General features: G+C 43.1%; 1 protein-coding gene and 1 pseudogene across 1 annotated transcript; both read left to right on the top strand.

Moving 5' to 3' along the window:
- Positions 1–96,173: 96,173 nt before the first annotated feature.
- On the top strand, positions 96,174–214,484 carry LOC124789096 (testis-specific serine/threonine-protein kinase 1-like). The gene is made up of 5 exons (XM_047256386.1): positions 96,174–96,476; positions 141,542–141,793; positions 181,468–181,770; positions 214,182–214,328; positions 214,377–214,484. Exons 1-5 carry the CDS (start codon positions 96,174–96,176, stop codon positions 214,482–214,484), a joined length of 1,113 nt encoding a protein of 370 aa, XP_047112342.1.
- On the top strand, positions 123,792–123,909 carry LOC124790401 (annotated as a pseudogene).
- Positions 214,485–288,358: the final 73,874 nt, after the last annotated feature.

Below are 288,358 nucleotides of genomic sequence, written 5' to 3'. Positions count from 1 at the left end.
TCTGTCACTGATGAATACGTGTGAAGTACCCCAGCTTGCACCAATAATATAATGGAATTTACTGCCAAGATCAGTTACTGGTAACTTAGGGGAAGCTTACACTGTTTCAACATAGACTTAATTCTTTAAGAAGTCGATTTCCCACATATTTTGGATTGTTTAGCTGTGGGTCATTCCATGTCAACTCACCTAGGCCTCCCTGCTCGACTATCACGGTTTTCGATGAAACTATGTGAACATTCGCCCAAGCCGCAATGAACATTGGTAAGCTTTGATTTTCTAGATAAAGGCATTTGTAAAAGAAGTGTCGAATATACCGTATTTGCCGCGCTGGGTAGTCGCACGGTCTAGGGCGCATTGCCACAGTACGCGCGGTTTCGCCCCATTGAATGTTCGAGTCCTCCCTCGGGCATGTGTGTGTGTGTGTTGTTCTTAGCGTAAGTTAGTTTAAGTTAGATGAAGTAGTGTCTAAACCTAGGGACCGATGACCTCAGCAGTTTTGTCCAATAGGAACGTATCACCACTGATACACTATTTTTACCTCTTTACAAAAATCTTCATTTTTTTCGACGAATTTGTAGATTACTGAGAAATAGTAGATGAATGAAATTTTTTTTTATATCCTTATGCAACCAACCTATTGCATATTAAGTTTCACATTCAGCAAGTGTTTACGAGCTATAAGAATCCAAAGTTTACATTATTTTCGTGCCACGACTTTTGCTGCCAACTTTGATTCAAATTATCAAGATTGTTAGCTCGAATGGAATAACTAAATATCTTTTTGGCGGTTAAAACAATAGTCCTTCTAATTGTTCCTGTTGGGAGAGTTTTACGGAGCACATTATATGCAAAACCAGGTTGAGAAAAAAATGGCTCTGAGCACTATGGGACTTAACTGCTGTGGTCATCAGTCCCCTAGAACTTAGAACTACTTAAACCTAACTAACCTAAGGACATCACACACATCCATGCCCGAGGCAGGATTCGAACCTGCGGCCGTAGCGGTCGCGCGGTTTCAGACTGTAGCGCCTAGAACCGCTCGGCCACCTCTGCCGGCTCAGGTTGAGAATATCACATTTTATATCTTTTACAAAATGTTCAGTTTTGCACTTTATTTATTGAGTACTGGAAAGTGGTACATAAATGCAACTTTTTATATGAGAGTTTCGTGTCGTTAAGTTACTACATGCCAACTTTCACGTTTAGTCCTGAGATATAGAAATTTTTCGGACGATTTTGTCTAAAATTTTCTGGCTGAATATGATTAGTAAAATTCTTTTCATTATTTCTAAGAGAACGTATGAAGTTGTACAAGATGGCCAAATTTCATTTCTTTTAACCAAACATTGCCCGAGATACAACAACTCAAAAGTCGCCAGAAATTCACATTCGCTCCGCCCGAAGTCGCGCATGTAGTCAAACTAGTGGCTATATCTCGGCTATTATTGCTTCGACGAACTTTAAACTTTACCGGTGTTCATTGGGGACATAAGCCCGAAATCCGTGGTGGTCGACCAGGAAAATGTTCCAAAATTGGGTGATTTGACATGGAATGACCCTTGTATCCCTGTTGTTGCTCGGTTGCTATGTTACTATTTGGAAAGAAATGCTGTGGGGGTAGGAACCAGCGACCTCCTATTTGGGTAGGATGATAACGTGGAGATGGAAGGCGGTAGGAAGAGATGGACAGAGAAGGGACAGGAGGAGAGGTGCACAGTTAGTTAGGAGAAGGAATTGGACAGAGAGAGAGGAAGAGGGAAATGAACTGAAAGCGAAGAGGAAGGGACGGACAGAGAAAAGAAAGAAGAAGAGATGTACAGAGTGAGGGAGAGGAGAAGCTGGACCTAGAGAGGAAGAGGAGAAGTTGGGGAGACAGAAGGAGAGAAGGAAATGGACTTAGAGAGGGTGTGGAGGAGATCAGGGGTGGGGTGATAGAAGGGGGGAGGGGTCGATGGTCAGAAGGATGGAGAAGGAGCTGATGAATACATAGAAGAGGAAGGAACGAATGAACTGAGAGAGGGCTAGGATGAGAAAGACAGAGAATAAAGAGTGGAGGAGGTTGAAATAGAGAGAGAGAGAGAGAGAGAGAAGGACCATATGAACTATTTGGAGATTTGAATAAACAGGTACCCAGGCAACGCCGGGTACTGTGTTAGTTTGTTGATAAAATTCCTCTCGAGTTTCCAGTGGAGTAAGTGGTTTAATGTCCACGAGCTTTCGGCCGAGTGCACTTTGACCATTGCAAAGTGGTGACCGCTGTGTGACTGCTGCTGCCGGCCTTACGTAGCCGTACTACCTATCGCCTGTGACCTCTCTGGTGACCAGTCCAGTGCCAAATGAGGTAATGTTTTGGTCGCAAGGCCGCTGTGTACGCTTCAGCCTTCCGCTGGCCATGCCATGCTGTAATTACACGCAAACCTGCAGATGTCAGTCACTCAGATCCATACCAAACACTTTGTATCGATAGAGTGTCAGCCAAAACATCAATGTGCACTGGTGTCTAAAATTAAAACAAAAACGGAAATTTTGCAAGGTTGCAAGTAGAAACGTAAACGATTGCAACATGCATAACGGTATACAAAAATATTCTTAGTTTTTTCCAACTTAACGAATTTGCACACACATTCTGAAAACTGATTAAAGTGCTCAGGCTGCAATACAGGTGTGACAACCACGGGGAACGCTGTGACTGAAGTCATCAATCGCATGTTGAGGCAATAACGTCCATTCTTCCTGTAGAGATGCTCGGAGGTCTTGGAGAGTGATTGGTGGATGCTGACGTGACGCAACCCATCTCCTTAGTACATACCAGATATTCTCTTTGGGATTCAAATCGGGACAGCACGCACCCCACACCATGCATGTAATCAATATCTTTCGTTTCCAGGAAAACATCAACTCTATGACGTCGAGCACTATCGTCCGTCAGTACGAAGTCTGGGTCCACAGCACCTCGCAACAATCACACATGAGCTCCCAAATGGCTCTGAGCACTGTGGGACTTAACATCTGAGGTCATCAGTCCCCTAGAACTTAGAATTACTTAAACCTAACTAACCTAAGGACATCACACACATCCATGCCCGAGTCATCTGCGACCGTAGCAGTCGCGCGGTTCCGGACTGAAGAGCCTAGAACCGCTCGGCCACCGCGACCGACCATGAGCTCCCAAGATCTCGTCACGATACCTGACAGCAGTTAATCCCTTCCGATTCACCTGTACAATTTCATGAAGAGATGATCGAGTGATCAACATAATCCCTGCCCACACCATTCGCGATCCTCCTCGATGTCGGCCTTTTACCACAATGTTCGGGTCTAGCAATCGTGCTCCACATTCCCTTCAGATGCGAATCCGTCGAGGACCACTCTCCAGACCAAATCGGGACTCATCTGTGAAAAGAACGTTGGCCCACTGTTTGACCATTCACGTGGCATTGTTATGACTCCACTCTAGACGTTCCCTGCTGTGAAGACGAGTCAGAGGTAGACATGCAGCAGGATTCCGATAATAAAGGCCACTCTGCCGAAGCCTTCTGCACATAGTTTGTCTCGATACAACACGTTCAGTGGATGCTGCGAGCTCACATGCCAGTTCCCGTGCAGCACTACGGCGGTACTGTCCTGCCCTTACAGCCAAATGACGGTCCTCTTTCCTAAACTCACACAGGGTCGGCCCTGACCTAGTCTTCGGGATGCAGTTTCGGTCTCTATAAACTGTCGCCACTTCCGAAAAAAAAAAAAAGTTTCATTAAGCCATCGGGCCACATCAGTTTTCTACTATCCTGCTTGCTTTCTTCCTTTGGCCTTCTCTGTGCAATACTGCCCGTCTCTGACTGTGTACACACCGACTGTGGATGTGGGACTAGCCGGCAAACATTACCCCGTTTCCAGGTTTGATAGGTGACCTGACGTCGATGTTGGCGTGGTTGTCGGTGGACCAGAATGACACCTTCCGTGCAGAACACGATCGTACGGACATCTGTTGACACTTTGTATGATTATATCGTGAATGAGACACAGGATGGAGAAATAGTGGTTTGTTGCTTTAATTTTGGACACCAGCGTAGTTTGCGTTATGCGGTGTCAGCCGGGAGCATGTGCGTGACCGCTAACCAGCAGTAGTAACACACGACCTATGGAGCACAGGAAGAACAGGCACCACATATACAGGGTGGTCCACTGATAGTGACCGGGCCAACCATCTCACAAAATAACCATCAAACGAAAAAACTACAAAGAACGAAACTCGTCTAGCTTGAAGGAGGAAACCAAATGGCAGGTCAAACGGATATCAACTGCGTTTTTTTTAAAATGGGAAACCCCATTTTTTATTACGTATTCGTCTACTACATAAATAAATATGAATGTTTCAGTTGGACCACTTTTTTCGCTTTGTGATAGATGGCGCTGTAACAGTCAGAAACGTATAAGTACGTGAAATCACGTAACATACAGCCAGTGCGGACGGTATTTGCTTCTTGATACATTACCCGTGTTAAAATGGACCGTTTACCATTTGCGGAAAAGGTCGATGTCGTGTTGATGTATGGCTATTGCGATCAAAATGCCCAACGGGCGTGTGCTATGTATGCTGCTCGGTATCCTGGAAGAGATCGTCCAAGTGTCCGGACCGTTCGCCGGATAGATACGTTATTTAAGGAAATAGGAAGTGTTCAGCCACATGCGAAACGTCAACAACGAGCTGCAACAAATGATAATGCCCAAGTAGGTGTTTTAGCTGCTGTCGCGGCTAATCCGCACATCAGTAGCAGGCAAATTGCGTGAGAATCGGGAATCTCAAAATCGTCAGTGTACATCAACATCGATTGCACCCGTACCATATATCTATGCACGAGGAATTTCATGGCGACGACTTTGAACGTCGTGTACAGTTCTGCCACTAGGCACAAGAGAAAGTACGGGTCGACGACACATTTTTTGCACCCATTCTATTTAGCGACGAAGCGTCATTCACCAACAGCGGTAACGTAAACCGGCATAATATGCCCTGTTGGGCAACGGGAAATCCACGATGGCTGCGACAAGTGGAACATCAGCGACCTTGGCGGGTTAATATACGTTGCGGCATTATGGGAGGAAGGATAATTAGCCCCCATTTTAACGATGACAGTCTAAATGGTGTGTTGTATGCTGATTTCCTACGTAATGTTCTACCGATGTTCCTACAAGATGTTCCACTGCACGACAGAATGGCGATGTACTTCCAACAGGATGGATGTCCGGCACATAGCTCGCGTGCGGTTGAAACGGTATTGAATAGCATATTTCATGACAGGTGGATTGGTCGTCGAAGCACCATACCATGGCCCGCACGTTCACCGTATCTGGCGTCCACGGATTTCTTTCTGTGGGGAAAGTTGAAGGATATTTGCTATCGTGATCCATCGACAACGCCTGACAACACGCGTCAGCGCATCGTCAATGCATGTGCGAACGTTACGGAAGGCGAACTACTCGCTGTTGAGAGGAATGTCATTACACGTATTTCCAAATGCATTGAGGTTGACTGACATCATTTTGAGCATTTATTGCATTAATATGGTATTTACAGGTAATAACGCTGTAACAGCATGAGTTCTCAGAAATTGTAAGTTCACAAAGGCACATGTATCACATTGGAACAACCGAAATAAAATGTTCAAACATACCTACGTTCTGTATTTTAATTTTAAAAATCTACCTGGTACCAACTGTCCACCTAAAATTGTAAGCCATATGTTTGTGACAATTACAGCGCCATCTATCACACAGCGAAAAAAGTGGTCCAACTAAATCATTCATATTTCTTTACGTACTACGCGAATATGTAATAAAAAATGGGGGTTCCTATTTTAAAAAACGCAGCTGATATTCGTTTGACCTATGGCAGCGCCATCTAGAGGGCCAACCATGGTGCCTTCTGGTTTCCCCCTTCAAGCTAGACAAGTTCGGTTTTTTGTAGTTTTTTCGTTTGACGCTTATTTTGTGAGATATTTGGCCCAGTCACGATCAATGGACCAACCTGTGTAATTCAGGCGATGATGGGCAAATAATCAATACAGTGAAGATGCACAACACGCCCGAACTCTTACCGAATTCGGCGAAATTCCGCGAGTAATTACGACAATGGACTGGTGGCGCTACATCAGTAGTGTGTGGGTAAGTTCACGATTTGGGTCTGACGGGACTCGTACTAGGACAGTCCATGCATCTGCAGTGATGACTGAGTCCATCTTTCTAGTAAGGAGGAGACCAGCGTTAGATTCCCGGTCTGGCATAAATTTTCAACTTCACTCATTGATTTAAATCAGTGCTTACTAGCAGACGATGTCATTAATTCCTTTTTGTCCTGATTGCAAGGCGTTAACTAGAATGTTATTAATTATGAATATTGAGATTTCGCAAAACTGTAGTCGTTTGATTACGTAACACAGTCTTCAGACTATGTATGGATGAAAGTTACGAGACTGGCTATGTTGCGCGAAAATATGAATTTAGTTAACGATTACTGAAAATTATGTTGGCGGCCACGTGTATAGTCGGTTGTTACACTATGTACTGTTTCGGGTAACACACGGGTGAAACCTCGTTTGAAATGGGAAGATGTTACAAAATGTTTGAAAGTTAATTAACATGACAACATGACATTGAACACTTTCTACTAATTCAAAATCAGTAGTCGTCGACTAGTTGGAACAAGTAACGCGGTGGCGTTATAGGAACGCCACTTCGCTATGATATTTACTGTCTTTATACGAGGGCAGTTCAATAAGTAATGCAACACATTTTTTTTCTGAAACAGGGGTTGTTTTACTCAGCATTGAAATACACCAGGTTATTCCCCAATCTTTTAGCTACACAACACTATTTTTCAACGTAATCTCCATTCAATGCTACGGCCTTACGCCACCTTGAAATGAGGGCCTGTATGCCTGCACGGTACCATTCCACTGGTCGATTTCGGAGCCAACGTCGTACTGCATCAATAACTTCTTCATCATCCGCGTAGTGCCTCCCACGGATTGCGTCCTTCATTGGGCCAAACATATGGAAATCCAACGGTGCGAGATCGGGGCTGTAGGGTGCATGAGGAAGAACAGTCCACTGAAGTTTTGTGAGCTCCTCTCGGGTGCGAAGACTTGTGTGAGGTCTTGCGTTGTCATGAAGAAGGAGAAGTTCGTTCAGATTTTTGTGCCTACGAACACGCTGAAGTCGTTTCTTCAATATCTGAAGAGTAGCACAATACACTTCAGAGTTGATCGTTTGACCATGGGGAAGGACATCGAACAGAATAACCCCTTCAGCGTCCCAAAAGACTGTAACCATGACTTTACCGGCTGAGGGTATGGCTTTAAACTTTTTCTTGGTAGGGGAGTGGGTGTGGCGCCACTCCATTGATTGCCGTTTTGTTTCGGGTTCGAAGTGATGAACCCACGTTTCATCGCCTGTAACAATCTTTGACAAGAAATTGTCACCCTCAGCCACATGACGAGCAAGCAATTCCGCACAGACGGTTCTTCTTTGTTCTTTATGGTGTTCGGTTAGACAACGAGGGACCCAGCGGGAACAAACCTTTGAATATCCCAACAAGTTGAGCACTGAGTTGTTTGATGGTGATCCGTCGATCATCTCGAACGAGTGTATTCGCACGCTCCGCCATTGCAGGAGTCACAGCTGTGCACGGCCGGCCCGCACGCGGGAGATCAGACAGTCTTGCTTGACCTTGCGGCGATGATGACACACGCTTTGCCCAACGACTCACCGTGCTTTTGTCCACTGCCAGATCACCGTAGACATTCTGCAAGCGCCTATGAATATCTGAGATGCCCTGGTTTTCCGCCAAAAGAAACTCGATCACTGCCCGTTGTTTGCAACGCACATCCGTTACAGACGCCATTTTAACAGCTCCGTACAGCGCTGCCACCTGTTGGAAGTCAACGAAACTATAAGAGACGAAGCGGGAATGTTTGAAAATATTCCACAAGAAATTTCCGGTTTTTTCAACCAAAATTGGCCGAGAAAAAAAAATGTGTTGCATTACTTATTGAACTGCCCTCGTATTTTACCGACCATTTCTTAACGGTAAACAAAACTCATTATGAGAAGCGCAATAAATGAGCACTAATAATACGTCACAATCAGCATCAATGGAAACTGGCAACGCCGGAAGTACAAAAGTCAATAATCGTACAATACATTAATTAAGACTTACAATTATATAATGCTGTTATTCTGTAATATGAAGTTTCCCTTGACGCACGAATTAATTTTAGTATTTGATAAGTGCTTCCTCAGAAAAATAATGAATGTACTTATATTTATTGTTTTGAAACAGTATTTTCAGTTACGTCTCAAAAATCCTGTTGTCATGGAAGCAGCAAAATTTAAGGTTTATTTTCTGGCTCTTTCATAAATTTAGTGCACATTTATTTTTCATTAATGTGACTCGCGGTCATTACAATGTTGGTACTGATGAATTAGGCAAGTGATCAACGATCTGTCAAAAATAAATTTGTGTTAAAACATCAGTTTTGAGCGCAACACTATTTTATTAATGACCGGTTTCGACTTCACGCAGAAGTCGTCTTCGGAAAATGAGAACCATCTGGCTACTGCTGGTCGGTCCTCGGATGATGACGCAGCAACACGATCGTTAAATCTTTTACGACTGTGTTGCCACGTGAACATCCGAGGACCACCCAGCAGTAGCCATTTTCTGAAGATAACTTCTGCATGAAGTAGGAACCGGTCATTAACAAAATAGTAGGCCGTATTAACCCAGTTGTAGCATCCGATAGCTGTAACTCCTTTGAACCACGTTGTCCATGTTTATTGGACCAAAAAATATAATGTTCGGTAAAATGAATCAAGTACGCTGACAAGTCTTTCATATTTCTAAACTTTCAAAACGGCACAGCGTTACTTTGAGGTGGAGCTGCTGCAGACGTGACGTAATGATATGCTAACGACAGTCATTAGGTAGAATGCTCTACTTCTCTTTAAGATCAGAATTAAATATATTTGGCCACACAGAACTCCTTTTCAAACTCTTCCCAAGTAATTACGTTAGTGCGTTATCTTCACGATGACATGCCTAACATTTTATCACCATGGAGTTCACACACTAATTTCAGCTCTCAATTTCGTCGTTACTCACGTCCGCCCAAAGCCACTGTCAATTTGCGACAACTCGCTGCGTGCGCGTTCTCGCGTACCAACGATGTTAGTGCCACGCAAACATTATCTTTGGTTAGAGATTGTTATTAAGCATAGCAAAAACCATTGAGGTTAAAAAGAGAAAGGAAGTGGCACTATATACTTACGTTGTACGTTGTTTTGAAGCTGGAGAGGGCGCAAATTTAAATACTCTACTGGCCATTAAAATTGCTAGACCACGAAGATGACGTGCTACAGACGCGAAATTTAACCGACAGGAAGAACATGATGTGATATGCAAATGATTAGCTTTTCAGAGCATTCAGGCAAGGTTGACGCCGGTGGCGACACCTACAATGTGCTGACATGAGGAAAGTTTCCAACCGATTTCTCATACACAAACAGCAGTTGACCGGCGTTGCCTGGTGAAACGTTGTTGTGATGCCTCGAGTAAGGAGGAGAAATGCGTACCATCACGTTTCCGACTTTGATAAAGGTCGGACTGTAGCCTGTCGCTATGGCGGTTTATCGTATCGCGACATTGCTGATCGCGTTGCTCGAGATCCAGTGACTGTTAGCAGAATACGGAATCGGTGGGTTCAGGAGGGTAATACGGAACGCCGTGCTGGATCCCAAAGGCCTCGTATCACTAGCAGTCGAGATGACAGGCATCTTATCCGCATGGCTGTAACGGATCACGCAGCCACGTCTCGATCCCTGAATGAACAGATGGGGACGTTTGCAAGACAACAACCATCTGCACCAACAGTTCGACGACGTTTGCAGCAGCATGGACTATCATCTCGGAGACCGTGGCTGCGGTTACCCTTGACGCTGCATCACAGACAGGAGCGCATGCGATGGTGTACTCAACGACGAACCTGGATGCACGAATGGCAAAACGTCATTTTTCGGATGAATCTAGTTTCTGTTTACGGCACCATGATGGTCGCATCCGTGTATGGCGACATCGCGGTGAACGCACATTGGAACCGTGTATTCGTCATCGCCATACTGGCGTATCACCCAGCGTGATGGTATGGGGTGCCATTGGTTACACGTCTCGGTCACCTCTTGTTCGTATTGACGGCACTTTCAACAGTGAACGTTACATTTCATTTGTGTTAAGACCTGTGGCTCTACCCTTCATTCGATCCCTGCGAAACCCTACATTTCAGCAGTATAATGCACGACCACATGTTGCAGGTCCTGTATGAGCCTTTTTGGATACAGATTATGTTCGACTGTTGCCCTGGCCAGCACATTCTCCAGATCTCTCACCAATTGAAAACATCTGGTCAATGGTGGCCGAGCGACTGTCTCGTCACAGTACTCCAGTCACTACTCTTGATGAACTGTGGTATCGTGCTGAAGCTGCATGGGCAGCTGTACCTGTACGCGCCATCCATGCTCTGTTTGACTCAATGCCCAGGCGTATCAAGACCGTTATTATTGCCAGAGGTGGTTGTTCTGGTTACTGATTTCTCAGGATCTATGCACCGAAATTGCGTGAAAATGTCATCACATGTCAGTTCCAGTATAATATATTTGTCCAATCAATACCCGTTTATCATCTGCATTTCTTCGTAGTTTATTAATTTTAATGGCCAGTAGTGTATATACAGAGTTTCCACGATGAAAATTCCAGTTTTAAAAACTATATTTTAAAAACTGTAGAAAGAGAACCACTGCTCAGAATGACGTCAAATTTGCGTCTTGTTGATGCAGGGCGAAACGCCAGGAAAAAAATTATGATAAATTTGACCAATAGATGACGCTGTAAACCTCAGAATATGCACACAAACAAAAGCGCGGCACACGGATCTTCCTCAGTTTGCGTCCGAGACGCCCAGCATGACTCGCGCCATGAAGGATGGCTAGCTGCTGGTAAGACTCCTTTACAAGAACGATGACTTTGCGCCATTATTCCTGCAGAACCTGCGGTCACTCAACGGTATGAAAAGAAGCATTGGTCCGATGTCGTCTGCGGGACGAGAGAAATGATTACAAGAGACAACTTTTTTTGATGTGCAACGTGGCAGAGAGATGAAAGCAGTTGTTTCGATATCTGTCGAAGATGTGGCCACAGCACGGCAGTAGGGGCGGAGCGATGATGTGCTTGGGAAATTGCGCGAACGTTGTACGTGTCTGCGAGGGCGGTGCATAAAATCCCACAAAATATCCTGCATTGCTATCCGTAACTTCTGTGGTCATCAGTCCCCTAGAACTTAGAACTACTTAAACCTAACTAACCCAAGGACATCACACACATCCATGCCAGAGGCAGGATTCGAACCTGCGACCGTAGCAGTCCCGCGGTTCCGGACTGCGCGCCTAGAACCACTAGACCACCGCGGCCGGCAGGAATTTTGGAAATGCCACAATTATCAGCTGTTGTTTCGCTACAGCCTGGCCGTCCAGATCACCTGATCTGAGGGGAGACGGGAGGCAATTTTTATCCCTATTCTGCCAATGCTATTTTACCCTTTGAACAGGTACACTTTTCAAAAGAACCGTAAGTGATAAAGCAATGAAATTTTTACTGCGCATATATAAAATATATGCCTCAATTTGCAAGTAAAATGAACATGATACCTCTTATGGTGTTGAAGAAAAATTTTTTATTCTTGCACTTGTAAAATTTAACTTTCTTTTTTGCATTAATTATTATAAAACAGTTTATGATTGTTTGGTGGTTCTCAATTTACTTGTTTATAGTACAAATTGACTAAATTTCATGTTTCTAACCCCATTAGTTTATCAAATAATGGTACCTGAAAGCAAAAAAAAAAATGTAGCTTTGAGAAAAATCCATTTACAGTTTAATGTTGTAATTCTAGTATAGTTATTGATGAGAATTACTTTCCTGCACGATACTGACCATCACCTGAATCATTCTGACCTTTCCATCTCTCGGTCCCTCTTCTTTTCTGTCTGGCTTCTTTTGTGCATTTTAAATTAGCAATATCTGCTTTGCGGATTCTCTCTTTATCTATTTGCACCAAGGATTTTGCAGTATTTCCACGAGAGTTTATTCCAAATAATTCCAAAACATTCAGTTTTCTAATTACACCATCACTGAAGCATAAAATAGCATCATAAACACCAAATTTGAGGGTTGTAAACTGAACAAATACAGTTTTCGGTAACCAGTTCCAAATGACAGAATTCACAGTATTTTTAAATTTTGGGTTTTCCCATGAAGACATTTCTTCAACAAGGTATCTTTATAAATGTCTCTAAATATGGGTTTCAATTCATTAATTACTGATGCAGGTAGATAATGTTTGTGGCCATATCTGCACTTCTCCTGTGCTTGCACCAAGTGTGAGGATCATTCGGGCAAAGACCGTGCACTGGATTTCCTTTGTGGAAAGCTTATGGAAAAAGATAGCCCATACAGCTTTTTTCATGTTTTCTAAATTCGCTACATTTCTTCTTGTGGCCAAGCCATAATAATTCTGTAATCTATTTCAAAATTTGTCAGACGACCTTTACCACCTATCTTCTTACCATCTTCCCATACTATTTTTGACTTTTCTTTCAATAATCTTCTCAGCCTGGGCCCCATTCTCTTCTGGACATGCACAATGTTGCGATGGGAACCCTGACCACTGCTATCCATTCCCATCAGTCCAACATGGCGCCACCGTCACATTCGAAAGCCCCATAAATCTGGATACTGCACATTTCGACCAGCCATACTTCTGGAATGGTGCCATAACTGGGAAGCATGGACTGCCGACGAATGGTGTGCATTGTCTCTCTTTGAACTGTCTGTGTGGTGTTGAGGTACTGCCGTGCCTAGCGACGTCCGCTGATGTGTCCCCTGTAGAACTAGTGTGGGACCAGCTCAGACGTCAATTCCATTCCAGTACCAGTAGGCAGGATATCTAGGGCCACTTACAACAGCTGTGGACCAGTCTGACTCAGGAGAGGCTACACTGATGAGCCAAAACACTATGACCAACTGTTTCATAGTTTGTTTTTCCCACTTTGGAACGAAATGCATCACTGATTTTGCGCATCAGCGATCTGACAGAGTGTTGGTAGGTTTTCGGAGGTATGTGGCATTACATATCTGCGCGCAGATCGTGTAATTCACGTAAACAACGACCCGCTGTCTTGTGCACACGTTGATGGTGCCCGATAGCGACCCAGACGGGTTCCGTAGGATTTACATCAGGCAAATTTGGTCGACGATACATCAACGAGAGTTCACAGCAATGTCCCTCAAATCACTCTAGCACGGTTCTGGCTCCGAGACAGGGACAATTGTTCTACTGAAAGATGACATCGCCTTCGTCCGCAGCTCGTGGTCGTGCGGTAGCGTTCTCGCTTCCCACGCCCGGGTTCCCGCGTTCGATTCCAGGCGGGGCCAGGGATTTTCTCTGCCTCGTGATGACTGGGTGTTGTGTGATGTCCATAGGTTAGTTAGGTTTAAGTAGTTCTAAGTTCTAGGGGACTGATGACCACAGATGTTAAGTCCCATAGTGCTCAGAGCCATTTGAACCATTTGACATCGCCTTCGGGGAAGATATCAAGCGTGAAGGGATACAGGTGGCTCGCAGCTGTCAGCATGTCTTAGATCACTAGCACAGGTGCCGTGTAAGTGCAGGAGATTGTCTCCCGTAGCATAAGACTGCTCCTACCACCTGCGTCTGTCCTGCGCTGCATGTTTCCAGCCGCCGCTCACCTCGATGACGGCATTTGTGGAGACGATCGGCTATCTAGTGTAGCAAAAATGTGATTCACCTAAGAGCCGACACGTTTCTATTGATCAGGTGTTGAATCCCGATGGTCAAGTGCCCACCCACTGCATTGGTAACTGACGATGTCGTTGGCTTAACATGTGAACACGTAAAGGGGTGGTCCGCTCCGGAGCTCCGTGTTTAACAATGTACGATGAACGGTGTGCTCCGAAACACTTGTGCGTGTGCCACCATTGTGCTGTTTCGGCAGAGATGCCAACAGCTCACCATCTGTTCTGCCTTACAGAGTAGCCACGCCTACGAACGCCACATTCTGTGAAGAGTCGTGGACTTCCAACCATTTAGCGCCTAGTGGTAGTTTCACTGTCCTTCTACCTCTTTCCATCGGTGCTCACGACATTAGCAGGCAAAGATTTGACCAGTTTCGTCATTTCCGAGATACTCGTTCGCTGACTCTGCGTAATAATAATCTGCCGTTTGTCAGAGTGGCGTATCTGAACAGATTTCCACATTTGCAGTCCATATCTGCGCTAGGGTAGTCCCTAGACCGTGTCTGCTCGCCTTACATACTTTTGTTACCGCGTTATGTGCCCGCAACGCCACAGGCGGCATCCAACGTCCTGGTGGGCTGTGATAGTAAATGTTTTGGATGGTCACTATACATCGACTTTATCAGACCCTCCCCGACCGATCCAGTATACGCATCTAGGCCTGAGTGGGTACAACGTCTAACTGATAAGTGTGCTCATACTGCCAAGCTCTTTGTAAATTTTACTTGATTTTGTTATCACCGCAACATCAGATACCCACTCACCCAGTCAGATTTCATTGCTTTTCCTCCTCTCCTTCTGAGCGGCTCACTTTCTTTGTTTGGAGGTGTATTCTGATATGAGATATATTGTGTTTTCTGGCAGAGCGTTTAGATTGACTTCATAGAAAGATACGTGATATTTATGTCCATCTACAAGGTAAAGATAATTGAAGTAGCAATAGAGGAAGGATTGCTGCAGTTATTAGCTTCAAGGTGTTTTATCATTTTACGCTAGATTCGCAGCGAGCCTATTCCAGAGACAAACATATAGGACAAAAAAGCAATCGATTTAACGCCTAGCAGGATTTTTGAGGTAACTAGGCGCTCCTAATAGTGTTGAGATGCTCACTGGTAAGTGTTTATCAATGATAAATTACAAGCATTTTAATAATACTACGAAAATAGGCACTCAGGCAAAATATTCATGAGAAATGTTACTACACAACGCGGCACGCAGATTACATCTCACCATTTCATATCCCGAAATTGCTTAAATCTATGTAATCTCGGACTTGAAGCAGGTTTACACAATGTGAACTGATATTTATTAAGCCACCCAGAACATGACTTATGTTTTGTTCTGCATGTTGTAAATGACAGCTTTGTTAACTAGTATTAGTGTGGAATTGAAGATAATCTTATTATTATTCCTACTACTATTATTATTATTATTATCATTGCATATTTATTATTTTCTAAAAACTTGTCCTGCTGTGTGACTAAAGCAGGATCTACAATACGTTATTGTCCTTTGCATAATAGTATTTTTTAAAGTTATTAGGTCTAATAACGCAATACTAAAGCCATTAATTTATAGGATGTAACTTAACAGTAAGTAGTGGACCGTGTTGAACCTTGGAACAATTTTCATACTTTCGCCTCTCCCTGTAATAGAAGATTAATGTACTTTCTTATTCCATTTTTAAGTGATGGTATTCACTTTTTCCTTGCTGCAGCGTTTTTCTGAAATTACATCGGAAAGGTACGATTTTCCGAAATGTGAAAAAATATTCCAAGTTTCCGTATGCTCAAGTGCCTCGGAAAAAAAATATTTTGTTGAATTTAAAGTACTGAAATCGAGAAAATCTTGTCGTTACTGTGTTTGATGGTCTATCTGTTGCTTACATTATTACTTTACCAGACACCAGTAATCAGTAAATTAAATCATTTAAGAAGAAGCATTATCAAAAAGCAGTCACAAGTCATACATTTTGAAACGGAAGCTATTGGCACCTATCACAAATTTCCATTTTGAAGAGATGGAAAAGTGTTGAGTATCTGAAGAAACTCAATTCATATGCAAATATCACATGGTCACTGGTAGAAGGTCGACGGGAAGTGCAAAATGGCTAATCAGGGATGGCTAGAAGACAAATCTAAAGATGTAGAGGCTTATCTCACTAGGGGGAAGATAGATACTGCCTACAGGAAAATTAAAGAGACCTTTGGAGATAAGAGAACCACTTGTATGAACATCAAGAGCTCAGATGGAAACCCAGTTCTAAGCAAAGAAGGGAAAGCAGAAAGGTGGAAGGAGTATATAGAGGGTCTATACAACGGCGATGTACTTGAGGACAATATTATGGAAATGGAAGAGGATGTAGATGAAGATGAAATGGGAGATACGATACTGCGTGAAGAGTTTGACAGAGAACTGAAAGACCTGAGTCGAAACAAGGCCCCCGGAGCAGACAACATTCCATTGGAACTACTGACGGCCTTGGGAGAGCCACTCCTGACAAAACTCTACCATCTGGTGAGCAAGATGTATGAGACAGGCGAAATACCCTCAGACTTCAAGAAGAATATAATAATCCCAATCCCAAAGAAAGCAGGTGTTGACAGATGAGAAAATTACCGAACAATCAGTTTAATAAGCCACAGCTGCAAAATACTAACACGAATTCTTTACAGACGAATGGAAAATGTGGTAGAAGCCGACCTCGGGGAAGATCAGCTTGGATTCCGTAGAAATACTGGAACACGTGAGGCAATACTGACCTTACGACTTATCTTAGAAGAAAGATTCAGGAAAGGTAAACCTGCGTTTCTAGCATTTGTAGACTTAGAGAAAGCTTTTGACAATGTTGACTGGAATACTCTCTTTCAAATTCTAAAGGTGGCAGGGGTAAAATACAGGGAGCGAAAGGCTATTTACAATTTGTACAGAAACCAGATGGCAGTTATAAGAGTCGAGGGACATGAAAGGGAAGCAGTTGTTGGGAAGGGAGTAAGACAGGTTTGTAGCCTCTCCCCGATGTTATTCAATCTGTATATTGAGCAAGCAGTAAAGGAAACAAAAGCAAAATTCGGAGTAGGCATTAAAATCCATGGAGAAGAAATAAAAACTTTAAGGTTCGCCGATGACATTGTAATTCTGTCAGAGACAGCAAAGGACTTGGAAGAGCAGTTGAATGGAATGGATAGCGTCTTGAAAGGAGGATATAAGATGAACATCAACAAAAGCAAAACGAGGATCATGGAATGTAGTCGAATTAAGTCGGGTGATGCTGAGGGAATTAGATTAGGAAATGAGACACTTAAAGTAGTAAAGGAGTTTTGCTATTTGGGGAGCAAAATAACTGATGATGGTCGAAGTAGAGAGGATATAAAATGTAGACTGGCAATGGCAAGGAAAGCGTTTCTGAAGAAGAGAAATTTGTTAAGATCGAGTATAGATTTAAATGTCAGGAAGTCGTTTCTGAAAGTATTTGTATGGAGTGTAGCCATTTATGGAAGTGAAGCAATGACGATAAATAGTTTGGACAAGAAGAGAATAGAAGCTTTCGAAATGTGGTGTTACAGAAGAATGCTGAAGATTAGATGGGTAGACCACATAACTAATGAGGAAGTATTGAATAGGAGAGAAGAGAAGTTTGTGGCACAGCTTGACCAGAAGAAGGGATCGGTTGGTAGGACATGTTCTGAGGCATCAAGGGATCACCAATTTAGTATTGGAGGGCAGCGTGGAGGGTAAAAATCGTAGAGGGAGACCAAGAGATGAATACACTAAGCAGATTCAGAAGGATGTAGGTTGCAGTAGGTACTGGGAGATGAAGAAGCTTGCAGAGGATAGAGTAGCATGGAGAGCTCCAGCAAAGCAGTCTCAGGACTGAAGAACACAACAAAAACACAACAACTGGTAGAAGACCTTCCGTTCCAAGGTATAAAATACAGCACGATCGACGAAGATCGCTTAACCGTCCACTGGTTATATCACTGGTTTTAAAAATATACAGAATTTTATTCACCATAATATTTTGGAACTAAGCAATTAAGAATAGCTTCCAAATAGTTCAAACATATTATACAGCGCAGCAAATGTGTAGCGCTCAAAACACACTTTAAGAGAAGAAGAAGAAGAAGAATAAAAACACACACCACGAAGGAGTCATGAAAACTGGACAAAAAACTGATATTCATACACATATCGATGGAAAATGCGATCGATGGATGAACTGTGAGCCTGCAGCGCAAATTCACCACGCAGTTGTCAAGGATAGTAAACAGGGAACACGTCGACATCAGGCATAAAGTCTTTGAAAATTTAATTCAGCGTATTCAGTTGGACAATAACTATGCCTGGCCGACAGGCACGTGAACGATATACGCAGGTGCCAGCATTTGAGAGAGGACGTACAGTTGGTCTCAGAGAAGCCAGTTGAAGTAATCGGCGAATCGCTCGACATTTGAATAGAGGTGATGACACTATTCGATGATATTGGCGGGAATGGGTGAACTATGATCGAACACAGGGTCAAGAGGGAAGCGATAGACCTTAGAGAGACGACACAACGTGAGGACCGAGCAATCTCCTAAAAGGCAATCAGAGCCCCGGATCCATTATTAAGGTCGATCCGACGTGAAGCTGGAGCTTCAGTGACCACAGGGACCCTTAATAGGCGGCTCACAGAAAGGAGGATGACTTAGGATTACCAGATTATCTAATGGAAATGTAGGACACATTGGTAAAGAGTGTACGACATTCGTCAAAAATGTAGGACAGTATCGCTCAATGAAAAAAATTATGTAAATTTCAAATTTAAATGCTATTTATAATACCCACAGGCATATACATTTATATATTTTTTAATTCTGGCACATACAATGCTAAATATAACAATCAACAGCAGTCATTTATCTTTCTCTGAAGAACTAATCCTGTGCAAAACATTTAGCTTGTTTGAAATGCAATTAAAAAATTCCAAACAACTGAAGTTTTTAAAATTATACTTTCAAAAACAATACCTTTGACTGAATCAACAGGTAATCTGTTCCTTTCATCTGTCCACTGTGTTCTTATTAGTGAAAATACTCTTTCAACATTATCATTATGTGCAGGATGGCAAAAAAATACTAAATTAGTTTCAGCAGTTCAGAATGGCAGTCCTCATGCTTGCTACCACTAAAACATCTAACCCACTTATCATTACAGGACAATTTCTCAAGTTCAGAGCTATGATGTGGCAAAAACTGGTTCACATTACTTATCACAACACTTGACATCATATATTACAGTGCCTTTATCACTCAAGAACTGTACACACTTTTGTACATCATCCATGCATACTTTATCATTTAAATTTAACCACCTAAAACAACCGAGTTCTGAAAAGGACACACACCATTTATCTAAATAACCCAGACATTCGCCATCAACGACACAGCCTCCTGCTCAAAATTGTCAGCTTCTTTATCAAGGTGCTCCTTCCTAGCACTTATCAAGACCTTTTTCGTCTTTAGTGACATGAAATTACTCTCTAACCTATTCTTAAGAAGACAACACACATTATCTAAAATTGCGATCGAGTCAACAATGGATGTTTGTTCACTTTCAAGTTGTCGTATCCCATGATGGAACACATACATCAATGAATGTGATATAAATAAGTCTTACTCAAAGTGTTTTCAAAGAAAATCTTTAGAACTTTAGGCGCCTTGGATACAAACAAGAAGTAATATTTTAAAGCCTCATACATTTCAATTATTCTGTCAAGTGCAGAGAACAGAGATAACCACCTGGTTTTACTGTGACTAAGAAGCTGTTTGTAATTAATTTCTACAAACTCACAATAATGCTTGAGTTCATCAGTTCTTACTGTATATGTAGAAAAGAAAGTGTACAGCTTGAAAACAATACACACTAAATCTACACTTAAAATATCCGACCCATGCTGGGCAACACACTCCAACTAAATTTTCATTAATATAGGACTTTAGTTTGGTGAATACATTTGTGCCCTCTGGTCGACTTACACCACCAAACTTTGTGTTCTTGTTTCTGCACTTTCATTTGATGTAGTTTTAATTTCAATTACCTTTGTCTGCATACCACCAGCTTTAAGGTCAAAATATTGCATAGAAATAGGGAATACTTTCTGGGAACCATGATTACCGCTGTCGGTACTAACCCCCAAAAAAGAAATTTCTTCTAGACGATGTATCGCCACGTCAACAGAATGTGGTGCAAGGACTTTGTTAATAATCACTTCGGTCTTTGCTCTAGCGCATGAAAGTTTCTTCGAAATTTTAGAATCACAGTATAGTTTTGCGTTTATTTTCGGCGTGTAGCCCATGGATTTGTATGGTGCGTGGTGATTAACAACGTGAAATTCAAGCGTTGCCTCTGCAGTGCTAACAATATATGCTGACTGTGTGGGCTGAGCAAAGAAACCTTTAATATCTGAAGTACCGGCAGAATTTTGAGATGTTTTATGCTTCTTGGAAGACAAGTGTACTTCCAAATCTTGTGCACCTAGAAGAGAAACATTTCCGTCTTAATATAGTGATAATATACCAAAATTGGCAATTATAAATTAAAACTCTTTAAATAATCGCCATAGCAATATGCCGATCAAAGTCAGACGAAAGATAAAAAAAACTATTTGATAACCTTAGTTTTGTGTGCAACAGAAACATATGTTCCTGGAGGACAAATAAGGCATTGTGCTTCGTATTCGCTTCTTCCTGCCTTGAAACACTTGTACTTTAGCAATTTGCATTTTCGTTCCGGAATTTCCGATTGTAAAAAAAGAACTGTGAATTAACTGTTGATTTCCCACAGTCTTAATCTTCGATAACCAAACTGCAAATGGAAGAGAGAGAAAATCAAGTCACTGGCTCTTCGTGTCTATATTATGATACGTTGTCTCGATTTCCCGTCATTCATCGCACCGTTACCATCATTTGCACAGCACGCAGACACGGCCGACACCGAAGTCCGTTATAACCCAGAGTTCAAACGCTGTGTAGCTACAGCCATCGTTTTCTGTTACTATGGAATGTATACGCTGTATCACTGTAGCTTTGTTGCCATAGCGACTTGCAGTTGCGGCTAATAACCAATTATTCGTTTCTATTTTCACAGTTGCCAGTTCATTTCTAACGATCACTGTTTGTTTCTGAAAATGTAGGAGATTAGAGACTTTTCAAAAATTCCTCCCAGACGACGGACAAACGGTTAAAATGTAGGGCATGTTCGGGAATTTCCGGACGTCTGGTAACCCTAGGAATGAGCTCATGGCACCCATGTGGAAGCCCATTTGCAATGGTGCCGAGCACATTCTGCCTGGAATGTCATTGACTTCAGTGATCGGTCCCGCTTTTGACTGAGCCCTGAGACCAGTGAACACGTGTCTGGATACACCCCTGTCAGCCATGGGACACCAATGTCACTGCCGTCCGCCACACGGCCCAACAATCAGGGGTGATTGTATGGGGTGAAACTTCATTTCACAGCCGGACCCCTTTGGTTGTCATCTGCATCACCCTTACAACACTTAGGTATGTCGACGATATTCTACACCTCATGGCAAGCTATTCTGGGCTTACGTTTTAGCAAGATAACGCTCGCCCACACACGACGAAAATGTCTGCTGATTGTATCCGTGTTCGCCACAGCCTACTTTGACCAGCACGGTCAGTTCACCGGATCTCACCCAAGTCAAGAACGTTTGGAGCATTATGGCCGGGGCCCTCCAACTATCTCGGGATTTTGACGATCTAACACGCCAGTTGGACATAATTTGAAAAACATCCAGCAACTCTGTTAAACAATGCCAAGCCAAATAACTACCCGGATAAGAGCCAGAGGTCGTCCAACACGTTACCGAGTTGCTCAATTCGTGATGCTCTTTCTCTTGGATAAAACACCCAATTTTTCTGAGATTGTAATCATTTGTTCGACTGCACATGTATGTCGCGTCCATCAGTTGTCGTCCCCTTCGGATAATTCTTTCGTGCTGTGTCGTTTCTATTGTCTTAAAAGGTATTTACAAAATTGCACAAAAACTCTAATGTCTGATAACGACAAAAACAGTAGAAAATCCCAGAAACTGCTTATGGCGGTCTCGAGTGCACATTCCTTCATTTGATTCTAAAATCGGTCACTAGGTTGACACACCGACCAGGAAACATCATGTGCTCCTGGGTATACTAGCCTCCCGTCTTTATAAAAGTCCTAATTAATGAGGAAGAATTTGAAACGAAAATAAATAATGAAACAAAAACGATTTGTTAAGCTGCTTCTAACGTATCCGACTACATGGATTTCTTTTTGTTGCTTTTCGATCTTTTTGCCTCGGTATCTCCTAGAGTCTTCTCTGCAACGAGTGGAAAAATAGCGTACACTTACATCGAACTGTGCATTCACTAGAAATCTAATCCTTATGTAGATTATTTGTATACTACAGTATGAGTAGCCCTCCGGTTCGTATGTGACCCAGTAAGCCAGCACAGCTCCGCATAGGATTTACATACAAAATCAATTTGATACTGGAGTAAATTTACTATCGTAATTATAACGAGTTCCCCAACTACTGAGCTTTCCGGAAAACACAGTCATCACAATTCTTAATGTTGTTGTTGTTGTTGTTGTTGTGGTCTTCAGTCCTGAGACTGATTTGATGCAGCTCTCCATGCTACTCTACCCTGTGCAAGTTTCTTCATCTCCCAGTACCTACTGCAACCTACATCCTTCTGAATCTGCTTAGTGTATTCATCTCTTGGTCTCCCTCTACGATTTTCACCCTCCACGCTGCCCTCCAATGCTAAATTTGTGATCCCTTGATGCCTCAGAATATGTCCTACCAACCGGTTCCTTCTTCTCGTCAAGTCCTGCCACAAACTCCTCTTCTCCCCAATTCTATTCAATACCTCCCCATTAGTTATGTGATCTACGCATCTAATCTTCAGCATTCTTCTGTAGCACCACATTTCGAAAGCTTCTATTCTCTTCCTGTCCAAAGTATTTATTGTCCATGTTTCACTTCCATACATGGCTACACTCCATACAAATACTTTCAGAAACGACTTCCTGACACTTAAATCTGTACTCGATGTTAACAAATTTCTCTTCTTCAGAAACGCTTTCCTTGCCATTGCCAGTCTACATTTTATATCTTCTGTACTTCAACCATCATCAGTTATTTTGCTCCCCAAATAGCAAAACTCCTTTACTACTTTAAGTGTCTCATTTCCTAATCTAATTCCCTCAGCATCACCCGACTTAATTCGACTCTCCTGATAACAACGTCCTCTTGAGTAGTCCCCGCCCGGAGATCCGAATGGGGGACTATTTTACCTCCGGAATATTTCACCCAAGAGGACGCCATCATCATTTAACCATATAGTAAAGCTGAATGCCCTCGGGAAAAATTACGGCTGTAGTTTCCCCTTGCTTTCAGCCGTTCGCAGTACCAGCACAGCAAGGCCGTTTTGGTTATTGTTATAAGGCCAGATCAGTCAATCATCCAGACTGTTGCCCGTGCAACTACTGAAAAGGCTGCTGCCCCTCTTCAGGAACCACACGTTTGTCTTGCCTCTCAACAGATACCCCTCCGTTGTGGTTGATGACCATGCTATCCCATTACTAGTTACTAATGTATTTACATTAAATAACTTTACAATTACGTTTACTGCTATATAATAGACAACATAACACTTCAATGATCTCACAGTGTTTCCACGTTACTTGTTGAATAATATTCAGTCATTTGTTCGTGGTTAATATCACTTGCATCTCACATCGCGACACTCATTCCCTCACCATCGGCGTTATTGCAGCTGTTTACACTTCATCACTGGCATCTTCTTCCTCATTGAACCCCTCTGGACTGTTAACATACCTCATCTGTGTTTCTATTTCTGATATCTACTCTGAACTTCCTGAGTTCATTGCTAGATGTGTTGTCAGCAACCAAAATGTATCGGAATTCGTAATTAACAGGTGTGTGTCGCCCTGAAGAGGTTTATCTCTCCTAGTTCCCATTAAGCCACTAAGGTGGAGGAGGGGCGGGGGGATATAACTGTACTTTTCTTCGTTACTTTTTCCGCCCTTAGCTATTCTTTATTGTAACATAAAATTTATTTTATGACACATACATAAAAATGTACCCAAGAACGCAACATCGACATATGTGAAATTTACTTAACAGCAAATAGTATCTGCTGGTAAAATTCTGATACTCTGCGTCATTAATCAGCTTCTTGCTGGATACTAACAATTTACCGTTAGTTTACTACCAGGTACAAGGTTTTATCCAACTTTTAGATAGTGTCTTTGTAACCATTTGATCACCCGCACTTCCGAACGAGCAATTAAATATAATAGATATTAGTCAAATTTCACGATCGAGAATGCTTCTAAGCAAATATCTTGTTTTGTTAAACAGAAAATGAAGTTTTGAAACTGTGTATTGTTCAAAATATAAATGCTTGCTACACTCTGGAAGTACACATAGCAAAGTTTAATTTGTTCGCTTCTTCTTACTGACATACACTACCGCTCATTAATTTCAGTATACCCTGGTATTTCAGATTTAAAACACAAATCAAACGTTATTTTTCACAAAATATAATTATATTAACATCCACATATATAATACGATCACAATCATAATATATTACTTTCATCAAAGTTTCCTCCTTTGGATTTAATGACTGCCTCAGAAATTAGAGACGTGCGGTCAGTCAGTTTTTGTAGGTATCGTGAATCTATATGATTACACACATCCTTAACAGTATTCCAGAAATGTTTCTTGCTGGATGTATTAACTTCGAAAAAATGGTTCAAATGGCTCTGAGCACTATGGGACTCAACATCTTAGTTCATCAGTCCCCTAGAACATAGAACGACTCAAACCTAACTAACCTAAGGACATCACACACATCCATGCCCGAGGCAGGATTCGACCCTGCGACCGTAGTGGCCGCGCGTATTAACTTCCCTGATACGTCTGTCCACTTCATCCCAGACCATTTCAATGGGATTACAATCAGAGCTTTAGGACGGCCATAACATATCATTCAGTACTTTCTGTTTCTCCTTTGATGCAATGTAGTTCGTACAGTATGCCGACCGATGTTTTGGTTCATTATCCTGCTGTAGGGTGAACCCTTTCCCTATTAAACGCAATCCACTTCGTATTGCATAATACTGAAGTATGTGGTGGTACTGCTTTTGATCCATACATCCTTCTCTTTTCACAATGTCGCCAACTCTATCTCCGGCAAAACATCCCCAAACCATAATAGAATCTCCACCGCGTTTAACTGTGGGTAGAACACACTGCTGGGCTAACCTTTCCCCTACAAATCGGCGAACAAATATTCTCCTTCTGGTTCCAAAAATCACGAACTTCGATTCTTCGGTGAATAACACCTTCGTCCACTCTTCCGATGTCCAATTACAATGTTTTCTAGGCCATTCAAGTCTCTTCTGTTTATTTATGGGACTTAGAAGGGTTTATCTTGCTGTGACACATCCTTTTAAACCGGCTTCAGTCAGTCTCCTTTTTAATGTTGCAACAGATATTGTTGTCGTATTCATTTCTACCAATTCTGCACGAATTTGGGGCACTGTTTTGAATCTATTTCTCTTACTGATAATTCTGATATACACTCCTGGAAATGGAAAAAAGAACACATTGACACCGGTGTGTCAGACCCACCATACTTGCTCCGGACACTGCGAGAGGGCTGTACAAGCAATGATCACACGCACGGTACAGCGGACACACCAGGAACCGCGGTGTTGGCCGTCGAATGGCGCTAGCTGCGCAGCATTTGTGCACCGCCGCCGTCAGTGTCAGCCAGTTTGCCGTGGCATACGGAGCTCCATCGCAGTCTTTAACACTGGTAGCATGCCGCGACAGCGTGGACGTGAACCGTATGTGCAGTTGACGGTCTTTGAGCGAGGGCGTATAGTGGGCATACGGGAGGCCGGGTGGACGTACCGCCGAATTGCTCAACACGTGGGGCGTGAGGTCCCCACAGTACATCGATGTTGTCGCCAGTGGTCGGCGGAAGGTGCACGTGCCCGTCGACCTGGGACCGGACCGCAGCGACGCACGGATGCACGCCAAGACCGTAGGATCCTACACAATGCCGTAGGGGACCGCACCGCCACTTCCCAGCAAATTAGGGACACTGTTGCTCCTGGGGTATCGGCGAGGACCATTCGCAACCGTCTCCATGAAGCTGGGCTACGGTCCCGCACACCGTTAGGCCGTCTTCCGCTCACGCCCCAACATCGTGCAGCCCGCCTCCAGTGGTGTCGCGACAGGCGTGAATGGAGGGACGAATGGAGACGTGTCGTCTTCAGCGATGAGAGTCGCTTCTGCCTTGGTGCCAATGATGGTCGTATGCGTGTTTGGCGCCGTGCAGGTGAGCGCCACAATCAGGACTGCATACGACCGAGGCACAAAGGGCCAACACCCGGCATCATGGTGTGGGGAGCGATCTCCTACACTGGCCGTACACCACCGGTGATCGTCGAGGGGACACTGAATAGTGCACGGTACATCCAAACCGTCATCGAACCCATCGTTCTACCATTCCTAGACCGGCAAGGGAACTTGCTGTTCCAACAGGACAATGCACGTCCGCATGTATCCCGTGCCACCCAACGTGCTCTAGAAGGTGTAAGTCAACTACCCTGGCCAGCAAGATCTCCGGATCTGTCCCCCATTGAGCATGTTTGGGACTGGATGAAGCGTCGTCTCACGCGGTCTGCACGTCCAGCACGAACGCTGGTCCAACTGAGGCGCCAGGTGGAAATGGCATGGCAAGCCGTTCCACAGGACTACATCCAGCATCTCTACGATCGTCTCCATGGGAGAATAGCAGCCTGCATTGCTGCGAAAGGTGGATATACACTGTACTAGTGCCGATATTGTGCATGCTCTGTTGCCTGTGTCTATGTGCCTGTGGTTCTGTCAGTGTGATCATGTGATGTATCTGACCCCAGGAATGTGTCAATAAAGTTTTCCCTTCCTGGGACAATGAATTCACGGTGTTCTTATTTCAATTTCCAGGAGTATATTTATCATCACTTGTAGTTGTTTTACGAGGTCGTCCTGGTCGTGGTATGTCCTTATTGCTACTTGTTGCCTTCTGGCGGTGAAGGGTGTATTGCACTCCCTCTATAGACACACTACACTGTTTCGCAATTTGGCGCATAGATAAACCTGCTTGGCTAAGTGATAAAATTGCAGCACGTTTTTCTATGGTTATCTCCATTCGTGGAGCCATGTGCACAATGCAATGTCAAGAAGGAACTTTCGTACAGGAACCACATGTTATGTATCGTAGCAATGCTTGCCGTGCCGCGCGGGATTAGTCTAGCGGTCTAAAGGGCTGCAGTCTTGGACTGTGTGGCTAATCCCGTCTGAGGTTCGAGTCCTCCCTCGGGCATGGGTGTGTGTGTTTGTCCTTAGGATAATTTAGGTTAAGTAGTGTGTAAGCAGTTAAGCCCCATAAGATTTCACACACATTTGAACATTTTTTGAATGCTTGCCGTTCACTGCGGATATCACATTACTACAAGGAACAACACAGGTGCACCAAGGGATCTCCGTCGGCAAATAGGTAAACAAACATATCAGACAGGTACATAACTTTTATGTACACAATATTGTTTGTTGGATACTATTGTATCTCGATTACCACAAACAAAAATCATGACGTATATACAGCTGTTGTACTATTCCTTTGCTTCCTCAACCATATGCACGGTGTTGGACCTTATCTAAAGAGAATTTTATGTCGTTTATTGGGTGTATTGAAATTAATGAGCGGTAGTGTAATTTTCGGTGACCAAAGAAGTAGCCGCCGGCCGAAGTGGCCGCGCGGTTCTGGCGCTGCAGTCTGGAACCGCGAGACCGCTACGGTCGCAGGTTCGAATCCTGCCTCGGGCATGGATGTGTGTGATGTCCTTAGATTAGTTAGGTTTAACTAGTTCTAAGTTCTAGGGGAGTAATGACCTGAGCAGTTGAGTCCCATAGTGCTCAGAGCCATTTGAAAGAAGTAGCCAAGGTATGTTTTTAATATTATAAAATTCGCTGTTAAAGTTGTGGATTTCTGGTAAATGAGTGATGAATCTCTTTATTTTGTCATTTTCTGAAAGTCAGTTATATGACGTGCAGATTATGCCAGGATGTTCACTGAGCTGCGCATTAAACTCAGACAAGCACTAGTTTGACTGGTACATGTCACACATACAGTTTCTTTCAAAAAAAAAAGATTTATTCGTTATGAACTGTATTGAATTCCACGTACTACTCCTTGCCTTACAAGTGATCTTATTTGCGCAACACTGTATGCATGATCTTTCAAATAACTTGTAGATTACTGGGTACACATGCTCTTTAGTAATTGCTTTTAAATGTTACTTTTCGACCTACGAAAGTGTAGACGCATTTTAAATCATTTTCCGCACAGGTTATTAAATTTGCTAACGTCTTCTATAGTAATATGTCTCTCGCACAACAAGTCATCAATCAGTCTGCGAGAACACTCCTCTTCTCTTGACTTCACTGTCCAGCCGTCTACGTCTCCCGGTTCCTCTGACGTCACTTCTTATTAATTTATCTGGGAATACTACTTAAATTGCAGAAATTTACACGTACAGTATTCACGCACATATACGTATACAACATTTATAGACATATAAAACATACATATTTCAGACACAGTAAATAATGAATCTTCCTGACAGTTTAAAACTGTACGCCAGAGCGGGACTCGAAACTGGGACCTAAGCCTTCGACTGTTTGCAGAGATTCGAGTCCCAATACTGCACACAGTTTTAGTTTTGCAGGAAGTTTCAGATCAGCGCGCACTCTGCTGCAGAAAGGAAAATGTACTCTTCAAGCATAAATAGTATTGATTGAACAGTTCGCGGGTGTACTGCCGGTTCATAGTGTCCAGCGGGCACAATATTTCGGTGATCAGACATGATGCCATCGTCAGGTGTTCTGACGAACACGAGGACGTGGATTTACCAGAGACAGTCGCCAAGTAGCTATTACCTCAATTTCCTGTACCGCCAGGACTTTATGGTCTCCCTAAGTCCCTAAAGATAGGGTGCCGTTGCGCCACATTACCAGCAACATCATCCGGTCGGGGTGGCCGAGCGGTTCTAGGCGTTACAGTCTGGAACCGCGCGACCGCTATGGTCGCAGGTTCGAACCCTGCCTCGGGCATGGATATGTGTGATGTCCTCAGGTTAGTTAGGTTTAAGTAGTTCTAAGTTCTAGGGGACCCATAGTGCACAGAGCCATTTGAACCATTTTGAACCAGCAACATTATCGCATCTACATATTTGCTGGCAAAATATCTGACGGAAATACCCACGATATGTGGCGAAATGCTCTCATTAAGGCCTCGAAAACTACAGGGTGAAATATTCAGATATCATGACGAGTTTTATGTCGTTTTGTTATTCACCAGGCTCCCTCTACGAGAATCACTTCAGCTTATTGGTCAGAAATTTGACTATAAGATCACCGACCTTTTTAGGCGTATCCTGACCCCCACGTATTTTCTGTTTAATGGAGAAACGAAAGGACTCGCAATGGGCTGCCCATTCTCACCTGTGGTCGTGCATTTGTATACGGAGAATCCCTGGCGTCATCCAAATGCAAAACCAAGTGTTTTTTTTCCGTTTTGTGGATTACACGTTCGTCATCTGGCACCATGGAAGGAAGAGACTCCTTGACTTCCTTAAACATTTGAAATCCATACATCTCAACATGTAGACCAAAGTAGGAGAAAGATTACCATTCATAGGCGTCATGATCAAGAGAAGAGCTGATGGCATCTTGGGCCACTGTGTGTATCGGAATAAAACGCACATTCATCCGTATTCGCATGCAGACAGCTGTCACCACCCTTCGCGGAGGAATGGAGTACTAAAAACGCTAGTTCACAGAACGCGCACCATCGCAGACGCTGGGAGTCTGCCTCAGGAGCTGGAACACCTCAGAAATATATTCCGGAAAAGCGCGTACCCAGTAGGGCAGATCACGCGCGCTCTCCGCGCCACCACGCCGATACAGCTTGTGGAGACGGAAGAAGTCATGTAGGAAGAGGCAGCCACTGCCTTTATACCGTACACTGGCGCACTGTGGGGAAAAAACGGACACATATTCTAGATGAACCGAGTAAAAACTGTATTTTGGCCGCCCAGTAAACAACGAACATTACTGGGAAGCGTAAAAGGTGATCTCGGTTTGTGGGTGGCCGGCGTATACCAGATTCCGTGTCAGTGTGCGACATATATTGGACAGACAGTGAGCACCGTCGAAGATCGCTGCCGAGAACACCGGAGGCACATTCGACTGATGTATCCCAGCACGTGACCGGTCGCAAAGTACTATTTGTCCGAGAATCAGGCGATGCAATACGAACGTACTGGTATCTTGGCAAAGACGTCCAAATACTGGGTGTCAGAAATGCCACAGAAATTCTCATCATCCGAGACTGCGACTATAGTCTTGGCAAGGCTTGGGAACCAGCGCTGAGTTTAATTAAGAGGAGAGTTAGTAAACAAAACGATCTGGCGGCCGGGACGCACGGAGCACTTCTAGCGACACTATCATAGACGCCGACGCTACTGTCTCCGCGACCGCCGACGCGCAGCTGCGGGCGCGGACCGCGGTGGGAGCGGCTAGGGGGGACTGGGGGTATTAGTCGGCCGCGTGCCCTCAGGAGCTCAGTTTGTTAGCGCACCTGATGATGTCGACGTGTGTGACCTCCGAAATATTGTGTCCGTTGGATAGCATGAACCGGCAGTAACCCTATGGACTGTTCTACCAACAAATATGTCGGCAGAAACTGAAGAATCGCGTAAATAATATTGCTCACAGAAAAAATAAACATGTAAACAAATATTCCGTCTGGACGCATGTGGAAACCACGTTTTCAAGGAATTCTAAACCACCACACTCAGACAATGTTGATAGTCTCTTTCCGATTCCATCTACACAACTGGCCATTAAAATTGCTACACCAAGAAGAAATTCATATTATAAACGGGTATTCATTGGACAAATATATTACACTAGAACTGACATGTGATTACATTTTCACGCAGTTTGGGTGCATAGATCCTGAGAAATCAGTACCCAGAACAACCACCTCTGGCCGTAATAACGGCCTTGATGCGCCTGGCCATTGAGTCAAACAGAGCTTGGATGCCCATGCAGCTTCAACACGACACCACACTTCATCCAGAGTAGTGACTGGCTTATTGTGACGAGCCAGTTGCTCGGCCACCATTGACGAGACGTTTTCAATTGGTGAGAGATCTGGAGAATGTGCTGGTCAGAGCAGCAGTCGAACATTTTCTGTATCCAGAAAGGCCCATACACGACGTGCAACATGCGGTCGTGCATTATCCTGCTGATATGTAGGGTTTCGCAGGGATCGAATGAAGCGTAGAGCCACGGGTCGTAACACATCTGAAATGTAACGTCCACTCTTCAAAGTGCCGCCAATGCGAACAAGAGGTGACCGAGGCGTGTAACCAATGACACCCCATACCATCACGCCGGGTGATACGCCAGTATGGCGATGACGAATACACGCTTCCCATGTGCGTTCACCGCGATGTCGCCAAACACGGATGCGACCATCATAATGCTGTAAACAGAACATGGATTCATCCGAAAAAACGACGTTTTGCCATTCGTGCACCCAGGTTCGTCGTTGAGTGCACCATAGCATGCGCTCCTGTCTGTTTTGCAGCGTCAAGGGTAACCGCAGCGAAGGTCTCCGAGCTGATAGTCCATGCTGCTGCAAACGTCGTCTAACTGTTCGTGCAGATGATTGTTGTTTTGCAAACGACCCCATCTGTTGACTCAGGGATCGAGACGTGGCTGCACGATCCGTTACAGCCATGCGGATAAGATGCCTGTCATCTCGACTGCTAGTGATACGAGGCCGTTGGAAACCAGCACGGCGTTCCTTATTACCCTCCTGAACACACCCATTCCATATTTTGCTAACAGTCATTGGACCTCGACCAACGCGAGCAGCAACGTCGCGATACGATAAGCCACAATCGCGATAGGCTACAATCCGATCTTTATCAAAGTCGGAAACGTGATGGTACGCATTTCTCCTCCTTACACGTGGCATCGCAACAACGTTTCACCAGGCAACGACGGTCAACTGCTGTTTGTGTGTGAGAAATCGGTTGGAAACTTGCCTCATGTCAGCACGTTGTAGGTGTCGCTACCGGTGCCAACCTTGTGTGAATGCTCTAAAAGCTAATCTTCTGCATATCACAGCATCTTCTTCCTGTCGGTTAAAGTTTGTTTCTGCAGCATATCATCTTCGTGATGTTGCAATTTTAATGGCCAGTAGTGTAGGTAAAGCATGTATAGAACGTGTCTTGTCATAAAACGAACTAATCAAGTTTTTTATTGTGTTTTATTTATATTGTCTTTTATGTGACAAAGTTACATGGTTACAGCATGTGCTCGAAATATGTGACACTAATGAATGAATGAGACGCGCATCTGATGCATTAGACCTCACATCACATACCGCACTTAAGATCTGTGTGAGTCACATCCTCATCACCTATGTGATGACAGTCAGCTGTGTACACTACTACCGCAGCACTGACAGTGACTCTCACTGCCACTTGATATGATGGGAATACAGACGGAAAAAAACCGCTGAAACGGGGGTTTTAGCTGTACTAATTTCTAAAATTTGTAACCCAGTTGCTTTATGTTCAGGAGATTTGCCGCAAAATTCGTTTGGACGACAGTAATTTCACTCTATAAACAGCATATTCGATTGTCAAGTAATACAAGGGGCAGTTATATAGCTTTAATTATAATCTCGAAAACCTAATGTTTCGTAATTAATTTTTAGAGTTCCGTATCCTTACGTGAAAAAAAGGAACCCTTATAATAGTACTTGGTTGTGTGCCTGTCTGTCCGATTGTTCAAAGTCCTTTTGCTCGGGAATGGGTAGACATATCAAGCTGAAAATTATGTCACATATTAAGATCTACTGCTCCTTGGCGATATAAAAAAAGTGAAGTATCTAAGTCAGCGTAATCAAAAGATACGGCTATTTATGTCAGATATTTTGATACAAACGCACTCATCAAAACCTGTAGTGTACTTCCCGCTGGCCTAGAATCATGAAATTTGGCAAGAAGTAAGATTTTACTGGGTAAGTGTAGGAAAAAAATTCGAAACAAGAGAACATGTAATTATGCCATAGGAAAAAAAATTTCTCATTTGCAATCTGACTGTCTGTCTGTCTGTATGTCGGTCCGCCTGTTAAGTCATTTTTCTCTGGAACAGTCAGACGACTTCAAACTGAAAACATTCGTGACAGTCTTGGAATCCGTGGGACCGATATCTCACCTGCGTCATTGTCGATAATAGTCAAAAGTTGTCGAGACTCTCGATTCTCAGAACGGATGAAATGTTTGTATGCACTTCTGTTTGTAAAAAGTGGAACACTCAAAATAGTTTGCAACACGCCATGATGAGAGAACGTGTAGGACAGAGAAACCATAATAAGTAATTAAAAAGGCAGAGAGGTGGCGTGCATTTAGTCCCAACAGCACACGCTCTTTTGTGTGGCCGGACAGGTCTGTGGTACTCAACGATTAGAGGGTGTGGAGCCGTCATACGCAGAGGAAACGTGTAGCCAAGCGGCAAGAGGCCTGGCCTCCAACACATGGTGGAACATCGGCATGCGAACGATTGGTCTCCGACAGGCGGGTCTATCCTTCCGTACAGGGCACGCTGGTTCAACAGTGAGGAGTATGTGTAACGAAAGGAGAGAACAGAACCACACACGACGATAAAAGGGTGCTGGAACAGACAGTGTGACCACAGCTTGAGATGAGAGTCATCATGGAAGTTTCACAGTCGGAGGCACGCTCCTGCTGCAGGCCTTCCACATTCCTTCCACATTCCATGTTTCAGCAGGACAACGCCCGGCCGTGTATGACAAGGAATGCGGAAGCCTTTTTCAAAAAACGACATGTACCACAGCTTCTATGGCCTGCACGTTCGCCTGACACATCGCCTATCGAACATGTCTGGGATACGATCAGTCGGCAACTTGTTCGTTCAGGCCCTCCTGCAGCCACAGTTGATGCTTTGTAGACGCGCCTACAAACCGCGTGGCAGAGTATTCCCCAGCAGCAGATCCAGGCGCTCTTTCGTTCTATGCCACGACGTCTAGCCACTCTGATTGCAACAAAGGATGGCGCTACTCTGAACTGAATTTTCACAGTCACTGTGCATGTACTAATCTGTAATGCTAAATCATTTGAATAGTGTCATGTCCATAATCGGTAGAATAAATTTAGTAGCTATCACACTCTCGGTCATGGTGTTTCATTTTTTCCAAACAGTAGTGTACACAATAAAGTTTGTACGGAACCCTCAGCCCACGAGTCCATTGAGCGCCTGGCCATTTTGTACTACTTCTTTACTTGCAGGTACATGTCTCCAAACACTGGTACACATCGAAATTACATTGCCATTGTTCCGTAGCACGCTCCTAGAGGAGGAAAATCAAAATGGTGCAGCTCACTGATAAAACGAAGTACACTACTGGCCATTAAAATTGCTACAGCACGAAGATGACGTGCTACAGACGCGAAATTTAACCGAAAGCAAGAAGATGCTGTGATATGCAGATGATAAGCTTTTCAGAGCATTCACACAAGATTGGCGCCGGTGGCGACACCTACAACGTGCTGACATGAGGCAAGTTTCCAGCCGATTTCTCATACACAAATAGCAGTTGACCGGCGTTGCCTGGTGAAACGTTGTTGTGGTGCCTCGTGTAAGGAGGGAAAATGCGTACCATCACGTTTCCGACTGCAGCCTATCGCGATTGCGGTTTATCGTAGCGCGACAATGCTGCTCGCGTTGGTCGAGATCCAATGACTGTTAGCAGAATATGGAATCGGTGGGTTTAGGTGGGTAATACGGAACGCCGTGCTGGATCCCAACGGCATCGTATCACTAGCACTCGAGATGACAGATATCTTATCCGCATGGCTGTAACGGATCGTGCAGCCACGTCTCGACCCCTGAGTCAACAGATGGGGACGTTTGGAAGACAACAACCATCTGCACGAACAGTTCGACGACGCTTGCAGCAGCATGGACTATCAGCTCGGAGACCTTCGCTGCGGTTACCCTTGACGCTGCATCACAGACAGGAGCGCATGCGATGGTGTACTCAACGACGGACCTGGGTCCACGAATGGCAAAACGTCATTTTTTCTGATGAATCCAGGTTCTGTTTACAGCGTCATGATGGTCGCATTCGTGTTTGGCGACATCACGGTGAACACACACTGGAAGCGTGTATTCGTCATCGCGATACTGGCGTATCACCCGGCGTGATGGTATGGGTGCCATTGGTTACACGTCTCGGTCACCTCTTGTTCGCATTGACGGCACTTTGAAGAGTGGACGTTACATTTCAGATGTGTTACGACCCGTGGCTCTACGCTTTATTCGACCCCTGCGAAACCCTACTTTTCAGCGGGATAATGCACGACCGCACGTTGCAGGTCGTGTACGGGCCTTTCTGGATACAGAAAATGTTCGACTGCTGCCCTGGCCAGTACATTCTCCAGATCTCTCATCAATCGAAAACGTCTGGTCAATGATGGCCGAGCAACTGGCTCATCACAATACGCCAGTCACTACTCTTGATTAACTGTGGTATCGTGTTGAATCTGCATGGGCAGGTGTACCTGTACACGCCATCCAAGCTCTGTTTGACTCAATGCCCAGGCGTATCAAGGCCGTTATTACGGCCAGAGGTGGTTGTTCTGGGTACTGATTTCTTAGGATCTATGCACCCAAATTGCGTGAAAATGTAACGACATGTCAGTTCTAGTATAATATATTTGTCCAATGAATACCCGTTTATAATATGAATTTCTTCTTGGTGTAGCAATTTTAATGGCCAGTAGTGTATCTTGTGATAATTTAATTTCTGCATTCTAAGGGAAACAACACTGCTACGATCCATGCCGAGTTGGTGGAACGGAACGATAACAGTGTGGCAAAATATGGCACAGTGCTTAGGGGGCCGCAGACTCTTTCAGTGTGGTCAAAGTAAGTTTGAATGGTGAAGAACGAAGCGGCAGACCATCTCTCTCTGTGAAGAATAGGGAACCGCAAGAGAAGTGGAGGGCCTCGTGTTGGAAGGCCGGCGTGGCACTATCGATGCGACGATGGAAAAATGAAAATCAGTCATGGATCAATAGCCAACATTTTTACGACATGTTGAATATGGTAATGGCCACCATTCGCTCCGTTCCGCAACTACTCACAACCTTTCAAAAAGTACACGGAGTCGTGTTGCAGCGGAAATGTTGCGACTGTATTGGGCCAGTCCAAATGAGTTCATTAGCCGCCTGATAACCACGAACGAGTGCTGTGTATATCACTATGATTCCTAAACAAATGAGCGGAGAAAGCAATCATAACCTGTGGATTCACTGACAAGGTGCTGTTGAGTGTCGTTCGGGACTGTCATTGAATGGTGCTAACGGACTATGTTCGCGGGAGGCAAACCATCACAGGACCATACCACCGAAATCTGCTGACGAGGTTACGGGGGCTGTCAACTCGAACTACGGCAGGAAGCTGTCAAATCAGATGTCGTTGGTACAACGATAAAGTCGCAGTTCATTCGGCATATGACACAGACACACAAGCTGCTTCAAATTTTGCCTCAGCCTTCGTATTCGTATCTGGCATTTCCACATTAACAGTTAGGTGAGTATCGAAGTAGAATGTTCCCTAAAGGGCCAAAATGCAGACTTCTACAGTCAAGATCAGAGGAAGTCTTTCCGTACGAGCTCTGATTTCACTTATTTTATCGTGGTGATCGTTCCTCCCTATGTAGGTCGGTGTCAACAAAATATTTTCGCATTCGAAGGAGAAAGCTGGTGATTGGAATTTCGTGAGAAGATTCCGTCGCAACGAAAAACGCCTTTCATTTAATGATTTCCAGCCCAAATCCTGTATCATTTCTGTGACACTCTGTCCCATATTTCGCGATAATACAAAACATGCTGTCTTTCTTTGAACTTTTTCGAAGTACTCCGTCAGTCTTATCTGGTAAGGATCCCACACCGCGCAGCAGTATTCTAAAAGAGGACGGCCAAACGTAGTGTAAGCAGTCTCCTTAGTAGGTCTGTTACATTTTCTAAGTGTCCTGCCAATAAAACGCAGTCTTTCGTTAGCCTTCCCCACAACATTTTCTATGTGTTCCTTCCAATTTAAGCTGTTCATAGTTGTAATACCTAGGTATTTAGTGGAATTTACGGCTTTTAGATTGGACTGATTTATCGTGTAACCAAAGTTTAACGAGTTCCTTTTAGCACTCATGTGGATGACCTCACACTTTTCGTTATTTAGAGTCAACTGCCACTTCTCGCACCATTCCGATATATCTCCGTCTGTTATGCGTCAGACAAACCTGTGACCATTCGTGGCACCACCTCACGTTATATACACTCTAATTATTCTGTTAATCGTATCTTTTAAACGTCCCACGCACTTGTACGATGTTCTCGGAGGGGTCGCTCAAGTATTTTGTAAGCTATCTGCTTTGCACACTGATCGTATTTTCTTAGTATTCTACAAATTAACTGAAGTCTGCCACCTGCTTTATTTACAACTGAACGATCTCACGTGAGGAAAGTGAGATTTGGGTTTCGCATGATCAATGTTTTCGGAATCCATACTGGCTGGCATGCAAGGTGTCATAACGCTGAGGTGACAACAGTCATGGGGTATCTCCTGACATCGCGTCGGACCTCGTTCTCCCCAGTGTATTGCGCCAACTCGACGTGGCGTGGACTCAACAAGTTGCTGGAAGTCCCCTACAGAAATACTGAGCTGTGCTGTCCTTATGGACGTCCATAACTGCGGAAGTGTTGCCAGAGAAGAATTTAGTGCACGAATTGACCTCTCGGTTATCTCCCATAAATGTTCGATTATAGTCACCCCACTCATTGACTGCCGCAGAACACCGAGCGAGGTGGCGCAGTGGTTAGCACACTGGACTCGCATTCGGGAGGACGACGGTTCAATCCCGTCTCCGGCCATCCTGATTTAGGTTTTCCGTGATTTTCCTAAATCGTTTCAGGCAAATACCGGGATGGATCCTTTGAAAGGGCACGGCCAATTTCCTTCCCAATCCTTCCCTAACCCGAGCTTGCGCTCCGTCTCTAATGACCTCGTTGTCGACGGGACGTTCAACACTAACCACCACCACCACTGCCGCAGACGCACTGGTGCAGCAACCGTCGTAAATCTTTAGAACAGAAAAAACGGTCTTGGTTCCACAAGATAGGTTCATTTAATCTTCATATGTGACGTGTTACACCTGTTCTAGGCTTCATCAGACAATCTGGGAAATTACAAACTGGTGTAAGTATAAATTGCTATTAAAGGCAATAATAAATGGATAAATTACAAATAAGTGGAAGAAGACATTCACCGATTGGAGTATGGAACGAACACAGAGCCACATTTCTGTTTCAGGGGGTGGTGAGCGGTATAAATATCAACTCATAAAATATTGCACCATAACTCAGGTTACCGATAAACATTCTTGCTAATCGTAACTGAAACGTCGAACGTAATTAAGAGCCCCATGGAACTGGAAGGTAACAGCCAGATATACAGTGTCAGTGCTTCATTATGCTACGGTCGCAGGTTCGAATCCTGCCTCGGGCATGGATGTGTGTGATGTCTTTAGGTTAGTTAGGTTTAAGTAGTTCTAAGTTCTAGGGGACTGATGACCACAGAAGTTAAGTCCCATAGTGCTCAGAGCCATTTGAACCATTTTTTAGTTCTTCATTACATCACCTAGAAGCAACACGAGGAAAGGTTATGACAGTAGAGAAACGGAAACTACTAAAACATGCAAGGCGTACATAACTTAGGCGAATAGTGAGCAGAAAAAACTCACGAGTGCAAAATACACCCATATAACGGCTAGGCTAATACAGCTTCGGCAAATTATTGGTCTCTAATAAGAATAAAGAAACGACTAAAATTTTTTAGTAAAAATGTGAAGCAACGAAGCCAGCAGCAACGATAAATAGGAAAACTAGACTGACAAACAAGTGTCAAGGCCCCGTGGAACAAACGTGAGGGCAGGCTCAAAAGGTGGGCGCGCTAAGACTTAATTACCTGATGGTTAAGGTTTAAACAAAATAATCAGTAAGTAATATCAGTGGCAACCATCACTTAAAAATTCTAAACTGATAACCTCCCTTAATCAATCAACCGTTTAAAGATACGCACCATAATATCAAAAAATGTTTGATGTTGTGAAAAGACTTGTTCATTTATTAGATTAGGAAATTTGAAGAAGATATGCTCCACGGGGCCTTTATACTTGGTTGCCAGTCTAGTTGCCGGCATGACAGAACGTGCTCACAGTACTGTAAACAGGCCACATTTGTGTTCATGAAGCGGTTTCTTCATGGATAAGTTTTTTTTTTTTTTTTTTTTTTTTTTTTTTTTTTTTTTTTTTTTTTTTTTTTTGCTCACTGAATATGCCAATTTGCCTAAAGTAGGTACACCTTGCATGCTTTAGTATCGTTCGTTTCTCTACTGACATTACCTTTTTTCGTGTTGCTTCTAGGTGACGTAATGAATCATCGACACTGTCTATCTGACTGTTAGGTTACAGTTCTATGGGACTCTTAATTAAGTTCGACGTTTCAGTTACGATTAACAAGAATGTTTATGGGTAACCTGAGTTATGGTGCAATATTTTATGAGTTGATATTTATACAGCTCACCACCCCCTGAAACAAATTGGGCTCCGTGTTCCACAGTCCAATCGGAACATGTCTTCCTCCAGTTATTTTTAATTTATTCATTCATTATTGCCTTTAATAGCAATTTAAACTTACACCATTTTGTAATTTCCCCAGATTGTCTGAAATGCTTAGAACACGCGAAGTTTATCACATGTGAAAATCAAATAAACATAGCTTGTGCTACCAAAGCCGGCCGCGGTGGCTGTGCGGTTCTAGGCGCTTCAGTCCGGAGCCGCGCTGCTGCTACGGTCGCAGGTTCGAATCCTGCCTCGGGCATGGGTGTGTGTGATGTCCTTAGGTTAGTTAGGTTTCAGTAGTTCTAAGTTCTAGGGGACTGATGACCACAGCAGTTGAGTCCCATAGTGCTCAGAGCCATTTGAACCATTTGTGCTACCAAAACTGCTTTTTCTGATCTATAAATGTTCTGTGGGCTTCATGTTGGACAATCTGAATGGCCAGATGATCCGGTCCGACAGTCCAGAATGCTCCTCAAATCGGTCGGGAGCAATTGCGGCCAGGTGACGCAGCACATTGTCATCAATAAAAATGCTATCGTTGTTGGGAATATGGAGTCCATAATGGCTGCAAATGGTCTCCAAGCACCTGAATATAACCACTTCGAGTGAACGATCCATGTAAACACAGCCCACATCATTAATGAGCCATCACCAGCTTCCACAGTGCCTTGTTGACAACTTGGGTACATCATTTCGTGGGGTCTGCGCGACACTCGAATCGTACTATCAACTCTTACCAACTGAAATCGGGACTCATCTGACCAGGTCACGGTTTTCCAGTAGTGTGGGGTGCAACCGATATGGTTGCTAGCCCAGGAGAAGCGCTGCAGGCGATGTCGTGCTGTTAACAAAGGTACTCGCGTCAGTTGTCTGCTGCCATAGCCCTTTAGCACCGAATTTCCTCTCAGTCCTAATGGATACGTTCGTTGTACAACCCACATTGATTTCTGCGGTTATTTCACGCAGTGTAGCGTATCTGTTAGCAACGACAGCCCTACGCTGCTCTCAGTCGTTAAATGAAAGCCGTCGGCCACTGTGTTGTCGTTGGTGAGAGGTTATAACAGAACGTAAAATCATGTATGTCAGTAATTTATTTACGTGTAATGTTTTATGTAAATATAGCCTTTGACTGCGAGTTTAACAACTAAGAGACGGTTATCTTTGGTCATGGGAGAAGGAGGTCGATCTTTGGAGGAGGTGGCTGATGGTCTTTGGATGGGGAGCGTGGGTGAGAGGAGGTGGTAATACAGATGTGATGTAAAACAATGTCTTATTGCATATTATTGTAGAAGTGTTAAATGTGGATAAATGAATTAAATAGTGATGAGCAAAACTAATGTAACGTTTGCTCTCTAAAAATCAAAATACCACATCGCCCTACAAACCAGTTAGTCTCATCCAAACACAAAGAAAACCGCGGGAACATCGCAGTGGAATCACCTCTAGACTTCACGAAGACAACAACGCAGCCATCGATATGAGTTAAGTACCAGACTGTTCGTACTTGTTAACGACCTCGGACTATAAATTTGAATCTCCTGTAGTGCCTGAAGTCACCATGTGGACAAAGGAGTAGGACAACTTATAGACTGTGGAAATCTTAGGAAGAGGTCTGTTAAACTTGGGGCTCGTCCGGGATATTACAGTTAAATGCGATGAGACTAATTGTGCTTCGTTTGTGGAACATTATAAACTTTATAATTTGTAAAACATGAATATCATTGTACACGTTTCCTGGACCAGAAAAAGTAGTGTGAGAACCAACAAAGTGCTGGATTATCGGAGAGGTGGACCTGTGATCGACGTCGTGGTGTGAAAAGATAAGTACAATTCTGCTTTGTTTTAAACTTTTCGTCAAAACTGTATCCAAACACGTGGTGTCATCATGACGCTATCAGAAGAAATTAAAAAGGAAGTGGGAGAAATGTTAGACTCGAGCGTGTGTGGTGTAAGTGACGATCCAGATGACTCACAAACCGAATGAAAACCGGATCAACAGGACTGGGTAAGTTTACTCTTTGCCAGAATGGGACAAATGCAGTCCGAATTAACAATGGCAATGAATTCAAATAGTGAACTCCTAGAATCGAAAATAAATGCATCCAGTGAGTCGCTAGAAGCGAAATTAAACTTAACTAGTGAATCGCTAGAAGCAAAAATGAAAAGCAACGGCGATGTACTGAAAGAAGAAATCTCAAATTTAAAACGTCAATTAGGAGAAAGTTTGAAGGGAGTGAGCTCCAGCATTGAGGCTATAGAAAATAAGTTTGTGACCTTAGAAAATAAATTGGACATAGTTAGTTCAAGTCAAGGGAAAGAGATTGAAAGGTTAACTGCAGCTCAAAGAACTGTGGAGGAGAGGGTAGACAAATTAAGTCTAGATACAGAATCAAAAGTTAATTCATTAGATGCTGAATTAAATAAGGTACAAGAGTCTGTAGCATGTAATTTAAGTGTAATAGACAAGAGATTCACTGAAATTCAAGATAATTTTGTGTCTAGAAATTTATGTATGAATGGTGGAAGTGTGTGGAGTAATTCACCTGTAAAAAGTTTTCCTTGTGATAATTTACACCCTGTAGACTTTTTGCAACACTGCTCTGACAACCTTGTTCCTGGCATGTCTGATAATCTAAAGATTAAATTTGTCAATAAATTTCTTGAGGGAGAAGCTTTGTCTTGGGCAAACCAACATTTTGATGAGTGGAAAACGTTTGATGATTTTAAGAAGAGTTTCTTAAATAAGTTTTGGTCTGAGACTGAACAGGGTAGAATAAAAAGTGAATTTTTAAATGGGCCTAGTTTCAGGGGCAGAAACCACTCAATGAAAGACTTTTGCAGGGATGAACTTAGGAAATTGGTGCATCTAGATAAACCCTTGGACGAAATGACCCAAATTGATGCCCTTAAAAGAAGGTTACCTGAAAGAATGCAGTGGGAATTAGTGCATGGACCTGACGACTGTTTAGACCAGTTTCTTAAATATATAGACAAATTAGACAGGGCAATGGAGAGAAATGTGCAACAGTTTAGTAATGGAAACCATTACAGTGGGAGGTGGAATTCTGATTACTGGGGGGAGAACACTAGAAGGGACGATAGAGATTTTCGGAATGAACACCAATATGATAGAACAAGAGAGTACAGTGCTAATGGGAGAGGGAGTAACTGGGAAAACAGTGGTGCAAATAGGAACAACAGATGGGAAGGTAACAACAGAATGAATACAAATCGGAGGAGTGACACTAGAGGTAGACATCCGGAAAACTCCGGACCGCCTCAATGAAGGTCCACAGCTTTGGGGCGAACAGATTTAAACATAATAAGACCACTAACGTTCACACAAAACCCAATAGTGTAAATAACTGTACCATTAACAAACAGGTTAAAAACCAGGAATACCAAGTGAGTTATATAAATTTTGATAAAAAATTTTGGGATTCTATGTGGCACAGTAGACCACCACAAAATAAACATAGGAAAGATCAAAGTTCTGACACAATTCTGGATGAGGAGATGTTAAATGATTTTTACAGCTGGGCAAAAAGGGGAGAGCAAGCTAATAATGAAGAGAGTAATAAATGTTTTAGTTCAGAATTGGGGGAGTTGTTCACACAAGAAGGTAATAGTGAATCAGCTGATGATAAGCCTAAGCAACAGGAAAAAGAATCAACCATAGAAAGTGAGAAATAGATGAAACTGGCAGTAAAGTATACCATAGTAGTGATGATGTTAGTATTATTGATGTGAAAAGTACGGTAAGCAAACCAGAAGGTGAGTACAATGTTTTTATTGAAATAAATAATGAAGTGTTGAAACTTGATGATAGTTGTGGTGACAAAGCAAAGGAATATGATAAGAATAATGAAGTGACAGCTGAAAATCAATTGATACATGTCTGTCCTGATGATTTCATGGTTAATCAAAGTGGTGATAACAAAAGTGAAAATATGGTGAAAGAATTAGATTTGCACGATATTATTGACAGTAAAGGAAGCCAATGTTTAGAAATCCTGTGGAACCAGTATAATGAGAGTTGTAGTAGCAAAGTGTTTTGGTATCATCTAACTATAATTAGTAGAGTTTTATGCGCATGCTGGTGGGAGAGTAAAAGAAAGAGTCTGAGTGAAAGGTACATAAACGGTAGGGAGATATTTTGTGTGTGGCCAAAGTGTAAACTTGACTCTAGTAACTTAGAACCTGAAACTCAGGTAAACATGATGAAGACTGAAAGGGAGGAAGTAGGTGGAAATTATAAAGAAATTGAAAAACATTTATTATATGAAGTCCCCGAGGGGAAGGCAGATGAAAAGGAATTAGGCTGTCCATACATTAAAATAAGAGTAAATCAGTGGGAAGGGCACTGCCTTATTGATACAGGAAGCCCCATATGTGCAATATCAGAAAAATTTGGAGATAAAATTAGAGATGGTAAGAACTTTGTAGAAATGCCAGTTGTACGGGTAAAAATCAGAGGTGCCACTGGTAGGCAAAGTAAGGTAGTTAAGAGTCAAGTATTGTTAATGTTTGAAATTGAAAATGTGGAATTTGAGCAGGGTTGCCTTGTGGTCCCAAGGTTAGAAGAAAATATCGTTTTTGGTATGGATTGGGTCTTAAAAGTAGGTGTGAGCTTCTCTTGGGAAGATAAGAGTGTTATAATTACAGAACCTGAGAAAAATAGTATTCTGAAAACAAAAATGTTCATCCTTAACTGTATTAATTCTTGCAACCATATCAAAGCTGTTGTAAGCGAGGTAGATAATCAAGCCATAAGTGATAACACATCCTTTGACCTAATAAATGAACAAAATTTTGAAGAATTAGTCGAAGTCAAATTGAAGGAAGCTGTAAATCTAAGTGAAAGTCAGAAAAATCAGTTAAGAGAAGTGTTATGGGAATTTCAGGATACATTCAGTGAGAGACCAGGGAAGGTAAAAGACTATCAGTGCAGACTTCAACTCAGAGATCATCATCCTTTCTTCCTAAAACCATATGGCATTCCATTCTCCAGGAAAAAAGATGCAGAAAGGGAAATCCAAAAAATGGAAACTTGGGGGATTATAGAAAGAAGTAGGAGTGCTTACAACAACCCATTAGTAGTTGTGTCTAAGAGAAATGGTGGGATTCGACTTGTACTTGACTCTAGGCACCTTAATAAGTTTTTGATTGGAGAAAATGACCATCCTGACAATATGGATGAACTTCTGCACAAATTTGATAATGTAAAATTTATGAGTAGCCTAGACTTGACATCTGGGTTTCACCATACCACTTGAACTTGATTCTAGGAAGTATACTGCCTTTTTGTATGGTGGCAAAAGTTACCAATATTGTGTTGTCCCTTTTGGACTGAATGTATCTGTGGCTGAATTTATCAGAGCACTGAATTTTGTATTAGGTGATGAATTGTCTTCAAAATTAATAGTATATGTAGATGACATTCTTGTAACTGGAATAACCTGGGAAGATCATCTAAACCTTCTGAGACAAGTCTTTTCAAAACTGAGGGAAGGGGGAATGACTGTAAAATTGGAAAAATGTTGTTTTGGAGTTAATGAACCGAAATTTTTAGGGCATAATATTTCATAAAAGGGAATCTTACCTGACAAGGATAAACTTGAGGCCATTGTAAACTTCCCTACTCCCAAGAACAAAAAATAACTCAAGTCCTTTTTTGGTCTCACTGGATTCTATAGAAAATTTCTTAGTACCCAGGCTTTAAATGCAAACTGCTCATGTAACTTACTAAAAAAGAATACTGTTTGGTGTTGGACACAAGAATGTCAGGATGCATTCGTGGAAATAAAACAACAACTGTCCCAAAGTCAGATGTTGTATAGACCTGTTATGTCGTTACCATTCTGTATAATGAGAGATAGTAGTGAGACAGGTTTAGGGTCACACTTCTTTCAAAACATAGAATTAGAAGGAAAATTAGAACATCTTTCTATTGCTTTTGCTAGCCGGGTTTTACAAAAGTATGAAAAATCATATACAGTCACAGAGAAGGAACTACTTGCCATCCACTGGGCATTTAATAAGTTTAAAAGTTATCTGTTAGGGCACAAGGTAATTGTTTTCTCTGACCATAAAGCTCTATCTTACATTCAGGAGTGCAGACTCTATCATGACCGTATAACAAGGTGGGTTTTATTCCTTCAACAGTTTGACTATGAGATCAAATTTATTCAGGGTAAACATAATGTCATTGCAGATGCCCTTTCCAGACTACCAGTAGGTGCAGATGTTGAAAATACCTATGGAAAAGAGGAGAAAGAGTTCAAACTTATGTACTTAAAGGGTATAAAAGATGAAGCTGAAATACTGAAAATCGGTAATGGCATTCGTAGAAACCAAAACCATGATGAAAATTGGAAGTTGGTTAAAAGTTATATAGGGAAAAAGGGAGGAGAAAAGGTAGATCAGTATTATAAAGTACAAAAAGGGATTTTATTTAGGAGACCTAGATCTGACTTAGACAATTGGAAACTATGCTGACCTGAGCAATGTAGTGACATGTTAATCAGTTACATACATGAAAGCTTCGGACACTGCGGAGCAACAAAATGTATACAGAAGATACAGGAAAATGTATACTTCTATAATATCAGTAGGAGAGTGAAGAAAAAACTTGAAACCTGTGATCGTTGTCAGAGGTAAAAGTGAGTAACCAGACTTCTAAAGGATTGATGCAAAACATTTTACCAGATAAAAACCTTGAATTTACAGCTATTGATCTATATGGACCACTACCAAGATCAAGGGGAGGGTACAGTTACATCTTTGTTATAGTTGACGTTTTCTCTAAATTTATAAAATTGTATACATTAAGAGAACAACCAGTAAACAAATTATCATCAAGCTGATGAATCATTATTTCACAAAATTTGGTATACCCCAGGCCATCATGTCTGATAATGGGTCACAGTTTACATCTAAATTATGGAAAAGTTTTATTGAAGATACAGGAATAAAACATGTTTTGATTTCGGTTTGTCACCCATCAAGTAACCCCGCAGAAAGGTACATGAGGGAAATTGGAAGGCTCTGCAGAACATACTGTAGTAAAAATCATGTTAATTGGATTGAAAATGTTACCGACTTCGAGGATATAATGAACAGCCTACAGCATTCATCCACTGGTTTTTCACCTTATGAAGTAATGTTTAATAGACGACCTGTAAATTTGATTTCCGAGAATGTTGATTTCCCACCTTGTCAAACTATGACACCCCAGGCAAGAGAGACAGCTGTTAGGAACACTATGAAAAGACAAGGAGAGGTAAGAAAATGGAGACATGATGCAAGAAGTAAAGGAGTACAGTTCAGGACAGGAGATCTGGTTTCAGTAAAAACACAGGAAAAATCTAAATTGATGAGTTCTGAAATAAAGAAATTTTTTGACATCTATATAGGCACCTTTGAAATCGAGGAAAACCCGCACCCTAATGCCTATAGGCTAATCTACCCAAAATCCAAGAAGTTATTTGGACTGCGCAATGTTACAGAGTTGAAACTCTAGAAACATGACCCATAAAATAGTCATTAATAAGTAAAATGCTGCTCGGAAAGAACTAGTTGACTGGCCCAACTCTATCACTTTATTGTTTTATCATTCAAGGAAAACTTCATGTCAAAGTGTGAGACTATGTCAGCTATAAGTATGAAGTAGATTTTGTGTTAATGTGAATTATGTCAGTACTAATTTCTCTTTGTTCTCTAATATACCCATTCATTAAATTTGGTATGAGATCAGTGTGTCAGACTACGAACCATTCTACAGTGCCATAGTAATGTCTCTTAACAGAAACCAAAGTTAATGATGTGGACACTTTTAAAGTAATAAGATATGAATAATGATTGTGTGTAAGAAGACAAAACCTTGTCATTTGTAAGCTATGTCAGATGAACATTATTTAATGGATAAAGCAAACTGGAGGTACTGGTCAGATTATGAGAGTGTGCTTTGAAAGACCAGGTATGTTATAGTGTGTTAAAAATATAGTGGGTAGTCATGAAATTTAATTATGTAAATTAAGAATATATTGAGGTTTAGAGCATTATGGAGACAGATGTTGGTGTGTTACTTTTGAAACCCTTGTGATGGATTGAAGGTTATGTGATACTAATTTTGAAGTTTATATTGTGGGAGAATCTTTTGTAATAGTTTAGATAATTTAATGTTAAAGTGAATGAAGAGCTGTTAGGAATTTATCCCATACCCTGTTACACAATTTGAAATAATTTCTATTTACAGCAATATGCTATTTCAGCACAGGAGAGTAAATTAAAATGAAACACTGCTTAGTAATGATGTAAAGTTAAGGTATAAATACTAACAATCTTACACAGTTTAAGTGTAGAGTTTGTCATAATTTGACCTATAAAGCTGACATAGATGTACAATGTGAGGATGCTGCAATGATAGTCACAATCATATATGGAACGTCTCAGCTACCTCATTATAAAGGAAACATTAAATCATAAATATGTAAACCAATCTGACTCTGAAAATACAGTACTGATCACGCATAATTGAATTTGCACTGGATTCACCGTGTGATTACATTCATCACGTATACATGAATTTTCCCTAAGAGACAACCATTTAACATTGTGTATAAGTATTACAATATTTTGAACTATGTCTATTTTATGTACATGGTTAAAAGAACCTGTTTATTTTAGAATAATGATTTCTTTAGATTTAATGGTTGTTTTGGGCGCAAGCCACGCCATAAGGTATTTTATTGAAGCACTTTTATTAAAAGATTGTGAGAGATGCCTGCATTCCACAGTTCACTTAATATATTCTAAAGAAACCACTGACAATGTTTCCTGCTATCAGAAGAGTGAGTTTAACTAAAATGCATTAAGTCAGTATTGAAGTAAACTTGAGGTTATACATATACCATATAATTATGTACCCCTCTTAACACGGCTCTGCAGCTACCATGATCGATTAAATATAAGGTGCCATATTTTATTGTTAGTTATAAGCTCATTACACTTATTACTCAATACAGCCAATGTAACCTTCAAATTGTATATCATGGAATGTATATATATATATAACTAAGATCACTTGGGAAACCAATTTTATTACTAACTTTCGGAACTGGAACTTTTATTATGATGTGTGTATTAGATATATTTTATTCCATAGTGACACACAATCCCATGCATGCCATGCATGGACTTGTGTGTGTGTGTGTGGGGGGGGGGGGGGGGGTATTATAACAGAACGTAAAATCATGTATGTCAGTAATTTATTTACGTGTAATGTTTTATGTAAATATAACCTTTGACTGCGAGTTTAACAACTAAGAGACGGTTGTCTTTGGTCATGGGAGAAGGAGGTCGATCTTTGGAGGAGGTGGTTGATGGTCTTTGGATGGGGAGCGTGGGTGAGAGGAGGTGGTAATACAGATGTGGTGTAAAACAATGTCTTATTGCATATTATTTTAGAAGTGTTAAATGTGAATAAATGAATTAAATAGTGATGTGCAAAACTAATGTAACGTTTGCTCTCTAAAAATCAAAATACCACATCGCCCTACAAACCAGTTAGTCTCATCCAAACACAAAGAAAACCGCGGGAACATCGCAGTGGAATCACCTCTAGACTTCACGAAGACAACAACGCAGCCATCGATATGAGTTAAGTACCAAACTGTTCGTACTTGTTAACGACCTCGGACTATAAATTTGGATCTCCTGTAGTTCCTGAAGTCACCATGTGGACAAAGGAGTAGGACAACTTATAGACTGTGGAAATCTTAGGAAGAGGTCTGTTAAAAGGTGATGCCTGAAATCTGGTATTCTCGGCACACTCTTGACACGGTGGATCTCGGAATATGAATTCCCCAACGATTTCCGAAATGGAATGTCCCATGCGTTTAGCTCCAAGTACCACTGCGTCTTCGAAGTTTATTAATGCCCGTCGTGCGGGCATAGTCACGTCCGAAACATTTTCACATGAACCACCGGAGTACAAATTACAGCTCCGCCAACGCACTACCCTTTTATGCCCTATGTACTCGAAGAGCAGAACTTTTTATATTATCGAGAAACAGGGTAGAGAGTGTCACGGACATGCTACAGGATTTGGGGTGGACATCATTAAAGCAAACGCGTTTCTCATTGTGGATGAATCTTCTCACTAAATTTCAATGACCAACTTTCTCCTCAGAATGCGAAAATATTTTGTTGACCCCGACCTACATAGGGAGAAACAATCATCATAATAAAATGAGGGAAATCAGAGCTCGCACGGATAAATATAGATTTTAGTTTTTACCACGGGCTGTTAGAAAGTCGAATAATAGAGAATTATGGTAGGGTGGCTCGATGATCCCTCTGCCAGGCACTTAAGTGTGATTTGCAGAGTATCCCTATAGATGTAAACGTAGTTTCGCATTGGAAAAATAATAAATGGTATTCATATGATGCGGGCTATGAACTGAAATTAATAGTATATGCAGGAGGACATGAAAACAGAGCAGCTGAACGGCATTTCGGTCCTCCACGAACAGAAAGAAAAAAACATTCGCGATTGGCGAGCTTATAAAGAAAAACTGAATGCAAAATGGCCAAAACTAGAGCTGACGTCCTGAAATGCATTCAAGGACACCATAAAAATGGCATTGGAATTAATACAGAAATGATTGAAATGTACGCTCGTAGGCTAGCTCTACAATGGATTTTAACAGAGTTTAAGGGTGGAGTTGTTTGTCACCTCAGGTTTATGAAGCGTCATGGACTTAGCATCCGAACCAAAACCAAAATATCTCCGAAAATTCCATAAGTATGTGGAGATAAAATACTATCTCTCCATCGCTTCGTTATCCAACACCGAAAGAAAGTCAGTGTGGAACTAAGCGAAATAGCGAACATGGACGAAACTCCTCTAACATTTGATGTGCCGAGTAACAGAACTGTTGCCATGAAAGGTGCTAAAACTGCTACTATAAAAGCAAGTGGACTCGGAAAAATGCGTTACATTGTTGTCGTTTCGTGTTATGTTGACGGTACTAAACATAATCCACAGATCATTTTCAGGCTGAAAACAATGCTAAAACCTTATGAAATACCGCGAGCTGTTGTTTTTCACGTACATAACGAGGGGTTGGATGGACGAGGCTGGTATGAAATTACGAAGTAACAGAGTGTGGAAGAGAAGGAGAGGTTCTTTACTGAAGAAGAGTTCTCTTCTTGTGCTAGATCGGATTAGTAGTCATTTGAAAAATTCTGTGAAAGAGAAATTGAGGCACGGAAATACAGAGCTTGCTGGTATTCCGGATGGACTTACTTCAGAATTGTAACCTCATGACGTCTCCATTAATCAACTATTTAAAGGGTATATGAGAGTGGAATGGAGCAAATGGGTGATAGATGAAACTCAACCTGAATTCATGACGAAGGGAGCTTTAAAACGACCTGCAATCAAACAAGTGTGTCAGTGAATAAAACGCTAGTGGTCTAGAGGGAGAGAAGACATTATTGTTGAATCTCTCAAGGGGTGCGGCATAAGTAACGCTCTCGATTGCAATGAAGACCTTACATATGAAAAAGACAAGGACGACGACGACGAAGAAGAAGAAAGCCCAGATGAAGCTGTAAGCTTATTCCCCCGTCGCTGACATAGAAGACCACAAACTTTCTTTCCTTCCCGTCTGGACAAGCTGTGCAGTGACTAGAGTACACGTAAAGCTCACTGGGACAGGGTAAATGCTAGCTACAATGAAGTCGATAATTCGATTGTAATACTGACATTTTAATTTGATATCCCTCACAACTGACAAAATTTACAAAAAAGATGTGAATTTCTTTGTCCACCCACACACTCCTGAGAATGGCACATTAACAATTTGCAATTACGCGCCCCTATTACCGGCAGTTACGTGCATAAATACGCGGCACCTCGCAAGGATAACTACCAGATCAAGAATATTAGGTAAGTTGTTGGAAGTGGCTAAGTGTTGGTGAAAATCTCGCTTCTGAGCACACAAAGAGCTCTAACTGCAGAACTCTGCACGGCACACGCTTTGGTGTAATGCTGCGATACAGACTGTATATCTCCCTTCGAAGACTATGGCCTGGACACCGTCTCCAAGTCCGTACCGCTCGATGGCTGAAGGCGAAGACCTTCCACGATTCTCTCGTCTCCCACGCGAACGAAAACGCGGCGGAAGAATACACAGTTTCGGCTAATGTCGCTCTATCATCGCCGAAATCCCTCCAACGGCATTTCTGAGACCTACCCAATGATCGAGTAGGTCATAACGCCCCTAGGCAAACGAAATTCCCGTCTTCGCCACGTGTTGCCCAGTACAGGTGGCTCCGGATGCCGGGCTATTCCCAAAAGCGCCGTATTGACCCATGTTTCCGGTGACCGCTACCTGACGCCCACGGGGGCCCGGCGAGCTACGGCCATCTGCAAACTTCCGACACTTTTCACCAACGCTTTAAGTTAGTGACTTAATCATGCAGACACGCAAGGAATACTGCTCAAGAGTGCCTCATATTTATCATAATTCAATAGTCATGATCTGATGCCCTTGCCAGGCCCTTTATTATTAATACTAATGTTGGTAAGCTAACGTGTAAGTGCCCATGTCCTGGCACCTTACACAGCTTTTCAGGCATTTTAGAATTCAGCTCAGTTTCATAAACTAAAAACCGTTTTTTTAGTCTGACTTTGGAATCAAATAATAAAAATGCTAGAAATGTTTTTTTTTAAATTGCTTAAAAATTGTGGTGCGTCTTATACTCCGGAGCGTCTTACAGTCCGTAACGTACGAGATCTTTTATATGACAGTATCATTGTGCCAGTTTTCAATAGACACTGCACGTCCGATCTTGGCAGGTGTGTCTGTGAACTGTCCTCGTGATGTTCAGGTAATCCTGTGGCTAGCAAGGCCCTAGAATCTGCCCCCGACAGAACATGCGTGTGACCAGCTTGGACGTCAGTTGTGTCCCAATGTCAATATTCAGGGTTTCAAAAATGGTTCAAATGGCTCTGAGCACTATGGGACTTAACATCTGAGGTCATCAGTCCCCTAGATCTCAGAACTACTTAAACCTAACTAACCTAAGGACATCACACACATCCATATCCATGCCCGAGGCAGGATTCGAACCTGCGACCGTAACAGCCGCACGGTTCCGGACTCAAGCGCCTAGAACTGCTCGGCCACAACGGCCGGCATTCAGGGTTTCTACGACCAGTGAAAACAGCTGGTGAGCCAGCTTGGCTATGCAGCGGATGCAACGCCCTTACGACACCCTCCCACACCGAATCAGTAAATCCTTACAGGACACAAGGGGTGTGTGGTCTTACTGACGATACAAGGGGTTTAAGGCCTTACTGACGAGTAGGCTCATACTGTCATGTTCTTTGTAAATTTGACCCAATTTTTTAATCACTGAAGTAACATCACATACTCTTTCAATCCGTTAAGTTTCATTTCATTCTCTCTTCCCCTATGAGTGCTTAATTTATCAGGCAGTAACCCACATGACCTACCGAGCATTCTTTGGTTGGGATAAGATTGACTCTTCAAGTTGCGATTATTGCTGCTTGCTTGCGTACTCACAGCCTAAAACCCAACTTCCATCATCAGTGATCGTCTTTATGTAGTTTTCAAGCTGCCTAAGACTCATGCGCGATTATGTTTCTGATCGTCTTGATGCAGTCTCGACAGAAAACTTCGGGCATGTCTTCTCCTGTTGAGTCCTTGTGACAGAAGTCCATTCTTAAGAAAATGTAGCTCATCCACGAAGGAACTGTCTTATAAGGCACGTGTTGGACAGATTCTTGAGTATTGTTCATCTATCTGCGATCCTTACCAGATAGACTCATAGAAGAGTGTAACGCCGAAAATGCATATCCTCCTATTTACATCTATAGTACTATAATTTTTTTTCCTTATTTTGTTACCTGAAGATATGACGTTACTGTGTCTTTGTATATTGTAATTGCTTTACTATTTGTATATTTATGCATTTATGTCGATGTATAATTGGTTTGTTTTGTAAATACTATTTGTATTTTTACGCTGGGTCTTGCCTAGGGAAAACTATGCTATCGAACGAATACATCGATAGGTCGTGTGGAGAACCAAAGTGTTTAGGATCTTTGGTAGTATTAACTCTGCCGCATGGAGCGCGGGCAGAGGGAGTCTGGCTGGAGTAGTGCAGTGGGGCAGGTGTGTTGCGTGACGCTCCCGCGAGTTGCGGCGCTTCCGGGCTTTGGCAGCATGTAATTGCGCTCGACTTGCTATGATAGTTTCTGACACGGTGTCGCGGATGGGAAGCATTAGCTGGCGCACATCAAGAGCCCGTTTCGCCTGGTGACAGGGTCGAGTAGAAGGCGCGCCAACATCCAGCTTCTGCAACAGCGACGGCCGACAATGGAGTGACAGTCGCCACCTCCTCGATCGACGACTCCAAACCTTCAATCAACCAACAAGGAAGACTGAAAGCACGTAAAGTTTTAGAACTGTATGGCAGACCTCAGCTTTTCAAACTGTTCAAATCACAAATTTACAGCAACGTAGCATGAACCTTTGTTCCTCATTGTCCCAATTGCATTACCAAGCAGGGTCCCTTCCTTTTCTGGAATGAACCCAAGTGTCATTGAAATTCATACGCCAGCATTAAAGTAATATCATTCCATTTCACTGCTTTAATTTCAAAGTTCAGTTAAAGTATTCATAGCTGGCTACAATATTTAGATTACACAAGCAGAAATTAAGAGTGCGAGTTTTGTTACCATATTTCAGCTTACCTGTGACTGCAGCTCAGCTTGGTACGTATTAAATTTTACTATTGTTAATTGTCCAGAATCATTTAATTCAAGTTCAAAGTTAAATCTCTTATTTCTAAATTGCGTAGATTCAAGTAGCTTTTGAAATGATTGTTGAGGTAGCCAAAGACTAACCTTATTTTACTGAATTTCGTAGTGCTTCAGAAACAAATCTCACTGTCAATTTCAGTCACTAAATTAACTTTAAATTTTCCGGTTTTATTAATTCTTTTGCTAAATTAAGTCCGAGTGTAGCGTAATTTATTACTTCTGACAAACGTTCAGTTTTCACGCAACACGTGTCAACCTTCAGTTTCCACGCTTTTGGTGCTAATTATATGTGCATTAATCTTTCATTTTCAGTTATTATAGTAGTTGTCCATAGGACTGGCGACCATAATTTTCCCCAAATCTCAAATATCTAATTAACGCCAATTAATTGTTAACGTAACGACCGCACATTTAGTTTCTTCATTGATTTTACCCTTTTCTCAAAATCAATTTCCACCAATTTCATTTGCATTTTTACTTTCATTTAGATGTAACCCTTTCCTCCCTCTTTACCGACAGATTAACTTCGGTGACGATTGCGTCCCAAATTTCCATTAGGTACACGCGGTTTAATTTTTCATTGTCATTAAGGTCGATAAGTGAGGGGGAGGTTACAAGAGGTACAGAAGATCCAAAGAAGAGCGGCACGTTTCGTGACGGGATCGTTTAGTCGGCACGAGAGCGTTACGGAGATGCACAACAAACTCCAGTGGCAGACGTTACAAGAGAGGCGCTGTGCATCACGAAGAGATTTACTACTGAAATTTCGAGGGAGCACTTTGCGGGAAGAGTCGGACAACATATTACTTCCCCCCACATACGTCTCGCATAATGACCACGAAGAGAAAATTCGAGAAATTAGAGCCAATATAGAGGCTTACCGACAATCATTCTTCCAAATCGTTATTGGCGAATAGAACAAGGTTGGAGGGCTCAGTAAGTGGTGCAAAAAGTACCCTCCGCCACACACCATTAGGTGGCTTGCGGAGAATGACGTAGACATAGCACATTCTTTTCTCAGGGCCTTGCAGAGGTCACGGATGGCCTGTCTACAATCTTACGGAATCAGATCCGTCACTTTCTGAACATTTTCTGGTGTGATCCCAGTTGACGACCAACAGGAATCGTCGCCATCATCAGTCGATGCCTGCCACTTTTTTTGAAACGCTTATAGCATTCATGTCCAAAAGCTTGATTCAACGTTTGTCGCGATTCTGCAACGGTTTTCCCAAGTCTAAAACAAAACTTTGATCAGGCTTCTTTCAGCTCAGCCATCGGAAAATTACAATTTCACGAAAACGCAACGCTGTAAATGCGCTCACCAACAAGCAACGAAACCAGTCAGCTCGCGGCCACTTGAGCGGCACCTATCCAAGAAGGATGTTGTTTCAGTGAAGACTTAAACAGCAACACAAAATACGACGTTAGCCATCTACACGAAGGACACAGCCATCCTTGAGCAAGACTAGAAACCGTCGAACATAATTTCACGATTACACACAGCACTCAAAACTGCCGAGCCTTGATCGGAACGATGGTGTGTTTAAGTAAACTTCGACAATTGCGAAGCAGTGCTGTTCCCACGCAGACCGGAACTACTGCGCAAACATTAACACTGTAGGCAGGTGACACTATATACACGCTCAATACGTTTCCGAGACAAAGTCAGGTACCTCGGTGTCTGGCTGGAACGGAAACTTACATGGGAGGACCACATACAATACGTTGTCAATCAACAGAACGCACGCGAGGCTCATACAGCTGTACCCAATGCTCAACAGGTAAAGTACACTGAATAGGAGGGTATCGAGGTCCATATGCGTGACACTGTCAGACCTCTGATGATGAATTCATCTGCCGTCTGGAGGTACGCAGCTCCTACACGCCTGCGCCGCCTGCAGATCGTACAGAACAAAGTGCTACGCATCATTAGCAACGCGTGCGCCTGCAGATCGTACAGAACAAAGTGCTACGCATCATTAGCAACGCTCCACGCTGTACACACACCGTGGATCTTCACAATGACTGCCGCCTTGAAACCCTCAAGGAAGTATTCAAAAAACTCGCCACAGATGTACAGCAACTCGAGACACACTAAAAGTCCTTTCGTACTTACTCTGAGGAATAACGATCACAACCATAGGTTGGAGCCTAAGCGGCCAAAAACACTGCTACCACTGCTTGCCACATATGGCAAGCTAACACACACCCACAAACGACAACATTGGCGAGCCTCTGCACATCAGCAATACAGACTGGATATTCCAACTGTTATCACAGCCGCCAACTAGCAACAGCAGGGAGGCCAACAAGCTCGCACAGTAATGTACAGACAAACCGCCAACACTACCCTACACTATGCATCCGGTATATGACCTATCGGACACTAACCGATGATGAACCCAACTCTTAAAGGTGTGCTGATGCTGACCGAGAAGCCAACACCGCCACCCAGCTGCATCGGCCGAGTAACAGTGCCTGACAATGTCGAAGGTATCTGCCTGCATGACACGCAATCCGCTACTGCTTTTGCTACCTAACACGACTATCGCAGAGGTTTTTATACTTGGCTCTTGCCTTAGAACTTTTTTTCTCTTCCCTTCAAACTGCTACCCTTCGTTCAACTTTCGACCCAATCTATCTCCAGATGAGCGCGCATTAATAGTTAATCATAACCAGACGCACGCACACATTGCAGTACCCACGACCTGCGAAGACCTCACTTAGTGAAAATTTACCACTATGCACAGATAGCACTAGATCTACTGTGTTGGCCATCATTCAGGGGAGGGCGTGAAGGGGCTCCAGTCTTTATATATAAATTAAAAAAATCTTAACCATTTACAATAAAAAATTCAGACTCAGGATACTTTTGAATACCTTCTCGCATATCCAGTCAGTGTTAAGTACGACACTGTATCGATGCAAGGTGCAGGTCGCACGTAAGCGAACCAATTATACGAAATATAAGTCAGTGAGAGGCCATAAACATGACGGTGACCTAACGTTTTCGTGCGAATAGCTCCACAATGGCCGTCGTATAATCGAAGTAAGACTCGGCGTCGTAGTGCTGGCGGACACACTACTCGACGATAGACTAAGTTTTTTCCTCCCACCATTAGCGTCTAGGACGGGAAAACGAGTAAGTGATGGACCATCACCGACGGTAGAACAAGAAATTACCTCCGCTACATACAGTAAGATGGCCTTCGGAGCGTAGATGTACACTATGTGATCAAAAATTCCGGACACCTTTTAGTGGTCGCATTTAAGACGTCCTGAACTTGGCTGATGACTGTGACCGTACGGGATGTATGGGAATGTACATGACGAATAAAAATACAGTCTCTGTCATCAACTCGCCAAAAATAAAGATTCTAAACTGTTCACAAGTTCTGCATCAGGTAGGAGACCCCACGTGCTGCTACACGAAAAGATTTACCCACACATTACACGGAACAAACACCTCAATGTTCCCCGTAAATGTGGTTGGACTTATAAGTTTGGCTGTGTTTCATGCATGGAGCGCCAACCCACATTCGTTGCAGTGTACTCAATGTTCCACAAAAGTATTATATATAAAGCAGGCAGGGTTTGCTATGCATAAATGTTCAAATGTGTGTGAATTCCTAAGGGACCAAATTGCTGAGGTCATGGGTCCCTAGACTTACAAGCTGCTTAAACTAACTTAAATTAATTTATACTGAGAACAACACATACACCCATGCCCGAGGGAGGACTCGAACCTCTGGCGGGAGGGGCCGCGCAATCCGTGGCATGTCGCCTCAAACCGCGCAGCCATTCCACGCGGCTGCTATGCATAATCAGGTGACTGCTCACTTTTTTTTTGTAAGTTTCACGAATTCGAGTTTATTTCCAGTAAGAACATAGAAAAATCGAAAGTCACAGTTCACAATAAAATTAATCTCTGAGCCTGACCGAGTTTCTTAATCTTGGAGGCTCTTGAATAAACTGAGATTACCTGCGTGAGTTATCTTTAGAAAACCGCTGAAGTTCCATAGTATCTCAAACTATAAATTCCAGAATGGTTACACAACGAAACCTTCTAAGTGCGGCTTGTACCACACGCAATAACAAGTCCATCAGAAGCCGAAGAATTTCTGGGCCCGAAAGTAGGCGCTTTCGGCTATTCCACTCCTCATCAGATAATACTTTCTAGAAACACAAACTAGCAGAAACTGACCGTCTGCAACGACATCTAAACATACACTCCTCACCAAAATGTCGCTGTTCACCCAGAAAATTTCGGTCAAGCAGCACTGAAGTCAGTTAAACCAGTGAACATGAAAATTGTTGAAATTCCTAATTTCAACCTTTTGTACATACACTGAAGAACCAAAGAAATTGGTACATCTGCCTAATATCGTCGGGCGCTGATGACCGTGCAGTTGAGCGCCACACAAACCAAACACTACCACCACCACATAATATCGTGTAGGGCGCCCGCGAGCACGCAGAACTGCAGGAGCACAACGTGGCACTGACTCGATTAATGTCTGAAGTAGTGCTAGAGGGAATTGAAACCATGAATCCTGCAGGGCCGTTCATAACTCCGTAAGACTACGAGGTGGTGGAAATCACTTCTGAACAGCACGTTGCAAGGCTTCCCAGATATCCGAAATACTCTTCATGTATGGGGAGTTTGGTGGCCAGCGGAAGTGTTTAAACTCGGAAGAGTGTTCCTGCATCCACTCTGTAGCAATTCTGGACGTGTGGGGTGTTGCACTGTACTGCTGGTATAGCCCAAGTCAAGGGGAATGCACAATGGACATGAATGGATGCAGGAGATCAGACAGGATGCTTACGTACGCGCCACCTGTCAGAATCGTATCTAGACGTATGAAGGGTCTCATATCACTCCAATTGCACACGCCCCACACCATTGCAGAGCTTTCACCAGCTTGAACAGTCTCCTGCCGACATGCACGGTCCGTGGATTCATGAGGTTGTATCCATACCCGTACACGGTAATCTGCTCGATACAATTTGAAATGAGACTCGTCCGACCAGGCAACATGTTTCCAGTCATCAACAGTCCAATGTCGGTGCTCACGTGTTCAGGCGAGGCGTAAAGCTTTGTGCCGTGCAGTCATCAAGGGTGCACGAGTGGGCCTTCGGCTCCGAAAGCCCATATCGATGATGTTTCGTTGAATGGGTCGCACGTTGACACACGTTGATGGCCCAGCAATGAAATCTACAGCAATTTGGGGAAGGGTTGCATTTCTCTCACGTTGAACGATTCTCTTCGGTCATCGTTCGTCCCATTCTTGCAGAATCTTTTTTCGGCCGCAGCGATGTCGAAGATTTGATGTTTTACTGTATTCCTGACATTCCAGGTACACTCGTGAAATGGTCGTACGGCAAAATCCCCACTTCATCGCTACCTCGCAGATGCTATGTGCCATTACTCGTGCACCGACTATAACTCCACGTTCAAACTCGCTTAAATTTTGATAACCTGCCATTGCAGCAGCAGTATCCGATCTAACAAGTGCGCCAAACACTTCTTGTCTTATATAGGCGTTGCCGACCACATCGCCGTGTTCTGCCTGTTTACATATCTCTGTATTTAAATACGCATGTCTATACCAATTTCTTTCGTGCTTCAGTGTATATGACACATCAAATCACACGGAAACTTTCCGAGAAATATTATGCTGTGTTCAGTTTTCTATTATTTGCCGTAGTTTATTTACAAATAATAATTTATATGGTTTTCTTCCGTTTTCGGATTTATAAGCGTAAATGTTAACAAACAATTTCAATTATACATTAAATAATTTCCTATATATCTAAAGTTTACTGTACTGCCGCTACTTTTAATGTTTCTTTATTCATTTAGTAAGACAAGATGTTTTTAATAATGCAAAATCCACTTTTCGGCCCCTTATTTATATACGTGAATAATTTCAGTTAATCTACTATCACAGTGCGATACAGTTTTATGAGAGGTATCCGTAGACACCTTGTTTGTTGCACTCGCATGATGCGTTACCGATATATTCTCTTTTACAATTCAGAAATTATTTATAACATTTAACGTACAATAACATAAGCTAATGCGGATATCGAAAGCGCACCTACACACCACACGTAATCGCCCATCTTTTCCGCTTCAAAAATAGTTAAAATGGCTCTGAGCACTATGGGACTTAACATCTATGGTCATCAGTCCCCTAGAACTTAGAACTACTTAAACCTAACTAACCTAAGGACATCACACTACACCCAATCATCACGAGGCAGAGAAAATCCCTGACCCCGCCGGGAATCGAACCCAGGAACACGGGCGCGGGAAGCGAGAACGCTACCGCACGACCACGAGTTGCGGACTTTCCGCTTCAAATGAGCCTACTAGCTCCTCAGTGACACGTGCCATTCAATATTTATTAATTTTGGGGTAAGCTTTAATTTTGCACCGGACACGAAAAGCCCGTATGAGAAACGAGCAGCCATTGTGCTGCTCAGCGGGCGTGTCTTCCCTGTCACACCGTCACGTTTAGCACCCGTTGGAAGTCCAGAGACAGCCCCATCTGTGGAGGACAGAGAGAAACTGGCCCTCCACGTACTCCTGTCAAGCTGATTTCAGCTGCGAACACGATTATGACCCGATCTCAGCCGCTACCTGAGCGTCCTCAGTCGCGTATTTGTGGTTGAATAAAGTGTCTCTCCCCTTTACAATAGTCTGTCCTGCTAAACGCCGATTTCATTGAGGTGTCCGAGAGTCTGAAGAGGAATGGCAGCGATTCTTCCTCAGGAGCCGAAAAAAGAGAGAGAAATCAGTGATGTTGCGACTTTGGAGTCTGCGGTGAAGCCAACCTTATATCTGATCCCATAGGTGTTTCGTTGGGCTCACATCGGGCTCTGGGCATACTAGTCCATTTCGGGAACGTTTTTTTTTCCCCACAAACAATTGCATAGCAGATGCTGATTTATTACAGGGTGCACTGTCATGCTGAAAGAATCACTCTCTCCGCAATGTTTGTCTAGCGCACGCAGTACACAATTGTTGTTGTTGTTGTGGTCTTCAGTCCTGAGACTGGTTTGATGCAGCTCTCCATGCTACTCTATCCTGTGCAAGCTTTTTCATCTCCCAGTACCTACTGCAACCTACATCCTTCTGAATCTGCTTAGTGTATGCATCTCTTGGTCTCCCTCTACGATTTTTACCCTCCACACTGCCCTCCAATACTAAATTGGTGATCCCTTGATGCCTCAGAACATGTCCTACCAACCGATCCCTTCTTCTGGTCAAGTTGTGCCACAAACTTCTCTTCTCCCCAATCCTATTCAATACTTCCTCATTAGTTATGTGATCTACCCATCTAATCTTCAGCATTCTTCTGTAGCACCACATTTCGAAAGCTTCTATTCTCTTCTTGTCCAAACTATTTATCGTCCATGTTTCACTTCCATACATGGCTACACTCCATACGAATACTTTCAGAAATGACTTCCTGACACTTAAATCAATACTGGATGTTAACAAATTTCTCTTCTTCAGAAACGCTTTCCTTGCCATTGCCAGCCTACATTTTATATCCTCTCTACTTCGACCATCATCAGTTATTTTGCTCCCCAAATAGCAAAACTCCTTTACTACTTTAAGTGCCTCATTTCCTAATCTAATTCCCTCAGCATCACCCGACTTAATTAGACTACATTCCATTATCCTTGTTTTGCTTTTGTTGATGTTCATCTTATATCCTCCTTTCAAGACACTGTCCATTCCATTCAACTGCTCTTCCAATTCCTTTGCTGTCTCTGACAGAATTACAATGTCATCGGCGAACCTCAAAGTTTTTATTTCTTCTCCCTGAATTTTAATACCTACTCCGAATTTTTCTTTTGTTTCCTTTACTGCTTGCTCAATATACAGATTGAACAACATCGGGGAGAGGCTACAACCCTGTCTTACTCCCTTCCCAACCACTGCTTCCCTTTCATGTTCCTCGACTCTTATAACTGCCATCTGGTTTCTGTACAAATTGTAAATAGCCTTTCGCTCCCTGTATTTTACCCCTGCCACCTTTAGAACTTGAGAGAGAGTATTCCAGTCAACATTGTCAAAAGCTTTCTCTAAGTCTACAAATGCTAGAAACGTAGGTTTGCCTTTCCTTAATCTTTCTTCTAAGATAAGTCGTAAGGTCAGTATTGCCTCACGTGTTCCAGTGTTTCTACGGAATCCAAACTGATCTTCCCCGAGGTTGGCTTCTACTAGTTTTTCCATTCGTCTGTAAAGAATGTGCGTTAGTATTTTGCAGCTGTGACTTATTAAGCTGATAGTTCGGTAATTTTCACATCTGTCAACACCTGCTTTCTTTGGGATTGGAATTATTATATTCTTCTTGAAGTCTGAGGGTATTTCGCCTGTTTCATACATCTTGCTCACCAGATGGTAGAGTTTTGTCAGGACTGGCTCTCCCACGGCCGTCAGTAGTTCCAATGGAATATTGTCTACTCCGGGGGCCTTGTTTCGACTCAGGTCTTTCAGTGCTCTGTCAAACTCTTCACGCAATATCATATCTCCTATTTCATCTTCATCTACATCCTCTTCCATTTCCATAATATTGTCCTCAAGTACATCGCCCTTGTATAGACCCTCTATATACTCCTTCCACCTTTCTGCTTTCCCTTCTTTGCTTAGAACTGGGTTTCCATCTGAGCTCTTGATATTCATACAAGTCGTTCTCTTATCTCCAAAGGTCTCTTTAATTTTCCTGTAGGCGGTATCTGTCTTACCCCTAGTGAGATAGGCCTCTACATCCTTACATTTGTCCTCTAGCCATTCCTGCTTAGCCATTTTGCACTTCCTGTCGATCTCATTTTTGAGACGTTTGTATTCCCTTTTGCCTGCTTGATTTACTGCCTTTTTATATTTTCTCCTTTCATCAATTAAATTCAATATTTCTTCTGTTACCCAACGATTTCTACTAGCCCTCGTCTTTTTACCTACTTGATCCTCTGCTGCCTTCACTACTTCATCCCTCAAAGCTACCCATTCTTCTTCTACTGTATTTATTTCCCCCATTCCTGTCAATTGCTCCCTTATGCTCTCCCTGAATCTCTGTACAATCTCTGGTTCTTTCAGTTTATCCAGGTCCCATCTCCTTAAATTCCCACCTTTTTGCAGTTTCTTCAGTTTTAATCTACAGGTCATAACCAATAGATTGTGGTCAGAGTCCATATCTGCCCCTGGAAATGTCTTACAATTTAAAACCTGGTTCCTAAATCTCTGTCTTACCATTACATAATCTATCTGATACCTTTTAGTATCTCCAGGGTTCTTCCATGTATACAACCTTCTTTCATGATTCTTAAACCAAGTGTTAGTTATGATTATGTTGTGCTCTGTGCAAAATTCTACCAGGCGGCTTCCTCTTTCATTTCTGTCCCCATTTCTGGGGGACAGTACAGAATATCGTAAAATATTCTTCCGCATTTAGCGATTTCTTAAGAGCAGTAACAGAGCCACACTCTAAACACGAGAAATACCCCCATACTGTATCACCACTTACTGTGTGTGTTTGTACTGCACATCAAGGGGAGTACGTTCTCCAGGCATTCGCCAAACTCAAGCACTTTTATCGTTTTACCGCAGGCTATAGCGTGATTCGTCAAGCCAAATCACTCGTTTCCAATTATACAGGGTGGCAGATTGATCGTGACTGGGCCAAATATTTCACGAAATAAGCGTCAAACGAAAAAACTACAAGGAACGAAACTTGTCTAGCTTGAAGGGGAACGGTCGCAGGTTCGAATCTTGTCTCGAGCATGGATGTGTGTGATGTCCCTAGGTTAATTAGGTTTAAGTAATCCTAAGTTCTGGGGACCGATGATCTCAGATGATAAGTCCCATAGTGCTCAGAGTCATTTTCTGAAGGGGGAAATCAGATGGCGCTATCGTTGGCCCTTTACATGGAGCTGCCATAGGTCAAACGGATATCAACTGCGTTTTTTAAAAATACGAACCCCCATTTTTTATTCCATATTCGTGTAGTACGTAAAGAAATATGAATGTTTTAGCTGGACCACTTTTTTCGCTTTGTGATAGATGGTGCTGTAATAGTCACAAACATATGACTCACAATTTTAGACAAACAGTTGGTAAAAGGTAGGTTTTTTAAATTAAAATACAGAACGTAGGTACGTTTGAACATTTTATTTCGGTTGTTCTAATGTGATACATGTACCTTTGTGAACTCATCATTTCTGAGGACGCATGCTGTTACAGCGTGATTACCTGTAAATACCACATTAATGAAATAAATGGTCAGAATGACGTCCGTCAACCTCAGTGCATTTGGCAATACGTGTAACGACATTCTTCTCAACAGCGAGTAGTTAGCCTTCCGTAATGTTCGCACATGCATTGACAATGCGCTGACGCATGTTGTCAGGCGCTGTCGGTGGATCACGATAGCAAATATCCTCCAACTTTCTCCACAGAAAGAAATCCGGGGACGTCAGATCCGGTGAACGTGTGGGCCATGGTATGGTACTTCGACGACCAATCCACCTGTCATGAAATATGCTATTCAATACCGCTTCAACTGCACGCGAGCTATGTGCCGGACATCCAGCGAGTTGGAAGTACATCGCCATTCTGTCAAGCAGTGAAACATCTTGTAGTAACATCGGTAGAACATTACGTAGCAAATCAGCATACTTTGCACCATTTAGATTGCCATCGATAAAATGGGAGCCTGTTATCCTTCCTCCCATAATGCCGCACCATACATTAACCCGCCAAGGTCGTTGATGTTCCACTTGTCGCAGCCATCGTGGATTTTCCGTTGCCCAATACTGCATACTATGCCGGTTTACGTAAACCGTTGTTGGTGCATGACGCTTCATCGCTAAATAGAACGCGAGCAGAAAATCTGTCATCGTCCCGTAACTACTCTCTTGTGACCAGTGGCAGAACTGTACACGACGATCAAAGTCGTCGCCATGCAATTCCTGGTGCATAGAAATATGGTACAGGTGCATTCTCAACACCGACGTTTTTGAGATTCCCGATTCTCGCGCAATTTGTCTGCTACTGATGTGCGGATTAGTCGCGACAGCAGCTAAAACACCTACTTGGGCATCACCATTTGTTGCAGGTCGTGGCTGACGTTTCACATGTGGCTGAACGATTCCTGTTTCGTTAAATAACGTAACTATCCGTCGAACGGTCCGGACAGTTGGATGATGTCGTCCAGGATACCGAGCAGCATACATAGCACACGCCCGTTGGGAATTTTGATCACAATAGCGATACATCAACACGATATCTACCTTTTCCGCAATTGGTAAACGGTCCATTTTAACACGGGTAATGTATGGTTCAAATGGCTCTGAGCACTATGGGACTTAACATCTGTTGCCATCAGTCCCCTAGAACTTAGAACTACTTAAACCTAACTAACCTAAGGACATCACATACATCCATGCCCGAGACAGGATTCGAATCTGCGTCCGTAGCGGTCACGCGGTTCCAGACTGAAGCGCCTAGAACCGCACGGCCACACCGGCCGGCCACGGGTAATGTATCACGAAGCAAATACCGTCCGCACTGGCGGAATGTTACGTGATACCACGTACTTATACGTCTGTGACTATTACAGCGCCATCTATCACAAAGCGAAAATTGTTGTCCAACTAAAACATTCATGTTTCTTTACGTACTACACGAATATGTAATAAAAATGGGGGTTGCTATTTAAAAAAACGCAGTTGATATTAGCTTGACCTATGGCAGCGCCGTCTAGCGGGCCAGCCATGGCGCCATCTGGTTTCTCCCTTCAAGCTAGACGAGTTTCGTTCTTTGTAGTTTTCTCGTTTGATCTTATTTCATGAGATATTTGGCCCGGTCACGATAATGGACCACCCTGTATATTGTCCAGTGGCTCCTTACACCACCTCAATCGTCTCTTAGCACAGACTACAAAAACTTTATGGGTTACGCGGAGCTACTCTGCCATTCTAGCCCTTTCTTTTAACTCCCTGTGCACAACCATTGTACTACGTGGACTGCTGGTAATATTTTGTAACTGAAGAGTAATTACTACCGCCGATTTCATGCGTTTCTTAGAACCACCTTCCGCAATCTTGCGCGGTCCTCGTCCGTCCGTGCATGGAGCCTGCCTGGTGTTGGTTTAGCTGCGGTTCTTCCTTCGCGTTTCCACTTCGTAGTCACACCACCAACTGTCTACATGGGCAGCTTTAGAAGAGTTGAAACGTCCCCGACGGACTGGGTATTCAGGCTACATTCAATGGTTAGTCTACATCTACATCTACATCCATACTCCGCAAGCCACCTGACGGTGTGTGGCGGAGGGTACTTTGAGTACCTCTTATCGGTTCTCCCTTCTATTGCAGTCTCGTATAGTTCGTGGAAAGAAAGATTGTCGCTATACCTCTGTGTTTTCTCTAATATCTCGATTTTATCTTCATGGTCTCTTCGCGAGATATACGTAGGAGGGAGCAATATACTGCTTGACTCCTCGGTGAAGGTATGTTCTCGAAACTTCAACAAAAGCCCGTACCGAGCTACTGAGCGTCTCTCCTGCAGAGTCTTCCACTGGAATTTATCCATCATCTCCGTAACGCTTGCGCGATTACTAAATGATCCTGTAACGAAGCGCACTGCTCTCCGTTGGATCTTCTCTATCTCTTCTATCAACCCTATCTGGTACGGATCCCACAATGGTGAGCAATATTCAAGCAGGGGGCCAACAAGTGTACTGTAACCTACTTCCTTTGTTTTCGGATTGCATTTCCTTAGGATTCTTCCAGTGAATCTCAGTCTGGCATCTGCTCTACCGACGATCAACTTTATATGATCATTCCATTTTAGATCACTCCTAATGCCTACTCCCAGATAATTTATGGAATTAACTGCTTCCAGTTGCTGACCTTCTATATTGTAGCTAAATGATAATGGGTCTTTCTTTCTATGTATTCGCAGCACATTACACTTGTCTACATTGAGATTCAATTGCCATGCCCTGCACCATGCGTCAATTCGTTGCAGATCCTCCTTCATTTCAGTACCATTTTCCATTGTTACAACCTCTTGATAGGCTACAGCATCATCCGCAAAAAGCCTCAGTGAACTTCCGATGTCATCCACAAGGTCATTTATGTATATTGTGAATAGCAACGGTCCTACAACACTTCCCTGCCATTGAGAATGACGTGCTACGTTCTGTTATCTAGGAACTATTCAATCCAATCACACAATTGGCCTGATAGTCCATATTCTCTTACTTTGTTCATTAAATGACTATGCGGAACTGTACCAAACGCCTTGCGGATGTCAAGGAACACGGCATCTTCCTTGGAACCCATGTCTATGACCCTCTGAGTCTCGTGGACGAATAGCGTGAACTCGGTTTCACGCGATCGTCTTTTTCGAAACCCATGCTGATTCCTACAGAGTAGATTTCTAGTCTCCAGAAAAGTCATTATACTCGAACAAAATAGGTGTTTCAAAATTCTACAACCGATCGACGTTAGAGATATAGGTCTATAGTTCTGCACATCTGTTCGACGTCCTTTTTTCATAACGGGGATGACCTGTGCCCTTTTCCAATCCTTTGGAACGCTACGCTCTTCTAGAGACCTACGATACACCGCTGCAAGAAGGGGGACAAGTTCCTTCGCGTACTCTGTGTAAAATCGAACTGGTATCCCATCATGTCCAGCGGCCTTTCCTCTTTTGAGCGATTTTAATTGTTTTTCTATCCCTCTGTCATCTATTTCGATATCTACCATTTTTTCATCCGTGCGACAATCTAGAGAAGGAACTACAGTGCAGTCAACGTTCGAAGTTGTAAAACTCTGCTGATCGACTTATCCTGTCGTCACTGCCTCATCTATCTACATCAGCGTGGATACTCTACAAATCACATTTAAGTGTCTGGCAGAGGGTTCATCAAACCACCTTCACAATAATTCTCTATTATTCCACTCTGAAACAGCTGGCGGAAAAAACGAACACCTAGATGTTTACGTGCGAGTTCTGGTTTCCGTTATTTTATTATGATGCTGCTTTCTCCCTATGTAGGTGGGGGTCAACAAAATATCTTTGCTTTCGGAGGAGAAAGTTGGTGATAGAAATTTCGTAAGAAGATTCCGCAGCAACGAAAGACGCCTCTGCTTTAATGGTGTCCACTCCAAATAATATATCATGTCAGTGACACTTGCTCCCCTATTTCGCGATAATACACTCCTGGAAATTGAAATAAGAACACCGTGAATTCATTGTCCCAGGAAGGGGAAACTTTATTGACACATTCCTGGGGTCAGATACATCACATGATCACACTGACAGAACCACAGGCACATAGACACAGGCAACAGAGCATGCACAATGTCGGCACTAGTACAGTGTATATCCACCTTTCGCAGCAATGCAGGCTGTTATTCTCCCATGGAGACGATCGTAGAGATGCTGGATGTAGTCCTGTGGAACGGCTTGCCATGCCATTTCCACCTGGCGCCTCAGTTGGACCAGCGTTCGTGCTGGACGTGCAGACCGCGTGAGACGACGCTTCATCCAGTCCCAAACATGTTCAATGGGGGACAGATCCGGAGATCTTGCTGGCCAGGGTAGTTGACTTACACCTTCTAGAGAACGTTGGGTGGCACGGGATACATGCGGACGTGCATTGTCCTGTTGGAACAGCAAGTTCCCTTGCCGGTCTAGGAATGGTAGAACGATGGGTTCGATGACGGTTTGGATGTACCGTGCACTATTCAGTGTCCCCTCGACGATCACCAGTGGTGTACGGCCAGTGTAGGAGATCGCTCGCCACACCATGATGCCGGGTGTTGGCCCTGTGTGCCTCGGTCGTATGCAGTCCTGATTGTGGCGCTCACCTGCACGGCGCCAAACACGCATACGACCATCATTGGCACCAAGGCAGAAGCGACTCTCATCGCTGAAGACGACACGTCTCCATTCGTCCCTCCATTCACGCCTGTCGCGACACCACTGGAGGCGGGTTGCACGATGTTGGGGCGTGAGCGGAAGACGGCCTAACGGTGTGCGGGACCGTAGCCCAGCTTCATGGAGACGGTTGCGAATGGTCCTCGCCGATACCCCAGGAGCAACAGTGTCCCTAATTTGCTGGGAAGTGGCGGTGCGGTCCCCTACGGCACTGCGTAGGATCCTACGGTCTTGGCGTGCATCCGTGCGTCGCTGCGGTCCGGTCCCAGGTCGACGGGCACGTGCACCTTCCGCCGACCACTGGCGACAACATCGATGTACTGTGGAGACCTCACGCCCCACGTGTTGAGCAATTCGGCGGTACGTCCACGCGGCCTCCCGCATGCCCATTATACGCCCTCGCTCAAAGTCCGTCAACTGCACATACGGTTCACGTCCACGCTGTCGCGGCATGCTACCAGTGTTAAAGACTGCGATGGAGCTCCGTATGCCACGGCAAACTGGCTGACACTGACGGCGGCGGTGCACAAATGCTGCGCAGCTAGCGCCATTCGACGGCCAACACCGCGGTTCCTGGTGTGTCCGCTGTGCCGTGCGTGTGATCATTGCTTGTACAGCCCTCTCGCAGTGTCCAGAGCAAGTATGGTGGGTCTGACACACCGGTGTCAATGTGTTCTTTTTTCCATTTCCAGGAGTGTGCAAAACGTGCTGCTCTTCTTTCAGTCCTATCTGATAAAGACCCTCGACCGCGCAGTGTTACCCCAAAAGAGGCCGGACAAACATAGTGAAACCAGTCCCTTAATATTTTTGTTACATTTTCTGTTCTCCCAATAAAACGCAGACTTTGGTTTGCCCTCTCCACAACATTTTCCATGTGTTCTTTCCAATTTAAATTATTCGTAATTGTGATTCCTAGGTATTTGGTTGAATTTACGGCCTTTAAATCACACTGATTTCTCGTGTAACCGAATTTAACGAACTCCTTTTATCACTCATGTGGAGGACTTCATACTTTTCATTATTTAGGGTCAACTGGCAATTTTCGCACCATTCAGATATCTTTTCTAAACGGTTTTGCAATTTGTTTTGATCTACTGATGACCTTACTAGTTGGTAAACGACAGCGTATTCTGCAAAAAACTTACGACGGCTGCTCAGATTGTCCCCCCAATCATTTATATAGATAAGGAACAGAGAAGGGCATCTAACACTACCTTGGGGAACGCCAGAAATCACTTCTGGTTTACTCGATGACTTTCCGTCAATTACTACGAACTGTGACCTCTCTGACAGGAAATCACGAATCCAGTCAGATAACTGAGACGATATTCCACAAGCACGCAATTTCACTACAAGCCGCTTGTGTGGTACAGTGTCAAAAGCGTTCCGGAAATACAGAATCAATTTGAAATCCCTTGTCGATAGCACTCAACACTTCGTGCGACTAAAAAGCTAGTTGTGTTTCTCAAGAACGATGTTTCTTAAATCCGTGTTGACTGTGTGTCAATAGACCGTTTTCTTCGAGATAATTCATAATGTTCGAACACAATATATGTTCCCAAATCCTGCTGAATATCGACGATAATGATATGGGTCCATAATTTAGCGGATTAATCCTGCTACCTTTCTTGAATATTGGTGTGACCTGTGCAACTTTCCAGTCTTTGGGTACGGATCCTTCGTCGAGCGAGCGGTTACACATGGCTCTTAAGTATAGAGGTACTGTATCAGCGTACTGTGAAAGGGCCCGAACTGGTATACAATCTAAACCGGAAGACTTGCTTATGTTGAGTGTTGTAGGTTGCCGCACTACTCTGAGATAATCTATTTCTAACAGTAAGTTACTCATGTTAGCAGCTGTTCTTGATTCGAATTCTGAAATATTTACTTCGTCTTCTATGGTGAAGGAATTCCGGAAGACTCTGTTTAGTAACTCTGTTTTAGCAGCACTGTCATCCGTAGTATTTCCATTGCTATCGGGCAGAGAAGGCATTGACTGTGTCTTGCAACTGGCATACTTAACATACGACCAGAATCTCTTTGGATTTTCTGCCAGGTTTCGAGACAAAGCTTCGTTGTGGAAACTGTTATAAGCATCTGGCATAGACGTGAGTCCTGAATTGCGAGCAACATATCTGCTGACAACACAATACCTTCCGCTTTCTTTTATACCGGCGGCTACACGGGTATCAGGAACTGTGTGGCGTGGACTGGGTGGTTTTTTAGCTTAGACAGTCTTGCGAAAGATCGAAAAGGGCTCCAGTCTGAAAGGGTACAGGGCAAAGAAACGACGAGAATCGACCAAGCAACAGTCGGTATTGTAGTTGTAAATTAACGTAGCTGTGTTGGAAAAGTACCAGAGCTTCAAGCACTGATAGAAAACACTGAAGTTGAAATCGTTATAGGAACAGAAAGCTGGCTAAAGTCGGAGATAAATTCTGCCGAAATTTTTACAGAGCCGCAAAACGTGTCCAGAAAGGATGGATTAAATAAAGTAGGCAGTGGTGTGTTTGTGTCTGTTCGTGGTAGTTTATCTTGTAATGAAGTTGAAATAGATAGTTCCTGCGGATTACTATGGGTAGAGGTTATACTCAACAGCCGTACGAAAATAATAATTGGCCTCTTCTACCAACCCCCCGACTCAGATGATATAATAGCTGAACGCTTCAAAGAAAACTTGAATCTCATCACAAATAAGCACCCCACTCATACAGTTATAATTTGTGAACTTCAATCTTCCCTCGATTTGCTGGCAAAAATACATGCTCCAAGCCGATGGTAGACAGAAAACATCTTCCGAAATTGTACTAAATGCTTTCTCTGAGAATTACTTTGAACAATTAGTTCATGAGTCCACATGAATTGTAAATGATTGCGAAAACGCACTTGTCCTCTTAGCCACAAATAATCCTGATCTAATAGAGAGCGTCATGTCGGATACAGGGATTAGTGAACACAAGGTCATTGTACCGAAACTCAAAACCATATCAACCTGAACCACTAAAAAAAAAACGCAAAATATATCTGTTTAAAACAGCAGATAAAAATTCGCTTGATGCCTTCGTAAGAGAGAGTCTCCATTCCTTCCAAGCTAATTATGTAAGTGTAGACCAGATACGGCTCAAATTCAAAAATACAGTATCGACAGCAATAGATAAATTCATGCCGCATAAGTTAATAAGAGACGGGACTGATCCACCATGGTGCACAAAACACGTCAGAACACGGTTGCAGAAGCAACGAAAAAGGCGTGCCAAATTCAGAAGTACGCAAAATCCCCAAAACTGGCTAAGTTTCACGGAAGCTCGAAGTTTAGTGCTAACGTCAGTGCGAATGCTTTTAATAGATTCCACAATTAAATACTGTCTCAAAATATGGTAGAAAACCCAAAGAGATTCTGGTCGTATGTAAAGTACACCAGTGGCAAAAAAACAGTCAATACCGTCACTGCGTGATAGCGATGGAAATGTTACCGATGGTGGTGCCACTAAAGCGGAGTTACTAAATACAGTTTTCCATAATTCCTTTACGAAAGAAGACGAAGTAAATATTCCAGAATTCGAAACCGGAACAGCTGTTAGCATGAGTGACATGAAAGTAGATATCTTAGGTGTTGCGAAACAACTCAAATCACTTAAGAAAAAATGGTTCAAATGGCTCTGAGCACTATGGGACTTAACATCTGAGGTCATCAGTCCCCTAGACTTAGAACTACTTAAACCTAACTAAACTAAGGACATCACACATATCCATGCCCGAGGCAGGATTCGAACCATCAGCGCGGTTCCGGACTGAAGCGCCTAGAACCGCTCGGTCACAAAGGCCGGCTCACTTAAGAAAGGCAAGTCTTCCGGTCCAGATGGTATACCAGCCAGGTTCCTTTCAGAGTATGCAGACACAGCAGCGTATTTATTTGCAATCATATACAACCGTTCACTTGACGAAGGGTCTGCTCCTAAAGACCGGAAAGTAGCACAGGTCACACCAATATTCAAGAAAGGAAATAGGAGTAACCCATTGAATTACAGACCCATATCACTGACCTCAATTTGCAGTAGGATTCTGGAGCATATACTGTACTCGAACTTTATGAATCACTTTGAAGAAAATGACTTATTGATACATAACCAACACGGATTAAGGCAATATCGTTCTTGTGCAACACAGCTAGCTCTTTATTCCCATGAAGTAATGAGTGCTGCTGACAAGGGATCTCAGATCGATTCCATATTCCTAGATTTGCAGAAGGCTTTTGATACCGTTCCTCACAAGCGACTATTAATCAAATTCCGTGCATATGGAGTACCGTCTCAGTTGTGTGACTGGACTCGTGATTTCCTCTCAGAGAGGTCACAGTTCATAGTGATAGACGGTAAATCATCGAGTAGAACAGAAATGATATCTGGCGTTCAGCAAGGTAGTGTCATAGGCCTTCTGCTGTTCCTGGTTTGCCCGCATCTCGTGGTCGTGCGGTAGCGTTCTCGCTTCCCACGCCCGGGTTCCCGGGTTCGATTCCCGGCGGGGTCAGGGATTTTCTCTGCCTCGTGATGGCTGGGTGTTGTGTGCTGTCCTTAGGTTAGTTAGGTTTAAGTAGTTCTAAGTTCTAGAGGACTTATGACCACAGCAGTTGAGTCCCATAGTGCTCAGAGCCATTTGTTCCTGGTTTATATAAATGATCTAAGTGACAATTTGAGCAGCCCCCTTAGATTGTTTGCAGATGACGCTGTAATTTACCGTCTAGTAAAATCATCAGACGATCGGTTCCAATTACAAAATGATCTAGAGAGAATTTCTGTATGGTGTGAAAAGTGGCAATTAGCACTAAACAAAGAGAAGTGTTAGGTCATCCACATGGGTACTAAAAGAAATCCGATGAATTTTTTGTATACTATAAAACGCACAAATCTAAGGGCTGTCAATTCGACTAAATACCTAGGAATTACAATTACGAGCAACTTAAATTGGGAAGATCACATAGATAATACTGTGGGGAAGGTGAAACACAGACTGGGCTTTGTTGGTAGAACACTTAGAAGATGCGACAAACCCACTAAAGAGACAGCCTATATTACACTTGTCTGTCCTCTGCTGGAATATTGCTGCGCCATGTGGGATCCTTACCAGGTAGGATTGATGGAGGACATCGAAAATGTGCAGCTCGTTTCGTGTTATCGCGCAATAGGGGTGAGTGTGTCACTGATATCATACACGAGTTGGGGTGACAGTCACTCAAACAAAGGCGGTTTTCTTTGCGGGGAGACCTATTTACGAAATTTCAATCACCAACTTTCTCTTCCGAATGCGAAAATATTTTGTTGACACCCACCTACGTAGGGAGAAATAATCATCATAATAAAATAAGAGAAATCAGAGCTCGAACGGAAAGATTTAGGTGTTTGCTTTTCCCATGCGCCATTCGTGAGTGGAGTGGAAGAGTAGTAGTTTGAAAATGGTTGAATGAACCCTCTACTAGGCACTTAAGTGTGAATTGCAGAGTAACCATGTAGATGTAGACAATTCCACATCACTAAGTCGAACAGATAGTGCAGATCTACACGTAGAAGAACTCGTTATGCTCCCTTACTTTTATCCAATGCCCATTCACGGAGAACGAACACCAGATACCAGTAAAGAACGTACAAAAGCGCTTTTTTGTAACATTTTGAGTAGGCTTTCGTGGGATAATTGCCATCTGTCTCCAACGTCTGCAAGTTCAGTTTTGTCATCATCTCTGTAACACACTCCCATCAGTCAAAAAAAAAAAAAAAATTGTCACCGTACTTCCTCCACTTCTTTGTATACCTTCAGTACGCCCTGTCAGTCCTGTTGGTATGTGTCCCACAAACTTGGGGAATGCCATTTTGGCAAATAAAGACATGGTTGTAGACCATGGCTGTTAAATGAAAGAAACTGTTGATGGCGTACAGCAAACAGCCACGACTTGGTTTTTGGTTACTTCATTTCAAAAGTACCGTTACCGGTTTCGAATTTTTCACAATCCATCATCAGATGGTTTTTTCATGCTTCCATCAAAACAAATTATACACTGATTTTCCTGTGAGATGCCATGAAATGTTCATCTGACGCATGTGTTTTTGCAGTTTAGCATGGCAACTCACAGGAAACCAATGTATAATTTGTTTTGATGAAAGCATGAAAAAAACCGTCTGAAGATGAATTGTGAAAAATTCGAAACCGGTAACGGTACTTTTTAAATAAAGTAACTCAATACCAATTTGTGGCTGGTTGCTGTACACTATCAACAACTTGGGCAGTATTCTAGGATGAGTATCACGAATGTTTTGTAAGGAACCTCCGTTGTAGAACGACTGCATTTCACCAGTATTCTACCAAGAAACCGATGCCTGCCATGTCGCCTACTCAAGACTGAGACTATGCTACAATCCCATCTTATATTAATACAAATATTTGCAACCAGATATTTTTATGAGTTGACTGATTTCAGCTACGATCATTGGAATTGTAGTCATAAGATGCTACATATTTCTCATTTGTTAAAGTGCTTAATTTTACATTTCTGAACATTTAAAACAAGGTGCCAAAGTTTACGGGACTTTGACGTCTTATCGGGATCTGACTGAATATTCGTGTAGCTTTCTTCAGACAGTACTTCATTGTAGGTAACTACGCTGGTGGCCAAAATTAAAGCAACAAAGGGAAATTTTGCAAAGGTTGCGTTTATTTTGCCACAAAACAGTACAAAAATATGATAGTAAAGTAGAAACAATGTAAAGAATACAGACCGTAATCAACCTCAACTTGTATAACGGTAGACAAAAATGTTTCTCGTTTTTTTTTTCCAACTTAACGGATTTGCACACACTTTCTGACATCTGGTTAATGTACTCATTATGAGGTGTGACCATCTCTGGCAACAATAAAGGCCTGACAACGACGGGACATGCTGTAAATGATGCCATCAGTCTCATGTTGAGGCAATAACGGCAATTCTTCCTGCAGAGATGCTCACAAGTCTTGGAGAGTGGTTGTTGTATGCTGACGTGATGCAACGCGTTTTCCTAGCGCATCCCAGATATGTTCTATGGGAATCAAATCGTGAGAGCTAGCAGGCCACGCCATGCGTGCAGTATCCTTACGTTTCCAAAAAAACATAACCCCTCATGCTCTATGAGATCGAGCATTATCGTCCTTCAATAATACGAAGTCTGGCCTTACATCACCTCGCAACAACCACGCATTAGATCCCAAGATCTCCTTACGCTACCTGACAGCAGTTAAATCTTGCTGATTCACCCTTACAATTTCGTGAAGAGGTATTCCCGTGGTCAACATTATCCCTGCCCAGACCATTACGGGTCCTCCTCGATATCGGCCTCTTTTCACGATTTTTGGTCCCGAAATCGTATTCCACGTGCCCTCCAGATGTGAATCCGTCGAGAATCACTCTCCAGACCAAATTGGGACTCATCTGTGAAAACAACATTGGTCCACCGTTCGACCACCCAGGTGGAATGTTGACGGTTCCACTCTAGACGTTCGTTTCTGGAAAGACAAGTCAGAGATCAACAGACAACAGGTCTCCAACAATAAAAGCCATTCTGCTGAAGCCTTGTGTACACCGTTTGCCTCGATACAACTCGTCCAGGGGATGCTGCGAGGTCAGATACCCTTACATCCAAATAACGGTCCACTCTTTCTGATGTCATACGCGGTCGGCGCTGTCCTGGTCTCCGCGATACTGTTTTGGGCTGCATAAACTGTCGCGTCATCCGAGAAACAATAGAACGATTCACATTAAGCAGTCGGGCACATCAGCTTGCGACACTCCTGCTTCCATTTTTCCTATGGCCCTCCACGGCAGAGAGCCAGTAGACGTCTTCTCTGCGCCATACTGCACCGTCTGTGACTGAGTGCACAGCGATTGAGGATGCGGTACTGCCATGCAAACACTATTCCGCTTGATATGTGCCCTGACTTCATTGCTGGCGTGGTTGTCCGTTCACCAGAATGCCATATTCCGTGCAGAGCACGATCCTAACGGTATCAGTTGACAATTTGTATGATTATAGCGTGAATTAGATACGGGACGAGTAAATAGTAGTTTGTTGCTTTAATTTTGGACATCAGTGTACATCGCCTGCAAAAAGATCGCGTTACTTCAATACCTCTCGATGACTTTCCACGCAAGAGAACGTACTGTGTCCGCCCTATCAACAAATCCTCAGTCCAGTCATAAATTTCGCTTGGTACCCCATATGATCGTACTTTTGTTAATAAGCGTTGGTGTGATACAGAGTCACATGCTTTTCGGGAATCGAGAAATACTGCAACTACCTGACTGGCTTCATCCATGAGTTTCAGCATCAAAGCGCGAATTGGTTTCCGCACGACGAATTCATGCTGGCTGACATCGAGGAAATCATTGTTTCCGAGGTACCTCATTATGTTTAACCTCAGAATATGTTCTAAGCGTCTACAATAGATTAATGATAAATCTCTTGCACGCTAATTATGTGGATCTCTTCTGCAACCCTTCTTGTAAACGAGTGTGACTTATTCTTTCCTTCTACTATCGTTCACAGTTTTTTTATTCGAGAATTAAAGCAGGGCCGGCCGCGGTGGCCGTGCGGTTCTGGCGCTGCAGTCCGGAACCGCGGGACTGCTACGGTCGCAGGTTCGAATCCTGCCTCGGGCATGGGTGTGTGTGATGTCCTTAGGTTAATTAGGTTTAATTAGTTCTAAGTTCTAGGGGACTTATGACCTAAGATGTTGAGTCCCATAGTGCTCAGAGCCATTTGAACCATTTGAATTAAAGCAGGAGGAAGCTTAGTCGTCGATTCTGTATCGAATCTGACAGGAATTCCATCAAGCCTCTCAGCTTTTTATCGATTTTAGTAATTTCATCTATTTCTCATTGCCACTGACCTTAAGATCCCAATAACTCACCTTTGCAGAGTGTACATCTACATGATTACACTGCTATTCACAATAAAGTGGCTGGCAGAGGGTTCAATGAACCACCTTCAAGCTGTCTCTCTAACACTCACTCTCGAAGGGCGCGCGGGCAAAACGAGGACATAAATTTTTCTGTGCGAGCGCAAATTTCTCTTATTTTATTGTGATGATCATCAGGTCAATATTCCTAGATCATCCTTTTGTAAAGTAACACTTGTACACGGAGTTTCCGTTTAGCATCGGGGAAAGCATCTTCATTCCTCAAGATCTCGCTCTACGGGAACACCGTAGCGTCGAAAACGTCGGTATGAAACATTCTCTCAGCAGCCGTTGTTTAGGTACTTTTTGGAGTATGATTTTCGTCGGTGTATACTTCAGCTCTAAGATTAGGATGTTAACTATATGCTGTCCCTCCATTACTGTGGGTGAAACGCAACGTTACTATTACGCTCCTGAAGTCGACTTCCTCTACAGTCTACCTGGAAATCGAAATACGCGATGTATATTACAGTGTATTTGACGACAGTCACTTTTTTTGTACACCCGAGACATTTCTTGAGAAGCGACGCAGTTGCCTAGCAACGTTATTTTTCGCTGAACGAAAATTAAAAATCGACGAGAATGTCGCCATTTATAAATTCTTAAGTGACTGGAGCTGATGTCTGCCAGTATCGGAATTCTCAGTGGGTGAGTTCTTACGAAATGATCTTCTCTATGTCCGTAGTTACGTTCATTTTCATAAGAAGTAATTCTTGTGTCCCAAAACGGTTGCGTAAACGCCTTGGTCTCTTGCTGCTCCTTTTAAGACACAAAATACGCCAAAATAGTTAAAACAAATGGCAGCTGCTCGCTTCTGTCACCCTCAGGATGCACATGTCATTCGCTGACAAGCTCTTGTTTCACATTACTGACTATTTATTTGTGGCCGTGCGGTTCTAGGCGCTTCAGTCTGGAACCGCGTGACCGCTACGGTCGCAGGTTCGAATCCTGCCTCGGGCATGGATGTGTGTGATGTCCTTAGGTTAGTTAGATTTAAGTAGTTGTAAGTTCTAGGGGACTGATGACCACAGATGTTACGTCCCATAGTGCTCAGAGCCATTTGAACCATTTGACTATTTATTTAGCATCTTAAGATAAATTTCCATGAATAAGGTACTAGTATACATTTTTTTCGCCAGTTTTTCTTGCATATATTTCACATGCTTATAGATCAGTTTTTGGTTATAGTTATGTGTTAGTACGTAAATATACGTTTTAAAAACAAAATAACATAAACTGGTACACATTTTTGAGTCTGCTACAATACACATACCATGAAACTATTACGTCTCCTTCAATATTTTTGTTTCATCTGAGAAAAAGTCATTGACTGAAGAAAAAGGACTTTCTAAGATGAATCATATTAACTTCTGTTTGAGAATGTATCCCAAACTTCATATATGTGAAAGTCAACACTTGTATACTTTTATTGTCATACAACTGACGCTACTTTTGGGCCGAATTGCTTTATTCTGAGACACTCCTAGCTTCACGCAGTTTCTTGTCGAATGGCGTGTATCCAAACTTTTATTAATTTTGCTTCTTTTGCAGTATGAATACTGCAAACATTTGAATGTCCTGGAATTTCTATACCATAGCTCACTCCAGCATTAAAGTATGAAAAGCTTTCCATTACGAGAATCTTGGCAAAAACTTTTAAAACATGTTTGGGAGTTATATCTATCTCTGCACTAAAAAATATGTTCAGGATTTGATATTTAATTACTGCATCATTATATATTGTTTCTCATATTCTTCTTTGTATCATTAGGACAATTTTGTATCAGAAGTTTAGGTGCCGTAAATTGCCGTTCACTGTGTCTTCCATATAAATGAGATGATATTTCATTTATTATCGCCAAGGTAGATATTTCACGACACCGTTAAATACATAATTCTTTCAAATCAGTCAGCGGTTCAGTATTACTAGAGAAATAGAAGTAGCATGATACATACAAATAACACAAATTCCCACTAGTTCACTGCCGATACAAAGGACGTTCGGAGCCTCCCTATATCCGTAGGTTTCTTAAGTATAAAAGCCGACTGCATATCGATGACGAAAGATGCTACTGATAACAAACAGACGTTTGGTATTCGTTGCAGACACAGTGCATTTCAACACACCATAAAATTCGCATCCCATTATTCTCACATTGTATATGTACTCTTTGAGCGGATCTTCAACTTCCTCACCAGTAGAACTTCCACATTTCCGTCACATTCGAAGACCTATTCCGCAGGTATTAATACGTTTTGCAGTGTTGCACTCGCAAAGCACCCAGTAACAAATAAGAATTCTGCATCTATACCCCGCAAACCACCTACCCTGTTTCATTCGCGTGTGGGGCGTGGGGGCGTGTGAGGGACTAGTGGCGATAAACCTCAGTATGGAATTAAATTCCTCCGAATTTCTCGTCGCGGTCAGTTCGCGAGGCATATATAAAAAGGAAGTAATATGGTGGCCAATTCATCTTGGAAAGTACGCTCTAACACGTCCTACAGTAAATATCACCGTGATGCACAACGCCTCTCTTGCAGCATTTGCCACTGGAGTTTGTTGAGTATCTCTGAAACTCTCTTGCATTTATTAAACGATATCGCAACGACACGTGCCTTTCGTTTCGTCGTTGTATCTCCCCCCCCCCCCCCCCTTCTTCCCCCCTCCTCCCCTCCCCCACCGCGCGCCCTCGGTCTCTACTTTTAATCAGACGAGGTAAGACGCCATTCCTAGATAAACTATATTTCCTTAATGTTCATCTAAAAGATCTCAGCCTGGCCTCTCCTTTTCTCACTCCTTGTTGCATTTAACCACTCTGCTTGAGGTTGCTCCTATGTACGTCTATGTACCCTACGTTTATTACTATCTCATTAGTCTTGACAATAAGTCTTCCACTATGTCTCGAACCATGTTTGATACTAATGATTACACTTGGGTTGGGCGCCAAAAAAATATTTTTTCTTTATTTTTCATTTCTTATAACGCGTCTCGGTAACACCATCATCAGATCTGTGGTATCAAACTGTAGCATATGATAAAGTTGAGAAAATATCTTTACAGCGACGTAGTGAAGCTGAGTTACATACCTCACTTCCATAGATAGTACCTCGTCATTTTATAAACATTCCTTCATGAAGTCAGTTCGCATACTAACTCAAGCCGTATGGCACGTTACAAGGTAAACATCTTTGCCACTACGTGGCGTTAGCGACTTTTTCAGTGCTGACTACAGAAGAAGGTAGCTACATACAATACGTTACTCGCTTGATTCAACTATACGTAAACTTAAAATAATTTATACATGTTACGTCCATTAGAATAGCGTATTGCGACCGAAAAAAGTTTTGCAGTATGTTAAGCGTCATTGCGTTTATACTACAATTTGACCGAAAATGAAAACGTAGTAAGGTGCGTCTATTTCTCAATAATTTGGCGGCGCACATCGATGGTCATCATGACATCTATCAGGAATACATTTTGCTTGTTGGTGGAGATAACAGCAGTTGCATTATTAATTTTATACTACGTGATGAAGTATTTCTAACCCTAGCAGTGTTTTATACTCATTAGGCCTTTTTCTCCAATCATATACCGGCGTCCCGTTATGTTGTCGTAAAAAAGTTCCTAATCCTTTGTTTCTTTTTAAAATTAGTTTATTGTTTCTCACTGTAATTTGATGTCTTATGACAACAAGGTGCATACTGCTTTACATTACTTTTAATTTTATGCTCCGTGATAGAGTTTGTTTCAATCCTGGTAGTGTTTCACATCCGCCACGCCCTTTTTCAAGTGGAACAGGGCAATCAAGTATGTTGTAGTATTAAACACTCCTGGTTCCTCCTTCCTATTTTTTTTTAAATTATTTCTTGTTATTCACTTAACTTGATGTCTTGCGATAGCACTGTGCGTACCGTTTTTATATTTCAATGAGCCTAAATTAATTCTTTTTAATATTTAGACATGTAGATAAGATCTGCATCATGATGACTATAGCTCGTCGTGTGTCCTGTGGCTGCTTACGTTTCCATACTCATGCCGCACTCCATCATAGAGTTGCGGTATGTCACTGAGTTATCGTGATAAAATTAATGCTTTTGGTCCTTTCTTCCCATATTTCGTACTGCTACGTTTTGTCTTTCACTGCCACGCACTCTGTACTTCGATCGCTTGTTAAAACATTCCTTGTATTGTTTTGAACATTAGGTTTTATCTTGTTTGGACGTACCTCTACAGAGCTGTATACGTACTTTAAAGATAAGTTTTGTTATTCGCTATGACTCATGATGTACTTACATGACTTGTTAAAATACTGTTTGGGACCGATGACCTCACCAGTTTGGTCCCTTATGAATTCACACACATTTAAAATACTGTTTGTATCATTTTCAACTTTAGCTTTCATATTTGTTTGCATAAATCCGTACAGAATCGTATACGTATTACCTGATATGAGGCTGGTTGTAGATTGTAAAATTTTAATGTAAATGCAATGATATATCACATACTACGAAATTTTTTTATTGCATTGACGTACGTTGCATAGATAGTGTTCAAACTACATATGACTGAACTGGGCGAGTAACATAAAACGTATATATCTTCTTTTGTCATTGAAAATCAAAACGTCCTTAACGCCACTTAGTGGTAAACCTGATAACCTTGTAACATGCCTTCTGCATGAAATAATTTACGCACTAACTTAATGAAGAAATGTTTACAAAATGACACGATATTATTTATGAAAGTAAGGTATACTGATCAGTCAGAATATTATGACAACTTTCCTGATAGTCCGGCCGTTGTGGCCGAGCGGTTCTAGGCACTGCAGTCTGGAACCGCGCGACCGCTACGTCGCAGGTTCGAATCCTGCCTTGGGCATGGACGTGTGTGATGTCCTTAGGTTGGTTAGATTTAAGTAGTTCTAAGTTCTAGGGGACTGATGACCTCAGATGTTAAGTCCCATATTGCTCAGAGCCATTTGAACCTGCCGGATAGTCGGTGTGTCCACCGGATAGCAGAGCCAATGCGTTGTGGCACAGAATCCATGGCGCCTTGGTAGACCGCTGGAGGGAGTTGGCACCACATCTGTTGACACATAAGTCACCTGACTCGCTTAAATTCCGGGGAAGAAGGCGATGAGCTCCGACGCCACGTTCAATCACATCCATGATGTGTCCGATCGGATTCAAATCTGGAGAGATGGAGGACCAGCACTGTTGTGACTTGGCAAGACAGCCAAGCCACTACGAGGTGAAGCCGAAAGGCACGCGTTTAAGCTCACGCAGGCTGGCGTGAGGTCTGGAACAGGACACGGAAATGAATTAGCAAAAACAGGACGTAGCTGTGGAATACTTAACTTTAATCCATAATTGGTGACCATCGGTCTGACGGTACATGCATCACAAGATAAATAGCAAATGATAATGGCGCCTTGCTAGGTCGTAGCAAATGACGTAGCTGAAGGCTATGCTAACTATCGTCTCGGCAAATGAGAGCGTAATTTGTCAGTGAACCATCGCTAGCAAAGTCGGCTGTACAACTGGGGCGAGTGCTAGGACGTCTCTCTAGACCTGCCATGTGGCGGCGCTCGGTCTGCAATCACTGATAGTGGCGACACGCGGGTCCGACGTATACTAACGGACCGCGGCCGATTTAAAGGCTACCACCTAGCAAGTGTGGCGTCTGGCGGTGACACCACAAGCACAATAACTGTAACTCGCCACTGTGTTCGTCCAACCACTCCATCACACTCCTGACCTTGACAAGACGCATTATCCTGCTGAAAAATGCAACTGCCGTCGAGAAACAGGGTCGTCACGAAAGGGGTGTACGAGGCCTGCAACCAGCGCCGTCATTGTGCCTTGGACGAGCTCCACTGGGCCAATGGATACCCACGTGAATTTTCCTACTGAATATAACGGAGCCGCTGACAGCTTGTCTCCGTCCCACAATACAGGTGTCAAGGAGCTGTTCCCTGGAAGAAGATGGATACGCGGCCTCTCATTGCCATGGTGAAGAAGCTATCGGCATTCATCAGACCATGCAACACTCTGCCACTGCGCTAACGTCCAGTTCCGATGGTCAGGTGCCCGTCTGAGTCGCAGTTGCTGACGTCGCGGTGCTAACACTGACACATGCATGGGTCATCGGCTGCGGAGGCTCATCGTTAGGGATGTTCGGTGCACTGTGTGTTCAGACACACATGTACTTTGCCCAGCATTGAAGTCCGATGTTAGTCCCGCCACGGTTCACAGCCTGTCCTGTTTCATCAGTCTGCCCAGCCTACGACGTCCATCTGTAATGATGGAGGGCTGCCCAACCCCAACGACGTCTCGACGTGGTTTCACCCTGGTTTCTCCACATGTTGAAGACACTCATCACTGCACTCCTCGAACACCCGGCAGCTCGTGCACTTTCCGAAATGCCGAGCCTTCAGGCCATCACAATCTGACCTCGGCCAAACTGAGAAAGATCACGCGCCTTCCCCATTCTACGCGCGGACAGCACGCTCACTGCTACTACATTCGTTCCTCGCCAAGTGACGCTGCTATCGACTCGACGGGATTATATCGATAGTAGATCTGTGTTCATAATGTTCTGGCTGATCAGTGAATGATCACTATGCATGTTGTAAGTAATCTAATGTCGTCCCCACGATCCCTGTGGGAGCGATATGCATGGGGTTTTAGTATATTCCTAGAGTCATCCTGTAAAGCCGGTTCTTAAAATTTTGTTAGTAGACTTCATGCGAGATAGTTTCCATCTATCTTCAAGAGTCTGTCTCAAAAATGGTTCAAATGGCTCTGAGCACTATGGGACTTAACATCTATGGTCATCAGTCCCCTAGAACTTAGAACGACTTAAACCTAACTAACCTAAGGACAACACACAATACCCAGTCATCACGAGGCAGAGAAACAAGAGTCTGTCTGTTCAGTTCTTTCAACACCTCAGTGACACTCTCCCACGGGTCAAACAAACCTGTGACCATTCGTGGTTCCCTCCTCTCTATACATTCAATATCCCTTGCTAATCAAATCGGGTACGAATACCGCACACTTGAGCAATATTCTAGGATGGAAAATTTTAAACATGGCTGCGAATCAGCAACTGTATAAATGTGAAGAGGTTGAAAAAATAAGCCGACAAGTTGCAAACCAAAGGTTTTTTTAGCCCTTCACCTAGGTTTCGATATTAATAAAAACATTTTCTTCAAAATGAGTGGGCCGGCCGGAGTGGCAGTGCGGTCCTAGGCGCTACAGTGTGGAACCGAGCGGCCGCTACGGTCGCAGGTTCGAATCCTGCATCGGGCATGAATGTGTGTGATGTCCTTAGGTTAGTTAGGTTTAATTAGTTCTAAGTTCTAGGCGACTGATGACCTCAGAAGTTAAGTCGCATAGTGCTCAGAGCCATTTGAACCAAGCCAAGCCAAAATGAGTGGGCCCTGTATACACGGTTACAAACTGTTTTTACACATAAACAAAATATTAATAACAATAAATATTTGTGAGGTAAGCATACTAACTTGTTGTCTGCCTACGGTCTACCTAATGGGGGCGCTAGCCATACGAATAAATAAATAATTAAAACTCACTTGTTTTCCGCCCCCAGTAGCTGAATGGTCAGCGTGACGGATTGTCAATCCTCTGGGCCCAGGTTTGATTCCCTTCTGGCTCGGGGAATTTTCTCCGCCCAGGGACTGGGTGTTGTGCTAGCCTCATCATCATCCTATCATCCTCATCGTCTGCAGGTCGCCGAAGTGGCGTCAGATTCAAAGACCGGCACCCGGCAAACGGTCTGCCCGATGAGGGCCCTTAGCCATAAGTATAAATAAATAAATAAAACTCACTTGTTACATTACATGGTGGTACATTACACTAACTGAAGCCGAGCGACTTTTGTCATGTATAAAACTGATACTAAAACCAGAAACATCAGATGCCACGGTTTAAGACAGTACCCAGATTATACTCAACGTAATTAAGAATAAATACACAACTGTATTAGCCCACTAGTAAAGGATCTTGTCTACATAAAACTATAACAGGAGTCCAAAGAATAAAATATCTGAATAACATAAGTATTCACCATGCCGGAGACAAAGACTAAGTGTTCAAAGATAGAGGCTCAAGTGGTAAGAAAAAATTGCGGTGTAGAGGGCGCTAAAAACAAGAGCATAAGAATTACGCCTAGCTTGTGTTAAGTAACAGCTTTTTACATCATAGTAAGAAAGAACATTTCTTCTTCAAGGTTACTAATAATGCAATATGTTTACAGATATACAGTTCGTATAAAATCTCTAATACATTTTCTGACAAAGTAATAATGTACCCGGGTTCCCGGGTTCGATTCCCGGCGAGGTCAGGGATTTTCTCTGCCTCATGATGACTGGGTGTTGTGTGCTGTCCTTAGGTTAGTTAGGTTTAAGTAGTTCTAAGTTCTAGGGGACTGATGACCATAGATGTTAAGTCCCATAGTGTAATGTTGTTGCATTAATTTGTGGTGTAAGCGGTGCTGATATTCAATACCATAAAAGTGGGTTAAAAGCTGTGAGCTATGTGAGGAAGTTAACCTTGCATTACTGCGCAACTGTTTCACCAGGTATCCAGTCTAGCTTACCAAATTCCCAACGAGACTTACACTAATTATAATCTTTTAGTACTCATCTTACGATAACCGGTGATATATATATATATATATATATATATATATATATATATATATATAAAGAAATAAATCAGATTATATTTAGGCATTTATTTTAACATTGATCATTTTTCCGTTAAAATTTCAGCATATCAAACTTGATTCATAACTAAACTGATGCCTTATTTAGGATTGTGAAAATGTGAGTTTGTAATCTTACGGAACACATCAAGCAGGGAGCCAAGATTGGGAGACTACATACACCACTGCATTCATAAAATAACACACGAAGAACGTTGAAACATATCCAAGAGGAAATCAACCACAACCAACCGATTCAATTTTCACCCAAAGAAGTTACATTCGTAGCGCAATCCTGTCCGTCATGAAATTACCACACACTGGTATACTAAATTCGTACTAACTCTCTGTGAAATCTTCCCGAAAAGAATAGCTGAGGGCTACTTTGATGCTTACACCACATGCTTCACGTGGTCAACTTGGTTTACACAAAGAGTGTAACTCCACAATAATTTTGATAGTTAAAATAAATTACATCGAAACGCAATTTACAAAAGAAAAACCTCGAACTGGTTACTATCGTCTTACTATTAACCTGATGGGTCAAACAATTGTATAAGCACGTGGTACTGGTCTCACAATGTACACCCCACGTGGGTTGAACATAAAGAAAAGTTGCTATATTGAAAAATATTGTCAAGACGAGACGTTATAATCACACAAGCATTCGCATTTAAGATTGATGATCTTAGAGTTACTGATCAACACGTGATTCCACTTTACTCACAAAGTAGTGACAAAGCAACTACCGGAAGATATTCTGAACTTCACACTCGAATTACACTGCGTTGCAATTTAAGATAACATTAGACATTTTAGAGCTAAACCTGAAATAAAGATGATTAAATTTTCAGTTAGGCTGAACTTAAGAAATCCATTGTCCTACGGACTTAGCAGACACGCGCTTAGCCGGAGATCTTACCACTTCAGACGCTCGCTGCGGACAGACTGACCTGCGCTCCTACCGAGCGTGCTTCCCAGATACAAACGGAAGTGACCAGAGAGACAGCTTCCTATGCCAACATGACAAGGGACGGACAGGAACATACTAAGAATGGAAACCTCTCTGCTTTTAGAAAGCGTAGCTACCTGTTCCGACGTTGGTCCTACTGTTCTCCAGCACACAGGCTTGTCTGCTACCATCAAGCATGCAACTAGAAATACATTTGCTCATTCATCCTCTCACATAGAAGGGAAGGGGGATGACAGTATCTTATCATATACAGTATATAAAAGAAAGCGGATGTAGGTTCCGTATGAAACTGTGTGACATGAATTAAATATAAACTGTGTTTATAGTGTAGTAGTGTGACAGCTCTTTCTTGTTTATGTGTAAAAGTAACACGTTTCACTGCTCAGTCTCCTCCCAGATAGCCATAAAAACCACAGTAAATTTAGAAGAGGAATTTATGCCGTAAATGACAACAGATTTGGCCGGCCGAAGTGGCCGTGCGGTTAAAGGCGCTGCAGTCTGGAACCGCAAGAACGCTACGGTCGCAGGTTCGAATCCTGCCTCGGGCATGGATGTTTGTGATGTCCTTAGGTTAGTTAGGTTTAACTAGTTCTAAGTTCTAGGGGACTAATGACCTCAGCAGTTGAGTCCCATAGTGCTCAGAGCCATTTGAACCAATAATGTACGTATAATTCAGCATGCAGAAGCTAGAATTACAAAGGACCACTGTTGTAAATACGTTGGAGAGGAAGAGCAAATATGAGCTAAAACAACGTCACTAAAAAAGAAAATTCTACTTAATACTGCGGAAGCTTAAGCGCTAAGGAGAAATTGGAATCCATTGGGCCCTACATACATTGAAGCACCAAAGAAACTGGTATAGGTTGGGTTGTTTTGGGGAAGGAGACCAGACAACGAAGTCATCGGTCTCATCGGATTAGGGAAGGAAGTCGGCCGTGCCCTTTGAAAGGAACCATCCCGGCATTTGCCTGGAGCGATTTAGGAAAATCACGGAAAACCTAAATCAGGATGGCCGGACGCGGGATTGAACCGTCGTCCTTCCGAATGCGAGTCCAGTGTTTAACCACTGCGCCACCTCGCTCCGCAAACTGGTATAGGTATGCATGTTCAAATACAGAGATACTTAAACAGGCAGAATATGGCGCTGCGGTCGGCAAAGTCTACATAAGATTACAAGTATCTGGCGCAGTTGTTAGATCGGATACTGCTGCTAAAATGGCAGGTTATCAAGATTTATATGAGTTTGAATATGGTGTTATAGTCGGCGAACGAGCGACCAGACACAGAATCGCGGGGTAGTGATGAAGTGGGGATTTTCCCGTACGACCATTTCACGAGTATACCGTGGATGTAAGGAATCTGGTAGAACGTCACATCTCCGACATCACTGCAACCGGAATAAGATCCTGCAAGAACGGGACCAACGACGACTGAAGAGAATCGTTCAATGTGACGGAAGTGAAGCACATCTAGGATGCCTTGCAACGTGCTCTTCAGAAGAGATATGCGCCCCCTCGTAATCTTACAGATTTATGGACAGCCCTGCACGATTCATGTTGTCAGTTCCCTCTAACACATCTTTAGACATTAGTCGAGTCCACGCCACGTCGTTTTGCGGCACTTCTGCGTACTGGTGAGGGCTCCACACAATATTATGCAGGTGTACCAGTTTTCTTGGCTCTTCAGTCTACATGCGCGTAAACTCTACGTCAAGTAACGTAAGTTTACATTAAAGCAAAATAAAAATTTCTCATAGAAAGCCAGTAATAAATGCAATAATTATGGAGGTATACATCAAATATAACATTATCTGTGAAGCATTTATGCGGCAGAGTGCTACTGTACGTAAATTTGGCGAGTAGAAGATAAGAATTCTATTACAAAAAATTACTTTTGTTACAATAACGTGAAGGAAAGAGTGAAATGGATAAAGTTGCATCGTCCGCAGCTCGTGGTCGTGCGGTAGCGTTCTCGCGGCCCGGTTCCCGGGTTCGATTCCCGGCGGGGTCAGGGATTTTCTTTGCCTCGTGATGACTGGGTGTTGTGTGATGTCGTTAGGTTTAAGTAGTTCTAAGTTCTAGAGGACTGATGACCATAAATGTTAAGTCCCATAGTGCTCAGAGCCATTTGAACCATTTTTTAAAGTTGCATCACAACATAAAAATGAGAAGCTTCTGCTTAACTGTACGGAGGCTTACGCAGAGAAAATATAAACCATATTACGAAATACAATTTTTTGGAATACAATTGTAGGAAAATGTGCTAAACAGGCCACGAAAAATGAAACCGAGTGATATGAAATGTCAGTAGCTCAGCAGTAGAGAGGAAGTACTTCGAGGAAAACGGCACATTCGTCGATGTTAGAAGAGATTGGTAAACATGGATCATGTGCGCAACAGTTAAAAGCCGTCAAGGAAGTGCTTACTCGCGAGTTGCAACTGATCGTTCAAAATATTACCGTCTCTCTTAGCAAGATGTCCATAAATTTCAAGTTCTAATAAATACAGTTTCCAGCCTTTTATTTCTTTTCGGAAAATTACGGTTTCCTCTATTTTTCTTCTGAGGATGGTCATAAATAAGTAAATGTTCAGCAAGAGAGGAATTATGAACTTTTCCCACTTTCTTAGCCAACAGGTGCTCCTTATATCTGGCATTAATAGCTCTACAAGTATGCACTACATAATAGCTAGAGTAATCTTAACAGACGATTTTATAGACGCCTGAATCTGTGAAAGGTTCAGTTTTTAATGTATGTACTAAATTTTTCTTTGAACTGTTGTTAGTAGAGAAGGTAACTTTACAACCGTATTTTCTAGTCAGAAGACAGCCAATCCTATAGGACACATTACCTAAAAATGGTATCGAAATGAATTCGCCATTTACCTCTTCATTCCTATTCAGTTTCTTGTCATTTAGTGTTGAAAAATTTTTATTTGTCCTTTTGTTACTAAGTATCTGGTCGACTACGTCTTCTCTATAAGCATTATTGCAAGCAATAGTCTTAATCAAATTAACTTCTTTCTGAAAATCATATGGGGAACGTGGCATTGTTAAAGCACGAGTTATTGCTGAATGAAAAGAACACAACTTTTATCATCTGCGAAAAGTCTGAGGTTACTATTACATTATCGGCAAGATCACTAATGTACAGTGTGATCAGAAAGCGACCCAACACACTTCTCTGGGACACATCTGAAGTAACTTCTACATCTGTCGATGACTATCCATGCAAGGTAAATTGCTACTCAATCCAGTCACAAATTTCACTTGATACCGCACACGATCATACTTTTGATAATAAGCGTAGGTATGGTATTGAGTCGAATGCTTTTCGGAAATCGAGATGTGCTTTATATACCTGACTGCCTTGATCCAAAGTTTTTAGGCTGTCATGTGAGGAAAGTACCTGCTGCTTTTACGAAGTCCACGCAAGTTGGCGTAGAGGACGATGTTCTGTTCGAGATACTTCATTATATTTGAGCTCGGAATATGTTATGAGATTCCACAACAAGTGAATCTCAACGATGTTGGAGAGTTGTTTTGTGGATCACTTCTGTCTCCCTTCTTGAAGAAAAGAGTGACATGTGCTTTCTTCCAGCTACTGGGCACGTTTTTTTCTTTGGGAGACATACGGTGGATAATAGTTAACAGTGGGGCTAACTAATCAGTATTTTGGTTATTGAATCTTACAGGGTTTCCATCGGGTTGAGATTTCGTTCGGTTTTAATTATTTAATCTCTTTCTCAACGACACTGACACTAATATGGATAAATTGGTGCACTCCTGAGTGTTCGTTTGTAAAGGAACATTTGAAAACAGAGTTAAAAATTTCTGATTTTACTATGCTACTTCCAATTTCAGTTCCTGTTTTGTGTATGAGTTACTCGACACTACCTTTGATACCACTAACAACCTTTATGTACGACCAGAATTGCTTCGGATTTCGTGAAAGATTTTTCGGCACTATTCTGGTACGGTAGTCACTCAAGGTTTCACCCATTGTTCTCATGACTGCCAAACGCGTTTCATTCAGCATCTTTCTGTCTGTAGCCCTATGTGTTTGTATGCAATACGTTACATTTATTTACACTCATGTTCATATTCACAGGATATTTACATTACCATGTGCTGCAGAATCGATTAGCATTTGAAACATATCGGCCCGCGGGTTCGAGGTCAACATCCATAGCCGGCCGCGGTGGTCTAGCGCTTCTAGGCGAGCAGTCCGGAACCGCGCGACTGCTACGGTCGCAGGTTCGAATCCTGCCTCGGGCGTGGAAGTGTGTGATGTCCTTAGGTTAGTTAGGTTTAAGTAGTTCTAAGTTCTAGGGGACTGATGACCACAGTAGTTAAGTCCCATAGTGCTCAGAGCCATTTTTAACATCCATATCGTGACGCAACACGACCTACCGGTAAAATGTGTCTGGGGCTCTCGTCGTCGCTATGAAGCGAATGTAACGGATCAGTGTGCTTGAGCAGACGTGCAAGATGTCTCGCAGACGTATGCGAGAATCGTAACGCCAAATCAGCGAATTTGAAAGAGGGCGCATTACTGGCATGGGAAAATGTGATGCATCCATCTGGGAAATTACTGCACGTGTGAGACGAAGTGTTTCGGCAGTGCAACGGGTGTGTGTAGAATGGTTCACGGAAGGCAGTAGAACACGACGATACGGATCAGATCGCACCACCCAAGCCGCGCCCCCCGCCCCCCGTCCCCCTGAGAAGACTGACACGTGATCCGAATGGCATTGCAGGACAGATCTGCGTCCTCCTCGGCCCTGGTGCAACACGGAACAGTACTCCGTCAGGGTTGACAGTCCACAGTCCATCACCGTTTATTACGGCATGGGTTAGGTGCGCGTCGTCCACTTCACCACCTACACTACTGGCCGTTAAAATTGCTACACCAAGAAGAAATGCAGACGATAAACGGGTATTCATTGGACAAATATATTATACTAGAACTGACATGTGATTGATTGCATTTTCGCGCAATTTGGGTGCATAGATCCTGAGAAATCAGTACCCAGAATAACCGTAATAACGGCCTTGATACGCCTGGGCATTGAGTCAAACTGAGCTTGGATGGCGTGTACAGGTACAGCTGCCCATGCAGCTTCAACAGGATACCACAATTCATCAAGAGTAGTGACTGGCGTATTGTGCCGAGCCAGTTGCTCAGCCACCATTGACCAGACGTTTTCAAATGGTGAGAGATCTGGAGAATGTGCTGGCCAGAGCAGCAATCGAACATTTTCTGTATCCAGAAAGGCCCGTGCAGGACCTGCAACATGCGGTCGGGCATTATCCCGCCGAAATGTAGGGTGTCGCAGGGATCGAATGAAGGGTAGAGCCACGGGTCGTAACACATCTGATATGCTACATACACCGTTCAAAGTGCCGTCAGTGCGAACAAGAGGTGACCGAGACGTGTAACCAATGGCCCCCCTTACCATCACGCCTGGTGATACGCCAGTAAGGCGATGACGAATACACGCTTCCAATGTGTGTTCACCGCGATGTCCCCAAACACGGATGCGACCATCATGATGCTGTAAACAGAACCTGGATTAATCCGAAAAAATGACGTTTTGCCATTCGTACACCCAGGTTCGCCGTTGAGTACACCAATGCAGGCGCTCCTGTCTGTGATGCAGCGTCAAGGGTAACCGCAGCCATGGTCTCCGAGCTGATAGTCCATGCTGCTGTAACGTCGTCGAACTGTTCGTGCAGATGGTTGTTGTCTTGCAAACGTCCCCATCTGTTGACTCAGGGATCGAGACGTGGCTGCACGATCCGTTACAGCCATGCGGATAAGATGCCTGTCATCTCTACTGCTAGTGATACGAGGCTGTTGGGATCCAGCACGGCGTTCCGTATTATCCTCCTGAACCCACTGATTCCATATTCTGCTAACAGTCATTGGATCTCGACCAACGCGAGCAGCAATGTCGCGATACGGTAATCCGCAATTGCGATAGGCTACAATCCGACCTTCATCAAAGCCGGAAGCGTGATGGTTATTTCTCCTCGTTACACGAGGCATCACAACAACGTTTCACCAAGCAACGCCGGTCAACTGCTGTTTGTGTTTGATAAATCGGTTGGAAACTTTCCTCGTGTCACTACGTTGTAGGTGTCGCCACCGGCGTCAACCTTGTGTGAATGCTCTGAAAAGCTAATCATTTGCATATCACATCATCTTCTTCCTGTCGGTTAAATTTCGCGTCTGTAACATGTCATCTTCGTGGTGTAGCAATTTTAATGGCCAGTAGTGTAGGTGTAAACATGGTTAAAAGCTAAGTGGTATCATAGATTTCCGTAACTAAGTGAAATTCCGTAAGATCCTGCCTTATTACAACCTGTGGACATGCTCGGTCTGTCATTAGATAGATGTGCGACTGTGTTCATGTAGCGGCGAGTTTCAGCCTCAGTCCTGTTACATGTATAGCTACTTGCTCCGTAGGCATCTGCATCTACATCTACGTCTATATGATTACTCTGAAATTCACATTTAAGTGCTTGGCAGAGGGTTCATCGACCCACAATGATACTATCTCTCTACCATTCCACTCCCGAACAGCGCGCAGGAAAAAAGAACACCTAAACCTTTCTGTTCGAGCTCTGATTTCTCTTATTTTATTTTGATGATCATTCCTACCTATGTAGGCTGGGCTCATAAAAATATTTTCGCATTCGGAAGAGATCATTGGTGACTGAAATTTCGTAAATAGATCTCGCCGCGACGAAAAACGTCTTTGCTTTAATGACTTCCATCCCAACTTGCCTATCATATCTGCCACACTCTCTCCCCTATTACGTGATAACACAAAACGAGCTGCCCTTTTATGCACCCTTTCGATGTCCTCCGTCAATCCCACCTGGTAAGGATCCCACACCGCCCAGCAATATTCTAACAGAGAACGAATGAGTGTAGTGTAAGCTGTCTCTTTAGTTGACTTGTTGCATCTTCTAAGTGTCCTGCCAATGAAACCGCAACCTTTGGCTCGCCTTCCCCACAATATTATCTATGTGGTCTTTCCAACTGAAGTTGTTCGTAATTTTAACACCCAGGTACTTAGTTGAATTGACAGCCTTGAGAATTGTACCATTTATCGAGTAATCGAATTCCAACGGATTTCTTTCGGAACTCATGTCGATCACCTCACACTTTTCGTTATTTAGCGTCAACTGCCACCTGCCACACCATACAGCAATCTTTTCTAAATCGTTTTGCAACTGATACTGGTATTCGGATGACCTTACTATACGGTAAATTACAGCATCATCTGCGAACAACCCAAGAGAACTGCTCAGATTGTCACGCAGGTCATTTGTATAGATCAGGAACAGCAGAGGTCCCAGGACGCTTCCCTGGGGAACACCCGATATCACTTCAGTCTTACTCGATGATTTTCCGTCTATTACTACGAACTGCGACCTTCCTGACAGGAAATCACGAATCCAGTCGCACAACTGAGACGATACGCTATAGGCCCACAGCTTGACTAGAAGTCGCTTGTGAGGAACGGTGTCAAAAGCTTTCCGGAAATCTAGAAATACGGAATGAACTTGAGATCCCCTGTCGATAGCGGCCATTACTTCGTGCAGTAGTATCATGATCCCTTGAGGCGTTTTCATTTTACATCTTTTCACTCGTTTCCTTTTGAATGATCCTAACAGGTGTCTAATTGGGGCTACAGTCTGTCGTGCACGGTTTCGGTCTCCTGGGAGCTACAGGTGTCTTGTTCGGTGTGCTTGCTGTTGGCAGAGAGTCAGCCCGGGACAGTGACGAAGCACACGCGCTTGTCCGGCAGGGACTGGAGGGGCCATGGACAAAATGGCGCAGTCGGCGGGGCTGGGGCAGTCGCCCAGCGAGATGGCGGTGCTGGCGGAGCGCGGCTACCAGCTGGGCAAGAAGCTGGGCGAGGGCTCCTACGCCAAGGTCTACGTGGCCGAGTACCGGCGCACCGGCAGTGCCGACAACCCGCAGGTGCTGGAGAAACTCGCCTGCAAGATCATCAACACAGCCGACGCGCCCAAGGACTTCGTCCGCAAGTTCCTGCCGCGCGAGCTCGACATCATCGCGCGCCTCCACCACCCGCACATCGTGCACATGCATAGCATCTGGCAGGTCAGCCAGCACTCCACTTGTCGGTCGCCGCACTCACTGACATTGCCTACAGTAGTAACTATCCCCACACGCTTCTCGCTGAGCTGTTTCTGCACTGCACCTACGATTTCTAGTCCTGAACATAGGTGAGGCGACGGGGTGGAGGCAAGGAGCACTTGCACCGCACTTTAATACGGTACCTACACGCACAGTCTAACATATCTGTTGCAACGCTTGGTCTCGTTTCTGTCACCCACAGCGATAGCAGCGCCCCAAGTGGCCATCAAGCGACATTTATGAGTACGATATTGGCTTAGAGCGAATATTAACGTTTATACAAATGAAATTATGCAATTTTGAAGACATTACTGGTCTCATACAGACATGATTGCATGTGTATAAACTGAAGTGGCAAGCGAAAATTTGTACCATGTTCGGGAATCGAACCCGGATCTTCTGCTTACAGGGCAAGTGCGTTAACCACTAAGCAACCCTCGCACAGTGGTTCACACAACTGCACGGATTACCCTGGCACTCGCTACTTCAGTTGGTTGGTTGGCTGTTTTTTCTTGTTTTTTTTTTTTTTTTTTTTTTTTTTTGATGGGGGGTGGGTGGGACAGTGGACCAAAAAGTGAGACGCAGAGGTCATTGGTCCGAGCAAATTATGGAAGGATGCGGTAGGAAGTCAGCTCCGCCCTTCTAAAGGAACCATTCTGGCATTTGCCTGAGGTGATTTAGAGACATCACAGGAAACCTAAATCAGGATGGCCACACAAAGGTTTGAATAGTCGTCCTCCTGAAAGGAGGGCAGTGTGCTAACCACTGGGCCACCTGCTTCATTCTATACACATTAGATCATATTTGTATGAAACTAGTAAAGTCTCTGAAATTGTGCCATTTCATTTCCATAGGTACCTGCACCTGCATTTTAAGCTGGGTCCCCCATTTACATTCGACGCTGAGGTGCTATTCCAGAACTTGGAGAGGCTCAGGAATTCTGTTCATGTGTAAAGGGGGAATTTCAAGTGGACTGGCATGGCACTGAGAATTTGGATCAAGGAGCGAGGTCTTCCAGGGTAATCCCTACAGCTACACTATGTGATCAAAAGTATCCGGACACTCCCAGAAACATACGTTTTTCACATTAGGTGCATTGTGCTCCCACCTACTGCCAGGTACGCCATATCAGCGACTGCAGTAGTCATTAGACACCGTAACAGAGCAGAATGGGGCACTCCGTCGAACTCACGGACTTCGAACATGGTCAGGAGTAGTGGGGCAACCTTTGTATGGCCCCACTCTCCATTGTTGCCAGATTTATTCAAGATGGCGGCGATGACGTCATCCAAGATGGCGGCATGTAGACTTGGCAACAGCGCATGACGTCATCCAAGATGGCGGCTTTTGGCAGGAAAATAGGCCAGTTGGGCTATGTCCACTAACCCAACCCCCAGAAAAAATTGCGGGAATTTCGAATTTTGGCGGGAAAATAGATCAATTGGGCTACGTCAACTAACCCTCCAGAAAAATTTGACGCCAAATTCAAATTCCAACAAGATAATGCGTGCAAAACCGTACTTGTCTTTGTTATTATTCATTATTAACATTCATTGCCATTTATTATTATTTATTATCATTTACTATTATATATTATTATTATTATTTCTTTCCTTTCTCAGACGTTATGTCTGGTGAAAAATGGAAAGTGACGCGGTCCTTGATCAAGCGTGACTTTCTTTTAACTGTACGGTATATGTTACATTGCATTTAGGAACTTTCAGATAATTGAACATGTATCAATAATTACAGATTTCTGTAGTTGTATATATACGTTTGGATGTAGCTGTATTGCGTCGATGTACTGGTGGATATTGTGTGGTATGACTCCTGTAGTTGATGGTATAATTGGTATAATGTCAACTTTATCCTGATGCCACATCTCCTTGACTTCCTCAGCCAGTTTGATGTATTTTTCAATTTTTTCCCCTGTTTTCTTCTGTATATTTGTTGTATTGGGTATGGATATTTCGATTAGTTCTGTTAATTCCTTCTTTTTATTGGTGAGTATGATGTCAGGTTTGTTATGTGGTGTTGTTTTATCTGTTATAATGCTTCTGTTCCAGTGTAATTTGTATTCATCATTCTCCGGTACATTTTGTGGTGCATACTTGTATGTGGGAATGTGTTGTTTTATTAGTTTATGTTGCATGGCAAGTTGTTGATGTATTATTTTATCTACATTGTCATGTCTTCTGGTGTATTCTGTATTTGCTAGTATTGTACATCCGCCTGTGATGTGATCTACTGTTTCTAATTATTGTTTGCAAAGACTGCATTTATCTGTTGTGGTATTGGGATCTGTAATAATATGCTTGCTGTAATATCTTGTGTTTATTGTTTGATCCTGTATTGCAGTCATGAATCCTTCTGTCTCACTGTATACAAGTATATTGCCTTTCCTTAGCCATGTGTTAGATGCGTGTTGATCGATGTGTGGCTGTGTTAGATGATACGGGTGCTTGCCATGTAGTGTTTTCTTTTTCCAATTTACTTTCTTCCCATCTGTTGATGTTATGTGATCTAAAGGGTTGTAGAAGTGGTTATGAAATTGCAATACTGTAGCCGATGTATTTATATGAGTGATTGCTTTGTGTATTTTGCTAGTTTCTGCTCGTTCTATAAAGAATTTACTTAAATTGTCTACCTGTCCATAATGTAGGTTTTTTATGTCGATAAATCCCCTTCCTCCTTCCTTTCTGCTTAATATGAATCTTTCGGTTGCTGAATCTATGTGATGTATTCTATATTCGTGGCAATGTGATCATGTAAGTGTATTGAGTGCTTCTAGGTCTGTGTTACTCCATTTCACTACTCCAAATGAGTAGGTCAATAATGGTATAGCATAAGTATTTATAGCTTTTGTCTTGTTTCTTGCTGTCAATTCTGTTTTCAGTATTTTTGTTAGTCTTTGTCTATATTTTTCTTTTAGTTCTTCTTTAATATTTGTATTATCTATTCCTATTTTTTGTTTGTAACCTAGATATTTATAGGCATCTGCTTTTTCCATCGCTTCTATGCAGTCACTGTGGTTATCCAATATGTAATCTTCTTGTTTAGTGTGTTTCCCCTTGACTATGCTATTTTTCTTATATTTGTCTGTTCCAAAAGCCATATTTATATCATTGCTGAATACTTCTGTTATCTTTAGTAATTGGTTGAGGTGCTGATTTGTTGCTGCCAGTAGTTTTAGATCATCCATGTATAGCAAATGTGTGATTTTGTGTTGGTATGTTCCAGTAAAATTATATCCATAATTTGTATTATTTAGCATGTTGGATAGTGGGTTCAGAGCAAAGCAGAACCAGAAAGGACTTAATGAGTCTCCTTGGTATATTCCACACTTAATCTGTATTGGCTGTGATGTGATATTATTTGAATTTGTTTGGATATTAAGTGTGGTTTTCCAATGTTTCATTACTATGTTTAGGAACTGTATCAATTTAGGATCTACTTTGTATATTTCCAATATTTGTAGTAACCATGAGTGGGGTACACTATCAAAAGCTTTTTGGTAATCAATGTATGCATAGTGTAGCGACCTTTGTTTAGTTTTAGCTTGATATGTCACCTCTGCAGCTATTATCAGTTGCTCTTTACATACTCGTGCTCCTTTGCAGCAGCCCTTTCGTCTTCATTTATAATTTTGTTCTGTGTTGTATATGTCATTAATTTCTGTGTAATGACTGAAGTTAATATTTTGTATATTGTTGGTAGGCATGTTATGTGGCTATATTTTGCTGGGTTTGCTGTGTCTGCTTGACGTTTAGGTTTCAGATAAGTTATTCCTTGTGTAAGTGAATCAGGGACTCTGCATGGGTCTGCAATGTAACTGTTATATAATTTAGTTAGATGTGAATGTGTTGACGTGAATGTCTTTAGCCATAAATTTGCTATATTATCTTTTCCAGGGGCTTTTCAATTGTGTGTAGAATTAATTGCTCAGGTGACTTCATGTTGCAAAATTATCCCTTCAGGTCTTTGTGGTATCATCTTGTATGTGTCTGTTTCTGCTTGTATCCACCATGCATGTCTGTTATGTTGTACCGGGTTTGACCATATGTTGCTCCAGAAGTGTTCCATGTCTGTTATGTTTGGTGGATTGTCTATTTTAATGTGTGTGTTATCTATTGTCTGGTAAAATTTCTTTTGGTTTGTGTTGAATGTTTGGTTTTGTTTCCTTCTATTTTCACTTTTTTTGTATCTTCTGCTTCTTTTCATCTAATTGCTCTATCGGTTCTTGTTGTGAGATTTTACCTAACCTTTTTCGTTTTTTGTCTGATATTTCATTTCTTATAAATTGTGTTAGCTGTCTGATGTCTTTTCTCAGTTTTTCTATTCAGATCTGTAGTCTGTGTTGCCATGCTGGTTTTGTGGTTTTCTTCTGTCTTTTGGTTGGTTCTGATTTCTGCCTAGTGTGTATATTTAGTGTAGTGAGTGTTCCTATATAAACCTGTAGTTGTAACTCTTCCATAGTTGTATTTTCATTTATTTTGTTGTGTATGATTGTGTTGATAGTTGTTATTGTTGTTTCGACTTGTGGGTTATTTGGTGGTCTATGCAAGAATGGTCTAATGTCTGTATTTGTGTCTTTGGATTCCATATATGTCAGCTGAAATTTTTCTTCTATATCTAACATGTGTGTCACTTCGTGGTCTATTTGTGCTTGTTCTGGTGGCTGTCTTAAGATTTCGTTTTCCTCTGATTGTGTAATTGATGCGTGTTGTTCTTTGTTTGTTTGCTCTGGGATGTTTGAGTCCATTACTGTATTTTCTTCTTCTTCTGATTGCACATTATTTTGTTCCCGTATTTGTTGTACTTGTTGTTTGATGTTTTCTAATTCTGACTGGGGTGTCCTGTTATTTTTGATTATTACACGGATCTGATCAGCTAGTCGTTGTTCTGTTAAAAAATATAATTCTGGGTATCTGGTGATAAATTTTGTGTATACTTGTGATCTGTATCCAGTTGTGTTGGTTCCTAAGTTTGTTGCTTGGTAATAACAGAACATGAGGTGTCGGTTAACTTCCTCTGACCATCTCATCCTCTGTCTTTGTTTTCCTTCTAGAGTGTTTGCAGGAACCATATCCTGCAAAACGCCTCTATTTGGATTTAAATCATTTTCCGTGTGGCTAGCAGTGTCGTTACCATTGTGGACGGGCAGAGGGTTCAAGCGTTGTCGCCGACCATGACAGTGCTTGTCCGAGGTTTCATTAGTTCTGTCCTGAACCAACTAATCATACTAAAAGAGGGGGTTAGCCCTATTAGTGGTTTGTTCTTTTCGTCGCCTTTTACGACTGGCAGAACATACCGGAGGCCTATTCTTTTCCCAGGCCTCCATGGGGTTTATTATTATTATTATTATTATTATGTGACCGAGAACACCGTGCTATACTTTTGGCGCCAAAGTTTGCTCAACAGTTAAATCCGCCATGAGTGTACAAGAGCACGTTTGCGCCACGATACCCCTCGCTAAGTTAGTTGACTCTCTCTCGCGCATGCGTTGTAGTCGGACACGCGCCCCGCGGACGTCCGACCGCTTACGTCACACACCCTCGATCGCCCCCTCCAGACACGTGACGGACATAGTCTTCTGTAAATATGCTAACACCCACATCGCCTACCTAACCTATCAATTACCTAAATACTTAATTCCACTTCAATTTTAATCATATTAAATAATTCAGTTTACAATATCATATACGTATGCAAAGGTGTTCAGCTACATACTTTCAAATACTTTTAGAGGACCAGACCGGAACCTCCTCCTAGGAACCCTCACCGAGTTTGAATTCTGTCAGTAAAGAAACGTCACTTCCACTTTCGCTACAAACCTAAGGAAATTGTGCGTAAAGAAAAGGCACTTGTACTAATATCATCCACCTGACCAGCACTTCCTCCTAGGATCAGGCCCCAAGTGTGAAATCTGCCAGTAAACAAAGCTCACTTGCGTCTTCGCTACCAACGTAAGAAAATTGCTGAAAACGAAGTGTACCTCCCCCACCACTTCCTAGGGGGCAGCTGGTAAATGGACTCAACCCGCACTAGGCTGATGGAAGGACGAAGGAGTGTACTTTATTTATTTGGGGGCAATTTATTTATCAATGGAGTATATGCATCACAGAACACACGCTCTGACATGCCGCACACCATACAGACCTGCAAACCACTAGCACGTAACTCATTTGTCCGCAGCTCGTGGTCGTGCGGTAGCGTTCTCGTTTCCCCCGCCCGGGTTCCCGGGTTCGATTCCCGGCGGCGTCAGGGATTTTCTCTGCCTCGTGATGACTGGGTGTTGTGTGATGTCCTTAGGTTAGTTAGGTTTAAGTAGTTCTAAGTTCTAGGGGACTGATGACCAAAGCTGTTAAGTCCCATAGTGCTCAGAGCCATTTGAACCATAACTTATTTATAAGGCTCTAGACACACGCTTGCTAATTCTAAACAGTTAAAAATAAGGCATAGCACAGCTTATAGACATGAGAACTGCTCGTAAATAATGCAAAACATTTACGTCCAAACACCCAAACAACCCCTAATTTTCGCAAATAATTTCAGTGCAGACATGCAAACTGCTCCTAAATAATACAGCAGTATGATGTGTAGACACGCTAAGTACTCGTTAACTATTCAGATAGCGCATACGAAGGCCTACCGACCCAATTCCGAAATAATGCAATCAACGTGCGCAAGCACAGTACATTGAGTACGCAGGAGGGAGCAATAAGTAACGTATACCTCAGATGTCGAAACGCGCACACCCCCTGCTCGGCTTCCGCAAACATGAAGTGGCGGCACCTCCCTCATACGTAGCACCTGTGAAATCCCTATCCAAACACGTGCTCACCTATACACACGTGCTGATGTGATCGGGTGGGACTGCAACCCCGAGCTTCAGCCGAACGCAGGCCAAAGTTATATATAGGCGCCCTTAATGACCGAGCTTTTATTTACACACACAACGCGCACTCCAAGCAGAGCCACGCGCGTTCGGCCTTCCTCACTCTAACTGCTGTCCAACGAAAACGCTTCAGAATTCCATTCCACAATAGCAGAACCTGCTTTCCCCCCTTTGCAATCGTAACGGCCCATAAGTGACTTCACCAAACGCGCCACAACCCCTGCAAAGTGAGGCAGCCACAGCTCGCACCAGCCAGCCGCCGCCACCGAACACCGGTGAAAGTTGCATTCCAAGCAGCGCTCACACCAGACTCATATTCGAGGCATCTCCAGGTGCCGCTCGTCTCTGCTGTTGAATGCAAGGCCTGTTGACACACACACACACACACACACACACACTCACACACACACACACACACACGTGGCCATCCTCTCTACTCATCCCATAACATAAGCAATAGTTACTTTACAATCCAATATATACAAAGCCTACACTGTGTAAGCCACAGTAACTTTGACAATATCGACTACATGCCCCAATGCTCTCCATCCCTAAGGAAGCACTGTGAACCTACTCCTTCTTACTACACACGTGACACTCAGCGGTAATCAGCCCTTCTACATCAACGACGGAAGTCCCTCTCAGAACTGTTCCACAAATTCGGCGATCGCTTCCCCTCAACACAAATGCGTTACTCTCTCTTCTTCTTTGCCTGCTCGCTTTTTTTCTACAAACATCTACAGACTCATAGACTACAAGAACACACCAAAATTTTTCGAAGTACTGCATCCTGTAAACCACTGAGTAGCTAGAAACAAACAGACCAAAAAAATGATATTCGCACTCACGAATACCGAAGTCGTTGATGTCATTATACTTACAGTTAAATGTTGCGATCGCGGTCTCAACTGATTGGCATTTGACAATGAGCTAAGTATCGGAAATACACTCTCTTGACCCCTGTTACTCTGGAAATATCTCTACCGTCCTCACGACTTCCTCTCTACTCATCACATAACATAAACAATATTAACCTTACAATGGAATATATACAAACGCTACACAATGTACACCACATTAACTTTACAATACAGTATATACACATTTGACACAAAACAGTGCACTTATCCAGTATATCTCTACAACATGCGAAAAAAAAATATCCTATTCCTACAGCGTCTATATAACGCAATGCTCTCCAATCCTAGGAAAGCACTGTCAACCTGCTCTTTCTCTCTACAGACCCGACACTCAGAGCTAATCTTCCCTCTTACATCAGCATACCTAAGTCACCCTCAGAACTCTTTTACAAATTCGGTATCGTTCCCCCTTAGGACAAACGCCTTACTGTGTCTCCTTCCTTGTCTGTTCGCTTTTCTACAAACATCCTCAGACTCATAAACGCAAGAACACATGTACTTTCTCGATAATATTACGCTGCGCTTCTCAATATCATGCACTAGGCTACACCCTACCGATCACTAGTTCATCACAATTCCCAAGATATAGACTTCAAATTAATTGTCTACAAAAGCCGAACTTTATCTATGTGCAGCATGCTGTAAACCACTGACTTTCTAGAAACAAACATACGCAAAATGATATTTCCACTCTCGAATACCGGTCTCAATCATGTAACATATTCGAGATCTGGGCTATAGTTTACACATCAACTAAGGTCTGTCCCAGGTCTACAGAACAGACAAGTGTGTATCCAACACACCACAATCGATCTTCACTCAACTAAATAAAGGAAGCAAATGTGCAGAAGTAGTCAACTGAACAATCTACATCCCATCGAATAACACTCCAACCCAAATCAATCATCTTCTCAAATTCTCACTTGATCACCAAAGCTGCCCAATACATACTATTACTTCACTATTCGGTCGTCTAGAGGACATCTGAGTTAACTCTTACAGATTGATACACTCCAACAGGTCTCTGCATTCGGACAGCTGCTCCAGTTATTTATTATTATTTATTATCATTTATGATCATTTATTATTATTTGTTATCATTTATTATTTATTATTATTTATATCATGTGCGTGTGTTCGCCACGAGGCCCGGAGTCCAACCGGGTTAGTACACATTGCCACCAGCAGAGGGCCTTATTCGAGATGTCCGATTTTGGTAGGGAGTTTGAATTTTGGTGGAAGATCATACAATTCGTCTACCTAACAAAAATGGCTCCAAGTTCAACTGTGTTTAGCTCCTATCACAACCACCAGAGCGCTCTGTCATCACGTAAGTTGATCTCGCGATTACCATTATTCAAGATGGCTGCAACCAGTGCGAAACGTGTCACCTTTCCCGAACCTGCATGCTGCAGTAAAATTCCAACTTGGCTTGAGTCACACTCTACACATCGTTCAGCTGATCTCATTTCTAGATCTTTGCATATCTGATGTCTGCAATTTAAGTCAGGGAAAGATTTATCCATTACCTTCTGCAGCCTGTCTAGAAACAGAACAACCTCAGTTACTGCAACAGGACCTTGTCTTGACCATTCGCCAGAAATTCAAGCGCCGCCGGCGGCATGTCAAAGCCACAAATCTGTCCATCTAAACAGCCGTCCACTCAGCCCCAGGACCAGCACGCCGAAGTGGGCTCTCTCTATAACTGCTCTACAGCTATTGTCCAACGACATACACTACACAGACGGATTCCTGAATATCGCAGATCTCTATCCCCCCCGCATCTCCATCTCGCCATGTAAACAGTGTCTCTCCTCCAGCCAGCGAACCCGACGTCATTCACGCTGCGCTGACAATTTCCACTCACAAATCTTAAACACTCGCATATATAAACGCCTGTTCAGTCCTGCCAAAACTCACTTAATAATAAAAAAACATTCTCCGTTTCTAAGCATAGATTAGTATTCATTTAGAACAAATAGACAAACATAATTCCAAGCAGAAGTCACACATATGATTAAAAAGAAAAAAAATGACCTCAATTTAGGTTATCCAACATTTATTTAGATGTACTAATGATACAGTAGTAGATGAGTCGTGTCATCCATTCGCTCATTCCTTCAACACACACTTTCACAGAACTTTTTCTGCTTACATGCCAATCACCCTCTTATAAGAATTTTGTACAACCATTTACTCTCCCACACACAACCCAGCTCAATAGAACATAATAACTCCTTTTTCCACAGATAGTCATATTTGGTGAACAATTAAATGTACTAAATTATGCAGACATGTTGTCAAATAAGCAAATACATTTACCAACATACACACCCCTCTCACTGAGGATAAGGCATTTAATATTATATACTTAAACACAGACCAATGATAACAATATTCCGACGCGCACCTTGGCCTTGTAATAAAGATACAATTCATTTTCCTATACAGTACACAATCTCCATTTTACATCAGAGCACCCACAGTCGACCCAAGTCGGTCTCAGCTAATTCGAGAACCTTTTCCCATTGGCAGAAACGCGTCAGTCTTTCTGATAAGAGCCTGCTCCCTTTTCTACAGACATCTCCTGACTCACGTATTAGAAGACTAAAAAATATTTTTAATATAATATTATAAAATTCACGTCGTACTCGTCGATATTAAGCACAGTCCTAGTACTTTAGTGTGCCATAGACCTCTGACTAACTAGAAGTCCTGCCCTGCACAGACATTAACACAGACTGGTGCACGGCCTCTCACAGGAAACTATACTTTGCACCTTGTAAATCATATTCTTACAGTCGATACGATAACATTGAATCATTTTAAATAAAGGACAACCACAGCACAAGGAAACTAGAAGAGCCTGGTGGCGTTGTGGCGACTTTCCAAGCTACGCCCCGAAAGTGATTGACGGCCTCTACATTTAAACTCATATGTCGCAATGACCCAATAGTTGATAACTCTGCGTTCCATTTCTAGTGATTGTTCATTTTGCATACAAGTACGGGATCACCGTTTTCAGTGCTAGCAACCCCAGAAGTTGCGGTCCATCAACAAAAATTTGTTCCCCAACTCAAACAAGCATTGTCAATCAATCATTATGTGGTACCCAATGCACGGATGGGCTGCATAAGAGACCACCGATCTACTGTAATATTATCCATCACAGCTGAAATCACGAAAAACTTTACAGTAAGTCCAACACTGGCCAATCATGTGACAGCATGTTCTCCTAATTTCAGTATCATAGCTAAACGATACCTCCTCTGTGATTCTTGAGTTTCTCCCGGCGTATTTGATAATCAAAATATCCACGGGTATGCTGCCGGTCTATAGTGTCCAACGGGCACAATATTTCGGCGATCATATATGTCGCCATCATCAGGTGAACTGACGGACTGAGCTCCTGTGAACGTGCTGGCACGGAGATCCGTACGCTATGGCTGCTCAGAGGGAACTGGGTTTGGTTGCGGTGGCGGCCGATTTAAATACCCTCCGCCCGCGGCGCGCTCCCTCCGCCGTCCGCGCCCCGCGCCACGGTCGCGGGGTGGAACAGATTGCGACGGCGTCTGAGATGACGTCGGTGTGATGGCTCTGTCCGCCGTGGTCGTCACAACTATACGTTTGCTCGATTTACTCTTGATTAACCCGATCGCTGGTTCCCAAGCCTTGCTAAGATTATAGCCACAGTCACGGTTTATGAGGTTTATGACGACCTCATAAACCGTACCGAGCTACTCAGCGTGTCTCTTGCAGAGTCTTCCACTGGAGTTTGTCTATCATCTCCGTAACGCTTTCGCGATTACTAATGATCCTGTAACGAAGCGAACTGCTCTCCGTTGGATCTTCTCCATCTCTTCTATCAACCCTATCTGGTACAGATCCCACAACGGTGAGCAGTATTCAAGCAGCGGGTGAACAAGTGTACTGTAACTTACTTCCTTTGTTTTCGGATTGCATTTCCTTAGGATTCTCCCAATCAATCTCAGTCTGGCATCCGCTTTACCAACAATCAACTTTATATGCCTACTCCCAGATAATTTATGGAATTAACTGCTTCCAGTTGCTGACCTGCTATATTGTAACTAAATGATAAAGGATCTTTCTTTCTATATATTCGCAGCACATTACACTTGTCTACATTGAGATTCAATTGCCATTCCCTGCACCATGCGTCAATTCGTTGCAGATCCTCCTGCATTTCAGTACAATTTTCCACTGTTACAACCTCTCGATATACTACAGCATCATCCGCAAAAAGCCTCAGTGAACTTCCGATGTTATCCAGAAGGTCATTTATGTATATTCTGAATATCAACGGTCCTACGACAATCCCCTGCGGCACACCTGAAATCACTCTTACTTCGGAAGACTTCTCTCCATTCAGAATGACATGCTGCGTTCTGTTATCTAGGAACTCTTCAATCCAATCACACAATTGGTCTGATAGTCCATATGCTCGTATTTTGTTCTTTAGACGACTGTGTGAAACTGTATCGAACGCCTTGCGGAAGTCAGGAAACACGGCATCTACCTGGGAACCCGTGTCTATGGCCCTCTGAGTCTCGTAGACGAATAGCGCGAGCTGGTTTTCACACGATCGTCTTTTTCGAAACTCATGCTATTCCTACAGAGTAGATTTCTAGTCTCCAGAAAAGTCATTATACTCGAACACAATACGTGTTCCAAAATTCTACAACTGATAGACGTTAGAGATATAGGTCTATAGTTCTGCACATCTGTTCGACGTCCCTTCTTGAAAACGGGGATGACCTGTGCCCTTTTCCAATCCTTTGGAACGCTACGCTCTTCTAGAGACCTACGGTACACCGCTGCAATAAGGGGGGCAAGTTCCTTCACGTACTCTGTGTAAAATGGAACTGGTATCCCATCAGGTCCAGCGGCCTTTCCTCTTTTGAGCGATTTTAATTGTTTCTCTGTCCCTCTGTCATCTATTTCGATATCTACCATTTTGTCATCTGTACGACAATGTAGAGAAGGAACTACAGTGCAGTCTTCCTCTGTGAACCAGCTTAGTATTTCGGCCTTTAGACTGTCATCCTCTGTTTCAGTACCATTTTGGTCACAGAGTGTATTAGCGACATACTCTTCTGTTTGCGTTCAGTAGAAGGGTGACAGCAGCGGAGGCAGCCAGAGACTTTGCGCCACGAATGGAGATAATGCCATTGAACAGAGCACGGCAAGAAAATCGTTTCCTCGTTTTAAGGAGCATCGTTTTGATATTAGTCACTTTCTACGTTCAGGAGGACCTTCACGGTTTGGATGAAGATCGTATAAACACATTAATCTACAGTGATCCATGTCAGTGTACTCGATAACGGCAAATGTGATGAATTGTGATAGTTCCACCGTCGTGTGACATCTGCATGCCATGAGGAAGGTGCAAAAATCGGGTATATGGGTACCGCATGCTCTAAGTCAAAACCAGCACGTGGCCATATGTGCGTCCTTGCTTGCCCCTCATCAGATGGTTCGTGAACAACACCAACCATTCCTATTCTGCTAACAATAAATGGTGTCTTTATGCTAACGTAAGGAAACGAAAGGAATGATTGAGCCCAAACAAAGCAGCAACTCCCTGTACAAAGAGCTGCGTGCATCCACAAAAGATAATGTTATGCATCTGGTGGAACAGTAACGATGTGTTGTACTACGAATTGCTTCCCCGAGGTGTAACCATTACTGGTGACACTCATTGTCAACAACTGAGGCGCCTTGCAGACGCAGTCCAACATCAACGACCAGGAAGACTGAGTGAAGTGATGCTACTCCACGATATCACTCGCCCACATTCTGCAAGACTGACAAAAAAACACTGTACAGGAGTCTGTGCTGTGATCTTGCGCCCTCAGATTTTTACCTTTTCCGCCCTCTATCGAACAACCTCCTAGAACTACGTTTCCGGATGAAAATGCGCTCCGAAAATTTCTCGACGAGTTCTTGCCCTCAAAATCAAGTGATTTCTGCAGTCGCGAAATCTAAAAGTTCCCACAGCGTTGGCAGACTGTCGCAAATAGTCAAGGATAATACACTACTGGCCATTAAAATTGCTACACCACGAAGATGACGTGCTACAGACGCGAAATGTAACAGACAGGAAGAAGATGCTGTGATATGCAAATGATTAGCTTTTCAGAGCATTCACACAAGGTTGGCGCCGGTAGCGACACCTACAACGTGCTGACATGAGGAAAGTATCCAACCGATTTCTCATACACAAACAGCAATTGACCGGCGCTGCCTGGTGAAACGTTATTGTGATGCCTCGTGTAAGGAGGAGAAATGCGTACCATCACGTTTCCGACTTTGTAAAAGGTCGGATTGTAGCCTATCGCAATTGCGGTTTATCGTATCGCGACATTGCTGCTCACCTTGGTCGAGATCCAATGACTGTTAGCAGAATATGGAATCGGTGGGTTTAGGAGGGTAATACGGAACGCCGTGCTGGATCCGAACGGTTTCGTATCACTAGCAGTCGAGATGACAGGCATCTTATCCGCATGGCTGTAACGGATCGTGCAGCTACGTCTCGATCCCTGAGTAAACAGATGGGGACGTTTCCAAGACAACAACCATCTGCACGAACAGTTCGACGACGTTTGCAGCAGCATGGATTATCAGCTCGGAGACCACGGCTGCGGTTACCCTCTACGCTGCATCACAGACAGGAGCGCTTGCGATAGTGTACTCAACGACGAATCTGGGTGCACGAATGACAAAATGTCATTTTTTCGGATGAATGCAGGTTCTGTTTACAGCATCATGATGGTCGCATCCGTGTTTGGCGACATCGCGGTGAACGCACGTTGGAAGTGTGTATTCGTCATCGCCATACTGGCGTATCACCCGGCGTGACGGTATGGGGTGCTATTGGTTACACGTCTCGGTCACCTCTTATTCGCATTGACGGCACTTTGAACAGTGGACGTTACATTCGAGATGTGTTACGACCCGTGGCTCTACCCTTCATTCGATCCCTGCGAAACCCTACATTTCAGCTGGATAATGCACGACCGCATGTCCTGTACGGGCCTTTCTGGATACAGAAAATGTTCGACTGCTGTCCTGACCAGCACATTCTCCAGATCTCTCACCAATTGAAAACTTCTGGTCAATGGTGGCCGAGCAACTGGCTCGTCACAATGCGCTAGTCACTACTCTTGATGAACTGTGGCATCGTGTGAAGCTGCATGGGGAGCTGTGCCTGTACACGCCATCCAAGCTCTGTTTGACTCAATGCCGGTGCATATCAAGGCCGTCATTACGGCCAGAGGTGATTGTTCTGGGTACTGATTTCTCAGGATCTATGCACCCAAACTGCGTGAAAATGTAATCACATGTCAGTTATAGTATAATATATTTGTCCTATGAATACCCGTTTATCATCTGCATTTCTTCTTGGCGTAGCAATTTTAATGGCCAGTAGTGTATATTACTGATGACTAACGTCCTTGTTTTGTGCATCTGTTGCATTTAATAAACTTATGGAAAAACGCTACGAACTTTCGTACGATCCTAATATTTATGAAAAGTAAAAGGTGAGGCGGACTGTATGACGTTCAGTGATTTGGAGGGCCTTACAGAATTTTGGTGCAACATAAGCGTAGCAGAGGACTGGTCGGATCAAGATTTTGTAGATGTTGAGGATAATGAATATCGGCAGTGTAGAGGAGATAAAGGAGAGGAGAGGGGCATAGCCTTCGGGCACACAGGTGGTGCCATAGATGATACGGTACTTGTCAATGTTGAGAGCAGATAGCTGCCTCCACCGATAGCTGCGTGGTAAGCATGACGGATTGTCGTCCTACGGCCCCGGGTTCGATTCCCGGCTGAGTCGGGTATTTTCTCCGCTCAGGAACTGGGTGTTGTGTTGTCTTTATTACTATTTCATCCCCTTCCGGCGAGCAGGTCGCCCAATGTGGCGTCGAATGTAGTAAGACCTGCACCAAGGCGGCTGGTTCTTCCCTGTAAGTGGCCTCCCGGCCAATGACGCCAAACGCTCATTTCCATTTTCCGTAGTAGATAGGAAGTATGAAATAAGGTGGACGTGTTTAACTGAAAGTGCGTTTATTTAGAGTTTGAATAGGAGCCCAGATTTCTTGCTGTACTTGGTCGTACGCTTTCCCTAGGTCGGGGAGTATAAAATTAGCACGTTTGTGATTGTTGAGCTGGTGAGATAGGAGATGAGCTAGGTACACGAGCTAGACATCAGGGGATAAGTTGGAACGGAAACCACACTGGCTGACAGGAAGGAGGTGATGTTGGTCCAGGTGCTGATGGATGCGTCGGAAAAGGACAGATTCGAAGACGTTGCTGAACAATGAGCTGAAGCTAATGGGATGGTAAGAGGAGATAACGGTAGGGGGCTTCTGTAGCTTGAGAAAACGTAGGATTTTGGTGGTTTTCCACTTTACGCGATAGTAACCTGTGGAGAGGAGAGTATTATAAATGTTGCATGGGTGACTATAAAGAACAGGCCGCATTCTTTGAGTTTTCGATAGGTCGCAACCCGGTGAACTGTTGCGGTTTTTTTTATTTTTATTTTATTTTATTTATTTATTTATTTATTTATTTATTTTGGTGAAGCGCTTGCGTTAACTTGTGTATTGTGACTGATGTATCGTGGTGTGATCACGCGAGCTACATTTAACGGCAATGTGTGGCCACAATATTAGCGCAATGTGGTTGCGATACACAGCAGTATTGCGGTATCGACAGGCAATATTGCTCACGGATCAGCCTGTTGCAGGTAGCTGCCCGAGGTCTTGTCAGCGTCTATCCACCAAGGGTGGAAAATGTTTCGCATTGCCGGGTAACATCTACTTCTGACCTTTTATGTGAGATTCTCGCTCTCACTCTCAGGCCTCCTTCTTCGTTGTCACGTCCACAGCACTGCTGTACCAAGTCGAGAAATGTGAGAAATGAAACAATTGTACTTCGCTTTATTTCTAAAGATGGGCACTCAATTGGTTTGTGTTTTCAAAACTGTAGAAGTGGGGATAAGAGGCAATCATTAATTCCGTAAATGGGATGCGTACGTCTACGACCAGAACTGTGGAGCGCAGAAAGTAATACACGGAAATGACACAAGAGCCGTCATTAGCACTCGAGTGATTCATGTGAAAAGGTTTCCGACGTGATTATTGCCGCACGACCGGAATCAAAAGACTTTGAATACGGAATGGCAGTGTCAACAGAGGGCCGACAATATCAAATTCGCAGTTGGTGTGTTAGCTGCTGTTGCCATGAACCCACACATGAGTACACGGGACATTGCGAGAGCCGGTGGACTGAGTCAAAGTAGTGTCATGCGCATACTGCATCGTCACCGCTTTCACCCGTTTCAAGTGTCGCTACATCAGCAATTACATGGTGTGATGACTTTAATCGTCGAGTGCAATTCTGTCAATGGGCATTAACAGAGAATGCGTTGCAGTTCTATCTGTTTACCGATAAAGCGGGTTTCACAAACCACGGGGCAGTGAATCTACGGAACATGCATTACTGTTCCGTGGACAATCCTCGCTGGCTCGGACAGGTAGAGCGACAGCGACCGTGGACTGTAAATGTATGGTGCGGAATCATTGGCGACCACCTCATTGTTCCTCACTTCATTGCAGGGGCCCAAACAGCTGCAACATACATCGCGTCTCAACAGAATGATCTGCCAACGTTGCTCGAAAATGTCCCACTGGAAACACGTCGACGTATGTGGTATCAGCATGATGGTGCACCTGCACATTCCGCAATTAACACTAGGCTGACCCTTGGCAGGATGTTCGACGGGCGTTTCGTAGGACGTGGAGGACGCATAAATTGGCCAGCCCGTTCTCGGTGATCCTACACCTCTGGACTTCTTTCTGTGGGGTTCGTTAAAGGGGAATGTGTACCGTGATGTGCCTACAAGCCCAGAGGATATGAAACAACGTATTGTGGCAGCCTGCGGCGACATTACACCAGATGTACTGCGGCGTGTACGACATTCATTACGCCAGAGATTGCAATTGTGTGCAGCAAATGATGGCCACCACATTGAACATCTATTGGCCTGACATGTCGGGACACACTCTACTCCACTCCGTAATTGAAAACGGAAACCACGTGTGTACCAGTACCTCACCCCTCATGGTAATGTACATGTGCGTCAGTGAAAAAGACCAATAAAAAGGTGTAGGCATGTGGACGTAATGTGCTGTTCCAGTCTCTTCTTTACCTAAGGTCCATCACCGTTCCCTTTGGATCCCTACGTAGTTCGGTGCTCTCCGATACACAAGATCGAACAGCGGAGGAGTGGTACTCAAGCGTCAACTTTAGGTTACAATATCTCCGGATGTAGTTAACACTTTACAATGCAACAAACGGCACTGATTATGTATTTGTTTATATGTTCAGATGTGCTAACAAAACTAGCGGGGTTCCATTAAAAAAAGACATAGGTTTGTGTTAAAAAACATACTTCCGTGCATTTTTTTATGGTTTGTATTAATCAATTACACTAGCCCCTCTTCTCACGTTCGGTCTGTGGAATCGATTCGTCAGTATTTGATGTGCTTTACGAAATATATCCAGCGGTAATGTTAGGTGACTCACCCTGTATAGCTGAATTTCGCGTGCGTCAATTTTGTCGGTTTTCAACTTCGTTTTTGGAAGAGTGACTTGTTTCACATTCGCCACTTTCGGTAGAATTTATCCATTGTGCTTTCTTGAGCAGAATTAATGGCCACAAGCCAGGTTTGACAGCAACCGCACGCATTTCGTAGAAATTACTGGAGAATTTGTCTTCTAGTGTCGTTCTTTCACTGCTGTAGCGAGAGCTAGCGTTTTTGATGCGTTCACAAGAGCAACTGTGTCCTACCTTTCTGATGGTACGATCATTTGGTGACATAATAATGCCCATAGAATTTGCTAAGAAATCAACCTTTATAAGGAACCATAATATTAACGGATTGCTAAAATTCAAGGAGAATTTATCTGGCGTTAGTAAATCTTCTTTTTTCATGGGGTATTGTTCTCTAGCATTTTCACCTACATGCATCCCACCGCTCCCTCCTAACTCCTGTGATTAGTGAGAATAGCTGTCCTGCTTGAAAAACGTCTTTTAAAATTATCAGTGTAATTTCTTCCCTGATCAGTCGTACTGAAGTCGTTTAGTCAGATCCTGTGGCGCGTTTTATATAAATCCTGGCGTCAAATCTCATTATATTCTCTTACCGACTTAACACCACATTGCACTCGGTGGAATTTACGAAAAGAGAGGCACTGCCCGCTCTTGATTTGAAACACTATAGCCCCACGAAGCCCATTCGATGTGACGAAATGTGTGTGTGTGTGTGAAATCTTATGGGACTGAACTGCTAAGGTCATCAGTCCCTAAGTTTCCACACTACTTAATCTAAATTGTCCTAAGGACAAACACACACACCCATGCCCGAGGGAGGACTCGAGCCTCCGCCGGGACCAGCCGCACAGTCCGTAACTGCAGCGCCTAGACCGCTCGGCTAATCCCGCTCGGCGACGAAATGTGTGTCCAGTATTTGGAAAAACACTATGGTTCAGAATTAGGGTTATACACCGAAGAGACAAAGAAATTGGTACACCTGCCTAATATCGTGTAGGGCCCCCGCGATCACGCAGAAGCGCCGCAACACGAAGTGGCATGGACTCGATTAATGTCTAAAGTAGTACTGGGGGGAACTGACAGCAAGAATCCAACAGAGCTGTCCATATATACGTAAGAGTACGAGGGGTGGAGATCTTTTCTAAACTGCGCGTTGCATGGCATGCCAGATATGCTCAATCTTACTCATGCCTGGGGAGTTTGGTGGGCAGCGGAAGTCTTTAAACTCAGAAGAGTGTTCCTGGAGCCACACTGTAGCAATTCTGGGCGTTTGGCTGTCGCATTGTCCTGCTGGAATTGCCCAAAACCGTCGGAATGTACAGTTGCCATGAATGGTTGCATGTGATCAGACAGGATGCTTACGTACGTGTCACCTGTCAGAGTCGTATGTAGACGTATCAGGGGCTCCATATCACTCCAACAGCACAAGACCCACACCATTACAGAGCCTCCATCAGCATGAACAGTCCCTGCTCACATGCAGGGTCCATGGATTCATGAGGTTGTCTCCATACCCGTACATGTCCATCCAATCGATTCAATTTGAAACGAGACTCTTCCGACCAGGCAACGTGTTTCCTGTCATCAACAGCCCAGAGTCGGTGCTTACGGGCCCAGGTGAGGCGTAAAGGTTTGTGTCGTGCAGCCATCAAGGGTACACGAGTGGGCCTTCGGCTACGAATGGCCATATCGATGATGTTTGGTTGAACGGTTTGCACGCTAACACTTGTTGATCGCCGAACATTGAAATCCGCAGCAGTTTGCGGGAGGGTTGTATTTGTGTCACGTTAACGATTCTCTCCAGTCGTCGATGGTCCCGTTCTTGCAGGATCTGTTTCCGGCCGCCGCGATGTCGTAGAAATGGTGGTTCAAATGGCTCTGAGCACTATGGGACTCAACTGCTGTGGTCATAAGTCCCCTAGAACTTAGAACTACTTAAACCTAACTAAGCTAAGGACATCACACACATCCATGCCCGAGGCAGGATTCGAACCTGCGACCGTAGCGGTCGTGCGGTTCCAGACTGTAACTCCTTTAACCGCTCGGCCACTCCGGCCGGCGATGTCGTAGACCTGATGTTTTACCGGATTCCTGATATTCACGGTTCACTTGTGAAATGGTCGCCCACTAAAATCTTCACTTCATAGCTACCTCGGAAATTCTGTGTCCCATCGCTCGTGCGCCGACTATAACATCACGTTCAAACTCACTTAAATCTTGATAACCTGCCATTGTAGCAGCAGCAACCGATTTAACAACTACGTCAGACACTTGTCTTATATAGGCGGTGCCGACCGCAGCGCCGTATTCTGCTTGTTTACATATGTTTGTATTTGAATAAGCATGCCTATACCGGTTTCTTTGGCCCTTCAGTGTGTCTAATGAAAAGAAAAACGGGCATATTTTATGACTCCATCGATTCCCTTCCACAAGGGTGTCGCGAACACCTAATATGAAGACTTATCGATGAGAAGCAGGCCTACAGTTTAAAGAGATACATCAAACTTATGTGTCAGTCGCCAGCGGCCAAAACTAAAGGCGATTGCCAGTTTGTTTGTAAATAGTGTAGAGTCTGGCATCGGTCTTACACACTGATTTCGGACGATACATTCAAACTCGTGTTTCATTATTCTGGGAGTGATATCTGTCCAGCATCAGTTCACGAATTAAAGTTCCGGAAACAACTGTCTTAAAAAGGAACGCATTCACTAGGCTCGATTTCTGTTTTCCACGCTAACTTTTTCCTTTTGGAACGCAAATGCAGGCGAGCCTGATTCACTTCCAGTAGCTTGCTGTCGTCTATTTAGTTGCCCTCGTAAACATATCCTGGCCTGGAATGTTTTGCCGGAAATATCACCCGACAACTGCTGTAATAATGCCGAAAATATCGCTGAAGTTCATGCGGCCGGAAATGTTAGCTGGCAACATTGCCGTGGTTCGTTGTCGACAATATGCAATTTTCATAACCCTTTTAAACGTCCCTACTGACTTATAGTTCCGACCATAGGTGGGGGTGAGGGTTTGGAGTCAGAGATGAGGAGGGAGCGGGGGCAGGAGGGAATGGGGAGTGTGTACTTGTCCCATCCTGGAATGTGGGCTAGAAGGTTTTTTTCATTATGGAATTCGCCCACATTTCTAGATACGGTTATCTGCGATTGTGCTAAGCTGTGGATCTGTCGAGGGTGAAGGGAAATATTGTGGCTTCAGTTACCACTACAAAATTTGGATTTGTTTGGTTGCCACGTTGATCATGGGAAATCTTGCCTTTTCCATGGCGCACCGATGGTTTCTGCTCTATCCTCCAGTCAAGATGGATGTGAAGATTTACATAACATTGCCAAAATAGAGTCCACAGTCTCTACTCTGTCCTTTGTAGTATGTCTGGGGTGGAGGAGGGTAGAATAGATTTAGCTGGGTGTTAACAGGTGAAGATGATGTCGTGCAAGTGAAATTAATTCACAGGTAACTGTAATTTACCCCTTGCACAGGCAACGCGTATTTCTTTCCCTGCCTTCTACTTGCAGGAGAGGTTCGTATGCTGTAATTTTACTGTCAGGGACTGTATCCCTCATGGAATAAGGTAATTCCTCCCTAACGCCGTTACTCAACACAAATTTGTCATTGGAGAACAAGTACCCGAAGTTTATATATAGAGTTTAGCATATTCAATAGTGTGGGTAAAGGGTGCTGTGATTTTGACTGAAACAGTACAAAGGAAACACAGGCGCGCGCACGCACGAACGCACTCACACACACACACACACACACACACACACACACACACACACACACACACACACAAAACATTCATTCTTGAGGAAACGTAATTACATCACGTTGCTCTACTACAGTTAATAGCCTTTGGATCACTTTAAGAAAGGCCTAACCCGTGTGAAAGCAATGGACACTACTTGACAATTACTTAAGAAAATTTTCGACAGGAATAATTACAGGCGATGATGGGCGACATGAAACACATAACATACGTAATACAGGTGAAGTGGCTTATTTTTAACGAAAAATGATACAGATTTTACCTCACGGGAAAACAGGACAACAGACGTAAATAACGTTCACGTTTGACACAGGTCAGATTCCCATCATAAAGGTCGATATCGGACTCTCAGTGAGGAATAGGCCCCACTCGGACACTATTGCACGTTTTCCAACTGTTATTCATGCTGGCTACCAAATAATTGAGGATTTCTCTCTCAAGGTGGTTTTCAGTTCTTGCACCGTTAGGGGAGGGGGTGTTCATTGAGACACACGTCTCCAAACAACATCCCACACTTGCTCTATAGGGTTTAGGTCCAGGGAGTACGGAGTACGCTGGCCGTTCCATATGTTCAGTATCTTCACTTCCCAGTGTATCCAACACCTCACAGGTACTGTGTGGGCAGGAATTGTCGTCCATAAAGAGAAAGTCGAGTCCTACCGCACCCCTAAACAGAGGAACACCACCCAGAATAATCCCCCTGTAGTACCGCTGTGCTGAAACGGTACCTCGGGTAAAGATATGCAACGGTGTTCGGCAGTTGTGCATAAATGCCTTCCTACATCATAATGCCTAGGCCATACCTATGACGTTCATGAACATTCTGTGGTATGTAACGCGTTCCCCTCTCTCGCTCCACTCTAACTGGTGACCAGAATCATTTGCTGCAGTGAAGCGGTATTAGTCGGAGAACATCACTTCGGACTACTGTTGGTGACTCCAGCCAACATGCTCCATGGACTAACCAACTCTTTCTCGGCAATGGCATGATGCAAGTGGGATAATTTAACAGGCTTGCGAGAATACAAACCAGTGTATTATAGCCGCCGCAAAATGGTTCTCGCAGAGACACATGTACCGGTAGCGGTTTCACGGTTCAAAAATGGTTCAAATGGCTCTGAGCACTGTGGGACTTAACATCTATGGTCATCAGTCCCCTAGAACTTAAAACTACTTAACCCTAGCTAACCTAAGGACATCACACAACACCCAGTCATCACGAGGCAGAGAAAATCCCTGACCCCGCCGGGAATCGACCCGGGAACCCGGGCGTGGGAAGCGAGAACGCTAGCGCACGACCACGAGATGAGGACGTTTCACGGTCTGTAGCGATCTTCCTAGGAGTGAGATGTCCGTTTCTCTTCACCATTAGGGCCACGTATCGCCCTCTTGCTGTGTGGAGGACAGTCAACGACCACCAGCGTCTTTTCATATAGCATTTCCACCATCGGCAGCCTTTTTTTAAGGCGATATGACACTTTTGGACACACCCATTACTGTGGACACAGCAGTAACATTTTGATCGACATCAAGCCGTAAGAACAGCTCGTCTACAATCCTAAGCACTCAAATTATCTCTTGCAGACATGTTGCTGTAGCTCACAGAATGCCGCACTAAATGTTTCCACACCAACCTTCTTCAAACACCGTACTGCATGACCTGTCGAATACATAGAGAGCGTTCGTGCACAGACTTGGCACCAGTTAACACGTCCCGACCTCTACATTTCTTTTTACTGTCATTGATCCAGTGTTCCGTAGGAATTGACAGTTGTTCGTCGGCAAGTGTCAGTTGTTCCTTAGCAACTGTCCGGCAGTGTACTATGCCGCAAGGGAGTGCAATGACGGGGCGGCTCACCACAAGGAAGCTGTTCACATGTCGGCTCACCGGCGGCGAAGACGGACCACGTACGATCGTGCATGCAGACGTAAGTCAGCTGAGGACTGCCGTAAACTGTACGATAATTGAGAGAAAATGGCGGGATGTTGGTGGTTTTATAGAATCGCGGTTGGGATTTTCCGTTGTGGCAGGACCCCACCACCTGGCTCCAGTACAACACAAGAACCCAGGATATCAAGGACCAGTTACAACAGCGATGGGCCAGCTTGCCTCGAGAGAGGATACAACGGCCTTACGACAGCCTTCCCAACCGAATCAGTGCCCACATCCAGGCCAGATGGGGTCAAAAATCATACTGATGAGTGGGCTCATACACTGGTCAGCCAGAACATTATGAGCACCGACCTACTATCGATGTAAACCTGTCCGGGCGATAGCAGCATGACCTGGCGAGGAATGACTGCTAGTCAGACACACGCACGGTATATTTAGTATCGGCGAGCCTGTTGTCTGTGTATGGAATAGAGAAGGCGCGTGATCTGTCTGAGTTTCACCGTAGGCAGATTCTGATGACCTGGAGGCTCGACACGAGCATTTCTAAAACTGCGTGACACGTCGGCTGTTCGAGGAGTGCTGTGGTGAGTGTCTTCAACATGTGGCGAAACGACGTCCAGACGTCGTGGTGTTGGGCGCCCACCCCTCATTACAGATCTTGGACTCATAGGCTGGACAGACTGGTAAAACAGGGCAAGCGGCGAACTGTGGTGGAACTAACATCAGACTTTAATGCTGGGCGGAGTACAAGTTTATCTGAACACACAGTGCACCGAACATCCCTAACGATGAGCCTCCGCAGCCAACGACCCATGCGTGTGTCAATGTTAACACCACGAATTGGCAACTACAACTGAAATGGGCACGCAACCATCGGCACTGGACGTTGGCGCAGTGACAGAGCGTTGCGTGCTGTAACGAATCCCGATATCTTCTTGATCATGCCGATGGGAGGGTGCGAATCCGTCGTCTTCCAGTGGGACAACTCCTTGACACCTGCATTGCGGGACGAAGACAAACTGGTGGCGGCTCTATTATGGTCTGGGGAACATCCACATCGATGGCACCAGTGAACCTTGTCAAAGGCTCTATGACGGCTTAAGAGTATCGTACACTGGTTGCAGACACGTACACCCATTCACGACGATCATGTTTCCTGATGACAAGATAATACGCCGTGTCACAAGGGCAGGAGTGTGATGAAGTGTTTCGAAGAACACACTGAAGAGTTCCAGTTGATGTGTTGGCCCCTCAGCTCGCCAGATGTGAGCCCCATCGAACACATCTGGGATGTGATTGAGCGTGGCGTAAGAGCTCATCGCCTCCCTCCCCAGAATTTACGGGAATTAGGAGACTTGTGTGTGCAGACGTGGTGCCAACTCCCTACAGCGACCTACCAAAGCCTCACTGCTTCCATGCCACGGTGCGTCTTCGCTATTGTCCGTGTCAAAGACGGACATACCGGCTATTAGATACGTGGTCATAATCTTCCATTTCATCAGTGTACTGTCAAGTTATTTGTAAATTTGGCTTTATTTTGTGGCCAGTACAATAATATCACATGCCGTCTAAATGCACGAACTTTGATTTCGGTTCCTGATTCCCTCCTGCATGCTTAATTTTTTTTCAAGCGTTATCTTATTCATTTTTTCAGTTATACAGAGGCGTGTAGCACGTTTTAAGGTCGGCAACATTGGCCCCATGCACGTAACTGACTCTACATGTGGCTTCTTAATGTATAATAAACTTGTATTTTGAATTGAAGTGTATTTTCCATTTTAAACAGACACATAAGTCGTTCACATGGAGAAAACTCTGCTGCATCAGTGCATAATTGAACTAGAAGTGTGAGTGCTACGTATACAAATGCGAAACAAGCAAGTACAATTTACAGAACAAAACTAAGTTCACGTAACTATTAATTGACCGTAAATATACGAGTTGGAGATCTTGCTAGATAAAGGAATCGTTGTTTTGCAAAAGGCAGCAGCAGCGGTCGAAAAGAAGTGAACAAAAGGGTAGTGTTAAGCCAACTGCAGATGGATGGTAGCCCGAAACGTGTATTGGTATAAATCAAGCTATATATAAAATGCCTGATTTCTGTGCTTCTTGAAGCAGACTGATTCACAGCCGCGGAGCAGAACCAGCATTTTCATGGATAAATGCGGTTGGATTGGTGTCTTACAAACGATGTCATATGACAACCGGTGTGATTGAATTCCTTGACACAAATATATAGGGAAACGTACACGTACACTACAAGGTCTAAAGTGATTCCTGAGGTACCTAGGTGCCTTGAAGGGTGCTGACTCTTAATACGATTTGCGACGATAAATTAGAAACCTCTTGTCATAAAACAACGATCATTGCCGTATAGACAAATGTTCGCGAGACACGTTACCACGAAAGACGACATTACAGGCTATATAGCTTGTTTTTTAAAGAGAAATTTTCACCCTAAAAATGTTAGAACTTAGTAACCAAGGATTTGTAGTATGTTGACATGTGGTACATGTGGTGTAATGTGAACTGCTGTGTAATGAATTATCTGCATATCACTGATGTGTATGTCACACTTGAAACACATCTTGTAATTCTGTAATCGGTTCGTGTTCAAAGTAATGCAATTAAAACTCAAATATTGCTTACCCAATTAGCTTTATTTTCCACCCACTCCACGCTACAATGGCCTAACAACAGATTAACTACTGGCGTCCTTAAACTTCAGTTACGCTGCCTCCAGGTCACTGGCCGGCTCACGCCGCCTGTGCGGCGGAGCGGGATTTGTTTGTGCAGGCTGCAAATTAAAATTCACCTGCCTCAGAACGGCGTCTGCTCGATGTCCCTTTACTCGGCAACGTAGATACTTACAAGATGGTGTAAAAGCAGCGTAGATAAAAAAAAAAACACCACCTAATATCTACAGTTACTGAGGCCACGCAACTCTGGTTGTGAAATAAAGCTCTGTAGAAAATCTGTTATTCAATTTTATCGAGCAGTAAGAAGATGGATTTGCTTCTCGAAAGTAACAAAGAAATCTCTGAAATTTCCACACAATAATGTTTATTTTGTTCTTGATAGCCACAGAAATGGTACTATTCAGTACACATTTAAACTATTGGCTATTTTCTTACAGTTCACAATTCATACTCCAACGGCCTTGCCGCAGTGGTAACACCGGTTCCCGTCGGATCACTGAAGTTAAGCGCTGTCGGGCTGGGTTAGCACATGGATGGGTGACCATCCGGTCTGCCTAGCGCTGCTGGCAAGCGGGGTGCACTCAGCCCTCGTGAGGCAAACTGAGGAGCTACTTGATTGAGAAGTAGCGGCTCCGGTCTCGGAAACTGATATACGGCCGGGAGAGCAGTGTGCTGACCACATGCACCTCCATATCCGCATCCAATGACGCCTGTGGGTGAGGATGACACGGCGGCCGGTCGGTACCGTTGGGCCTTCATGACCTGTTCGGGAGGAGTTTAGTTTTAGTTTAGTTCACAATTCATACACACATTTCACTCGCACAGCAGCCATAAATCTGTCCAAACCCGCCGGCCGGTGTGGCCGTGCGGTTCTAGGCGCTTCAGTCTGGAACCGCGTGACCGCTACGGTAGCAGGTTCGAATCCTGCCTCGGGCATGGATGTGCGTGATGTCCTTAGGTTAGTTAGGTTTCAGTAGTTGTAAGTTCTAGGGGGACTGATGACCACAGATGTTAAGTCCCATAGTGCTCAGAGCCATTTGAACAATTTTGTCCAAACCCGAACCGAACTAAACAACGTCATCACAGTCTTTAATTTCACCACAAATTTGAGTTATTACATTCGGTCCTTCTTGTGGATTTCTAAAAAAGAAACTGCTCGCCACAAATGCTCAGTGGTTGAGTACTGAAACATGCCACGCAGATACTATGAAGGCCAAATTTTCACACCTGAATATCTTTCCAACTAAACAATTCCAAAACTTCCAAACTTCGCTGAATTGTCCGTAACTACATCAGCGTTTATCACGACACGTATCAAACGCGAGGAATTCAATATTCCTTCATTTTACACATAATGAGAAACATCACATTTAACATGTCCTTCCGCGACCCAAACTGGTGAGTGATTCCCTTCTTGCAGCCTCACTCCCAGTATAACTATCAGGTAACGAGTGGGAACCGTCTCAATTCTGATTGGCTGATCATACTCGCTGCCAATCAGAATGCTCGCTCTTGATCATCCTCGCGCCAAAAATAGCCTGCACCAATCCTTATACACAGACACATTTGTGTCAATCTGACATGCAAATATTAAAGTAATGTCTAATAGACGAAAACGGAAAGGCAACAATTCTGAAAATATTCTTTACATGGAGACTTCATTCCAGCTGACTTTCTGGCTGCTCTGATACAATAGCAATCACACCTAGAATATGTCAGCAGCAAAGTGGGGTAAATTCCCTTGGGTCATTTTACCACAACAGGCTTGTGTAACTCTTGCCAGTTACTTAAAACAGTATATAATACAACATTTAAATCTGACGAGTTCCCACGTGCACATTCTCATTTACTCATATTCATTCCCACAACAATATTAGACACAAATAATAATTTTGTCTGATTTTTATACTACGAAAAGGAAAAATAATTAAAGTTTTAATATGAGAATCTCAATTAATTAATTCTGCACGCTGAGAGTTCTTATTATGTTTTTTTTTAAATGATACCAAAAGATAAACTATTATATTTCCTAACTGAATTTAGTTCCCTAAGTGTCGGTTTTTTACGTTTTAGTAATTTTTTCTAGCTCTGAAACTATGATAGTTATAATGGTGAAATTTTTACACAATCTTCTCCTGAATAACAAAAGATAGTGTACCGATAATGTTTAATATCATTTATTTAGGTTCATAGGTGGCATGAATATACAGTCGCTCGAAGTGACACCGGAGCCGTTCTCACGCTGCAGTAGCAGCAGGTGTACATGACTCATTGACAGGACACAACTTGCGGTTTCCTTCACAGCCTCCGGCTCCAAAACTGCAGGCTGTATAGCGAAGAATGTTACCGCGCATTAACTCGCAACATTACAGCCTGGAATTTAGTTTATTACGGACGCATATCAGCATTGCGGGTTGACTAACTCTCAGGCGAGCAGCTATTCGTTTCCTGTCCAAGGAAAGTAATTTCGGGGGTTACGCTGAGGATAAATGGCTACTACGAACGCAACCTTTTTTTAAAGCTCCTTGTGTGTTCTTCTTTACATTTAAAGTTTATTCATGACCAGAGTTACAAGTTCTAATCAGTTGTTTCTTTCGCCTACGTGCTTCGTTGTGTGGTGAGTTGTTTTGGGAACGTTTGCATCTACGCGAATTTTTAATCGTTTTATCGCATTTTATTTTTGGTTAAATATTTCAAGCTAGTTTTGTTTAACGTAGATTGCCAGGCGAAAGAAGTGAAGCACTCGGAGGGGAAGGAGGAAATGAAATGATATTTCACGGATTGAGTCGGAATGTAATTCAGCAATTAAAAAATCCAGTCAAATTTACAAAGAATTTGGCAGTATGAGCTATTTCATCAGTAAGACGTTGCCCCTCTCTGGCATGTATGTATGTATTGATTTGCTTGGGAGGTTGTCATAATGGTGCTGTTTCCTCTCTGAAGTTAGCTGGCCCAGCATGTTGTGACTGGTCCTTGAAATCCTGAATACTGGCTCTGGTTCGGAATTGACGTCCGAGCAGCTCCCAAAAGCTTCCTATTGGAGAAATATTTGGGCATCCTTGTGCCCACGGAGTACGTTAGCACCACGCAGACAGTTCACTGAGATATATGCCGTGTGTGGACGAGCATTCTCCTGTTGAAGAATTTCACCACAATACTGTCGCATCCCCCCCCCCCCATGAACCATGGACCTTGCCGTTGGTGGGGAGGCTTGCGTGCCTCAGCGATACAGATGGCCGTACCGTAGGTGCAACCACAACGGAGGGGTATCTGTTGAGAGGCCAGACAAACGTGTGGTTCCTGAAGAGGGGCAGCAGCCTTTTCAGTAGTTGCAAGGGCAACAGTCTGGATGATTGACTGATCTGGCCTTGTAACAATAACCAAAACGGCCTTGCTGTGCTGGTACTGCGAACGGCTGAAAGCAAGGGGAAACTACAGCCGTAATTTTCCCCGAGGGCATGCAGCTTTACTGTATGATTACATGATGATGGCGTCCTCTTGGGTAAAATATTCCGGAGGTAAAATAGTCCCCCATTCGGATCTCCGGGCGGGGACTACTCAAGAGGATGTCGTTATCAGGAGAAAGAAAACTGGCGTTCTACGGATCGGAGCGTGGAATGTCAGATCCCTTAATCGGGCAGGTAGGTTAGAAAATTTAAAAAGGGAAATGGATAGGTTGAAGTTAGATATAGTGGGAATTAGTGAAGTTCGGTGGCAAGAGGAACAAGACTTCTGGTCAGGTGACTACAGGGTTATAAACACAAAATCAAATAGGGGTAATGCAGGAGTAGGTTTAATAATGAATAGGAAAATAGGAATGCGGGTAAGCTACTACAAACAGCATAGTGAACGCATTATTGTGGCCAAGATAGATACGAAGCCCACACCTACTACAGTAGTACAAGTTTATATGCCAACTAGCTCTGCAGATGACGAAGAAATTGAAGAAATGTATGATGAAATAAAAGAAATTATTCAGATTGTGAAGGGAGACGAAAGTTTAATAGTCATGGGTGACTGGAATTCGAGTGTAGGAAAAGGGAGAGAAGGAAACATAGTAGGTGAATATGGATTGGGGGACAGAAATGAAAGAGGAAGCCGCCTGGTCGAATTTTGCACAGAGCACAACATAATCATAACTAACACTTGGTTTAAGAATCATGAAAGAAGGTTGTATACATGGAAGAACCCTGGAGATACTAAAAGGTATCAGATAGATTATATAATGGTAAGACAGAGATTTAGGAACCAGGTTTTAAATTGTAAGACATTTCCAGGGGCAGATGTGGACTCTGACCACAATCTATTGGTTATGACCTGTAGATTAAAACTGAAGAAACTGCAAAAAGGTGGGAATTTAAGGAGATGGGACCTGGATAAACTAAAAGAACCAGAGGTTGTACAGCGATTCAGGGAGAGCATAAGGGAGCAATTGACAGGAATGGGGGAAATAAATACAGTAGAAGAAGAATGGGTAGCTTTGAGGGATGAAGTAGTGAAGGCAGCAGAGGATCAAGTAGGTAAAAAGACGAGGGCTAGTAGAAATCCTTGGGTAACAGAAGAAATATTGAATTTAATTGATGAAAGGAGAAAATATAAAAATGCAGTAAGTGAAACAGGCAAAAAGGAATACAAACGTCTCAAAAATGAGATCGTCAGGAAGTGCAAAATGGCTAAGCAGGGATGGCTAGAGGACAAATGTAAGGATGTAGAGGCCTATCTCACTAGGGGTAAGATAGATACCGCCTACAGGAAAATTAAAGAGACCTTTGGAGATAAGAGAACGACTTTTATGAATATCAAGAGCTCAGATGGAAACCCAGTTCTAAGCAAAGAAGGGAAAGCAGAAAGGTGGAAGGAGTATATAGAGGGTCTATACAAGGGCGATGTACTTGAGGACAATATTATGGAAATGGAAGAGGATGTAGATGAAGATGAAATGGGAGATATGATACTGCGTGAAGAGTTTGACAGAGCACTGAAAGACCTGAGTCGAAACAAGGCCCCCGGAGTAGACAATATTCCTTTGGAACTACTGACGGCCGTGGGAGAGCCAGTCCTGACAAAACTCTACCATCTGGTGAGCAAGATGTATGAAACAGGCGAAATACCCTCAGACTTCAAGAAGAATATAATAATTCCAATCCCAAAGAAAGCAGGTGTTGACAGATGTGAAAATTACCGAACTATCAGCTTAATAAGTCACAGCTGCAAAATACTAACACGAATTCTTTACAGACGAATGGAAAAACTAGTAGAAGCCAACCTCGGGGAAGATCAGTTTGGATTCCGTAGAAACACTGGAACACGTGAGGCAATACTGACCTTACGACTTATCTTAGAAGAAAGATTAAGGAAAGGCAAACCTACGTTTCTAGCATTTGTAGACTTAGAGAAAGCTTTTGACAATGTTGACTGGAATACTCTCTTTCAAATTCTAAAGGTGGCAGGGGTAAAATACAGGGAGCGAAAAGCTATTTACAATTTGTACAGAAACCAGATGGCAGTTATAAGAGTCGAGGGACATGAAAGGGAAGCAGTGGTTGGGAAGGGAGTAAGACAGGGTTGTAGCCTCTCCCCGATGTTGTTCAATCTGTATATTGAGCAAGCAGTAAAGGAAACAAAAGAAAAATTCGGAGTAGGTATTAAAATTCATGGAGAAGAAATAAAAACTTTGAGGTTCGCCGATGACATTGTAATTCTGTCAGAGACAGCAAAGGACTTGGAAGAGCAGGTGAATGGAATGGACAGTGTCTTGAAAGGAGGATATAAGATGAACATCAACAAAAGCAAAACAAGGATAATGGAATGTAGTCTAATTAAGTCGGGTGATGCTGAGGGAATTAGATTAGGAAATGAGGCACTTAAAGTAGTAAAGGAGTTTTGCTATTTGGGGAGCAAAATAACTGATGATGGTCGAAGTAGAGAGGATATAAAATGTAGGCTGGCAATGGCAAGGAAAGCGTTTCTGAAGAAGAGAAATTTGTTAACATCCAGTATTGATTTAAGTGTCAGGAAGTCATTTCTGAAAGTATTCGTATGGAGTGTAGCCATGTATGGAAGTGAAACATGGACGATAAATAGTTTGGACAAGAAGAGAAAAGAAGCTTTCGAAATGTGGTGCTACAGAAGAATGCTGAGGATTAGATGGGTAGATCACATAACTAATGAGGAAGTATTGAATAGGATTGGGGAGAAGAGAAGTTTGTGGCACAACTTGACCAGAAGAAGGGATCGGTTGGTAGGACATGTTCTGAGGCATCAAGCGATCACCAATTTAGTATTGGAGGGCAGCGTGGAGGGTAAAAATCGTAGAGGGAGACCAAGAGATGAATACACTAAGCAGATTCAGAAGGATGTAGGTTGCAGTAGGTACTGGGAGATGAAAAAGCTTGCACAGGATAGAGTAGCATGGAGAGCTGCATCAAACCAGTCTCAGGACTGAAGACACAACAACAACAACAACTGTCGCATCAGAGGTAACAGATGAAAACGCAGGATTTCCTTGTTTCCCATTTACGACACCACTGAAAACGCAGACATTTACGTTGTGGTGTTAACGGCAGTCCACACAAGGGGCATTAATTCCCTAGTCCAGTTGCTGCTAGTCTCTGACAATCGTACGTGCTGGTACAGAATGTTTCTGGGAGTCCATTACTTGTTCTTGGATGGCAGGCACGTATGTGAAAAGGTTGCGATGTAGTTGGTCACAGGATGTCAGTCCTTCCTTGTATTCGTCACATGTGGTCGATCGTAAATTTGATGCGAGTATGTCTGCCCTCATGTTTAGACGCGGTCCAGCATCGGACCGCTGTCACATCCGAATGCCGTACGAATCTGGATACTGCAGTATTCTATCAGCTGGCGAACTGGAGATCCACAATTAAGCCCCTATCAAACGTCGTGTGCTGATAACGCTGACTAACACGTACACGCGGAATGTACGAGTCCTTCAATGAAATCACTCAAAGTCAGACGTTATTCACGTCCATTATATGTCCTAATACGAACTCTTGTCATTCATTTACGCGCCGATGATGTATATGTGTACGAAGTTACATTGACATACAATCATGTTGTCTAGGTGCTTTACTTTTCTGCATAGAAACAAAGGCGTAGCACTTCACTTTACTGAAGGTAAAGAGGGTGAAGAGGGTTGTTGGAGGACGAGTGTCTTGAAAAGGACATGGAGAAAAAGTCTTGAAAAGGATTTGGAGGGAGGAAGACTCCAAACTAAGTGCTTGCAAAGGGAAAAGAAGGCTAGGCAGAGCAGGGAAGAGGGAATTCAGAGGGTCTCTTATATGGAGAAGGATAGCAGTGTTCTGTTAAAGCTGGAAGGATGGGTAGATTCAAGAATGAATTTCATCGACAGGTAGTCGGAGGCGATTAAAGTTTAGGTGGGACTGGATGTAGGAAGTGATTAGGTGTAAATTTAGTGGGAAGTGCAGGTATGGCTGAAGACGCGGGTGAAGAATTTGGAATGAGACGGTAGGGTGGTCGGTGTCAAGATTATGGAGCGTGTCTAGCATCTGAAGATGTTCAGTGTGGGAGAAGAAAAGGGGAAATTAAAATAACATACAGGACTGTGGTGGGGTGTGGTAGACCGACACTGAAGACGAGGCAGGGTGCACGGTTTTCGAGCATTTGGACCAGCAGAATTTTGGTGAAGCAAAACTTTAGGCGACGCTGACATAGGCTTTCTAGGTGTGATGTATGGTGTAGCAGTGCGATGTCCATGTTCGGCCATTTAGTGGGTTCAGTATACAAAGTGAATGTAAAACCTTTTCTTGATTACAAAAATTTACTTTTAAATAACTGCGCTAGATACAGCTGTGCCGTTTGTTGCAAATGGTAGTTTAATTCGTAAGGGTTTTATGGGTGTACTTCCACATGTGCTCCGTCCGCTGCCCTTAGAACGTCTAGCCGATAGTCAGTATCACTTCATGTCTTTGTCAACATCTCCTCCTTCACTGCCTCTACAGCATCTCTTTCGTGCCATAAGAATTTACTCATAAGGAACTGGTGAACTGTGCACCTTATCCTTAAAGTAACCCCACAAAACAATCAGGAGGGGTTATGTCTTTTGAACATGGTGCCCATGATGCTGAACAGTCTCTACTGATCCATTTTTCCGGATACATTTCATCCAATAATGGGTGAACAAATAATTCCCAGTTCGCTGGTGAACTATCTTGTTTAGACACTACCCTCGGTTGAAATTCATGTAATTGAGGTGTAACGTAAAGCTACAAGATGTCCAGGTAAACTGCTGCCATAATGGTAGATTCAGTGAAAAAGAGCGATCGAATAATACTAATTAAATTCTCTCGAGCTTCCAGCCACTTCAAGTGGTTTAAAATCCTAGAGCTTTAGACCGAGTACTCCTTGGCCATTGTCTAGTGGTGACTGTCAGACAGTGATCACTTAACAATGGGCGAGGAACACTAGTCCGAAAACTCGTAAATTTTAACCGGCTTGACATGCCCAGAAGCTCGAGAGAAATCTGTTCAATGCACATCGCCGCGAAATTACGCGTACGCATATCGATGGTGGGCAATGAAAACCTCGTGACTCCATCTGTCTCTGAAAACTCGTAATTCCAGTAACCTGTACTTCCATAATTAAAGAGAGATTTCAGATTGCATGAATTTCTCTAACTTATCAATAAATATGCCTCTACTATACAGTTACACATGTAGGAACTTTCTTTATCACTTTATATTATTTTGTAAGAAACCGTATTCGCTTAAGCTGCAAAATTTAACAAAATGAAGTTACGAGGTTTTCAATACCTACCATGGATATGGTCCAATAATAGTTTTATGCATTAATGCACACCACACATTCACTTTTGGGCTGTTACTTATCTACTGTATCACAATATGTAGGTTCTCCAATCCCCAGATACATTGCTATTACGTCTGTTTACTTTCCGCGAAATGTGAAAAATCACTTCATCCGAAAAATAAACTTTATTAAGGTAGTCATTGTCTGCATTGATTCGTTTCAGCTTGTTCCTAGCAAACTCATGCCTGGACCTATGCACGAGGTGCACTTTTTGTGCCTGGAAATGCAACTGTTCGTGTGAATTCTTCACCATAGTGCTCTGAGGTATACCTGTTCCTCTGGAAACACGAATCGTCCATTTCTGCGGACTGCATTAGAATGCTGTAAGCGAGGTATCAACAATGCCGTCGCTCACCGAAAATCTACCACTTCGTCCTTTGTCACCAGCACTGCCAGTCTCCTTAAACTTTTCCTACCATAGTATGGTGCTCTTCACGTCTGGCCGATCTCGACTATGTTGTTGTTGTTGTGGTCTACAGTCCTGAGATTGGTTTGATGCAGCTCTCCATGCTACTCTATCCTCTGCAAGCATCTTCATATCCCAGTACCTACTGCAGCCTACATCCTTCTGAAATTGCATAGTGTATTCTTCTCTTGGTCTCTCTCTACGATTTTTACCCTCCACGCTGCCCTCCAGTACTAAATTGGTGATCCCTCGATGTCTCAGAACATGTCCTACCAACCGATCCCTCCTTCTAGTCAAGTTGTGCCACAAGCTCCTCTTCTCCCCAGTTCCACTCAATACCTCCTCATTAGTTATGTGATCTACCATCTGATCTTCAGCATTCTTCTGTAGCACCACATTTCGAAAGCTTCTGTTCTCTTCTTGTCTAAACTATTTATCGTCCACGTTTCATTTCCATACATGGCTGCACTCCATGCAAATACTTTCAGAAACAACTTCCTGACATTTAAATCTATAGTCGACGTTAACAAATTTTTCTTCTTCAGGAACGCTTTCCTTGCCATTGCCAGTCTACATTTTATATCCTCTCTACTTCGACCATCATCAGTTATTTTGCTCCCCAAATAGCAGAACTCCTTTACTACTTTAAGTGTCTAATTTCCTAATCTAATTCCCTCAGCATCACCCGACTTAATTCGACTACATTCCATTACCCTCGTTTTGCTTTTGTTGATGTTCATCTTATACCCTCCTTTCAAGACACTGTCCATTCCGTTCAAGTGTTCTTCGAGGTCCTTTACTGTCTCTGGCAGAATTGCTTGCTAAATATACAGATTGAATAACATCGGGGATAGGCTACAACCCTGTCTCACTCCCTTCCCAACCACTGCTTCCCTTTCATACCCCTCGACTCTTATAACTGCCATCTGGTTTCTGTACAAATTGTAAATAGCCTTTCGCTCCCTGTATTTTACCCCTGCCACCTTCAGAATTTGAAAGAGAGTATTCCAATCAACATTGTCAAAAGCTTTCTCTAAGTCTACAAATGCTAGAAACGTAGGTTTGCCTTTCCTTAATATTTCTTCTAAGATATAGGCACTTCAAAACTGTTGTTGAACTATAATAGGCGAGAGTATTTTACGAAACATCAGAACACAATGCGTTTTCTCCTGCATAGTGACAGCACCACTCCTGAATTACACCGAGTGAGGTGGCGCAGTGGTTAGCACACTGGACTCGCATTCGGGAGGACGCCGGTTCAATCCCGTCTCCGGTCATCCTGATTTAGGTTTTCCGTGATTTCCCTAAATCGCTTCAGGCAAATGCCGGGATGGTTACTTTGAAAGGGCACGGCCGATTTCCTTCCCCATCCTTCCCTCACCCGAGCTTGCGCTCCGTCTCTAATGACCTCGCTGTCGACGGGACGTTAAACACTAATCTCCTCCTCCTCCCTCCTCCTGAATTACGCTGCCTGCAACAAGAGAGAGAAAGAAAACAAATCAGACGCCCTCAGATGACACGTAGAAATGTATCCATAAATGCTACCATTTGCATAGCCATGAGGCAGTGCGTTCTGTAAAGGGCAAAAGTCATAACAGGTGGAGCGCCACGACAGTATCAGGCCACACTGGAGTAAGCCAAGTGCCGGTCAGCGACCCACGTGCTGAGTGGACTGATACCTGTTCCGCATTGCAGTCTACCGCGTGACGAAATCAGACCGGCCGCTGGGAAACACTGACCCACTGGTGGTTATGGCAGCCGACCATTGGCTCTATTCCACATGATTCGGCACGACATACAAACGCCGCCACCACTGCAAATTCAGCAGGTAGCAGAGCATGTACATCCACTTGAACCAGCTGTCAGCACTCGAACAGCTGGACAGTAATGTGACGTCAGCCCTGTGCTGCTCAGTGCCATGCTGATGACGTAGATACAGGACATGAGCCGTTGCCTGCCACCGAAGCATCTGGGCAGTAGGACCGACCCACACCTAGCCGTCCGGAGTACGACGTGAGGGTCTAACCATCTTTGACCATCTTGCCCTCATTGGAGTATCAACAGAAGCCCTCTACATTCTAGGTGCTGGAGCGTGACACAGCAGAAGTTTTCGCAGCAGCTGCTGCCGGACGTAACTTTCCCAACAGTTTTTCAACTGTTAAACCACTTCATGAAACATATGACAACACAGCCTTAAACAGTTATCATCCAATTTTCTTACTAAGATCTTCTTCCAAAATATTCGAAAAAGAAATGTACTTGAGAATAATAGCACACTTTGGAAACATAATACGTTTGTTTGATGGCCATCTTCCTCAACAACTGTCAAAATTAATTACAAAAGTGAAGTGTAAATAACCCTAACACAGCTCAAGAAATACTGCAGAATTTCAAAAACTGCCAAGTGTATACGTGAAACGAAGTCTTTCGACATCAACCACTGCTAGCTAGGAGGGAAGGAGCAGTAGTATGGGGAATATGTAAGGAAACATTGTAAGTAACTTGAACTTCAACTTTATAAACAAAACCCTGTTTTTAATCTAAAACAACCAAAAAATGTACGAACATGTGAATCCAGTTCGCAGAATAACCAAGGAAGATACTTTATAAATGAAAGCAAAACATGTCTGATGTAAAATTCTCTTTCATTAAGTTGCAGTGAACTGAAGATGGAAAAACCAATACTAACAGATTAAGTGAAAACAGTTACTTGGCATATCACAGTTTGGAGTCCAGAAAGGTTACTCGACTGACAATGCTATCTATACATTCACTCATAAAATAGTACAAGCCTCAAGTAATAATATATCACGAGTTGGTATTTTTGTGATCTTTCCAAGGCATTTTATTATGTAGATCATGCTAATGTCTTAGAAAAACTCAAGTTTTAGAGAACTGATGGCTTTTGCACAGCTGGTTTGAATCATTCTTAACAAACAGAATCCAAAAAGTCGTACTGAATAATTCAGATAAAGGGAAGCCCACAGGGTTCAATTTTGGGTCCACCCCTATTCCTTATATATGTGAATGACCTTCGAATTAACATGCAACAAAGATGATGCTCTTTGCAGACAATACCAGTGCTACAATAACTTCTATTAGAGAGAAAGCAACAGAACAGTTGGTAAATGATATTTTCCAAACTATTATTAAGTGTTTCTCTGAAAATGGACTCTCCCTAAATTTTGGAAAAGACACCAAATCTGTTTTGTGCAACAAATACAAATAAACGATGTAACACATGAGCAGGATTCAGTAAAGAGGGCGGAATACTCCAAATATTTGGGTGTGCATATTGATGAAAGCTTCAACTGGAAGAAGCATATCACTGAGCTTCTCAAACAGTTAAGTTGAGCTACTCTTGCTCTTCATATAATTGCTAATCTTCAAAATAATCGTGTCGGTATCCTGACATATTTTGCCTATTTCCACTCAATAATGTCTTACAGAATAATTTTCTGGGGTAACTCATCATTTAGAAAGAAACTATTGATTGCAGACAAGCAAGCGGTAAGAATAATATGTGGTGTTCACAGACGTCATATAGCCACCTCTTCAAGGGGCTAATCATTTTAACTGCTCCGTCACAGTACGTATATTCGATAATGAAATGGACCATAAATAATGTATCACAATTTGAGAAGAACAGTAATTTCAATACCTACAACACCAGAGGGAAAATCAACCTCTATTACATACTGTTAAAGCTGTCAGTGGCTCAGAAAGGATTTCAATATGCAGCAACAAAAATCTTCGATCATTTTCTCAATAACATAAAATGTTGTAGATACAGCGAAGCAAGTTATAAATCTGATTTAAAATCATTTCTCATGGACGACTACTTCTATTCCATTGACGAATTTCTATAAAAAACTGGTAGCTAGTAAAAAAGAATAAAAAATCGTGGTTGCATCAATAGGATTAAAATTAAAAATGTGTTCATTTACATTAACATTATCATGTATACATATCTTGTAAACTGACTCGTTACATATCATTATGATAAAAAAGAATCGTTCAAAGATGCCATGCCATGCCATGGCATGAGATCAAGGAATACCACACCGATTATTCCGTAACTGGACATTGCGCACCACACAGTCATCCGTTGAGGGTGAAGAGCCGCGAAATGCGGATTCTCATACCCCAAATGAGCCCATTCAAATGACCCCATCACTAAACCAAACCAAACATATGCATACTAATTCTCATCATGCCCCGTCTCCAAACGTGCAATTTGAACGTCCTAATGCAAACCGTTCAGAAGTTATGAAGATTTTATTTCATATAGCTCAGTAATTGTCACCCTGTGTTAACGTGTGGGTGTATGTCAGTTCAGCCGGTGAGGGAAGTAGAGACTTCCTTGCGCTTTCTGGTAACGTAATGCCTACCTTGCTAAACTTCTCCGGTGAGGCTTGGCGAGTAAAAGCGCTCTCGTTTGTTTCTAAGCGAAATGTTGGTAGTGAGATCCACCCAATTCCCTTAAGTAAAGTTTTGACATCGGCCGCCGTTGGCTGGCATATCTGAACGATTCACAGGTTCTTCTCTGCGTACGAAAGCGTTTGTCGTTCTTGCGGCTCCCCGAACCATTGGGTATCCACACCTACTCGCTTAAAAAACGGGTCCTCAGGAAAATTACCAGTGGCTGGCGTCTTGGGAAGCTCAGTCTTGGCCGGAACGTCGATGTGATAACAATGTGTGTTCTTTCGAAAACAGTTCGGTACGTTTTGTGCTCCGGTTAGTGAGGGCAGACACTTGTCTTCAGTTACGAAGCTGCCTCCTTAAATTCGCTACTTGTGCGGGAGTGTTTTTCATTTCGAATCGTGAAATGTTTTTGGGTAATTCTTACGATTAATGTCTGTATTTGAGTCTGCCCTTTGTTTGTATCAATATGGGTCATGTGCCATCAGCACTGGTGCTTCTTTAGACTCACCGAGCCTTTATTTAGAAGTAGTGCTTTATTCAATTTGAGAACGTGACGGTACTGATGTAAATGAAATCCCTGGTACAAACAGGTTGGTGATTTCGAGTAACATGCCTCGCTCAGAACCTAGTTAAAGTCTACATGATCTAAGTCGGAGTTAGTCACCAACGACTAGCTTGTAATCCGGAAGTGAATTTCGTTTTTAGATCACGAGATCTGAATTTTGTTCATTGTGGACTTGAGTAGGGATTTTTACGCGGTTCAACCACTAGATGTGCGAAAAGTGAGGCACCACGTTTAGAATGCCATTTAACGAATTGGATTAATAATTTCACGCAACATGAACCCCAGTATGTGTAATGATTTTCAGACATTACTGAAATTACGGAATTTTGTAATTTAGTGGAGAAGTTTTGACTTCGACTTAAGCCCTTTTGTAGCACAACCATTCACTGCGGTGTGATTAAATGGTGGTGGAGGAAATTTTATTTGTTTCTATTACTATTTTACGTGTGCCTATTTTAATATTAATGCAAGATTGTTTTCCCTTTTTGTGTGAATTTTCAGTTGTCAGGTTATCACTTCTGAGATCATTTGCGCTGGTGTTTCCTCGTACAGGAAGTAGACAAAAATATGGAAACTCCAAAAATACAACACATTACCATGCCTAATATGTTGTAGTAAAACCGTTGGAATTCGGAACAGTTTCGAGTCGTCTCAGAATAGATAAATACAGGTCCTGTATGGTTTTCAAGGGAATCTTATACCATTCTTCCTGCAAAACAGTGGCAGCGATCAGGCATCCTTCTCTCCATAGCAGACCACAAAGGCTCAACAATATTGATAACTGGTGACTGTGGGGGCCAGTGAGATGCGACAATTCACACCCGTGCTCATAAAACCAGTCGTGGACGATACGAGGTGTGTGAACAGGGGCCTCGTCTTCTTGGAACACAATATCACCACAGGGGAACAAACATTGTACCATCACATGGACCTGATCAATCAAAATGGTGACACAGTCCTCCGCAATAATGCGACCCCCATGTGGACCATGGAATAGCATTATATGGCTGCCAAAATCCATCACTTAACCCACGCCATGTTACACTCCCGTGACGTAAAGTCGACCACAGCTTGGCAACAGTGTGTAACAAGACTTGTAACCTCCCCCTCACTTACCGACCTTAATGACAGTGAAAAATGAAACCGCGTGTACCTAATGGGAGTTTTGGAAAAGCAATCGTCACCGAAGTTAACCTGTCGGTAAAGAGGGAGGAAAGGGTTACATCTAAATGAAAGGAAATGTGCTAATGAAACTGGTGGAAATCAATTTTGAAAAGGGGTAAAGTTAATAAAGAAGGTAAATGTGCAGCCGTTACGTTAACAATTAACTAGCGGTAATTAGGTATTTGAGATTTGGGGGAAATCACGGTCGCCAGTCCTAAGGACAATTACTATAGTAACTGAAAAAGAAAGGTTATTACACATATAATTAGCACTAGAAGCGTGGCAACTGAAGGTTGACACGTGTAGTGTGAAAACTGAAAGTTTGTCAGAAGTAATAAATTTCGCTACACTTAATTTAGCAAAAGAATTAATGAAACCGGAAAATCGAAAGTTAATTTAGTGACTGAAGTTAATAGTGAGCTTTCTTTCTGAAGCACATCGAAATACAGTTAGTCTTGGACTACCTCAACAATCATTTCTAAAGCTACTTGAATCTACGCAATTTAGAAAGAAAAGATTTAACTTTGAACTTGAATTAAACGATTCTGAACAATTAACAATAGTAAAATGTAGTACGTACCAAGCTGAGCTGCAGTCACAGGTAAGCTAAAATATGGTAACAAAGCTCGCACTCTTAATTCGTGCTTGTGTAATCTGAATATTGTAGCCAGCTCTGAGACTTTAACTGAACTTTGAAATTAAAGCAGCGAAATAGAATATTACTTTAATGCTGGCGTTTGAATTTCAATGACACTCGGGTTCATTTCGGAAAAGGAAGGGACTCTGCTTGGTAATGCAATTGGGACAATGAGCAACAAACGTTCATGCTAAGTTGCTGTAATTATAGTTACGAAAATGGAACAAGATTAAAAAGCTGAGGTCTGCCATACAGTTCTGAAACTTTACGTGCTTTTAGTCTTCCTTGTTGGTTGATTGAAGGTTTGAAGCCGTCGATCGAGGAGGTGGCGACAGTCACTCATTGTCGGCCGTCGCTGTTGCAGAAGCTGGATGTTGGCGCGCCTTCTTCTCGACACGGTCACCAGGCGAAACGGGCTCTTGATGTGCGCCAGCTAATGCTTCCCGTCCGCGACACCATGTCAGAAACTATCATCGCGAGTCGAGCGCAATTACATGCTGCCAAACCCCGAAAGCGCGGCAACTCGCGGGAGCGTCACACAACACCTGCTCCACTCGCTACTCCCGCCAGACTCTCACTGTTCTGCCCGCGCTCCACGCGGCAGAGTTAACACTACCAAAGATCCTACACACTTTGATTCTTCACACGACCTATCGATGTAATCGTTCGATAGCAGTTTTCCCTAGGCAAGACCCAGCGTAAAATACAAATACTCTTTACACAACAAACTAATTATACATCGACATAAATGCATAAATATATATATACAAACAGTAAAGCAATTACAATATATAAAGAGACAGAAACGTCATATCTTGAGGTAACAAAACAAGGAAAAAAAAATAATAGTACAATAGATGGAAATAGGAGGATATGCATTTCCGGCGTTACAGACTGATCCGGCATAATTACTTTCTTCCATTACTGCATAGTCCAGGTTTTATGACATCGGGACCACGTTTTTCCGCTGAGGGCATTCGCATCAGTGATGAGTGGTGCTGGAATTGCAGCTCGCCCTGCAGTTCCCTGGGTGTGGAACTCCTACCACTAAACACAACGGACATGAATGGATGGAGGTGATCAGACAGGATGCTTACGTACGTGTCACCTGTTACTCGTATCTAGGAGTAGCAGGGGTCTCATATCACTCCAACAGCACACTCTCCACACCATTATAGAGCTTCCACCAGCTTCAGCTGTCTCCTGCTGCCATGCAGGGTCCATGGATTCATGAGGTTGTCTCCATATCCGTACACGCCCATCTGCTCGATACAATTTGAAACGAGACTCGTCCGACCACGCAACACGTTTCCAGTCGTCAACAGTTATGTGTCGGTGTTGACGGGCCCAAGCGAGGTGTAAAGCTCCGTGTCGTGAAGTCATCAAAGGTACACGAGTGGGCCTTCGGCTCCGAAAGCCTATATCGAAGACGTCTCGTTGAATGGTTCGCAGACTGACATTTGTTGATGGCCCAGTATTGAAATCTGCACTTCTGTCACGTTGAATGATTCTCTTCAGTCGTCGTTGGTCCCATTTTTGCAGGATCCTATTCCGGCTGCAGTGATGTCGGAGATTTGATGTTTTACTGGATTCGTGATATTTACGCTACACTCGTGAAATGGTCGTACAGGAAAATCCCCACTTCATCGCTACCTTGGAGATGCTGTGTTCCATCGCTCGCGTGCGCACTATAATGCCACGTTCAAACTCGCTTAAATCTTGATAACCTGCCATTGCAGCAGCAGTAACATATCTAACAACTGTGCCAGACACTTGTTGTGTTATATAGGCGTTGCCGACCGCAGCGTCGTATTCTGCCCGTTTACATGTCCCTGTATTTAAATACGCATGTCTATATCAGTTTCTCTGGCGATTCAGTGTAGATCAGGAGATTTCCGCAGTTCCTGCTCTGTGGATCCGTCTCCACACATCAACTTTGGAGTACAGTTTGAGGATGACCTGTCTTTGGACTGAAAGCGGTCACCAACAAATGTGATTTGTGAGACCGAGACTGTTTTTCTACGTATAATTTTAAACAAGAGGTTTTTAGAAGAAGTGGTAACCATAGCTGTTTCTTGATTCACCTCTGTAGCTCTACCCTTTAGCTGCCGAGTAGTCTAGTTCGGGGAGATGACTACGGGCCTGGGTGCGTTTCAGCGGCGCGCCAAGTACTTCATCTTCATGCGGTTCGCGGAGCGCGGCGACCTGCTGGACTTCGTGCTGAAGAACGGCGCCGTGTCGGAGGAGCAGTCGCGTATCTGGCTGCGGCAGATGGCGCTCGCCCTGCAGTACCTGCACGAGATGGACGTGGCGCACCGCGACCTCAAGTGCGAGAACGTCCTCATCAGCTCCAACTACAACTGCAAGCTCGCCGACTTCGGCTTCGCCCGCCGCATCGTCGACACGGAGGTAGGCCGACGGAGGGTCAGCAACTGCCGTGCGACCTTCTGAGCACCTGAGTCTACTGCTTGTCCAGACGTTCAGGACTAAAACTGTATGACACCACCGTCCACAAATCCCAACGATCCCTTCTGCTCCATCTCTACCACTTTACTTTCATGTAAGGGACAGAGAAACTCATCGCAAACTACATATACACAGTGGGCAAAATAAAACTCGCCCGGAAAGTACACTACTAACCATTACAATTGCTACACCACAAAGACGACATGCTACAGACGCAAAATTTAACCGATAGGAAGAAGATGCTGTGATATGCAAATGATTAGCTTTTCAGAGCATTCTCACAAGGTTGGCGCCGGTGGTGACACCTACAACGTGCTGACATGAGGAAAGTTTCCAAACGATTTCTCATACACAAACAGCAGTTGACCGGCGTTGCCTGGTGAAACGTTGTTGTGATGCCTCGTGTTAGGAGGAGAAATGCGTACCACCACGTTTCCGACATTGATAAAGGTCGAATTGCAGCCTATCGCGATTGCGGTTTATCGTATCGCGACATTGCTGCTCGCGTTGGTCGAGATCCAATGACTGTTAGCCGGAGTGGCCGAGCGGTTCTAGCCGCTACAGTCTGGAATCACGAGACCGCTACGGTCGCAGGTTTGAATCCTGCCTCGGGCATGGATATGTGTGATGACCTTAAGTTACTTAGGTTTAAGTAGTTCTAAGTTCTAGGGGACTGATGACCACAGCAGTCCCATAGTGCTCAGAGCCATTTGAACCATTTTTGACTGTTAGCAGAATATAGAATCGGTGGGTTCAGGAGAGTAATACGGAACGCCGTGCTGGATCCCAACGGCCTCGTATCACTAGCAGTCGAGATGACAGGCATCTTATCCGCATGGCTGTAACTCATCGTGCAGACACATCTCGATCCCTAAGTCAACAGATGGGGACGTTTGCAAGACAACAACCATCTGCACGAACAGTTCGACGATGTTTGGAGCAGCATGGACTATCAGCTCGGAGACCATGGTTGCGGTTACCCTTGACGCTGCATCACAGACAGGAGCGCCTGCGATGGTGTACTCAACGACGAACCTGGGTGCACGAATGGCAAAACGTCATTTTTTCGGTGAATCCAGGTTCTGTTTAGAGCATCATGATGGTCGCATCCGTGTTTGGCGACAGCGCGGTGAACGCACTTTGGAAGCGTGTATTCGTTATCGCCATACCGGCGTATCATCCGGCGTGATGGTATGGGGCGTCATTGGTTACACGTCTCGGTCATCTCTTGTTCGCATTGACGGCACTTTGAACAGTGGACGTTACATTTCAGATGTGTTACGACCCGTGGCTCTACCCTTCATTCGATCCCTGCGAAACCCTACATTTCAGCAGGATAATGCACGACCGCATGTCCTGTACGGGCCTTTCTGGATACAGAAAATGTTCGACTGCTGCCCTGGCCAGCACATTCTGAAGATCTCTCACCAATTGAAAATGTCTGGTCAATGGTGGCCGAGCAACTGGCTCGTCACAATACGCCAGTCACTACTCTTGATGAACTGTGGTATCGAGTTGAAGCTGCATGGGCAGTTGTACCTGTACACGCCATCCAAGCTCTGTTTGACTCAATGCCCAGGCGTATTAAGGCCGTTATTACGGCCAGAGGTGGTTGTTCTGTGTACTGATTTCTCAGGATCGATGCACCCAAATTGCTTGAAAATGTAATCACATGTCAGTTTTAGTATAATATATTTGTCCAATGAATACCCCTTTATCACCTGCATTTTTTCTTGGTTTAGCAATTTTATTGGCCAGTAGTGTATTTCAGTTGCCTTAAGATAGGCAGCCCAACATACATCATCTGCACTTGGAGGTGGATGGAGTATGATGGGTTGCCTGACTCAGGGTAACTGGCAAGTGGAGGGCATGACGCTGGGAGCAGGGATTTATTTCGAACTTTGTACACCTTTTAGTGGGCCATTAAAACAATACTACGTGCAAGTAGTAAGGTGCGCTACTGTGACAATTCCGAGAAAATGGCAAGAGAAATTTTTACGTGGCTATTATGTAACTGATGTATCTGTACGTAGGTATTGCATGTTATAGTTCATGGTGGTCGAGTGATCTGCTTTCGAGCTTCGTAAGACGAACGTGTATGAGGCGACGGTTCGACTCCGGCTCACACTTATTTGTTCCGTCACTGGTCATATTATTTAATCTATATGACATTTTAGAAGTAATATAGTAAAAAAGAAAACCACGTGTATTTGCATTAAGTATTTGAGTGAAGTTTCAATCTATGTTTTCCATGTCTGTAATGACAAATACTATCCTGCAACATGTGATGTCGAGGGAACATCCAACGTGTAATGTACATTACTCTTGTGGTCTGCCTCATTGTTACTTTCTATATTATTGATTCTGAATAACGTCATTCCCACCATTATTTATCGAGGTTTGACTTTGGCTTTCCAAGCCTGTCTCTGGTCGTTGAAAATGTAATTACAAATAGTAACTAGCCAAATAACATATGAAATTCACCACAACTTCATGAAAATGCACATGGTTTTTTCCATATATTACCTCTCAAATAAAGACTACACGGAAAGAAGGCGTTAAGTCCAAATCTCACGGAAATGAGTTAGTGGTATCATTATGAAGTTCATCAGATGTACTTTCCGATGGGTGAACGTAAATGAATGCGATGGGTATAGTCACGGAGTTGTAGCCAGATTAAAATATGGTACACACGAAAAAAACGGGGCAACTTCGTCCAATACACCGACAGAAAGGGTGAAGTCCAGCAAGTGCGGATTTATGAGCTGTATTGATTTTTTTTTCTCTGCTTTTATGGAAGTCTCATTGTTTACATTGTTAAATCATTGTTGATCTTTCTTATGTATTATCGAATCTAACACAGAGCAGATTTGACATTAACTCCTATCATTTGTGGTGTGGTGGAACTGAATTTCGTGCTGTGATTTGTGCTAACACACAGCGGCCTTGACAATCCCTTCAGCGCATTGTGGTGTGGTATATAGAATTGAATTTCGTGTAAAATCCAACTGAGGTCGGTGTTTCAATTGGTGATGGAATATCCATAGTTAAGCTGCAGTGGTAAGTCTAGAAAAAGACAGACGTATGGTAGACAATCTTAAGTATCTTAAAAGCTAAGAACAATGTCACATGAAATTGGAGATCATTGTAACTGTAAGAAGAATTGTACTGATTTGCTAACTAATACAGAGAAGTCTACATTAACATTTATTTTCAATTTGCTGAAGGTTTGGAACAGAAGCTACTTTGTGTGATTATACATTTCATCATAAGGCCAGAATAATGAGAGAGAATACTGGGACGATTGTCTGTTTGTCAAAAGGCCTTTATATCGTTGCATGGGATTTCAAGGAAAAGATTAGAAACTATCAGGAATTCCTTAAAAAATGAAAGCATGGCACCAGTTGATGAACAAGGGAAACACGGAAGCCAATTTCATAAACTTTCAACAGAAACAGAGCAAAACATCTGCGTTCACATCAAGTCATTTAAAGGACAGTCCAGTCATTGTAGCATAAATAAAACACACATACTGTATTTGCCTGAAGAACTCACGATCAAGAAGATGTTCAAGATGTTTCAAGAGACATATTCCACTTGTTCCGTATCATATGAAACTTATCGTAAACTATGTAATATGAAATATAATATCTCATTCGTTTTCCCTCGAAGTGATACATGTAGTACTTGTGATAAGTTTTCTGTAACTTTCAAAGATCTAGAGGCACAACTCACACATGCAACAGACGAAAAGGAAAGATCAGACATCCAAAGTACCATTAAGAGAGAGAAGACTGAATATGAACTGCACCGCCGTAAAGCTGATGCATTCTATCAACATAAAAGACAATCTCGACAGAGAATCAGAAAGTTTACAAACACAGAATCGATATGTATGGATTTCCAACGAAATCTTCCATGTCCAAACATCAGTATCAACATTGTCTGTTACAAGTGACAGCTTTCTCTATATCTGCATTTAGCATACATCGACTCTCAGACAGTAATGCAGTGTTTTATCTTTATCCTGAAACCATAGGGAAGAAAGCTTCAAATGAAGTAGTTTCTTACCTGCATCATTATGTTACTTCGCTTCTGGATCCCGAGGTTAAAAATTTGGAAATCTTCTGTGATACATGTGGTAGTAAAAACAAAAACTACAGCCTTTTCAGGTTCATCCATTATCTTGTCCATCATGGAAAGCGATTTGAATCAATTTGTGTGACCTTCCCAGTTAGAGGACATTCATACCTGGAAAAGTGACAAAGACACTGAGCTCCCAAAGGACAGGAGAGACATTATTAAAGATGCACGTGCGAAACCCACTCCTTTTCATGTTGTTGAAGTTGATGGCTCCATGATACGTGATTGGACTGATTGCAACCAAGATACCGACCAAACTGTTCATTCTCATCGCGAATTATTAAGGAGATGAAGATAGAACGTCACCATCCAAGGCTTACCATACATAGTGACACTTACAACAGAAAATCCTAGGAAGTTCTGGTCTTACGTTAAATCAGTAAGTGGCTCGAAACAGCATATCCAGACACTACGGGATGATGATGGCATTATAACAGAGGATGACACGCGTAAAGCTGAAATACTAAACACCTTTTTCCAAAGCTGTTTCACAGAGGAAGACCGCACTGCAGTTCCTTCTCTAAATCCTCACACAAACGAAAAAATGGCTGACATCGAAATAAGTGTCCAAGAAATAGAAAAGCAACTGGAATCACTCAATAGAGGAAAGTCCACTGGACCTGACGGGATACCAATTCGATTCTACACAGAGTACGCGAAAGAACTTGCCCCCCTTCTTACAGCCATGTACCGCAAGTCTCTAGAGGAACGGAGGGTTCCAAATGATTGGAAAAGAGCACAGATAGTCCCAGTCTTCAAGAAGGGTCGTCGAGCAGATGCGCAAAACTATAGACCTATATCTCTGACGTCGATCTGTTGTAGAATTTTAGAACATGTTTTTTGCTCGAGTATCATGTCGTTTTTGGAAACCCAGAATCTACTATGTAGGAATCAACATGGATTCCGGAAACAGCGATCGTGTGAGACCCAACTCGCTTTATTTGTTCACGAGACCCAGAAAGTATTAGATACAGGCTCCCAGGTAGATGCTATTTTTCTTGACTTCCGGAAGGCGTTCGATACAGTTCCGCACTGTCGCCTGATAAACAAAGTAAGAGCCTACGGAATATCAGACCAGCTGTGTGGCTGGATTGAAGAGTTTTTAGCAAACAGAACACAGCATGTTGTTATCAATGGAGAGACGTCTACAGACGTTAAAGTAACCTCTGGCGTGCCGCAGGGGAGTGTTATGGGACCATTGCTTTTCACAATGTATATAAATGACCTAGTAGATAGTGTCGGAAGTTCCATGCGGCTTTTCGCGGATGATGCTGTAGTATACAGAGAAGTTGCAGCATTAGAAAATTGTAGCGAAATGCGGGAAGATCTGCAGCGGATAGGCACTTGGTGCAGGGAGTGGCAACTGACCCTTAACATAGACAAATGTAATGTATTGCGAATACATAGAAAGAAGGATCCTTTATTGTATGATTATATGATAGCGGAACAGACACTGGTAGCAGTTACTTCTGTAAAATATCTGGGAGTATGCGTGCGGAACGATTTGAAGTGGAATGATCATATAAAATTAATTGTTGGTAAGGCGGGTACCAGGTTGAGATTCATTGGGAGAGTGCTTAGAAAATGTAGTCCATCAACAAAGGAGGTGGCTTACAAAACACTCGTTCGACCTATACTTGAGCATTGCTCATCAGTGTGGGATCCGTACCAGAACGGTCTGACGGAGGAGATAGAGAAGATCCAAAGAAGAGCGGCGCGTTTCGTCACAGGGTTATTTGGTAACCGTGATAGCGTTACGGAGATGTTTAATAAACTCAAGTGGCAGACTCTGCAAGGGAGGCGCTCTGCATCGTGGTGTAGCTTGCTCGTCAGGTTTCGAGAGGGTGCGTTTCTGGATGAGGTATCGAATATATTGCTTCCCCCTAATTATACCTCCCGAGGAGATCACGAATGTAAAATTAGAGAGATTAGAGCGCGCACGGAGGCTTTCAGACAGTCGTTCTTCCCGCGAACCATACGCGACTGGAACAGGAAAGGGAGGTAATGACAGTGGCACGTAAAGTGCCCTCCGCCACACACCGTCGGGTGGCTTGCGGAGTATAAATGTAGATGTAGATCTTGGATCACATCAGTTGTTAGTGCTCCTGCTGGACAAATGGAAGAGTAACCAGAACTTACAGAAGGACAGTTTTTGTTCCCTTCACTCTGTTACGAATGTAGGCTGGTAAGGACTTTAGTCACACTAAGTAAATGAAACTAGATCATATCAGCGTGTGAAATTGCAGGTCCTGCTTCATTATAACAAACCTATTGAGATACCATGCTAATAAGAGGTCGCATGTCCAATGTTTCAGGACTGCTACCTATCACTAAGGAAAAGTATCGTGATCTGCGAGAACTGAAGGCATTCTGTGACAGAGGGGCCCAAGAGTACTATACAAATATTCATTTCCGGCACTGAATTTACAAACAAGTTTTGTGTTATTAGTTTGTAGTAAGAAAAATGTGAGAAATGAAGACAATGGGCTATAAAAACTGTGATTTCTGCTGATAACTGAAATTACGTCCTTTTAATTATATTTTAATGTATGTGTTATAACCATTCATTGATTAATTGTTGGTAGTTGTATACCAGGTGATTTAAAGATACAAAAGTTGAGAGATTGGCTTATTAATCATTATAATTTACATGAGTTCAGTGAAACGAAAAATCGAATATTGATAAACAATATTGTTCCTAAAAGCTGATTAGACATGAACATCCTGTCCAATAATGACTAGACTCAAAGATGAATCAGTCTCTGTCAAGGGAGCTGCAAGAAAGTTTTATAGAGAAGTGTCATCCCAATATCACATTACATTTTGACTTATACAATCTAATTAGTGCATTATACAAAGAAATTAAAAAATAGTCACTTAGATAAAAAGACATACAGTATCCAATTTTAATAATATTTTTTTCCACTTTGAAGGAATTATAAAGAAAATGTCGTTGAATGTACTGTATAAATTAGAAAAGAATATTTCAACTATCAATGAAACTGTAACATTTTAAATTTTAAAATTGCTCTCCTGAAAAATCTATAGAATGGACTTAACCGCTTCTTTCCGTGTGGTTTTCAAATGTCATATAAATCAAATAAAGTGACCAGGCATGAAAAAATATGGATTTTAAAAATAATTGGTAGCTGGATTCCAACCATCGCTTTGTCCACGACGCTCCTGCTAAGTGCTTACTTAACCACAATGCCTTCTTACACTCCATACTTTCGATACATCAGTTACATAAGAGACATGTAAAACTTCTCTTGCGATTTTCTCGAACTGCCAGAGTAGTGTACCTTACTACTTGCACATTATGTTGTTTTGATGGCCTACTAAATTTGCACAACTTTTGAAGTAAATCCATCATTCCAGCATTCTGGCCTTCCCTTGTGGAGTAAAGGGTTTTTCATTAGGAGTGACACGTTTTTTAAAATTTGATGCATAAACAAATATGAATAACAATAGGAATTGGGATGGTAAACTGGCTGGGATGATAGCAAAATCTTTAAAGGGGCGGGAGGTATTGAAACTCATGGGAATACTTCTTTTTTAGGCTAAGATCAGTGCCCAACCATCCAACATTGATTGAAATTGAGCTTAATGAGAAGTTAAGATGGGCAGGAACTAGAGATGTTAAAATATTGCAAGATTCTCATAACAGTACAGTAAAAAATAATGTTAGTATATTGCATCAGAATATCAGGGGATTAAAAAACAAAGTAGATGAGCTTCTTGTTTGTTTAGAATACTTAGAAACTGAGAGTGGAATAGATGTACTATGCCTGTCTGAACACCATGTAGTCACAGGTATGGAAATGGTAAAAGTAGGTGAATATAAGCTTTAGAACATGTAAGTAGAGAAGAGTTGCCATATATGTTAAAATTTGTCATAGTGTGAAAAATTTGGAAACTAAAATTTTTTGCATAGAGCAACATACAGAAGCATATGCATGTGAGCTTAAACTAAATAATGGCACTTTTATAATTGTAGCTGTGTATAGGTCCCCATTGGGAAATTTTCCACTATTTTTGAAAAATTTGGATTCTTTGTTGTGCTATCTGTCAGACAAAGGAAAGTAAATTGTTGTTTGTGGGGATTTCAATGTAGATTTTCTGAAAGAATCCGATAGAAAGCTTGAACTTGAAGTATTACTCGGTTTTTTCAATTTGATGTCAGTTATTAATTTTCCTACTCGGGTGTTACAGGAGAGCTGCACACTGATAGATAATGTTTTCATGGAGCAAGATAAATTTTATCAAATAAAAACTTTTCCTATTAAGAATGGTCAGTCTCATCATGATGCACAGCTAGTTACAGTATATGATACAGCTCAATACAGTTATGCAGAACAGCCGTACCAAATAGTGCATTCAATTAACAATTTAACTATTGAAAATTGTAGGGAAAACTTACAACAGTTAGACCGGGATGAGGTGTACAGGGAACCTAATGCTAATTTAAAATTTAACATATTTAATGATACCTTTGTGAGTATATTTGAAAACAGTTTCCATAAGAAAACAATGAAATATAATTGGAAGAAACCATGTATAAAGCCATGGATTACTAAAGGGATAAAAATATCTTGTAAACAGAAAAGGGAAATGTATCTTATAATTAGGAGGAGTAATGATCCTAAAGCAGTGAAACATTATAAAAACTACTGCATTGTATTAAGAAAAGTTATTAAAAAGTACAGAAGTATGTTCAGTATGTCTGAGATTAGCACATCTGATAATAAAATTAAAACAATTTGGAATAATGTTGAAAGGAAACAGGGCAACTGAGAGCACAGGAAGACTGTATTTCTATAAAAACTCAATGAAATATTTGTTAAGGAGTCAGAAATAAAAAACATTTTTAATAACTATTTTTAAGTGTTGTACAGAAAGTAGGGTCCAGCTATTTATTAGAAAATGTAAGCAGGATATGGAAGAGGCAATACCTATGCAATTTGATAAAACTGAAATTCAACCCACCTGTCCTACTGAAATCAGGAAAACAATAAATTCACTCAAAATTAAAAGCTCACATGGAATTGATGCCATTTTCAACAGAGTACTGAAAGCCTGATCCCAAAACATAAGTAGGATTCTCAGCCACATATGTAGTAGCTCAATGAAACAGGGCATTTTTCCAGATAGATTGAAACATGCTATTGTTAAACCATTGCCAAAAAAGGGGATAGATCTGATGCTAACAACTACCACCCAATCTCACTTCTGACAGCTTTAACCAAAATTCTTGAAAAAAGTAATGAATTCAAGAGTACCATCACATATTTACAAAAATGAAGTACTAACAAAATGTGAGTTTGGTTTTCAGAAAGGCTTTTCAACAGAAAATGCTATATGATTTCACTGGTCAAGTATTAAAAGCATTGAATAACTGAACGAACATCACTCATTGGGATATTTTGTGATCTCTCAAAGGCTTTTGATTGTGTAAATCAAGAAATTCTTCAGTATTGTGGTATGAGTGGGACAGTGCACAAATGGTTTAATTCATATTTAACTAGAAGAATGTAGAAGGTTGAAATTAACAGTACAGATAGTCTGCAAAAATCAGTAGTCTTCTAATTGGGAAGGTACCAAGAATGGTGTCCCACAGGGTTCAGTCTTGTGTCCCTCATTGTTCTTAATATATATTAATGACTTGCCACCCAACAAGCAAGAATCAGCTGAGGAATTTGCAACTAACGTCTTTCAGAAAATTATTAAGTGATTTTCTGCAAATGGACTCTCACTAAATTTTGAGAAAACACTGTTTATACAATTCTGTACAGTAAATGGCATAACACCATTGATAAATATAGACTATGAACAGAAGTCTGTTGCTAAGACAGAATATTCAAAATTTTTGGGTGTGTGCATTGATGAGAAATTTACTTGGAAGAAACACATCGATGACCTGCGGAAACTGTTAGGTTCAGCTACTTATGCTGTTAGGGTTAATGCAAATTTTGGTGATAAATATATCAGTAAATTAGCCGACTATGCATATTTTTCCCCCCATGAACCATGGACCTTGCCGTTGGTGGGGAGGCTTGCGTGCCTCAGCGATACAGATGGCCGTACCGTAGGTGCAACCACAACGGAGGGGTATCTGTTGAGAGGCCAGACAAACATGTGGTTCCTGAAGAGGGGCAGCAGCCTTTTCAGTAGTTGCAGGGGCAACAGTCTGAATGATTGACTGATCTGGCCTTGTAACATTCAAAACGGCCTTGCTGTGCTGGAAATCACACCCAACAAGCAAGAATCAGCTGAGGAATTTGCAACTAACGTCTTTCAGAAAATTATTAAGTGATTTTCTGCAAATGGACTCTCACTAAATTTTGAGAAAACACTGTTTATACAATTCTGTACAGTAAATGGCATAACACCATTGATAAATATAGACTATGAACAGAAGTCTGTTGCTAAGACAGAATATTCAAAATTTTTGGGTGTGTGCATTGATGAGAAATTTACTTGGAAGAAACACATCGATGACCTGCGGAAACTGTTAGGTTCAGCTACTTATGCTGTTAGGGTTAATGCAAATTTTGGTGATAAACATATCAGTAAATTAGCCTACTATGCATATTTTTCCCCCCATGAACCATGGACCTTGCCGTTGGTGGGGAGGCTTGCGTGCCTCAGCGATACAGATGGCCGTACCGTAGGTGCAACCACAACGGAGGGGTATCTGTTGAGAGGCCAGACAAACATGTGGTTCCTGAAGAGGGGCAGCAGCCTTTTCAGTAGTTGCAGGGGCAACAGTCTGAATGATTGACTGATCTGGCCTTGTAACATTCAAAACGGCCTTGCTGTGCTGGAAATCACACCCAACAAGCAAGAATCAGCTGAGGAATTTGCAACTAACGTCTTTCAGAAAATTATTAAGTGATTTTCTGCAAATGGACTCTCACTAAATTTTGAGAAAACACTGTTTATACAATTCTGTACAGTAAATGGCATAACACCATTGATAAATATAGACTATGAACAGAAGTCTGTTGCTAAGACAGAATATTCAAAATTTTTGGGTGTGTGCATTGATGAGAAATTTACTTGGAAGAAACACATCGATGACCTGCGGAAACTGTTAGGTTCAGCTACTTATGCTGTTAGGGTTAATGCAAATTTTGGTGATAAACATATCAGTAAATTAGCCTACTATGCATATTTTTCCCCCCATGAACCATGGACCTTGCCGTTGGTGGGGAGGCTTGCGTGCCTCAGCGATACAGATGGCCGTACCGTAGGTGCAACCACAACGGAGGGGTATCTGTTGAGAGGCCAGACAAACATGTGGTTCCTGAAGAGGGGCAGCAGCCTTTTCAGTAGTTGTAGGGGCAACAGTCTGGATGATTGACTGATCTGGCCTTGTAACATTAACCAAAACGGCCTTGCTGTGCTGGTACTGCGAACGGCTGAAAGCAAGGGGAAACTACAGCCGTAATTTTTCCCGAGGACATGGAGCTTTACTGTATGATTTAATGATGATGGCGTCCTCTTGGGTAAAATATTCCGGAGGTAAAATAGTCCCCCATTCGGATCTCCGGGCGGGGACTACTCAAGAGGACGTCGTTATCAGGAGAAAGAAAACTGGCGTTCTACGGATCGGAGAGTGGAACGTCAGGTCCCTTAATCGGGCAGGTAGGTTAGAAAATTTAAAAAGGGAAATGGATAGGTTAAAGTTAGATATAGTGGGAATTAGTGAAGTTCGGTGGCAGGAGGAACAAAATCAAATAGGGGTAATGCAGGAGTAGGTTTAATAATGAATAAAAAAATAGGAGTGCGGGTTAGCTACTACAAACAGCATAGTGAACGCATTATTGTGGCCAAGATAGACACAAAGCCCATGCCTACTACAGTAGTACAAGTTTATATGCCAACTAGCTCTGCAGATGATGAAGAAATAGATGAAATGTATGACGAGATAAAAGAAATTATTCAGGTAGTGAAGGGAGACGAAAATTTAATAGTCATGGGTGACTGGAATTCGTCAGTAGGAAAAGGGAGAGAAGGAAACAAAGTAGGTGAATATGGATTGGGGGGAAGAAATGAAAGAGGAAGCCGCCTTGTAGAATTTTGCACAGAGCATAACTTAATCATAGCTAACACTTGGTTCAAGAATCATAAAAGAAGGTTGTATACATGGAAGAATCCTGGAGATACTAATAGGTATCAGATAGATTATATAATGGTAAGACAGAGATTTAGGAACCAGGTTTTAAATTGTAAGACATTTCCAGGGGCAGATGTGGATTCTGACCACAATCTATTGGTTATGAACTGCAGATTGAAACTGAAGAAACTGCAAAAAGGTGGGAATCTAAGGAGATGCCACCTGGATAAACTGAAGGAACCAGAGGTTGTAGAGAGTTTCAGGGAGAGCATAAGGGAACAATTGACAGAAATGGGGGAAAGAAATGCAGTAGAAGAAGAATGGGTAGCTCTGAGAGATGAAGTAGTGAAGGCAGCAGACGATCAAGTAGGTAAAAAGGCGAGGGCTAATAGAAATCCATGGGTAACAGAAGAAATATTGAATTTAATTGATGAAAGGAGAAAATATAAAAATGCAGTAAATGAAGCAGGCAAAAAGGAATACAAACGTCTCAAAAATGAGATCGACAGGAAGTGCAAAATGGCTAAGCAGGGATGGCTAGAGGACAAATGTAAGGATGTAGAGGCTTGTCTCACGAGGGGTAAGATAGATACTGCCTACAGGAAAATTAAAGAGACCTTTGGAGAGAAGAGAACCACTTGTATGAATATCAAGAGCTCAGATGGCAACCCAGTTCTAAGCAAAGAATGGAAGGCAGAAAGGTGGAAGGAGTATATAGAGGGTTTATACAAGGGCGATGTACTTGAGGACAATATTATGGAAATGGAAGAGGATGTAGATGAAGATGAAATGGGAGATAAGATACTGCGTGAAGAGTTTGATAGAGCACTGAAAGACCTGAGTCGAAACAAGGCCCCGGGTGTAGACAACATTCCATTAGAACTACTGACGGCCTTGGGAGAGCCAGTCCTGACAAAACTCTACCATCTGGTGAGCAAGATGTATGAGACAGGTGAAATACCCTCAGACTTCAAGAGGAATATAATAATTCCAATCCCAAAGAAAGCAGGTGTTGACAGATGTGAAAATTACCGAACTATCTGTTTAATAAGTCACAGCTGCAAAACACTAACGCGAATTCTTTACAGACGAGTGGAAAAACTGGTAGAAACGGACCTCGGGGAAGATCAGTTTGGATTCCGTAGAAATGTTGGAACACGTGAGGCAATACTAACCTTACGACTTATCTTAGAAGAAAGATTAAGAAAAGGCAAACCTACGTTTCTAGCATTTGTAGACTTAGAGAAAGCTTTTGACAATGTTAACTGGAATACTCTCTTTCAAATTCTGAAGGTGGCAGGTATAAAATACAGGGAGCGAAAGGCTATTTACAATTTGTACAGAAATCAGATGGCAGTTATAAGAGTCGAGGGGCATGAAAGGGAAGCAGTGGTTGGGAAAGGAGTGAGACAGGGTTGTAGCCTCTCCCCGACGTTATTCAATCTGTATATTGAGCAAGCAGTAAAGGAAACAAAAGAAAAATTCGGAGTAGGTATTAAAATTCATGGAGAAGAAGTAAAAACTTTGAGGTTCGCCGATGACATCGTAATTCTGTCAGAGACAGCAAAGGACTTGGAACAGCAGTTGAACGGAATGGACAGTGTCTTGAAAGGAGGATATAAGATGAACATCAACAAAAGCAAAACGAGAATAATGGAATGTAGTCAAATTAAATCGGGTGATGCTGAGGGAATTAGATTAGGAAATGAGACACTTAAAGTAGTAAAGGAGTTTTGCTATTTAGGGAGTAAAATAACTGATGATGGTCGAAGTAGGGAGGATATAAAATGTAGACTGGCAATGGCAAGGAAATCGTTTCTGAAGAAGAGAAATTTGTTAACATCGAATATAGATTTAAGTGTCAGGAAGTCGTTTCTGAAAGTATTTGTATGGAGTGTAGCCATGTATGGAAGTGAAACATGGACGATAACTAGTTTGGACAAGAAGAGAATAGAAGCTTTCGAAATGTGGTGCTACAGAAGAATGCTGAGGATAAGGTGGGTAGATCACGTAACTAATGAGGAGGTATTGAATAGGATTGGGGAGAAGAGAAGTTTGTGGCACAGTTTGACTAGAAGAAGGGATCGGTTGGTAGGACATGTTTTGAGGCATCAAGGGCTCACAAATTTAGCATTGGAGGGCAGCATGGAGGGTATAAATCGTAGAGGGAGACCAAGAGATGAATACACTAAGCAGATTCAGAAGGATGTAGGTTGCAGTAGGTACTGGGAGATGAAGAAGCTTGCACAGGATAGAGTAGCATGGAGAGCTGCATCAAACCAGTCTCAGGACTGAAGACCACAACACAACATGCATATTTTCATTCATTGCTTTCACATGGCATCATGTTTTGTGGTAATTCGTCATTAAGAGAGAATTTATTCATTGCACAAAAGCGTCTAATCAGAATAATAGCTGGAGCCCACCCAAGATCACCTTGCAGAAATTTATTTACGGAGCTCGGGATATTCACAGTACCTTCGCAATAAATATATTCACTAATGAAATTTTTCATTAATAACCCAGTGAAGTGCATACCTACAACACTAGGAGAAAAGATGAACTTCACTATTCTGGATTAAATCTCACTTTGGCACAGAAAGGGGTGAATTATGCTGCCACAAAAATCTTTGGTTATTTGACAAATAGCGTTAAAAGTCTGACTGACAGCCAACCAACATTTAAAAGCAAATTAAAAGAATTTTTGAATGACAACTCCTTCTATTCAGTAGATGAATTTTTAGATATGAAGTAGTAATTAAAAATTAATTAATTAGTTTGTGTAAAGAAAACTTATTGTAAAGTGACACGTTCCACATCATTACGAAATGTCGCATTCATGATCTATGGAACAAGGATTAATGTATGTATGTACCATTCAACATATCAAAGTAAATTGTGCTTTATTTTGAAGCTCAGACATTGCAGTTACGTTATGAACACAACACAGTTGAAACGTCCATCACGGCTTTGAACACACTGACGCACATGATGGCTCCAATTGTCAATAACTCTGTCCGAAATTAATGGCCTTATGTCTGCGATTGCCTGACGAATGTTTTTCTCCAAATGTTCCGAAGTTTGTGTCTTGTCAACATAGACCTGGACTTTGATTTAGAGCCAAAGAAAAAAATCCGTGGGTGTTAAATCAATTGAGCTGCCATTTTGGTATAATGTCCACACTCTCCGTCACTCGGAGGCGCGTTAATATGACACGTCCAATGCCATATAACACAGACGTGGCTTTACGATAGCAAGTACCAAATTTAAAAAAAGGAACACTTAACTCCACTGAGGTGTGAAGGAGCCGCGACTTCCAGGATCCAAGCCGTGCTGTTATTACCTCCAATCCATACAGACGGCCTTCGAAGTGCCGTAAAATTTAAGCTCGCCGAGTAGGCCGGGAACGTAGCGACCTGGTTGCTAGCGGCGTTCACTGCTCTTGCCATGATTTGCCGCCACCAGTCCTTAATCCAGCCGACAAGGCTTGCCTCCGACCGAGTCGCGGCTTCTCGAAGCCCGTACCGGACAGCAGGAGTCCCTTCAAAACCAACAACTTGCGAGCCACGTGCCCTACAGCTGACTACAGTAGAGCCCGCCAAATACCAACAACACACGTCTCGACCGAAGACCCTAGTTCCCGACATATGGTCAGGGTCGATATTGGCATCCCAAGTAGTTAGTGGTGCCAGCGGAATGCCATGCCCGACAAAATTAAAGCCGCCACGGCTCAAGCGTTTTAGACATAGCTCTTGAAGACGCGTCAACGTTAGATTCCATGTTCGGTTGCTCCGTTTTCTCTAGGGCGCAGATTCCTTTGGCTCGAGAATTTAACGTCTATGATGGCATTACGTATGACACACAGCGCACTAGCTTGTACGACTGGTGGGTGTAAATCATCACTGGTCTGCAATTCACTCCCAAGTGATTATCAGAGTCTTCACAGAATCACTTTCACATTATTTCTCGACTGTCCGTTTCTCTAACAATGTGTGGGACAAATTAACACTTAAATCTGTCTATGCGAACCCTAATTTCTCGTACTTTATTATGATGATCTGCTCTCCCTATGTAATTGGGCGTAAAAAAAATATTTCCAGATTCGGAGAAGAGCGTTGGAAGCTGAAATTTCGTGAAAAGATCTCGCCGCAACGAAAAACGGCTTTGTTTTAGTGATGCCACGCTAGTTCACATACCATATTCGTGGCACACTTGTCCTCATTTCTAAAAAAAATAAAAATTTCTTGCCCTTCTTTGAACTTTTTGGATGTTCTCCGTCAATCTTGTCCTTGTAAAGTTCCCGCTCCGCGCAGCAATACTCTACCACTGTGTCTTCTAAATATTTTAAGAACAACAGAAGACATATAACAATTCCTTGGAGACGTCAAATATCACATCTACATCTAAATCCATACTCTGCAAACCATCTCACGGTGTGTGGCGGACGGTACTATGAGTACCTCTATCGGTTCTCCCTTCTATTCCAGTCTCGTATTGTTCATGGAAAGAAAGATTGTCGGTATGCTTCTGTGCGGGCCCTAATCTCTGTGACTTTATCCTCATGGTCTCTTCGCGAGATATACGTAGGAGGGAGCAATGTACTGCTTGACTCCTCGGTGAAGGTATGTTCTCGAAACTTCAACAAAAGCCCGTACCGAGCTACTGAGCGTCTCTCTTGCAGAGTCTTCCACTGGAGTCTATCAATCATCTCCGTAACGCTTTCGCGATTACTAAATGATCCTGTAACGAAGCGCGCTGCTCTCCGTTGGATCTTCTCTATCTCTTCTATCAACCGTATCTGGTACGGATCCCACACTGGTGAACAATATTCAAGCAGTGGGCGAACAAGCGTACTGTAGCCTACATCCTTTGTTTTCGGACTTCATTTCCTTAGGATTCTTCCAATCAATCTCAGTCTGGCATCTGCTTTACCGACGATCAACTTTATATGATCATTCCATTTTAAATCACTCCTAATGCCTACTCCCAGATAATTTATGGAATTAACTGCTTCCAGTTGCTGCCCTGCTATATTGTAGCTAAATGATAAAGGATCTTTCTTTCTATGTGTTCGAAGCACATTACACGTGTCTACATTGAGATTCAATTGCCATTCCACCATGCGTCAATTCGTTGCAGATCCCCCTGCATTTCAGTACAATTTTCCATTGTTACAACCTCTAGATATACTACATCATCAACCGCAAAAAGCCTCAGTGAACTTCCGATGTTATCCACAAGGTCATTTATGTATATTGTGAATAGCAACGGTCCTACGACAATCCCCTGCGGCACACCTGAAATCACTCTTACTTCGGAAGACTTCTCTCCATTCAGAATGACATGCTGCGTTCTGTTATCTAGGAACTCTTCAATCCACTCACACAATTGGTCTGATAGTCCATACGCTCTTACTTTGTTCATTAAACGGCTGTGGGGAACTGTATCGAATGCCTTGCGGAAATCAAGAAACACACCATCTCCCTGGGTACCCGTGTCTATGGCCCTCTGAGTCTCATGGACGAATAGCGCGAGCTGGGTTTCACGCGATCGTCTTTTTCGAAACCCATGCTGATTCCTACAGATTAGATTTCTAGTCTCCAGAAAAGTCATTATACTCGAACATAATACGTTTTCCAAAATTCTACAACTGATCCACGTTAGAGATATGGGTCTATAGTTCTGCACATCTGTTCGACGTCCCTTCTTGAAAACGGGGATGACCTGTGCCCTTTTCCAATCCTTTGGAACGCTACGCTCTTCTAGAGACCTACGGTACACCGCTGCAAGAAGGGGGGCAAGTTCCTTCACGTACTCAGTGTAAAATAGAACTGGTATCCCATCAGGTCCAGCGGCCTTTCCTCTTTTGAGCGATTTTAATTGTTTTTCTATCCCTCTGTCCTCTATTTCGATATCTACCATTTTGTCATCTGTGCGACAATGTAGAGAAGGAACTACAGTGCAGTCTTCCTCTGTGAACCAGCTTTGGAAAAAGACACTTTCTATCCCTCTGTCCTCTATTTCGATATCTACCATTTTGTCATCTGCGCGACAATGTAGAGAAGGAACTACAGTGCAGTCTTCCTCTGTGAACCAGCTTTGGAAAAAGACACTTAGTATTTCGGCCTTTACTCTGTTATCCTCTGTTTCAGTACCATTTTGGGCACAGAGTGTCTGGACATTTTGCTTTGATCCACCTACCGCTTTGTCATAAGACCAAAATTTCTTAGGATTTTCTGTCAAGTCAGTACATAGAACTTTACTTTAGAAATCATTGAATGCCTCTCGCATAGCCCTCCTCACGCTACATTTCTCTTCGCGTAATTTTTGTTTGTCTGCAAGGCTTTGGCTAGGTTTATGTTTGTTGTGAAGTTCCCTTTGCTTCCGCATCAGTTTTCTAACTCGGTTGTTGTACCACGGTGGCTCTTTTCCATCTCTTACGATCTTGCTTGGCACATACTCATCTAATGCATATTGTACGATGGTTTTGAACTTTGTCCTCTTCAGTTTCAATCGATGACTTCTCATCCATTACTGTTAAAAGTGACCTTTTTGACAGGAAATCACGAATCCTGTCGTACAACTGAGACGATTTCCCGTAGGCACGCAATCTGGTTAGAAGCTGCTTGTGAATAACGGTTCCAAAACCTTATGGAAATCTAGAAATACGGAATCATCATCAGACCACTATCTTAAGCATCCATTATTTCGTGCGTGTAAATGCCTGTTTCTGTTTCACAAGAACGATGTTTTCTGAATCTGTGCTGATATATCGTTTCCTTCGAGGTATTTCATAGCGTTCTAACACAGCATATGTTCCAGAATCTTACTGCAAAGTAATGTCAGTGAAAAGTGTCCTTAAGGGAAATGACATTGTGACGGTCGAAAAAATTCTAATTTTTGTATTACAGAATTCGAATGTATATACATTGAAGAATTATTCCAAAAATATTATACGCGAACTCCAAGAAGTAACGATTCTGTGAGCGTTTGATGCGTGCACAACACGCAACGCCATTGCCACAAGTCGTTATCTATGCAATCAGCACTGTTTATGTCGATTTGAGTAAACCTGATTTGCGTTGTTTGGCAGGCTTTAATTAAAACGTGAACGAAAGTTTCAATAGTCTCGTTCGGAGATACGCTCCAATAATAACATCCACCCGAGGTGAAACTGTCAACGTTGCTTCAAATTTGGCCGTATGTCTATTCAATGTAGGGCATACTGCAATAGCGCACGTGGCAAATGCCCTTCAAATCAAAACCGGCGATGAAATGCTCCGATTCCGTGAAGGTTGAGACGCCAGCGGCGATGCGTTCAGCAATGAAAAGGGCTTCGAGGACGAAAATGTGGGCTTATAGGGGCCAAAATAGCAGAAAGCGGCGATCCGCTATCCGGAGCGATACTTATTATGGACGAGGCATCGACGATATCCCGTAAATTTCACGCTTTGTTCCTTTTCTGTGTGATAAATACACTCCTGGAAATGGAAAAAAGAACACACTGACACCGGTGTGTCAGACACACCATACTTGCTCCGGACACTGCGAGAGGACTGTACAAGCAATGATCACACGCACGGCACAGCGGACACACCAGGAACCGCGCTGTTGGCCGTCGAATAGCGCTAGCTGCGCAGCATTTGTGCACCGCCGCCGTCAGTGTCAGCCAGTTTTCCGTGGCATACGGAGCTCCATCGCAGTCTTTAACACTGGTAGCATGCCGCGACAGCGTGGACGTGAACCGTATGTGCAGTTGACGGACTTTGAGCGAGGGCGTATAGTGGCCATGCGGGAGGCCGGGTGGACGTACCGCCGAATTGCTCAACACGTGGGGCGTGAGGTCTCCACAGTACATCGATGTTGTCGCCAGTGGTCGGCGGAAGGTGCACGTGCCCGTCGACCTGGGACCGGACCGCAGCGACGCACGGATGCACGCCAAGACCGTAGGATCCTACGCAGTGCCGTAGGGGACCGCACCGCCACTTCCCAGCAAATTAGGGACACTGTTGCTCCTGGGGTATCGGCGAGGACCATTCGCAACCGTCTCCATGAAGCTGGGCTACGGTCCCGCACACCGTTAGGCCGTCTTCCGCTCACGCCCCAACATCGTGCAGCCCGCCTCCAGTGGTGTCGCGACAGGCGTGAATGGAGGGACGAATGGAGACGTGTCGTCTTCAGCGATGAGAGTCGCTTCTGCCTTGGTGCCAATGATGGTCGTATGCGTGTTTGGCGCCGTGCAGGTGAGCGCCACAATCAGGACTGCATACGACCGAGGCACACAGGGCCAACACCCGGCATCATGGTGTGGGGAGCGGTCTCCTACACTGGCCGTACACCACTGGTGATCGTCGAGGGGACACTGAATAGTGCACGGTACATCCAAACCGTCATCGAACCCATCGTTCTACCATTCCTAGACCGGCAAGGGAACTTGCTGTTCCAACAGGACAATGCACGTCCGCATGTATCCCGTGTCACCCAACGTGCTCTAGAAGGTGTAAGTCAACTACCCTGGCCAGCAAGATCTCCGGATCTGTCCCCCATTGAGCATGTTTGGGACTGGATGAAGCGTCGTCTCACGCGGTCTGCACGTCCAGCACGAACGCTGGTCCAACTGATGCGCCAGGTGGAAATGGCATGGCAAGCCGTTCCACAGGACTACATCCAGCATCTCTACGATCGTCTCCATGGGAGAGTAGCAGCCTGCATTGCTGCGAAAGGTGGATATACACTGTACTAGTGCCGACATTGTGCATGCTCTGTTGCCTGTGTCTATGTGCCTGTGGTTCTGTCAGTGTCATCATGTGATGTATCTGACCCCAGGAATGTGTCAATAAAGTTTCCTCTTCCTGGGACAATGAATTCACGGTGTTCTTATTTCAATTTCCAGGAGTGTACTTGTCAAACTTTAAACGGTTTTTCTCAGAAGCATGTTTTCGGCATGGTTGTCGTCCTCACGATGCAATTCTCATCCGATTTTAATGACTTTTGGACTCCCTTGAAGCAAATTGAACTCTCTTCAGTTCTTGGTAGCCGATTATTTTTAATGTTGATATTTACTATTTTTTTCGGCCGAAAAAGAGGGGTCAAAAAATGGCCATATTTTCCAAATAACTATAATTTCGCATTTTTTTGGCAGATCTCTATGATGAACTAAAATTACATCTGTAAGGACCAGGGTGATATGTTAATTACATGTTTCACACAACCATAACAGGAGTTACAGCGACAAAAGTCCAACAACCTCCTTTCAGAGCTGCCTCGGGAAAATCACAATTACACAGTTAAGATATTAATATTTTTCAATAAAAAATACCAATAAACACTTCAATGTATGCTTTATTCACTTCAGCCAACCCCATTTGTCTACTACATTCCAGTATGGAGAGAAAAAAATTCCTGAATTTGAGCAATATTTTCGTCCATCACCCCGTCGAACCCCCTTAATCAGCTTCTACATCTACATCTTCATCATATTCCGTAAGCCACCTAATGCTGTGTGGCGGAGGGTACTTTCGGTACCACTATCTGATCCCTCCAACGCTGTTTCACTCGAGAATATTAAGTGGGAAGAATGATTGTCGGTAACCCTCTGTATTGCCTCTAATTTCTCGAATTTTCACCTCGTGGTCAATAGGCGAGATGTATGTGCGAGAAATTAATATGTTGTCTGACTCCTCCTGAAATGAGCTATCCCGAAATTTCAGTAGTAAATTTCTCCGTGATGCACAACGTCTCTCTTGTAACGTCTGCCAGTGGAGTTTGTTTAGCAGCTCCGTAACGCTCTCTCGCCAACTAAACGATCCTGTGACGAAACGCTCCGTTCATCATTGGATCTTGTTAATCTCCTCTATCAGTTCTACCTGATAGGGATCCTAGATAGATGAACAATACTCAAGAATCGGGCAAACAAGCACCTTATAAGCCACTTCCTTCGTGGCTGAGTTACATCTTCTTAAGATTCTTTCGATGAATCTGAGTCTTGTGTATGCTTTCCCACTATCTGTTTTATATGGTCATTCCACTTAAGTCGCTCTGGATAGTCACGCCTAGATGTTTTATGGCAGACGCTGTCTCCACCTGTTTGTCATCAGTAGTGTAGCTGTACAGTAGTGAATTTCTTTTCCTATGTAATCGCAAAATGTTACATTCATTTACGTTCAGTGGCAACTGCCAGAGTCTTCACCATTCATCATTTCTCTGCAGGTCGTTCTGCAAATTCTTACTATCTTCTGGCGTTGCTACTTTGGTATATACAATTGCATCATCTGCGAATAGCCTTAAAGAACATCCGACGCATTCTACTAGATCATTTATCTACACTCCTGGAAATTGAAATAAGAACACCGTGAATTCATTGTCCCAGGAAGGGGAAACTTTATTGACACATTCCTGGGGTCAGATGATCACACTGACAGAACCACAGGCACATAGACACAGGCAACAGAGCATGCACAATGTCGGCACTAGTACAGTGTATATCCACCTTTCGCAGCAATCCAGGCTGCTGTTCTCCCATGGAGACGATCGTAGAGATGCTGGATGTAGTCCTGTGGAATGGCTTGCCATGCCATTTCCACCTGGCGCCTCAGTTGGACCAGCGTTCGTGCTGGACGTGCAGACCGCGTGAGACGACGCTTCATCCAGTCCCAAACATGCTCAATGGGGGACAGATCCGGAGATCTTGCTGGCCAGGGTAGTTGACTTACACCTTCTAGAGCATGTTGGGTGGCACGGGATACATGCGGACGTGCATTGTCCTGTTGGAACAGCAAGTTCCCTTGCCGGTCTAGGAATGGTAGAACGATGGGTTCGATGACGGTTTGGATGTACCGTGCACTATTCAGTGTCCCCTCGACGATCACCAGTGGTGTACGGCCAGTGTAGGAGATCGCTCCCCACACCATGATGCCGGGTGTTGGCCCTGTGTGCCTCGGTCGTATGCAGTCCTTATTGTGGCGCTCACCTGCACGGCGCCAAACACGCATACGACCATCATTGGCACCAAGGCAGAAGCGACTCTCATCGCTGAAGACGACACATCTCCATTCGTCCCTCCATTCACGCCTGTCGCGACACCACTGGAGGCGGGCTGCACGATGTTGGGGCGTGAGCGGAAGACGGCCTAACGGTGTGTGGGACCGTAGCCCAGCTTCATGGAGACGGTTGCGAATGGTCCTCGCCGATACCCCAGGAGCAACAGTGTCCCTAATTTGCTGGGAAGTGGCGGTGCGGTCCCCTACGGCACTGCGTAGGATCCTACGGTCTTGGCGTGCATCCGTGCGTCGCTGCGGTCCGGTCCCAGGTCGACGGGCACATGCACCTTCCGCCGACCACTGGCGACAACATCGATGTACTGTGGAGACCTCACGCCCCACGTGTTGAGCAATTTGGCGGTACGTCCACCCGGCCTCCCACATGCCCACTATACGCCCCCGCTCAAAGTCCGTCAACTGCACATACGGTTCACGTCCACGCTGTCGCGGCATGCTACCAGTGTTAAAGACTGCGATGGAGCTCCGTATGCCACGGCAAACTGGCTGACACTGACGGCGGCGGTGCACAAATGCTGCGCAGCTAGCGCCATTCGACGGCCAACACCGCGGTTCCTGGTGTGTCCGCTGTGCCGTGCGTGTGATCATTGCTTGTACAGCCCTCTCGCAGTGTCCGGAGCAAGTATGGTGGGTCTGACACACCGGTGTCAATGTGTTCTTTTTTCCATTTCCAGGAGTGTATATCTTCAACAGCAACGGTCATATCACACTTCCCTGTGGTACTCCGGATATTACGTATACATCTGTCGATTTAGTTCCGTTAAGAGCGACGTGTTGAATTCTATGTGCAAGTAAGTCTTGAATCAAATCGCAGGTCTACTCCGATACTTCGTAAGCTCGTATTTTTTTTCATTAAACGGCAATGCGGGACAGTGTCAAATGCCTTACTAAAATCAAGGAACACAGCATCAACCTGAACACCCTTGTTCACTGCGCTGTGGACGTCATGGTGGAACAGAGCGAGCTGGGTTTCGCAGGATCTATGTTTGTGGAATTCATTTTACTTTTTATACAGGGGCCGTTCGTTTTCCAAGAACATCATAATTCTTGAGCATAAAACATGTTCCATAATTCTAGAACAGATTGATGTCAACGACATAAGTCTACAATTGTGTGGATCTGTCTTACGGCCGTTCTTAAAAACGGGAATGACCTGCGCTTTTTTCCAGTCGTTAGATTCCTTTCGTTGCTCAAGCGATCTATGATAAATTACTGCTAGAAGTGGAGCAAGTTCTTTCGCATAATATTTATAGAATCTTATAGGTATCTCATCCAATCCTGAAGCCTTCCCACTACTAAGCGATTGTAGCTGCTTTTCAATTCCGCGATCGGTTATTAAATATCTGCCATTTCGACGTTCGCACGACGATTGAAAGGAGGGACAGTGTTACTATCTTACGCGGTGAAACAACTTCGGAAGACCGAATTCAGTATTTCGGCCTTCTCTCTGTTATCTCCCGTTTCGGTGCCGGTGTGGTCGCTGAGAGAATGAATAGATGATTTTGACCCACTTACTGATTTCAAATACGACCAAAATCTCTTAGGATTTTTACTCAGGTCGGTTGAGAACGTCTTACTTTCGAAATCATTGAACCCGTCTGTCATTGCTCTCCTTACGCTCATTTTCGCTTCGTTCAGCTTTTGTTTGTCAGCTAGGTTTTTACTTCTCTTGAATCTGAGATGAAGTGCTCTTTGTTTACGTAACGCTTTTCTAACACGCCTATTAAATAATGGTGGATCTTATCCATCCCTTAAAACCTTGCTCGGAACATACTTGTCTCGGGCATATTGAACGATGCATTTGAATTTTTTCCATTTGTTCTCCACATCTTCGTCCTCAGCACCGAATATTTTATGCTGGCCGACCATGGTGGCCACGCGGTTCTAGGCGCTGCAGTCCGGAACCGCGCGACTGCTACGGTCGCAGGATCGAATCCTGCCTCGGGCATGGATGTGTGTGATGTCCTTAGGTTAGTTATGTTTAAGTAGTTCTAAGTTCTAGGGGACTGATGACCTCAGATGTTAAGTCCCATAGTGCTCAGAGCCATTTCATATTTTATGCTGACTGCTGAGATATTCTGAAATTTGTATCCTGTCACGCTTGCTGAGCAAATATATTTTCCTATCTTTCTTAACATTCCTTGGAGGACCCGTCGTCATAGATGCTGTCACAGCCTTATGATCACTGATACCTTCCTCTACGGTAACTGATTCGATAAGTTCAGGTCCGTTTGTTGCCATGAGGTCTAAGACGTTACCCTCACGAGTTTCTTCTCTATTTGCTCTTGGTAATTTCTGGATAAGACATCCAGAATTCCACATAATTCCCTGCCTGTGGCACCACTTTTGATGGCATAACACTCCCAATCTATACCTGGCAAGCTGAAGTCACCTCCCATTACAACGGCATGATCAGGAAAAATACCGATGATATTCTGGAAGCTCTGCTTGAAGTGTTCTACAACTACAGATCCTGCCCCAGGTGGTCTATAAAAGCATCCGATCACCATTTTCGACCGATCTTTGATAGTCCCCCCCAGATTAATTCACATTCAGTATCCGTGATAACCTCGCTAGATTTTATCGAATATTTTACTGCAATAAACATGCCGCAATCACTGGCGTCTAACCTATCCTTACGATAAACATTCCAGTTTGAACTTAGGATTTGTTGTCATTGACGTCTGGCTTCAACCAGCTTTCTTTTCCCAATAGTATCTGTGCATTATAACTTCAATAAGCGATACTCATTCTGAGACCTTCCCTTGGATGCTCCTGCAGTTTACTAATATCATATTAATCTTTTCTATCTCTAATCTGTGAGGACCAAGATTCTCTGAGATCACTGTGGCTGATTTAACAAGAAAATCGTGTTTGCTCCCAAGGGAGCTTCTGCTTCGTCTCTTGTGTACTGGTGTGCCTGTGCAACTTTCCCGTTCTTAGATACAGATTTTCCGCCGAGCGAGCTGTTGCAGACCATTGTTAAATATGAAGGTAATGCAGCAGAATACTCCGAAAGGAACGCATTTGGTATACGTTCTGGACAGGAAGACTAGCCTTTGTTAGGTAACGTAAGTTGCTTCGCTAGACCTAGGGTATCTACTTCTGCACTAGGTGATCAAAAGTATCCGGACACCTCGCTGAAAATGACTTACAAGTGCATGGCACCCTCCACCGGTAATACTGGAATTCAATATGGTGTTGGCCCACCCTTAGCCTTGATGACAACTTCCACTCTCGCAGGCATACGTTCAATCAGGTGCTGGAAGGTTTCTTGGGGAATGGCAGCCCGTTTTTCACGGAGTGCTGCACTGAGGAGAGGTATCGACGTCAGTGGGTGAGGCCTGGCACGAAGTCGGCGTTGCAAAACATCCCAAAGGTGTTCTATATGATTCACGTCAGGACTCGGTACAGGCCAGTCCATAACAGGGATGTTACTGTCGTGTAACCACTCCGCCACAGGCCGTTCATTATGAACAGATGCTCGATCGTGTTGAAAGATGCAGTCACCATCCCCGAATTGCTCATCAACAGTGGGAAGCAAGAAGGTGGTTAAAACATCAATGTAGATCTGTGCTGTGATAGTATCACGCAAAGCAACAAGAGGTGCAAGCTTCCTCCACGAAAAACTCTACCACACCATAACACCACTGTCTCCGAATTTTACTGTTGACACTACACACACTGGCAGATGACGTTCACCGGGCATTCGCCTTACCCACACCCTGCCATCGGATCACCACATTGTGTACCGTGATTCGTTACTCCACACAACGTTTTCGCACTGTTCAATCGTCCAAGGTTTACGCTTCTTACACCAAGAGAGGCGTTGTTTGGCATTTACCGGCGTGATCTGTGGCTTATGAGCAGCCGCTCAACCATAAAATCCAAGTTTTCTCACCTCCCGCCTAACTGTCATAGTACTTGCAGTGGATCCTGATGCAGTCTGGAATTCCTGTGTGATGGTCTGGATAGATGTCTACCCATTACACATTACGACCCTCTCCAACTGTCGGCGGTCTCTGCCAGTCAACAGACGAGGTCATTCTGTACGCTTTTGTGCTATACGTAGCCCTTCACGTTTCCATTTCACTATCACATCGAAAACAGTGGACCTAGGAATGTTTAGGAGTGTGGAGATCTCACGTACAGACGTATGACACAAGTGATATCCAATCACCTGACCACGTTCGAAGTCCGTGAGTTCCGCGGAGCGTCCCATTCTGCTCTCTCACGATGTCTAATGACTACTGAGGTCGCTGTTATGGAGTAACTGGCAGTAAGTGGCAGCACAATGCACCTAATATGAAAAACGTATGTTTTTGGGGTTGTCCGGATACTTTTGTTCACATAGTGTGTGTTACTTGTACTTGTGTTAGCGTCCGTTATTGATTTGACTTCTGGAATACTTACTGCATCTCCTTTGGTGAAGGAATTTCGGAAACCGTGTTTAGTAACTCCATTTTAGTAGTACTGTCATCGTTAACTTTACCACTGCTATCATACAGTGAAGCTATTGACTGTGTGTTGCCGTTTATGTACTTCACGTGCTCTTTGGAGATTCTGCCAGATTTCGAGATAGCGTTTCACTGAGCAAGCTATTAAAAGCAACTAGCATTGAAGATTGCCCTTTCAGCTTTCTATGAAACATCACCAGCCTTGGAGGTTTTATGTTTTTTTTCATAATCTGACATGCTTTTCAGTGCTTCTATCACAGTGCTCTGATCTATTTTGTGTACCATGGAGGATCCGTTCCGTCACTTATTAATTTGCTTGGTACGAATCTCTCATTTGCCGTCAACATTACGAGTCCCCAAAAAAGACATAATTATTTTGTAAAAGATTTATACTTTCAAATTGATTACAAAACAACTTTATCCCTTTCGAAATACTCTCCATTACAACTAATACATTTGTCCCAACGGGGCTTCCACTGTTGGAAATATTTTTTGTTGTCATCAGTCATCATTAGAAATGGCTGACAACTCCTCCCTCGTTTTTGTCTTGACTTCTTCAATGTCGTCAAATCGATGTTCTTTCATGCCCTTTTTCATGCGTGTAGATAAGAAAACGTTACACGGAACCATGTCAGCATATCAGACAAGTAAGGTGCGTGGGGCAGCGAAACCATAACATCTTTGTCCAAAAACTGTCTAACAGATACGGCTTTGTGTTCTGGTGCGTTGTCGTGGTGGTAGAACCAATCTCCTGCCTGCCGTAAATCGGGTCTTTTCTTACGAATACCGTTGCGCAATCTTCTTAAAATTTCCAGATAAAAGGTTTGATTGACGGTCTCACCTGGGGAAAAAACTCTGAATGAACTACGACCTTGGCACCAAAAAAGCAAATCAACATTTGCTCGATGTTTGATTTGGTCTGACGACAGCTTTTTGGGCGGGGTGACGATGACGTCTTCCATTGTATTGACCGTTGGTTTGTTCCTGAGTCGTAACCATAGTACCGTGACTCCTCACCAGTAATGACCTTTGACAGAAAATCTGGATCCGTTTCAAGCTGCTGTTTGAAAGCACGACATGCTTCAACTTGACGTTCCTCTTGATTGTTAATCAGAACCCAAGAAACAAACTTGACAGCAACCCTTTTCATTCCCATATCTTCCGTCAAAATTCACTGAACCGTGCTCCAAGGTAACCCACTGATCTGTGGCAGTTGATCAATTGTCCATCGACGGTATGTGAGCAGAAACTCTCGAATTTTATCAATATTTTCGCCGATTCGGGTTGTTGGTGAAAGTCCAGAACGAAGTCTGTCACCAGTCGGCATGTCGCCATTTTTAAGTAGAGCAAACCTGTCGTACACTTGACTTTTTCCCATAGCGTCTTCTTGGTAAGCTGTTTACAACAACAAAACAGTTTCAGCAGCATTTTTACCCTGTAAAAAAAAATTCACAGTTGTACGTTGTTCACTCAAACTTGCCACCACAAAAACCGAAACGAGAACAAAACAGCGCTAGCAAATAGAGTCATTTCAGATGAACAGGACTAGCCAGGACGACAACACAGGCGGCACTGAACTAGCAATGAGTTGCGCTATACACGCATACCGACAAAAATGCGTACTACACAAGCTCTCCCCACTGCAAAGTCATTCCGGTTTGTTTTGTGTAACCCCCTCTTGTTGTTGTTGTAGTCTTCAGTCCAGACAGTGGTTTGATGCAGCTCTCCATGCCGTGCAAGTTTCTTCATCTCAGAGTAGCTACTCGACCTACATGCTTCTGAATCTGCTTAGTGTATTCATCTCGTGATCTCCCTCTACGATTTTTATTCTCTGCGCTGCCCTCCAATACTAAATTGATGATCACTTGATGGCTCAGAACATGTTCTACCAACCAATCCTTTCTTTTAGTCAGGTTGTGCCACAATTTCCTCTTCTCCTAAATTCTATTCTGTACCTCTTCATTAGTTACGTGATCTAGTCAACTAAACTTCACCATTCTTCTGTAGCACCACATTTCGAAAGCTTCTATTCTCTTCTTGTCTAAACTATTTATCGTCCACGTTTCACTTCCATACATAGCTACACTCCACACAAGTACTTCCAGAAACGACTTCCTGACATTTAAATCTATACTCGATGTTAACAAATTTCTCTTCTTCAGAAACGCTTTCCTTAGTATTACCAGTCTACATTTTATATCCTCTCTACTTCTACCATCATCAGTTATTTTGCTCCCCAAATAGCAAAACTCAATTAATACTTTAAGCGTCTCATTTCCTAATCTAATACCCTCAGGATCACCCGATTTAATTCGACTACATTCCAATATCCTCATTTTGCTTTTGTTGGTGTTCATCTTATATCCTTCTTTCAAGACACTGTCCATTCCGTTCAGCTGCTCATCCAGGTCCTTGGCTGTCTCTGACAGAATCACAATGTCATCGGCGAACCTCAAAGATTTTACTTCTTCTCCATGGATTTTAATACCTACTCCAAATTTTTCGTTTGTTTCCTTTACTGCTTGCTCAATATACAGATTGAATAACATCGGGGATAGGCTACAACCCTGTCTCACTCCCTTCCCAACCACTTCTTCCCTTTCATGCCCCTCGACTCTTATAACTGCCATCTGGTTTCCGTACAAATTGTAAATAGCCTTCCTCTCCCTGTATTTGACCCCTGCCACGTTCAGAATTTGAAAGAGAGTATTCCAGTCAACATTGTCAAAAGCTATCTCTAAGTCTACAAATGCTAGAAACGTAGGTTTGCCGTTCCTTAATCTATCTTCGAAGGTAAGTCGTAGGCTCAGTATTGCCTCACGTGCTCCAACATTTCCACGGAATCTAAAATGACCTTCCCCAGGTCGGCTTCTACCAGTTTTTCCATTCTTCTATAAAGAATTCGTGTTAGTATTTTGCAGCCATGACTTATTAAACTGATAGTTCGGTTAATTTCACCCCTGCCAACACCTGCTTTCTTTGGGATTGGAATTATTATATTCTTCTTGAAGTGTGACGGTAGTTTGTCTCATACATCTTGCTCACCAGATGGTAGAGTTTTGTCGTGGCTGGCTCTCCCAAGACTATCAGTAGTTGTAACGGAATGTTGTCTTCTCCCGGGTTTTTTTTTGACTTAGGTCTTTCAGCTCTGTCAAATTCTTCATGCAGTATCATATCTCCCGTCTCATCTTCATCTACGTCCTCTTCCATTTCCATAATATTGCCCTCAAGTACATTGTCCCTGTATAGACCCTCTATATACTCCTTCCGGATTTCTGCTTTCCCGTCTTTGCTCAGGACTGGTTTTCCGTCTGAGCTCTTGATATTCATACAGTTATTTATCTTTTCTCCAAAGGTCTCTTTAGACAGTATCTATCTTACCCCTCGCGATATATGCCAGTACCTCCTTACATTTGTCCTCTAGGCATTCTTGCCTAGCCATTTTCCACATCCCGATCTCATTTGTGAGACGTTTGTATTCCTTTTCGCATGTTTCATTTACTGTATTTTTATATTTTCTCCTTTCGTCAGCTAAATTCAATATCTCTTCTGTTACCCAAGGATTTCTACTAGCCCTTGTCTTTTTACGTACTTGATCCTCTGCTGCCTTCACTATCTCATCTCTCGAAGCTACGCATTCTTCTTCTACTGTATTTCCTTCTCCTGTATTTGTCAACAGTTCCCTAATGCTCTCTCTGAAACTTTCTATAACCCCTGGTTCTTTCAGTTTATCCAGGTCCCATTTCCTTATGTTCCTACAGTTCGCAGTTTCTTCAGTTTTAATCTACAGTTCATAACCAATAAATTGTGATCAGAGTCCACATCTGTTCCTGGAAATGTCTTACAATTTAACACCTGGTTCCTAAATCTCTGTCTTACCATTATACACTCCTGGAAATGGAAAAAAGAACACATTGACACCGGTGTGTCAGACCCACCATACTTGCTCCGGACACTGCGAGAGGGCTGTACAAGCAATGATCACACGCACGGCACAGCGGACACACCAGGAACCGCGGTGTTGGCCGTCGAATGGCGCTAGCTGCGCAGCATTTGTGCACCGCCGCCGTCAGTGTCAGCCAGTTTGCCGTGGCATACGGAGCTCCATCGCAGTCTTTAACACTGGTAGCATGCCGCGACAGCGTGGACCTGAACCGTATGTGCAGTTGACGGACTTTGAGCGAGGGCGTATAGTGGGCATGCGGGAGGCCGGGTGGACGTACCGCCGAATTGCTCAACACGTGGGGCGTGAGGTCTCCACAGTACATCGATTTTGTCGCCAGTGGTCGGCGGAAGGTGCACGTGCCCGTCGACCTGGGACCAGACCGCAGCGACGCACGGATGCACGCCAAGACCGTAGGATCCTACGCAGTGCCGTAGGGGACCGCACCGCCACTTCCCAGCAAATTAGGGACACTGTTGCTCCTGGGGTATCGGCGAGGACCATTCGCAACCGTCTCCATGAAGCTGGGCTACGGTCCCACACACCGTTAGGCCGTCTTCCGCTCACGCCCCAACATCGTGCAGCCCGCCTCCAGTGGTGTCGCGACAGGCGTGAATGGAGGGACGAATGGAGACGTGTCGTCTTCAGCGATGAGAGTCGCTTCTGCCTTGGTGCCAATGATAGTCGTATGCGTGTTTGGCGCCGTGCAGGTGAGCGCCACAATCAGGACTGCATACGACCGAGGCACACAGGGCCAACACCCGGCATCATGGTGTGGGGAGCGATCTCCTACACTGGCCGTACACCACTGGTGATCGTCGAGGGGACACTGAATAGTGCACGGTACATCCAAACCGTCATCGAACCCATCGTTCTACCATTCCTAGACCGGCAAGGGAACTTGCTGTTCCAACAGGACAATGCACGTCCGCATGTATCCCGTGCCACCCAACGTGCTCTAGAAGGTGTAAGTCAACTACCCTGGCCAGCAAGATCTCCGGATCTGTCCCCCATTGAGCATGTTTGTGACTGGATGAAGCGTCGTCTCACGCGGTCTGCACGTCCAGCACGAACGCTGGTCCAACTGAGGCGCCAGGTGGAAATGGCATGGCAAGCCGTTCCACAGGACTACATCCAGCATCTCTACGATCGTCTCCATGGGAGAATAGCAGCCTGCATTGCTGCGAAAGGTGGATATACACTGTACTAGTGCCGACATTGTGCATGCTCTGTTGCCTGTGTCTATGTGCCTGTCGTTCTGTCAGTGTGATCATGTGATGTATCTGACCCCAGGAATGTGTCAATAAAGTTTCCCCTTCCTGGGACAATGAATTCACGGTGTTCTTATTTCAATTTCCAGGAGTGTATAATCTATCTGAAATCTTCCAGTGTCTCCTGACCTGTTCCATGTATATAACCTTCTTTCATGATTCTTAAACCAAGTATTAGCTATGATTAAGTTACGCTCTGCACAAAATTCTACCATGCGGCTTCCTCTTTCATTCCTTTCTCCTAGTCCATAGTCACCTACTACTTCTCTTCCTTTTCCTATAATCGAATCCCAGTCCACCCTGACCATTAAATTTTCGTCTCCCGTAAGTATCTGAATAATTTCTTTTATCGCATCATACGTTTCTTTAATCTCTTCTTCATTTGCGGAGCTAGTCGTCATATAAACTTGTACTACTGTGGTAAGCGTGGGCTTCGTGTCTATCCTGGCTACAATAATGCGTTCACATTGCTGTTCGTAATGGCTTAGCAGCGCTCCTATTTTTTTATTCGTTATTAAATCTACTTCGGCATTACCCCTTTCTATGTTGTATTTGTAACCCTGGATTCACCTGATCAGAAGTCTTGTTCGTCCTGACACCGAACTTAACTAATTCCCATTGTATCTAACTTAAACCTATCCATTTCCCTTTGCAAATTTTCTAACCTGTCTGTCCGATTAAGGGATCTGACATTCCACGCTCCGATCCGTATAACACCAGTTTTGTTTTACTGACAAAGACATCCTCCCTCATGTCCTTCAATTTAAGCCACATCTGACCTACACTTACATAGTTAGTGTGGAAGAAATGGAGACCTTCTCTTAGGAGGGTGTCATGAGAATTTTTATCTGTTTTTTGAAAATGGATACACTTGGTGTTTATAAATAAAGTTAAACTTTGAAACCGCTGCAGAAATAACACCACTGGTCAGAATGACGTCAAGTTGCAACAGAATGTTATCGGAGAAGGGGTAAAACGTATGGCAGAAGACAAATAGTTTCAAAATGTAGCAATAGATGGCACTGTAAGCATCATAATATAATAGTGGTCGTCTACAAATGACAAATGAATCATACAACAATGCCTAAGGTGTAAGTCTGACGTTAAATAAACTGTATTACTCTGTGTGCATGGCTGTACATGTGTGATGCTGTTAGTTACGTAAGTCCATCCACCACCGCAAGGTCATATCGCATCGGATGGTGAAAATCAGTTTTTAATTGTCATGAGGCCAAATACCGTGTAAAAAGCGTCACTAAATCGGTTTTTAACTATCCTGAGGCGAAAAACCACATGAAAAGCCTCAGTCACATCGGTTTTTAACTGTCCTGAGGCCAAAACTCGCATAAAAAGCATCAATCAAAATCAGATCGGATTATTAATTTCCGTGTGACTGGCGGAAAACGTTTTCAATATGCTGTCCACCGTTTTCTGCAACAAATTGAAATCGAGAAAGAGCATGTTTACAACTGATCGAAGTGTTCCCGGGGTCACGTTCAGAATGTGTTTCTCAATGCGTGCCTTCAGTACAGCTAATTTTGCAGTCGGAACACTGCACAGAGCATCTTTCAGATAGCCCCACAGCCAGAAGTCACACGGATTAGGATCAGGTGATCGGGACGGCCAGGCCGTAGGGAAATGGCGGCTGATAATTCTAGTATTTACGAAGCGACGCTTCAGCAGCTCCTTAACTGGATTTTCAATGTGCAGAGGTGCGCATCTTACATAAAAATGATCCCATCCACACATCCACGATGTTAGAGAGCTGGAATGACGTGGTTGTGCAAAAGACACTCTCAGCGCTTACCAGCGACGGTACAGGTAACAGGACCGGAAGCACCTGTCTCTTCGAAAAAATATGGCGCTATGATAAATGATGCCGTAAATCTGCATCACACAGAGACCTTTTCAGGATGAAGTGGTACTGGTTGATTTGCGTGTGGATTTTCCGTTGCCCATATTCGACAATTCCGCGTATTGACATATCCTGTCACATGAAATTGGGCTTCGTCTGTCCACAAAATCTTCCACGGCCAATCATTGTCCACTTCCATGCAATCAAGAAATTCTAAAGCAAAGGTGTACCTTGCTGGCAAGTCAACAGGAAGCAACTCGTGCACATGGGTAATTTTCAATGGATAGATGTTTCATAGGGTTTTACGCACCGTGCTCACGGGTATCTCCAATGTTCGGGCAATTCTCCGTGCACTACACGTTTGCACACCACCACTCGTCTCCTCCTCCATTGCTGTGGCCACTTCTTGCACTGACGTCGAATCAGTTCGTTTACTCTCTCTACCAGGTTGCACACCAAACGAACCCGTATTTTTCGTACTTCCGAATCATTTTCTGCAGAGCCACGGAAGCCATCGGACCAACGCCTTTTTTCAAACCCTTCAGTGTCCGGAACTTCTGCAGAGCGACGTGTGCACAGTCATCATTCTTGTATTACAATTTTAAAGCAGAGCACGATCCGGTATTGAGACAGTCATGGCGAACGTCGCCGACGCGAGAGGAGGAAAAGCCGTGACCCGGCTTTTTTATACCAACTTCAATGGGTCGTGCACATGACAGGTGTTTTCATTTACATATTCTCACACATACAGCGTCACTATTAATCAATTTTCACACAGTTTTTTCTTCTGCCATACGTTTTCCCCCTTCTCCGACAACATTGAGTTGCTTTTTATCGTCATTCTGACCCGTGGTGTTATTTCTATAGCGTTTTGAAAGTTTAACTTGAATTATAATCATCCTGTATTTTGCTTTTATCTTTTATGGATTTGGATGTTACAGTATTCAGACTCGCTACAACGACCTTGTGGTAACAAATCCTTGTGTCTTACATGATGCTGCCCTTTTGCTCGGGATTATTTGTTTCCAAGAGGTCACCTATGTTTTCATAATCATTCGCAGTTCGAGTAGGCGCATGAACTTATTGCTCAAAATAATTTTCGGAGAAAACATCCAGTAATATTTCCGACGATGTTTTAATGCCTACCACCAACTTTTAACGTGTATTTTACCCAAATGTTAAGCGTAAATTTAAATCGCCTGCAGCTATAACTGTATGAGTCGAGTATCTATTCGAAATGGGACTCAACTATTCCTTGAATCCTTTGTAGGGCGGCGGGTGGAATTAATTGTTTATATAAAAATGTAGAATGTAATGTAGAAAAGATGCATTTCTCGGCCGATGCACCATATGTGGGGCGGCAGGTGGAGTTAATTGTTTATATAAAAAATGTATGTTGTCTGTTCTTCCCGGCCGATGCACCATATGTGGGGCGGCGGGTGGAATAATTGTTATTATAAATGTTCCTATTATTTATTTAATGCTGCTGTTTGCCGTTCTCAACACTGGCTCTCTAACTACAATATTGGCAACCAGAAAGTGATTGGCAAAACGTGAAGCCTGTAATTAGAATTCCTAGTGCCCACTTCATCTGAGAAATACACTTATAGCTACAGCTTATAGCTCTGAGGAATTAGAAGATTGTCTGGGATTCATAATCAAAAACGATTCTGTCTAAAATGTTCACTATATTCTGAAAGTCACAGACCAAAAAGAATCCACACAATCCAACTACCAGAGCAGTTCAGAGTTTAATGCGCTGATGCAACTATAACTGTCCAAATTAAATGTTTAAGTGAATGCTCGCCATAATTTGACGATAATGTTCATCAAACGCCACGCTAAATAATGGTAGAATGTTTGTCCCGCGACAGCACGTGAAAATACGACATACACAAACTGAAGATAGATCATTAAAGTCATCCCAGAATTAACACTTCATTCGAAAACGATTTCATGGTTACGCGTATCCCGAGTAACTTATTACGGCATCCGAGGCTGTTTATAGCAATGATACCGACGCGACGAGACTCCCGGCACAGATGGTGTGGTATTCAGCGTCTGGAGAGAACTGGGGCCTTTTTGTCTCGCGCAGCGTTCTTATATATAAAGCCGCGGTGCGGACGGCTCAGGGAACGCCTGGTCAATTCCGCTCTCCCGACTAGCCGCTGGGCTAGTAATGCATCACTCTAAGTTATTGAATAAATCATCGCTTCCTTTGCTGATGGCCGCTAAAGCTCTCAATTTAAATGTGCATTCAGCACACAGGTAAGTAATCATAATAAAAGTCTGACGTGGCTAAGTCAATTATTTTGGGCGAGAAAATTAATTTAATTACACTACATGCAGTAGACGAGCTCTGAACTTGCCCTTTGGAGATACATTATCACTATAATTTTATAGTTATTCAATTGAAACTTCTCACATCTTTATGATTATAGCGGATCTCCCTTCTACTTAAATTTAAAACATCCTAGCCTTATTTATTAGCCTACTTAATCTATCTTGCTTGCTTAATTTCTAAGACAAAAACCAGAAAATCATGAATTTCAACTAAAATTTTAATTTGTGAGATCCAGAAGACTGTTTCTACTAAATTATTATGAAAAAGGAATCTAAATGTAAATTTTTAAGTTTCTAGCTCTTTTCTGTTGCGCCAATGATTTTTACAGAAAAACATCCAAATTTCGAAAATGATTAAAGTTATTGAACTGATATACAACACATATTGATTTAGTATTACTCCTGACATGCTAGAAACGTTTCAGGTTATTTACTTGATTTTTAAGGTATTGCGCAACATTTATGACGTCAGAGCTAGTTACAGCGGACTAGGCTGGCACACAATGGAAAGACTGATGTGAATTTTATACGGCGTGAGTAGGCTGCTTCCCTATACCTTCAGTAACTATAACATCAGATTCGAGGCGTAAATATGTCGCCAGGAAAACGGACACAAAATACAATTTGAAAACACGAGAGTCATGCATCATTACACTGGGAGTGCATTCTAAAGAAGGCAGCTGAGACTGGAACAAACCGAGACAGTTTTAACGGAGATCAGTGGTCAACACTTAGTAGAGCAAGGGGTGGGCAATGGATACTCAGCGAAAGTGAAGACGGACGCTTGGTGCTTGTAGGGAAACGGAAGCGACAGTTTCAGTCGTGATGTCAGTCCCTAGCACCACTTGATGTCCTGATGAAGATGGCGGAGACGCTGTCGAAAGCTCTACTGTTTTATTCGAAATTACGCGACTTACACTACTGGCCATTAATATTGCTACACCGCGAAGATGACGTGCTACAGACGCCAAATTTAACAGACAGGAAGAAGATGCTGTGATATGCAAATGATTAGCTTTTCAGAGCATTCACACAAGGTTGACACCGGTGGCGACACCTACAACGTACTGACACGAGGAAAGTTTCCAACCGATTTCTCATATACAAACAGCAGTTGACCGGCGTTGCCTGGTGAAACGTTGTTGTCATGCCTCGTGTAAGGAGGAGAAATGCACACCATCACGTTTCCAACTTTGATAAAGGTCGGATTGTAGCCTATCGCGATTGAGATACATCTTATCGCGACATTGCTGCTCGCGTTGGTCGAGATCCTATGACTGTTAGCAGAATATGGAATCGGTGGGTTCAGGAGGGTAGCACGGAACGCCGTGCTGGATCCCAACGGCCTCGTATCACTAGCAGTCGAGATGACAGGCATCTTATCCGCATGGCTGTAACGGATCGTGCAGCCACGTCTCGATCCCTGAGTTAACGAATGGGGATGTTTGCAAGACAACAACCATCTGCACGAACACTTCGACGACGTTTGCAGCAACATGGACTATCAGCTCGGAGACCATGGTTGCGGTTACCCTTGACGCTGCATCACAGACAGGAGCGCCTGCGATGGTGTACTCGACGACGAACCTGGGTGCACGAATGACAAAACGTAATTTTTTCGGATGAATCCAGGTTCTGTTTACAGCATCATGATGGTCGCATCCGTGTTTGGCGACATCGCGGTGAACGCACATTGGAAGCGTGTATTCGTCATCGCCATACTGGCGTATCACCCGGCGTGATGGTATGGGTGCCGTTGGTTACACGTCTCGGCCATCTCTTGTTCGCATTGACGGCACTTTGAACAGTGGACGTTACATCTCAGATGTGTTACGACCCGTGGCTCTACCCTTCGTTCAATCCCTGCGAAACTCTACATTTCAGCAGGATAATGCACGACCGCATGTCCTGTACGGGCCTTTCTGGATACAGAAAATGTTCGACTGCTGCCCTGGCCAGCACATTCTGAAGATCTCTCACCAATTGAAAACGTCTTTTTCAATGATGGCCGAGCAACTGGCTCGCCACAATACGCCAGTCACTACTCTTGATCAACTGTGGTATCGTGTTGAATCTGCATGGGTAGCTGTACCTGTACACGCCATCCAAGCTCTGTTTGACTCAATGGCCAGGCGTATCAATGCCGTTATTACGGCCAGTGGTGGTTGTTCTGGGTACTGATTTCTCAGGAGCTATGCACCCAAACTGCGTGAAAATGTAATCACGTCAGTTCTAGTATAATGTATTTGTCCAATGAATACCCGTTTATCATCTGCATTTCTTCTTGGTGTAGCAATTTTAATGGCCAGTAGATTTTATTCTGTCTTCATTGTCATTTGCCTAATTGTGCAGGGGATTGCCCTCTTTCGAGCAGTTGTTCCCACGTGTTATACGTGGTGGCGGCCATTGGCGTTTCTGTCAATTTGCAGGGTAAGCCGATTCTAAGCACCACGTACTGTGGCTCACTGGCGTACGCGCCGCCGGAGATCCTGAAGGGGACTCCGTACCACCCCAAGGTAGCCGACATTTGGTCACTTGGAGTCATCCTGTTCGTCATGCTCAACAAGGCGATGCCCTTCGACGACACGAACGTGAAGCGGCTGCAGGAGCAGCAGATGGCGCGCCGGTGGAAGTTCCGCTCCAAGGTGGTCAACATCCTCAGCGACCAGGTCAAGCGGCTCACGACCTCCATGCTGGAGCCCGAGACCAGCAGGAGGTTCAACATCCAGCAGGTGAGTTGCCAGCGCCAAAAATGACATCAGCATACTGGGAATCCGTACGGAATCCTCGAACCACATTTTGATGGAACTACAAAATTATTTCCTGGACCGGCTGCCTAGCAGTTGCACCTGAGAGATAAAGTTTTATATTTGAAGGAATGGGGTTCATATCCCCATACACGCATTCTGATTCACATTTACTGCGGCTTCCCTACACAGTCATTAACAGCTGAATTGGGCACCTTGTTATCAGCCTGTTGTACACACCTTTGCCCTGATAACTGTGACAGCTAGCATGGCACCGACTCCACGAGACACCAAAATCATTGTGATTAAAATTCTTCTGGGTATTATGCCACGTCATTGCTAAAAACTAACAACAATATTAAACTGAAACGGACGTTCTGGCCGAATTTGCAACGGCGTTCCTCAGGGCACGACTGGTTTTCCAAGGGGATAGGTGCTTCTATTTATTACAGACTATCGATGTCTGACGTCACTGTTGTAAAACTTTTAATTGGTCCTGTGATATGATTGGCTGGTCATGACGTAACGGAAGATGGAAGGAAAGAGGCTATTCGTGGATGTCCATGTCGTCAACGATTGGTAGCTGTCCGCCAATCAGCGTTCGGCTCCTGGTCGGCAAGTTTTCCTCCTGGTGTGCGCAGAAGTGAACTGACAGTTGCTCTGCAGGTGTTTGTGCAGATACGTCCGTGTCCTGTGTAGCTTCTACCCCGCGACCGCTAGCGGCCCGTTGGACTGGGAGTATGTACGATTACAACAACATAATAAATCGGCGATCGCGGGACACTGACACACTACCACAGGCGAACAGTACAGGAACCTACTGTCCGATCACAGGAATCCTTTCGTTTGTTTGCAGCATCCCAGAGCCGTTCAGTACATTCAGTAAGACACTGTGCCACGGCATCACTCCCTGATTGTGTCAGAATTGTTGGAGTTAACCTCTACTGATATGAGGGAGCTCGCATGAGGGTATCCGGCGCTACTGACACACTTCCAGAATAATACTCACGACTTCAATCCGGCTGTGACCAATTTCAGTGAGTTTTGGACTGCAAATCAGTGCTGACAATGGATACTGAGGATGGCCTAACAATGATTTTGGTATAAGAACGTAGGCTTCCGCGGCCGGTGTCATAGTGATTAAAATTCTTCTGGTTATTATGCCGCGTCATTGCTAAAAACTAACAACAATAATAAACTGAAACCGACGTTTCGGCCGAATTGCAACGCCATTCCTCAGGGCACGACTGGTTTTGCATGGGGATAGGTGCTTCTATTTATTACAGACTATCGATGTCTGACGTCACTGTTGTAAACCTTGTGTGGGCCAGTTCTTTGCTGTACGCCATAGTAAGTGAATGGAGCTTGAGATCACCAACAGTTAGTTGGCGAGCGATTTGCCGCAGTGTGTGGCGCTCATAAAATTCGTAATCGTCGATCATGACCTTTGTCATCTACGCGTGGTTGATCAAGTGAGCTGAAGCAGTCGGTAGCAGTTCCCCACAATCTAGACATTCACGTATCACCCTTTACAATACTGCACATGAAAAGTCCACTATATGCTCGATCTCAGAAATAGTGTTCGACGCATTCGACAGCAACGATCTGGCTGTGTCGAATGCTCTGATATCGCGCTTCGCCGAGCCATGGGGAGACCTCGTTAAGACACTAGACTAGCTGTTAAGGAGACTAGATTTCATGTCAACTAAGCTGACAGTTGATAGTTGGAGAGACAACATCACAGTTACATGTAGTCTGCGTAAACCAGTTACGTTGGCCACTGATGCATCGTATATGCAGATGATGTTAACCCCTTCAACATCAGCTAAGGCCTGAAGGTAGTGTACTGAAGCACCGAAACTGGTAGCCATACAATAAATTACTTCATAAGGACGGCTGTTGGTGTTTCATTTTCATACAATGGCGAAAGGCCGTAGTCCCCCAGGCCTCCAGTCACAAGGATGGACGTACAATAATATTTAATTTCTGTGTGATTCTACTAGGTGACTGAAGGCAAACACCGGGATGGTTCTTAAAGAAAAGAAAAGACAAAGCCTATTTACTTCCACATCCTTCGCCAACTTGTCCTCTCTCTCTCTCTCTCTCTCTCTCTCTCTCTCTCTAATGGCTTTGTCGTCAATGTGTCGTTGAGGCCAAATCTTTCTTCCACTTTTGCCCTGAGTACTTTGCCAAATTTGCGCTTGATTGTCTCACGGACATCTAGCGCAGTATACGAATGCAAGTTTACGCTGCAGTATGCACTGACGAAATTCTCTCGTCATCAGATATACTCTAACAAGAAGAAAATAAATAAAATAAAATAAAATAAAAAATGAAAATAATAAATAAATGAAAGAACGACGCAACACGAAGAAATTATGCGAATGTGAATGAAAACAGTAGATGTGATGCACGTGTATAGACAAACGAGTCACCACAGTTTCAGAAAAATTGGATGATTTGTTCAAGAGAAAGACGTTCAAAAATTGGGCAAGTCACTGACACGTTGATCCAATTCTAGCCCTTGCTCAATCAGCTACTCGGCTTCTCATTGACTGATGGAATTGACGAATTCCCTGCTGAGGGATGCCGTACCAAATTGCGTCCAATTAGCGCGTTAGACCTACATCTACATCTACATCTACAAGGATACTCAGCAAATCACATTTAACTGTCTGCCAGAGGGTTCATCGAACCACCTTCATAAATTTCTAATATTCCAATCCCGTATAGCGCGCGGAAAGAGCGAACGCCTATCTCCTTCCGTGCGAGTTCTGATTTCCCTTATTTTATCGTGGTGGTCGTTTCTCTCTACTTAGGTCGGAGTCAACAAAATATTTTCGCGTTCGGAGGAGAAAGTTTGCGACTGGAATTTCGTGAGAAGATTCCGCCGCAACAAAAACGCCTTTGTTTTAATGATTACCATCTCAAATCCTGTATCATTTCAGTGACACTTTCTCCCCTATTTCGCGATAATGCAAAACGTGCTGCCCTTCTTTGAACTTTTTCGACGTACTCCGTCAGTCCTATCTGGTAAGGATCCCACACCGCACTGCAGTATTCTAAAAGAGGACGGACAACTCTAGTGTAGGCAGTCTCCTTAGTAGATCTGTTTCATTTTCTAAGTGTCCTGCCAATAAAACACAGTCTTTGGTTACCCGGGTTCCCGGGTTCGATTCCCGGCTTGGTCAGGGATTTTCTCTGCCTCGTGATGACTGGGTGTTGTGTGATGTCCTTAGGTTAGTTAAGTTTAAGTAGTTCTAAGTTCTAGTGGACTGATGACCATAGATGTTAAGTTCCATAGTGCTCAGAGCCATTTGAACCATTTTTTTATTCTTTGGTTAACCTTCCCCACAACATTTTCTATGTGTTCCTTCCAATTTAATTTGTACGTAATTGTAATTCCTAGGTATTTAGTTGAATTTACGGCCTTTAGATTTGACTGATTTATCGTGTAACCGAAGATAAACGAATTCGTTTTAGCACTCACGTGGATGACCTCACACTTTTTGTTCTTTAGGGTCAATGTCTATTTTCGCGCCATTCATATATCTTTTCCAAATCGTTTTGCAATTTGTTTTGATCTTATGATGACTTTACTAGTTGGTAAACGACAGCGTCATCTGCAAACAACTAAAGACGACTGCTCAGATTGTCTCCTCAATCGTTTATATAGATAAGGAACAGCAAAGGGTCTATAACACTACCATGGGGGTCGCCAGAAATCATTTCTGTTTTACTCGATGACTTTCCGTCAGTTACTACGAACTGTGAGCTCTCTGACAGAAAATCACGAAATCAGTCACATCACAAAGACGATATTCCATAAGCACGGAATTTCATTACGAGCCGCTTGTGTGGTACAATGTCAATAGCCCTCCTGAAATCCAGAAATACGGAATCCATTTGAAATCCCTTGTCAATAGCATTCAATACTTCGTGCGAGTAAAAAGCTAGTTGTGTTTCTCAATAACGATGTTTCCTAATTCCGTGTCGACTGTGTGTCAATAGGCCGTTTTCTTCCAGATAATTCCTTATGTTCGAACACAATATATGCTCCAAAATCTTGCTGCATATCGACGTTAATGATATGCGCCCATAATTTACCGGATTACTATTACTATCTTTTTCGAATATTGATGTGACCTGTGCAACTTTCGAGTCTTTTGGTACGGATCTTTCGTCGAGCAAACGGATGTACATGGCTGTTAAGTATGAAGCTATTGCATCAGCATACTCTGAAAGGAACCTAACTGGTATAAAGTCTGGACCAGAAGACTTGCTTTTGCTATGTGATTTAAGTTGCTTCACTAGTCCGAGGATATCTACATCTACGTTACTCATGTTGACAGCTGTTCTTTATTCGAATTGTGGAATATCTACGTCCCCTTTTTTGTGAAGGTATTTCGGAAGGCTGTGTATAGTAACTCTGCTATCGCGCGGAGAAGGCATTGATTGTATTTTGCCTCTAGCATACTTCTCGTACGATGAGAATCTCTTTTGATTTTCTGCGGTCTGTTCCTTTGATTATCCTTCTCTAGCTGAACCAGTGTTCATTCTCTATCGATCCCACCAGTGTCAGGACATTAGAGCCAATCCTGAATTCATTATTTTCCTTTTCAAATAGCAGTTAATGATTGTTCACAATTCTAAAGTGGTTTAGGACCGGCAACCACATCCTGTACAATTCCTTTATTGCATGATAAAAAAGAATAGATCCTTTCAGTTTTGGTTCCATTTGATTTTAGCCAACCCCACACCGTATTTATGTTCTTTTGGAAGAAGGTGTTAAAAACGAAATTGTTGCTTTCTGCGAATTCTTGTACCCCGACATTTCTGTTGTTAAATCCAGAGTCTTGCAATGGAGAATCGTTCATTAGCTTTTCCGATTATTAGCGTTAAAGTTCGCCATTATCAACTCGTAGTACGATTTTATTATCACCTACAAATATTTATAAACCTCTTCAGTTTGTTCATCAGGATATCACTGCGCTGGTGCATCAACTAAACTAATATTCATGAAACATATTTTATGTATTTTTGAAACAAGTCTCGCTAATCTGTCTGAATTTATTATAATTATTATTTTTAGATTGGTTTTAGTCTTCCTGTATACAATAAAGCCCACTATTGAATTTCCTCCCTGCTGTGTTCCTCTGTAGTGAAGCACATGTCCTGAGGTTAATAGCATTTGGACTTCGGTTTTGCACTTCTGATAACCCTCTTGTATCTCAGTTGATCTTATTTCAATCCTCTTCCAACTCAACTAAACTCTCTTCTATTCCTAACTTTCTTCAATTTATGGTCTCTACATAAAAAGTAATGCAAGCATTTAGGTTTAAGCAACCCATGTTATTGTCTGTTAAGCTAAACTTCATGTGACTGGGCGTGCTCTGTGATATGAAGCCATTGCCAGACTTTCCGCAATTCACTAATTTCCATATTCTTAATGCTGTTTTGTATAAAATTGACATAGTGTGACAGTGGCTGTGTACAATTAATGTAAGTTGATTCTCAAAAGAAGAAGACAGCAACCAACCACTATTTTGGAATATTTGGAAAATACAATCCTGAAACTTCGCAACAAAATCGCGCGGAATTTTCGATGTAAGTACCATAACCACTTAACCTCGCATATTTATTTACTCTGTATTTCACCGTTTGGAGGTTAGTTACGTTCACATAGGGCGCTTCTAACACTGTTTTCTACCATAGTGCACCAACCAACCAAAAACATTTCGCCACAGTTGAAGAATAAAAATCGAAAACTGACGATTATGTAAAGTGTATCTTTAAAAAAATCACGCGAACAGCCTTCTGATGATGAACTTCTCAGTTCGAAACCGGTTACGGCGCTATTTATTTAAATAAATAGCTGTATTAATAGTGGTTGGTTGTTGTCTTCTTCTTTGTAAGAATCAACCTACGTTAATTCCATATTCTTTTTTCACATTGGCCAGAATAATGACGTCACGGGAACTTAAGCATGGCAGCGGGGCCTCCGAGAACGTAACAATGCTACCTTTCCTGCCAGCGTTCGAAGAGTTTGCCAGTGTGCTCATAGCAATCTCAGTTTAGGTCTGAGTGCTTCCAAGCGTCGGGGTCTGGTGAACATGACCAGTTGGTGTGCTTATCAGGCGCCAACAGGGGCTTCAGATCTCCAGTAACGTTTCGATTTAGCTGTCAGTCTTTCTATTGACTGTTGGGTCCCCGTTCAGGATCAGAGTCGAGGAACGTAAGTTCAATGTTCGTTATAAAATAAATCTTCAATCGTACAAGATCAGCGAGTGCATTCCTCGCTCCTTTTTCTGAATTCTTAACGTAACTAAGCGTCGTGTTTGGCCACTGTGCACATTGATAAGGCCGTCGCAGCGAGAACAAGAAGTTGAGGTGTGCATCAGGCTGTTAGTGCGTCACCTCACCGTGGAAAGGTTGTAGGACAATCTTAGAACCTAAGTCAAGACTAATACTAACAGATACTTATTTTCTCTAGTGACTGGCAAAACTCATAACAAAAACTAACAGAGAACAAAGTTCTCTAAATCTGAAATCAGATTAAAAAATGATGCTAACGCTGTGGAGAGATACCAGAAAGTGTGGAAGACTGTATGCAGAAAGCGCAGTACGATCTGCTCGTCTGTAGAATCAAAGTTGATAAGATGTCACAAATTATAACCAAGTTAACGGACACAAATTGCGTGCGAAAAGTAAGCAAGTAAAGTTCTGCTAAGAGTAAGGATCGCGCTGCCGCAATTGCAACACTTAATATTTCCCTAAATTCAGCAAACCATGCGCGCCCACCAGCACCAAATGGCAGCCAGTAGATAAGTGACCCTTACGGTGGGCAGCAACATTGCACAACACTCTACTTTCAAAAAAACTCTATACGGTGGGCATGTCTAAATGATTTCGCCAATATGGCAGATGAGAATATCGCTTATTTCACGAAAAAACGGGAGAACCCTGCAGAAAGTATCAACTCTTGGTGTACCGAACCCACCTTAACAAAAAAGAGTCTGGTACTAGGATGGGGCAGCCTCCCAGAGGTTGGTTGAATTCTTCATGCCAAGCACAATGGTGAGGCGACTCTGTTATATTGGGTACACCAAATTTTACGCTGGTTTTGCAGCGTCTTGGTGTGTCCTCCTTTTGATGTCTATACAGAATAGGCAAAAAAGCTGTGCTCAGTTGTTCTCTTTGAATGGCAGTGGTGGCACGGTGCCTTCTACTCAGGGCCAGGAGAGGAGCCGGCTCTGCTGAAAAATCTCGAAGCAGGCTGCAGCCTAATTTCTGTGAAAAACGCCCAGCTCCCAGGTGACCTTCACCCTTCCTAATGAGATTCGCCGACTGCCTCCTGCCGACGAAGACGACCCAGAGACCACTTCAGGGGAACACCTTCCTAGTGAGAAAAACACAAAGCTTTCCTCCCAGCAAATGTGACCAGTGCACCCTAAATAAAATTAACAACGTGGTGACAGTAATGTCACAGTGTCACGTTTATTACATTTAGATCAGAATCTAGCACAATTTGACTCACAAAGGAGTCAACAGCTGGTTGGTGATCAACCCACTTATATTTGTTCCCCATAAAGCAATGAATCAGTATCGTTACCTTGTACTAGCACCTACATAATGTAAACACCTGGATTAGAGATTATAGCCCACACCACTCTCCCAGAGTCCGTACCAGAATAATATGTATTTTTATGACTTTTCACAAAATACATATTGTTGTTCTTTTTCACATTGTTTAAGAATGTTTGCTCCTGCAGGAAGCTCTGTGGGTCAAAACTAGAAGAAAAGTTCGTATAATTACATACCCAGAAACCAACACCTATTGACATATGGGGCCAATCTGTCTACGACAGTGGTAATACCATTACAATGCTCAATAACACTTCCTCTTAGGGAATGAATATTTGACTCTAGGTATTGTTGCTTTAAATAAAAATTGTCTCTGATGTACTAATCAGATACAAAATAACATTATGTTGATCGTAGGTGCAGCAAACCTAAATAATGCGCACCAACTTCAGGCAGTCAAGTTTAACAACCAAGTTAATTGTTGCCAGTTTCACACAGAATGTCATAGGTTGGTGATAGATTCTACGTAATTAAATGGACTGGAATTCACCTCCAGCTCTCAGTTTAGTGGTCTGTAAGCTCACTATACAAATAAAATACATGAAATGTACGGAAATAACGATTGGTGGTCACAGATTTAATCAAACTTCACACTATCACAAATAAATGGTAGTCTAATCACCATGATATCGATAAGTGATGGAAATAATCAATGTTCCCACTGGCAAACTGAGTTGAAAATTAGACTAATGGCAATTAACTCAAAGTCCAGATCGGTATCACCTGGTAAATTAAAAGTTCTGCTGAGCAGGTAGCAGAAATAACACAGAGTCCTCACCGTTGCAAAATATCTTTTAAGCCCCCAGCGTACCACTCCCCAGAACCTCCAAGTCTCTAAATCACTTGATGACTTTACGCTATCACCATCCTCTCTTACGACGTTTTACATACAAATACAATTAAGAACCTGAATGTGCCATCAGATGTGCATTAAACATCTAAACAGAACTGATACGTTACATTTAATTCTACATGCAGTAGTTTTCCCACAGATTAATTTCAAACGATTACAAATTTTAGGAGCAGTAATAAAAGTAGTTCTTGATCTCTGTGCTTTCTCTAACTACAATACAGACAGGAGTGGCACCACTGTCTTACAGAAATATTCCTACTCTTTCCACAGATGCAATCAGAATTTACATAGCTCGTATTTGTTTCGAAGTAAGGGAAACTATATGAAAATGTATACACAATTAATTAAAATGATGATTATAAATATAAATCGTAGAAACTAAATGTTTTAGGTGGTGTGTAATCAAGTCGTGCACCACGCACTGCCAAGCTATAAAATGATAAGCCGATTTAATAAGAAATTCAATTAAAAAGTCTCTTATAGGTTGATCAGTGACGTTATGAAACATATGAATAGCTCAGTCGTTTGGCATCGATGATCAATACAAATTGTAAGCTTAATTTCTTTCGTGTGATAAAAGTTGGAAAAGATATTATTTACTGGATTTCAGATAAACAAACGTCCTTGACGCTGTACCTTCCCACTCACACTACCCGCAGAGAATATCTACATACCAACAGAATCATCTTTACTTTCTCTATAACGTAACATATCGCGCTTATCTATGTCTGTAATAGTTTGCGCTGCAAATGTGCAAGCTGGAACAATATACACTGATAAACCAAAACGTTATGGCCACTGCCCAGAGCGACGTTGGATGGCGTTTTGGACACGTGACAAAAGTGCACTGAAGCGTCAAAGAAACTGGTACAGGCATGCGCGTTCAAATACAGAAATATGTAAACAGGCACAATACGGCGCTGCGGTCGGCAACGCCTATATAAGACAACAAGTGTCTGGCGCAGTTGTTAGACTGGTTACTTCTGCTACAATTGCGGGTTATCAAGATTTAACTGAATCGGAACGTGGCTTTCTAGTCGGCGCAAGAACGATGGGACACAGCATCTTCGAGGCAGCGATGATGTGGGGATTTTCCTGTACGACCATTTCACGAGTGTACCGTGAATATCAGGAACTTGATAAAACATTAAATTTCCGACATCGCTGCGGCCGGGAAAAGAGCCTGCAAGATCGGGACTAACGACGACTAAAGAGAATCGTTCAACGTGACAGAAGTGCAACACTTCTGCAAATCGCTGAAGATTTCAATGCACAAGTGTCAGCGTGCGAATTATTCAACGAAAAATCACCAATATGGGCTTTCCGTGCCGAAGGCCCACTCGTGTCCCCTTGATGACTGCACGATACAAAATTTTAGGCATCGCCTGGGCCGGTAAACACAGACATTGTACTGCTAATGACTTGTTACATGTTGCCTGGTTGGACGAGTCTGGTTTCATATTGTATCGAGCGGATGGACGTGTTCGGGTGTGGAGGCAACCTCATGAGTCTGACGACCGTGCATATCAGCGGATAACTGTTCAAGCAGATGGAGACTATGTAATGGAGTGTTGTGTCTGCAGCTGGAGTGATATGGGACTCCAGATACGTCTATATGCGACTCTGGCAGATGAGACGCACGTAAGAATCCTATCTGATCACCTGTATCCACTCATGTCCATTGTGCAATCTCACGGATTTGGGCAATTCCAGCAGGACAATGGGACACCCCACACGTCCATAATTGCTACAGCGTGGCTCCAGGAACACTCTTCTGAGTCTAAACACTTCCGCTGGCCACCAAATTTCCCAGGCGTGAACATTATTTAGCATATCTGGGATGCCTTGCAACGTGCTGTTCAGAAGCGATCTCCACCCCTTAGTACTCTTACGGATTTATGGACAGCCCTGTAGGATTCATGGTGTCAGTTTCCTCCAGCACTACTTCAGACTCCATGCCACGTCATGTTGCGGCACTTCTGCGTGCTCGCGGGGGCCCTGGGCGATATTAGGCAGGTGTACCAGTTTATTTGGCTCTTACGTGTGTGTAAGCGGAGCAGACACGGACGAGGAGCACCCGAGATAAGATGTGGGCTGTAAGTGGGGAAAGCCATTGCGATAAGCTACTTTGACAAAGGGCAGATTATCATTACACAGAGTTTGTGAGCGAATATCTCGAAAAAAAGCAAGGTAGAAGAACAGTGAAACTACCACTACGCGATGAATGGTTGGACGTCCACGACTTTTCACAGAACGTGGGTTCCATGAGTCTTCACAGAACATGGGGTTCAGAGGCTAGTCTGTTCTGCAGAGTATGATAGATGGTGATCTATGGCACCTCTGTCGAAAGATCACTGTGCTAGTGCACGCACAAGTATTTCGGAGCATATCGTGCATCGTACATTATTGAACATGGAGCTCCGCAGCAGATCTCCCCTACGTGTTCACATGTTAACCCAAAGACATCGACAGTTACGGCTGCAGTGGGCACGAGACCATCGGGATTCGAGCATCGATCAACGAAAACGTATCGGACCTTCGGGTGAATCAAGTTTTTGCTGCAGTAGGAACACGGTCGTCTCCACTAACGGCGTCATCAAGGTGAACGGCCGCTCGAAACGCGCTGCGCGCCAGGGACGCAGGCTGTTGGGACCAGCATTATGCTACGGGAGACATTCTTCTGTGTTCGTGTGGTACTTGTGGGAGTAATCGAAGACACGCTGACAACTGCGAACCACCTACAACCCTTCATGCTTGATGTCTTCCCCGACAGCATATCATCGTTCAGGTGTAGAAGTATGAAACCGGAATTTGGTTGCAATAATTACCTGAAACTGATAAACAATATTTTATTCAAAATAATCTACATTGCTATTTATACATTTCTCCCACATCTCCGACAGGCTATGAATGCCACGCCAAAAAAGCAGTCCTTTTGAAGCGAACCAGTCAACGAGCCATTTTCGCTCATGTTCATACGATCTGAAGCGTTGTTCACCAAGAGCGTGTCCCAGTGATGCAAACAGATGATAATCGGACGATCGTTTTCCTGACCCGTTTTGCTTTGTGTGATGGGACGTTATCATAGAGCAATATGATTTTTGTTGCCTTTTTCCATATTCCCGTCATTTTACACTTAATGCTCGGTTTAAATCGATCATTTGCTATTGGTAGCGATCAGTGTTAACGGTTTCACCAGGTTTTAGTAGCTCATAAAAGATGACACCCTTCTGATCTCAACAAACACAGAGCGTTGTCTTCTTTCCAAAGCTATTTGGTCTTGCAATGGATGTCGATGGTTTGCCTGGAATCTTCCATGATTTACGATGCTTAGCATTCTCAAAATATATCCATTTTTCACCACCTGTCACTATTCGATGGAGAAACCACTTTCTTTTGTACCTGGCGAGCAGCATTTCACAAGTGGTCTTTCGATTTGCTTGCTGTCTTCCATTCAGTTCATGCGGAACCTATTTTCCCACTCTCTGCACCTTCCCCATAGCTTTCAACCGAAGAGAAACGGCTTTTCGCATCACATTCAGTTGTTCCGCGAGTTTCTGTTGAGTTTGAGTGTCGTCTTCATCCAATAAGGCCTGCAATTCGTTGTCTTCGAAGTTTTTTGCTGGTTTCCCGCGCTCGTCGTTTCTCATGTCAAAATCACCACTTTTGAATATTTTGACCCACTCGAAACACTGTTTTTTCCCAAAGAGCATACTCACCGAAGGCTTCGACAAGCATTCGATGCCAATCTGCAGCAGTTTTATTCAACATAATAATAACAGAAAACCACTACTGTCTGCAAATCGTAGTTGGTAGGCACAAAACTCGACATGTTTACGGGTTTTAAACAGATACCGGTGTATGGAACTTGGGCTACTGTGTGTTGACATTCGTCATCAGCTGTTACAAGAAGCAGATGGCACTGCAGATGCGCTCTCACTGACAGCTAGAACCATGTATAGGGAAATTCCGGTTTCATACTTCTACACTTGATAATTGTCCGTGTCTCGGAGCCAGAACCGTGTTACAGTGGTTTGAGGAGCATTATAGTGAAGTCGCTCAACAGGTTCACCTCATGAGAATCCAATGGAACTCACCTGTTTCGCTATCGGCCGCCATCACCTAGTACGCAAATCGGCGGCCAGTTATTTATGCGAATTACGCGCCCTGTGGGTAGACATCTAACGCCACATAACTCCACATACCTCCACAAACTTACCAACAAACTGTCGGGTCCCTGATACGCAGAATCAGTGATGTATTTCATTCCAAAGACGGACTAACAAGCTATCGAGCAATGCGTTATCTAGTCCTACTTAGTATCACGTGAGCTCCCGAGGCCCACCGCACGGCGTCGATGGAGACGAGGCGCACGCCAGAGTCTTCATGTCGAATCAGTGCTCATGTATCTCATTTTTAAAATGGGACTACGCCTACTCAGGCTGTTTTAGTTTTATTTATAGACCATGCTCTCTTAGACAAATTATGGGTTCAGGCCAATTATGGATTCAGGCCTTCTGAAGAAGGCTCGGTTATTTGGGCTGAAACCTAGGTAAAGGTTGGTTTCATTACCGCAATCGAGGCCGATAGTTTCTCATATATTATTTTAGAGTACTGTGTCCATTTAACAGCAAGTGAACGCTTCCGCAAGGACCAAATATTTAGACTCGAAATGGGGCTAATCCCATGAACTTTATTTAGTATGCTCAAGCTGGGAACAATGATCATTCACACTTTTCAGGCCTCGCATGGTTCGACGGGGGTCAGTGACTGACGTTTTTAAGGGTTAACATATTGTCACAAGCCGTCAGCAGAGCCTATTTCAGAGTGATTCAGGGTTTGTGGGAGAAGGATGTACACTGGGGTGACAACATTCATACGACACCTCCTAATACACTCCTGGAAATTGAAATAAGAACACCGTGAATTCATTGTCCCAGGAAGGGGAAACTTTATTGACACATTCCTGGGGTCAGATACATCACATGATCACACTGACAGAACCACAGGCACATAGACACAGGCAACAGAGCATGCACAATGTCGGCACTAGTACAGTGTATATCCACCTTTCGCAGCAATGCAGGCTGCTATTCTCCCATGGAGACGATCGTAGAGATGCTGGATGTAGTCCTGTGGAACGGCTTGCCATGCCATTTCCACCTGGCGCCTCAGTTGGACCAGCGTTCGTGCTGGACGTGCAGACCGCGTGAGACGACGCTTCATCCACTCCCAAACATGCTCAATGGGGGACAGATCTGGAGATCTTGCTGGCCAGGGTAGTTGACTTACACCTTCTAGAGCACGTTGGGTGGCACGGGATACATGCGGACGTGCATTGTCCTGTTGGAACAGCAAGTTCCCTTGCCGGTCTAGGAATGGTAGAACGATGGGTTCGATGACGGTTTGGATGTACCGTGCACTATTCAGTGTCCCCTCGACGATCACCAGTGGTGTACGGCCAGTGTAGGAGATCGCTCCCCACACCATGATGCCGGGTGTTGGCCCTGTGTGCCTCGGTCGTATGCAGTCATGATTGTGGCGCTCACCTGCACGGCGCCAAACACGCATACGACCATCATTGGCACCAAGGCAGAAGCGACTCTCATCGCTGAAGACGACACGTCTCCATTCGTCCCTCAATTCACGCCTGTCGCGACACCACTGGAGGCGGGCTGCACGATGTTGGGGCGTGAGCGGAAGACGGCCTAACGGTGTGCGGGACCGTAGCCCAGCTTCATGGAGACGGTTGCGAATGGTCCTCGCCGATACCCCAGGAGCAACAGTGTCCCTAATTTGGTGGGAAGTGGCGGTGCGGTCCCCTACGGCACTGCGGCACTGCGTAGGATCCTACGGTCTTGGCGTGCATCCGTGCGTCGCTGCGGTCCGGTCCCAGGTCGACGGGCACGTGCACCTTCCGCCGACCACTGGCGACAACATCGATGTACTGTGGAGACCTCACGCCCCACGTGTTGAGCAATTCGGCGGTACGTCCACCCGGCCTCCCGCATGCCCACTATACGCCCTCGCTCAAAGTCCGTCAACTGCACATACGGTTCACGTCCACGCTGTCGCGGCATGCTACCAGTGTTAAAGACTGCGATGGAGCTCCGTATGCCACGGCAAACTGGCTGACACTGACGGCGGCGGTGCACAAATGCTGCGCAGCTAGCGCCATTCGACGGCCAACACCGCGGTTCCTGGTGTGTCCGCTGTGCCGTGCGTGTGATCATTGCTTGTACAGCCCTCTCGCAGTGTCCGGAGCAAGTATGGTGGGTCTGACACACCGGTGTCAATGTGTTCTTTTTTCCATTTCCAGGAGTGTATTTTGCCGGCCGGAGTGGCCGAGCGGTTCTAGGCGCTACAGTCTGGAACCGCGCGACCGCTACGGTGCTCTGAGCACTATGGGACTTAACTTCTGAGGTCATCAGTCCCCCGCTACGGTCGCAGGTTCGAATCCTGCCTCGGGCGTGGATGGGTGTGGTGTCCTTAGGTTAGCTAGGTTTAAGTAGTTCTAAGTCTAGGGGAGTGATGACCTCAGCAGTTAAGTCCGATAGTGCTCAGAGCCATTTGAACCATTTTTGAACCTAATATTTTGTCGGGAGTTCTTTCGCCCGGCATAGTGCAGTAACTCGACGTGGCACGGATTCAGTAAGTCGCTGAAAGTCACCTGCAGAAATATTGAGCCGTGTTGCTTCTGTAGCCGTCCATAATTGCGAAAGTGCTGCCGGTGCAGGACTTTGTGCACGTACTCGATTACGTCCCGTGAATGTTACATAGGTAGGCAAATTATCCGCTCGAACTGTGCAGAATGCTTTCCAAACCAATCGCGAACACTTGTGGCCCGGTGACATGGCACACTGTCATCTATAACAATTCCATCGCTGATGGCTGTAAATGGTTTTCAGGTAGCCGAATGTAGCCATTTCCAGGCAGTGATCGGTTCAGTGGACCACAGATCTCAGCCCATTCCAAGTAAACACAGCCCACACCATTATGGAGCCACCAACAGCTTACACAATGCCCTCTTGACAACTTGGTTTCATGGGCTTTGCGCCGCACTCGAACTGCACCGTCAGCTCATACCAACTGAAATCAGGACTCATCTGACCAACCCACAGACTTCCAGCCGTCTAGGGTCCAACTGAAATGGTCACGAGAACAGCAGAGGCGTTGCAGGCGATGTCGTGCTGTTCGCAAAGGCACCCGCTTCGGTCGTCGTCTGCTGTCACAGCCCATTAACACCACGTTTCGCCGCGTTGTCCTAATGGATACGTTCGCGGTATGTCACATGTCGATTTTTGCCATTATTATTGCTTGTCTGTTAGCACTGACAACTCAGATGTCCTCGGTCGTTAAGTGAAGGCCGTCGGCCACTGCGTTGTCCGTGGTGAGAGCTGATACCTGAAATGTGTTATTCTCGGCACGCTCTTGACACGGTGGATTTCGGAATATTGAATTTCCTAACGATAACCGAAATGGATGTCCCATGCGTTCAAAGTCTGTTAACTCCCGCCGTGCGCCCGTAATCACGTCGGAAACCTCTTCACATGAATCACCTGAGTGTACATATCAGTTCCACCATCGCCCTGCTCTTCTATACCTTGTGCACGCGATACTACCGCTATCTCTATACGTGCGTAATGCTCTCCCATGACTGTCACATCAGTGTCTACCTCCAACACGGGAAGAAGGCAGCGTTATCATCTTTACACTACATGGAGAGTTCTCCACTAGGCCTTTCTCTTTTGTAAAAACATTCACTTCCGACACACATCTTCCTATTTTCTGGGTTTGGTTTCGTGCGATGAAGACTATATAGGTAGCTACCAATATTATAAGTTGTGTTTTACGGATTTTCTCGAATCACGACACTGATTGGATACACTCAGCAATTTTTTATACGTACCTGTCATCTGGATGTGCTCTGAATGGTTTCCAGCGTCTTTTTTTAAAATCGAAACAACTCTCAAAAAATTTAGTATGCTGTGGCGTATGTACTTTATAATTTACAGTCAGACAAAGCTAAGTGTTCTCTGAGCCAAAACGGCAAGGTGCCATCTTATAGTAAAAGTTTCATACACGTATCGTTGTAGTATCGAATTCCACCACTAGGAACTTCAGAAGACTGAAAATCAAAACGGTGGATTTCACAGGACTTGCTGAATAAAGTGTGGCAAGAAATTGACTTCTGATGCGACATTTCTGTACGACAAATGGCAGTCAGATTCAGCCAAAATGAAAGTTAAAACTAGAAGTTAAAGCGAATGTATGGGATGAAACAGTTGTAACAAGGGAAAAAGCACAGTCGTGTAGATCACCACACATGAAGTCTGTAAATAGTATTTTATGTTATTGTTACACCGCACAAAAGCAAAAAGTGTCAGAATTGTTTATAACCTATACAATGTCATAAATGTAAAATAAGTAGTGCAAACAAAAATATATACATATTCCAGGCCACTGACAATTATTTGCAAAGAACAAGGTGCTATACCTCGACTATCTGTATAAGCCTTCTCAACAAAATTCTGTATCTAATTAAAGACCTTTTAAAATCATCCTACATTATAAAATTGGAACTCATAATCGAAAACACTGTGGTATGATTTTCTGTCAATCAGAACACAAATACCTATAAATGTATCCATCATTGATATTATTGATGAACACACATCTTTTTTTCCTGCTATGAAAAAGGTTCTATTAATTGCTCTTGCTTTTCTGGAACTACACACGCAATTGAACGATCTTTCAGTACTCTACTGAGAGTAAAAGTAAGACTATGATCTACAGTGAGTGAAAACAAGCTGTGTGAGTTGTACAAGCTAAATGTTCACAGAAGAAAAGTAATTGAAAGACTTGATTTTATTGACTTAGACATTGACAAATTTAGGCAACAGTCTTGGCGATTGTTATTCATCTTCAAGCATGGTCAAGTGAAATACAACATTTTCTGTAGTTTCGTATCACATACAGTGCTTCATGGTTATTCTTTTCTTCGTCAGCTCTTGTTAGGAAAACAATCAGTTATTTGATTATTTCTAACTGTAATTTGTAAACGTTTATTTGATATGATTCAAACTGCATTTTTGTGAATGTGAAGACATGTATTTTTTGAAAGCCAAGTTTTAGGTAACAGCGTATAAGCATTTATAAAAATTTGTTCTCTGCATTTTCACTTTCCAGGAAGATTAGTCAAAGGCTATTCATTACTGTTTTGTTTATACCTTACAGTACTCTAATTTCTGCCTCAGAATTTTCCTATTCAGCATCAATTCAACATTATTAGTATGCGAATAAGAGTATCTTTCTAAATATTTTACTGCTATATTTCCAATTTATTTATTATTTTATTGAAATTATATCAAATTTCACCGTAAAAGGATAAATTTTAGATCATCAACCTAAAAAATGTGACACATGGGTAACCATTTTAATAACACAAAACAGTTTACTTTGAAGATAAACATGAAAGCATGCTTACCTTTGAAGTATCAAGGTAAACTACCTATAACAAATATTGAGTGGATGCTACGGTATGTTAATAATTGTTAATTTACGATTGTCTAACCACAGCTGAATGAAATATGAAACGAATACCAGTTTACACACACACACACACACACACACACACACACACACACACACACAAGCAAGCTGGCTGGCTGGCTCTGAGCACTATGGGACTTAACTGCTACGGTCATCAGTCCCCTAGAACTTAGAACTACTTAAACCTAACTAACCTAAGGACAGCACACAACACCCAGCCATCACGAGGCAGAGAAAATCCCTGACCCCGCCGGGAATCGAACCCGGGAACCCGGGCGTGGGAAGCGAGAACGCTACCGCACGACCACGAGACAAGCAAGCAATCAGATCACTGATATCATGAGAACACATTCAACAGTAGACAATATTATTAAACTGTTGGCAAGACCATCCAAAAACATCAAAACGAGTGTTCAGTTCCTACCGCTGTGAAGAGTGACAATGGAATTTCAAATGACAATTATCAGACCAAGAACAGCTGTAACAAGGGAAAAAAGCACAGTCGTGTAGATCACCACACATGAAGTCTGTAAATAGTATTTTAAGTTATTGTTACACTGCAGAAAAGCAAAAAGTGTCAGAATTGTTTATAACCTATACAATGTCATAAATGTAAAATAAGTAGTGCAAACAAAAATATATACATATTCCAGGCCACTGACAATGCTTTGCAAAGAACAAAGGCGAAACATGCATGGCACAAAACTTATATTTCATTCAGTTGTGATTAGACAGTTACAAATTAACAATTATCAACGGGCTGTAGTAGGAGGACGATTCGTTTGTTAATCTCCGATCGGTGGTGAAATGGAAAGTGAGATTAAAAATCTGATGAAACCCTGTACAGATGTGTGTGGTAGCCTCTCCTAGTATGCCCATCGATCACGCCATGTCCCTCGTTTCAGTACTGAGTGCACAGTGAGCACATAGACAGGCTTAGGCAACAGGGTCTTCCTCAAAGCATGAGTGTGGCTGAGAGAGTTCGCCTGTTTCATGCAACCCACGTAACGTATCTGCCATTCATCTCCTTTTTCATGAGAGTTCTCGGCCATACACTGCAGGGGCACTGAAGACGCTCCTGCAACATCTTCTATGGCAACTGCTTGGTCATCCACCATACAGCCCGGAGTTGGCTCCCTCTGAGTTTCCTTCCTGGTCACAAGAACCAGTGGCTACGAAGACAACATTTTGACAGACAACGAGCTGCATATCAGCATAGAGAATTGGCGGAATTCACATGCGGCTGCCTTCCATGAAAAGGGTATTAGAAAGTTGGTACGTTGCTGTGCCATATGTTTAAGTCAGAGCGGGGACTATGTAGAGAAGTAGATGGAAGAGGTAGGTAACTGTTGCAAATGAAACATTATTGTTTCCACTGTGATTTCAATTTCATGAGCGGTCAGATCTTAATAAAATAATAGTTCTTGTACACTCTAAGACAAAAAGAGAGAGACATATCACGAATGAATTATGAGAATAGAACGAAAATCGGCAGTACATGTACAGCCAAACACATGATTAGAATTTCAGAAAAATTGGATGATTTATTCAAGAGAAAGAGCTTCACAAATTGAGCAAGTCAGCCACGTGTCGGCCCAGTGCTGGGCCTTATGCGAGCAGTCATTCGTCTTGGCATTGATTGACAGAGTTGTTGGGTGTCTTCCTGAGGGATATTGTGCCAAATTCTGTCCAATTAGCTAGTTAGACCGTCAAAATCTCGGGCTTGTTGGAGTGTTGTGCCCATGATGCTCCAAAAGTTCTCAGTTGTGGGGATACCCGGCGACCTTGCTGGCCAAAGGAGGGTTTGGAGAAAACGAAGAAAAGTAGCAGAAACTCTCGCCGTGTGAGGGCGGTCATTATCTTGCTGAAGTGAAAGAATAGGGTAGCTTTCCATGAAGGGCAACAAAATGGGTAGAATATCATCGCCGTATCGCTGTGCTGCGACAACCAAATGGATCCTGCTATGAAACGAAATGGCACACCATACCACCACTTCTGGTTGACGGAGCGTGTGGCAGGCGACAGTCAGATTGGTATCCACCACTGTCCAGGGCGTCTCCAGACACGTATCTGGTCTGGGATCTCACTGACTAGAGTAGAGTTGTCTTCAGTGGTTTGTGGTGGGATTCCAACCTGACTGTCGCCCCCATATAGCCTGACAGCCAGGAGTGATGGTCAGTGGTGCCATTTATTTTCATAGCAGGACCTCTTTTGTTGACGTCCGCCGTATCCTTACAGCATAGTGGTAGGTCGACGAGATTCTACAACCCAATTTATTGGCTTTCATGACAAACCATCCTAGTCTTAAATTTCAGCGAGATAAAGACCGCCTGCATGCGGCCGAAGTTTCTACTGCTTGTCTTTCTGCTTGCGAAACCCTAACTCGGCCAGCAAGGTCGCCAGACCTCTCCCCAACTGAGAACGTTCAGAGCAAGGCTCTGCGTCCAGCTCGAGTTTTCGACGATTCGACAGGATGTGGCACGATATCGCTCAGGAGGACATCAAACAACTCTGAATCAATGCCTAGCTGAATAACTGCTTGCACGAGAGCCACAGGTGGACCGACGCGTTACTGAATATAAAAGAGCAAACGGTCTTAATTGCAAAACAGGATTTTTTATTTTATTTACCTTCCAGTGACACGTCTCGCCTTACCCAAGGCATTTGCAAACTGGTTGGCAAAATATGGTGTTAAGCAAGTAGGATGTCGTGCATACAGATATTCAAGCAGATAACCACTGTGGTCAGAATTTGAGAAAGCTTGTGCGGTGTATGATATACACTACTGGCCATTAAAATTGCTACACCAAGAAGAAATGCAGATGATAAACGGGTTTTCATTGGACAAATATATTAATCACTGACATGTGATTACATTTTCACGCAATTTGGGTGCATAGATCCTGAGAAATCAGTACCCAGAACAACCACCTCTGGCCATAATAATGGCCTTGATACGCCTGGGCATTGAGTCAAACAGGTACAGCTTCCACACGATACCACCGTTCATCAAGAGTATTGACTGGCGTATTGTGACGAGCCAGTTACTCGGCCATCATTGACCAGATGTTTTCAATTGGTGAGAGATCTGGAGAATGTGCTGGCCAGGGTAGCAGTCGAACATTTTCTGTATCCAGAAAGACCCGTACAGGACCTGCAACATGCGGTCGTGCATTATCCTGCTGAAATGTGTGGTTTCGCAGGGATCAAATGAAGGGTAAAGCCAGGGGTTGTAACACATCTGAAATGTAACGACCACTGTTCAAAGTGCCGTCGATGCGAACAACAGGTGACCGAGACATGTAAGCAATGGCAGGTACCACATTCCATCACGCCGGGTGATACGCCATTATGGCGATGACGAATACACGCTTCCAATGTGCGTTCACCACGATGTCGCCAAACACGGATGCGACCATCATGATGCTGTAAACAGAACCTGGATTCATCCGAAAAAGTTCTCGTAGTCCATGCTGCTGTTCGTGCAGATGGTTGTTGTCTTGCAAACGTCCCCATCTGTTGACTCAGGGATCGAGACGTGGCTGCACGATCCGTTACATCCATGCGGATAAGATGCCTGTCATCTCGACTGCTAGTGATACGAGGCCGTTGGGATCCAGCACGGCGTTCCGTATTACCCTCCTGAACCCACCGATTCCATATTCTGCTAACAGTCATTGGACTCGACCAACGCGAGCAGCAATGTCGCGATACGATAAATGGCAATCGCGTTACGCTACAATCCGACCTTTATCGAAGTCGGAAACGTGATGGTACGCATTTCTCCTCCTTACAAGAGGCATCACAACAACGTTTCACCAGGCAACGCTGGTCAACTGCTGTTTGTGTATGAGAAATCGGTTGGAAACTTTCCTCGTGTAAGCACGTTGTGGTTGTCGCCAGCGGCGCCAACCTTATGTGAATCCTCTGAAAAGCTAATCGTTTGCATATCACAGCATCTTCTTCCTGTCGGTTAAATTTCGCGTCTGTAGCACGTCATCTTCGTGGCGTAGCAATTTTAATGGCCAGTAGTGTAGATGTTAAATAGTTCGGAAAGCGCGCCTGAAACACATGCAAGCCCCAGTAGATAGTTGCCCTTGTGTAATTTATGCATGTACCATCTTCTGTATTAGACACTACACAAGGTTTTTCAAATTGTGACCACGGAGGTTTCCTACTGGGATATTTGTATGCACGGCATCCTATGTGCGTTGCACCGTATTTTATCAATCAATCTAAAGATGCCTCGTATAAGGTGAAGCGCGTCGTTGGAGGATAAATAAGATAAATAATCCAGTTTTTCAACCGAGACTGTTTGTTCTTTCATATTGTTGCCAATGGTTGTGAAATGTTTCTTTATTATTACTTATAGTTTGATTTGGAACTCATATTGGCTTGGTTGGTTAGTTGTAACTTTGCTGTTGTTTAGCTTTGGGTGACTTTGTGCATTTTTAGCTGCGAGAGAAACAAATATATCTGCCTACGAGATTACAAAATGAATTTGACCTTGTTTTATAACCTTTCTAGAAATGTGAAAACTGATTAAATCCTTAACTTAACTATTAATTCCTTTAATTAAATAAAATGTTCCCTGTGCTTTAATGATGTGCCTAATAATGCTGTTCATGAAATGGTCCCTCTGCATTGATGATTTTCGCAGCAAATTGACCCTGAAATGAATATATCTTACCTCGTACTGTAACTGCTTGGAAAGAAGGTGCTTACTGATCTCTGTGCGCCAGGCTGCAGATTTCTAACTGCAGTTGCTGAGAGCTATTTTATACACATCAGTGAGAGAGAAAATGACTGATCCAGGATACGGACAATGCTCTTGGGTGAAGTATTCTTTTAAGAAACTGTTTTTAAAGTATCTGATACACTATTATCTCTATGCAAATCGTGTTACAACACTCATTAACACTGACAAAGGGCAACATTCATACCAAACTCTTACTCTCACAAATGTTAGAAGTATCATTAATAAACATGAAAAATATCTTACAGTGAAAATTACACAGACCTTAGTGAAAAAGTTCGCCGATGTGGATGTCTCATTAAAAAATGATTCTAACTACTCGGTGCCGATAAATAAAATATTACGTTCATTCCTCTTCACATTCTTATCATTCTGAAACGCTAATCAAATACTTTTCGACAGTTTCATAATGTTGTTGTTGTTGTGGTCTTCAGTCCTGAGACTGGTTTGATGCAGCTCTCCATGCTACCCTATCCTGTGCAAGCTTCTTCATCTTCCAGTACTTACTGCAACCTACATCCTTCTGAATCTGCTTAGTGTATTCATCTCTTGGTCTCCCTCTACGATTTTTACCCTCCACGCTGCCCTCCAATGCTAAATTTGTGATCCCTTGATGTCTCAGAACATGTCCTACCAACCGGTCGCTTCTTCTTGTCAAGTTGTGCCACAAATTTCTCTGACCCCCCAATTCTATTCAGTACCTCCTCATTACTTATGTGATTTACCCATCTAATCTTCAGCATTCTTCTGTAGCACCACATTTCGAAAGCTTCTATTCTCTTCTTGTCCAAACTATTTATCGTCCATGTTTCATTCCACACATGGCTACACTCCATACAAATACTTTCAGAAACGACTTCCTGACATTTAAATCTATACTCGATGTTAACAAATTTCTCTTCTTCAGAAACGCTTTCCTTGCCATTGCCAGTCTACATTTTATATCTTCTCTACTTCGACCATCATCGGTTACTTTGCTCCCCAAATAGCAAAACTTCTTTACTACTTTAAGTGTCTCATTTCCTAATCGAATTTCCTCAGCATCACCCGACTTAAATCGACTACATTCCATTATCCTCGTTTTGCTTTTATTGATGTTTATCTTATATCCTCCTTTCAAGACACTGTCCATTCCGTTCAACTGCCCTTCCAAGTCCTTTGCTATCTCTGACAGAATTACAATGTCGTCGGCTAACCTCAAAGTTTTTATTTCTTCTCCATGGATTTTAATACCTAGTCCAAATTTTTCTTTTGTTTCCTTTACTGCTTGCTCAATATAAATATTGAATAACAACGGAGATAGGCTACCACTGCTTCCCTTTCGTGCCCCTCGACTCTTATAACTGCCATCTGTTTTCTGTACAGATTGTAAATAGCCTTTCGCTCCCTGTGTTTTACCCCTGCCACCTTTAGAATTTGAAAGAGAGTATTCCAGTCAATATTGTCAAAAGCTTTCTCTAAGTCTACAAATGCTAGAAACGTAGGTTTGCCCTTCCTTAATCTTCCTTCTAAGATAAGTCATAAGGTCAGTATTGCCTCACGTTTCACAATATTCAGACATATCTTTTTATTTAAACACAGATGCAATTAACTTTACGTCTACATTGCCAAAAGTCCTCTGCTTGGCGTCTATCTCACTACGCGTCTAACGATTGAACTCCCGCGCTCCTCGCTGCCAAACAGCGATGACAAAACAAAACACATCTTCCAGTACACAACTACTCTCACCAAAGACTGCCCGCGAACAATAGGCGATTCAAAATTGTCGCTTAGCGCTTGAGACATCCCAAGTATGCACAAATTCCAGAAATGCAAAGAACAAACTTTCGACTGACCAGTTTCAGTTGCTCTATCACACCGCCATGGACTGGATAAGGTGCTACATATCACTGAGCTCCTCACTCTATGAAGCTCTTTCTGTTGAATAAATCATTCACTTTCCTGAAATTGTAATCATCTGTTAGTCTGCAGACGTACATTACATCTAACAGTTTCCGTCACATGTGGATAAATTTTTCTCGGTGCGCCCTTTCGTCTCTCTTAGAGTGTATTACACGGAACTGAGGACGAAAGAACTACAAAAGTTAAAGATTTGATGGATAACTCCGTTGTGTGGGATGTAATAAGAAATGGAAGTTTTACAGCCCTGCCCGCACCCCTCAGGAAAAATTTCTGCAGATGGCCGATGGTGTTAGGTAGGACTGTTGATAAAATGTTGATACATCATGACAATTAATCGAAACCCTCAGCTGCAGACAGGTGTTGTTGATATACCTCAATGGGGATAGCTGAAAATGCGTGCCCCGACCGGGACTAACCCGGGATCTCCTGCTTACATGGCAGACGCTCTATCCATCTTATTTATTTATTTCTTTGTTGATCTCATTATGTTCTATTTTAATCAAAATATCCACGGGTGTACTGCCGGTCTACAGTGTCCAACGCGCACAATATTTCGGCGATCATACATGTCGCCATCATCAGGTGAACTGACGGACTGAGCTCCTGTGAACGTGCCGGCACGGAGATCCGTACGCTATGGCTGCTCAGAGGGAACTGGGTTCGGTCGCGGCGGCGGCCGATTTAAATACCCTCCGCCCGCGGCGCGCTCCCTCCGCTGTTCGCGCCCCGCGCCACGGTCGCGCGGTGGAACCGATTGCGACGGCGTCTGAGATGACGTAGGAGTGATAGCTCTGTCCGCCGTGGTCGTCACAACTATACATTTGTTCGATTTACTCTTGATTAACCCAATCGCTGGTTCCCAAGCCTTGCTGGGATTATAGCCACAGTCACGGTTTACGAGGTCGTCATTGGTGCGAATTTCGATGGCCTCTGTAACAACGCTGTCCCAGTATCTCGACGTCTGTATCAGAATCCTCGTGCGTTCATACTCCATAGCGTGATTTTCCGACAAACAATGTTCAGCGACCGCCGACTTGCTCGGATACATCAGTCCAGTGTGCCTCTGGTGTTCACGGCATCGATCCTCGACGGTACGCATCGTCTGACCAATATAAGACTTGCCACATTGACACGGAATCTGGTACACGCTGGCTTTCCTCAAACCGAGGTCGTCTTTGGCGCTCCCCTCCAGTGCACGAGTTTTATTCGGAGGACAAAACACAGTTCCGACCCGTTGTTTCTTCAAAATGCGGGCGATTTTCCCCCAGAGCTCGCCTGTATATGGAATAAACGCAGTGCCTACCTCCTCCCTCGTGATTTCATCCATCACCACAGGTTGTGCTGTAGTGGTTAGGTGGAGAGCACGTTGAATCTGCCACTCTGAGCACCCATTTTTTCGAAATACAGTTCTGAGATGTTCCAATTCCTGGGGTAGACTCTCTGCGTCAGAGATAGTGCGCTCCCTATGTACTAGAGCTTTAAGTACCTCATTCCCCTGTGAAGGGTGGTGGCAGCTGTCTGCGTCCAAATACAGATCAGTGTGCGTTGTCTTCCGATACACCCCATGACCTAGGGTGCCGTCAGCCCTTCTCTTGACCAAGACGTCAAGGAAAGGTAATTTACCCTCCGTTTCAGTCTCCATTGTGAATTTGATGTTGGGGTGTATGGAGTTTAGATGTGTAAGGAAATCAAGGAGTTTATCCATACCATGTGGCCAGATGACGAACGTGTCGTCCACGTTACGGAAAAAGCAAGTTTGTTTCCATTCGGATGAACACCAGAGGCACACTCGACTGATGTATCAGAGGAAGTCGGCGGTCGCTGAACATTGTTTGTCGGAAAATCTTGCTATGGAGTATGAACGCACGAGGATTCTGATACAGACGTCGAGATACTGGGACAGCGTTGTTACAGAGGCCATCGAAATTCGCACCAATGACGACCTCATAAACCGTGACTGTGGCTATAATCCTAGCAAGGCTTGGGAACCAGCGATTGGGTTAATCAAGAGTAAATCGAGCAAACGTATAGTTGTGACGACCACGGCGGACAGAGCTATCACTCCTACGTCATCTCAGACGCCGTCGCAATCGGTTCCACCGCGCGACCGTGGCGCGGGGCGCGAACAGCGGAGGGAGCGCGCCGCGGGCGGAGGGTATTTAAATCGGCCGCCGCCGCGACCGAACCCAGTTCCCTCTGAGCAGCCATAGCGTACGGATCTCCGTGCCGCCACGTTCACAGGAGCTTAGTCCGTCAGTTCACCTGATGATGGCGACATGTATGATCACCGAAATATTGTGCCCGTTGGACCCTGTAGACCGGCACTACACCCGTGGATATTTTGACTATCAAATACGCCGGGAGAAACTCAAGAATCACATATTCTATTTTGTTCGTTCTATATGTTCGGGGCGGACGTCTCATGACACCCGTTCAGTTTGTTCGTTGATCCGTTCACTCAGTTTTTTTTACTACAGAGAGCAACTAACCCTCTGACCGAACACGCTGAGCCACCGTCCCGGCAATCCAGCTGAGGAACCGCGGACACAGATGAATACCGAGACTGCAGGGATTTATCCCTTGCACGCTTCCCGTGAGACCCACATTCCCAACTGTCCACAACCTACATTCGTAATGTTCCTAATAGATATTTGCCCATCCACTCACTACTCGCGCCAACTAAGGTGAAGATTCCCGTAAGAGTTCGGGCAACCTGTGCGCATTCGCACGGACGAAGATCAATGGCCGGGTAGCCTTTAAGTATATATGAAGAAAGTAACTGTTCTCGAAAGAACAGATACCATTGATGACCGTGCAGCTTCTCTAGAATGAATGATAATTAATCGAAATGCGCACAGGTTGCCCGAACTCTAACGGGAATAGTCACCTTAGTGTGCGCGAGTAATGGGTGAATGGGCAAATATCTGTTAGGTAAAATGGCTCTGAGCACTATGGGACTTAACATCTGAGGTCATCAATCCCCTAGAACTTAGAACTACTTAAACCTAACTAACCTAAGGACATCACGCACATCCATGCCCGAGGTAGGAGTCGAACCTGCGATCGTAGCGGTCGCGCGGTTCCAGACTGTAGCGCCTACAACCGCTCGGCCACCTCGGCCGGCTATCTATTAGGTACATTACGAATGTAGATTGTGGACAGTTGGGAATGTGGGTCTCACGGGAAGCGTGCAAGGGATTAGTCCCTGCAGTCGAGCTATTCATCTGTGTCCTCGGTGGTTCAGATGGATAGAGCGTCTGCCATGTAAGCAGGAGATCCCGCGTGCGGGTCCCGGTCGGGGCATACATTCTCAGCTGCCCCATTGACGTATATCAACAACACCTGTCTGCAGCTGAGAGTTAGTTATGTATTCTAGATGAGCTGCACGGTCATCAATGGTATGTGTTCTTTCGAGAACAGTTACTATCTTCATATTTTGATACCTCGATATAACAATATTTTCTTCCAACAGATGTCGATATGTATCGACGATAGCTTCTTTACAGATATATCGATAGGGAAAGAGCAATATCTGGTGCCGATATTTTTATTTCATTTTTTCTTTTTTCTTTATTTTGCAATTTTCGATAAATATTTGAAGCTGGTTTTTTTTTTAATTGTAGTAGAACATAGTTTTACTTTCACTGTGTGAAGCAGTCTTACCATTTTTTGAGGTTTCGTCACGTCCAGTCTTTCTCTTTCATTGTGTGCAGCAAGTATAGATGGCAAAAAAGAAGAAGTCTTATTGCACCACGGGGTGGCGGTGTGAATGGGATAACAAGAATCCCACTGAGGAAATATGACATCAGTTGCGTTAAAAATGGTTTTTAACGCGACTGGTGTGCTATTACTTCACATCGGCGTTCTTCAATCGCAGTAACTGAAATTATGAATAAAAATCTAAATGACAAGACTGGTCTTTGCGGTTGTCGGAGACGTGTGAGGGGAAATACTGACATAATCGGCGCTCGGCGCTACCAACACAAACTGCAACGTTTAGCTTCACTACGTAAATCTGACACTAAGACGGCTAGGTCAAAAATGGCTCTGAGAACTATGGGACTTACCTTCTGTGGTCATCAGTCCCCTATAACTTAGAACTATTTAAACCTAACTAACCTAAGGACATCACGCACATCCATGCCCGAGGCAGGAGTCGAACCTGCGATCGTAGCGTTCACGCGGTTCCAGACTGAAGCGCCTAGAACCGCTCGGCCACACAGGCCGGCACGGTTAGGCCACTAGCGTTTGTAGAAATGAAAAAAGACGAGGAAGTCGACATGAAATGCTGCGGACAAATCCGATATGCGACGAAACCGCAATATTGCATTTAAATGGAAGGGTGAAAAGTTATAATGTGAGAATATGCGGTACGGAACAACCACAAGAAGTTGTGCAACATGACAGGCACTCTCCAAAATTAAATGTGTTTTGTCCACTTTTCACGGGAAAAGGTGTATTGTCCCTTTTTCTTTGCCAAGTACACTGTTACAGGAAGCACATATCTCGATATGCTTGAGAACTTTCTTTTGCCACAGTTGAAGACTGATTCGAACGACTTCATTCATCAACAGGATGGTGCGCCGCCACATTGGCATCTGGAAATGCGGGAATTTTTAAATCAAAGGATTCCTGAATGATGGATCGGTCGCACTGGACCAAATGATTCAGCCTTACTTTAGTGGCCTCCAAGGTCACTGGACCTGATTGTATGTGATTATTTCATGTGGGGGGGGGGGGGTCTACATAAGACGCTGTTATGTGCTACGTTACCAACAACAATGAATAAACTGAGACATCGCATAACACCAGCTGTGGAAGCTGTAGCTCAAGACATGGTCGCCGCAATGTGGGAATAGTTTGAATATCGCATTGACATATGCCGTGCATCTCAGTGGGGGCACATTCAATATGTATGATGTTGTCGTGGTCTTCAGTCCTGAGACTGGTTTGATGCAGCTCTCCATGCTACTCTATCCTGTGCAAGCTTCTTCATCTCCCAGTACGTACTGCAGCCTACATCCTTCCGAATCTGCTTAGTGTATTCATCTCTTGGTCTCTCTCTACAATTTTTGCCCTCTACGTTGCCCTCCAATACTAAATTGGCGAGCCCTTCATGCCGCAGAACATGTCCTACCAACCAATCCCTTCTTCTAGTCAGGTTGTGCCACAAACTCCTCTTCTCCCCAATCCTATTCAATACCTCCTCATTAGTTATGTGATTTGCCCATCTAATCTTTAGCATTCTTCTGTAGCACCATATTTCGAAAGCTTCTATTTTCTTATTGTCCAAACTATTTATCGTCCATGTTTCACTTTTTCACGTTTTTTAATATCGCATATATACGAAAAGAGTTACGTGAAATATCTGTTAATAATGCTGTGCTTTGCTTTTCTTTATCATCATTACCCTTTAGCGGAATAAAATGTATATATGGAAGTCTTATTGTTCTGTATCTGGCCTACAATTTAAGGAACGATTTTTCGTAACTGCAACTCATGCTAAGAATCAATGTATCTTCCCTACTTCATAGTGATTAAAAGTTGAAATTACTTTGTTATGAGCACTGATGTTACAGTCCGTGTGATCGTTCAAAAACACAAGTTCGCAGTGGATTTTATTTCTCGTTAAAATGCTATTTCATACCACGACTAGCCCAAGAACATGAGACTCTCATTAAAAAATACGTTGTCACTATAAAGTTTGCCAGATCAGAACGGAGCACAGCAAGATTCCTATCAGATTCTGAAGGTACATTAAATTATTTGCACTGTAAATTATATCCTATCAGCAGCCCGCGTCAATCTGCAACACATCATAAAATCTGCTGATCTTCACTGCCAGTCTGGGAGCTAAAAGAAATAATATTATTTTTACTATTATTTTACCGCTTCCTTGCGGTATGCTCGACTATATTGTAAGTCGTTTAAATACGCCGCGGCAGCGGCTCTTCGTTCTCCACGCAGCTCAGCACCACAGATAATATTTATATAACTGAAAAATGTCTCAACAGGATGGGATAATATGCAAGCAAGCTTAACAATAAATAATACAAGTTTTCATTTAAACAACTCTATTAAAACCTTTAAATATCTCAGTGATTACAGACCTTTGTGAATTCACACGTAATGGCGTACATTGCTTAGTCTCGACAAAAGAATGCTACACTGGCGTTCGCTACTACGACACAGGATATCTTACTCGTTCGACTCCCAGATGAAGAAGACAAAGAAATTGCTATTCGTCACGTATTATATACTAGTTACTTATTTTAATCTCTGTTTAACATTTATCTTCTGTGTCGGTTTTATTATTCGTCGACGCAGACGTTTTCAGAAATAAATAATAAAAAAAAATACATAATTTTATACAATGACACAATATGATACATCTAATTCTCTAATTACTACATAATATATTGTTTTTGTTTCTCTAGACGTTACAACTTCCATACATGGCCACACTCCTTACAAATACTTTCAGAAACGACTTCCTGACACTTAAATATATACTTGATGTTAACAAATTTCGCTTCTTCAGAAACGCTTCCTTGCCATTGCCAGTCCACATTTTATGTCCTCTCTGCTTCGACCATCATCAGTTATTTTGTTCCCCAAATAGCAAAACTCATTTACTACTTTAAGTGTCTAATTTCCTAATCTAATTCCCTCAGTATCACCCGACTTAATTCGACTACATTTAGCTTCTGTTGGTGTTCATCTTATATCCTCCTTTCAAGACACAGTTCATTCCGTTCAACTGCTCTTCCAAGTCCTTTGCTGTCTCTGAGAGAATTACAGTGTCATCGGCTAACCTCAAAGTTTTTATTTCTTCTCCATGGATTTTAATACCCAGTCCAAATTTTTCTTTTGTTTCCTTTACTGCTTGCTCAATATACAGATGGAATAACATCAGGGAGAGGTTAAAACCCTGCCTCACTCCCTTCCCAAGCATTGCTTCAATATGTGTGAAAAGGTGCGAAAAAAACCATTTTTGAGTTTCCCGTTCATCAGAAAACAAAATTCATTGTATATGTTTATTAGTTTCAGAAATATAGAAATATGGTAATATAGACGTGATTCTTTCATATACACCCTGTATTTACAATGTGCACCCGATTTTTTTTTTCTGGGACGCTGATATTTCTTGCACCGGTATGTCAATATATCGATAATTTTTCTCGATATGTCGTGGGCTGCCGATGTTTCTTAAATATCGATATATCGGGTGCCCAATGTTTTTGGAAACGTCAACAGTCCCAGTGTTGGGTGTGGGTACAGCAGTGTGGTACTCCAGTGTGCGCAGGTGCTGAACACAGACTTCTTCGCGATGGAGTTTAAATATCGATAAATCGGGTACCCGATGTTTTTAGAAATGCCAACAGTCCCGGTGTTGGAGCGGGTACAGTAGTGTGGTACTTCGGTGTGCACAGGTGATGAACGCGGACTTCTTCGCGATGGAGCTTAAATATCGACATATCGGGTACCCGATGTTTTTAGAAAGGTCAACAGTCCCAGTGTTGGGTGTGGGTACAGTAGTGTGGTACTCCAGTGTGCGCAGGTGCTGAACACAGACTTCTTCGCGATGGAGTTTAAATATCGATATATCGGGTACCCGATGTTTTTAGAAATGTCAACAGTCCCGGTGTTGGGTGCGGGTACAGTAGTGTGGTACTTCGGTGTGCGCAGGTGCTGAACGCGGACTTCTTCGCGATGGAGCCGCGCATGATGCAGCTGACGCCGGACGAGAAGAACGCGCTGTTGGAGGCGCGCGCGTCGCGGCGCCGCAAACCCGGCGGTTCGATGGAGATCGCTGCGGCGGCGGCGGCCAAGGAGGCGGCGCGCGCCGCGGAGGCGGGGCTGCCCGAGGTGCACATGCTGCAGGCGCCCGTCGGCTCCTCGCCCAACTTCGCCAAGCACTCCGTCATGGCGCCCAACCTGCGCGCCCCCGAACACTCTGAGTCCTCCTCCGTCTCGCGCAGTGTCAAATAAACACTCTGCCCAAACAGCAACGCACGCCGCGTCCTCTTCATTCCCGTCACGCCCCACGCACTCCGACGTGAACGCGAGCCGATGACCGTGTACTCTGTGCGAACAAAAGCATCCGTAATCGCGCTACGTAACGCCCGACTGACCGCTGGCTGTCACGAGAGACGGACCTGCCACTACGAGGGTGATTCGGACAAAAACCTTCAGTGGTGCTACACTGAAGAGCCAAAGAAACTGGTACACCTGCCTAATATCGTGTAGGGCCCCCGATACCACGTAGAAGTGGCATGGACTCCACTAATGTGTGAAGTAGTGCTGGAGGGAACTGACACATGAATCCTACAGGGCTGTCCATAAATCGGTAACAGTACTTGGTGGAGATCTCTTCTGAACAGCACGTTGCAAGGCATCCCAGATATGCTCAATTATGTTCATGCCTGGGGAGTTCGGTGGCCAGCAGAAGTATTTAAACTCAGAAGAGTGTACCTAGAGCAACCCTGTAGCAATTTTGGATGTGTGGGGTGTCTGATTGTCCTGCTGGAATTTCCCAAGTCCGTCGGAATGCACAATGGACACAAATGGATACAGGTGATCTGACAGGATGCTTTCGTACGTGTCACCTGTCGTCGTATCTAGACGTATCAGCGGTCCCATATCACTTCAACTCCACACGCCCCACACCATTACAGAGCCTCCACCAGCTTGCACAGTCCACTGCTGACGTGCAGGGTCCATGGATTCATGAGGTTGTCTCCATACCAGTACACGTCCATCCGCTCAATACAATTTGAAACGAGACTCGTCCGACCAGACAACATGTTTCCAGTAATCAACAGTCCAACGTCGGTTTGACGGACCCAGGCGAGGCGTAAAGCTTTGTGTCGTACAGTCATCGAGGGTGCGTGAGAGGACCTTCGGCTCCGGAAGCCCATATCGATGATGTTTCGTTGAACTGTTCGCAAGCTGACAACTGATGGCCCAGCGTTGAAATCTGCAACAGTTTGCGGAAGGGTTGCACTTCTGTCATGTTGTACGATTATCTTCAGTCGTCGTAGGTCCCGTTCCTGCAGCGTCTTTTCCCGGCCTCGGCGAGGTTATGATTGTTTTGTTTGCATATGAAGTACCACTCCACTGTGCCTGTCTGACTTCAGAATGCGCCAGAGGTTTACGTGTAGTTGAGGGATTGGGGTTCTGTGCGTGTTTTCTGTGTGTACGTTTGTGTTTGGTGTTTTATGTGTATGTTATTGGTCCCTAAAGAGGCGTGCAAGAATTAATTCTGGGCGTTTGTGAGAAGCTTTTGGTGGTTCGTTTTCTAAATTTTGTATGAGAAAGTGGGGTGAAGTTTGTATTGTTTCGTAATGTTTTGTGGATTTGTCTTGAATAAGTGTGTGAATGGTTGTTTGGCCTAGGTAGTCTCTTATGTGTGTGTTGGGGACTTATCTACCAGCGACTGAGATGACACGGAAAACTTTGTCCTGGAGACGTTGCAGTCGGTACAGTTGTATGTCTGACCCCATAGACCATACCTCCGAGCCATATTGGATGACTGGAAGTATGAGCTGGCGCCAGGGGAGGAGTTTGCACTGGATGGTTATTCCGTCGCCTTCCAGCAGGGGATATAACTTACAGAAGATGGCGCAGCCTTTGTTTGCTGCTGTGGTGAGGTGCCTGTTGCATGTTACGCGTCGATCAATTTCGAGGCCCGGGTAAATAACTGAATTTCTGCAAGTTATCTCTCTGCCGTCAGTGGTGAGCTGGCGATCAGTGAGCTTGATTTTAGGGGTGAAATAGACTCATGCTCATAAATTAAGGATAACGCTGATACATGGTGGAACAACGCTCTGGTGGGCGGTTTGCGGGTTTCATTCACCTCGGGGTATGACCATGCAGTGCAGTCCACATACGCAGAGGTGTGTTGGAGCATGTCAGAGTACGGTGCAGCGAGTACAGACATTTTCAGAAGTGCTAATGGTGACTGTGTGTTAAAAATGGCTCAAAGAACACATATTGATGACGTTGTGAGAGGTAGAATACTAGGGCGACTGGAGGCTGGTCAAACACAGCAGGTCGTAGCACGGGCCCTCTGTGTGCCACAAAGTGTGATCTCAAGATTATGGCAACGATTCCAGCAGACAGGAAACTTGTCCAGGCGTTACATTACAGGGCGTTCACAGTGTACAACACCACAAGAAGACCGATATTTCACCATCAGTGCCCGCAGACCGCCACGGACTATTGCAGGTAGCCTTGCTTGGGACCTTACCGCAGCCACTGGAACAGCTGTTTCCAGACACACAGTCTACAGACGACTGAACAGACATGGTTTATTCCCTGGAGACCAGAAAGGTGCATTCCACTGACTCCTGGTCACAGGAGAGCCCGTAAAGCCTGGTGTCAAGAAGCACAGTACATGGTCATTGGAACAGTCGTCCCAGGTTATGTTCACGGACGAGTCCAGGTATAGTCTGAACAGTGATTCTTGACGGGTTTTCATTTGGCGTGAACCAGGAATCAGATACCAACCCAATGTCCTTGAAAGGGAGCTGTATGGAGGTCGTGGTTTGATGATGTGGGGTGGGATTATGATTGGTGCACGTACACCCCTGCATGTCTTTGACAGAGGAATTTTAACAGGTCAGGTGTATCGGGACGTCATTTTGCACCAGGGGTGCAGTGGGTCCCACCTTCCTTCTGATGGATGACAACGCACTGCCCCACCGAGCTGCCATCGTGGAGGAGTACCTTGAAACAGAAGATATCAGGCGATGGGAGTGGCCTGCCTGTTCTCCAGACCTAAACCCCATCGAGCACGTATGGGAAGCTCTTGGTCGACATATCGCTGCACGTCTTCAAAGCCCTAGGAGAATTCAGGAGCTCCGACAGGCACTGGTGCAAGAATGGGAGGCTATACCCCAGCAGCTGCTCTACCATCCGATCCAGAGTATGCCAACCCGTGGTGCGGCCTGTGTACGTGTGCATGGTGATCATATCCCATATTGATGACGGGGTACATGCGCAGGAAACAGTGGCGTTTTGTAGCACGTTGTGTGGCACCACATTCTGCAATTATCCTTAATTTATGAGCATGAATGTAGATCGCCTGGCAGTTGGTAGGATTGATCTTTATTTTCCAGCGGTTGCACCACTGCGTTATCTTATCGATATGTTGGTGGAGGTGGCGGTGCATAAGGAGGAGGCTGCGACTGCTTCTGTATATGGCGGTGTCATCCGCGTAGAGGGCAATCTCTCCGCCATTCTGTCTATGGATGTCATTCGCATGACCTAAAACCGAACCTTGCGGAACTCCTGTCGCAAACCGTCGTGTCTGGCTGGACTTCCGTTCCTTACGAAGAACTGAGTCCTGTAAGGAAGGAGTCTACGATCCAGGTTATGTGAACTGCGCATCCTATCTGATCCAGTTTGTAGATTAGGTTATCGTGAGAGACGCGCTCAAATATTTCCAGGAACATTGCTCCTGTTACTTCTCTCCTTGCCCTGACCAGACGAATTTGTCCTACCAAGCAATTTCCGGCCGCGGCGATGCCGGAGATTTAATGTTTTACCCGATTCCTGATATTCACGGTACACTCGTGAAATGGTCGTACGCGAAAATCCCCACGTCATCGCTACCTCGGATATGCTGTGTCCCGTCGTTCGTGCGCTGTCTATAACACCGCGTTCAAACCCACTTAAATCTTGATAACCTGCCGTTGTGCCAGCAGTAACCGATATAACAACTGCACCAGGACCTTGTTCTCTTACATAACTGTTGCCGACCGCAGCGCCGTATTCTGCCTGTTTACATATCCCTGCATTCAATACGCATGCCTATACCGGTTTCTTTGGCGCTTCAGTGTATAATACACGGGGTACCAAAAAAGAATCATCCGGTTTGGCACGTCAATATTTCTGAAACTAATAAACATATACAAAGAATTTTGTTTTTCGATGAACGGGAAACTCAAAAAGGGTTTTTTCATACGTTTTCATAGGTGTTCAGTACGTCCGCCTTGGGATGCACGGCATATGTCAATGTGGTATTCAGATTGTTCCCACATGCATCATGAGTTACAGCTTCTACAACTACTGTTATGTGATGTCTCAGTTCATTCATTTTTTGGTAATGGAGGCACATAAAAAGAGTCGTATAAACACCACCACATGAAATAATCACTTACAATCAGTCCCAGTGACCTTGGAGGCCAGTAATATAAGGCTGAATAATTTGGCCCAGTGCGACTGATCCATCGTTCAGGAATCCTTTGATTTAAAAATTCCCGCACTTCCAGATGCCAATGTGGCGGCGCACCATCCTGTTGATAAATAAAGTCACTCGACCAATCTCCAGCTGTGGCAAAAGAAAGTTCTCAAGCATATCGAGATATGTGCTTCCTGTAACAGTCTTCTCGGCGAAGAAAAATGGAACATACACCTTTTAGCGTGAAAGTGGACATAACACATTTAATATTGGAGAGTGCCTCTCATGCTGTATAACTTCCTGTGGTTGTTCCCTACCCCACATTATCACCTTACGACGGGTCATCTTTCCATTTAAATAGAATGTTGTCTCGTCACTATACGCTAAGGATGGAAGAAAACATCCACCATCTCGGCAAGAACGAAATTACAGAACTCCACACGTTCCTGTTTGTCACCCTCACGAAGAGCTTGCAGTAGCTGAATTTTGTATGGTTTCATGTATAAACATCGACGCAGCGCAAGCCAGGCGGACATCGGGGGCATGTTGAGCTATCGAGCTGCATGGCGAACTGATTTCTTCAAAAAATGGTTCAAGTGGCTCTTAGCACTATGGGACTTAACATCTGAGGTCATCAGTCCCCTAGAACTTAGAACTACTTAAACCTAACTAACCTGACACCACACACATCCACACCCGAGGCAGGATTTGAACCTGCGACCGTAGCGGTCGCGCGGTTCCAAACTGAAGCGCCTAGAACGGCTCGGTCAAAGCGGCCGGCTAACGGATTTCTGCGGAGACTTTGTGAAACCACGGCGGATGCGTTCGACGTGTGTGTAAGACACTCGGAGCCGCCGGCGATTTGTCTTTACAGAAAGGACACCATAACTAGTACGAAAGTAACGCTGAACAGCTATTACTGACTCGCACTGCGTAAAACGTAGATCGCAAAACTCTTCCTGTTGTGCTGACACCACTTTTAATAGAACTGAAGTGGGCGCACACTGCTGCTACCTAGTGGGAACCATGTAAAATTCTAGAGCTTGCTCTTTCCAACAGTCAGTTGTTCACAGACATATCTCAAATAACATATTCGTTATGATTTTTTTAAATCGGATGATTCTTTTTCATATACCCTGCATTTTTAATCGTAGCAATGAACAAAAAACGTACGAGGTCTGTTCAAAAATTCTAGAACATTCGCAATTTCGCGCCAATGTTGTGTTGGAGCGAAATGCTTAACTGCACACGCCTGTGTTTAATGTGTAACTGCCGGAAGATTCATTGTTGCATGTCTGTTAGTTATTGTCCAGTGCTGTATCGAGCAGAGCGTTGTGTCGCACAGTTTTCGAATTTCTAGGTGGACAGAGGAGCTACGTATCTGCATTAAATTTTGCGTGAAGCTCAAGGAAACCTTTACAGAGACATTCCAAATGATGCAGTAAGCCTACGGTGATGAATGTTCAAGCCGTACTAGATGTTACGAACGGTTCACACGGTCTGGAAATGGTCGGATGGAAATTAAAGATGAACCTCGTTCAGGACGGCTTTCGACGTCTACCGACAATAATGGTGTCATGAACGCCAACGAAATTATGCTTGGCAAACGAAGACTGACCGCCTGAGAGATTGCAGTAGAATGTATAATTACAGTTGGATCATGTCGTGAAATCCTGACACAGCGTCTTGGAATGCACCGTGTTGCCGCCAAGTTCGTCCCACGGCTCATTAGTCAAGACCAGAAAGACCTTCGGTTCGTAATCTGTCAAGAACATTTGGACGGTGCAAATGAAACGTAACTGGTGACGAGACGTGGGTCTATGGTTATGATGTTTGAAACGTCCCCTTTTGATCATTTATACATGACTGTGCTTAACCTGACACACAACATTTTTAGCGCAACGCAATCTGACTTTCAAAATTCCCTACAAAAGAATGGCCCTGACTAACATTAAACTATACCTTTCACAAATCACTTACCTCACAAAAATCTTCGCTGCTCAAGCTACTGCAATACAGCGAGCGCCACTACTGCCAGCTAAATAAAAGATTCAAACTACGGAAGGCACTAACTACTGATAGGGATAGTTAGCAAATGAAAGATATTAATAGAGAACAAACAATGTATTTACCTTGATATCATCATATATAAATATAGCAGTTCATGACAAATTTCAAAACTCCGCCATCTCTCTCCCCACATCCACCACTGCTGGCGGCTCACCTCCAACTGCGCAACGCTACGCGCTGTTCACATCCAGCTGCCGCTGCCCAACACTACAATGGCAGACAACAATGCAAACTACCCACAGACTGCACACAGCACAGCCAGTGATTTTTCATACAGAGGTGGCGTTACCAATAAAAAAAAACCTAAACAGCCTACTTACACAGCCCCCATGCTCCCCACAAAAAATTTTACAAATTGGATTGGGCAGTGGCCAATACAGATTTGAAAAAATTTTTCATAATTACAATAACAAAGAAATCGAATGCACACACTTATTGATACAATGTTGGTCAAAAGCTAAAATTTTCTCACAGACTATAAAGTAAAATTACAGTGTTTTTCCTTTTTTTTCAAAGTCTGAACAGTAAAAGAGAATGCACACAGAAGTAGTGGATTTCCATGCAGTCTTGAAGAAGTAGTGTCCTTCCATCAGAAAGACAGTGCTGACTCTTGACATGCTGACAGGTAATGGGCCACAACATAGCAAACCCACAGCAGAGTCATTCGTCATTTTGAAGAACATTGGTAGGTAGGTCATCACAGAGTAGACCTACAGCAGTCCTGGTAGAGATTACGGTATTAGTGGGCCATCAGAGTCGCAGACCCACTGCAGTCCTTGCAGAAATAATGGTACTGGCGAGTCAGCAAAGGTGTAGACCCACTGTAGTCCTAGTAGAAATAATGGTATTGGTGGGCCATCAAAGATGCAGACCCACTGTAGTCCTTGTAGAGATAATGGTATTGGTGGGCCACCAGAGGTGCAGACCCACTGCAGTCCTTGTAGAAATAATGGTACTGGTGAGTCAGCAAAGGTGTAGACCCACTGTAGTCCTTGTAGAAATGGCCAGCAGCCATCTGTTGTGACTGTGCAGGTGCACAACCACCACTGAAGAGTCTTGCGGATAATATAGCAAGTCCATAAACCACCACTTGTGCACTCACAAAGTTTTCGGAACTGTCCTTAGAACCAACAATGCTGTTATCCAGTCCCTTGCTGAATTATTAACACACGTGCAAACACTAACAGTCCCTACTTCTCACATATTGCCCATATACTATGACCAACAGAAACGTGTGCAGTGAAATGAAACTTACAAGTTAATAATAAGATGAACTGGTGTCAATTACAATTTTATAACATGAGAATACAATTACAAAGGTACAAAATACATCATTAAAGAACATAACAATACAGATAACAATTGTAGTAAAACAGGCGTTACAAAAGAATAGAAATGGACATATACGTCAGTGTTACAGGAATTATGACATGAGTACATACATAAAAGATCAGAATAACTTTCGAAACATCAACTTCACACATGAGCATTAACACAAAACGGAGTAAATAATGTCTAAACATCTTTACAAAGTAAATAACATATTATTAATGCCAATTATATTCGAGGATAACAGTATTCCTCATCATAGTGAATGTAGCTTAATATTAAAAGAAGAAAAAATTCTATGAAACAGTACACAGAGACAGGAAGAAAACAAATACACAAGGGTACACAAACATATAGTGGGATAACACAAAAGGGAAAGGACAGGGTTTGTTTTACTGCAGTATTTTGCATGGAGATCTCCCTTTGTTCATCATTATTCCCAAAAAGTCCTATCTAAGCCTGCTTTCTGTATTCTGTTCATATTTCTTTCAAAATAATTATTTCTGATTGTACAATACTCATTTGGGCCCAAATCTTTTTCATAACTTCGCAATGCATTCTTTACCTATTCTCCATAGTCAGTTTCTTATATAGTCTACCCCCTCTTAAGCTAACTTAAATCTACTGAGCTTAGATGCTAAACTAAGGGACGAGGCAATGCAGCAGCATATAAAACAATTAATATAAACAGCAATAAAAAAATGGAAAATCGCAAAGCAAGCTACAGTAAATCTAAATTACCAAGCAATTCAACATTACAACTAATATGAGGCAATGCACAGCAAACAAAAAAATAAATCTGGCTTAGCAGAGTAACACAAATTAAAGTTCAGTAGCACTATGACTGGCAAACAGCAGCTTATATCTAAACATGACATAGCTCAAGCAGAAAAAATAGTACACTAAACATAACAATGCAGATAAGGGAAATGTATAATCACATCTTAATGTCTAAGTAATTAAAGTGGTGCACCACAACAACTTATTGTAAAAGAAATATTACCATGTACTTGAAAAGAATATTATGTATGCAGTTACTGTTACTAGTCCCTTCTTATTGTTCTTTCCTTTCCAAGTGCTCCTTTTTTGAAGAATGTGGATCACAAAATTATTATTTAATAGATCTGTTGACAGAAATTGTTCACATTAGCAAATGCACTTAATTTTATTTTATGAAACCAATGCTGCAACACAGCTGGAAAACAGATGTCAAATGAAATAAGCAATTACGCAAACCAAAGCATAAAAATATCATTCAATAGTCATGTGGCATTTCGTAAGTCAGTAGCTCTCAACTCTCGTAGAAAGACACTTGTCATAATCAGGTGTGCAGATGTACGAATATTTCCCATCAATTCATAAGCATTTCAGTAATTAGCACAAAGTACGAGTAACCATATGTTTTCAGGTAATGAGCGTGTAATATTTGCGATGCTTTCTACAAAGGAACGTCAATAGCCAGGGTAATGGCCTCCCTTTTTTTTTCTACCTGTGCCGCTGAAAGGCTAATGGCTTTTTTTCGGGCGGCTGTTGCCCAGGTGGGTGCCCGCGACGCATTACATGCAGGTGGTCACTTAACTTTCTTACGGAAATATTTACGACAGCAGTTTCCGCTACAGTGACAGTCTCACATAAAAATATTTCACAGGTCAAGAATTAGCGTTGCAAATCTGTAGAAAGAAAATCCTATAAATATAAGTGTCAAAATAAAATATTCGGCAGCATTGTGATACAGTCATGCATTTACGCACATTTCATAACTCTTAAAGTACGATTCTTGGTTTCCAACATACTTCTTATTCCTCATATACAGTAGCATCATCTTATTGATCATAAACATATCTCAACAGCATAGTACACATCGTCGTCGTAATAATAACATCATAACACCTCAGTCAAATCTCAAAAACGTCGTAGCTTTCTGCATTAATGTCAAAACCTGAAATAAATTCTCTGCTCATTTCAATAGTGTCATCTACCTCAAACGTACTTTAAAATCATGCTCCCTTACCAAATACATCATTCAAAGCTCTCATAGTATCACAATGATTCCGAAAAAATATGAACAGTTTACAAAGTACAGACAAAATACAGTTTCATAAGTGTGAAGTTACCCAACTGTGTATTGCTTAAACATGTGTCACTGATGTAATAAAAAAGTTTATCTCTCAGTTACATGATCAGATAGCTGTGTAATTTATGTTTTAGAGAAATATGGTACCGATGTGTAAAGTTGTATAAGCAAATACCATATTAGCTAGGGTTCCTTGTGCTTGCCAAACACATGGTACACAAAGTAAGCATGTACCCCCCTGAGGATTAATGTAATTATACCCTCAGGTGTTACAGATTACAGCAATGGAATGAAATGTATCACGGAAAACTTTCTTTGTAATTCAAAAAATCTTTAAAAATAAATGTTTTAAGTACAAAATTAATCACTCAAATACGTGTACTGTAGCGCTAAATGTGCGTCTTGTTGCAACATAATCTGTGTGGAAGTGTCGTAGTTATCGTCCTCCGAAAGCTAAGTTCTGCAGAAGTCAATGTACTTACCTCATAATACACGAAAGTGAAATGCTTTGCGTATAAATGTCTTAGTTATTACGCTTATTGCCGTGATGAAGAAAGTACTGTACTGTAACGTATTGTTGTGCTACGGAAAAGGCAGTCTCATTGTAGCTATACTACAAAAGTTACTACTAAAACCTGTTTTACTTTCCAGAATATAACAGAAAACTGTGCAGATATAAAACAGAAACACTGCAAAAGCAACATTGTAAATTTTCACTCATTAGTAGCGTCGTGATAAAACCGTGTAGTTGTCACATAAACTAACCACTGTGTCGTCTGGTATCTCACAGAAAGTACTTTAAACCCAGAATGTATTTTCAAGTAAACCAAAATGTTGCATTAAAATCTCATTAGCAGTACTGGTAAATGTTCTAAGTATGTGAGCCTTATAGTCGTTACGTAATCGTGCAACTAACAAGCAAGAATGTACAAATACAACACTGTGTCGTCTGTTCACTATAACAATGCATTCGTAATTTCTGTTTAAAATTGTTCCCTAGGTTGTAGACTGGATATTTAACTTCAAACATAGTTGTATGTTAACAGTTTCTTAAGTCTGACACAGCATACTAGTAATGTAAAGTGAAAAGTTATATGGCAAAGACAAAGTTAAAAAGCAGATTATCTTTCAATAAACGGTTTTACATGTGAAATGTGGTGTAAACCTTTACTCTTCCTAGTACGCAGAGTTTCAACTTCAACGCAATTATCATGTGGTATACATCGGATTCTGTAAGGTCCATTGTAAACTAGAAAGAATTTGTGACTCAAGTGTTTCTTCTTATGTGACAGTGAATGAGCTTTAATGAGAACTTTCTGACCAATATACAATTTCTTTGCATTTGCTTTACCGTGTAGTTTTCTCCTTTTGTCTGCTGCAGATTTTATATTTTTAAGAGCCAAATCAATTATGTCTTTGTGTCGAAGTTTACGTGTATTTGGGAAAGGTACAAGCTCTCTGATTCTGTTCGGTGGTTCTTCATTCTTTAGTACAAGAGTAGGTGGTAAAGCAGTGGAATCATGAGGCATTTCATTCAGCACATTTTGAAATAAGTGTAAATATCTGACCCAATGCTGATGCTTTCTGTGACAATAAAGTCTGCAAAGCTTATTGATTTCTTTCATAATCCGTTCAGACTGGTTACAATGTGGTGAGTACAATGAAATAAAAACAGGTTTGATTTTATGATTCCGAAGCATGCGTGACCAAACAGCAGATCTGAATTGAGGTCCGTTATCTGAAATGACTTTGCTAACGTGTCCAACTTCACGTAAGAAATTTTTAACAAAGGCGTTGGATACAGATCGTCCAGTGGCTTTACGTAACGGAGTGAAAGAAACAAATTTTGAAGTAAGTTCAATAGCGACTAAAACGTACGAAAATCCATTAGATGTTTTGACAAGCGGTCCCAAGAGATCAACAGCAGCAAATTCTTTTAATTTAGAAGGAATAATAGGAAATAACAGAGCACGATGTGAGACAGTAGATGGTTTCGAGTTTTGACAAAGTTTACAAATAGACAAGACTCTTCGAATTCTCTTTTCCATATTGTTAAAATAACAAGTCGTTCGAAGAATATGATAACATTTTCGTGGACCAAAATGTGCGTAGCTGAAATGAATGTACCAAATGAGCTTATTAACAAAATCGTCTGGAATGCAAAGTACCCATAGCTTGTCATCAACAGTGCAGCGTTTGAAGAGTATGTTGTTTCTAACCAGGTAATAATGCCGAATCTGTGTGTGTGTCTTTTCATGCCATTTGCTCTTGATGTCTTTCCAAATCGGATCTTTATCTTGTTCATGAGCAATGTCCTTTAAAGATGTGGTGATGAAGTTTTCAAAGGCGACTTTCTGAATGTAAAGAATACTGAAATTTTTCTCGAGGTTGCCTTCTGTGTTACTTTTCTCAAGCCCAGCCGGTGCGCGTGACAGTGCGTCCGCAACAATGTTTTCCTTGCCGGGAATGTAGACTATTGTGAAGCGGAATTCTTGCAGAAATAATGCCCAACGTTTTAACCTGTCATGATTTAATTTTGAAGACATAAGAAATTGTAATGCACGATGATCACTGTATACTTTTACGTGCTTACCAGAAAGAAAGAAACGGAATTTGTTAAATGCCCAAACGATAGCCAAAGCTTCTAATTCAGTAACGGAATAATTTTTTTCAGATTTTGTTAGCACTCGGCTAGCAAAAGCGATGGTTTTCTGAACGGTAGTGTCATTTTCTATGGCTTCTTGAAATAAAAGGGCACCAAGACCGACTTTAGAAGAATCCGTGCTAAGGCAGAAATCTTGGGACAGATCTGGATGAGCTAGTATTGGCGCGTTAAGTAGCGATTCTTTCAAAGAATTGAATTCCAACTGTGCTTGTTCGTCCCAGTTCCGAATAGTATTTTTTCCAGTGAGAGAACAAAGTTTTGGTGTAACAAGAATTTGCATATTCAGAAAACGACGGTAAAAATTTACGAGACCTAGAAAACTGCGGACTTGTCTTTTTGTAGATGGAACTGGAATGGCTCTAATTGCTTCTAACTTTTCAGGATCCGGCTAAATGCCTTCAGAAGAAATAATATGTCCCAAAAACTTCACTTTTGTCTTACCGAATTCAGACTTTTCCAAGTTAACTGTAATTCCAGATTCTGCAAAAATATGTAACACGCTGTTGAGGATGCGATTGTGTTGTTCCCATGAGGCTTCTGCTATCAGAATATCGTCTACATATAAGGTGATGTGACGTTTTAAGAATTCAGGTAATATGGAATTTAGCCCGCGAATGAATGCTGCTGAAGAAATGTTCAAACCAAAAGGAAGTTTCCGAAACTGATAACAAACGCCGAAACAAAGGAAAGCTGTGTATTTTCTACATTCTGGATGAAGTTCGATCTGATAAAAGCTGGATCTGAGATCAATGGAAGACAACACTTTTACACCATTAAAATTTTGAAGAAGTTCTTCCATCGTCTGCGGCCTGTCTGTTTCAGGAATAATGATAGTATTGATTTGTCTCGAATCTAAGACAAGCCTGATCGATCCATTTTTCTTCTCAACAACATGTAACGGATTGTTGTATGAGCTTACTGCAGGCTCAATAATGCCCTCGTCAAGCATAGATTGTATTTCTGTTCTAACACGGTCCCTATAATGTGCTGGAATTACGTATGGTCTAACACAAAATTTAGTATGCTCACGAACAAGAAATTGGTATTGAAATCCCTTGATTGTTCCTGTTTTGTGAGTAAAAACTGTGGAATGTGCTTGTAAAATCTCAAAAAGGTCCTGCCTATCAGTGTCATTACAATTCTCAATTGTTTGAATTTTATTCTGAATTAACTTATTAGTGTCAAATGCGCCGTCGATATCATCCCTGTCAGTACTTGCAGAATGATTGTTAGCGTCAAGTTCCGTCGAAAATTCCGAACTGTTGTCTAACAGGAGGTAAAGCCGATTAATTTCTTCGTCATGGTTTGAGAGCCAATCTTCAAATTTCAAAGCTACTGACTTACCTTCTTTTTCTAAAGTTATTTCAGCATCGTGAAAGTTTAAGATTGCTTTGTATTCATTCAAAAAGTCTACTCCCAGTATAATTTCCGTCGACAATAATGGAACAATAAGAAAGTTCATAGAGAAGCTGTGGCTTTGACAAAAGAATTCTAAGTTGGTTTGTTGGCGTACATCTACACTTTTTCCAAAGATTGCACCTTGTAATTTAATCTTACGTAACGGAAGTGTGGGGCAATCGTTCGATTTGTTGCATTTGCTAAAGGCTGTTTCACTGATTACTGAAATGGGACTGCCAGAGTCAAGTACTGCCGTAAATTTTACGTCATTTACTGTAATGTGAATCACAGGATATGCAATGTTGTTATGTTTTACGTCGTGTTCTTGGAGTAAGATGTCCCTAATGTCTTCCATTTTTACGTAATTACTAGCTACGGCAGCTGCGTCGTCAGTTTCATAAGTACGTTTTGTGGCAGCCAGCGGTGTGAGTCATTGCCTATGGTCTCTTTGTTGGCGCGCGTCGTTATTGGGATTTGGAGACCTAACTTCTACAAATTCACCATGACGAGAAGGCCCTGCTATGTTTGAATCCCGCCAGTTCTGATGCAATTCAGGTCTGTCGTTACGATCACATCGTCTGTCGTCATGTCAGTAGTTCCTGTAGTTTCTTTCTTGTCGGTTAAGTGGTGGAGAATTTCTCCCTGAATCGTAACTGTGCGCTGGACCGTTGCGTCTAAAGTTATTCTGTCTCCCGTAATAATAATTATTTTCATTCCCATATTGTCTGTTTCTCTGATTGTCTCTGTGATAGTCACTACCGCAGAGAGGTGATCTTTCCCTGTAATTATTACTACTCTGCCAACGGTTGTCGTATGGGTGGTGTCTATTTTGGTCACGATTTGCGTTGTAAGAATAGACCTGTCGTGTCCAGTTATTGTTTCTGTCGTCACGGGATTGTGACGGAAGTGACCTGTAGTGATTGTTTTCCTGTTTTCGCATCCCGCGACTGTCTGTGTCAATTTCCAGTTCTTGTAACAGTCCCTGAAAAGCCTCAATGTCTTCTTTACAACGTCCTGCTAAAATAATATGTCGTAAATGTTCAGGCAATTTGAGTAAGCAAATGCGGATGAGTTCTGAGGGGCTGTATGGGTTTGAAAGATACTGATTCTTATGCAACATGTCTTCAAAATATTTCACAAGACTGGAAAATTCAGATTGTTCGAAATGTTTCATCATTATGATGCCATGTTTTACTCGGTCTTGTGTGGCTTGAGACCAGTATGCTGAGAGGAAGGCATGGTAAAACTCTCCTTCACTGTGGCAATCGTGAATTACCGATCGCATTCTTACAGCTGGTTCATTCTCCAAGTAGCCACACATAAATTCTAATCTGTGTTCTAACGACCAGTTGGGAGGAAAACAATGAGAGAATTGATGGAGCCATGCTTGTGGATGAATGTCATTGCCAGAATTCTTAAAGGTTTTGAATTTACGTGTAGTAATGAACAGCTTATAGTCAAAATCGTCATGTCGGCGAGTCGCATGTCGGTCATTGTTACTTCGTTTCGGCGGTTCCATCTCAAAATCCAATGCGCCTTGCCAATTTCTTTCATAACTTCCGAAGTGTCCTGTGTTATTATTTTGTGGTTGTTCCGTATTTCTATGTCCCTCTTCCCGTATTGGAGCGCGAGTGTCCTCTGAAATACGTAATTCTTGTATTACCTGTGTCAACTGATCTTGTACTTCCCGGATTTCTCTTTTGTACTGTGTATTGATTTGATTTTGATTTTGTTTGAATTTTCTTATTTGTTCATACTCTTCTGTGTCAGTGAAGGCTACGGGTCTTGTGTCATTCAGATCATCATCTACCTTTGTAGATAAGTTAGTGACCTGATCCGAAAGTTCGGCTACTTTCTCCGATAGTGTACTTATTTCCTCCATGTGTCTTTCTGAACCAATTTTCAGGTTATCTACTGTGTCCTTTAAGTTTTCCTGAGTTCTTGCAAGTTGCGTAACCGAATCGGTAGATGCAACTGAGTCAATTTTAGCTTGCAAGGTCTCATGATTTTCATGAACAATAGTTTGCAGTTCTTTTATGGCTGCTTCGTGATTCTGTAATACATTTTCATGACGCGAAAAAATAGGTTGGAAATGCTCACAAATTTGTGTTTTTACGTCATTACAGACCTTTTGACATTTCGATTCGATGTTATGTAACTCAGTGGTTAAATCTTCACGTGTTTGTTCAAGTGTAGTGTCTAACTTTTGAAGATTTTGTTCCATTGTGTCTAACTTTTTGAGATTTTGTTCCACTGTGTCTAACTTTTTGAGATTTTGTTCCACTGTGTCTAACTTTTTAAGATTTTGTCCCATTTGTTGCATTAATTGCAATAATAATGTATTAGTGTCTGGAATCTGTTTCTCTACGCTTTTCGGCAGTGCATTTGCACCGGCAACATTCACATTTTGACAAGCAGAAAATGCGTCTTGACTTATTTGAGAAAACGGTGATAACCCAAAACCTGAATCTACAGTATTTGCGAAATTGTGTCCTGTCATTTCGGATTCCTGAGGCGAGCTGTTGCCGACCGATCGATCGATAATGCTTCCCTGTTCACTACCTGTTTCACTGTCTACACCATTGTTTGCAGCCCGCTCCATTTCCCTATGCACAATTACCAAATTACTACTTTGAACATCAGTTAATTCATTACTCGGTGGCGCTAACACACTGCTTTCATTTTCACTGTCATTTCTCAGTTTACTTTGGAGCCTAGTATTACGTTTTTCACACGCTATTATTGTCACAATATTTCACACGACAACACAGAAAAGCACAATTTGAAAATACTTGGTGCAAATCTACATGCATGCCACAACTGTTTTACTGTACAACAATGAAAGACTGCAACTACAAAGGAGATTTTCTCTACAATTACGAGCTAGCAATAAACAAAATCTACACTAATTACACAAACTACAACAAAAAATCAGAAGATTCCAGTGAGGTATCCTCGGCTAAGGGTCGACATATGAAACGTCCCCTTTTGATCATTTATACATGACTGTGCTTAACCTGACACACAACATTTTTAGCGCAACGCAATCTGACTTTCAAAATTCCCTACAAAAGAATGGCCCTGACTAACATTAAACTATACCTTTCACAAATCACTTACCTCACAAAAATCTTCGCTGCTCAAGCTACTGCAATACAGCGAGCGCCACTACTGCCAGCTAAATAAAAGATTCAAACTACGGAAGGCACTAACTACTGATAGGGATAGTTAGCAAATGAAAGATATTAATAGAGAACAAACAATGTATTTACCTTGATATCATCATATATAAATATAGCAGTTCATGACAAATTTCAAAACTCCGCCATCTCTCTCCCCACATCCACCACTGCTGGCGGCTCACCTCCAACTGCGCAACGCTACGCGCTGTTCACATCCAGCTGCCGCTGCCCAACACTACAATGGCAGACAACAATGCAAACTACCCACAGACTGCACACAGCACAGCCAGTGATTTTTCATACAGAGGTGGCGTTACCAATAAAAAAAAACCTAAACAGCCTACTTACATGTTGAGACCAAGGTTCAATCTTCATACTGGGTCAGGGCGCATTCTCCGAGACCATAAATAGCTCGTCAGGTCAAGTCAAATGTCAAAGCCATGCTGATAGTTTTCTTTGACTTTGAAAGATCATGATCTCGTGCCACGTGGACAGACTGTTAATCGATAGTACTGTCTGGATGCGTTGCGACGCCTGCGAGAAAGTGAGGAGGAAACGGCCTGTAATGTAGCGAAGCTATACATGGGTCTTGCATCACGATAACGCACCCGCACATTCATTCCTGTTGGTGCAGGACTATTGCACAAAAAACGAAATCACTGTGCTACTTCGTCCTCCATACTCTGCAGACCTGGCCCCTGCGGACATTTTTTTTTTTATTTCCAAAGATTAAATCCCCGTTGAAAGGTTGAAGATTTGCACCGATAGACGAGATAAAGGAAATTCGTAGACGGTGCTTCGCGCGATCTAACAAGTGGTGTACCAAGACGACTTCCGGAAGTGGAAACAGTGTTGGGAGCAGTGTATCAGTTATGGAGGAGAGTATTTCGAAGTAAAGGTAAGTGTAGAAAAATTTTTTGCACAAAGTTCCGGAATTTTTTGAAGAGACGTAGTCTCCATGTTGAATGCACGTCTTCCACCGCTTCAGAAGTACACTGATGAGCCAGAAGGTTATGTTCACTGTCCACCGCGAGATTCACTGCTGCCTGGTGGCTCTTAGGACATGTGACGCGATAAGAGAGATACATCAGAAGAATAGAGAAGAATGTGAAATCATCCCCGAGCGACTGGAAAAACGCGCAGATGACTCCAATAGTAAGAGTGTAAAAGAACGGAACTGCAAAATTACAGACCAATATACCGAACTCCTTTTTGTTGCAGAATCCTTGACCATATTCTCAGTTCGGATATCATAAATTTTCTTCACACTTAGAAGGTTACGTCCACGAATCAGCACTGTTTTAGGAAGCATCGCTCGTGCGAAACTCAGCTTGCTCTTTCCTCACACGATATATGAGAACCACGGATGAAGGGCAACAGGCAGATTCAGTATTTCTAGATTTTCGGAAAGCATTTGACACGGTGCCCCACTGCAGGCTGTTGACGAAGATACGAACATATGGAATAAGTTCACAGATATGTCAGTGGCTCGAAGGCTTCTTAAATAATAGAACCCAGTGTGTTGTCCTCGAGGGCGAGTGTTCATCAGACACAAGGGCATCGTCAGGAGTGCACCAGGGAAGTGTGATAGGACCGCTCTCGTTCTCAGTATACAAAAACGATTTGCCAGGGTGGGCAGCAATCTGCACTTGTTTGCCGATGATGCTCTGGTTTACAGTAAAGTGTCGAAGATGAGTGACTATAGCAAGATACAAGATGACTTAGACAACTTAGATAAACTTTCCAGTTAATGTGATGAATAGCAGCTAGCTCTGAACGTGGAAAAATGTAAGTTAATGCGGATGAGCAGTAAGAACAAACTTGTAATGTTCGGATACAGTAATATTAGTATCCTGCTGGACTAATTCGTTTACATATCTGGTCATAACGTTTCAAAACGATATGAGATGGAACGAGCATGTAGGGAAGGCGAATGGTCGACTTTGATTTACTAGGAGAAATTTAGGGAAAAGTGGTTCACCTGCAAAGGAGATCGCATATAGGACGCTTGTGCAATGTATTCTTGAGTACTGCCCCAGTGTTTGGGATCTGTAACAGGTTGGATTGAAGGAGGACATCGAAGCAATTAAGAGGTGGGGTGCTAGATTTGTTACCGGTAGAGTCGAACAAGACGTCTTACAGAGATGCTTCGAGATCTCAAATGGGGTTCACTGGAGCGAAGGCGACGTTCTTTTCGAGAAACAGTATTGAGAAAATACAGAGAACCGGCATCTGAAGCTGCTTGCCGAACGATTATTCTGCCGCCAACATACACTGCTGGCCATTAAAATTGCTACACCATGAAGATGACGCACTACAGACGCGAAATTTAACCGACAGGAAGAAGATCCTGTGATATGCAAATGATTAGCTTTTCAGAGCATTCACACAAGCTTGGCGCCGGTGGCGACACCTACAACGTGCTGGCATGAGGAAAGTTTCCAACCGATTTCTCATACACAAACAGCAGTTGACCGGCGCTGCATGGTGAAACGTTGTTGTGATGCCTCGTGTAAGGAGGAGAAATACGTACCATCACGTTTCCGACTTTGTAAAAGGTCGGATTGTAGCCTAATGCGATTGCTGTTTATCGTATCACGAAATTGCTGCTCGCTTTGGTCGAGATCCAATGACTGTTAACACAATATGGAATCGTTGGGTTCAGGAGGGTAATACTGAACGCCGTGCTGGATCCCAGCGGCCTCGTATCAGTGGCAGTCGAGGTGACAGGCATCTTATCCGCATGGCTGTAACGGATCGTGCAGCCACGTCTCGATCCCTGAGTCAACAGATGGGACGTTTGGAGGACAACAACCATCTGCACGAACAGTTCGACGACGTTTGCAGCAGCATGGATTATCAGCTCGGAGACCATGGCTTCGGTTACCCTTGACGCTGCATCACAGACAGGAGTGACTGCGATGGTGTACTCAACGACGAACCTGGGTGCACGAATGGCAAAACGTCTCTTTTTCGGATGAATCCAGGTTCTGTTGACAGCATCATGACGGTCGCATCCGTGTTTGGCGACATCGCGGTGGACGCACATTGGAAGCGTGTATTCGTCATCGCCATACTGGCGTATCACCCGGCGTGATGGTGTGGGGTGGCCGAGTATCTGGCTCGTCACAATACGCCAGTCACTACTCTTGATCAACTGTGGTATCGTGTTGAAGCTGCATAGGCAGCTGTACCTGTACACGCCATCCAAGCTCTGTTTGACTCAATGCCCAAGTGTATCAAGGCCGTTATTACGGCCAGAGGTGGTTGTTCTGGGTACTGATTTCTCAGGATCTATGCACCCAAATGGCGTTAAAATGTAATCACATGTCAGTTCTAGTATAATATATTTGTCCAATGAATACCCGTTTATCATCTGTATTTCTTCTTGGTGTAACAATTTTAATGGCCAGTAGTGTAAATTGCGAGTAAGGACCACGAGGATAAGTAAGATACGAGAGATTAGGTCTCATACGAAGTCACGTTAACAGTCGATTCTCCCTCGCTCTATTTGCGAGTGTAGCAGGAATGGAAACGACTAGTAGTAGTACAGGGTACCATCCGGCACGTACCGTACAGTGTTTTGCAGAGTATCTATGTAGATGTAGATGTAAATGTAGATGTAGATTCCGGAGACGGCAAGTGGCGAAAATGCGGGAAGCGACTGACAGAAGCGACACTGACGAAAGCCAGATTGTTGGGTCTGGTGTCTGCACTTGCCGGAAGCGGCTAAGCTGTTCGGCTGTTCACGTGCTGCTATCGTGAGTATCTGTGGAAAGTGGTTGAAGAATGCTCAAACCACGAGTAGGCGACAAGAAGTTGGACGTCCGCACCTCATCACAGAGCATAGTGATAGGAGGCCTGCCCGCTCTCTAATGCAGAACAGGCGGCGATCTGTGGCCGATGTGACGACAGAGTACAGTGCTGGGGCAGGCACGAGTGTTTCGGAGCACACAGTGCTGGACACGATGTTCCCCTACAGACGACTTCTACGTGTTCTCATGTTGACCCAACAACATAGTCAGTTATGTTTACAGGGGCACGGGATCATCAAGATTGGACAGTGGACCAATGGAATCGTGTCGCCTGGTTGGGTGAATCCCGTTTTCTTCTAAGTCAGATAGATGGTCGTGTTCAGATACGCTGTCATTCAGGCAAATGCCTGCTTGAAACACGCGCCACGCCACGCACTCCGGCCGACGGGAGCAGTATTATGTCAGGGGGACGTTCACCTGGGCTTCCACGTCGCCGGCTGTAGTAATCGAAGACATCCTGACGGATGTGGACTACGTGAACAAACCCTTTATGCGTCATGTCTTCCCCAACAGCAATGACATCTTCCAGTACGATAACTGTCCATGTCACAAGGCCAGAATCGTGTTGCATTGGTTTGAGGGGCATGATAGTTAACTCACGTTGATGTCTTGGTCATCAAATTCGACTTATCTGAATCCGATGAAACTCAACTGAGACGCCATCGGGCACCAGCTCCGAGCCCACAAACCGACCGCCGGTAAAATACGGAAGTGTGGGACATGTGCTTAGGCATCTGATGCCACAAACCTCTGGAAACCTATCAAGTACTTGTCGAATCCATGGCATGCAGAATCGCTGCTGAATTGCCTTCCAGAGGTGGACCAACATGCTTTTAAGCAGGTGGTCGTAGTGTTTTGCCTCATCAGTGTATGTAGCCACCACGATGCAAAAGTCTTTTGCCAACTGAACATCACGATTTTACCCTCCGCATTGCTTCTGAGATGCCTGCCTGCCACTGCTTCTCTGGGTACACCGACCAGATGGAAATCACTAGGAACGTTGTATGGTGAATAAGGAAGATGTACCAAATTTTCAAATTTAATTTCCTGAATAGCCTCAACTGTCTTACAGGCTGGATACAGTCAGGTGTTGTCATTCTGTAGCTCCTACAGTCAATAGTCCTCATCAGCTACTCCTGAATGCAGGGTGAAGTTGATTTTTCAGCACTTGTGAATAAGAAGTTCTGATTACCATCACTCCCCTATCCATGTAATGCTCCAAAATTACTCCATTTTCATCCCAGAAGAGAATGAGCATGACTTTTCCAGCAGACAGTTGACTACGGAATTTTTTTGGTTTTGGTGATAAGTTGTGGCGCCATTCCTTGCTTGACCTTTACATTGCTAGTTGGTGATAGTCGACCATAGTCTCATCGCCTGTAACATTTTTTCCCAGAAATGCATCGTCTTCAACGTGGGGAAGATGTAAAAGTTCTTCTCAGGCATCGACACGGTGGTCTTCCAATCCGGCAGTCCACTGACATGGCACCCATCTTGCAGACCTCTAATTGAAGCGTAGTACATTGTGAACAATTTTCTCCGCTGAACTAATACTAATCTTCAAACTTGTAGCTAGTACGTCCTGAATTATGGATCTGTTCTCCCTCCACTAGCGCAATGTCGTCGTCTGTCACTGCACTATCAGCCTGCCCTGGTCTTGGGGCATCCTCCACACAAGTTACACCGCTTCCAAACTTATTTCACCACTCGTACACTTGCTGCAACGACAGACACGGGTCACCGTACTGCGGTGTTATTCTGTGATGATCTTTCGACTCGTCTGACACCTTTACTACACAAAAAAGTATCACAGATCGCTGCTCAGTCGCGGTGTATGTTGACAGCTAGGCGGCCATCTTGTTTTGAACACTGCAGCTTTCTCGTGCGTTATAGCATCACTCTGCCATCTGCCGTCCACTTTCTGAACCTCAAGGAACACTACTACCACCTACCAACTCCATTGTACAACTTTTCGAAATTTTATGGAGCTTTTAACATTTTCGTCTGAATCGCCATCGTATGAGGGGAGTATTGCGTTATCAGTAGAGAACCGGTATCAGAACAATGGGTCAGTCAAAGAACAGCTCAGTATCTTGGACTGTGGACTAGTTGGTGTGACCTGAGTAACAAATACATCAGGGACATTTCGACCCTTCTAAAGCTGCTGCAGTCGACTGTCAGCGGTATGCTCGTGAAGCGGACACGTAAAGGAACACCCACAGATGAACAAAGACCAGACAGTGCTCATGTGCTGACGAACGGGGACCGTCCAGCACTGCAGAGAGTGGTTGTAAAAAAATAGCTCGAAATTAGCACAAGGAACCACTCGCGAATTCCAAAGAGCTACCAGTTGGCCAACTACCACAATGACGGGTGACACTCATTTCTAAAGACTTTCTGCAAACGTGACAGCATTTTGACGCCACACAGAATATCGACGACAGCAGGAAATGCTATGGAGTTACGTTATCGGTCAATACGGACCTCTCACAAGACTTCTTGCACACATTTCGGGGAGTTACAAATAAGTCGTTCTTGGTACGGTTTATTACAATTATTGCTATAATTAAACGTCAAAAATGATTTATAGTCGGTTAATGCATTCATATAAGAGTGCTCTCTCTCCGGAGTGAATTGTTATCGCCAATAATTTACAAAGTAAACTTGAAACCTCTTGTATTATAACTTGCAGTACGCCATTTCCAAAGCCAACGGCGCATTGAAAATTTATCAGAAACACGTCATCATTATCATTAAATACCAGTTAATAACGCATAACTATAAAACATTTCAAGATATTCCTCCGGAGGGCATCCAACCTCTCTCTCTAATCAATGGCAGGCCGAAAACTACCTGCATAAGGACGCGACTTGACAGGTGAGTAAAATCACATGTTACATTGCTAGTGTAGTGGATAACGACGTGATTTATGGAGTCAGAAGATGCAGCTTTCCATCTACCACGTGGAAGTACTTTGTTGTTCATCTTAGCCTTGTCAATATATTCTGGGAATTTCTTATGAATATAATACAAGTATGTTCTCCAATATTCCATGTTACTTACAATTGCACCTGATTAGACAACGAAGGATGAAGTAAATATTTGGCGATTTACCAATCCATGTTTGGGCAGCTTAAATTGCTAAGAATCAAACGAGAAGTAACAGAATTCTATTCCTCGTTTTCACAAATAATTGGCTCTTGATTTCCGAATACGTGGCGATTTCCAAATGTGTGGTTAGACAGGAAACTAAGAGGACAGCTTAATGTACTGCAAATGAAACAAGGGGCAATTACACTACTGGCCATTAAAATTGGACCACCATGAAGATGATGTGCTACAGACGCGAAATTTAACCGACAGGAAGAAGATGCTGTGATATGCAAATGATTAGCTTTTCAGAGCATTCACACAAGGTTGGCGCCAGTGGCGACACCTACAACGTGCTGACATGAGGAAAGTTTCCAATCGATTTCTCATACACAAACAGCAGTTGACCGGCGTTGCCTGGTGAAACGTTGTTGTGATGCCTCGTGTAAGGAGGAGAAATGCGTACCATCACGTTTCCGACTTTGTAAAAGGTCCGATTGTAGCCTATCGCGATTGTGGTTGATCGTATCGCGACGTTGCTGCTCGCGTTGGTCGAGTCCAATGACTGTTAGCAGAATATGGAATCGGTGGGATCAGGAGGGTAATACGGAACGCCGCGCTGGATCTCAACGGCCTCGTATCACTAGCAGTCGAGATGACAGGCATCCTCTCCGCATGGCTGTAACGGATCGTGCAGCCACGTCTTGATCTCTGAGTCAACAGATGGGGACGTTTGCAAGACAACAACCATCTGCACGAACAGTTCGACGACGTTTGCAGCAGCATGGACTATCAGCTCGGAGACCATGGCTGCGGTTAGCCTTGACGCTGCATCACAGAGAGGAGCGCCTGCAATGGTGTACTCAACGACGAACCTGGGTGCACGAATGGCAAAACGTCTCTTTCTCGGATGAATCCAGGTTCTGTTTACAGAATCGTGATGGTCGCATCCGTGTTTGGCGACATCGCGGTGAACGCACATTGGAAGCGTGTATTCGTCATCGCCATACTGCTTATCACCAGGCGTGTGGTATGGGTGCCATAGGTTACCTCTTGTTCGCATTGACGGCACTTTGAACAGTGGACGTTACATTTCACAAGTGCTACGACCCTGCGAAACCCTACGTTTCAGCAGTATAATGCACGACCGCATGTTGCAGATCTTGTACGGGCCTCTCTGGATACAGAAAATGTTCGACTGCTGCCCTGGCCTGCACATTCTCCAGATCTCTCACCAATTGAAAAGTCTGGTCAGTGGTGGGCGAGCAACTGGCACGTCACAATACGGCAGTCGCTACTCTTCATGAACTGTGGTATCGTGTTGAAGCTGCATGGGCAGCTGTACCTGTACACGCCATCCAAGCTCTGTTTGGTTCAGTGCCCAGGCGTATCAAGGTCGTTATTACGGCCAGAGGTGGTTGTTCTGAGTAGTGATTTTTGAGGATCTATGCACCCAAAGTGCGTGAAAATGTAATCGCATGTCAATTCTAGTATAATACATTTGTCCAAAGAATACCCGTTTATCGTCTGCATTTCTTCTTGGTGTAGCAATTTTAATGGCGAGTAGTGTACATTCATATTCTTCCTGCTCTCAAAGCCGATAGCAATTCCTGCGGTTGTCGATATTGAGTGTGACGCCAAAATTACGTCACGTTTGCAGAATGTCTTGTCTTCGAAACGAGTGTTTCCCAAGATGACTGTGAGTAGCGTTTTAAAAAGAACGGAGTGCAACGGTCGAGCTGTTTCCTCATAAGCCAGACGTTTCTGAGTGAATGCTAAGCGATTCTTGAGGTGGTGTAAAGAGCGAGGCCATTGAGCAGTGTATGACTGGAAAACGAATGGTTTGGAGTGATGAATCGCGCTGTACCTTTTGGTAATTCGACGTAAGGGTTTACGTTTGACGAATGCGTGCTGGGGTTTACCTGTCGTCATGTGTGGTGCTAACAGTGAAGTCTGCACGAGGTGGTGTTCAAAATGGTTCAAATGGCTCTGAGCACTATGGGACTTAACATCTGTGGTCATCAGTCCCCTAGAACTTAGAACTACTTAAACCTAACTAACCTAAGGACATCACACACATCCATGCCCGAGGCAGGATTCGAACCTGCGACCGTAGCAGTCACGCGGTTCCGGACTGAGCGCCTAGAACCGCTAGACCACCGCGGCCGGCGAGGTGGTGTTACGTTATGTGGGATGTGTTATGTGCTTAGCACACTGAGGTGATAAAACTCATGGCATTCCTCCTAATAACGTGTAGGAATTCTTTTTTCCCGGTATGGTGCAGCAAACCGACGTGGCATGGACTCAAGTCGTTGGAAGTCCCTTGCAGAAATATTGATCCCTGCTGCATCTGCAGCCGTGCATAATTCCCTAAGTGCTGCCGGTGTAAGATTTTGTGCACGAACTGACCTGTCGATTATGTCCCATAAATTTTCGATTGGATGCATGGTGGGCGATTGAGTGGCCAAATCATTCCCTCGTATTGTCCAGAATGTTCTTCAAACCAATCACAACATTTGTGGCCTGGTGACAGGGCGCATTGCCACCCATAAAAATTCCGTCGCTGTTTGGGAACATGAAGTTCATGAATGGCTGCAAATGGTCTACAAGTAGCTGCTCTCGGTCGTTAAGTGGAGGTCGTCGGCTACTTCGTTGTCCGTGGTGAGAGGTAGTGCCTGGAATTTGGTATTCTCTACACACTCTTGACACTGTGGATCTCGGAATATTGAATTCCCTAACGATTTCCGAAATGAAACGTCCCATGCGTCTAGAGGCCGTAATCACATCGAAAATTTTTCACATGAATCACCTGAGTACAAATGACTCCTCCGCCAATGCACTTCATTTTTATACGTTGTGAACGCTATACTACCGCCACCTGTAGGTGAGTATGTGTGTGCGCGTATCGTTAGCCCATGACTTTTGTCTCCTCAGTGTATGTCGTCCCTCTTGCAGAGGGACGTGAGCGTTTATTACCGCACTGTGTTGTCATACGTCCGACCTTTCTATCTGCACAGTGAGTATACTAATGCGTGCAAGTTTAGCTTACCACTTAGCGCGCAAAATGGACAAAACATCTGAACTGTCTTCTCGAGCCCAGGGTGTCAAACAGTAAGGCAGGTAATATTAGGTGCGGATTGTAACAAAAATCATAAGAAGAGCTGCTGTCACGTACCTAGAATGCATAAACTAATAAAAGTGAAAGTTTGGGGTCTATACTAGAAAGACAAAACACCTATTCCCTTTTTATTCTACATATAATTTATCAACTGTTGCTTTCAGGGGTCAAGTGATAAACAACAATCATGTTCAATTACTATCAACACTCAATAACAAAATATTTAAGTCTTGGACATATTGAAATGACGATTATTAACATCGTTACCTCTATACATGAAAATTTTTTTATCATAGGAAAAAATTATTATTAAAAATCCTCATCAGCTAATTTAAATCTATGTTGACCTAGCTGGTCAATGCACTGAGTTGGTGGAGAGTAAATTAACTTTTTGATCCAATGAAAAAACTCTCATGTACTCAATGTAAGGGTAGATTAGTGTCCTAGCTTTTGATATTCAATGGCCAAAGCGTACGCAAGTTGGAGTGATCAAAATCTGGACTCAGCATTTGCTGTGGTCTAATGTGCAATGGTACTTAACCAAGCAGCACTTGCAATGGCGCTGGCCGGGGTGGCCGAGTGGTTCTAGGTGCTACAGTCTGGAACCGCGCGACCGCTACGGTCGCAGGTTCGAATCCTGCCTCGGGTATGGATGTGTGTGATGTCCTTAGGTTAGTTAGGTTTAAGTAGTTCTAAGTTCTAGGGGATTGATGACCTCAGAAGTTGAGTCCCATAGTCCTCAGAGCCATTTGAAACATTTTTGAACCTGCAATGGCGTTGTCTCCGCGCTCGATCTGAAATGCGAATTCCCTACTCTGGCCTTGACTGAATTCACTCAGTTGCAACTTTTCCTTCATTCCGTAGAATATTAATCTTTCCGTAGTCAAAATAATGGCTATTGCACACTCGCTATGGGTTGGAGCGATGTGCACAATTTCTTTGCCCACAAAAATTCCCACAGGAATAACTACTGCTTTGCTATCTGTCGCCACAGTACATGAAGCGTATCGTCCTCACTTCGCAGAAAACAAAGCTCTCAATGCCCTCGCTTACTTCCACACACTTATGCAGTCCGCCGCAAGACGAGGGAGAGAGATGGAGCATTAAGGTCTCAAAATGTTTTTATAGAATGGGGATTTCCCCATCGTGTCGAGTCTGCGTTGGCGGCCGCGGTGGTCGAGCGGTTGTAGGTGCTTCAGTCTGGAACCGCGCGACCGCTACGGTCACAGGTTCGAATCCTACCTCGGGCATGGATCTGTGTAATGTCTTTAGGTTAGTTAGGTTTAAGTAGTTGTATTCTACAAGTACCTCACCTCAGTAACAACATTGTGCTCAGTATATCACGGTTTCGAGTTCAAAAGAGTTGATCTACTGAGAATCCCTTTTACACGTTCACTCGCCAAATTTTATAAGCATTAAATAACAGAATAGCGGTGATGATATTTTCTGCGACCTATCTAAGGCATTTGACCGTGTGAATCACAAAATTCTCCTAGTTAAAGTGAGGTGTTATGGAATGATGCTATAGTCATTCAATGGAAGTCATATCTAACCTAAAGCATGTAAAAAACTGAAGTCAATAATTCAAGAAACGGAGTCAGCGGACATTGTTGTGACTGGGGAGTAATCTCGTATGGGCTTAAGCAGGGTTCAATATTAGATCCACTATTGTCATATATGTAAACGATCTTACACTTAATATACAACAAGCAGAAAGGGTTCTTTTTCAAGTGATAGTAGTATTGTAATCAATCCAATCATACATACAGCGACAGAAGAAATGGTAAACAGTTGCATTAAACGTTCATTGACTGGTTTATGTGAATCGTCTCATCCTCAATTTCAAAAACGCACAACATATTTGGTTCCGCACATACAGAGGTACTTTCACCAATGACAAGTGTAACACATTGTGAAGAAATAGTAAATAAGGCGGAAAGTTCAAACATTTTATATGTCGATATTGATGAGAATTTAAAATGGAAGAAGCACATTTTGAAATTTCTAAAACAACTTAGCTCAGCCACATTAGCACTTAGAATCATTGCAAGTTTTAGGGAACGACAAATCAGTAAGTAGACATATTTTACGTATTTCCATTCAATAATGTAATTCGGAATAATGTTTGGGAGGGGGGGGGGGGGGGGGAGCTCATCTTTAAGAATGAAAGTATTGATCGCTCGGAATCGTACTATATGAATAATATGTGGTGCTCACCGTCTATCATCATGTAGATATCTGCTTAAGGGGAGGCAGAAGGCAATTTTTATCCCTATTCTGACAATGCTAGTTTACCCTTTGAATAGGCACACATTTCAAAAGAACTATAAGTGATAAAACAGTGAAATTTTTACTGCATATAAATAACATATATGCCTCAATTTGCAAGTAAAATGGTCTGCAGCTCGTGGTCGTGCGGTAGCGTTCTCGTTTCCCGCGCCCGGGTTCCCGGGTTCGATTCCCGGCGGGTTCAGGGATTTTCTCTGCCTCGTGATGACTGGGTGTTGTGTGATGTCCTTAGATTAGTTAGGCTTAAATAGTTCTAAGTTCTAGGGGACTGATGACCATAGATGTTAAGTCCCATAGTGCTCAGAGCCATTTGAACCATTACAAGTAAAATTAATATAACACCTCTTATGGTTTTGAAGAAAAAATAATTTCATTCTTTCAGTAGTAAAGTTTAACTTTTTCTATACATTAATTATTATAAAACAGTTTCTGATTGCTTGGTGGTTCTCCATTTACTTGTAATAACTTATTAGCATCTGCACCAAATTTCATGTTTCTAACATCATTAGTTTATGAAATAATGGTACCTGAAAGTAAAAAAAATGTAGTTTTGAGAAAAATCAATTTAAAGTTTAATATTGCAGTTCTAGTATAGTTATTGATGAGAATTACTTTCCACTAATATTTTCCTGCACCACACTGATCATGATCTGAATCATACTGATCTTCTTTTCTTCTCTTGGTCCCTCTTCTTTTCTGTCTGGTTTCTATTATGCATTTTTAATTAGCAATATCTACTTTGCGGATTCTTTCTTTACCTATTAGCACCAAGGATTTTGCAGTATTTCCACTACGTTTTATGCCCAATAAGTCCAAAACATCCAGTTTTCTAATTACGCCAACACTGAAGCATAAACTAGCATCATAAACACTAAATTTGAGTGTTGTGAGCCGAACAAATACAGTTTTCGGTAACCGGTTCCAAATGACAGAATTGACACATTCATTTAAATTTTGGGTTTTCCCTTGAAGTCATTTCTTCAACAAGATATCTTTACAAAGGTCTCTAAATATGGGTTCAATTTCATTTCCTTTAATTAAATGCTGTGCATTACCTCTGCATGGCGCAAAAAGGAAAGCGTGGCGTTTAAATGCCAGATTGCACAGAGCGTCAGGAAAACCATCACATCTCACGGAAAATCTGTCGTATTTATATAAAACAAAAACTGTTTCACGCAGGAAAGACCAGGCATTTCAAATATGCTGAAATCCAAAAATCGAATTTTTGAAGCCCACTTGGCTCCCGTCTCCCCTTAAGGAGTTAGGCATTCTGACTGCTGCTTCAAAGTATATTGATTCCCTCATGAAGTTTGTTGTAAGTAATCCACTGCCGTTCAGAAGGAACAATAATGTATATAATTACGAGAATAAAATAAGGCATTCACTATGGCACATTAAGTTTGCTTTTAGCACAAAAAGGTGTGCTCAATGCTGCAACCAAAATTTTTAATCACTTACCTTGTGACACAAAATGAGTGACAGACAGGAAAGTAAAATTCGGAAACAAACTGAAAAAGTTTTTCCTTGACAACTCCTTCTGTTTCGTAAAAGCATTTACATCATTTTAATGCGGAAAAGAAGCTGGATGGAAATTATTAACTCACATCTATATTTCTTACTTGCATTTCTCAAAGAATATCCATTGTTGACGGTCCACAACTGTACGAAGTACTTCGAAGTATATTCGCTGATTGAGAATTTCATCCCATAGGCTGTATCAGTACAAATGTACTACACATTAGCGAAGTAAGAAAATTTGTGCGAGACCAGGACACAAACCCATTTGGTTGAAATGGCTCTGAACACCATGGGACTTAACTTCTAAGGTCATCAGTCCCCTAGAACTTAGAACTACTTAAACCTAACTAACCTAAGGACATCACACACATCCATGCCCTAGGCAGGATTCGAACCTGCGACCGTAGCGGTCGCGCGGTTCCAGATTGTAGTGCCTAGAACCGCTCGGCCACAGCGGCCAAACTCATTTTTCCCGCTTAGCGTAAGCGGTCACCTGAGGCACTTTGGCTATTTGTGCACGCTCCCCAGACCGACCTAAACTGCCGTATGTCACACTGTCTACATCCTTACGTCTTGCTCTGCTATATTCATCACCTAATCATCGCAACATTACTTGTATTCCCGCAACAGGGAGCATAAGACTGCGAAGAATTGAGACCATTTTTTTTTTCAAGGAAACTTGTAAATGATCAGCATGTAGCCCTATTTGCAAAATAACTGGTGATGTGTGTACAAAATCATTCGTTCCACGTCATTGCACTTCATCGTGCAAATTATCCGTGTAGTATGGAACTAACTAATAACCTGCATATTACTTGACCTTCTCTTGTAGCTAGCGTGACATCGATGTCACAACACACATAAGTTTCGATGACCATTATCATGAGCGGAGCATAGGAATGCACTTCAGCCCGCTACGTATGGGTGCCATAGCAACCGGGAAGACAAGTTTGCACTAATTACAGCACCCACAGAGGCATTTAAACAATTCTTTTTTTCCTGTGGTCCACACACAAATGGAATGGGAAGAAAGTAATAGCTTACATTCAATTCGAATATAATTTTTTTATAAATTTCTTTAAATTTGTTTAAATTTCTTTAAATGTCTATAGGATTGTTTAAATTTATTATCTACCTGCAATATTAGTTTCATGTTACAACCAGAAGAGGCTGAGATATCGATAGCTGTATTACGTGCACTCATTCAGCTCTGGGCACAAGTCTTTATTTAAGCAATTAGAACCACTACCACCATCAAGTGTAGCCGTTGTCCAAAATTGCGACTTTTGGCGGGAAGATAGGTCAATTGGGCAACCTCCAGTAACCTAAGTCACCTCGTCCTACCAACTCGTGAGAAGTTTGAATTTTTGGAGGGAAGATAGGTCAATTGAGTTACCTAAGAAAATGGAGGGAAAGAAAAGGCAGTTGGACTACCTCCACTAACCTAAGTCACATAGTACTAGGAACTGGCCGGACTTTTGAATTTTGGTGAGGGAGGGGGGGATAGGTCAATTGGGCCGGCCGCGGTTCTAGGCGCTTCAATCCGGAACCGCGCGACTGCTACGGTCGCAGGTTCGAATCTTGCCTCAGGCATGGATGGGTGTGATGTCCTCAGGTTAGTTAGGTTTAAGTACTTCTAAGTTCTAGTGCTCAAAGCCATTTGAACCATTTTTTAGGTCAATTGGACTACCTAGGATAAATGGAATGACTTGGGCTATCTAGGAAAAATGGCATGAAAGAAAGGGCAGTTGGGATACCTCCACTAACCTAACCCACCTCCTCTTAGGAACTGGACATGAGCCTTTATTTAAATTATTACAAACAGTACCACCATCAAGAGCGCTCGCCATCGTCCTCGAATTCCGTAATTCTTGCTCTAATAGTTTACATTCAATTCCAATATAATTTATTATCTGCATCATTAGTTTCGTATTACCATCACAAGAGGCTGTGCTTCGCGATATGTCATGTTGTCACGCGCTGGTACTACGAACAACATTCTACTAACCTACTCTCACACCCGTTGATGTCAGCCGGGCACAAACATTTTCACTTTCTATCGCCCACCTGCGTCCGGCACCCACTGAGGTATGGTGGAAGCACAAACATTCTCACAAAGCTTTACACAGGGAAGAAAATGGGTTAGCTACGCTTTCAACTACCTAGTTTCACGACTTTTCAAGGTCATCCAACCACATTTCCTACATACCTCGAGAGACGTATGTCACCCAGTTTATTACGCTGATTCAAAGTACTCACCCTGCCGGCGGTATGAAGGGAGGGAAAATGGGTGTCAAAAACGAAACAGCATGTTCTGGGCTGCTGGAGAGAGGATGGAGTGTACTTACTTTATTTTTTGGACAATTTAATTAGCTGCGAGTATCATCTAATTTATTTACTACGCTGATGCAAAACACTCACCCTATCATGCTTGGAGTCACAATATACAGTTTACAGATCTCGTAAGTACTCCTAAATAATGCATTACGCTGCTGTGCAGAGACGCAAACAACTCGTAAATTACGAGGTCGCGCAATGGCTAGCACACTAGACTCGCATTCTGAAGATGCTCACAACGTTTAAACACCTGAAAATAATTCAATGCACGAGCATTCAGTGCAAGTAAAACCACTCGTACCCTGATTCTACTGGGTGGAAAGCCTAACACCTGGAAACTCTCCAGATGCCGAAACTGACCTAAATATCCATCCTAATTACATAATTAATCACAAAAATCGGTCCTAATTATACTACGATATGCATAGCGCTGCATAAGGACGGCTTAAAGTCGCAAAAACTAACTATACAACTCACCTTATCATGCTTTTACTACACAACTATATGCATAGCACCGCACAAGAACCGCAATACTACGCAAAAAACTGACAAATCGTTTTATCCTGTTTGGGAAAAAAATTATACCACTCGAAAGCAGCGACAGAAACTCTCAAACTCTACACTACACCTACAAGCTAGGAGAAAAACATTATCAGATCCTGCTGTTCGACTGAGATGAGTTCAAAAAAGTCTATTAGCTCCAAGCATGTACCATCTATCCCTGTTTGACGCCTACTAAAAATTCACCCTAACCGCAGCCAATGGGAGATCCTCGTCCGAAAAAACTGCCTTCTCATCCACACACAATCACAAACTACGCGATCAAGCTACTACGCTAACAGTCTCACGGCACCTGCCTCCCGGAAACGCCTCGCCGCGGAAGCCCACATGCTAGACGCACACTCCACAATCGACCCCCTGTCAACTAAACAGAGAAGTCAAATGCGAAGAAGCATTCGATTAAACAATTAACAAGATAACAGAATAATGACCCAGCGCAAACACGCATCCATATTCAATCTTGTCAAATTCCCACTTCATCACGAAAGCTGCCTAATACATATTAAGTATTAGTTTCCTATTCAGTCGTTTAGACGACTACACAGTTAAGTCAAATACATGTGCGCATTGCAACAGCCCTCTCCGTTTGGATGGCCTCCCACTGTCAGCGGAAAACTTGAATCATCCCCACCACAGACCCCACATGGACAGAATCATCCAACCAAGTCGAGCACATATATATTTGATCGCTATACTTACAATTGAATGACATTCGTCAATGAGCTAAGTATCCGAAATACACCCTTCTTACGGCTCTGGAAATAGAAATATCTGTACCATTCTTATCATTTGACATACTCTCCCCTTTGCTATCGCAGTATTCCACATCAAATCCAAGCCTTCCTTACCACTGGACATAGTCATATCCTTTACACACGTCTCAGAACACAAGCACATACTTTACAAACCAGATGCTCACAATTTAGAAAATTATTCTGCTAAGGAACGTGTTATGAAACCGGTATTTTCAACCCCCTCAAACCACTGCGGCTATATATTTATCCAGTATTTGTAAAGCATTCTTTCTCTGTATTCCATGTCAGAGGTTCCGTGATATATCGACTGGGCTACAGGCGATGATTGATTGAGAAGGATCGCAAACAGTGGATGATGTCGTAAGAAACGTACACTAGCTTTTCAGATCTCTAGTGATACGCTATCCACTACAAAAGCAGTATCCGATTTTGAATCAAGTCCTCGCATTCAAGGACATACCTAAATAGGATCCTTTATTACAGCCACTAATGAATCATATTTCTAGCACTCTCATATCTCGACAAGACTCACTCTTCTCGAGCCGATCTGCTACAGTAAAATCCCAACCTCATTTTAGTTAGCCCCCATGCAACTGCAGCCATTTCTCCAGCTTTACGAATCTGATCGTTCCAATTTAAATCGTAACTGAGTAGGAGTCGGGGGAAAATATACCTAACACATTCTGTAACCCATGTAGAAACAGGCTAAGCTGCGTTACTCAGACAGGACAGTGTTTTAACAATTCGATGGAAACCGGAACTGCTAGAAGAACAATGATTTTTTCTACTGTACTGCGGTGTGCCCTCCCAAACTACATACAAGTACTACAGATCCACGTCCATTCACATCTATATTCTTTATTCTGTACCATCCAACAGAGAAATATCACCAACTATAAAATCTCCACTAACTTCTTCCAATACACAACTCGATAAGATTTTCACCGCATCCCTCTCCTATCATATATCGAAAACTAAATACTGCATGCGTGCAGTCATCGAGCACATACGACGATCCTATTAAATATACATGTTTTGATCAACAGCACAACTCAATACCATAGGACAATCATCGTATCCTGATGACTACGCTATAAGTAGCAAGAGACGCACCCTGTGACTCTGTGTCGTTGTTTGAAAGACTAATTTTTCTGCTCTAACACGCTTCGTACACTGTCAAACATTTTATTTTTCCCCACCATGACTTCGCGGTCTGTGTCAAGTTCTAAATTGACATTAACACAGCCTCTCACAGAAAACTAGACCTCATGCAGTGACACAACTGACGTCAGCTGATGAAGTGAGTACCACAACCCAAGACCACGGGAGAGCGCTGCGCCTCCCTGACAACCCTCCATTTGCGGGAAATTTGAATTTTGGATGGGAGATAGGTCAATTGGAACACCTCTAGACTTCAGACGGTGTAAATAAAATTTTTACTGCTGTTACTATAACACACACTCGATGACTTTTAAATAAAATTCACTTACAAAATAACGAAATTAGAATAGCTTTATCATGTTCGCATGGGTTTCCAAACTACAGTCCGAATCTGATTGCTATGCGTTACGTTTCGACTGATTCTTGATGTTGCAGTCTCGTAGGCGATCACTGTTTCGATGCTAAAATCCCCTGGCAGGTGTCGCCCCTCAACAAAACTGTTTCCCCAACTCGAACAAGTGTTGTCAGTCAATCATTATGTGGTAACCAACAACGTGCAAGTGAACAGAAAAGACACCACCGGTATACTGAAATAATAAGCATTACAATTGATTATATGAACAATTTTACCAGTTCTAAATTAATTTCAACTCCAACCAGTGATGTGAGAGCATGTTTCCCAATTTCAGTATCATAGCTAAACCACCCCTTCTCCACTTTTCTAATCTGGATAGATGACTGTGCAGTCCATCCACTCATTGTTACTTCTCGAACACATACATCACCAAAGTATATTAGACAGTGCTCTAAATATTCCTAACACCTAACGATCTATGTCTATGCTGATGGGAGTCACAGAGCATTCGCACAGTCTTATGCTAAAATTAGAGACTGAAAGACCTCCCTCAAACTTCATCGACCAACACGCCCTGCGGCACTGGTACCTATTTAATCTGCAACAGACCAGAAGTAGTCCACTACGTTTCACGTCTCGTGAATGGATGGAGCTCGCTGAGTCCTAGCCTATCCAAGTGTACAAGATTTCTCGAGATTTGTCCATGTTGAGGATGTTAGCACTCCTTATCGATGTATAGTAACAGATTTGAAAGTGTTGTGATCTAAATAGCAGACCGCTAAGAAGAAGAAGAACTAGAAAAGGGTGCTTTTTTAGGCGCGATGGAGCTTCAGACGGATGGAGTTCGAGGTATTTTTATGTACATCAGCCAAGTCAACAATTTTAAACTATTACTCCAGAGTCTAGGATCAGTAGCTGGAAGGTATTGTTAAGAGAGAGAAAATAAACACACACATTCCTAAGGCTACAACGTTCCTCGCTTAAAACGGGCTATAATGTTAGATCGCTTAAGTTTCCAACTTATCACTCGTATGGAACGTAGCCCTGTTAATATTCCAATGTAAGAAATATATTTCAAGCGCATGATATACATCCTTCTTCCCAGTTTCTCTAGGATAAACTACGTTATCAAACCGTAAAACGATAAAACTATTTTCTTAAAACGTTTGCTCTCTGTGATACGAGCACAATATAGCTTTCCAGTGATGTTAGCAACCACTGTTCACATCTGATCACGGTTCAGAAATTATACTATGAGTGCATCAACCCTACATATAAAATGACCGTTACTAACGGGGAAAGCCTCTTACAAGGAACCAGATAAACACATAGCAGCAGCGCCCGACATGCGAAAATTACAAGTTATTCTACCACTAATTCTGTAAACACCACATCTGTCAGGCAAATGTATACACAGGGGGTTTCACTACCTCACAAGCACCTATCGCTAACTTAGTTATGAAGCTGAAGTCTCGATCTTACAGCCAAGATGCGACAGCGGAGGGGGGGGGGGGGGGGGGCGAGGGGGGCGGGAGGGGGGGGAGTACATCACATAAATCATAGTTCGTTTAGAGGAATGTGTCACGTTTCATCACACACGAGACGGAAGTCATCTGATGCAGGAGAGGTTTATAGTTAACGATCGCAAGTAGACAGTGCTTTAAATCATATACATAACACGTGGCTGTATGCGAGTCGAATACATGCTGTGTCACGCGACCGCAGATCCATTTAAAGTTTATAGACGAATGGTTCTCTATCTTCCTGAAAAGCGTCAAATACAGTAGTCAACTCGCGTGTATCACTGAGACCTCAAGGGGCAAAATTGACTGCTTCCCTTCGATTCCATGTCGACGTTCTGTCGGATTCCTCTTGCTGCAGCATAATTGATTCCCTGTACAAATTGCTCTGCACCAACCAGAAGATATGCAAGTACTCGCTCAATTTCGCGGCGTTTATAATCGGTCAATTTATACCTATTCCCTATCACTTTTCGCAATTCTATCTATTTTATGGGAGTTATATCCATGCGATCGTGTAATAATCCCTCGTTCTGTCATCTAGAATTGGTTTTAAATGTAGTTTAGCTGCCAACATCTAGCCTAAATGCACTGATCTGGAGCCGTAGTATAGCACAGTACTCGATTGCATCCAGTTACCCACACATTTGGAGAACGTTTGCTCTGTTTTCTGTATGTCCATATATGCGTCGCAGATCGCCCCCAGGACCCATAGTAGAGCAGAGTTAGTGTTCGAGTGTGGACCCGCGTGCGTTATATCCGGAGGGTCAATTGAGCTACCTAAGAAAATGGTGAGAAAGAAAGGGCAGTTGGACTACCTCCACTAACCTAAGTTAAATCGTCCTAGGAACTAAGAAAACGGCGGCAAAGAAACGGTACTCAGGCTACCTCCACTAACCAAACACGAAACTAATGCTGTAGGTAGATAATAAATTTAAACAAATTTACAGACATTTAAAGAAATTTAAACAAATTCAAAGAAATTTGTAAAATTATATTCGAGTTGAATGTAAGCTATTAGAGCAAAAAATTCGAAATTCGAGGAGGATGGCGAACACACTTGATGGCGGTACTGTTGTAATTGTTTAAATAAAGACTTGTGTCCAGTGCATGTAATACGGCTATCGATATCTCAACCTCTTGTAGTGGTAACTCAACGCTAATTCTGTAGGTATATAATAAATTTAAACAAATATATAGACCTTTAGAAAATTAAAAGAAATTTAAACAAATTTATAGAAAGTATATTCGAATTAAATGAACATTCTCTAGTGGGGGCGACACCATACCAGTTCTGCTAAACAAAATTTTCCAAGAGGACGGCTAACAAAATTTATGGTGGTACTGCTTGTAATTGTTTAAATAAGGACTTATGTCCAGTTCCAAGGAAGAGGTGACTTTGGTTAGTGTGGGTAGCCTGAGTACCGTTTCTTTGCGCCATTTTCTTAGTTCCTAGGACGATGTGACTTAGGTTAGTGGATGTAGTCCAACTGCCCTTTCTTTCCCACCATTTTCTTAGGTAGCTCAATTGACCTATCTTCCCTCCAAGGTTCCCGGGTTCGATTCCCAGCGGGGTCAGGCATTTTCTCTGCCTCGTGATGACTGGGTGTTGTGTGCTGTCCTTAGGTTAGCTAGATTTAAGGAATTCTAAGTTCTAGGGGACTGCTGACCATAGATGTTAAGTCCCATAGTGCTCAGAGCCATTTTTTCCCTCCAAATTTCAAACTTGTCACAAGTTCGCTGGATGGGTGACTTAGGTTAGTGGAGGTATTCCAATTGATCTATCTTCCCGCCATCTTGAATGACGTCAATCGCATCATCAGCTGAGGTCACGGCCGCCATATTGGACTGGAATGGATTGACGCCGGCCCTTGGGGTGACCTACTTTGGGGTGGTGGCCCCCTTGTCCCACTACTATCATGCAGGACATTTCACAATTCTTATTACAGGTCTCTGTAGGCCGTAGAAGGGACTTAACAAATAAAGTTTTGATAAAGAATCTAAGTCTGAAAATGCACCGTTTGGATGTAAAATAATTTTGAAAACCGGATTACTTTCAAATCTCCCACTTCAAGGTACGCTCACAAACTGAACAGATGAGACCCACTAGAAAGACAGGCCTGGTGCGCATGTCACAGCAGATGGTACTGCAGATCTTACGAGTGCCAGCAGCCATCTCCGGTGGGGAGCGAGTAACTATTTCAGAGGAGTTTAATAGTGTTCTTAATGACACATTTACATGCATGTGAGTACTCGAAAGTACACAACAAAATTTAGGTCTTTAGTGGGTACCTTCCAATTAAATACCTATTTCCCGTGGGCCCTGCACGAAAGTTCCTCAAGTGTGGTGGACAAGCCCACTTGAGGCCAACGAGATAGACATGCTGCTCAACTCAGCAGACAAACTACATTTCTACATCTGTTAACTCGTAAGTAGGTGTGAATGTACAAACGAGAAGTGAAACTTTTACTGGAATCCGCTATTATGGAGTCTTACTGTTATTAGTTTCACAATGTTCGGAAGTCCATAGGCCTCGTTATAATTTCTACTGAGGTACAATAAAATTAAAACCATGCCAAAATGGTTATCAGTTGCGTAAGGCCCCACTTCATGTACGAAATGAGGACTGCTAAGCAGAAGGGACTAAATGCTATAAACAAGCCGTTATACCATTTATATCGAGTAATGATCTTAAATTAAATTTTGTTGTAGTACTGTTAATCAGTAAGACTTCATAATAGCAGGTTCCAGTAGAAGATAGATTTCTCGTTAATACATACACGCCCAGCTGCGAGTCAGTAGGTTTAGAAATGCATTTTGTCTGCTGGGCTGAGCGAGCGAGTGAGTTCAGGCCTGCCTTTGTGATTACCCGCCGCTGCCTGCCTTTCTCGTAGGACTTGAGACTAATAGTGTGGCGTCACAAGTTCGTTGCAGGAACCTTCTATCTCGTTGGCCCCGGTGAACAGAACGCTGTCGTCAGTCCCTGTTGTGTTTGCTTACGACGTCACCCACCATTTTCGTCAATAACATCAACAGCTGAGACAAAGTGGTACGTTCACAACAATTGCAGAAGGGCAGACTGTGGTACTAAACGGACGTGCCACACTCTCTGGTTTGAAGAGTAGGTCCTTCGTCACGCGGAAGAGAACCAGGCCACGAGTACCCAAAACATTGCCCATGCCATGGGCTACTATAGAGCACAGAGGTCAGAGCTCATTTCCTCCGCTGTTAAGTGGGAAATCTAAAAGTGATCCAGCCCTAAAACCTAATTTATGACCATACAGTGCATTTTTAGTCATGGTTTCTAATGTGTTCTACGTGGCAGTACACACTCGGTAACTGATTCTCCCAGGTTGTAGTCAATTAGTATTCACTTTCACTCCATGAACAAATGTTAAAAAGCAAGGAAACATGTTCAGCGTTGACTTAGTGTACCGACTGGACTAATGGCTGATAAATAATAAATATGATGAAAGTGCTTGAAAAACTACACTGATCAGTCAGAAACTTATGGCCACCTACCTAACAGCCGGTATGTCCACGTTTGGCACAGAAAACAGTGCCGACGTGTTATTTTTTTATTATTTATTTTATTTACACGTCAAGTTCCGTAGAACCAAATTGAGGAGCAAATCTCCAAGGTCATAGAACGTGTCAGTAAATGAAATTACAACATAAAAGGCGCCCGTTGTGGCCGAGCGGTTCTAGGTGCTTTAGTCTGGAGCCGCGCGACCGCCACAGTCGCTGGTTCTAATCCTGCCTCGGGCATGGATGTGTGTGATGTCCTTAGATTAGTAAGGTTTAAGTAGTTCTAAGTTATAGGGGACTGATGACCTCAGATGTTAAGTCCCATAGTGCTCAGAGCCAATTTAACCTATTTTTTTTTTGAATAAGCTAATATTGTTAACAAGAAATGACAGTAAGGAATACATATACTGAGAGGCCAATGACAAAATACCCAGACTCCTGAACAGGGATCGGCAAGAGGTTTGTGAACTTACACCACTTATTGCCCAAACCGCCCGTTTCTGAGCCATAAATATCCTTTTAGAATGGGAAGAGTTACCCGAAAATATAATACTATACGACATAAACGAATAAATATAAGCAAAGCAGACTAATTTTCGTCTAATAATGGCAGCATTAAGTCTTCGGACAAGATCCTGAGCGTGGGCTTTCCACGACAGTTTACAATCTATCTGAACAGCTGTGAAATTAAAACGTCAGGTTTTGTTCAACTGTGTGTTTGAAACTGTAAAAACTGAGTCTTACTGTGATTTAGTGTTAGTTTATTTTCTACAAGCCATGAACTTATGTCATGAACTGCACTATTTGAAATCAAGGCAATATTGCACACAATGTACTTTACTACCAAGCTAGTGTCATCAGCAAACAGAAATATTTTAGTATTACCCGTAATACTATAGGGCATATCATATATATAAATAAGGAACAGGAGTGGCTCCATCAGTGATCCCTGGGGCATCCCCCACTTAACTGTACCTCATTCAAACCCCACATAACGGCCATTCCCAACACCGTGGATGTTGCTAAAGTAAGAGGTGAACCAATTGTGAGCTACCTCCTGTGTTCCGCAATGGTTCAACTTCTGGGGAAATATTTTGTGATCAACACAATCAAACGCCTTAATTAAATCAAAAAGTATGCGTAGCGTCCGAAGCCCTTTGTTTAACCCGTCCAGTACCTCACAGAGAAAAGAGAATATAGCATTTTCAGTTGTTAAACCACTTCTAAAGCCGAACTGTACATTTGATAGCAAATCGTGTGATATAAAATGATCAATTATCATTACATACACAGTCTTTTCAATAGCTTTAGCACACACTGATGGCACAGAAATAGGTCTAAAATTGTCTACATTATCCCTTTCTCCCTTTTTATACAGCGGCTTTACTACTGAGTACTTTAACCGTTGAGGAAACTGACCGTTCCTAAAGGAAAAATTACAAATATGGATAAATACAGGGCTAACATGTGCAGCACATTACTTTAATATTCTGCTAGGCACTCCATCATATCTATGAAAGTTCCTAGTGTTCAGTGACTTAATTATTGACTCAATCTCCCCATTGTCTGTATCACAGAGGAACATTTCAAACGTAGGTCTCGGAAAGGCATTTGCCAAGAGAGTTATATGATTCATTGTAGAAACTAATTTTTTATTTAATTCCCCATCAATGCTCAGAAAATGATTGTTAAATACTCTACATATATCTGATTTATCAGTAACAGAAATATTTTTCCTACGAACTGACTTTATATCGTCGACCTTGTGCTGATGACCACACACTTCCTTCACAAGTGAGCATATCGTTTTAATTTTATCCTGTCAATTAGCTATTCAATTTGCATACCACACACTGTTTGCCTTCCTAATAACATTTTTAAGCATCTTACAGCACTGCTTGTAATGGGCTACTTTAGCTTGATTCTGACTACTTCTAACATTTTGCTATAACTACCCCCATGAACCATGGACCTTGCCGTTGGTGGGGAGGCTTAAGCGCCTCAGCGATACAGATGGCCGTACCGTAGGTGCAACCACAACGGAGGGGTATCTGTTGAGAGGCCAGACAAACGTGTGGTTCCTGAAGAGGGGCAGCAGCCTTTTCAGTAGTTGTAGGGGCAACAGTCTGGATGATTGACTGATCTGGCCTTGTAACACTAACCAAAACGACCTTGCTGTGCTGGTACTGTGAACGACTGAAACCAAAGGGAAACTACAGCCGTAATTTTTCCCGAGGGCATGCAGCTTTACTGCATGGTTAAATGATGATGGAGTCCTCTTGGGTAAAATATTCCGGAGGTAAAATAGTCCCCCATTCGGATCTCCAGGCGGGGACTACTCAAGAGGACGTCGTTATCAGGAGAAAGAAAACTGGCGTTCTACGGATCGGAGCGTGGAATGTCAGATCCCTTAATCGGGCAGTTAGGTTAGAAAATTTAAAAAGGGAAATGGATAGGTTAAAGTTAGATATAGTGGGAATTAATGAAGTTCAGTGGCAGGAGGAACAAGACTTTTGGTCAGGCGAATACAGGGTTATAAATACAAAATCAAATAAGGGTAATGCAGGAGTCGGTTTAATAATAAATAAAAAAATAGGAGTGCGGGTAAGCTACTACAAACAGCATGGTGAACGCATTATTGCGGCCAAGATAGACACGAAGCCCATGCCTACTACAGTAGTACAAGTTTATATGCCAACCAGCTCTGCAGATGATGAAGAAATTGATGAAATGTATGATGAGATAAAAGAAATTATTCAGGTAGTGAAGGGAGACGAAAATTTAATAGTCATGGGTGACTGGAATTCGAGAGTAGGAAAAGGGAGAGAAGGAAACATAGTAGGTGAATATGGATTGGGGGAGAGATATGAAGGAGGAAGCCGTCTGGTAGAATTTTGCACACAGCATAACTTAATCATAGCTAACACTCGGTTCAAAAATCATAAAAGAAGGTTGTATACATGGAAGGATCCTGGAGATACTAGAAGGTATCAGACAGGTTATATAATGGCAAGACAGAGATTTAGGAACCAGGTTTTAAATTGTAAGACATTTCCAGGGGCAGATGTGGATTCTGACCACAATCTATTGGTTATGAACTGTAGATTAAAACTATAGAAACTGCAAAAAGGTGGGAATTTAAGGAGATGGGACCTGGATAAACTGACTTAACCAGAGGTTATACAGAGTTTCAGGGAGAGCATAAGGGAACAATTGACAGGAATGGGGGAAAGAAATACAGTAGAAGAAGAATGGGTAGCTCTGAGGGATGAAGTAGTGAAGGCAGCAGAGGATCAAGTAGGTAAAAAGACGAGGGCTAGTAGAAATCCTTGGGTAACAGAAGAAATATTGAATTCAACTGATGAAAGGAGAAAACATAAAAACGCAGTAAATGAAGCAGGCAAAAGGGAATACAAACGTCTCAAAAATGAGATCGACAGGAAGTGCAAAATGGCTAAGCAGGGATGGCTAGAGGACAAATGTAAGGATGTAGAGGCTTATCTCACTAGGGGTAAGATACATACTGCCTACAGAAAAATTAAAGAGACCATTGGAGAAAAGAGAGCCACTTGTATGAATATCAGGAGCTCAGAAGGAAACCCAGTTCTAAGCAAAGTAGGGAAAGCAGAAAGGTGGAAGGTGTATATAGAGGGTCTATACAAGGGCAATTTACGTGAGGACAATATTATGGAAATCGAAGGGGATGTAGATGAAGATGAAATGGGAGATACGATACTGCGTGAAGAGTTTGACAGAGCACTGAAAGACCTGAGTCGAAACAAGGCCCCGGGAGTAGACAATATTCCATTGGAACTACTGACGGCCTAGGGAGAGCCAGTCCTGACAAAACTCTACCATCTGGTGAGCAAGATGTATGAGACAGGTGAAATACTCTCAGACTTCAAGAAGAATATAATAATTCCAATTCCAAAGAAAGCAGGTGTTAACAGACTTGAAAATTACCGAACTATCAGTTTAATAAGTCACAGCTGCAAAACACTAACGCGAATTCTTTACAGACGAATGGAAAAACTGGTAGAAGCGGACCTCGGTGACGATCAGTTTGGATTCCGCAGAAATGTTGGAACACGTGAGGCAATACTGACCCTACGACTTATCTTAGAAAATAGATTAAGGAACGGCAAACCTACATTTCTAGCATTTGTGGACTTAGAGAAAGCTTTTGACAATGTTGACTGGAATACTCTCTTTCAAATTCTAAAGGTGGCAGGGATAAAATACAGGGAGCGAAAGGCTATTTCCAATTTGTACAGAAACCAGGTGGCAGTTATAAGAGTCGAGGGACATGAAAGGGAAGTAGCGGTTGAGAACGGAGTGAGACAGAGTTGTAGCCTCTCCCCGATGTTATTCAATCTGTATATTGAGCAAGCAGTAAAGGAAACAAAAGAAAAATTCGGAGTAGGAATTAAAATCCATGGAGAGGAAAGAAGAACATTGAGGTTTGCCAATGACATTGTAGATGTGTCAGAAACAGCATAGGACGTGGAAGAGCAGTTGAACGGAATGGACAGTGTCTTGAAAGGATGATATAAGATGAAAATCAACAAAAGCAAAACGAGGATAATGGAATGTAGGCGAATTAAGTCGGGTGATGCTGAGAGAATTAGATTAGGAAATGAGACACTTAAAGTAGTAAAGGAGTTTTGCTATTTGGGGAGCAAAATAACTGATGACGGTCGAAGTAGAGAGGATATAAAACGTAGACTGGCAATGGCAAGGAAAGCGTTTCTGAAGAAGAGAAATTTGTTAACATCGAGTATAGATTTAAGTGTCAGGAAGTCGTTTCTGAAAGTATTTGTATGGAGTGTAGCCATGTATGGAAGTGAAACATGGACGATAAATAGTTCGGACAAGAAGGGAATAGAAGCTTTCGAAATGTGGTGCTACAGAACAATGCTGAAGATTAGATGGGTAGATCACATAACTAATGGGGAGGTATTGAATAGAATTGGATAGAAGTGGAGTTTGTGGCGTAACTTGACAAGAAGAAGGGACCGGTTGGTAGGACATGTTCTGAGGCATCAAGGGATCACAAATTTAGCATTGGAGGGCAGCGTGGAGGGTAAAAATCGTAGAGAGAGACCAAGAAATGAATACACTAAGCAGATTCAGAAGGATATAGGTTGCAGTAAGTACTGGGAGATGAAGGAGCTTGCACAGGATAGGGTAGCATAGAGAGCTGCATCAAACCAGTCTCAGGACTGAGGAGAACTACTACTACCACTTTGTTCTACATGATATCCTTATTCCCACTAGACAGCCACCCTGGCTGCCTTTTACTGCTAGTACCCCGTTCTAATAGAAAGCAACTCTCAAAGAGGATGAGAAATGTATTAGGGAAAGCATTATATTTGTCATTTACGTTATTGGCACTATAAACATCCTGCCACTCTTGTTCCTTGACAAGGTTTAAGAAACTCTCTATTGCTGTTGCGTGCAATGGAAGCAATGAGGACTTGGTAGGTCGTTGGAGGGAACTGGCACCACATCTGCTTACACAAGCCAGTAATTCCCATATATTCCGGGGAGAGGAGCGATAAAGCTCTGGCGCCACGTTCAGTTACATCCCAGATGTTTTCGATCGGCTGTAGATCTGGCGAGCTTGGGGCGCAGCACATAATTGGAACTCACCACTGTGTTCCTCGAACCACTCCATCGCTCTCCCGTCCTCGTGATGTGGTGCATTACCTTGTTGAATAATGTCACTGCTGTCAAGAAGCATGATCGTCATGAGGAGGTGTACGTGGTCTGCAAACAGTGTACGATACTCCTTGGCCGTCATGCTGCTTTGCACGAGCTCCACTGTACCCATGGCTGCCCACGTGAATGTTAGCAAGAGCATAATGGAGTCGCCACCGGTTTGTCTCCATCCCGCAGAAAGGGTGTCAAGGAGCCGTTCTCATGGAAGACGACGAATTCGCACCCTCTCGTCGGCATGGTGAAGAAGGTATCGGTGTCCATCAGACCATGCATCGCTCTGCATTTGAGTCGTAGTTGCCGATGTCGCAGTGTTTAACAGACACATGCATGGGTCATCGGCTGCGGAGGCCCATCGCTTCGAGTGTTCGGTGCACTGTGTGCTCAGACACACTTCTACTCTGCCCAGAATATAAGTCTGATGTTAGTTCGGCCACAGTTCGCCGTCTGTCCTGTTTAGCAGTCTGCCCAGCGCAGGGAGTACTGATAGTAAATGGACCGTACGTGTGTCTGGCTACCATTTATTCCATCCACATCTACATCATACTCCGCAAGCCATCTAATGTTGTGTGGCGGAGGGTACTTTCGCTACCACTATCTGATCCCTCCAACCCTGTTCTACTCGCGAATAGTGCGTGGGAAGAATGATTGTCCGTAAGCCTCTGTATTGGCTCTAATTCCTCGAATTTTCTCCTCGTGGTCAATACGCTAGATGTATGTGGGGGAAGATATATATTGTTTGACTCCTCCTGAAAAGTGCTGTCCCGAAATTTCAATAGTAAATCTCTCCGTGATGCACAACGTCTCTCTTGTAACATCTGCCAGTGGAGTTTGTTTAGCATCTCCGTAACGCTCTCTCGCCAGCTAAACGATCCAGTGACGAAACGCGCCGCTCTTCTTTGAATCTTCTCTATCTCCTCAATCAGCCCTACCTGGTAGGGATCCCAGATAGATGAACAATACTCAAGAATCGGGCGAACAAGCGCTTTATAAGACACTTCTTTCGTGAATGAGTTAGTTTAGTTTAGTTTAGTTTGGTTTAGATATGTCATGTTCCGTAGATCATTTTCACGATTATTTTATCGATATGATGTGGAAAAGTTCCAGATTACAAGATACATATACACACATGAGTAGTGCTAATATTAATGTTACTGAAATTTTTAGTTCTACACATGTAACTACATTTAGAGGTAAGAATTTTTTTTACCGGTTCTGAAACAGAAACTCGTCCATGGAATAGAAGGAGTTGGTCCAAAAGAAATGATTTTAAGCTAGATTTAAAACTTGATCTGCTACCTGCCAAACACTTTATGTTGCTGAGTAATGTACTTCTTTTTGAGCAACTGACAGCTTCAATAACGGATAGGAAAGGTCATGTTCCCCTCTAGTGTTGTACGTATGAACATCACTGTTCTTCGCTAATTGAGATGGATTTTTTATAACGAATTTCATTAGCGAATATATGTACTCTGGTGGTGCAGTTAAAATACCTAAACCCTTGAATAGGTGCCTACATGACGTTCTTGGATGAACACCACTAATTAGTCTCACTGCTCTCTTTTGTGCAATCAATACTTTATGTCTAAGTGGTGAGTTACCCCAGAAAACTATTCCGTAAGACATTATTGAGTGGAAATATGCAAAGTACGTTAGGAGGCTGATCTGTTTATTACCATGACTAGCGATAATACGAAGAGAGAAAGAAGCTGAACCTAATTGTTTGAGAAGCTCAGTAATATGTTTCTTCCAGTTCAAGTTGTCATCAACGTGAACACCCAATAATTTGGAGAAATCTATCCAGTTAACTGAGCCCTGTTCATATGTTACATCAATTGTCAGTATGACTCTATTTGGTGTACAGAACTGGATATAGTGAGTTTTCTCAAAATTATGGGAGAGTCCATTTTCTGAGAACCACTTAATAATTCTTTGAAAGGCATCCTTAACAATATCTTCAGCTACTTTTTCTGGACTGGGGTTTATTGTAACACTTGTGTCATCTGCAAAAAGTCCTAGTTCTGCTTGTTGAACGTAAAGTGAGAAGTCATTCACATGAATAAGGAACAGCAGAGGACCCAAAATTGAACCCTGTGTGACTCCCTTTGTGATAACTCCCCATTCACTAGGATTTATCACCCTCCTAACACTATTTGTGTTATTCAGCACAACTTTTTGCTTTCTGTTCGTTAAGTATGATTCAAACCAGCTGTATGTATAGCCTTCAATTCCATAAAACCTAAGTTTTTCTCAGAGTGTGACATATTCCACACAGTCAAATGCCTTGGAAAGATCACAAAACATACCAACTGGCGATAATTTGTTATTTAGGGCTTCTACTATTTGGTGGGTACATGTGTAGATAGCATTCTCAGTCGAGTAACCCTTCCAGAATCCAAACACTGACATGCTGAGTAAATTATTTTCACTTAAATGTGAGACTACTCTTGAATACATAACTTTTTCAAATATTTTAGAAAATGAAGTCAGAAATAAGATTGATCTATAATTATTTAAGTCACTCTTGTCCCCTTTCTTATGAAGGGGTTTGACAATTGCGTATTTCAATCTGTCTGGAAAAATTCCCTGAGGACTCCACTTATTAAATTAGAACAACACTTCAAAATTCTGTTAGAGACTCCATCAATACCACATGAGCTCTTGTTTTTCAGTATATTTATAATTCCCTTGATTTCAGTGGGGAATGTTGGTGCTATTTCTATACGCCTGAAGTCCTGGATAATGACATTTTTAACATATTTTTTGCTTCAACTGAACCCTTTAACTCTATTTTTGCTGCTACATTCAGAAAGTGATTGTTAAAAATACTTGCAACTTGTGAATTATCACTCACAACTACATCATTTAGCTTTATTGCTATGGTATGCTGTGCACTGTCAGACTGCCCCATCTCCCATTTGACAATATTCCATATAGTTTTAATCTTATTATCCCAATTATTTATTTCTGTCAGAACAAATAAACTTCTCGACTTCTCAATGACTTTCCTTAAAATATTACAGTATCTTTTGTAGTAAGCAAGTAACGTCAGATCCTGACTTATTCTGGCCTGTCCTTATATTCCCCTCTTCCTCTTACAGGAATCTTAATTCCCTTAGTAATCCATGGCTTACTTGACTTCGTAATGGCTTTTTTAGGTAACATTTCAGGAAAGCAACTCTCAAATATTGAGACAAATCTACTGTGGAATAAATAGAATTTGGCATCAGCATCATTTTCTGTGTATACTTCATCCCATTCTACCTCTTCTTCACTGCTCTTAAAATTCTGTACCCTGTTCGCATCAATAAGCCTTCCTGTCTTGTATGAACCTGTCTGAAGCCTGTAAGGTGCTAAATGTGTTATTTCCATTAACTCTGCATCATGATCAGATAGCCTATTAACAACTGGGTACACATTGTTTCTGCCTGAGCACTGTCTATGAAAATATTATCGATAAGTGACCTACTATCCGGCTGCACACGAGTTGGAAAATTTACAACAGATACTAGATTGAAACAACCAAACAAAGAGTCTAGCTCATTTTTCCTATCCGTATCTTGTAAGAAATCTACGTTAAAATCACCACAAACAACTAACTGCTTCTTTTTGTCTGACAGGTAGCCCAATAATGTCTCTAGATTTTTCATGAATAGATGAAAGTTACCTTGAGGGGATCTGTAGATTGTTACAATTACTATAGAAGTATGTTGCAGTAGCAACTCACAAGCACATGCTTCAAGGATCTGACCTAGACAAAAACTATTTGTTTCAATATTTCTGACTGTGTATCCAGTTTTTATATAAGTAGCAACTCCTCCTTTCTCCATGTTGACTCTAAGTTTCCTTAAGATTCTTCCAGTGAATCTGAGTCTTGTGTCTGCCTTCCCACTATCTGTTTTACATGGTCATTCCACTTAAGGCCGCTCTGGATAGTTACACCTAGATATTTTCGGCAGACGCTGTCTCCAGCTGTTTGTCATCAACAGTGTAGTTGTGTACTCTCCAGGTGACGCTGCTATCGCCTGGACGGGTTTATATCGACAGTAGGTCGGTGGTCACAGTGTTTTGGCTGATCAGTGTATAAGTTTCACAGAAGGAATCATGATAATAGGAGTCAATCAGCTACTTTACGATAGTAATAATATGTCTTACGTTCAGTTACTACTGGCTCCTATTCAGGAAGTGTGTCAAAATCAAAGTCCTTTCCGTTGTATAGTGACGGCAAATACCAAGCACAGTTGATAGTCTAAGTTCCAAGCAAGAATACCAGTCTTGGAGCACAATTCGACTGGAAAACAAGTTCGAGGAGGTGAAGTTGCTAGATGACATGTGGTTCTTTGACTTAAAGTTGCGAAAAAGTGACCCTTTTAATCTGGTATCAATAAATCGTAGCCCCTCCAAAATAATGCATGAGAAAATCTCTAGCTAAGTAATTTAATAAGAATCGCAATTAATTCAGTTTCTTATATCAAAGTAAGCATTAGGTAATCTGACAAACTTTGGTAGTTTCCAACTATTAACTTGGCAATTTTGGGTTTGTGATTGGGGACCTGATTCTAATAACTGGGTCTCAGTATAAAATAACATTTTCGAAGTCGTACCATGATTGCTAAAATTCAAGTATTGAAAGACATGTAGCACTGCAGAGGGGTATTCGTTTGTACCTGTGGACGGAATTGAAAGTATATTGATCGTAAAGATCTCCAAGCAACTCTTCAGAGTGAAGCTTGAAAATTAGCCTAACGCAGTAGTAATGAACTGACAGTTCCTACGTTCGTCTCGCCGCCTAGGCTAGATTTGACCATGTTTACCTGCATGTGGAGGATGAAGTGGCTACAGAATCAGGCAGTGGTCAGACCAATAAGTTACATCTGTGGTTAAGCGCAACTCAGCCCTAAACATTTCCAAATCCCCCAGCTTACCTGCTCGGAGAGGCACCTGGTTGCCTCGGAGAGGCTCCTAACCGGCTGTGAACGCTGGTGAAGACATCTAGCAGTGAAAGGTTGAGACAAGTGGTTTCGTTCTGTCTGCTTTCAAAAAGGAAGACTCCGTTTTTCGCTTTTTCGTTTATTTCGACGTTTTTGATTGGCTGAGCTACGAATATTCTGACCGTCGACCAGTAAAAAGATCTCTGTCTCCGATTTCAGACGGTTAACCAGTGAAACATTCCTAACATCTGTAGCTCAAAAACTGCGTTCCGCTCTCTTTGTTTTTTTCTATGGAAATGAAATGAAATGTCGTGTGGCTAAGGCCCCCCGTCGGGTAGACCGTTCGCCTGGTGCAAGTCTTTCGATTTGACGCCACTTCGGCGACCTGCGCGTCGATGGGGATGAAATGATGATGATTAGGACAACACAACACTCAGTCCCTGAGCGGAGAAAATCTCCGACCCAGCCGGGAATCGAACCCGGGACCTTAGGATTGACGTTCCGTCACGCTGACGACTCAGCTATCGGTGCCGGACTTCTATGGAAATGAGGTGGATCAACGACACCACAGCTCTTTCTGGCTCCTAGTTTATTTACGTTAGTCGCCGGCCGAAGTGGCCGTGCGGTTCTAGGCGCTGCAGTCTGGAACCGCGAGACCGCTACGGTCGCAGGTTCGAATCCTGCCTCGGGCATGGATGTGTGTGATGTCCTTAGGTTAGTTAGGTTTAATTAGTTCTAAGTTCTAGGGGTTAATGACCTCAGAAGTTGAGTCCCATAGTGCTCAGAGCCATTTACGTTAGTCAGTCCTGATCCCTCATACATTGTTTTAAACGTTCGTTTTTTGCAGTGCCACAGTTCGCCGGCATCTCACGCTCATAAAAGAGACTTGACTATGGGTTCTCACTCCACATTTCGATCTTTATCTCCTACGGGGTCGCATTTCGAAGAAAGCCCTGTTTTGCAAAGTTTGCTCCAGGCTTTGTTAAAACCAGCATTTCTCCTCTTTTTCACTGACGAGTCGTAAAACAGTATCTGTGGGTGCGTCATTTGCAGACATTATTGTTACATCTGTGACTGGTGCCCTGCGGCATCTCCTCAGATGAAAGCTGGTTAGCCAAGTGACACAGACCTGCGTGGTTCAGGGTGGTCCTTTGAGGAACTCGTCCGGGGTGGGCCTCTGGTGTCGGCCTGCGCGACTTAGTGGCCTCTTACGTAGGCTGAACCATGCAAAGAAGTATAAGAATGAAAATTATATTGATTAGTTACTGGCAGACGGAAGTACTGTTACACAGTGAGGTGACAAAAGTCATGGGGTACCTGCTAATATCGTGTCGGACCTCTTTTTGGCCAGCGTAGTGCAGCAACTCAATGTGGCATGAACTCAACAAGTCATTGGAAGTCTCCTGCAAAAATATTGAGCCATGCTGCCTGCATAGCTACCCATAATTGCAAACGTTTTGCCGGTGCAGGATTTTGTGCACGAACTGACGTCTCAGTTATGTCCCATAAATATTCGATGGGATTCATGTTGGGCGATCTGGGTGGCCATATTATTCACTCGAACTGTCCAGAATGTTCTTCAAACCAATCGCAAACAACTGTGGCCCGGAGCATGGTGCATCGTTGTTTGGGAACATAAAGTCCATGAATAATGTTTTTTATTCCAGTCTTTGAACACAATATGATTTCTTTAGACGATGACCGGTTTCAGTCCGTAATGACCATCCTCAGATCTATAATATAGAAATATCTACACCTAGTGAGCAGTGTGTCTTTCAACATAATACAGCAATACGTATCACAGTATACTATCATACAACCAGGGAGATGTACAGAAAATACGGTAAAACGTACCCTTTTTTACACCATGTCCTAAAGTGATAAGGCCATAATGGCATCGTCAAAACATATAAATATAATCAGCATAGCATCGTCATATAGATCTAAAATAAGGTGTAGAATAGGCCGCATCGTCCACACAGTCCTTATTGCAACTGGCTACTGAAGTACAGTAGATACCAGAAATCTGTTTGCCTACATCATCCCTAGATGTCGCTACTGTCGGCTTCGATGTAGTCATCATTTACGCAAAAAACATAATCTGATAAAAACACATTATGTAAAATACATGTAGAAAACTTTTAAAATTGATAACTACCATAGAAACTAAATTGTGATACATTAAAAAACGAATACAGTTACCCATATAAAATTATTAAAAGGAAATATATGAATAAAATAGGACCGATCCTTTTTATGATGAATTTACGGTCAACAATTAATATACGTATTACACTGACTGTAGCAACCTATAACTTGCCTATGAAAGATAAAATGTCTATACGACAGCTGAAAAAAAGGGCAGATCAATGATCAGCGCCCTCTGTTGGGTCGGCCGCCAGCATGTTATTTAGGCGCGCACCGATCTTAAGAACTTAACCACTAGAGGGCTTTACATACGACGTGATATATCTCCCACAGGAAACTTTTAAACAACATATTAACAGTCAATAAATAAAATTATATAGTCTGGCAATATCGAGAGTCGTATGCGTATTCTACACTGGGCAGAGAAGAATCGCGCTCTTGACTTGTTGGAGGAGTTGGAGATTTACAAAGCGAAAAATCATGAACCCACTAGGGTGCCCAACGCCTACTTTCCTTTGTTTGATAACATACTACGATAACCAAATAATGCCTCGCGTATTTGTACCTAGCCTTACTTGATGCTGTATGTCGAGAACAGTGGGAATTTGCCTTACTTCCATACATTAATCGCACTAATCCTGTAACTGATTATATGCTACCTATTCATTGAATGTATAACCAGACTATATAATTTTATTTATTGACTGTTAATATGTTGTTTAAAGGTTGGAGTGACAGCGACGTCAATGCACTGCCCCTTTATACCCCGTGTACGTGACAGTACCGTCATCTGTATATGTCCATATGGCTGTCCCAAAACTTTTGTCAACTCACTGTGTATCTCATTAGTCAGTGGGGATTAATTGTTCTGATATGATTAGACTTCTTACCTCTCATTTTATATTAGTTACAGGCCAGTTTTGTGGAAAAAGGTCTTGTGACGAAGTTTCGTGGACGATGTTTGGCTGCTATTAGTGGGTGCGGTGTGGCACCCTCCAAAGTGAGCTGGTGCTGGAACCACGAGGTGCAGATCCCGGTGACTGCTCTGCTACAGAAATGCCTGCAGTGGCTCCTCGCAGTGAACACTCGGAGAGCGACTGGGCACCGTGCTAAATATACTCCCGGCAGAGTGGTATCTGCTCGACGTTTGGGTGGCATGTAACTCGAGGAGGCAAAGTAGTGCTTCCCACTCGGACGGTGTTGTCCTGTAAGCGCGAGCCGCAAGTGCCATCGTTGATGGCTACTCCGACTTCAAAGAGTAAGATGAGGAGATGCAGGGGATCACTTTTTAATACACTTGGAGGGTCAACTTACTACTGTCCATACGTCGGGCCGCAAAATATCTTCGAGCGCTGGAATGACGTCAAATTGCTATTGTACCAAGGAACGTGGCATGGGAGAGGAACAGTCCGGGCTAGAATTTATATGTTACGTATGGAGTCTCGCAGGACATCTATCTTATGACGCGATTTCGTCGTCCGTTTACGTACTGCTTCCATAATCGTATCTATACCGATTTTTGCACATAGGCTGACAATGCGAGTGTACCGACTGGCGCTCAGTATCCGCCGAAGGACGCTCTCGTGGAGAAGATGCAGGTGGCCCAATTGACTTGCGCTGGCTAACCCCCAAAAGGAGCCGTGGAGAGTGCGGTTGCTTTCTACAGCCGTAGTTTCACTGTGGTGCTCAATTCAGTATTCGTAAAAAAGTGGGACGAGTTGTTTGACCAAGCCGTACGCCTTATTCCAAAGTACTTCTGTGTGTTCACGGAGAGAAAGCTGTTTCTGTACGTCCATCTTTTCAGATATGGTTGCGGGGCTCGGCTGTTCATTACAGGACGTCAAATGAAAACCTTTGAGCCGCCAAGTTTCCAAACTCATTTTATTTGGCTTCCAGTTTCGGCGATTTACTGCGCCATCTTCAGGCCCTCGACCGACGTGTAGGAAGATTACACCTCAGTTCTGATCAAAACAGGAGCCAGCAATATTGGTATTAGTAGATTTCTGCTTGCTATAGCGAATTGTTTACCCAAAATGATCCCCAGGTACTTCACCGTCGGATTCCAGGAGATAATTTGCACACGTTACACCAAATTGGCTGGAAGTGAAGGCCGTATGTTACTAAAGTACGAGGATAATCCCAAAAGTAAGATCTCCTATTTTTTCTAAGTACATGACCTGTTTATTTCTACAATAGTTTACATCAGTATACAACTTGAACATTTAGCTATTTTTCGACATAATCACCATTTCTGTTTATGCCTTTTTGTAGACGCTGTGGCAGTTTTTGTATGCCCATGTCATACCAGCTCGCCGCCATGCTGTTTAGAAAGTTATGAACCTCTTCTTTCACCTCGTCATCGGAGCTGAATCGCTGGGACCACAATTAACGCTAACGGTTACTGTGAGACTCTGAAAAATCTCAAACGGGCAATTCAGAACCGGAGAAGAGGAATCTTGAGCAACGGCGTACACATTCTCCATGACAACGCTCGCCCACACATCGCTCGGCAAACTGTTGCTCTCATGCAACAGTTTCAGTGGAACATAATCACCAACTCACCCTATAGTCCTGACTTGGTGGCCAGTGACTATCACCTGTTCCCTAGGTTAAAAGTACATTTGGCCGGAAAGCGATTCAGCTCCTACGACGACGTGAAAGAAGAGGTTCATAACTTTCCGAACAGCATGGCGGCGAGCAGGTATGACATGGGCATACAAAAACTGCCACAGCGTCTACAAAAATGCATCGACAGAAATGGTGATTATGTCGAAAAATAGCTAAATGTTCAAGTTGTATACTGAAGTAAACTATTGTAGAAATAAACAGGTCTATGTTCTTATAAAAAATAGGAGACCTTACTTTTGGGATTACACTCGTAGATAGCCGCCGTCTTTGCCGGATTAAGTTGCACCTTATTAGCAGTGGCGTCCAGTCGAGCGTCTGATATTGGCCTGTACATGTTGTCCGCTGGAGACAAGGGCTGCGTCATCAGCAAATTGAGCTATCTGGACTACTTCAACAGTCGGCATGTCACTCACGTAGACGTTAAATAGGATTGAGGACAACGCAGAACCCTCAGGCAGCTTCTACAGTGGCAACTATCTTCCTGTCCATAAAAAACTAGCAATAAGCTTTACGTAACAGTCAGCAGTTAACATATTCCCATGTAGTATGTGGATCCGTTGCACCCTCCAAATTTTGTCGTAGGCATTAGCGATATGCAAAGAGTCTGCAGGAGTGGCTTTAGTCGGACTCAACTTCCGTATCACTATTTCTGCAAAGCGTGTAAGTTGTAACTCTGCAGAGAGCTTACGTTGGAAACAAACCACTCCACTGTAATCGTGCATTTTGCAGCAAAATGCGGGCGAGTATGACCCTCTCAAACGTTTTGTCTAAGCCGCTAAGGAGCCTGAGAAGTCGATTGTCAGCAGCAAGCGTCAAATTCTTCCATGGCTGGGCATCGGGACTACCCTAACCTTTTCCACACCGGGTGTCTCTTTGTCATTCAATTTTCTGATAATAGTCCTCACTTAGCTGGACGTCGTTAAACGCGGTTGCAGACGGTCGTCCGCCCTAATGATCCTGTAGACGAACTGGAAGACTTAGGTTCACACTCCCTCTGTGCGACAGTCAACGGGTCTTGCAAGAGCATCGTCTGTTGTTCAAAGGCTGTACCAAACGTTTCCGGCATAGCGACAGGGTCGTCTGAAAGCACTTGGTGGTTCTGGAGCAGTCACTGAGGACTGAGTTCGGCCCATAAATTCTTGATCAACTCCCACTGTTTTTTGGTCTGAAGGACGAAGGACGACATCTCGTCCTCCCACGTCGCCATACACCATTCCAGAAGCCGACGTCGAAGCTGCCTTTCCAGTTTGTGTAACTGTCAGATCGGCTTTAGTTCCACTTAAAAACAGACAGGCACGTTTTGCACCCAACCCAAGTTGACCTTTTTTTGTGGTTGATACGCCGTAGCTGCCGTGCTGCTGCCGTCTGGGTCTGCTGAGGGAGTGTCTCCTGCAGATATGGAGCGCAAGCAACCTGCAAACCATTCCTGTATTGCTGGTAGCTGCGGTTGCAGGTGAAGGCATATAATACATCAGTATCTTCTTCGCAACCTTACCAAGTCCTCTCTACAACCCCTAGGAACCTGTAATAAGAATTGTGAGACACCCTATAGAAGTAGATGCAATGGAATTCCAACCCACAAATTGCTTTCTCCTACAAAGTTCTTTGGAAGAGGCCGTAGAGATTAACATTAGAGACATTCCTGCTGATGCGTAGCCTTACAAGTATCATTCTTCCCGCACACCATTCGCTAGCTGCATAGAAAGTGAGTGGAAGAGCAGCAGGACTGACCACAGCAGATGAAATACCTGCCGCCACACACAATCAGGACGACTGCGCAGTACAGTTGTAGGTGTACAGCTGTTTTCATAGGTGCGGAAATTTATCGACGCCTGCTACGAAACACGCTTGCGTCTTCCGCTGTCCGATGCCGCAGGATGCTGCGTGAAACATTTTCCTAGGAGAGGGGCGATGCCCGCCAGAGCGTAAAAAACGGTAGTGGTGTGTTTTACAATTTGGCAACTCTAGATGGTAGAGTGATACAAGATTTACCTTTTGACCCTTTTTTTAATTCAATGAAAACTTTGTACTATTGAAATCGAGAAATATTTAAGCTTGTAAGAAACGATTTCATTTTTCTTTTTTTTTTTTTTTGCGACTCAGTATTTATCACGCCATATCTCCTAAACTTTGTGTCATACAACATAATTTTGTAGTGGCCTTCAGTAGTATATGTCGATAACGTGTGGAAGCTTTCTACATCTACATCTACATTTATACTCCGCAAGCCACCCAACGGTGTGTGGCGGAGGGCAATTTACGTGCCACTGTCATTACCTCCCTTTCCTGTTCCAGTCGCGTATGGTTCGCGGGAAGAACGACTGCCTGAAAGCCTCCGTGCGCGCTCTGATCTCTCTAATTTTACATTCGTGATCTCCTCGGGAGGTATAAGTAGGGGGAAGCAATATATTCGATACCTCATCCAGAAACGCACCCTCTCGAAACCTGGACAGCAAGCTACACCGCGATGCAGAGCGCCTCTCTTGCAGAGTCTGCCACTTGAGTTTGCTAAACATCTCCGTAACGCTATCACGGTTACCAAATAACCCTGTGACGAAACGCGCCGCTCTTCTTTGGATCTTCTCTATCTCCTCCGTCAACCCGATCTGGTACGGATCCCACACTGATGAGCAATACTCAAGTATAGGTCGAACGAGTGTTTTGTAAGCCACCTCCTTTGTTGATGGACTACATTTTCTAAGGACTCTCCCAATGAATCTCAACCTGGTACCCGCTTTACCAACAATTAATTTTATATGATCGTTCCACTTCAAATCGTTCCGCACGCATACTCCCAGATATTTTACAGAAGTAACTGCTACCAGTGTTTGTTCCGCTATCATATAATCATACAATAAAGGATCCTTCTTTCTATGTATTCGCAATATATTACATTTGTCTATGTTAAGGGTCAGTTGCCACTCCCTGCACCAAGTGCCTATCCGCTGCAGATCTTCCTGCATTTCGCTACAATTTTCTAATGCTGCAACTTCTCTGTATACTACAGCATCATCCGCGAAAAGCCGCATGGGACTTCCGACACTATCTACTAGGTCATTTATATATATTGTGAAAAGCAATGGTCCCATAACACTCCCCTGTGACTCGCCAGAGGTTACTTTAACGTCTGTAGACGTCTCTCCATTGACAACAACATGCTGTGTTCTGTTTGCTAAAAACTCTTCAATCCAGCCACACAGCTGGTCTGATATTCCGTAGGCTCTTACTTTGTTTATCAGGCGACAGTGCGGAACTGTATCGAACGCCTTCCGGAAGCCAAGAAAAATAGCATCTACCTGGGAGCCTGTATCTAATATTTTCTGGGTCTCATAAACAAGTAAAGCGAGTTGGGTCTCACACGATCGCTGTTTCCGGAATCCATGTTGATTCCTACATAGTAGATTCTGGGTTTCCAAAAACGACATGATACTCGAGCAAAAAACATGTTCTAAAATTCTACAACAGATCGACGTCAGAGATATAGGTCTATAGTTTTGCGCATCTGCTCGACGACCCTTCTTGAAGACTGGGACTACCTGTGCTCTTTTCCAATCATTTGGAACCTTCCGTTCCTCTAGAGACTTGCGGTACACGGCTGTTAGAAGGGGGGCAAGTTCTTTCGCGTACTCTGTGTAGAATCGAATTGGTATCCCGTCAGGTCCAGTGGACTTTCCTCTGTTGAGTGATTCCAGTTGCTTTTCTATTCCTTGGACACTTATTTCGATGTCAGCCATTTTTTCGTTTGTGCGAGGATTTAGAGAAGGAACTGCAGTGCGGTCTTCCTCTGAGAAACAGCTTTGGAAAAAGGTGTTTAGTATTTCAGCTTTACGCGTGTCATCCTCTGTTTCAATGCCATCATCATCCCGGAGTGTCTGGATATGCTGTTTCGAGCCACTTCCTGATTTAACGTAAGACCAGAACTTCCTAGGATTTTCTGTCAAGTCGGTACATAGAAATTTACTTTCGAATTCACTGAACGCTTCACGCATAGCCCTCCTTACGCTAACTTTGACATCGTTTAGCTACTATTTGTCTGAGAGGTTTTGGCTGCATTTTGGACTTAGAGTGAAGCTCTCTTTGCTTTCGCAGTAGTTTCCTAACTTTGCTGTTGTACCACGGTGGTTTTTTCCCGTCCCTCACAGTTGTACTCGGCACGTACCTGTCTAAAACGCGTTTTACGATTGCCTTGAACTTTTTCCATAAACACTCAACATTGTCAGTGTTGGAACAGAAATTTTCGTTTTGATCTGTTAGGTAGTCTGAAATCTGCCTTCTATTACTCTTGCTAAACAGATAAACCTTCCTCCCTTTTTTATATTCCTACTAACTTCCATATTAAGGGATGCTGCAACGGCCTTATGATCACTGATTCCCTGTTCTGTACATTGTTGTTGTTGTTGTCTTCAGTCCTGAGACTGGTTTGATGCAGCTCTCCATGCTACTCTATCCTGTGCAAGCTTTTTCATCTCCCAGTACCTACTGCAACCTACATCCTTCTGAATCTGCTTAGTGTATTCATCTCTTGGTCTCCCTCTGCGATTTTTACCCTCCACGCTGCCCTCCAATACTAACTTGGTGATCCCTTGATGCCTCAGAACATGTCCTACCAACCGATCCCTTCTTCTGGTCAAGTTGTGCCACAAACTTCTCTTCTCCCCAATCCTATTCAATACTTCCTCATTAGTTATGTGATCTACCCATCTAATCTTCAGCATTCTTCTGTAGCACCACATTTCGAAAGCTTGTTCTGTACATACAGAGTCGAAATGTTCGGGTCTGTTTGTTATCAGTAGGTCCAAGATGTTATCTCCACGAGTCGGTTCTCTGTTTAATTGCTCGAGGTAATTTTCGGATAGTGCACTCAGTATAATGTCACTCGATGCTCTGTCCCTACCACCCGTCCTAAACATCTGAGTGTCTCAGTCTATATCTGGTAAATTGAAATCTCCACCTAAGACTATAACATGCTGAGAAAATTTATGTGAAATGTATTCCAAATTTTCTCTCAGTTGTTCTGCCACTAATGCTGCTGAGTCGGGAGGTCGGTAAAAGGAGCCAATTATTAACCTAGCTCGGTTGTTGAGTGTAACCTCCACCCATAATAATTCACAGGAACTATCCACTTCTATTTCACAACGGGATAAACTACTACTAACAGCGACGAACACTCCACCACCGGTTGCATGCAATCTATCCTTTCTAAACACCGTCTGTACCTTTGTAAAAATTTCGGCAGAATTTATCTCTGGCTTCAACCAGCTTTCTGTCTTTCTGTACCTATAACGATTTCAGTTTCGGTGCTTTCTATCAGCGCTTGAAGTTCCGGTACTTTACCAACGCAGCTTCTGGCCAATAGAGTCAGCAACAGTGAAGTAATAACCTAAAATTTTGCGTGTGACGCGGAACATTTACAAAACCAGCATCAGAATTGTACTGAACGACAAACTTTTTCCCTTCCCTTTTTGCGTGGAGGGTGAAAGCGAGAAAATGTTTAGGTATGGACAGAATTTATTTTTTGGAGTTTGTTAGAAGTCGGTGGGTGCTACAGTTTCCCCTAGACGAGAGCGGTACTGTGTGGTTCAGCGGCGCGACGCGACTTCCAGAGCGCTGTAAGGAACACTTTGCTAGGTGCTCGACAGCAGTAGCGGAGACGGCGAAGGTCGAAAATACAGCGCAGTGCTCTGTCTAACAAGCTGTTAATTTCAGCACTCCTCTTCTAGGGAAGAGGAGGAAGACTATATGTTATTGGGAAGGGTGCTCAGGAAGCGCAAAGCAGTCACACAAATGTTCTTACGTCGTGTAGGAGGAACGTATAACATTTTAGTAAGAAAACATCTGCTCGACGATGTGGAGGAATCTCAGTGCCCATTGCCTTACAACGCAGACGTATCAGTAATTAATGAACTGAGCAAGGACGACATGGGGGTAGCTTCGGTAGGTATCGGCGGTTATGTCAAAACTGAAGGATTCAGTGTTGGAATTGGATTCAGTCATTATTTCAGTGTCCCGAATTTTAATCGTCTTTTACAGTACTGACCACAATAGCAACAACATCCAGCTCGTTATAACTATGGCTAAAGAATCAGTACAAATACATTTACAAATGTATTACATTGAACATAATAAAGTACATTCCTGCTTACTCGTTTTATTCATTTTTCTTCCGATTTCTGCCCAGAGTAGTTCCCTTTTTATTTTGTTTTTTTACTAGGCGTCAGCCATGTTCAGCAAAATACTCTGTTCGGACACCACTCGATAAGCTGTTCATCGTGTGAGGCAGAGAAGCGATCAGCCGACACTTCTGGAGAACGTTTCAGCAATTAGGCTGGAAGAGTTAGCTTCTCTGTTGACGCCCATGCTCGCGAAACAAATACCGTAGCTGTCGTCTATACTGTTTCATCATAAGAACAAACCTGATATAAACATTGCACCATGTATTCTTCCGCGTTTGCTAGAGTCACAGGATTTCGTTTCACGTGGAGCGGAAGTGAAGTTGTGACCAGTCCAGTCAAGCACGATCATAGGGATACGTTTTACGCTGTGACGCACATAGATTGACCGATAACACAGGCCAACGAAAAAATTTTTTTGAGAACTATTTTACTTTGATAGCTGATTTTTATAGATTTTTATGAGCTGAATCCAAATCTAGCCTTAGTTTTTTTGTATCACCAATAGTTTTCGAGCAATATACTTTTTATTATATAGTATAAAAATCCTACGCTATAGAGTTAACAGGGAAATACACTCCTGGAAATGGAAAAAAGAACACATTGACACCGGTGTGTCAGACCCACCATATTGCTCCGGACACTGCGAGAGGGCTGTACAAGCAATGATCACACGCACGGCACAGCGGACACACCAGGAACCGCGGTGTTGGCCGTCGAATGGCGCTAGCTGCGCAGCATTTGTGCACCGCCGCCGTTTTGTTTTTGGTTCAACAATCTGGTTTATTTTCTGCACTAAAGTGACGTATGACACAGGTCGGGAATGAACCCAACTTTAGCCTTTTCGCCTGCAGGAGTTTTACCGGTGCTCTTATTTTTGTAAGTGTCCTTGAGCGCTGTGTATGATGGCCAATCAAAAGTCCTGTCGCTGTATGGGGTCATAATCTGAGACCGCAACCATGCTAGAAAGACGCTTGGATGGAACATAAATTCGCAGTGCCCTTTCATTACCACGAGTGGCTCCACAGTGGAGAGAAGAAAGCATTGTCCACTTAATTGATGCAGACAGGGAAGAGACGTGCCTATATTCTTCAACAATTCCTGTTTTCTACGCCAAACACTTGCAAGCAGAAAGCTCTGGCAACAGTTTCGAGTTTTATGTAAATTGTGAGATTAAAGACGTCGCCAAATAGGTCTTCTATAGTAATAACGCCGCGTTATTTGTTGCAGTCATTGTTAATATTCTTAGCAAATCACATTATAATGAAATGTGGTACTGATAAAAACGACGCTTTAAATGAAGTAATAAGTGTCAGCCAGTTTGCCGTGGCATACGGAGCTCCATCGCAGTCTTTAACACTGGTAGCATGCCGCGACAGCGTGGACGTGAACCGTATGTGCAGTTGACGACGACGACGACGACGGAGCTCCATCGCAGTCTTTAACACTGGTAGCATGCCGCGACAGCGTGGACGTGAACCGTATGTGCAGTTGACGGACTTTGAGCGAGGGCGTATAGTGGGCATGCGGGAGGCCGGGTGGACGTACCGCCGAATTGCTCAACACGTGGGGCGTGAGGTCTCCACAGTATATCGATGTTGTCGCCAGTGGTCGGCGGAAGGTGCACGTGCCCGTCGACCTGGGACCGGACCGCAGCGACGCACGGATGCACGCCAAGACCGTAGGATCCTACGCAGTGCCGTAGGGGACCGCACCGCCACTTCCCAGCAAATTAGGGACACTGTTGCTCCTGGGGTATCGGCGAGGACCATTCGCAACCGTCTCCATGAAGCTGGGCTACGGTCCCGCACACCGTTAGGCCGTCTTCCGCTCACGCCCCAACATCGTGCAGCCCGCCTCCAGTGGTGTCGCGATAGGCGTGAATGGAGGGACGAATGGAGACGTGTCGTCTTCAGCGATGAGAGTCGCTTCTGCCTTGGTGCCAATGATGGTTGTATGCGTGTTTGGCGCCGTGCAGGTGAGCGCCACAATCAGGACTGCATACGACCGAGGCACACAGGGCCAACACCCGGCATCATGGTGTGGGGAGCGATCTCCTACACTGGCCGTACACCACTAGTGATCGTCGAGGGGACACTGAATAGTGCACGGTACATCCAAACCGTCATCGAACCCATCGTTCTACCATTCCTAGACCGGCAAGGGAACTTGCTGTTCCAACAGGACAATGCACGTCAGCATGTATCCCGTGCCACCCAGCGTGCTCTAGAAGGTGTAAGTCAACTACCCTGGCCAGCAAGATCTCCGGATCTGTCCCCCATTGAGCATGGTTGGAACTGGATGAAGCGTCGTCTCACGCGGTCTGCACGTCCAGCACGAACGCTCGTCCAACTGAGGCGCCAGGTGGAAATGGCATGGCAAGCCGTTCCACAGGACTACATCCATCATCTCTACGATCGTCTCCATGGGAGAATAGCAGCCTGCATTGCTGCGAAAGGTGGTTATACACTGTACTAGTGCCGACATTGTGCATCCTCTGTTGCCTGTGTCTATGTGCCTGTGGTTCTGTCAGTGTGATCATGTGATGTATCTGACCCCAGGAATGTGTCAATAAAGTTTCCCCTTCCTGGGACAATGAATTCACGGTGTTCTTATTTCAATTTCCAGGAGTGTAGATGAAACGCTTTGTTACAACATAAGCATGGTTTGTATTTACAGTAAGCTACCCAATACAATTATATGTGTTAACAGAAGTTTCACTTCTCAGCTGGAATTGGTTTGTATTTTCTTTCTCGTTTTTCTTTCGAGCTTCTTGGGTAGCTTTTTCTACGATGAGTCGCTTGCTGAACTTCTTTGTGAAGTGACTAACAGTAGTCCCCCATCATGTTGGTGTTCCAGCGGCCTTGGTAGCGTTTTTCCATCACTTTAATGTCCTGGTGAAAACGCTCTCCTGCTCCTCACTAACATCTCCCATATTGTCCAGAAAGTAATCATGTTGACTGTTCAAAAAGTGAACTTTCAGGCTCATGAAACATCCTAAAGTTATAAACTTCCTTAACATTGTAGCTATAATAGAAACATATTCTGAGTCTTTTTCATGTCTTAAGAACTTTGTAACGACTTGCTTGAATGATACCCTTGCTTCGTTCTCATTTAAGGTCATTTTGGATTCAAAGTTAACATCAAATATCAATTTTCTAATCTCAGGTCCGACAAAGACGCCTTCTTTTAGTTTAGCTTTTGAAAGTTGTGGATACGTTTGGGAAAGATACTTAAAGCATGGTCCATCTTTAGGCAAAGCCTTTACAAACTGTTTCATTAGGCCTAACTTTGTATGTAGAGGTAGTAGGAGTGGGCTTTTTGAATCTACAAGGTTTTTGCGTAGAATGTTCTTCTCACCAGGTTTTAAAGACTCACTCATAGCCAGTTCTCTCTGCACCAGTGTTGATCCCTAGCCCTACTGTCCCATTCACACAAGAAACATGGAAATTTGGTAAAGCCACCTTGCTGACCAAGGAGCATGAATGTTACTTTTAGATCGCCGCATATCATCCAACCGTGAGCAGAATAGCCTGTTTTATTTAGCACTATTTTTAGGTTTTCATAGCTTTCTTTCATATGTACAGAACGTCCAACAGGTATAGATGCATACACGTTACCATTGTGTAATAAAAAAGCCTTTAAACTAATTTGGATGAATCAATAAACAGCCTCCAGTCTTTCCTTTTGTATTCAATACCAAACTCATTCATCATTCATCAGACTGGGAATGTCTGAGCAGGACACTAAATCACCTTCTGGTTGAAAAAACTTAGAAAATTGCTGCTCTCTCTTTCTACACATGTATATGCTGATTCCAATTGCCAATAAGTACGGGATGGAAACATTCGGCTGGCTTGCTTCGCATCCGCATCTGCTCGCTCCTGCTCTGCTGGTCGTCGGTCATACAGCCTACCGTCAAAGAAAGTTGCGACGAAAGCAAAGAAACATTCGACTAAGATTTAAACGAAGCCAAGTTGAAAAACAAACACTTGTTAACTTGTTGGAGCGATTATTGAGTATTGTTCATTTTTGAGTCCCTTACCACGTTCGATAACACAAGAGATTGGGCCGCTTATTGCTTCCTCCCTCAGACGTATCGCGAAAAAAAAGAAGAACGAAAGCTAATAGGAAGATTTATCGACTGTTATTCTTCACATGCGCCATTTGCGAAGGATGAGCGAAGGGGGAGAGGATAGTTGTATCAGAAACATCTCGTGCCACTCACCGTAAGCGGCTTGCAGAGTATAAAGCATGGTCAAGAACAAGGATAAAGAGCAGAAACGCTCTATGCTTAGTGGAGAATTAAGATTAGGGATCAACTGAACTGCCCGATACCAGATGTCGGCTTTGTCCCATGACGAAATGATGCTGTTGTATTTGAAGTATTACATGTGCAAACAGGAAGTGAACAGAAGTATTACATGTGCAAACAGTAGAAGAACAGATCAATGAGTCTTTATTATATTTTGGAGTTTAAGTTGTGGTGACAAGAGGGATCTGTAACGTAGCCCGAGGACTAGGTTAATTTCAAAGATGGCAGTTTGGTTCTGAGGTTGTGATTCGATGAAGTCGACAAATGTCAATACAAGATCTTAGCTGTGGTGATAGCTTAGGTTGGAAGATGACAGTTTCATTTAATCAGAGATTAGCATCCGAATGAAACTTATTACTTCATTTAAAGCGTCGTTTTTATCAGTACCACATTTCATTATAATGTGATTTGCTAAGAATATTAACAATGACTGCAACAAATAACGCGGCGTTATTACTATAGAAGACCTATTTGGCGACGTCTTTAACCTCACAATTTACATAAAACTCGAAACTGTTGCCAGAGCTTTCTGCTTGCAAGTGTTTGGCGTAGAAAACAGGAATTGTTGAAGAATATAGGCACGTCTCTTCCCTGTCTGCATCAATTAAGTGGACAATGCTTTCTTCTCTCCACTGTGGAGCCACTCGTGGTAATGAAAGGGCACTGCGAAGTTATGTTCCATCCAAGCGTCTTTCTAGCATGGTTGCGGTCTCAGATTATGACCCCATACAGCGACAGGACTTTTGATTGGCCATCATACACAGCGCTCAAGGACACTTACAAAAATAAGAGCACCGGTAAAACTCCTGCAGGCGAAAAGGCTGAAGTTGGGTTCATTCACGACCTGTGTCATACGTCACTTTAGTGCAGAAAATAAACCAGATTGTTGAACCAAAAACAAAACGGAAGAAATGACATTTAGGAAGTGATTTCCGCTCTTTTATAGGATACAGGACAATATAATGTGGTTAACGTTGTCAGTAAAACGTACCCGGATGATTTTAAGAAATTATTACGAGTGTTTGAAGGCCAACTTGAGTATCCTCTGGAATTCCTTTCGCTACTGATTTTTAAATGTTACAGTATCAGACGGGCAGTAATGGAAAATCCGAACTTCAAGTGATTTTACGCTATTTATTCACAGGTTTGTCTTTCGAATATATGGAAGTTTTATTTCAGTTCCCAAAAAAATGCAGTTAGCAAACTCATGCCTGATACCTGCGAAATTTGCAACGTAATTATACCGCCAACAGATTTACAGCTAATACAGATATTTATTTGTTCTATCAAATGTCTTCTTATTTTTCTAACCCTGCTTCAATTTATTTATGATTATTGTAACGTTACTTTTTTGTAGCTTTTGTACTTAAAATGGTATTCCTCGTAGTAGCATTTTGTGCCAAGGATTTCAAGGAAGATATAATTGTTAAAAAGAGTATAGTCTCAACTTGGTTAGCCTCTGGTAAAAACGTAGCGGTGTTGCATTTTGCTTGATGCGATAATAAATTTCCTGGCAGTTAAAATGTGGATAGTTTCTGCTCGAGATTATGGCGATTAGCCTCGGATAGGTGTTGGCTCTAAGCACTATGTGACTTAACATCTGAGGTCATCAGTCACGTAGACTTAGAACTATTGCATGGGGGCTTAATTATTATAATGCAAATAATTTTTATTTTTCGTAGTTGTATGTCCGATTACGAAGTCTCGTAAACGGTTGGCCCTGACTAGTTTTTGTACGCAATCTGACTGCATAGAACAACAACAAGGAATGAAATGAAAATTTTCGTTAACACAATTAATTAATTAAGTCCCCAGCAACTATAAAACATATGAAACAACAAAACACAAGTATAGCTGTTCTGTGTGTGGAAGTGTGATTCAACGTACACATCTGGCACGGTTCTTCTTCAATAAGACAAGAAATTTTAAATACCATTTATACTGAAGTAATTAAAAAATTAGAAATACTATAATTGCGCAAGAAAACCAGAATTACACTCTAATACAAGAACACAAGCCAGATGCTTTGTTGACTGAACCTGTAATGACGCATTATTCAAGACATTGAAATAATGAGAAAAAAAGCGAGTTTTGTTACCTTCATATATATTGATGAAAAGCACTCTAATCATTACAATATCTCCATTAGAACAACATCTGCTGTCTAGCCCATCAAACAACTGCATAAAACATGGAACAAGCACTCTCCACTCCGACTTCTCGACAAGAACTTTTCACTACGACATCTCAGCAAGCACACTACTACGAGTTCTCGACAAGCACTCTCCACTAACACATCTCAACAAACACTGACTACTACCACATCTCGACCAGAACTGCCAGTGGAGGCGGTGGAATAATACTCTTTGGCGCAATCTCTGGCACTGTGGCTCAGTGTAGCCACCTTTCATATGCCCTTCCTCCACGGGCCAGAATTTGATGGTATTTTTGCCAGCATTGGTGGTGAAAATACCACCAAATTCGTCCACAAAAATACAGACAAAAATAAAAGATAATATTAATACGTAAATATCACATAATTAGATAAAATTTTGGCTTTGCACTGACCTTTCAATAACCTAATATATAAAATACAGTAAGCAATGCAAATTCTTTCATACATGTGACTTTACATAATAGTTTACACAATACACAAAAAATCAGTTTATACAAATGTTCACATAACATGCTTTCCATAGTTCAAGAAACAAGTAGTTGACAGTTCCAGCAGTAGCACCCAGCAATGGTCAACAGGTGCAAACACCAACAAGTGACATCATTTTAGTAGAAACAGTTCCATTAGTGGCACCCAGCAATGTTGAACAGGTGCAGACAGCAACAAGTGACATCATTTCAGTACAAGCAGTCCATCAGTGGCACCCAGCAATGTTGAACAGGTACAGACACTAACAAGTGACATTATGTCAGTAGAAGCAGTCCATCAGTGGCACCCAGTAATGTTGACAGGTGCAGACACCAACAAGTGACATTATGTCAGTAGAAGCAGTCCATCAGTGGCACCCAGCAATGTTGAGCAGGTGCAGACAGCAACAAGTGACATCATTTCAGTACAAGCAGTCCATCAGTGGCACCCAGCAATGTTGAGCAGGTGCAGACACCAACAAGTGACATTATGTCAGTAGAAGCAATTCATCAGTGGCACCAGCAATGTTGAGCAGGTGCAGACAGCAACAAGTGACATCATTTCAGTAGAAGCAGTTCCATCAGTGGCACCCAGCAATGTTGAACAGGTGCAGACAGCAACAAGTGACATCATTTCAGTAGAAGCAGTTCCATCAGTGGCACCCAGCAATGTTGAACAGGTGCAGACAGCAACAAGTGACATCATTTCAGTAGAAGCAGTCCATCAGTGGCACCCAGCAATGTTGAGCAGGTGCAGACAGCAACAAGTGACATTATGTCAGTAGAAGCAGTCCATCAGTGGCACCCAGCAATGTTGAACAGGTACAGACACCAACAAGAGATATTTCTCAGCAGAAGCAGTTCCATTAGTGGCACCCAGTAATGTTGAACAGGTACAGATAACAATCCATAATATTCACTATCACTAATCAGACAGTTCATCAGCAGAAATTGAACATTTCTAAGTGGCACCCATTATGTTGAACAAGTGCAGGTAACAGTCCATAATATTCACTATCACTAATCAGACAGTTCATCAGAGTTCATCAGCAGAAATTAAACATGACCTAGTGGCACGAATCATGTAGAAAAAGTGCAAGTAACAGTCCATAATATTCACTATCACTAATCACACAATTCATCAGCAGAAATTTAACATTTCTAAGTGGCACCCATTATGTTGAACAAGTGCAGGTAACAGTCCATAATATTCACCATCACTAATCAGACAGTTCAGGCATGCATACACAATTGTTTTTACAAAATTATTCTCAATGCTCTTACACTAAACATACAAATTATAAGAAACACACAAATGATGTCAGATAATTGTCATATTAACTATTACAAATGCACAAATATTAGTAAACCTGTAATATTTATGGGTGTCAGTGCAAGCCACAACAAACAAGTAAAATAATATTTAGGAGATAGGTTGGGACTAATTTGGGATTAGGTGAGGAAAACACACAAAACACACTCACTCATCTTTCATCCACATAAAGTACTACTGTGTAATTGAATAGTGTTAACTGTGTAAATGCAATTCTGTCAAAATTTGATGTTCATCATGTGTATCAAGTAGTAGTGGCAGCAATGTATAACAGTCAATAAAAGTTAGTCAACGTCATAGTCATCATGTCAAGACCAATGTTTGCCAAGCCAGATCAAAATGTACGGTTGCTGAGCAACTGTCAGTGTGCCAAGATATGGATTTACTTCCTCTCTCAAAAAAAAAAAAAATGTACTGCTTATTGATTAAACAAAGTGTGTGCAGACAATCTTCCTTCTACTTGAGTGTTCTAGTCTGCCATCTTCATCCTCCTTGTTCCATATAAACCAACAAAAAAAATATGCTCCTCACTTACTTTACCTCTTATCCACCAAAACTCCAATAATCATCAGCATCACATAATCTTAATACTTCAATAATACCTCTTACGTCGATACATATAAAACTTATCATCAATATCATTTACCTTACCTCTTGTCCACCAAAACTCCAATAATCATCAACTTCACACAATCTCAAACCTCAATAATACCTCTTCAATACGTCGATACATATAAACCTTATTACCAATATCATTTCACTTCCATAACAACTCTTTCCTCTAGTCAGTCTCCTCGAACAAGTACAGATAAAATTCTAGTGCAAACTTCAGTTCATCATCCCATACAATCTGTAGACACACTATCAACACACAACCTCTGTGTAATCCATCTGACCCAAATCTTCTACTCATTATAAATTATAAAATACATTTTGGTTACCTTGTCCATCATTAAATAAAGGAAATGCATACATGACCTCTAACAGACTTTAGTTCGAATAACTCTCAGTGATTAAGTACGATTACGGAGTGTGAATGATCATAATATTTCACAGTGTGTACATCACTTCAAGAATCATGGCAGAAGCAAACATGTGGAGTATTTTGTGTCAAGTGTCACTTCCTATTTCAATTGCTCACGAAGAATGCAGTGTAATAACTTAAAAAAAATGGCTCTGAGCACTATGGGACTCAACTGCTGAGGTCATTAGTCCCCTAGAACTTAGAACTAGTTAAACCTAACTAACCTAAGGACATCACAAACATCCATGCCCGAGGCAGGATTCGAACCTGCGACCGTAGCGGTCTTGCGGTTCCAGACTGCAGCGCCTTCAACCGCACGGCCACTTCGGCCGGCAGTGTAATAACTGTCAATGGTCAAACCTAGTGTTGGTATGTCATGTCGTTAGCTTCCTTTCTATTAGCATAAATTTATACAGCTTCCATAAAACCTCCTGCTCATGTGACTTCTATGAAGTTTCTTGTACTAATGTCGTTCGTCGAATTATAGCAGTTCATTTTCTTATCTTAAAAATATAAGGCACTGAGCGTAAGCAAAACATGCAATAGCGAGTAAATATACCAGTAGAGAACAGAATGTCAGCAAGTGGATGCAGCACAATTCCTACAACGAGGCTCTGCCAAGCGATCAATCTATAATTAATACCATAGTGTGACCTAAACTCTATGTTCGTACACAGTATATCAGCATTTCTATATACCAAATTAAAGAGTAGTTATGACGAAAAACATAAATGTATAAATATGCAATCCATACGCACAGCAGCAAACATATATTTTACATAATAAACAGGTCATTAGCATCATATCAGCATAAGCAAATAAATGTTCATATGTAATCTTAATAAGTAAACATGAAGGCGCAAGCAGATAAATCACAAAGTATCACTTACATACATAACCATATCAGCACAATTAATCATGTGACAATTACAATTTAAATAAATAAACACAGCAGGCACATAATTAAAAAATATGACATCAGTGAAAAAGCATAATATATACAAATAACAACACTGTTCATTAATCAAACATTGTCAAAATCAGTTAACGTACGCAAGCACGTCGCTTCACAAGTAAATTCATAGAACATAAAATTAGCACAAAGTCTGAATCACGTAATCGCGAGCAGCAAATTACGTCTAAAGTACGTACCTAAGTGGAAATATGTTACCTGAAAAATAACTCAATTAATAGTTACCTTTTTAGTTTATTACTTTTTTTTCGAAATTACATTCTTCCTGAAATTTTCTCCATAGCAAGTCCTCTTAACGTCGGACACGCACAGAATTTACCTGAAGTTCTTAAATATTTTATACAACCGTATCCTGAAAAATACTGAACGTTAATAACATAATTCATCAAGTCACTATAGCTTTATACTGAATTTAATCCGAGAAATTAGACTGTGTGTTTGTTTACGCCTGTCAGTGCATTCGCATGAGCGCTCGATCAGCTGTAGGCGCGTGACGTAGGAGGTGATTGTTTGCGGTCAACGACTGCCTCGTGCGCCGCGCTGACTTGACTGTTGCTTCGAGTCTGTGCCGCCGCCGGAACACGGCGCGGTATCCTTGTATTCTCCGCATGTTTACATGTAGCTGTTAGTTTCTCACAAGTATGTCATTCCACAAAACTTTTTCAAAAGTATATCATTCCACAAAAATTTTATCGTTAGATGTATGATGTATTCCCTTAGAGCGTCGAGATTTAAGAGTTTCTACTTCAACAGTGTTATCATGAATAATTTTGCAAACTCTATATGGACCGTTATAAAGCAAAAAAATTTGCGACACAACCCCTTTCCTTTGTGAGACAAACGGTGAGACTTAATTAACACCTTTTGACCAACTGACAAGATTTTTAAACGACCAGGACGTTTAGCTGATTTCTCTCTTCTAGCAGCCGCAGACGCAATATTTTGTAGAGCCAGGTTGACAACTTCAGAATGCCGCAGTTTCCGTGTAGGCGGAAAAGGAACGATTTCAGAAATGCGATTTGTCGGTGCT

The sequence above is a fragment of the Schistocerca piceifrons genome, chromosome 3, assembly GCF_021461385.2.
Source record: "Schistocerca piceifrons isolate TAMUIC-IGC-003096 chromosome 3, iqSchPice1.1, whole genome shotgun sequence".
NCBI lineage: Eukaryota > Metazoa > Arthropoda > Insecta > Orthoptera > Acrididae > Schistocerca > Schistocerca piceifrons.
The sequence above is the reverse complement of the archived record's forward strand: the minus strand, read 5'-3'. Positions and strand labels throughout refer to the sequence as shown.

What these genes read in the sequence shown, in the direction of transcription:
- LOC124789096 (XM_047256386.1), top strand. Translation starts at nt 96,174, where the DNA reads ATGGACAAAATGGCGCAGTCGGCGGGGCTGGGGCAGTCGCCCAGCGAG. An exon ending in ACATGCATAGCATCTGGCAG is followed by an intron (nt 96,477 to 141,541) that starts GTCAGCCAGCAC and finishes GGTGCGTTTCAG; the next exon opens with CGGCGCGCCAAGTACTTCAT. An exon ending in GGAGGTTCAACATCCAGCAG is followed by an intron (nt 181,771 to 214,181) that starts GTGAGTTGCCAG and finishes CGGTGTGCGCAG; the next exon opens with GTGCTGAACGCGGACTTCTT.